The sequence below is a fragment of the Marmota monax genome, unplaced genomic scaffold (assembly GCF_021218885.2).
Source record: "Marmota monax isolate L192 unplaced genomic scaffold, Marmota_monax_Labrador192_F-V1.1 WCK01_AAM20220418_F8-fsc00017, whole genome shotgun sequence".
In the NCBI taxonomy this organism is placed as follows: domain Eukaryota; kingdom Metazoa; phylum Chordata; class Mammalia; order Rodentia; family Sciuridae; genus Marmota; species Marmota monax.
Genome location: NW_026695241.1, coordinates 18,740,493 through 19,008,309, shown reverse-complemented (window position 1 = coordinate 19,008,309; position 267,817 = coordinate 18,740,493). Strand labels below are relative to the sequence as shown.

The following is a 267,817-nucleotide window of genomic DNA, read 5'->3' as shown; positions in this document are numbered from 1 at the left end:
AATCTGGGACTGTGTAGAAAGATTTTAAGTGATCCTTAAAATATTATCAGTTCTTTTTCTGGAGCTGAACATTTATTGATGATAAGGTTCATTTGGTAGAACAAATGTGCAAGACTAGTACGAAACAGCCCTGAAAAGGCCTGGGAAGGGGAGGGCTTGTTCTATAATGTACTAAAGTGTGAAACCTGTAACTGAGTGTGATGTAGGCATAGAATAGATAGATGAATGGACCAAAAGAAGCAATTCAGAAATAGGCCCAATTGCATGTGAATATTCAGGATAAAATAAAAGTCCAAAGTCAATGGGGGAGAAGATAGACTATAAGAGAGAATGGTGTTGAGGTAATGGGATAGACTTCTATAGCTCTATAGAGATCTACAGCCACCTAGACAAAGTTAGATCTGTTTCTCATGCTATGACAGGATAATCTTCAATTGATTAGAGATTTGTACAGTTTTAACCACAGAAGTACTAGAGAAGAAACAGATGAATTCCTTAGTAACAGGGGTCAGTCAGCTATGGCCTGTGGGCCAAACTGTGCCCAAGGGACATTGTGAGCTGCTATGGTCTAAGAATGACTTTTGCACATTTAAATGATTCAGTAAAAGGAGGACATGAGACAGAGACATTGTATGGTTGCAAGCCCTAAAATATTTACTATCTGACCTATAAAAAAGAGATGATTCTGTAGCCGGGGAGTGGATCCCCCTCCCTCACACACACACACTTATTGTGAGCTATTGTGTAATAATGCCACCCAGCTCAGCTGATGGAGCTATGCTCCAGGGTCTCCTTCCCCTTGGGCGAGTTAGGAAATGGGCTCTGTAGCTTTGGTGTGGAAGGTATTGTAAATTCATATAGTTAAGGGTACAGATACAGGGGAGGGTGAGGGATTAGGGCCAAAATATAATCCCCTATACCAAATACTACTTAAAATGCAGATGCAATCAGATACATTTGACTTCATTCAAAAAAACAAAACAAAACAAAAAAAAAAAACTCTTACATGCACATATACTGTAAGCAAGACAAAATAAAGCTATAACTTATAAACATGTTTGCAATTTATGTCACAAATTATTGGCACATTATTCATATATAAAGATTCTTTTTATGGTCCTGGGGATTGAACCCAGCGGCCCTCTTAGCTACATCCTAGCCCTTTTAATTTTTTATTTTGAGTCAGGGTTTCACTAAGTTGCCCAGGCTGACCTGGAACTTAGGATCTTCCTGCCTCTGCCTCCTGAATCAGTGGGATTATAGACCTGCATCACTGTACCCAGTTTAATAACTTCCAAAAATAGAGGATATTCTATAGGGAAAAAATGGGGAAGAGATATGAACAGACTATTCATGGGAAAAAATGCAAATAATTCTTAAATCGATGCTCAACTTTCCATATAGTTAGTACAAAACCTAATGGGTGGATATTCTTATTATCCCCATTTTAAAAGAAACAGAGTCATAAGAGGTAAAGTGTTTTGCCTGAACACAAATAAATGGTGGTGCTAGGATCTGAACCAAGTCAGAAGGCTCTAGATAAAAGCAATTCACCATGACTAAGTGACGTTTATTTCAGGAATGCAAGGATCATTTAATATTAGGAATAGCTGGGTGTTTCCTTAATATAATAAAATATATTTATCTCAATCAGAAGTCAGCGTTGTGCTTAATTGAGAATACTAGAAGCAATTTCATTAAAGCCAGGAACAAGACAAAGATGTCCACTAATCATCACCATTATTTAAAATTGTTCTGCAGGTCTTAAAACAATTAGACAAGAGAAAGAAATTAAAAGGGAAGAGAGAATAAAATTATAATTTTCAGATGACATGATTAGATTGTTTACCTAGAACCTAAAGAGGACTAACCCAAAACTTACAATGTAAGAATTTAATAATTTTCAGAAATAAATAATTTTTGTATATACAACGTCCAATTCCATGCTGTATGGGAAGAAAATTTCTTTTTAAAATAGCGGAAGAAAGCTTAAAGAACAAAATTCTTAGAAATGAACTTACAGTATTTATAGACAACTTTAAAATGCAAATGAGGAACACAAAACAAGACCCCAAAAAATGGAAAGACATACCAGATTCTTACATAGGAATGATCAGTATCATGAGTATTAATTCCCTTTAGTTAATCTATAAATTTAATGAGGTCTCCAGTAAGTATACCAGTAGGAGTTTTTTTTTAAGTTATATAAGATGATTTTTATAGAAAAATAAATAAGTGTGAATAACCAAGATGGAGATGGTTAATAGACTAACTCTTCTAGACATTTAAATTGATAACACCTATAGCAACTAACACAGTGTGGTAATAACTTGTGACTAGACAGATGAGGAGAATAGAACAGTTCAGAAATAGATCTAAATACATATGGGAATTGAGGATATGATAAAGATAGCTTTTCAATGGGGCAGGGGGAGATTATTCAGTAAATTGGGTAAGGACCACTGTGTAGTGCTCTGCAAAATGGTTAATTTGGATCCATATATCACTCCTTACACCAAACAAACTGCATACAGACCAGACATTTAGACATTAAATGAAATTCAAAAAGCACTAGGAAAAAATGAAATTCTTTTATAACCTAAGATTTGGAAGCCCTGTGTGATGCAAAACCCAGAAGCCATAAAAGAAAACATAGCTGGATTAGATTTCATAAAAAAGTTTCTTCATGATAATAGTAAAATAAGCAAATGCAAATGAGAACCATGGAAAAATATTTGTAATTCCATCAAGATGAGCAGCTAATTTATCTAACATAGAAGAGCCCCACCAAATCAAAAAGAAATAGATAAGCAATCATATGTAAAATTGAGCCAAGAAAATTAATAGAGACATTTCATAGAAGAGATAATACAAATAACCCTTAAGCATATTAAAATGTTTAATAATAAGAGAAAACTTTTACCTATTAATAATAATAAAATTTGATAATGCACTATAATAGCAAGCATGTGGCTAAAACGTGTGAGGCCCTGGTTTTGATCCCCAGCACTGTGGATGAGAAAAAAGACATAACAAAACTTGAACAATTAAAAATGGCTAAAAAATCAGTTTGTTTCAAGAAGTAGAAGAAGAATAGCAGCAAATCCAGCAGTTGATTCTTTGAGATGACTAATAAAATTGGCAAGCCTCTAACAGAACTGATCAAAAACAATAATGGCAGACAGTGAAGAAAGCAAGCCACAGACTGGTAGAAAATATTTGCAAAAGATACTTCTTATAAAGGTCTATTATCCAAAACAGAATTTTTAGCAGGGCACAGTGACACATCCCTATAATCCCAGCTATTTTAAGAGGCTTGAGGCAGAAGGATCATGAATTCAAGTCTAACCTGGGCAACACAGTTAGACCTTGTCTAATAATAATAAATAATTATTAACAATAACAAATAAAAACAAAAGATGAAAGAGAACTCTTGAAACTCAACAATAAGAAAATAACCAGATATAAAAATGAGAAAAGATCTAAACAGACACTTCATTAAAAAGACATACAGATGGCAAATCAGTACATGATAAGATGCTTATGATATATCATTAGGAAATTGCAAATAAAAACATAATGAAATACCATTGCAGTGGTAAGTATCAAAAACACTGACAAAATCAAATGCTAGTGAGGATGTGGAGCAATAGGAATGTCCATTCATTGTGGAGAGTAAAAATGGCATAGCCACTATGTTCCACAGTTGTCAGTTTCTTATAAAATGAAGTGGACTCTTACCATTTGGTGTGGAAATTGGTACTTATCCAAATGAGCTAAAAACTCATATCTACATGAAAACCTGCACTTGGGTATGTATAGCTGCTTAATTCATAATTGCCAGACTTGGAAGCAATTAAGATGTCTTTTAGTAGGTACGTCCACACAATGCAATATTATTTGGTGCTATGAAGAAGTATGCTATCAAGCCATGAAAAGACATGGAGGAAATTTAAATCCATATTTTTGAGAGAAGCTACTTAGAAAAGTCTAAATATACTGTATGACTCCAATCTCATGACATTCTAGAAAAGACAAAGCAATGGAGACTGTTTTTGCCAGGGGTAAGGAGGTGTAAAAGATGAAAAAGTGGAGCACAGAGGAATTTTAGGGTAGTGACAATACCTCCATATGATTCTATAATGTAGATAATTGTCATTATCACATTTTTAAAATCCATAAAATGTATAACAACAAGAGTGAGCCTTAGTATAAACTATGGACTCTAGGTGGTAATGAAGTTTCATTACAGGTTCGTCAACCATAAAAAATATACCACTCTGGTGAGGAATGTCAACAGAGGAGGAGTCTGTGTGTATGGGGAAAGGGAGTATGTGTGAATTCTACTTTCAGCTCAGTTTATCTGTGAGCTGCTCTAAAAAATAAGGTCTGTTAATAAGAAAGAAAGAAAGAAGTCACAAATTACCATAAGATGGTACAGAGAACGTTATATCAGTAAATTTAAACATCCAAAATAGATGGTATTCCTCAAAAAGCATAATTTAACAATGTAAGAATAAATAGAAAATTTAAATGGTTTACATCTATTTAAGGAGTTGAATTTATAACTAAAACTTTTGCACAAACCTCCAAGTCCATATTCTTCACTAGTTAATTCTTTTCAACACTTAAATAAATGACACTAATCTTATATAAACTCTTATCGCCATCTATCCAAGCTGGCGACCTAATGATGGGTTCATTCACAAAATCTGACTACACCAATAACTTAAGAAAACAAAAAAGAAAGCACACAAACACACAGAAGTACCTTTTCAATAATCTGGGGATGGCTCTTGCGACCTTAAGGGTCCATGGAAAAAGAGCGAGCCACTGGAATTCTTTATTCTTATATAGAATAAAGGCAGAAGGAGTAGGATTACAAGGGAACTTGTAACTCAACCCCAGCAGGTATGCCTGTGCTGGAGCCATGCCTTGTTATTCAAGTCACTATGGAATATAATAATTGGTCAGAGCCCCCTGCGTCAAGACTTAAAGGTGTGTTCATCCAGGGCAGCTCCTGACAAACTCTTCCAAATAATAGGAAAAGAAAAATAATCTTCAATTCATTTTGAGACCACCATAATTTTAATATCAAAGTGTGACAAGTCTGTTATAAGAAAGGAAAATTCTAGGTCAGCACCTCTCATGATCATTCTCATAAATATCTTAAAAAAATAACCACAAGTAAGGTCTAATGTTAAGATTAATTTTAAGAATGTAACATTGACTTAATATTACACAATCAATATTTTCTTTTTTTAAAAGAGAGAGAGAATTTTTTAATATTTATTTTTTAGTTTTTGGTGGACACAACATCTTTATTTTATTTTTATGTGGTGCTGAGGATCGAACCCAGCGCCCCGCGCATGCCAGGCAAGCGCGCTACCGCTTGAGCTATATCCCCAGCTCACACAATATTTTCAACAGATCACTTGAGACGACCAGATATCCACATGCAAATAATGAAGTTAGATTCCTCCTGACATATGCAAAATTAATTCAAAGTGGTTTAAAGACTTATATGTAAGTGCTAATACCATAAAACTCTTAGAAGAAAACATAGGCATAAGTCTTTATGGAATTGAATGAAGCAGTGGATTTTTAGATATGATACCAAAAGCAGAAGCTACCAAAGTTTTATCAAACTTCATAAAAACTTAAAGCTTGTGCTCAAAAAGACACTAGCAAGAAAATTAGGGGTCAGAGTATAATTCAGTAGTAGAACACTTGCTCAGCTGTTCCAAAGCCTTCAATTCAATCCCCAGTACTGGGAAAACACACACACACACGGAGAAAATATTGGCAAATTATATAAGGGTCTGGAATCTAGAACACATACAGAATATGACTCAGCAACAAAAAGGTAAATAACCCAATTTTAAAATAGGAAAAGGGCTTGAATAAACATTTTTTCCAAAGATGATATACAAATGGCCAATAAGCGTATGAAAGATGCTCAGTATTATTAATCATTAGGAAAATGCATCAAAACCAGAAGATACCTTTTTATACCCACTCCAAGGTATATATTCAAGAGAATTGAAAACATATGTCCCCGTAGGAAGTTGTGCACAAGTGTTCATACCAAAATTATTTAATTGTCTGTCAACTACTGAGTGGATAAATGAAGTGTGGTGTATCTACACAATAGAACATTATTCAGCTACAAAAAGGAATGAAGTACTGATTCATACTACAGCATGGATATAGAGGATATATGCTAAGTTTTGAGAACAGCCAGACTCAAAATGGCACATGTTATATGATTCCTCCTATATGAAATGTCCAGAACAGGCAAATTCATAGAGACAGAAGGTAAACTAGTAGTTTCCAGCGGCAGGGGCAAGGTGAATGAGCAGTGAGTACTAAGAGGGCTGGGGTTTGGGTTCTGGAACTGGATATGGTGACACATGCCTCTAATCCTAGTAATTCAGGGGGCTGAGGCAGGAGGATCATATGTTCAAGGCCAGCATTACAACTTAGTGAGATCCTGTCTCAAAATAAATATAAAAAGGACTGGGGATGTAGCTCAGTGGTAGAGTGTCTCTTGGTTCAAACCCCAGTACAAAAATTAAATATTCATGATGGAATTAAATAGTTCTGATGATTGGACAACTTTGTGAATATATGGAAAATTACTGAATTTTACTATCTGAAAAGATAAATTTTATGATATATTAATTAAATCTCAGTTTTACATTAATATATTTTACTTAGCATTATAAGAAGAAAAATAAAGTTATCTCAAAAAAATGATGGAAGAAAACATAATTTAGCAAAACAAATACTTAACTTATAATAAACACTAGGAATACGTGTAAACTTCCTTAAACTGGCAAGATAGATAATCAATAAAAAATCTTACAGAACCATCATAGTTGATAGTGAGATATCAGAAGCTTTCCCCCGAGATAGGAATGCCTCCTATTACTACTAATATTTAACATTCTAACCATTACAATAAGACAAGGAAAAAAGTTATAGACTGTAAAGGAAAGAAATAAAACTGTCCTGATTCACAAATGATATGATTGTTTAGGTAAAAAATCCAAAAGTATCTACAGTTAATCTATTATATTTATTAGAAATAAGTAAATTTAGGCTGGGGCCGTGGCTCAGCAGTAATGCACTTGCCTGGCATGTGTGAGACACTGCGTTCGATTCTCAGCACCACATATAAATAAATAAAGGTCTATCAACAACTAGAAAAATATTTTAAAAAAAGAAAGAAAGAAATTTAAAAGGCCAGTGGATTCAGTCATTATACAAAATCACTTATATTCCTCTGTATCTGCAATAAATAATTCTAAAATGAAAAATTTGAATACCATTTACAATAGTACCAAAGATATAAAATACTGGCAATAGACCTAATAAAATATGTGAAAAAAGCTTTTATTAAAAAATTATAGGAAGGAAATAAAGAAGACCTAAATAATAGATCTGTTGATTTATGAATTAATTGAAAAGTTCACTATTCTGAAGATGTCAGTTTTTTTCCAAATTGGTCTATTGCGTCACTGAAATCCCTGTAAAACTTATAGCAGATATTTTGGGGGAAATTAACAAGCTGATTCTAAAGTTTAATTAAAATGTTAAAGACCAGGAATAACAAGACAGCGTTGCAGGAACAAAGCTGGAAGACTTACTGCCAGGTATTAAGATTTCTTATGTTATAGCAATTGATATCATGTTGTATGGGTGCAAGGATAGACAGATACACCAAAGGAACAGAAAAGAGTCCAGAAACTGTCCCACATGCATGGAGTCACTTGACTGAGGACAAAAGTGATGATGTGGTGCCGTGAAGAATGCTTGACCTTTCCAATAGGCTCTGCTGACTCAGGCGGACGGTCATTTGTAATATGAATCTCGATCCCTATTTTCACAACTTAAACATGACCGAGTCTGCTACATTGCATAAATAAGGGCAAGCAATAAAGCTTGCAGGAAAAGATCTTCATTACTTTTGAGGTAGGGAAAGACTTCTTAAAATACAAAAAGCACTATCCCCCCCCCCCAAAAAGACATTCTTTGGATTGTATTAACATTAAATTTTCTTTCATTTATCAAAAACCCCTATAAGATTTAAAAGACAAACCTTAGAGTAGGAGATTCCATCTGCAATACATTTGCCTGACAAAGGACTTTCATCCAGAATCTATTTTTCAAACTATTACAAATTAAGCAAATAAGTCAACAGAATAATGGGCAAATGAGCTGCAGAATCCATTACAAAAAAGAATATTCAAATGGACAATAAATATATGAAAAAGTGCCTAAACATCATTAGCCATCAATAAAATGCAAATTAAAATGACAGTGTGATGTGTGATACTACTACACACTCAACAGGATGGCTGAAATTAAAAAAAAAAAAAAAATCACACCACTGGACTAGAAAGAAGGCCAAGCAACAGATGCTTCCATATTCGACTGGCCAGGGTGTTCATTGGTACAACAATCTTGGAAAGGTTTTTGGCAATGTCCATTAAACATATGCAAACCCAGTGCATTAGAACCCATTCTTAAGTATACACCCAATAGAGATCTCTACCTACACATGTGCACCGGGTCACACAGAGCGAATGGACACACTGGGAATGGCATCAGTGCCCATCAACAGGTGACGAATTCATAAACCATGGTATGTTCGTACCATAGAAAGTATACAGGAAGGAAGGTAAACAAATCATACGCAGCAACATGGCGAACCTCAGAAATACAGTGCTCAGGAAAGTAGCCACAGAGGAGAACACAGATTATTTAAGATCCAAACCGTAACACTTACATAAGGTTAAGAACAAGTGTCATGGTTTGGATCTTAAATGTTCCGCCAAAGGCCCATGTGCTAAAGGCACGGGTGCCAGCCTGGGCCCTGCTGGGAGGTGCTGGGACCTTGAGAACGTGGTGCCTTGGCTCAGTCATTTTACCATCATTGTAAGAAAGCACATGAGATAATCCATTTATAAGTAAGGAAGATTTATTTTGGTTCACGGCTTCAGAGATTTCAGCCCATGCTTGGTTGCCTTGTGCTTTGGGGCCATGGCAGGGCAGCGGGTTTTCGGGGGGAACACATGGTAGAGCAAAACTTGCTCATGGTGACCGAGAAGGAAAAAGAGTGAGAAAGGGGCCAGAGTCCCAACATCCCCTCCAATGACATGTCCCAGTGACCTACTTCCTCATTGTGGTAACCTGCAGTGCCACAGGCTAGCAACCAAGCATTTAGCATGAGCCTGTGGGGGACAGATCAGATCTGAGCCATAAGAGGCGGGAAGTAAGGTCGCTGGGGGCAAGCCCTTCAAGGGGACATTGCAACCCTGGCTCTTTCCTGCCTTGCTGTTTTCTTCCCTGTTACCGTGAGACAAACAGGTCTCTTTCACCTTGTGCTCCCGCCATTATGTACTGTACAGGGCCAAGTGAACATGGACTGAAACCTCTGAAATCAGGAGTCAAAAATAAACTTTTCCTCCTTATAAGTTGCTTATCTCAGGAATTTCGTCACAGTTAAATAAAGCTGACTAACACAACTAGCAAAACTGAACTTTGCTGTGATAAATCAGGGTCATCCTGTGCGTAGGTGTGAACAGTAACTGGACAGATACAGAAGGACCCTGGAAATTGAGGTAAAGCTCTGTGCCTTGGTCTGTGGGATGTGTTTAAGAATGTTCTGAATATGTCTCCACAGTTCATGGGTTGGAAACTCAATGCCCAATGCACCAATATGGGGAGGTGGGCCTAAAGGACATATTTGGGTCATGAAGCCTTCACCCTCATGTCTTGGTTAATGTCACTATCAAAAGGGACTTTGGGGCTGAGTCCAATCCCTCTGCCTTCTACCATGTGAGGTTGCAGCAAGAAGGTCCTCACAGCTGCCAGAATGCTGAGCTTAGAATTTCCAGCTTCTAGAACTGAGAGTCAGTCAATTTCTCTTCTTACAAGTTAGTCTCAGGTATTTTATTATAACAACACAAATGGACCAAGTTCTCTTTGTGAAAATTCATGAAGCTATACGCTTTTAATTGTGCTTTTTTTCCCCAGAAGTATGTTGTTTTTAATGAAAAATAACAAATTGTGTGTGTGTGTGTGTGTGTGTGTGTTTGTGGGGGGAGGGTACCAGGGATTGAACTCAGGGCACTCAACCACTAAGCCACATCCCCAGCTCTATTTTGTATATTTTTATTTAGAGACAGGGTCTCACTGAGTTGCTTAGTGCCTCACTTTTGCTGAGGCTGGCTTTGAACTCGTATCCTCCTATCTCAGCCTCCAGAGCCACAGAGATTATAGGCATGTGACACGGCACCGGCACAGGCACCAGCACCGGCTGGATAAGTGTTTGTGAATGCAGGGAATGTGCGAGAGCTTGGACAGGCGTCTACAGGCCCGCTACCCCCCACCCCAAGCCCAGGCCCTGGGCTGGAAGTGCGGCACAGAGGCTTCCTCCTGGGCTCTCTCAGGGGTCCTCTGGCCATTTGTTTCAGGGATCCTTGAGAGCCCCTGCTGTTTCTTTTACAACAGGTCACAAAGCCATTTGTCATCCCACATGTTGTTTGAAAAGGAACTTTGTACAGCGAAGCACATGGGGCTCCTGACCTCTGGTCTGGCCAGCATCTGTTCTCATCCAGGAACTTCCCCTTCCCACCCAGCAAAACCCCTGGTGTGGGACAAATGGCTGCCCATGGAGGCCTTTAGCACCCTTCTTCCCCTAATCTCAGAGGACCTGGGCTCCCGTCTGGCCAGTGTGGAGTGGATAAAGGAGTCAGGCAGCAGGGGAGTGACTGTGAGTGACTGGTGGGTTAGATCCCAAACCATGAGGTGGATCCCTGAGGGTGGGGAATCCAGGGTGCATAGAGATGCAGTCTCCAGACCATTCTAAGATGTTCATATTCCACAGCCCCAGTGGCAGCATCCTTGCAGATTGTTTGTGAATTGAGTAGCATCAAATGGATCATGTTCTGCTATGACCAATGTTTTCAAGATATTAAAAGATCCTATACATTTAGAATTGCTTTGGACAAAGTTCTACTTGTAAGAACTCGCTTAGAATTAATATCCACAATGGGTAGTGTATTAGTCCGTTTTTTATTATTGTACAAAATACCAGAGGCAGGCTAACTTTATAAAGAAAAGAGGTTTGCTTTGGCTCACAGTTGCAGAGGTGCAAGTTAATGAGGTGGTGGCTTTCTTGCTGGCAGAGTCCTGAGCAGCATAGGGCATCACTTGGCAAGACAGGAGGTATGTGTATGTGTCTTTTCTGGTCTCTTGCCTTTTTCTTGTACAGTTATCAGTATTTATTCAATCGTAGGGACTCAACCCTAATGATGTTGTCTCAGCCTAATCACCTCTTAATGGGCCACCTCTAAACATAATAGGATCAACTTTCCACCCTCCTAATTCACCACAATGGGGGTTAAATTTCAATACGTGACCCCTTGGGGGACACACTCAAACCCTATCAAATCATGGCAGCCAGGTGTGTAAAACACGAATTAATTCTCTCTACAAGCAGTAAACGGAAAGTTGACCTGGTACAGCTTCTCCCAGACAGAGGGCTCAGTCCATGATGCCTGGCCCCCGAGAGCAAGAAAAATGAGAAAACCTATTCATCTCCTCCCCAGAGGCAACCTCTTCACTAAGGGGCTAGCAATAGACAGTCCTGGCAGTTTCCAGAAGCAACAGTGTGTTGTGGTTGGTGCGGCTGCAGGCCTGAGCGGCTAAAAGCTGATTAGGAAGCCCTGTCGGAAATGATGGCTGAGTCTGGCTCTGGGAACCTGGATGTTACTGTTTTGCATCCCCCATTGAAAAGATCATTAGGTAGTTTTGCTTCCTCTTCACCCTGAGATCCCGGAGGCAACAGAACTTCCCCTTCTGTCACATCCAAGATTCTCAAGAGTTTTGTTTTGAATGTTGAGTTCCTTCTGGGGAAGGGGGAACATCAACTCTTCTGGTGTTTGATGTGTATGTGTGTGTGTGTGCGCGCGCACACGCGCGCGCACGTGTGGTGTGTACACAAAGAGAGAGGTTGCCTCTTCCCTCTCACCTCCCTGCATCCCAGCCTTTGCCTCTTGCTCTGCTCTTGTAACTGTCAGCGTCGTGCCAAGGGGCATACAGTTTCTAGGCTGTCGGTTTTCCAAGGTCATCCTTTGAGAGGAGCTGGCTGCTGGATGCATCTGTAATAAGTCAGACGCGGGTTTCTCGGCTGCCTTCGTGGGCTCTTCCCCTCTGATCTGAAACTGCAGAGGAAGCCCGAGTGGGGTGTGTAGTTGCTATAAAATCCTAAAAGAAAATGAAAGCAGTGTTTAATCATTCCCGGTAGCCATTTCCTCTCTGCCTCTCTCCCAGCTCTTGGTGGGGCGAGAGGCTGCGTGGCTCTGTGGTGGAGCTGGTGGAGAGGAAGCGGTGGCCTGTGGGCTGCAGCTTGGAGCGAGAGGTTATCCTAGGATGAAATATCAAACCAGATCACATTGATTTTCCCTCCGGGGGGCCCGGATATCACATCCTTCCATTTCCCCCTCGTCCCTGCCTGCCATCGACGGGGAAGCATTAACGGGGAATAATCAATGATGCTCTGTCCTGAAAATAAAAGGCTTGTCATGTCTCTCCATTTGGTGGAATGGATGTGGGACCAGGGGTCATGTGGCCGCTTCCATCTGTCTCCTGACAGAGACACTGACTCAGACACGCTTTCTGCCCAGAGGGCTGCAGCCCACAGCCAGGTGACCGCGAGCTCTCCATGGGCATCAGGAAAAACAAGACTGCAATTTCTTTGAACTCTTGTGTCAGGAGCTTGGCTAACTATCAAACACGGCAGCTGAGGAGAGGCTTTTGAGAACTTCCATTTCTGAATTCCATCATGAATTGATGTTTCCTAACAGGCTGGAGGCTGCACTTGGAGTCCAAAGGAGGCCATGTGTTCATTGCTTCATGGCGGAATCACAGAAATTCAGAGCTGACGGGGCCTGAAATCTGTGGTGCAGCCCCGTCCCCCACCTGTCCCGTGAACTTGCTGCCGGACTTGACGATGAAGCACCGCTACTGCCTCCGATGGCTGCTCATTGTTGTCAGAAAGCTCAACTTGCAGAAAGCATTGTTGACATTTGACCAAAAATTTACTTTCTGATGCTTCTAGGTGGTAACCTCTCCGTAGACTACCCATCTCTTACCCTTGGTCCCTAGCTCCTTGCTATCCCACTGCATCCCTTTAAGCCTTCTGGTATCATCCATTAAAACTTCTATTTGAAAGCATGCCAGGGGCCTGTCTCCTCTTAGCTCCTTGGTAGCATCCCTGATCCTGCCTGGCCTCCCACCTGCAGCCCAGGCACATGGGGAGCATGCGCTTCTGCTTCCCAAGCTTGTACTCGTATAGCTGAAGGCCGGCTTCGCTGGTCTTGGGAGACTGTTTTGAGATAGTTCCAATCTAAAAATCTCTGCATTTTCGATGCATGCTACAGCTAAAGCCATACTTTTCCAATCTGTACCTGTATGGTTCAGTTTTATTTGGCCCTACAGTAAGAACCTACAATTGTTTAACCTACAATGAGGTTTTAACTTGTTAGATCAGTTTGTTGATCTACCTTTAGGAGCTTTTTAAAAATCTAGTTCTGCCATCGAAAGCATGGTGGGGGGCTTCCATGGGAAAAGCACTCTCATTAGGTGGGAGGGGAGTGCTTTCCCTCCAAGGTGCCCCACTGGTTAACATGGAGTCTAGAAGCAGAGGTGTTCCCAATGAGCTGTTCTGTTTGGGTCACTGCTCAAGAGTCAATAAGGTGAGCTGGGTGTGGTGGTGCATGCCTATAATTCTATGGCTCAGGAGGCTGAGGCAGAAAGAACACAAGTTCAAAGCCAGTCTCAGCAACTTAGTGAGGCCCTAAGCAAATCATTGAAACCCTACCTCTAAATAAAATATTTAAAAAGGGCTGGGGATGTGGCTCAGTAGTTAAGTGCCCCTGGGTTCAATTCCTGGTACAAAAAAAAAAAATCAATAAGGTGGTTCATTCACCTCAATTCCAGCAATAACCTGATTTTGTTTGGGGGGAGTCTCCTCTGCTCTGCTCTTGCTTCATGAGGTTTAAATGAAGTCCCTCCACTTCTTTCTCCAAATGCAAGGGATGAGCATAATTACTAAAGCTGTCTCCCTGTCTCCTCATCAAGCCAACGCAGGCTCGTGCATTCCAGGGAGAGAGCTATGACCAGACAGTTCCAAATGAGTCCTGCCCATCCTGCGCTCTGCCCGTTTTTCCTATCAGGTCTGAGAGTTCTACAGTGTTTTCCCAGAAAAGTCTCTTTCCCTTAAATGCCTGAGAGGTACACTCAATTGCTTACAGCAATATAATTACAAGCAAAGCAAAATAACAGTTTCTATAGTAACCAGGCTCCTGCCCAGCCCCTGTCGGCTGGGCTTCTCTCCCCACAAACACAACTTTCCAGTTTTCTTGGTTGGCACCTCAAGCTGCCACTATCCATCAGGGAATAGCCCAGCCTCGTGCCTGATAGGGGAAGGGTTAGAAAAGCCTTTGCTGAAATACAGAAGTACCATGTCCAAGATAGACATGATGCCATCTGAGGCTACGTGTGCGTGTACCCTGTCATGAACCCGTGGGTTTTCCCACTGTTCACCACTTTGTTTTCTAGGAATATTTATGTTCTTTGGAATCAGAGGCTTTGTCTGGGGGTCATTAGTAAGCTCCTGTATTTGCAGATTGGGACCATGGCCAAGTCTATTGGAACCTCAGTTCCCCAAACTGGAAGATGGACTGCATAATTATATTCACCCCATTGTCGTAATCGCAAGCCTCTGTGTGGGTCTCCATCATTTATGGTCATATTTACTCTTTCATTCGATCCAAATTTCTTTGCTGTAAGGACATACAATTTGTGTGAAAATACTCAGCGGAATGTAATGCATTTCATCCGAGCTGTAATCTGTCTGTTATATGCATCAACCTTCATCTTCTAGAATCTGCTGTTGTTTTCTGGTTGCCTCCAAGATGGTGACAGCAGTTTAGCAATACCATTTGCAAGAGTTATCAGCTTCCTGGATAGTAATTCATTGAGGTAAGTGATTTTAATTCATTAGTGTAGCTAGAAAAAAAGTGGCCCCGTTTATAATCTCTTCCTCGGAGCTTTAATTTCCTCTTATCATTTCTGTTACCGATTTCATGGTAAAAGATTTTATTTGACAGGAAAGATGGAAGCAAATTAGGGGTATAGAGGTTCTGCCTTCTTTCTGATAAAAATCACTGCTATTCCTAAACAGTGAACCTGTCTCACCTTTTTTTCTTATTACCCTCAACTTAACTTTAAAGAGTCATTTTTGATGCTTTGGGCTCTTTTTGCAAGTCTCATCTCATTATGGCTTCAGCCTTCCAACACTTTACACCAAAAATCATCTTCTTTAGTAAAGGTTGTGTTCATCAGCTATCTGTCGCCATGACAAGTGCCCAAGATAATCAGCTTATAAAGAGGAATAGTCTATTACGGCTCACAGTTTAGAGGTTCTAGTCCATAATCAATTGGCCCTGTTGCTTTTGAGTCTATGGTGGCCTATCATGGGGGGAGTATGTGGTGAAGCCAAATCATTCATCTCATGGCCAGGGACAGGAGAGAGAGAGAGAGAGAGAGAGAGAGAGAGAGAGAGAGAGAGAGAGAGAGAGAGAAAGGGATTGGGATCCCACAATCCCCTTCAAGGTCCTGCCCCCAGTGACATAAAGACCTCCCTCTAGGCCCCACCTCTTAAAATTTCCATCAGCTCCCAACAGCCCCATGCTGGAGGGCAGGCCTTTGACACCGAAGGCTTTCGGGGGCATTTCAGATATGAACTCAGCAAAGTTTTTATTCACATTCTACTCTGCCAGGATTCTAAATAACAGAAGCCCATGAGACTAGAGGCAATATTTAGCAAAGTGTTTTGAACATGCTATCAATTTAATACCCCTCTGCCTCCCTCAAGCAATGAGGTCCTTGCTGTTGGGGTTTCATTTATTTATATTGAACTCAGGAACTCGCCTACTGAGCCACATCCCCAGCCTTATTTTCTATTTTATTTAGAGACAGGGTCTCACTGAATTTCTGGGCACCTTGCTTTTGCTGAGGCTGCCTTTGAACTTGAGATCCTCCTGCCTCAGCCTCCTGAGCCGCTGGATTACAGGTGTGGCCACTGTGCCTGGCACTGGTGGTGTTTTTAAAACCCCAAACAAAACCCAAACAAACAAAAAATTCAAATGCCTGTGTTTGAGTTTTCTGTTACTTTATGTTACTGATAAAATACCTCGAACAATCAACCTAAAAGGGAGAAAGGTTTATTTTGGCTTATAGGTTCAAAGGTTTGCTTTGGGCCTGGGGTGACAACTGGGGATTGGACTAGAGCCTTACACATGCCAGACGAGCACCGTACATTGAGCATTTCGTGGAGGGACCACATGGTAGAGGGACCTCTTCATCTCTTCGTGACCAGAAAGTTAAAAAGCAAAGTCCAGGAAAGTTGCAGACATGGAAGTTTCCAGTTGTCCTTTACCCACGGAGCCATAGACAGTGTGGGTTTCCTGTCACTGATGTGCTGCAACAGGCACAGTATATTACCAACCAGGGAAGCTCATTCAAGCTTGGTGTCCAGAGTATCTGCTGGGGCTCCAGCGTTGACTGCCCTTGAGGCTGTCCTTAGTCTCTGGTGCCTCTAGAGGTAGAGCAGGTACCGCAAGGCTCAAGTTCCCAGCATAAATCATAGCATTAACCTCTCCAGTGGCCATGGCCTCAGGCAAAGGATGGCAGTCTCTTTAGGCAGGAACTATCCAGCTGAGGGCCTAAAGATGACCCCCTGCTGCTGGGGGCAATGTCCAGACTATAATTTGGGGAAGACGAATTCTTTACTACTGATCCTGCAGTGAATATCTTTGTGCAAAAGTATTTCCCATCTGGAGGGTTATTTTTAAGAATAAATTCCTGGGAGTGGAATTATTATACCAAAGAGTACAAACATTTTTAAGAATCTTGATGCATATTGCCAACATGCTTTCCAGGGAGTGTATCAATTTATTTTCCATGCCTTTCACCCCACACAGCAATATATCAGAATATCTGTTCTAGCTCACCTGTATGTGCAATTGGGTATCATCTTTTAGGGAAAAAAAAAATCCTGAGTCTAGCATGGTGGCCCACACCTGTAATCCCAGTGACTCAGAAGGCTGAGGCAGGAGTTTCGCAAGTTCGAGGCCAACCTCAGCAACATAGTGAGACCCTATCTAAAAATAATAAATAAAAAGGCCTGGAGATGGAGCTCAGTGGTAAAGCAACCCTGGGATCAATCCCCAGTACCAAAAATAAAAATAAAAATGATTCTGGCAATTTCATAGACAAAAAGTGGCTTTAACATGTTTTCCATTTGTGTTTCTGATTACTATTGAAGGCAAATACTTGCCCATTTTTAAAAGATTATGGAGGATTTTGAATACCCACAAAAGTTCACAGAATATCTTAATAAATTCCCACATGCCTACCACCCCAGCCCCACAGCCATCAACTCCAAATATCCTACCTCATCCACAGCCCCATCTTCTCCCAACCCCCTCATTTTTTTTAAAGAAAGTCTCTTGAACATACCATTTTATCTTTAATATTTCATTGTGAATTTCTAAAAGACAGGGCTTTTAATTAAAAGTCCACAGTATAATTACTACACTTTAAAAATTAAAAATAATTCCTTAATGTCATTTTACAACCAGTTAGCAGTCAAATTTCCATTTGTCTCATAAATATCAGGTTCTTTTGGCATTTTAAAAAATCGGATCCAAATGAGGATCAGAATCTGAGATTCATTGAGATTCTTAGGTGATGTCTTTTAATTTAACACGCCCTTTAATCCTCTAATCTATGCATGCACTCTCTCTCCATCTCCCTCTCCAGCTGTCTCCCTTTAAGACATGACTAAGATGTCCCATGATCCCTATTGGTGTTGACTGCCAGGTGGAATCCCCTCCCCTGACTGCCACTTGCTTCTAACCAGCAGAATGTGGCAAAGGTGATGGGAGGTCACACCCACGATCATATCAGGTAAGAGTCCATCTCGCTGGCAGCTTAACTCTGTTTCTGACTTTGAAAGAGCATGCTGTCAGGAAGTAAATGGCCATACTGGGGAAGCCCATGTGGCCAGGAACTGTGAACCGTCTCTAGTTGCTGAGGTGAGACTCCAACAAGAGACCGAAATTTGCAGTCTGGCAGTTTTTCGCAAGGAAATAAATTCTGCCAACAACCTGAGACAGCTTGGAAGCAGATGTTCCCTCAGTCGAGCCTCTGATGAGAATGCAGCCCCCCCCCCCCGCAACATCTGGATTGCAGCCCTGTGAGACCCTGAAGAAGAGAAACCAGCCAGGCTGGGTGCAGACATCTGACCTGCAGAAACTAGAGAGAGTAAGTGTGGGTGGTCTGGAGCTGCTCCATCCGTGGAGGTCAGCTAAGCCCTGCTGACTTGGCCAGGCCCGCTCTGGCCCGGCTGACTGTGGTCTACTTTAGCACTTGCTTTACCACTTGCTCCTCCCCCAGGATCTCTCTGCTGGCCTACATTGACCTTCAGATGCTTCTCTGGAGAGCTCTGGCCTAGGGTGTGCATCTTCTCAATAGACCCAGAACTTTCTTTGCCAGTGTGGACAACATCGAGTGTATGATCTCTGGGTATCTACCTGCACCTTCTTTACCCTGTGAAAATTTCTGTCTTTGGTATCATTGACCTTCTACTCTGCACACAACTCCCTCAGTCTAATGTCTGGATGGTGTAAATTACTCCCAACAAAAAGCTTTTGAACAGAAGCATCCAGCTCCAAGCTGACCCTGTGTGGTCCCTGAGCAGATCAAGCCACCCAGGACACCTCCTCACCCTTCCACCCTGCAGGGGAAGCCCTCTTTGTGATTCCCCATGGTCCCTCTTCTTGATGGGGGTCACAAAGGCTTCACAAACCCAGGGCTTCACAAACCTTCCATTCTCTTTCTAGCATTCTCTCTGCCACCTCCTCTGTCACAGCAGCCTCACGGTCTGAAAACAATCATTGTCAGAATATGCCATCGGATCTGTTTTCATATTTTATTGTAAAAAGAGGAAGTGAGGATGAGCCGTAAGATTGCAGATGAGTAATGAGAGAATTCCTCACAGCTGTTCAGGGATATATATTTTTTCTGCAGTGGAGCGAGACGGATTCCCATCACAGCTCGGGGACATGTTCCATGAAACCCCTCATCTGTCATGCTATGGGGGTGGGGGGCAGGGGAGAAGTGTCATTATGGATGTAACTGGGCTCAGAAGTGACTGGTCAAGGTTGATACTGCAGTCCTGACAGAGCTGTTTATGGAAATTTTCCTGGGGGGCACCGCTGGCTGGTGGGGCGGGTCATTCCATGCAGTCCCTGCTCTATGGCTGACTCCCATTCCTTCCCAATCAGACTGCCATGGAGTTGAAATAAGCCCCTCCAGGGTAGCAACTCAAGGAAAGTGCACTTTTACCTCCTCCAAATTAGATAAATGGGAGCTCAAAACATAAATGTTCTCAGTTTTTAAAATAAGCTTGGGTCAGGGCTCCTGGTAGTCAGTACTTTGCTGCCCTGACACCCCTGTCCTGTCACACAGACCTCGGAGCAGAGGGGCATCCAGTGGTCTAGATCAAAGGCTGGTGCATGACACCAACAGGGAGATGTGCCTGGACCTGGGTCGCCTGCTATGTGGATACTGATTTAGTCTCCAGGTGAGGAGGACAGACATTGATCCACCTCAGAAGACCCGGAAACTGGGACCGCAGTCTTCTCTCTCTCCTCCCTTTTCCTAATTCCAAGAAACAACTTGTGCAAGGAGCTTTCCTGCTACTAATAGCCATTCTGTCCCCTCTCTGCAGGCTGATGGCAGCAGCCACAGCACCAGGTGAGGCCCAGGGAGGGAATGTGTGCCCTACTGAACCAATGGCTGTCTCCATGCTTCGCCTCCCAGGTTTTCAATTTGCTTGGAGGAAAAAAACTTTCTCTTTTTCCCCCCTTTTTAAATGTGTCCACTTATGGCCAGCCTGGTTCCTAAAAGGATTTGGAATGTCGAACAAAAATAGAAACAGTGCACAAGGTAGATGTAAGGGAAGGAAATCAGGCAGAGGAAATAGAGACAGGGGAGGTGACACAAAGCCAGATGAGGCTCTATTTCCAAAGGCTGATTGTCATCTACTTGCTAATTTGGTTCCAAGTTTTGGGGAAGAAGGAAACATGATCAGTGATTCCCTTCACAGCGTCATGACATAAAAGCAAACTAGTTGTGTGGGAGAAAGTTCTAAAGTACCAGATGCATCTCTGGTGGGACATTTGTTCTTTTAAAGATAGAGAGCAACACCCTCAGTAAAGATGAGGTTTACAGAGCACAGACTTGTTAAAAAATTTTAACTTAGTAAAATCTGCTGTGAAGATAACTAGTGTTTGAATTCAATGATTGTCTTTAGAAAGAATCAATGTCTTATAAAATCAAGTTTGAAAATACTTAAAAAATATCTTTCCTTCTCTTCCTCCTTCTTTCTTCCCCTTCCCCCATTTTTTTTTTTTTTTAATTTTTTGGTTAGACCCATGCTAGGCGAGCACTCTACCACTGAGCCACAACCTCAGCCCTCCTTATCCTTTTTGAAAGCATACAGACATTTTACACTTTCTTGGAACTAGGGAACCTGGGCTCTGGTGCTTTCTGAGTGGTTGTTGGTGTCATTATGTTGTGTGTCCTGTGTCCCCACTTCTCTGTGCAAATACTGTGATGGTGTTTGTGCATGAAAAAGAACCAGTGAAAGCATCCAGCCCTTCTGCGTTATCAAGTTATTATCAAATTACGTGCAATGAATTGGGGGGAAGGTTTTTCTAAAGCAGTGGTCCTCAAACTTGAACACATATCAGAATCTCTTGTTAGAAGAAACTCTGCAAACATAGAGAGCTGGGCTGGGCCTGCCCCAGAGTTTCTGGGGGGGCCTGAGAGTGTGCATTTCTTACAGGTTTCTGGGTGGTGCTGGCTCTCTTGGTATGGGCAATAGCACTTTGAGAATGCCCTTTCCTTTCTCCCTAAGCCATCCTACATTAGACAACCAGTGTGGTGCATTTGGGAGTTTCCATCTCATTTTTTTTTAATCCTGAGCCAATCAAAAGTGTTTTTTTTTTTTTTTTTTGCCTTCTGGCTTTATTATAAACTCAAACTAGAAATCTGTCTGGGCAAGGCTTGGGGCAACTCACATTGGAATCCCAAGGGATCAAACATTTAGACTTTTTGGGTGTGCACATTTTATATAGACAACAATTTGATTTTCCCATTTGGGAAAAATACTACGTGTTGAGATCAGCCAGGTGGTGCCTCTCAGATGCTTGATAATGTTATGAAAATTAGAGAGAGAAACATTATCTATATGTGGCAAATATAGGTGTGTCAACACAGGTTAATTTTCTGGGCAAAATCTCCTTTGCCAACACTATCACCTGAAATGAAAGTTCTTGCTAGTGAGCGTTCATTTTGGCCAGAGAGAGTCTGGCCACTGGTCAGTAGTTGAAGAGGGTTGAGGGACAACAAGGAATAAGTAGCTATGAGGTTTTGTAGGTACAAAACATCTCACGTTCTCAGATGACTTTGTCCTCTATAGTCCTACTACAGGCACCAAGTAAGTTGAAAGCAAGACATCAGGATCCATCTGCCATGATTTAAAAGTATGTCTACATATTCTTCGATTCTCCTCCTTTTCCTCTGGAGGTAGGGCTCAATTTCCATTCCTTGAGTGTGGGCTCTACTTGATTATTCTCTTATAATTCTCTACATTATTTACTGTGTCTGGCACACCTCAGACTTTCACATCTGTGTCCACCAGCTTAAAATTACTTCCCAGCTCAACAAAATTATTTTTGAGTATCTCAACCAAATGTTCCCCTGTTCATTCTCTTATAATGATTAGAATATAGCAGAAATAATATTTTACTTGAATGTGCACACCCCAAAAGTCTAAATATTTGCTCCCTTGGGATTCCAATGTGAGTTGCCCTATTGTACTTGACCACTTCAGAAAGAAGGTCATGAAAGTCATGGCAGTTTCCTCTTTCTCCATCTCTAGGACTTCTAACTCTAGAGGAAACTAGCTGCCACATTGTGAGGAAGCTCAAGCAGCCCTGTGGAGAGATTCATGTAGCAAGCAGCTCAAATCTTTTGTCAACATCCCTGTGAATGAAGAACCTCCAATGTGGACCCTCTAGCACCAGTCACACCTTCAGAGGACTGCAACCCCAGAAAACATCTTGACTATGCCATCATGGAAGACCACGAAATAGAACCGCCAGGTAAGCTACTCCTAAATTCTTGACTTGAAGAAACTATGACATAATAAAGCTTTGTTGTTGTGAGGCACTAACTTTTGGAGATAATTGGTTACACAGCAATAGATGACAAATATATTATTATCAGACAAACCTTTAGACCACTGATGCAAGACTCTTCATCATGTGACATTCCTTCTAAGAAATTCTCAGTAACTTTATGTTACCTTAAATCAAGTGCTTATTGCCCTGTTAAGTGACCAAAAGCATCCTACATTATCTCCCACATCTTCCCTAAAAAGACCCAACCTGATATTTACTGTGCCTGGCACACCTCAGACTTTCACATCTGTGTCCACCAGCTTAAAATTACTTCCAGCTCAACAAAATTATTTTTGAGTATCTCAATCAAACGTTCCCCTGTTCACCCAACCTCCATTGTGTTTTGTGCTCCCGTGATTGCAGATCCAGTAGCCTTTCCTCCTTTGCACCTGCTAGCAGAGTCCAGGTTTAGTTTCAGTATCCATCCCTTATTTTGACTCAGGGCAAATCCTGATTAGTTGAAGCCATTCACAGTGACCCTGATCCCCTTGGCAATGACTAGTGACAGAGTGGTCACGTGATATAGTTCTGACCAATGAATGCTGAGGAAATGTCTGCTAGATAAGAGCATCGCACTCTGGGAAAGACTTAAAAGACGTTATGGTAGATACAGTTCCAGTTAATGTTACCTGTATGGATATGATTTCTGGAGTTGTGGCTTCATTTTATAAACACAAAGAGAGTAGCCCAAGGATGGATGGATAGCCACAGATGGGAAGAACCAGGATTTTTTATGACTTTTGTTATACCATGAATAAGCCAATCCTGCCCTATCTCTGAACTTTAGATATTCTGGAACAGACTGTTTGAGTTGGTTTTTTTGTTACTTGCAGCTGAAAATGTCCTAATTAGCACAAAGACTCTGATGATAGTTTTTAGATTTATGTCAAAATTATCGTTGTACTGATTTTTCTTGGATTCTGTTGTAATCTGGAGGTCAATGATTTATTCTATTGGAGTAAGACAAACATAGAGAAAAATACGTAAAATTCAAGTTTAAGCTTGATGAATGCTCACAGAGCAGCAACTTCTCTAACCAGCACCTAGACACCATTCTTCTACACGTCCCCTTTTAGTCAACAGCCAAGATCACCACCAGCCTTATTTCTAGAATATGTATCAGTGTGGCATTTTAAAACTTCACCTAAGAGGAATCACACAGCCTGTACTCTTTTGGTCTGGCTTCTTGCACTCACTATGTTTGTGAGGTTCATCCAATGTGTTGTATGTGTCAGTACTTTGTTCATTCTTCTTAAGCTGGACCATCCCATTTATAAACATACCACTACATACATAGTTAGTGTGCTGTTGATGGACAGTAGCCCCCAGTTTGGGGCATTACAGATGGTATTTCTCTGAACTGTCTATGCATTCTCTTGGGGAGTATGTGTATGTATATCTAGGGGGTGGATTGATGACTTATAGGGCCAGTGTGTTTACTTTTGTTATGTATATTGCCATGTGGTTTTTCAGGTGCTGTCCTTTTATTTACCTTTGTGTTTCTACTCACCTACATTCCTTGATCTCCTGTCCTTCTTCACTCAAAGAACCTACTTTACATGTAATGGATTCATAACAAATAATCATAATATCATCATATGCATCCGTAGACAATTATAGATTCACATGTATACATGTATACATAAATACGTGTGTCTATACATGACATACATGTGTGCACGCACATGTATGTATACATGTGTGTACATGCTGTACATAATAGAATTCAATATAACCCTCATAAGCCAGCGATGCTGAAATTCCAAAAGGTCTGCGGTTGCTGGGTGGTGACCAGGGATCTCCATTCCCATCTGAGACTGGTTCCTCGGTGGTTCATCCACCGGTTTGCTTCACTACAACTTGTGTCTTTCTTATGCATTTGACAAAATGTAAACAGCCCTTTGTGGGATGGGGGCTAATGAAGAACGGGGTTATTCTTCTTCCATAGTACCAGAAAAGAGGAAGGATGAGCCATTGTAGGCTGTTTGGAACAGAGAAAAAGATTTTTGGTGTAAAAAGAGTCCAGCAAAGTCTGGAAGGCCAAGGTTTAGAGGTGGTGTTGATTTTCTTAGAGTCATTTTTGTCTCAGTGAGTTGCCGTTCCCTGAATGCTTTTCCCCATTCAACCACCGGAAAGAACTTGGGTTGTAAAGTGACAGTAACACAGCTCTTCTGTGAACTGTCTCTCAAAACCAGAAACAACTTTCAGAATTTCTACAAAAGAAAACACTCCAATGTTGGGGGGGTTCTTTGTAAACCACAGGAGGACTAAAATAGGTGCTGCAGTTTACTTCAATCTTGATTGGTCTCGTGGAAAAATTCAATGCTGTTAAGAAATATATAACTTCCCATAGACATTACTTTTCTGATATTAAAACCATTAATATCTGGGAAACTGTGTGCTTATGGAAAGGTCCAAAATCCATGACTTCAACTAACCACTTACTATTCCCAGTTTCTAACGGGAAAAAGAACTCAGTGATTGCAGTTCAGGGTCTCTATCTAAGGAAATTGTCGGGGGAGGGGCGGGTGTAGTTCACAAATCTCTTTTATCATGAAGGCTGTGGATTATGATCATCTGAACATACAGGTCTGTGAGTAAGTAGCTGGAAAAAAGCTAGACTCAAAGTAGACTGCATACATGTATCAGAAAACATTACAGGATTCAAACTAACTTGATATGTTTGAAGCCAAACCAACAGTAATTAATAATTTAAAGGAAAGAATGACAACCATTGAAAACCCTGAGCAACTCGTGACAACACCGGTGACTAATGGGGCACTGGTAATAAATTGTCCTTCTTGAAAGCAGCAGGAGTCCTGATTCCGTGCAAGTGTGTTCAGGAGTTGCTGTGCCTGTGGCCAAGGACTGTGCAGATGCCAGATGGCTTAGCAGACCCTGGGCTAGAAGTCCCCAGTGAACTCTGAGAGTGGGCTAATGTAAGCTTATGAATATGAAATTCTCTAATTCTTAATAGCCCTCTCAGGAGGTTATGAGTATGAACCCTTTAGTCATATGGGGAAAAAGTCTTAATAGTTGCTCATCCTTTGCCCTGAAAAACCAAGCAAGGAGTCTTACTGATTCTTGACCCAACAGGAGACTAAACAATGTAACGGAGAATCAGAGTCCTACACCAACAGAGTAAGATACCAGTAGAGGTCCTCCATCTCTTTGCGCAGATTGGTTTAAATTCTCCAGTACCCTTGGGTTTGATGGGGTGAGCTAAAGGGACACATCCCTGAGGAGCAGTCACAGAGCAAAGTGCTTGCCACATTGTGCAGGCCACAGAGTATTTGCAGCCAAGTGTTTGATTAAGGGTAGGCTGTGGGGTGATCCATTACCATATATGTCATAGTGGAGTATGTGTGAGGGTAACTGTTAGAGAGGTGGCTTGGGTTGTTAGGGGCCAGGCCAGTACATTGTCTATTTATTTTTAGTCTCTTTTACTGCTAAAAGACTTTTGATTACCTTTTATGGATACATTTAGTTTCCAGATAATTGCCTAAAAAATTAGGAAGCCTGGAATTGATTTATAACTGAAGTCGGAGTCTAGGTAAGTTGCTTGGTTCCAAATATATATTTCAAAGCTCTGTATGATGTACAGAACCACAGAGAGATCAGAAAACATCCAAAGAACAGATCTTGTCATCTGTGAATTTGGTGAATAAAAATTTGAATCACCACTTGAAGGTTTATTGTAGTACAAGCCTTACGTATTTCTCAAAATAGGGAGGCCTTCGGACACCCAGGTGTACAATTGCCTCTCATGTTCAGCCTCCTAATAGATTTTGCATTAATCTCCTCTTTGCCTTTCTTAGTCCTGGACAGCTAAGCATTTCTCTAACCAGATTCCCAGTTGATTATGTTTTAAATGTGTGCGTCTCTGCTTGTGAAGGTTGCTTATAAAGATAGTTGCACATCCTGAGCTCCTGCAGAATTTCAAAAGACAGAATTAGACATGAGCCTCTCCCTCTGTGCTCACCAGGAAAATATTAAATAGGATAGAGAGATGAGGAAGACACACGAACACACACCTTTGTAGTTGTGTTTTTCTACCGGAGCCTGTGGATCTGTCTTCATTTTGTGAAATATTTTTACAAATGTGTTTATTGACTGGGTTTTAGAAAGGTAGATGTACCTGTGGCTTGTTCTATGTTAGCTATCAGTAGGTTTAGGATTTCCTGCCTGATGTGTTAAGTAGGTGTCATGAACCTGTCACACCTAGTAAGCAATAGAAGGCCACCGGAACCTGAGGAAATACCCAGTGCAGGGGCCGCTCTGATTGACTTGTTGACATATCTAGTTTGGTCTTGGAACAAATATGGATAAATTTAGAAAGTCTGTGTCATTTCTGCAGTTGGTATGTCTTTATTCTTCACTCTAAACTACTAAACACCAGTCTATCAAACTCTATTTTTTTTTTTGCATTTCAACCTGTTGTCATGACATTAGAAATAGTCAGATACCTCATCATTATTCTTTCTACCTCATAATTATTCTTATTCTATTTCTCATACAGAGAACTTGGAGGCAGAACCAGTTTCTAAACTGGCAGGGGAGTGTGAACTTTGTCCTCTCCCCTCCCGAAGGCCCTGGGCTCTCCAAAGCATGATTGAAAGGTACTTGATGAGTGTGAGAGCCTCCTGGGAAGGCAGATGGGAATGAGAATGTTTGGAGTTGGAGAAAGACGGCAGAGAATTGTGTGGAGGAGGAGGCTGTCATGATGAGGGGGTCAGTCCTTGGAAAGCGGGAGCAGGACTGGGCTCAGAGGGTGAGCACAGGTGTACTGACACTCGGGGCAGAGAGGATTCTGGGACCATGGGCCTTCATAAAAGCCTTCTTACTCTCCATGTGCACATCCCCTCTGCCCAGTGGTGAGGGAGCCTTTGCATTCTAAAGAAAGGGGAGATCATTAAGCAATGGGCGTGGGGGAGAGGCAGGATAAGGGCATCAAAGCAGGGGTAGAGAGGAGGGCTACTTCTAGTTTCTCACAGCACAATAGAGTAACTTTTGACTATAATAATCTATGATAGTTTCCAAAATACCTAGGAAAAAGGAGTATGAATGTCCTTAGCATATCAAGATAATGACTGTTTGAGGTGGAAGTGTGCTAACCTCTGATTTGATCATTATACGTTGTTTACACGTATCAAGTTATTATTCTGTACCCCACAAAAATGTGCAGATATATGTCTCAATATAAACAACAACAACAATAACAACAAACAAAACATGAGAGCCATGTCTCATCCTCCAAAAGCCCTTTTCTTTCTGTAGGAAAGTGCCCATTGACTGCTCTTCGGAGCTCACTGTTCTAGAGTCAGTTACGGTTGGAGAAAAGGGAAGGAAGGGGAGCTGGTGCCACCGTTTCCACGCTCCCTAGAATGCTTCAGTACCAGCTGCATCCCCGGCATCTGAGCGACTTTTTGTTTTTGTCAAGATGCTCGCAGAAGGTCTTGATGCTCCTTGCCGATGGAGTTTTCGATTTGTTTCTAGCTGCACTTTAGTGACTAAGAATCCAAGAAAGATGATGAATTAATTAGTGTTATTGACTTCCTAAAAGGGTAAGCAGTTCACCTCTCAGAAGCCAGTTGTTTTCTACAGCGTGAGGGAAGGCTTTGCACACACAGAGGCATGCGTACATCATGAACTTCCAGATGTGCTGGATGGAACACACCCTGGGGCCATTTTGAGAAAATTAAGCCAAGTTTTCTTTAGTTTTGTCACATATTTAGTTAGGCCTGAGAAATGGCTGAGACACTTGTCTGTTAAGTAAGTAGTTATCCCTGTTCCAGAACCAGTGTTCAGTTGGGCTTCTGATGGACAGAGACAAGTAAACACACAAACAACCCAACAACACACACCATCTTAACTAACAGATTGGACGGTTTCTCTGTTCCCTCCAACCTACCTACCTTAGGCAGCATCTCTCAACTCTTTAACTGAAGGCACTAATTTGGGGCTCATTTCCTCTCTCTTTCCTGTCTGTTCTTCAGTGGATATTCTGGGGTATAGAAAAATAATCGAAAGTAAATCATAGGTGATCTTCAGAGAGGACAATCTCCTTGGGAATCTTTGGAGTAAGGGTGCCTTTCTCCTGGGATAAGTTACATGCACTTAGGAAATATACAGTCAGTCCCTTACCTTGGTCTCCTTCCTTTCTCCAATAAACCCATTCCTCTGCCCCAACCCTGTCCCCAGACTGTTGATCATCTTAAAATGGAAATCATGAATGAGGAGGGGAGAGCCCCCACCTCCACATAACTAGTTTTGACCTTGTTTGCTTATGGTGTGTGCGTTTGTGTGTGTGCGCCTGTACGTGCGTATTTCTTTATTCTCTTTGCATGTACCTCTAATTGATCTTGAAAAGAAGGGACAGTTAAAGAAGACGTTAAGGTGAAATGAAGCCATAACTGCAGCTGGAGACTTTTATTAAGTGTGGCAAAGTTCCCTGGGCTGCGCTGAAATTGTTTATTGATTTTGGTATGGCTGGGTGCTCGGGAGTAATCGCCCAGAATGCCGCTGGAGACAGCGTCTTGTTAGCTGCTGCTCAGCATGCCTCAGCACCCGCTCACTCGGCGCTTGCCTCTTTAACCTGTAAATAAATACCCCGTTAACTCCTGAGGTGCCTCTACCGAGGACCAGAGGTGCACCCCACCCCCCCAGCAGCCGTTAAATGATGCAGGAGGTTTACTTTCTTCCATTGGAAAGGCGAGGGGAAACAGGGTTCGGTTGGACATTAGGGACTCATGTCATTTTCCATCTTTGTATTTTTCTCATTTCCCTTCAGTGGTAAGGTTGGAAGCTTAAAGAAACAAAGTAAATTGAGATTTTTTTTTTTCCCCAATGGTGGTCTCATTCTTCCATCTCTTCGTCTCTCCTTGTGCGTTGATCAGTTTCAGGGTTCTGTCCAGGCCTGGGCTTCCCTGGGTTTCCCATTCCTATAACTCAACTTTCTCTGGGATCTTTACAGAGGCAGAGGTGGGCCTGAAGCCAGGCCTGCTCTCCAGCAAGCCACCCTGTGTAGGGCAGCTGTGTGAAAGGGTGAGGTGTCCACATGGTCACACATCCATGCCCTCCCTCAGTTCATGAGGAGATGGGAAGGGATGCCCAGTTCCAGCATCATCCAAGAGATTGCACCAAATGGGGGAAAGAAAGCCAGGAAGTTGGGTCCACTGAAAAAGAGTGGGTTTAACCTGGGACGTCCCACTCCAAAGACAAGGAAGGTCGGTGTGTCTTGGAGTACTCTGTACAGTCACATTCCTGAAGCTCCTCTGCTTTAGAATTAGGATTGGTAGTGTTGGGGAGACAGCCATCATTTGTTTTGGTGGATTTTATTCCATTTTATCCAATAAAATACCTTCATGGCTCTTTTTTCTCTGCCTTCTGTATTTCCAGGCACTACTCTTTCCAAGCTCCATGACCACACTGTTGTCAGGTTACTCACAACAAGGTACACCAAAGTTCCAAAATCGCAGAGCTTCACAACACCTGGGTACAGGGTCTTCCCTTAGTCCTTAGGAACCAGTAGATATTCAAAGATCACCTGTCTGGGCACTGTCCAATTCTCCTTAAACAATCTCTCTCAAGATGCTGATTTAGTTTTCTGTTCTTTGTGGGCCCTTCAGTATCTGCCTCCTCCGTCCCATCAAATCACTCTTTTCTCCTGAAATCAAGAGCCTATTTCCTCTTTTATCCTGACTGCAGTGAGTTTTCCCCTGTGAATTTTAGAAAGAATCAGAGATTCTTTGGAAAGCATTGAATTCTGAATATTTCTACAATCTCACACCTTCCTCAGCCCGAATGTTGTATCAGACGAGCCCAATGTCTTAGGGAATGACAATCTCCAGGGAAGGGAATGAAGACGAAAGAAGACAGAACCCTTGGGCTTCCCCCCCAAATCACTATAGATTATATACCTTGGCATCTTATCTGTTTTCTGTTACTATAACCAAATACTTTAGACAAAGGAATTCAAAGAGTAGAGGTCTATTTATATAATGACTCTGGAGCTTGGGAGCATGGTGTCAGCACCCATTAGCTTCTGGGGAGGGCTTCCTGCTACAGCTTAACATGGCGGAGGGCATCATGTTAGCTCAGGTCTCTCTTCCTCTATTACAGCCACCAGTCCCATCATGGAGACCCTGATGATCTTATCTAATTCCAATAATTTTCCACAGACCATGCCACATCCAGATATCATCAACATATGTGTTTGGGATTAAGTTTCTAACAAATGAAGTTTAGGACACACATCCAAAACCGTGGCACTTGGCATTGAGTTTTCATGCCTCTACTTTACCTTTACTTGTCCCCAACTAATTGGTCAGTGTTGGTCAAGATGAAGGAGGAATTATATACCATCAAGGTGACAGGAACTGTAAGTTGATGCTACAACAAGAGCCATTACCCTGAAATTGCAGTAGAACCAAAGGATTTCTAAATCGAGGATGGTATCTTAACCTCAAAAACAACTCGACTGAATGATGTTTTAGAGAAACAGTGGGATTTGAATAGTCCTTGAACCAAATTTGACTTGTATGGAGAGCTATGCCCTGTAGAGATATTTGACTTGTGTAGATGATGTTTTTAGTAATGATCATAGTGTGTCTCCTTTGGAAAGTAACATACATCTCAGGAAAATTTTTTTGCATTATGCAGACCATCTTTAAATCAGATGCTGAGCAAGTTACTAATCCCTGTATGTTAAATCTTCCTTACAGAAAAATGGGGATGTGAGCATTAGCTGAGAGCCTGTAGATCATGGGTTTGGAAATGTTTTCTGTAACAGGCCAGATACGATGTACTGAAGGCTTCTCAGGCCCAGTGATCTGAGTTATCATTCATCAACTCTACCATCAGAGCAAAACAGGCAGAGACTAACACATGAACATGGGCATTACTGCGTTCCAACAAAACTTTATTTATAAAAACAACCAGTGGGACAGATGGGAATGGGAAAGACAGTAGAATGAACTGGATATAACTTTCCTATGTTCACATATGAATACATGATCAGTGTAACTCCACATCATGTTCAACCACAAGAATGGGACGCTATACTCTATGCATGTAGGTCAAAATACACTCTACTGCCATGCATGCTAAAAAGAACAAATAAGAATTAAAACAAAACAGTGGTTGAATTTGATCACAGTTTGCCAAACCCTGCTATGATGAAATATCTGGCCAATGATTTGGCATTCATAAATACGAAGTCCTGACCATTTCAATGATCATAGAATAATTGGCTAATTGACCATGTTCAGCAAACTGATTTGGTCAGTATGAAAGACTGATTTTTAAAAACCTTCTAGAAGTTTGGACTGGCAGTTAGTACTAACTTGTAATCTGTTCTAGCTCCCTAGTTAATGTTTTTTCTTTTCTCCCTAAGCTTGAAATTGCAGATTTCATTCCGACCCTTCCTGCCCTCAGCCTCTGATTTGGCACTGGGACACCTCGGTCTTCCATTACTTCCCAGCCCACACCTTTTAGAGAATTTAGAATTCCTGTTAGAATTCCTCAGTCTGTTGCCTCCATTGGCAAGAGTTATTTTTGACCTACTCTGACCCCGTCTTGAACAACAATAAAATGGGGATTGGGAGAACTGTGACACAAATCAATAGGTTATCCCAACAGACGTGATCTTCGAAGCTGTTTTTTCTTGGACACTTGCAGCAGTAACAAAGATAAATAGCGGCTCCCTCACATTGTCATCTGAGCAGTAGGTGGCTTAGCGAATCACAACGTAACCTCTGGGGCTGGTGAGCAGCAGGTTTGAGCAGGATGAGGAACAGGGAAGAACCAAGGTCCTGGCCACAAGGAGAGAAAAGGAGGCCAAAGGACAATGGGTACCTCCGTTTCTCTTGATCTGCACATGGGTCTCCTGCCTACTTTTCAGTTTGCTCCGCTCACTCACATTCTCGTTTATTCTCATCTCTTAGTTTCCCTTGATGCAATAAACACTTACTGAGCACCTACTACGTTCAGGGCACTGGCGTGGTGAGCTAATGTGAATGTCAATAGTGGCTCAAACGTGGACTTTGCCTGCCTCTGAGGAAAGAGTGGTGAAGAACTGATTGCTGTGCTTGATTGCAGGACCCTGGAGGAAGAGCGGGGACAGCAACCCTCTTCTTGGGTACACCAGCTGGCTGGAGAGCGGTAAAGAGCAGATGGAACAGATGAAACTCCACTGTCCTTTGTGGGGGTCGTGTGCCCCTCCATGACCTCTCCTGGCGGTTGGAGTGGAGGTGGCACTAGTAGCGGTGGTAGCAGTAGTGAGGGAGTACCGACAGTGACAATAATGTCCACCAACAAAAACCTCCATCCATTGCCCCTTGTAGACAGAGCAGATTCCAGCTGTATTATCTGTATTACTCACTTATTCCTCTCAGAAGCCCCACGAGGCAGGGATGGTTGTCATTCCATTTTATAAAACAGAATAAGGCTGAGAGAGTCACGGTCACTTGTGCTCACCTGACGACTAGGCTATGGCAGAGCTGGGATGGGAAACCAGGCAGCCTGGCTCATGGGGGCGTTGATTTCACTGTTCCAGTGACACTTGTTTACTTTTCTGTTTCTACAACTTGACTGTGAGCTGGCTGGTACTGTGGACCTGTGTGTGTGTGTGTGTGTGTGTGTGCCTTTATAAACACAATATACAATATACAAACATATATTTAAAAATACTGTAAAGTATGGCATGTACAAAAACCTACAGTATAAAATGCTACGGTGCAAGAAGTCATTATGCAGTGAACACTTGTGTGTTTCTGCCCAGAAAATACCAGCATCTAGAACCACCCTGCCACCCGGCCTCTTTGAATTCTGGCTCTTCTTTCCCCCAAGTAACAACTCTCCTGACTTCTAGCCCTGCAGTTAGCTTTGTCTGTTTCTGAACTAGAGATACGTGGGATCATAAGGCAGATTCTCTCTGTGTCTCACCTCTTTCATGCAACTTCATGTCTGTGAGCTTTACCGTGTCATCAGGTGTACTTGTAAGTCATTTACATCCATTTCAGGATCGTACTCTGGGGTAGGAACACACCGTGATTTATCAACTGGCCCATTGTTGATGGACACCTGGGTAGATCCTAGCTTTTGGATCTCATGATGAGTGCCCCTGTCAATACTGTTGTCCATGTCGGTGTTCTTGCATGTATATTTCTTTTAAATATAGGAATGGATTTTTTCAGGTCAAAGTATATTCCTATGATAGACTTTTTTTCTTTTCTTTCAAATTTTCCCCCACCTGCAGTGCACAAGATTCCTTGCTGCCCGCAACTCTCTGACACGAGTTTTTCTTTTTCTTTTTTTTTTTTTTAAGAGAAAGAGAGAGAGAGAATTTTAATATTTATTTATTTATTTTTAGTTTTCGGCAGACACAACATCTTTGTTTGTATGTGGTGCTGAGGATCGAACCCGGGCCGCATGCATGCCAGGCAAGCGCGCTACTGCTTGAGCCACATCCCCAGCCCTGACACGAGGTTTTCTAGGTAGATTCTGGTAACTCATTCTGATCTTAGTTTTCATCTTCCCAAGATGATGTAATCCGTCAACATTTTCATATATCTATTGTCTCTTTGGAATCTTCTTTCGGAAGTGCTGGTTGAAGTCTCTTGCCCATGTTTCGTTTTTCTTCTTTCTTTTTTGATACTGGGCATTGAACCCAGAGGCACTCAACCACTAAGCCACATCCCCAGCCATATTTTGATATTTTATTTAGAGACAGAATCTCACTGAGTTGCTTAAAACCTTCCTAAGTTGCTGAGGCTGGCTTTGAACTCGCGATCCTCCTGCCTCAGCCTGCTGAGCTGCTGGGATTACAGGTGTGCCCCACCATGCCTGGCCCATTTTTCTTTTGTGTTTGCCTTTTTTTAAACTGTTTTTTGGGGGAGTTTTTTATTCTGAATACAAACCCTCTGCTGGTGATGTTTGGTAAACACTCTCCCTCTGTTGCTTGCCGTGCACTCTCTTGCTGATATTTTTAAATAATCTCACTTTTTTTTTTTTTTTTTTTTTTTTTTTTTTTTTTTTCCTGATCACAGGTTTGCTTTTATTTCTTAACAACGATATCCATTTAAACAGCAATTTTAATTTTCTGGAAAATATTCCTTCACAATTATCCTTCTCAATGGTTTCACCCATTAGCTTCAAAATTGAAAATTTCCTTCCAGGCAAGGTGAGGGAAATATTTTGAAGTTGCTGCGCTTTATGGTACATATAAAGTAATACTGTAAAGGACTAGTATAAAAATATTCTGAAATAATTACTAACTATCATGTCAGTAACTTTTGTTAGAAGATAAGCATAGACAATTAATCTCACTTTTAAAATTAAATTGTGTGTGTATGAAATTGCAGTGCTGGGGACCAAACCCAGGGCTTTGTGCAAGCTAAGCAAATGCTCTACCACTGAGCAGCACACCCAGCCCTTTGCTTGAGTGAAACTCTTAATTTTATGGTTAAGTTCACCAATCTCTTCCTTTATTGTCACTGTTACTCTTATTAAAATTATCATTTTATTAATTTATTATTATTTATTTTATTAATTTATTATTATTTCTTATTTTTAAAAGCTTCATTGTTCTGCTTTTCTTTGTAGATCTGAAGTCTAGTTGGAGGTGATTTTTGTGTGTGGCATGACATAGGGTCATATTTCTTGCTTTTTATTTTCCATATTGATATTGACCCAGCATCCTTATTCTAAAAACTATCCTTCCCCCATTGTTCTGCAGGTTCACAATGTTTTTTCTTTTTCTTTTTTTAAATATACCAAGCAGGCCATGTGTATGGGTCTGTTTCTGGACTGTTTTGTACATGGTCCATCTTAATTGTTGAGGCGCTTCCACCTGGATCTGACCTTAATCCTGCCCTGGCATCCCCAGTGCCCATCATGTGCTTACACATAACAGATGCTCATTAATATTTGTTGGGTGGAAAGACCTCTAGAACTGGTTTCTGTGTGTTTTAGTCAGCATTTTGGCTGCTGTGACTAAAGAACTTGACCAGAACAACTGTAAAGGAGGAAAGATTTATTTAGAGGCTCACAGTTTCATAGGTCTTAGTCCATAGAAGATTGGCTCCATTCCTCAGGCTCAAGGTGAGGCAGAACATCCAGGTGAGGTGAGAGAGTGTGGCAGAGGGAAGCTGCTCACATGATGATCAGAAAGCAGAGAGAGAGAGAGATTCCTTCACCAGATAGAAAATATATATCCCATAGTCACACCCTCAATGAACCACCTCCTCCAGCCACACCCCATTTGTTTCCAGCTACCACTCAGTTCATCCCATCAGGGATTAATTCACAGATTGGGTTAAGGCTATAACCTAACCATTTCTCCAAACCATCTTGTATTGTCTCACACAAGAGCGTTTGGGGGACACCACATGTAAGCCAAAACACTGTGGACTTACCATTGTGGAGGCTGTGGTGGGGTAAGAAGGAGGATGGCTTCACTGCCTCTCAGGATGGAGGCTGGGCTTGGACAGGGCTCTGGACCTACCAGTGTTTTGTTGGGGTAGTAAGATCTCAACATCTGAAGAGTTATATTCCAAAAGGCCGGGGGTGAGTGGAGCTGGGAATCTGTGACAGATGACCGTCGGAGGTGAGACAACACCTGGTGTTTACCATTTCTGAAACTTGTGGTGTATTCATATCCAGTACCCCAAAGTTTCCACTTATAATTCTCCTTACAGATGGCAAGAAGGGAAAGCTGTATCCATCAGGATCCTCTGGGTTGCTGTGTTGGTTGACTGGGGATGCCATACAAAATATCACAATTTAGGTAGCAAAGGCAACAGAAATGCACTTTCTCTCAATTCTGGAGACTAAAAGCCAAGACTAAGGTGTTGGCCATTTTGGTTTCTTTTGAGGCCTCCTGGGTTTGCACATAGTCCTTCTTACTGTGTTCTCACGTGGCTTTTCTCCTGCTCAACTCCCCAGTGTCTCTCTGTGTCCAATTTCCTCTGACAAGGACACCAGGCCCAACCTGATGGACTCATCTTAACTTAATCCTATCTTTAAAGGCCTTATCTCCAAAACTTCACATTCCGAAGGTTAGGGCTTCATTGTGAATTGAGGTGGGGGGGCGGACACATTTCAGCCCCTAATGGGAGCCACAGAGGATAAAGCCAAAGAGAATTTATCACCTCCAGCATCCGAAAAGTTAGAGTTGTTCAAACTGTTACAGCTGTATCTAAGTGTCCCAAGTTATCTAGAACTGTGGGAGACCAACCTTGCACTTGACTGAGTCACACTCCCTGGCTGGGTGCTGAGGCGCTCAGTCACAGAAAAGTGACAGAGCTTTCCCCACCCTTCTTGGGTTCGAGGGTCAGTGTCTCGTGCATGGGTGTGTCTTGCTACAGCCCGTGGGTGAAACTATGCTCACCTGTTCCTTTGTAATATAACTCCTTGCCCTGTTTAGGATAGAATCTTCCATGGAAGTGCCTTGTGTGTGTCCCCTTCTCTTACTGTGCCCTTGGGTGTGGCCTACCCAGGTGTCAGTCAACCTGCTGACAGTGGACATCATAAAGGTAGACTCAGCCCCCTGAAACCTGACCCCTTGCCTCATTTGAATAGCGTCTCCTCAATAAAAGGGGTCAGTGTGTGCTCTCGCTCTCTCTTCCTGCGGACCCTTAAGGTCAGAGGAGCCGTCACAGCGACCCCAAAGAAAAAGGTATTTGTGTCTCTCGTGGGGTTATTTCGTGCAGCCCAGTTAGCCCAGTTCAACTGGAGTGACCCCTGAGCCTTTTAGTCGCGAGAACAGAAACCCGGCATAGAACCATGCTCTCTCCCTCCCTCTGTCATCTCTATTTGCTTCTATGTTCTCCATGAAGTTCCCCTTCCATTGTGGCAAGATGGCAGCCATAGCATTCAATTTGCATCTACCACTCAGCAATCCAGGAACAGAATGGCCCAATGGTACCAGGAGCCAATTCTCATTGGCTCTGACTTAGTCATGTGCTCATCACTTAGCCAATCACTGTTAATCTAATTGGCCTGATTTGGCTTAAGCCAAACAAAAATTAGAATGGCCCAAAGAAACACAGACTAAGGAGAGAGCAGTGATCCCCCACCAAAAAGCCAAAACACTGTTGTAGAAAAGAGGAACAGGCTAAAGAGCAAGGAAAACAAGAAATATGCATACCCAGGCTTTCTTATTTGTCATGTGTTGATCTACACATTGACCCCAAGAAGTAGATTTTATTATTCTCATTTTCACAATAAAGAAAAGGAGACTCAGCTCAAGGAGGATCAGTCAAGTCAAATAGCTCATAAATTCAGATCTCGATTTAAGTCCTGATCTGACTCCAAAACCCACATCCTGTCCTCCACTCCACTAACTCAACTTCTGGGAAGGGATTTAGCTGCTCACAGACTCGGCGATTGACACAGCCGGGAGAAGTCACAGCGAGCGTTCAGTTACCTGTGGAGGCTACAGGTTGATTACAGTTGGTTGCACTTTGGACATGCTGCCGAGTGCACTAAACCTCAGACCTGGGGATGGGCAGTAAGGCTCAGGGCTGGGAAGAGTGTGCCAATAAGGGATTCCAGGCAGTCAGCAAAGGAGGTCGAGAGGAGGAACCTGGGAAGGATGTGCAGATAGCAGTTCAGTCAAAGTAGCAGGTGCAGCTTAGTTTTCAGGCTTTGCCTGGGGCGTGTGTGGTTCTCCTGGGGACCCTCCTGCTTTCTCTCATTTCTCTACCCCAGGACTTGAGTTTTGCTGTGTAGCAAGGGCAGATCTGCCTGGCTCCTTCAGATCTTCCTCTTTGCTCCTCTTCTTTGCAGATACCTTTTTAGACTTCCAAACACTAGAGCGTCTAATTCTGAGACTGCTCAGCTTATTGCCAGAGTGGGGTGATTGAGAGAGCAGCCAGAGGCGGTCTACCTGGTACTGCTGCTTAGTTGCTGTGTGATCTTGGATGGGTTTTTAACTTCTCTGAGCTTCAGTTTCTTAATGAGTAGAAAGGGGATAAAAAGAGATTGGCATCAAAGAGCCAAGGTCAAAGATCTCAGCACAATGCCCTATGCATGGCATATGCCCATAAATAAAAATGTCGAGCATAAATAAAAATGACTGAGGCATTCTTGAAGTACATCCCAGAACAAGGACCCAGGTGAGCAGAGGTGAACTCTCTCCTTTTTCAAGAATGTGGAACATCTTGAAATCACAGTATTAGTATCAGCTCAGAGTCACAGTATCCTGGGACCGAGAGTTCATGAGTCAGGCAGGTCAAGAGTTACATAAACTGCTTTTCTGGAGAAAAGCGTCGAATAAACTTCTCAAAACAAATGAGTCTTTAGGGATGACTTTTTTGTTATTTCTTTCATACAGGACAATAATGGATGCATTACATTCATGATTTTAAAAAAGGCAAGTTGCTGATTAATAGGGTGCATAAAATTCAAATGCTGAACTCCATAAAAATCTAACTAAGTGCTGGGGATATAGCTCAATTGGAGAGTGCTTGCCTCGAATGCACAGGGCCCTGGGTTCAATCCCCAACAACACACACACACACACACACAAACTAACTAGTAAAAATGGGGTGATTTAATGAAGGGCTCCTTTTGCATAGAAATATATATATCCAAATGTACCTTGGATTTCTGAGTGTGTGTGTGTGTGTGTGTGTGTGTTTGGCAGTAGATTCAATTCCTAATCATGTTCAGAGCTTAAATTAATATAGAAGTTAACCCGGAAACCCCAGACCATTTCAAAGCACTGAGTTTTGCAGACTTTCAACCACTTCAAAATAAATGTTGAAAATGTGCACTGCATGAAAAACAAAGCTGATGGTATTAATTTAATTTAATCTCCATTAAAGATATCAGGAATTATTGAGTTTTTAAAAGAAAAAAGGCATTTGCTCTGATACAGGCAAGTGCCACTTATAGAAACAGGTTATTTGAATGAAAAATAATGCTTCTGCCAGATATTAGTTTATGGCTGGATCCCAACCAGGAATAAAGTTGTGTGGGTTTCACTTTAATGTTTTTTTCCCCCTAGGCAGGCTCTACCACTGAGCTACAACCCTACCACTTTTTTAATGGTGATCGCTATGAATGTGTCTTTGTGCAGAAATGTTTCACATCTTTAACAACATAGAGCTTCCTACCAGGTTGCATCACGTTTTTCTGCAATCAGAGGATGCCCTGAGAGTGGGGAGAATAAGCTTTAAGTCGTGTTTATGAAGAATGTGAATGTGTTCACTCACAAACATTTATTGAGGGGTCACCCCATGCCATACACTGCATTATGTGCTTCCCGAGAACAGTGGGAGAAGAGAGCTGATCCTCTGCCTCCATGGGATTAGCAGCCCAGGGAGAGAGGAAGACAGGAAATAAATGGCCCAAGTGAACACACAATAATCATTTGGCATCAGTGTGCTTGAGTGAAAGGGCCTTGGTTCCTGAAGGGTCTGAGAAGGAACTGACATTGAGCCTGGGATGCACAGAAAGCCGAGGACTTGGCCTGTTGGTCCCATAGGCAAAGGTCACGTGTACGTGTCCGCATGTCCATGCCTTTCTGCACAGGGATTTTACTGTGGTGGCACTGAGTTTGCAGGGATCCTCCGCGAGCCCTGTGGTAACTCAGAGGTGGAGGTTTGGGGGTAGGGCTAGGGACTTTCAGCACTTGCTCTAGGTCCTCTCTTCCCATCAGCCTTCCTTCCACCTTTGCTGGTTCAGTTACAGCTGGGATCTGAACCAGGTCTCTGTGTCAAAGCCTGTGTTCTTTCTCCACACTGCGAGACCTCTCAAGAAGCGCCCCCTCCTGCACCCTTCACTTCCAAGTGCTTCATGGAGTGCTTCTCTGCAGGCAGTTGGAATTTCAGCTGCCTCCTTCAGTTTAGGCTGAGACAAATGGGTCTTTCTTTTTTTCAGAGGGATGCTGGGGAGTAGAAGACCTGAGCTACCTATTTCACCCTGGCGGAGAGGGCGGGCAGAGATGGGGGATGCATCTGTCAACATTGGAGTCCTGATGGATGGGCCACTTGCACGGAGCAATGTAACCAGAGCCCAGGAATTCCTTGGGAGGCAGAGAGGTTTCTTCAGCCCTTTTCCTCTCAGCTAGAAGTAGCTGAAGAGGCACAAAAGGGTCTATCAGCCTTGAGGCTGAGGATAAATGAACTTACCTGAGGACAAGGAGCAGGTCTGGGGAGTGCCAGGTGTCATCTGAGGGCTGCCACATCTGTGGGAGGAGGGAGAGACAGGGTGGTGTCCTAAGCCTCAAAGATCAACTTCCAGTCTTTATTCTTTTTAATTGACATTTTAAAAAAATTAGACATAATTATATAGAGTCATTCCACTTTCCTTGATTTTAGCTCCCCATAGTCAACTGTGATCTGAAAGTATTGGATGGAAAATCTCAGGAATAAACAATTCATAAGGTTATGTGTGTGTGTGTGTGTGTGTGTGTGTGTGTTGCTAGAGATTGGGCCCAGAGCCTTGTGCATGCTAGACCAGTACTGTACCACTGAGCTACAGCCCTAGCAAATTTCTAAGTTTTAAATTGTTCCATGTTCTAAGTAGCATGATAAACTCTACACCAGTTCTGCTCCGTCCCACCAGGGACCTGAATCATAGACTTGTTCAGAGTGTCTATGCTGTATATGCTACCTGCTCATTACTCACTTAGTAGCCATCTTGGTCATCAGAGCAACTTTCTCAGTCTCATGGTGCTTGTGTTCAAGGAGCCTTTATTTTACTAAGATAGCTCTAAATGAGAGAATAGTGATGCTGGCAATTTAGATATGCCAAAGAGAAGCGTAAAGTACTTTCTTTAAGTGAATAGATAAAAGTTTATCATAGGTATGTTTGTATAGGGAAAACATGTATGTAGGATTTGATACTATCTGGAGTTTCAGGCATGGGGGTCTTAAAACATACCCCTGTGGATAATGAGGGACTGTTATATAATAAAATGCCCAGATCATAAGTTCAGTTCAATGGATTATGGTTCTGCATAGACCTATGAAACTGCCACTCTCAACAAGATATAGACCATTTCCATAGCTCTGGAAATTTCTCTCATTCCTCTTTGCAGTCACTCCCATTTCCCACCCACCAGAGACAACCAGTATTCTGACTGTTATCTCTCTATATTAGTTATATCTGGTCTTAAATTTCACATAAATGGAATCATACACTATTTATTGGGAAGTCTGGCTTCACCACTTGCCAAACATCATGAGACTTGTTCAATTTATTGCACATATCAGTAGTTTTCCCTCTTAATACTGAATATGATTCCATTGTATAGCTATACTACAGTTTGCTTACCCAGTTTTAGTTGCAGGACATTTGGGTAGTTTCAGGTTTGGAGTTGCTATGAACATTTGTGCAAAGTCTTTTTGTAGACCCATTTTTCTTGGGTAAATACCTAGGTGTGCTGGGTCATAGGGAAGCTGTATTTCATGTACCTTTTCTAGTTTATATCAGAAAGAGAAGCAGCAGTGAGATATAGCCTCAGCTGCATGTGGCTTTGCTGTCATATGATGAAAGTCAGTAATTACAGGACGCTTATGTTGAACCCCCATACTGGTGCTGAACAAACGCCTGAACAAACACTGGGGGACATTGGTTAGTGAGTGGGGTGCTGGTGACTGCCAGGGCTGCTCTCCCCCTGTCCTCACCTGTACTTGGCTTCCTTTCCTTGTTCACTCTTCATTCTCTATGCACACCTCTCCTCTGGCTGCAGGAAGGAGGGTTGCATGATGGACAAGCTTTGGAGCCAGGGGGATGTGGTTTCATCTCCTGGCTCTGCCACTTCCTGACTGAACTGAGCAAGTTACTTAACTTCTCTGAGCTTTACTTTCCACAAATAGTTGACAACAACCATCACACGTGAGAGCTGCTAGATGTGACTGCGCAGATTATGCGTGCTCAGAGTACCAGGTCCTGCCCCTGCTCAGTTCCCTTTCTGAGCCCTGTCTCCATGTGGGGCTCTGTCGGCAGGGAGAAAGGGCCATCCTTTGCAATTGGTCTGTATTAGAGGGGAAACTTTTTCAAATTTTCCCACCCAGGGGCTGTATAAGGCAGCTAGAGCCATACCAGAGGTGTGTATTTGGAGAGTATAGTACTCCACAAATGAGAGCTATTTTAATGCAAATTGTATTGGGAAGAATTTTGGTTGCAGGCAACAGAAATTGGCTTGGAGTTTCTTAGACAAAAGGAGATTTCTAAAGAGATAGCAAGAGCTTACAAACTTGTTAGGAGGCAGGAGGGCCAGGCTTGGGAATATCTGGAACCAAGGGATGTGGGTAGGGCTCTTTTGAGATATGAGCAGCTATAACTGGCTGGTCAGTGCCCTACAGTGGTTGGTGAGCTAAACAGGGCCTCCCACAGTCCCATGTCCTTGTCTCACTCCCCCAGGGAGAGAGTGTCTCATTCGCCAATTTGGAGTCATGTTCTTTCCCATGTTAGGGTCCCCCTGGGAGAGCCAGAAATTGCCTCTTTAGCCTCCTTAACAGTAGACAGTCATTCTTTCTCCAAACAGTCACCCATGGGGGATTCCCCTTGATGATGGGCAGTACCTCCTATCCTCCAGAAGGCCCCCAATAGGATTTTCCACATTGACATGGGAACAGGAAGGGGATTATGTGCTGGAGAGTCAACCAAGTAATGAATCCACTATTTAGATCAGCTTTTTATTTTGTTTTGTTTTGAGACAGATTCTTGCTGTGTTGCCCAGGCTGGCCCTTAAGATCAGTTTGAGGGTCTACATTATTGCCAAGAGAGCTCATCACTTTGTAAATTGAGCCACAAAAATGCAGGAGGCCTTTAAGCCAAGTCTTCTCTCAAGTTGATGGAGGACAAAGACTCTTAGACAGAGCAGGGCACAGTCTCCAGCCTTTCCACTCTGACATTTGCAAAAACACTCATTCACTAATATCGCGGATGTTGTTTTAAATGCAAAATCACCTAAAGAGCAGGCATTGGAGTTCTGAGAGAGCTGCCTGCTGACTTCAAGAAGATTTATTCCTCACATTAGTGACTGTTAGCATAGCAGAGTGGGGGCACCGAGGAGACTGGGAATAGTGATGATGCTGGTGTGACCCATGCTGACGGCAGGATGCTCATGGGGAGAGCGGAAGCAGGGGTCCACGGCTTCGGCATCTAGGGGTTTCAGGCATTGCTGATGAAAGCCACGTGGGCATCGCTAGCCATGGGGAAGGTGGAGCTCCAGAAAGGAGACAAAAGCCCTGTGCGAGAGAAGCGACAGACAGATTTTGGAGGAGCCTGGATACCAAGGAGTGTGTGTTGTAGGTTCTGCAAGGCGCAAGGATGCAGCCAGGTGGAGAGGATGAGGGTGGGGTGAGTGAGCGCGGTGGCCTCAGTAACTGGAGAAACAAGGTCAGCTTTGTCAGGCGGGGGGTGGGCAAGTGCCTGGCACATCACCTCTATCCACATGTTCATCCTTCACAACCAGTGGGTGGAGTGGCTATCATTCCTGTCGTGCATATGGAGAAACTGAGGCTCAGAGCACCCATGTAAGTGATTTACAGGAGGGGACACGGAGCCTTCTCCCACACTGATGCTGCCCCTGCTCAGATGCTGCAGCTATGCTGGCTCAGGAGGAACAAGATTCACAGAGGGTGGATGGTGAGAGAGCCCTTAACCTCTCACGCCACCTGGCCCCTGTCTCTGTGCAAACGGAGTGACAGGATTTCAGGGGTGTCCCGGGCCAGTTCTTGTTTTCACCTGGGGTTGTGGGGGCAGAAGTAGCTGATCCTTTCATCCAGGTTTTCTGTGCTCTGAAGAAACGCTCTCCCCGAGGCTAGGATTTGAGGACTGCTGAGCTAGCCAAAGGATCATCCTTCCCTCGTCCACTGTTCGCCCCTCGCATATTTCCTAGGCACCTGCCATACCCCGTGGCAGGCCGGGGCAGGGTCCCGTAGTGACACAAGCAGATGCAGACCTTCTCCTGCAGAAGCTTAGGGTCCATACAATATATGGTCTTGGGCATCTGGCTGCTTTCACATAGCATAAGGGTTTCCAGCTTTATCTAGGTTCTCCTCGATGACTCCCTCCCCGCCCCTCCCCATGGCGCATGCTGCTCTCCCCTGAGCTTACACCCCAGGTCCTCCCTGCAGGCAGACATGCTGGGCTGCTTGTCAAAGAACCCATTGAGAGTTGGCCACCACATGAGAAAGCAGCAGGCCCTGAACCTGACCCCAGGATGGGCAGCTGTTGTCAGTGGTGCGTTGACAGCAGGTGTCTGTCTGTCCTCTGTTTTCCCCCAGATCCCCCCCCCCCCGCTAAAGTTTTTAGCCAGTTTCCAAGTGTCATTTCCATTTGGAAGGCAGGGAGGAAGTGAGGTGGTGAGAGGAACCAGTCATCACTCCTCCTGAAGGCCAGTGGAGGCCAGGCACGCCCAGGGGACAAATGGCACCTGTGCTGGAACACCCCAGGAACAGAGTGGCTGATACAGGGAGCTGGAGCCACAGGCCCCCTGCTGCAGCCCCTTCTTCTCTCTACCTGTGACTTTGAGTAGGGTGTGGTTTTCCCCCCATCATCAATGTGTCTCCCAGTGGAAACTGTAACGTGTCACTAGGTAGGGAGGAGTGGTAGGGAATGTCCTGGCTAAGGACTTGAACTATTGCTCAGCATGAGGAAGGCAGCAACCTAAGGCAGGAAGACTTAAGCTTTGGGGTCAGATGGATTCAGACTCAAATCCTAACTATAATCCAACAATTGCACTGCTAGAGGTAAACCCAAGAGGAATGAAAACATCTGTCCCCATTAGGACATGTATGCTAAGGTTCATAGCAGCATTATTCATAATAGCTAAAAATGGAAACAATCCAAATGTCCGGCTGATGAATGGATGAATAAAACATAGGATGTCCATGCAGTGGACTGCATTCATCCACAAATAAGAATGAATGACCAGTACATGCTACAACCTAGATAAAGCTGGAAACCCTTATGCTATGTGAAAGCAGCCAGATGCCCAAGACCATATATTGTATGATTCATTTATACGAAAGGTCCAAAGAAGGAAAATCCATAGATACAGAGAGTGGCTGCCTAGGGCTGGAGAAGGAGGACAGGGAGTGACTACAAATGATCAGAGGATGACCCTTTGAAGGGGAAGGAAATGTTCTAGAACTGACTGATGGCCAGCCATTGGATTATATGCTTAAAGTTATAGGTAAATTATACCCCAATAAATCTGTGATAAAAATCCTAATATACCACTTACAAACTGATAGACCTTGGGAAAGTTACTTAATGACTGAGTCTGTTTCTTCATCTGTAAAATGGGGATAGGAATGACTACTTCATAAACTCATTGTGAGAATTAGGGCCCCATTCATAATGAGCACTCAATAGATGTAAATGATAGAAGTTGACAGTTGTTATTGCTAGTCCCGTTAAAAAAGAAGAAGTGATTAAAAGAGAGAGAGAGGTGGGGGACAGGAATCTTGCATAGCAATGAAATGGCAGTTCAGGGGTTGAGGGCTTTTGAGACCCTGCCTTCTCTCTGTTCCTGGTGGATGTTTGGAATGGACTGTCTCCATAATACATTCCTGAATGTTCCTCTCAATGCCAGAATGTTCCCATCAAGAGATCCAGAGATGCTGAACTGGGCTGGAGAAAAGATGAGGCAGCCTTGGGGAGCCAAGTGGAGTCTAGCGTTCCCAGTGTCTCCCTTCCTCCTCCAGCTCTTCGTTTTTATATATGAATCCAAAGATGTCTTTGAAATTTACTGTGAAGCCAAGAGGAGCTGAGATCCCCCTCTACCTCTTGGTTCTGTTTTGCTGGGGATCAGCTCCATGCCCCTTAGGTGACACCAGGGTTTCCAGCACCCCAGGCCCATGGTCACTCTCAGCTTAACAACTGGGGGCAACATACGTCTTTCCCAATAGTTCCAGAGAAATCCCAGGATTTATTCTCATTGAGTACTTAGCTCTTCCACTTCATATTTATTTATTTATTTGGTACTGGAGATTGAACTCAGGGGTACTCGACCACTGAGCCACATTCCCAGCCCTTTTTTGTATTTTATTTAAGACAGAATCTCACTGAGTTGCTGAGGGCCTCGCTTTTGCTGAGGCTGGCTTTGAACTTGCCATCCTCCTGCCTTAGCCTCCCAAGCCACTTCTTTTGAGTCAATCCCTGAGGCCTAGGGAATGCAGCATGCTGATTGGCCAGGCCTGGGTCACATGTCCTGTGGGAAGTGATAGAAAGAGGAGGTGGGGGAGGTCCCTAATGGGAAACTAGGGATTCTTACCAGAGGAACAGGGGATAACTCTGAGGGGCAGATAAATCATAGACGTTCAGTATGGCCGTCCATCTTGGGCCTCCCCCCGTCTTGGGCCAGTCTTGGAGGGATTCGGGAACTGTTGTTTATGGAACGTCCTGGTCCTGCCTGGTGGACACACTAGTCAACTGTTTTCTAGAGGCCTCAAAGCTGACCTTCTGTTCAAGGAGAGAAATGGTTGCAACTTCATTTTCATAAGAAAATGTTAATTCCATTTCTCATCTGGCTCATTTTCAAAGCATATGTTTCAACACTTAATGGAAACAGAATGTAGCATCTCTACTACAAATTCTTGGTAAGGAATATAACCCCAACGATTTAGCTGGCCAACACATAAACACTTTGATTTCTAAAAGTAATTCCCATGGAGGACTGTGTGGAGCATTTACAGCCTAGTAGTTCCTCTAGATGTTCCCAAGTGCACCTCTGGGTCAAGCCAGGGCCGCCTGAGAGCCATACTTGCTGACTAGATGGCTTTGGCCCCACTATGCAACTTTGTACTGGGAATACTTTCTTGGCTTTAGCTGAAATAAAGCAGTTTATCAGCCAGAACGTTCCAGTCCGTGATGCAACCACGAACTCTCAGCTCTCAACACAGTGAATCTTGCCTCTGTGTTCACCTCAGTGTGATGCAGTCAGTTAGATCTCCCCCAAAGGGACTAGGGGTTCTGGCCTGCTCACCCCTGTCATCTCAGCTGTCTCTGAGTCTTTCTCTTCATTCTAAAATGAGAGAGGGAGTTGGAGATTACATTTAGCAGAGTTCACGGTCATGTCCCCATTCCTGAGAATCTAGCTTCATGATCCCAACCAACTCTAGGGGAGTCTGGGAAACACAGTCTCCTGAACACCTAAGAGAAAGCAGGACAGTGAGCCCACAGCGTGGCCTCTCCACACTGGTTGTAGGAAATCCGCGAACATACTGATTACAGGAAGGCCACTGAAACACAAGATTCAGCAGAGCTGATGGCAATGTGTGCATTGATTGCCTTCCCTTCACCCCAACCCCCTCAACTATGGTCAATGGATTTTCAGAAGGCACAGACCTGTAAGGATAAAGAAAATGAAAAGGAGATGATAGCAATGAAATATTGGAATTTGGAAAGCAAATGAACAAGTGGTTACTGACCTACAAGAACCTGAAGCCAAAAATTAGGGTGCAGATAGGGGTGTGAGGGTGTGAGAGAGAAGTGTACAGTCAGTTACGTGCAGTTCCGGATCCCCAGAAAGGCTGAACCATCAAAGGCACCAGGTATCATTGAAAATAAGAGGGTAGATGGGACTATCAGAAGGATTAGTTTGCTGGACACAGTGGGAAACTATGCCTGTAATCCCAGCTGCTCGGGAGGCTGAGGAAGGAGGATCTCGAGTTCACAGCCAGTCTCAGCAAAAGTGAGGCACTAAGCACCTCAGTGAGACCCTGTCTCTAAATAAAATACAAAAAAGGGCTGGGGACGTGGCTTAGTGGCCAAGTGCCCCTGAGTTCAGTCCTTGGTACCGGCCCCTCAAAAAAAAGAAGGATTAGTTTAATTTGGAAAAGTAACCATTAGCAAACTTCATACAAACTCCCGTATCTCTTCCCACCCCCCTGCGATGGACAACTGATTTTCTCTCTCTCACTCCAGCAAATGGAGTCAGGTTCATCCTAGAAAAAGTTAGCCAGGCTCTAGATTCTCCACTCTCCACCCTGGCTGAGGGAGGAATCCTGTGTCGGAGACAGGAGCATTGAGTGGAAATTTCTACACTGAAAAGTGGTAGCCTCAGGGCTGGGTCTATAGCTCAGTTGGTAGAGTGCGTGCCTCACATGCACAAGGCCCTGGGTTCAATCCCCAGCACCACACACACACAAAAGTGATGCCCTCTGCTCTCCCCCATTTGACTCATTATTCTAGCAGTCAGACTTTTATCACTCAAATTGGAGAGGGAGAGGTCCTCTCTGAGAAAACCAGTGAAACCAAGAGAACAGATCTTCAGGAGCTTGGCACTCCTCATGATGCATCTTTTTATTTATTTATTTTTTTTATAGTTGTAGATGGACAGAATGCCTTTATTTGTTTATTTTTATGTGATGCTAAGGATCAAACCCAGTGCCTCACACATAGGCAAGCACTCTGCCACTAAGCCACAACCCCAGCCCCTTCATGGCACCATCTTGATGGGGTTCAGGAGAAATCTTTCTGACCTCACTTGTGCTCCTGTTGGAGGCTGAGGGGCACAACCTTAGGAACACTGAATCTCTTAAGGAAATATTTCCTGCTTTGCTTTGTCTCTAGGAAACTTAACTCCAAAATTTTCTGCTCATCTGAAGCAATGTGTGTGAATTCTGTTAGGGTTCTAAATTTATGCATGGTTTTACTATGCTACCACATTTTAGTTTCACCCTGATTTCCACCTTTTGATTCATTCACTCACACAACTAATATGGGTAGGTTGAGTGTACTTTGTGTCCCAGACATCAAATTCTGTGCTGCGGAACCCTCGTTAGCTCTCAGAGACCTTATACACTGGCCTATATGCATTTGGTAAATATTCTCAAATCCATTTTGAAAATATGTGTGGGTGTATGATTGTTATAAATAAATACACACATTAGGCATCCTTATCTGAGATTTTGCTTTTCATAGTTTCTGTTATCACTGGTCCACTGCAGTCCAAAAATATTAAAGAGAAAACTCCAGAAAGGAACAATTCAGAAGTTTTAAATTGCACAGCATCCTGAGTAGCATGATGTGATCTTATGTCATCATGCTCCCTTTGGCCTGGGGTGGGACTCATTCCTTTGTCCGCCGTATCCATGCTGTATATGCTACCCACCTGTTAGTCACTTAGTAGCCATCTCAGTTATCAGATTGACTGTCATGATATTGCAGTACTTGTGTTCAGACAGCCCTATTTTACTTAATATTAGTCCCAAAGCACAAGAATAGTCATGTTAGCCACTCAGATATGCAAAACAGAAGTCAGAAAATGCTTTCTTAAATGAAAGTTCTCTATGTATATCTAGGGTTCCATGGTTTCAGGCATCAACTGTGGATCTTGGAATGTATCCCTCAGGGATAAGGGATACCTACTGCACACAAAGCACAGAGCTGATCATCCTTGTGATATGCCTTGTGATATGCCTTGTGCTATGTAAAGTTTTAAATGTCCATCCAAATTGTCATGTGGCCAAATTTCAGAAACATTTTATTGTATCTGCATGGCAGGGTACCCTGTGGAGGGGAGGATTCTGGGAATGGTGTGGCTTCTTGTGGAGAGACATCATGCCTCTGGAAATGGAAATGAGAGAGGCAAAGGAATGGGCTCTTATTTTTACCACTCAGGTATCTCTTTAAAAAGTCTTCACCCTGCATTCATCCATCACCTGGCCTGAGAACCTGCAGGGCCAGAGCATTGCAGAGAATGGCCAGCCAGCGTCAGGAGCATCAGTGTACGTCTGGTCAGTGTTTCTCTCAATGGCAGATCTTGGCTGTGAGGAGGGGGGTCATACTGCCCAGACCCTCCCCCATCACCCCTCAGCTGGCAGAGCCTGGGGGTGCAGAACACAGGTGACCGCCCTCTGGATGCACCTGCTGTGGTCTACATGTGGTCTAAAGCCAGCAGGGCTCAGAGCCGTGTTGTGCCCCCTCGCAGGTGCCCACCCGTGTGCGCCCTCCTACTGGAAGCTAATAGAGATCTACTGCCCTCGTTACCATTTGCTTTCATAAATAAATATGTTAAATCAGGAAGCCAAATTTATTTCTGGCCTCAGCTTGCCGGGGACACCTCTCCCCCTGAATCGCAGTTCCTGAGGCAACCCTGGCCTCTTCCGCCCCACCCCCAGGCATGACTTTCTCTCTTAAAATTTTATTTTTAATTTGTTGTGATGAATGAGTGACACCTCTGACAGCCGATTCGCAGAGATTAATAGAAACGACACAATATTTACGTCGGCGCTACGAACAATTATCCTGCCATCTATCTCTGAGATTATCTTCCTGATTGAAAACTACTCATCCGTGTAATCGGAATTATTTGGAATTAGAAGGGAATTTATAGCCCCCTGAGCAGGCTCTCGTCCTCGGTCTACACCCCGGCCTCCATCACTCTCTTGTCTCCCCTCTGGGCCTTTGGCCTCCTCTCCCGTCCTGGGGATGGGGCAGGGGAAAAGCCTCTCCCCTCTCGGAGGGCTGCTTGTCAGTGGCAGGGACATGTCTCTGGGTGGCATGGGAGTGCAGAAGGTGGGGCCTAGAAGTGGCACCTGGTAGGAGGGGGACTTGTGGTGTTGGAGGGGTCAGTGAGGCCAGCTCAGATTGACCAAAGAGGAATACAAGCTCGGGGAAGAGGTTTCACATGAAGGTGGAGAAGAAAGGTGACTGGAAAGGGTGTCAAGTCAGATTGTGACAACTGTGAGATGTCTGAAGGAGCCAGCTAGGACTCAAAAGGCGTGACGAGATTGTCATTAAGACGAAGTTTCAGTCAGCTCAGGTGTCATAGCAAATACCACAGGCTGTAATCCCAGCGACACTGGAGGCCGAGGCAGGAGGATCGCAAGTTCAAGACCAGCCTCAGCAACTTAGTAAGATCCTGTCTCAAAGTAAATAAGAAAGATGACCAGGGATGTAGCTTAGTGGTAGAGCACCCCTGGGTTCCATCCCCAGTACCACAAAACAAATAGCATAGGCTGGGGGTTCAGACACCATTATTTCTCACAGTTCTGAATATTGTATTACCTTTCCTTCTTTCTCTTTCTTTCTCTCTCTCTCTCTCTCTCTCTCTCTCTCTCTCTCTCTCTTTCTTTCTTTCTTTCTTTCTAAGATTGGGTCTTGCTAAATTACCCAGACTGGTCTTGAACTTGCAATCCCCCTGCCTCAGCTTCCCAAGGATTACAGGTGTGCATCACCATAATTCCTGATTGACAGAGGGCTGCCTTTTTGTGCTTTCTCATAGGGTTGAGAAGTGGGGGACCCATTCCTGTTCTAAGGGTACTAATCCCGCCATGAGGACTCCACCCTCACTACTTAGTTTCTTCCCAAAGACACCGTGTCCAGCCAGATGTCGTCACACTGGGATTAGGGTTTCAACATGTGAATCTTGAGGAGACACAAACATTGAGTCCTGGCGGTCTGGCGTGAGGAGCCAAGGAGGGGGTTCAGGTGGTCGTGACCCTTGACTGTATCAGGCTCACATTTGGGTTGTGGGGTGGAGACAGGGACAGCAACATATGCAGCTCTGGAGACACCAGTGGTCCTGCAGGTCAGGCTGAGGAGTCCAGAGGGTGGGAGTTAAAGTGGGACTAGATGGAGAGGCCACGAGTGTCCACTCTGTTCTCAGCCCAGCTCCTGCTGTTAGCCCAGTGGCTATAAGGTTGAATTCCAGGTCAGACAGACCTCAAATTGACTCCCCATTCTGTTACTTCCAAGATGTGTGACCCCAGGCAAGTTTCTTAACCTCTCTGTGCTTCAATTTTCACTGCAAATTCCTCATTTATAATCCTCCCTGTTGGAATGCACGTGATCTTTTAATTTGGGAGGGAAGCAACAGAACCTACTTTACAGGGATGTTGCAGGGGTTAAGTGGGATGGTGTGTGGAGAGCACTTTGCACAATTCCTGGTACTTAGGAAAGGCTCAGTGTATGTAGATGCTACGGATGAGATAAAGCGGAACTCTGGGCCTCGTGAGAAGATGGAGAGCTGGGTTCTGGGGAGCGGCCCAGCTCGCCAGAATCCTTTCCCACGCTGGCATCAAGCTTCTTGAAGACCTGTCCACCTGCAGCCTCCTCCCCCTCCCTTTCCATGAGTCTAGATTGTCTTCTACAGCAGCAGAGCAGGCAGGACCCTTGATTAATGGACTAGCACCTCTAAACCACTCTCCGGTGCACATCTGTAATCGCAGCGACTCAGGAGGAGGCAGGAGGATCAGAAGTTCAAAGCCAGCCTCAGCGACTTAGCGAGGCCCTAAGAACTCAGTGAGACCCTGTCTCTAAATAAGGCCTGGGGATGTGGTTCAGTGGCCAAGTGCCCCTGAGTTCAATCCCTGGTACCAAACAAACAAAAAACCACTCTCTGGCATTTCTCCCGTCCTCTAATACTTGTAGTTGCTCACACATCTTGAACATGCACTCATCCTAGGCATATTTAAAATTCTTTATCTGGTCTGATGTATGTCATTTACACAATATCCTGAGAGACTAAATATTACTAATTATTAACACTTCCATTTAAAAGATGGAAACAGAGGCACTGAGAGGTGAGATTCCTCCTTAAAGCCACCTGCCTGTGGTGGGAGGTAGCCTCCGAACTGACTACCCTGCTGTTCACACCTGTTGGTCATTTCCCTCCCCTTCCACGTGGACTGGGCCTGCAGACTTGCTTCTTGTGAATAGCATGAGACCAAAGGGATGAGAGGTCACTTCAGAGATTAGGTTACAAAGGCTCACACTTCCTCCCCAGCTCTTCTCAGGCTGCTGCTCTGGGGAAGGGAGTGCCATCTTGGGAGCCGTCCTCTGGAAATGCCTCAAGAAGCCGTGGGCAGCCTTTGCTCAGCAGCCGGGGGGTACTTGAATCCTGCCCACAGGCGAGGGAGTGTGGAAGAGAATCCTTCCCTGACACGTGAGTGAGCCTGGAAGTTTGAGCGAGTCTGGAGTCCCCATATATACCCTGATTGTCATCTTGTGAAAAATGCTGAGCCAAAGGACTCACCTGAGCTAGCCCTAGATATCTGGACCCACAGAAATGGTGAGTCAGGAATGTGTTATTCTAAGTTGCTGAGTTTGGGATGGTTTGTTACACAGCAGTAGGTAACTGTTGCACAGCAAGGAACAGCCAGCCAGGGCTTGGACCCAGTCAGCTTAGAGCCTTTGCTCTCAGTGACTGCACTACATGGCACATGGGGAGCCCTTTGGATTGAGTCATCCAGGTTCTTGAGGCCTATCTGAGGGAGGCAAGCAATCTGGGGGGCTTTCTCAGGTTGTCATCCTAGAGATTCAAGCTGAGATTAAAGCCATGCCCTAAGAGTTATATAAATATCACCTGGAAAATGTTTCCCTTCCTTTGGATTAAGCTAGCCAAGGGCAACATGAGAGATAATGTTCTTAGGTCTAGGGAAGCACCATTCTTCAGGCAGCTCGACTTTTGTAAGAAGTATGGTGCCATCAGGGGCGTGTCTTGGACCCAGAGCGGGTGTGAAAATCCCCCAGAGTCCTCCAGAAGTGCTTCCAGTCCAGGAGCCTGGCCTGGTACGTAACAGGGCCCCACCTTGGCACTGGGGGGACTTTGCTTAAAACGAACTGATTACCCCGGAGCTACCTTGCTAACTTGGAATTAACTGGAACCAATCTGGATTTATCCATGTGCTCTTTAAATAGTGGGATCCTGCAATTGCTCTTCAGGAAATAGGGATGACACAAATGTGTCATTAGAACATCATCATTCTTTTCAATAAATGGGTTTCTTTAGTCCAAGAATAATTGACCAGTTCCCTCAGAGGGAGACGACAGAACCTTTGGAACTTAATGGAATCCAGGGTCCAGTAGCAAAGGAAAGCATCGTGAAGGCCAGGGTGGCGTGTAACTACAGAGGCCGGACCCAGATGGAGCAGGAGAGAAGACTAGTGCTGTATACAGACAACCAAAAGCACACGTTGGCTTTGGGGTACGACTCACTGATACTTGAGAAAACATGACCATCTTCAAGTTGGGTTTAGACTCTGTTACCCCCGGGAACATCTTTTGGGGAGCAATGGGCTACTTCGACAGGCCAATAGTGAGGCCTGGCCTCCCTCCAGCTACTGAAGGAGAGCCTGCCCAGAAAGACCCCCTGTCCACGGCAGGCCCCGCTTCTTTACTATCCAGCTGCAGAGGTGGGGGGCTCAAGCACCACACACCATCTGGTGAAGGCCTGGTCTTCTCCAGAATAATGTCCCAGACTGGGGACATCACACAAGGACAGGGAAGACAGAGCCAGAGAGAAGGAGCCCCTCTGTGTTGGAGGTGGCTCCCAAGAAAAGTGAAAAACATTTCTAAGAAATAGTCTCAGAAGGCCAAGAGACTCAGGGACATGATAAGGAAAGAACATGGACCCTCAGCCCTTAGGTGGCAATTTCATTTTAAAGTTGCCCAACCCCCCAAGTCCAGAAAGTTCCCATAAACCTGGGCTGAGGAGATCGAGGGGAGAGACTGGTAAGTGGAGAGATGACCTACCCAGGAGATTGGGTCGCCAGCTCCACAGTGGTCTGGCCACAGCCCTGGAATGTGCTGGAAGGATGGAGGAGCCCACAGGAAGAGCCAAGCCTCAGAAAGGCCAGGAGCCGGGGCAGCTAAAGATGGGGATGAGCTTGGCTGCTTTCAGCCTCAGGGTGCCCAGATTGAGACCCTGCCCAGAAGGCAGCATGCGATGGGCCTGACTTGTGGTGGGAGCCACAGTCCCTCCACGTCTGCACTAACAGGCGAGGGCCAGCTCCCAAGGCCAAACTGGAGAGACTTGGCCAGAAAAGGGTTTGGGGCACAAATTAAAAACAATAAGCCATCTTCTACACTCTAACAAATCTCTTTCTCCCTCAAATCTTCATATTTGTCTAATAAGTGAATATTGGTCAAAGATGGTGCCTTTCCATTGACCCCAAGCTCCTCCAACAGAGCTCATCACCACCCTCTTTGGAAAACCTTCCTCTCCTTGGCAGACTCCTGTGGACAGCCAAGTCCCTGTTGTGACCGCCTGTGTCCAGCATGTGCACCCGGGACATCGGCAGGACCTGGCGGAGGAAGGAAGCTCGTGTGCAGGAATGCAGAGGGCTGCCCTTTCGTGGGAACCTCTTTGGATGCAAATAGAGAATTCTTCAGAGGAGCAGGGCAGGGCCCAGGGACAGAAACTGAACCTTATTTAAAAACGACAGTGAGATGTCTGTATTTGTTTGGAGCGTGGCGGGCGTGCGGGGGCAGGGGGCACCGCAGTGAGGTGTGTGCCACTCCGATGGGACCTGGGAGCAGAGCAGACCGAGGCCGTTGGTGCCGCATCCACCACGAGCCCAGGAGCCGGAACTGTCCTTGGGCAGCACCTGGAGCTGGAGGAGAGTCAGCCCGAAGCCAATCCTCAGAGAGCAGCCTCCTCTTAAGAGGGGCCACGAGGGGCGTGCGCACAGTCACCGGGGTAACCGGTCTTAATACAGGCAGAAGATGAGATCCGAGAGGGTGGGTTGCGGCAGGGGGAGTCTGAGGGAAGGAAATGATTGCGGGAGAAACAGATGCAATTGAGCAAGACTCCTGGAGATGGATTTCCCTGCCTTGGTCCAAACTCAAATCCCTGTGCTCAGATTAATTAGCAAGGAAATATTTTCCTGTCTGCAGAAAAAGGCTGCTGGATTGCCAGTGGGACGCGAGGGTGGGCAGTCTATCAAATAACTACTAATTAGGTTACTTCCCACTGCTGTTGACATGCTGGGGACATGTTCCTGGACCAAAATAAAAGGGGGAGGAGGGGAGAGGAACAGAGAGGCAGAGATGGAGGCACCGACCATGTTCCTCTTGGTTTGGTTTAGAAAATCGTTGGCTGCGACTAGGAGGAACTGGATCCAAAGCCCAAAGGGGAGATGGCATAGTGTGCCGGTTGGCAGGCCAAGACCTGCAGCGTGCTTGTATTTCATTGTTTTCCAAAAATCATCTGAGAGCATGCATGATACAGGCAGTCACCTGGAGGCCTGAGCGGGATGGGTGTCGTTGGGGCAGAAATTTGGATGATGCTGATAATGATGGTGGGTGTTTACTGTTTTCTATTTGAAACTGTCTTCCTAAGCACTTCATTCGTTCATTCGCTCGACAAGCATGAGACAGGAGGTCAATAGATTAACATGCATTTGTCTCATTTATTCTCACAACTACAGGGAAGGCAATTTAGTCTCTCTCTCTCTCTCTCTCTCTCTCTCTCTCTCTCTCTCTCTCTCTCTAATAGATAAGGAAACTGGAGTCCAGAAAGGTTTAATAGCTTGCCCATGATCACCCAGCAAATAAGAAGTTGCAAAACTGAGTTTTTAGTTTGTTCATATGTTTTGTTTTAGTGTAGTACTGGGGATTGAATCCAAGGCATCAGGCATGCTGGGCAACTGCTCTACCCCTGAGCTACACCCTAGCTTTTTAATTTTTGTCCCAGGGATTAAACCCAGGGGCACTTAACCACTGAGCCACATCCCCAGCCCTTTTTATTTTTTTTATTTTGAGACAGGCATCTCGCTCAGTTTTTTAGGGCCTTGCTAAGTTACTTTGAACTTCTGATCCTCCTGCCTTAACCTCCCAAGTAGCTGGAATTGGAGGCGTGCGCCACCGTGCCCGGCATGAAGATGTGCTGGACCCAAGATCTGCCTGATTGCAGCCCCGCCTGCCCTCCCGCCTGCCCTGCAGACAGTGCACATTTGTCAACACACATTCTCTTCTCTCTTGTTCCTTTGCCCACATGTCCCATTTCTCCCCTGATGTCCTCAGGTGTAATTTTTAATGTGTCACATGCAGGAACCTTCCCTATAGGGCAAGGCATCACCATTTCCCCTGAGATTGAGACTTTGAGGTCTGGAAGTGACCCGAGAAGCCATCATTCCAGATCCTTGTCTTTAATCACATCTGAGCTTGAACTATGTCCAACCAATGAGCATCCATCTAAATTTGCCGATGGGCCCCACAAAGCACGGCGGTACAACCCATTTCACGGATAGCACCACTAATCTGTCTTCATTGCTTCAAATGTGTCTGTTTCTTATTGTTTTGTCTTCACGGGAGACCAGGAAGGTGAATCAGCTGGTGACTGCCCCGCGGCTGTCTGTCACCCCTTCTTCTGGACGGTCCATCTTCCTCCCTCCACTCTTTCCTCCTAAGCAGGTTGGCCACAGGTGCTCCATTGCTGTCCCGGGGAGTATCCTTTCTGGTGACTTCTGTCCTCCAGTGGTGTTTATTTGTTTTCTACCCTCAAGCTCTCTCTTGCAGTGTTCCTTCTTCTGTTGAAGGAACCCTTGGTAGCTGGGCCACTTGGGCACCAGCTATACAACTGTTAAGGCCAGGGGACAGTGTCTTGAGCACCTTTGTACAAGGGTCCTGATTATGAGTGTCCCAGGAAGACTTGCTGAACGAGAGTAAATGCCTTAGCTGTTCTTAAGTGGTTCCCTAATTTGTAACATTAACATTAGACGGAAGGACTGGAGCCCTGGGGTGTCTAAATATCCCACATTAAATACAGGGGAAAGATGGAGGCCTGCCCAATATGCACATCCAGGTTCTCTCTTAATGTGAAGAGTGGAGACTTCATGCAGGTGTTGCTATGCCCCATGGAGATGGGAATCGAGGGCCGGCGCCACTGATCCCACAACTTTGGAAGCCGGATCCAGGCGTGAGGGCCTGGAGATAGGGATGCCGAGTGAAGGGATGGGCATATACAGCCCAGCAGCTGGGAATCAGTGTCCCGAAAAACCTCCTTCCTCGGAGCAGGTCCTGTGTGAGCCAAAGAGATCTATCCACAGAGGGGTGAGGTGGCAGAGCAAGTGGGTTACCTAAAAATAGCAGTGCTGGTTTCCCATGGTAAGAGATGGGTCCTCTGCAATTCATCTCTGCTGCTTTGAGCAAGTTTGCTTATTTATCGAGAGTCAGAGAAAAGAATCAAAGCATTCACCCCAAGATGAAATCTGCAACCTTTTCCACAGCAAGCAACCAGGCAGGTGAGCCGAGGGAGCAGAAGCCCTGGAAGTTTCAGAGGCCGAGGCTGGTGGTGGGGGAGGTGGAGATGCATCCAACTCCCCTCAGCTTGCTCCTGACCCTAGCCACGGGGACTTTTGTGCAGGAGGCATGTATGCACATATGCATGTGTGCACACAGGTATTTATGAATCTGTCTCTTTAAGAGAATAGACGAGATACTGTGCATAAACCACCGAGCTGGCACGCATAGTATGGGCTCAGAAAATGTTCATGGAGGAGTCGAGTGGGCAGAAGCCCAGGTCAGAACAGTAGAAGGCAGGAAGAGAGGAACATAAAGTAGCTACCATGTTTTTGAAGAAAAAAATAATGGGTTGCAGAGACAGGGACCTGGGTTCTAATCCCAGCTCTGGCATTTGCTAACACTATGACCTCAGGCAGCGACTGACTCACAAGAGTCACAGAGTGCTCATCTGTAAATGAGGCTTGATAATGGGCTTCATAATACCTACTTCATGGGCTGCTAACATATGTAGTGAAATAACATACATAGCATGTCTGTGGGATGCTGGGTTTAATAAATTATAGCTTGCTGCTTGATTTTCTTTCTTCCTCCCCAAACCTCCAGTACTAGGAATTAAGACAAGGGCCTCATGCATGCTAAGCAAGTGGTCTACCCTGAGCCACGCCCCCAGCCTTTGTTTTTCTTTTTTTTTTAATCATTTTTGAAAAAGTACCCTGAACAATGAAGATTCTTAGATAAATGGAACCTTACTTTAAAAAGAATCCAAATTGAAAATATTTGCAGGTTTTATATCTGTAAAGGGTTCATATCTAGAATATACAGAGAACTCCTAAAACTCATCAACAGCAAATACAAATAATTCAATTTAAAAATGGGCAAAGGGCTTGAATAGACATTTCTCCAAAGAAGATAGACAAATGGCTAATAAACACATGAAAAGATGTTCAACTAATGATCACTAATCATTAGGGAACTTTTTGATAAATTGGCATTAAATTAAGAGCTCTTATTCATTCAAAGACATCATTAGAGAGTAAAAAGTCAGCTTGAGATGTGAAGAATGTATTTTCAATAGCCAGAGCTGAAAAAGAGACTTATACTCAAAACAGATAAAGAACTGATAGAGATCAGTAAGCAAAAAAAAAAAAAAGGACCTACTAAATTTTAAAATGGGTAAAATATTTACATAGACACCCCCCTCTCCCCACCACAGACACAAAATCCAATGGACAATAAGCATGTAAAAATATGTTCAGTGTTAGTTTTCACCTGGAATATATAGATTAACTACAATAAAGATGTATTTCTAAACCTGCTATAATGGCTAAAGTTAAAATTCATCACAAATCACATGTGATTTGTCCATTTTCTACATGTAAGTTTCTAAAACAATTTGCTTCAAAAACAGCTACAGTGTTTTGATGTGTGCTACTTTTTCCAGCTTTATTAAGGTCCAGTTCACATATGACAAAGTATATATCCTAAGAGTATATATCCTAAGAGTACAGGTTGAGGAGTCGAGGCCAGGGTTCAGTGAACTGTGGTCCTCAAGCCTCAATCCAGCCATGCTGTTTGTTCACAAATTGTTTGTGGCTGCTTTCCTGCTGCTATGGAAAGTGAGCAGTTATAGCAGAGACCACGTGGTCCTCTACTTGTCCCCCCCACCCCCGCCTTTTTTTTTTTTGTACCAGGGAATGAACCCAAGGTGCTTAACCACCAAGCCACATCCCCAGCCCTTTTTATATTTTATTTTGAGACAGAGTCTCATTAAGTTGGTAGGACCTTGCTAAGATACTGACACTGACTTTGAACTTGCAATCCTCCTGCCTCAGCCTCCCAAGTCACTGGGATTACAGCTGTGCCCCACCATGCCTGGCTACTCTTTGTTCCTTTATAGAAAAGGTTTGCTAATCTCTAACTACCACCACAACTCAGGAATGGGATATTCCATCACATCCAGAACTCCTTCCTGCCCCTCTGCCCACCCTAGGTCTTTTTCTTTTTTAAAATATTTTTCAGTTGTCGATGTACCTTTATTTTTTATTTATTGATATGTGGTGCTGAGGGTGGAACCCAGTGCCTCACACATGCTAGGCAATCGCCCTACCACTGAGCCACAACCCCAGCCCCACCCTCAGTCTTTGGCAATCACTGATGAGCTTTGTGATGTTTTAGGTTAGTTTTGCCTTTCCTAAAATCTCATATAAGTGAAATCATGGAGTATATACCTTTCTGTGTCAAATTTAAAAGCTTAATTCATTTAGTGTAATGTTTTTGAAATCCGTCCATATTGTGCATGTCTGTGGCCCTTTTTCATTGCTCTGTGTGTGTGTGTGTGTGTGTGTGTGTGTGTGTGTGTGGTGCTGGGGATTGAACCCAGGGCCTTGTGCATGCGAACAAAGCAAGCACTCTACCAACTGAGCTATAGCACCAGCCCCCACTTTTTTATTGTTTTTATCCCACCTAATCTTATACTGTGATTTACTACTCACTGGTTAGTGTCCATTTGGGGTTGTTTCTAGTTTTGAGCCATTACAAATAAAATTGCCATAAACTTTATATACAAGGCTTTGCATGGACATACATTTTCATTTGTCTTGGGTGAATAAAGTTGGAATTCGGGAGTTGAATTGTAAGTGTATATTTAACTTTATTAAAAAAACTAGCAAACAACTTTCCCGATGCTGACTCTTCGCATTCCCAGCAGCTTCACAGAGTTCCAATTGATCTCCGTCTTCAGCAGCACTTGGTATTAACCATCTTTTCAGGGTTTGCCCTTCTAATGGGCAAATGGCAATGTCTTGCTGTGGCCTTAATTTACATTTTTCTGACAATTTAATGATATTATACTTCTTTTTGTGTGCTTATGAGCCATTCGTATTATCTAATTGTGCCTGTTTAAGTCTTTGCCATTTTTAATTGGGCTATTTGTCTTATTGAACTGTAAGATTATGTATTCTTGGAATTGGTGTGTGTGTGTGTGTGTGTGTGTGTGTGTGTGTGAGGGGGGTGAGGGGAGGCATTTCCTCTAGTCCATGGATGGCTTGGGTTTTCATTTTCTTAAAGGTTTCCATACTTATTTTCTGTTAGTGCTGTTCACAAATTTGATGGCTAATGATAACACAATATGGTTCCTCAGAGGTTCTAACTGGGAGCTTGGGATTGTTTCAAGTCCCCATCCTCAACGATCAGCTGCCCTGAGAGATCCCCAAAGCCCTCGGACAGTTTTGCATTTTATCAGCTTTTCCATTTATTCTCGTTTGGAATATGAGTCTGGTACAAGTTACTCCACCAGAGTGAGAAGCAGAATCTAGTCAAGGTTCTTTTTTACAGTCTCTAGAACTGTCCCAGGCTCGGAATAGGACTCGTGTATTTCCTGAACAAGTTTTATTGAATGGCTACTATGTTTCAGGTGCTGGAATGTAGTAATAAAAAAAAAGGAATGAAAAATTGCTTGTATGCATGGTACTTAGATTTTAGTGGAAGAAAGAGACAATTAGCAAAATATTAAGGAAAAATATGTAGTGAATTTAATAATTAAAAGTGTTAGGGAAAACAAATTCAGAAGTGGAACAGGTAATGTGTAGAGGAGGGCGTTATGATGTGACCTAGGAGAGCCAGGTGGTCTCCCTGGGAAGGTGACGGATATTACGTAAAGACCTGCAGGGGGCGCGGAGCAAGTCAAGCAGGTATTTGGGGGAAGAGTCTTCCAGGCAGATGAGGGGACAGGGACACAGCCAGTGTGCTGAGGGAATAGTGAACAGGTCAATGTGGCTGGAGCAGGTGGTGAGGAGAGGCTGGTGGAGAGGCTGACAGGAGGAAGAGGGGGCCACTTAGGAGGACCCTGGAGGTCCCTGTAAGGACGTTGGCTGGTGCCCTGAGTCACTCAGTAGTGAATAGACACAGAGCAATGGCAGTAGCAAGGGGACATTAGAAGGCAGTGATCTAGGTAGAAAAAGGCCCTGGACCAGGAAGTAGAAGAGGATGAGCTAAGATGGAGCCCAAGGAGCAGATGTGGCGCAGGGAAGGGGGAGCTCAAGGGGGATTTGGCCCCAGCAATTAGAAGAACAGGAAACCATTACTAAGGTGAGAAGAGCAGGTTCATGGATGTGGGAATGGGAATAGCAGCAGCTCAGCTTTGGGGCATGATTGGGAATGTCATGATGAGGTTGTCATCATCCACCAGGGTCCTGGTCCAGAAATCTCACACCTAAGTGTGAAGAGAATAGGGGACAGCTACTTCCCCAAATGTCTTACAACCGTGTTCAAGAAAAGCAAATCACAGACCAGATTAGGTCCTCAGAGGGACATAATGAACAGGGCTTCCACCAGCAGCAAGTGCCAGAACCTGACCGGCCTGTCCCAGGAGCTCAAGGGGGCCCCAGCTCTCTGTGCCTTCAGTGGTTCCAAGGACCCCTGGCTTGAAGGGTTCTCCCAGCAAACACCAAGATTCCAGGGACAGAATTCCCATTTCCCAGAGTCCCCCAGCACCCAGAATTTCCCAGAGTTCACAGCTGTCTGGCCATTTAGCCATTTGGCTTCATGCCTCCCCAGGGTGGGTAAAACCTCTGACCCCACTGAATTCTTACATTCTGTGCACACTGGAGGTGGGTGGGGGGATACAACATTGAAGACATTTAGCTTTCCCAGATGGTGTCATAGATTGGGGTCCCCCTAAGCAGACCCTGAGACAAGAACTTTGATACAGCTGTTTTATTTGGGAGATGGTTCAGGAAACACAGTGAGCAGCAGAGAGAGCAAAACAGGGAGGAGAGAAAAGCCAGGGGTATGTGGGGAGGGTCTCTGCTGGGACAGTCGGGACTCACCCCATCTGGGCACCCTCTGAGATGTCAAGCAGTGCAGACCCCCATTGTCCTCACACCAGAGCACCAGCAACGGGACAAGTGGAGCCCTGAGCAAGTGGGATACGTGGGGGGTTATATAATGGTTTGTCCCCACTGCTGAGGGTCACCCCAGAGCAGCTCTCCTGCTTGCACCAACTTTGCACAGAGCTCAGAGGTGGTGGAGAAAACAGAAAAGAGCAGATTCACGGGCACTCAAGGTGGGACGTGGTCAGGCTGTGGGCACTGTCCACCTCAGGGATAGGTGAGGAGTCACTGGTGGGTATCCATGGCCCCTTCTTACATAGGTCTTGAACTTCCTGGGAATGCCCATTTCTAACATCAGCAATATTCACAGGCCACTGACTTACCAAGGCAGATCCATTTCTGACCTTGGCCATGTTGCTTAGCCTAAGTTGCTCCTTGATCTAGATACAAACAAGAGACCCTCCCAATATGGGGCTCCCACTCATCACCCCTGGCCCTGTACTCTGCATGCATGACTGGGATACCAGCAGCCCCTGGGGCGTAGCATGGCCTCTGCGGCACACACCAGACATTGCACTCACCTGCTGAGGTGTTTAAGGTGAATTACAGTCGTGCTCACAGGTGGGTCAGGTAAGGCCTCTCTGAGGAGGTGACCATGAAGCTGAGCCCATTAGGCAAGGTGCAGACAGGGCTGGGCATCTTAGGCACAGGGACCAGCTCTTGCCACCTCTCCAACCCCTTCTTCTTTGAATATCTCAGGGTCTTCTATGCTTTTTGTCTATTTGGAAAAGGACTCTACAGTATCTCCACGCCTGATGATCTCCTCTTCAGCCTTCAAAGCCCAGTACATACATCCCATCTCCTCCTCTGATCACCCAAGGCACCTGCTCCTCCCCCTTCCTCAGTATTTATTATATACTATATTTTGTCTTTAAATATGTTTACCTTCTTAAGAATAGTGATTGTAGTTTGTCATCTCTATATCCCTGGTCCTTAGCCAATGCCTGGCTCATAGTATAGTTGCTCAATAAACATTGTTCCATGGATGGTCAAAGACATAACGGGCCAGGCTGGCTCCTCTTCAGTCACCTTCTGCCAAGTCCCCACCCCCAGCCTCAGCCTCCTCCCTGCAGAACAAGCTAGGGAAATGTTCACGTGCAACAGGGGACACTTTCTTCCACCTGCCAGCACAAAGGCGGGACTTTGGGATCTGATATGGGGAAGGTTCTGCCCTCTCCCATTCTGTGGTTTAATGTGTAACTTGTCACCTTCCCTGAATGTCAATTTCTTTTATTTGCCTGTAACATTTTCACCTTGCCCAGTCTCCTTGGTTACGATGTGCTGCTCCAGCCCACACCAGGTGCCAGGAGCCCAGCCACCTGCACTCCATGGTGGCGGATGGAGGCTTTGGCACCCTTGACCCTAGCTACAGGAGCACAACCTAGACTTCCCAACCCACCCAGCTCATCCAGGGCCACCTACAAACCACGGCCAGCTGCAGGTGAAGCTCTTTGAAACCTCAGCTCTTCAGGGAGGGCAAGTCTCACTGGGCCAGGGCCTGCCTGGGCCTCCACCACCTTGGACATGGGCGGTGCTCAGAGGTATTTGAGGAATTAAAGGCAGTTGCTGCTCCTTCTGTGGAGGCCCCTGCATTTGGGATCAGTTTATACTTAACCATCAGCTCTCCCTCCCCGAGCCTGCTCCCTGAGACCCTGCTTTCCTTCCTTCCTCCTGCAGACATTGAGTGAGCGCCTGACAAGCACCGGGCCCGCAGGCCCTGGTGAAGAAGACTGTCTAGTGTCTCTTTCATGGAGAGGACCTTACTGTGGGGACAAACCAACAGATCGACAAGGTGACCTCACACAGTGGGGGACACCATAAGGGACATAAGCCGAGGTCCACACAGAGAGAACAGGAGAGCAGCAGCTTTAGAGAGGGCAGCCAGTGGAGGAGCCAGAGAGGAAGGGAGAGAACCCCAGAGAAGCAGTGACAGAGTCTGGGTGACACACGGTTCTTTTCTTTAAAAAGTAAAGGAAAATGACATCAGGTTAACATCTGTTATTCTGGTGGAGAGTACATGGGTTTCATTATCTTTTGCACTTTTCTGAATTGAAGGTATTTCTGTATTTAATGTTTTCTGCATAGGTCATGTGCTTTAAATTTTTTATTCAATAATTCACGACTTGTAATGAATGAGCCAGAGCGCATGTGAATAATAAGTAACCACCCTGGAGCACCATGTCTCGTCACCTGAATGACTCTGTCCCTATGCTTATGGCCACCCTTGGCTTTCTTACTTTCTCTTCCTGGAAAACTTATTCACCCTTCAAAACCCTTCTTTAAAATCACCTTTCTAGGGAAGGCTTCCTTTACCTCCTCTAGGAGTCAGTTGTTCCTGAAAGAATTCCCCACGCAAAGACACTTCGCCGGGAGAATTCCAATTTTATTGCAAAAAGCTGTGTGCTTATATAGAACTAAGGGGGAGATGGTAGGGCTTAGATAAATGGCAGGCAACCCGTTTATTGGCAAGTTCTTCCAGATATCAGCTCCGGAGCCCAGGAATTAGTTCTCATTGGGGCTAAGGTTCCCCGCCAGTGAGATTTGAAATTGGCGCCGGCGGGAGAGTTCAAACGGGCGTGAACTTTTCGCGCCACTGCAGAAAAGAAGAAGGTAGGAAGAAGAGGTGCTTAGGCGCCATGTTGGGGTTTTTTCTCTGGGGTATGGCTGCCGTTTATACTTTTCCCAACAGTTCCATAACAGTGGTTGCTCAAAACATTGTCTACACATTGCTAATAAATGCTACATATTGAATCATAGCTTATTTGTAAAATGTGTGTGTGTGTGTGTGTGTGTGTGTGTCTGTAGATTCCTCCAGGGTATCTCCTGGGTCTTGTTCTTCTCTTTATCCTTGGCTTCTAGCAGACAGCATGTACTAGCAGACAGTATATTCTCAGTGATGATTCTGGGGGATGCCTGTTGGATGTAGGAATGAATGTTTAACCTTCGAACAATCAGCTTTCAAAAGAGTCTTAATAGTAGATATTTGTATACAAAGGATGTGCTAATTAAATTAGTTTTATTTATTCATTCACACAAACTCAGCAAGAACTCCATTTGGCGGCTATTAATGTTGGGTGTGATTTACTGTAAGTATGAGACCTGTAAAAAATGTTTCTTTGGAAAGGAAGGCCACCATTCCTCCTGCTTGCCATACCTCTCCCCGTTTGTCTGAATGAGCAAGGCTCCGCTTGAGTCCAGTCTTTTCCTGAGACTTGCAGGCCGATTGTGTGGTAATTTAATTACCTCTGTATCTGCTGAAGGCAAATACCAAGCAATCTGTGGGGAAAGATTATAGAGTTCCAGGTTATTTATTAAGTAAGCCTCATATGGCCCTCATGGCAGTGATGTGACCCACCCCACCCCTGTGTTAGTGCCGGGAGGGAAACCCAATCAGAAAAGCTTGCTTCTGCCCATCGGCCAACAGAAGGCCCTGGAGAAGTCACTCCAGACAGTGAGCCAGGAGCCCTGCCCTTGGCCCCAGGCTGCTTCCTGGGGGGACTCAGGCTGCATCACCTTCAGACCACTTGCTTTCCTTTGCTGGCGGGAGTTACCACCATCCCATCCTGAACAGGTTGTGGGGGAAGGTGGCTCTGGAGCCAGATGAACTGGGTTCATATCCCAACTTTGCTTGGCTCCATCAAGATGGGAATGTTGGGGAACCTCCTGGCACTTCTGTTTGCTCATCCATAAAATGGGGGTGCTCATGGAATCTCCTCTCATTGGATGAGTGAACACATGGAGGAGTGCAGGACAGTGCCTGCCTGGTACCTATGAGCACTCTGGTACTAGCATGGCACCTAAGAAGCTGCAGCCCAGCAGATGTCCAGAGGGGAACAGTCTTCACTGAGGCCATTTCCTGGCTCCTGACTCTCACTGCCTGGGGGCTGCTGTCACTCAACTAGTGGAAATGTAAAGTGGTGTGAAAGTGGGCAGGCTTTATTCTAGCCCAAAGATTAACAACTTTTTGTTTGTTTGTTTTTAGAGGTGGGACTCTAAAAACTATGAGCTATGAGGAGACTGTTTCAGCTTACACCTGAGTCAGAGGGACTAAAAACTATGGCTATGAGGAGATGGTGTCGGCTTATTGTACCTGAGTCAGAGGGACTTCCCAAAAGTCTTTTCCAACTTAAATATTACTGAAATAATCCTCCTCCTCCTCTTCCTTCTCCTCCTCCTCCTCCTCCTCTTCTTCTTCTTTTCCTAGAAGAGGAACTATACCTTCTTAAGTTATTTTTTATGGGGCTGTTACATATACCTACCCAGGTTGATTTCAGAAAGTTCATGTAGACCAGCAGCCATATGAATGGTGTCTCCTGGAGTGACAACCTTTTCATCCAGCACCCTATGAACTAATTCTCACTCATCCTCTATTTATCTCTTACCTCACTATTCACCCTCTCACTCTCTATTTCCTAACTCATTAACTTTTAGTCATTCACTCAACAAACATTTATAGATCATCTACTAAATGCCAACAGCTGGAATAGACACTGTTTGGTATTGGAAGTCCTATCCAGAGAAATGAGGCAATAAATAAATATCATCAATGTCAGAAAGGAAGAAGTAAAATGATCTCTACTTATAGAGGACATGATCTTATATGTAGAACCCCTCCAAATGGTTAGAATTAATAAGCATAGTAAAGTCACATCATATTAAATTAACATTAAAAATCAGTTGTCCACATAAAAATAAATAAAGATATTGTGTCCAACTACAACTAAAAAAAATTAAAACAAATCAGTTGCATCTCTACACACTAACAACAAACTATCTGAAAGTGAAATTAAGAAGGCAATCCCATTTATGATAGCTTCAAAAAATAAAATATTTAGAAATAAATTTGGCCAAGGAGGTAAAAACAAAAAACTTTAATCTAAAACTGACAAATTATTGATAAGAGAAATTAGAGAAGACACAGATACATGAAAAGATACCCATGTTCATGGATTCAAAGACTATTGTTAAAAATATATATATCTGTACATCCAGTGCAATCTACAGATTCAATACAGATTCTACCAAAAATCCCAATGACATTTTTTAAGGGAATAGAAAAAAAATACTAAAATTCACGTGAAACCACAAAGAGACCCCAGATAGACAAAGCAAGCTTGGGCACAAAAAACAAAGCTGGAGGCATCACAATTCCTGATTTCAAAATATACTACAAATTACAATATCTAATACTTTATGGTCCTGGAATAGAAACAGGCAAATAGACCAATGGAATAGTTTAGAGAATTCTGAAATAAAATCTTGCATATATGGTCAACTGCTATGTTTTACATATTAGGTGTCCCCCAAAAGATCATGTGTGAGGAAATGTAAGGAATCTAATAGGTGAAATGATTGGGTTAGGAGAGCCTTAACCTGATCAGTGTATTAATCCTCCCATAAAATTAACTGGGTGGTAACGGTAGGCAGGTAGGGTATGGCTAGAGGAGGTAGGTCACAGGGGCATGCCTTCAGGATATATATTTTGTCCATGGCGAGGGAACTCTCTGCTTCCTGGTATGATGTCCTGAGCCACTTTCCTCCACTGCACACTTCTGCCATGATGTCCTGTCTCACTTTGAGCTCTGAGGCATGGAGTCAGCCTTATATATGGACTGAGATCTCTGAAACCTTGAGTCCCCAAATAAACTTTCTTCTTCTAATTGCTCTTGTCAGGTCTTTTGATCACAGCGACTAACTAAAACATCAACTTATCTTTGACAAAGATATCAAGAATACACAATGGGAAAAGGACAGTCTCTTCAAAAAATGTGTTGGGAAAAACTGGATATCCACATGCAAAGAAATGAAATTGAGCCCTTACACATGCACAAAAATCAACTTAAAATGAATCAAAGATGTTATGACCTGGACCTGTAAAACTCTAGAAGATAATGCCAAAGAAAAGCTTGACAAATGTCCTGCATATGGCGCCAAAAAAGACAGACAATAAAAGCAAGATTAGACAAATGGAACAATGTTAAACTACAAATCTACACAGCAAAGACATAATTGCAAGAGTGAAAAAGCAATCTAGAGACAACAAGAAAGTATTTTCCAAACATACACTTGAGAAGGGATTAATATCCCAAATGTACAAGGACTTCCTGCAATTCTACAACAAAAATAAAAGCAACCTGATAAAAAATAGGCAAAGGATTTGAATACTTTTCTTGAAAGATATACAAATGGCCAACAAATATAGGAAAGGATGTCCAACATTACCAGTCATCAGAGAAACGCACATCACCTCACCTTTGTTAGAACAGCGCTCACTAAAACAAGCAACAGAAAATAACAAGGGTTGATGAACACCTGGGTAAATGGAACCCCTGTGCAGTATGGATAGCAATGTCAAGTGCTGCAGCCACTATGGAAATCTTATGTCAGATCATCCCAAAATTAAAAACAGAATTCCCATAGGACCTAGCAATCTCCTTTGGGGACGATATATACCCCCACAGTTATTGTAGTATTTTTTCACAATAGGCAAGCTATGGAAACAACCTAAATATCCATCAACAGATGAACAGATAAAATGTGGTATGTACCTACAATGGAATATTATTCAGCCTTTTTTTAAAAAAGGAAATCCTGCCATATGCAATAACATGAATAAATATGATGGGAGTTAATGTTCTATAACACAGAAGACATTATACTAAGTAAAATGAGCCGTTCATTGAAGAACAGATACTGCATTATTCCACTTATATGATGTATCTAAAATAGTCAAATTCAAAGAAACAATAAAATGGTGATTGCCAAGGATTGGAGGGAGGGCAATAGGAAGTTGCTATTCAAAGGATAAAAAGTTTCAGTTATGAAAGATCACTAAGTTCTGGAGATCTGCTGTGCAACATTGTACCTCTAATTAACAATAGTTAATATTGTTACTTGAAACATTTGTCAAGAGGGTAGATATCATGTTGTGTTCTTATCACCATAAAAATAAAAACACAATATCCCTGGGTGGTTGTGTGGAAGTAGTTTGGAAGTGAAAGAGACTGAGGCCAGAGTAGCCAATTAGGAGGCTCTTCCTGTTGTCCAAGTAGGAGTTAATAGGAGCCCAAGATAAAGCAAGACCAAAGGCTGGGAGGAAGAGAATGAATTCAAGTTTGACCATATCCTAGTGATCAGAATTGGTGGTTAAGGGGAAGAAGAGTGGAGATGACTTGAGGATTCCAGCTGGGTGGTCGGGGTGGATGGTGGTGTCTGAAGCAAGAGGGACACCAACAGATTGTATGCATAGGAGATGGTTTTTTAGTGCACTGAGTTTAATGCGATTCCTTGGCTAGCAACTTGGTAACATGCAGAAGGAAGACTTAGACAAGAATCTGAAGGTAAGAGCCAAGGTCCAGAGAAAGGAAATGGACTGAGGGGAAGGCAGAACCCAACGGGATGCAGTTTTGTTTTGACTGTAGAATGGAGGAGACTTGAAAGCATTTTGGTACGTTTGGTGGAAGAAGCCATTGCCGAGGACCGATGACAGGAGCGAGGAGGGGAGGATTGATGGAGCCTGGTCCTGGAGAGCGGCTAGAAGCAGGCCCAGATGGTGCTGTTAGCTGGGGGCAGGCGGAAGAGCAGTAATTAATCGGAGATAGAGGAGCGCTCTGACTGCCATTAATCTCCCCTCCAAACGGCTCACCACCCCACGGAGGTTTTTTTTTTTTTCAAATATGGTAAATCCATGTCCCTAAGAGTCCTGGACAATTTTCACTTTTTAAGATTTGACTACCGCCATCCATTTCCTTTTACAGAGGGCACAGCATTTCAGCACCCTCTGGAGGAAGCGCTTCTTCCCGGGCATGCATAGACTTCTGGGTGGGCTGTCCGCCCCGCCCATCGCCCCACCGCAGGGTGGTCATGTGACCCAGCTGAACCAATCAGCACCTTTTCCGGGGCCTTTGGTCTTTGAGCCCCTGACGTAGGGCAGGAAGTAGCTGGTTCTCTCCTTCATCCTGGTGCCTGGGCCCCAAAGCGTCCGCCTCCAGGCTCTGCTCTCAGACCCCCCAGAGCCACCCTCGCTCCCTCCATCTTTCCTTCAGTTTTTGTGCGGTACCCGATATCATTTCAGTACATTTTATTTCTGTTTAAGTTGAACACAGTTTCTGTTGATTTTGACCAAAGTATATGAGTGATAACTCAGGACATTTTTAGAGAAATAGACCGTTCACTGCTGACCAAGGCCCCATGGGGATCTTCAACTCTCGCATTTTACAGAGCAGGTTTCTGATCAGGCATCTCTACCCGTGATTGACCAGAAAACAAGATGCAAGGACCTGCTCTGACCACGCCCAGCTTTGGGACTTTTCCTGCTCTTCGTCCGGTCCTTTCCCTTCTGCACCTCCTCGCTCGTTGCCTCCTTTATTCCATCCTAAAGGGAAGACCAGGGGCTCCAACTGCTCCCTACATATTTCACCCAGCACCGAGGAATCAGAAGCCATTGGGTTCCAATGTCCAGAGTAGAAGACACACCTGGCAGAGAGGCCCCGAGCCCCTGATGCAAGCCCCGGATGCCAGCGCAAGCCCTGTGCTCTCCCCCGCACTCCCTTCCAGCTGTGCTCTTAGTGGAAACCCTGTTCTTTTAGTCCAATAATGTCATGAGGCAGTGTCACTCTCTGCCCCCCATTTGGGGTAGGGGCTAGGAGCACAGCCTTTCAAGTCACGCAGAGGTGGGTTCAAATCATGACTCTACCATTTATTTACCCACTGTGCGACTTTGGGCAAGTCACTTGACTTCTCAGACTGCCAGTTTCCTGGACAACGAATTAGAGAAAATAACCCCGGCTCAGCAGGGTAGTTGTAAGAGTAAAATGGGGCAATACAGATCAGGTGCTTCCGGGAGGCCTTGGCACACAAAAGGTGCTCAAGCCCTGATTTCTCTTATCACTGCTTCTTCATAGCTGGGACAAATTCACCTGCGAAGTTTGCACATGCTCAAGGCAACATGAGATGTGGCAGGTGGCTCAAGTGAGATGCGTTCCTAGTGGTAGGAAAAGATGAATGCTTAGGACCCCTGTGGGCAAAGAATGGACAGGTAACATGTCACCCTTGAGCTAGACTGTGAAGATGACTACAATAGGCAAGGGAGAGGGCAGGCCCCCAGCCAGGACAGTGTGCTTAGGGAATGCTTCATTGGCTGCTTGGGCAGCAGGCTGTAAATAAGGAGGTGTAAGAAGCTGAGAGAGAACCTGGGTCTGGGGACCTCTGATTTGTTGACATGGCCATGGGTTAGGTCTCCCGTCATTCTCTGAGCCTCCATTCTGGCACCTCCCTTTCCTCTAAGGTCGTGTCATCTCCAAAGGGGTTGTAGGCAGACATCAATCTGCTGGGCCTGGTGAGTTCCTGGCCAGGGGGGCTTCTGGTCAAGATGTTCTGCCTCCACCAGGAAGCAGGCATTTGCTTTGGGGGAAATACCTCCTCTCAGGGTGATTTACCTACTGCCATGTCTGTAGGTGCCCTCTGGAAAGGAGGAGGCCCGCAGTGTCCCCAGCTCAACCTTGCCCTTGTGTTTAAAACCAGGGTGCCCATGATGGCCACCCCCAGTCCCCCGTGTCCTAGCAGGAGATGATTAATGGCTTAGCTGCGCCACCGTATTGTCTTTAGGTCTGTCCCCAAGCAGAGAGATTTTCTTTTCAGATAAAGCAAATGCAGGCCCTGCCTGGGCTGTGGTCCCCGCCCAGTCCTGCCTGGCAGGGAGCTCTGAAAGGTAAATGAGTTGATAAGACAGCGGGGACCTGAACGGCTGTATCTTTAGTGGCCCTTGTAAACAATGTAAAGTCACCTTGATGTGCCAGGACTAATGACGCTAGAGCGGGCGAACAGAGTCTGGTGGTGCTGAGCCAGGGGAGGGGCCCCCATATGGAGCCGTCAGGGACCCACCTCTTTCTGCCCATGTCTTTTCTGTATGGGGACACAAACTCAAACTCTGTCTCATACCAGCTGCAAGACATCCTGGACTTCCCTGCTTCCACTGTAAAAGAAGCTGTTATGGGCTGCATTATATCCCCCACAAGAAGATAAAGAGTTGAAGTCTGAACTCCCAATACTTGTGGGTGTGCCTTTATTTGGAAACAGGGTCTTTGCTGATGCTAGAGTTAAAATGAAGTCGTAGGACTGGTGTTCTTATAACAAGGGGAAATTCAGACACAGAGAAAGACACACAGGGCTCATGCAGCATGAAACTGCACCCACAAAGACACCAGAGACGGCCAGCACTCCATCAGAAGCTAGGGAAGAGGCAGGGACACATGCCCCCTCACCACCCCAGAAAGAACCCACCCTGCTGTCACTTCGATCTTGGACTTGCAGCTTTCAGAACTGTAAGCCAGTATGTTTCTGCTGTTCTAAACTGTACAGTTTGGGGCACTTTATTATGCAGCCCTTGCAACTAATACAGGGTATAATTGTCCCTCCCGTGGAGGATATAATAAAGAAACCCACACAAAGCAACTCCTGCGTATCGGGTGTGGGTAAGTCATGGGATTTCAAGGCCAGGAGGTTCATCCCGAGATGTAAGGGGCAAGAATTGGGGCAGAGGTAGACAGAGAGCTGCTAGACCACAGGACCAGAAAGGGCTGCCAGATGGTCAGCCTTCTTCTCTTCAAAATAGACACATGGGGTTCAGAGCTTAGGAGGGGGCTGCGTACAGCAGGATTCTGTTTATATGAAATATTCAGACAAGGCAAATCCACAGAGAGAACAGTGGTTGCCAGACGCTGGCATATGTTAAAGAGAAGTCAATTTCTCATGTAAAGCCACTCAGGTTGGGGCACTGTGTTAACAGTGGTCCTCACAGACTAACGCATGGGAAGATGGAAGGTGACTTTTTTTTTTTTTAGTTGTAAACGGACACAACGCCTTTATTTTGTTTATTTATTTTTATGTGGTGCTGAGGATTGAACCCAGTACCTCACACGTGCAAGGCAAGCCCTCTACCTCTGAGTTACAAACCCAACCTAGAAGGCGACTTCTTAAGGTATACGGGGGCTCTTCCATGGGTGGGGACCATGTTTTGGAACTAGATACATGGGGCAGCCATTACATAACACCAGGAAGGTACTCCCACCACTTAACTGTGTGCTTTATTTTAATTTTTTAATATTTATTTTTTAGGTTTTTTTAGGTGGACACAATATCTTTATTTTACATTTATGTGGTGCCGAGAATCGAACCCAGTACCTCGCGCATGCTAGGTGAGCACGCTACCATTTGAGCCACACCCCAGCCCTAGCTGTGTGCTTTAAAATGATGAATCTTATGTTGTGAAAATATATTGCACACTCAAAAAAACAGAACACAAGATTTGGGGAGCACTCAAGAAGTCTCAGGAGTTGGAACACCTTTGAAGGAGGTACGGGGAGCTTGTCTCGTGGAGCAAGGGGTAGGTAACCGGGGTTGCATTGATATGTGGATCATGTGTTTTAAAAGCCGTATTCTGGCTTTAAAAAAAAAAAAAGGGAGGCTCAAGGTGGAATTCTCAGCTATTGTGGGGTCCCAGGAGACTCAGGTGGGCATATTATCTCTGGGTGAAAGGCCTGGGTGGTGGAGGGAGGCGGAGCGTATAAGAACCTGGCTTTTTGCTTAGGATCTTCTGGGTTTTCCTGTTCTCTTTACCTGCCTTTGGGCTCACTATTAAAACTTGGAAAGTCCCCCACATAGTCTTTTCTTCCTGACCTCTGACCTCTGGCCTCTGGTCAGGCTTGCAGGCCAGCGCAACCTGTCACCGTCAGCCCCTTGCCCTGCCTGTCCTGCCTGAAGCTTTCAGAGAAGAACCAGAGCAAGCTGGAGAGAGATGGTGAAGGTGGGCAGAGGCCCCTCCAGAATAACCGCAGGGGTGCACGTGGGGCTGATGTGGATGCCCGCAGCATCTTCAGAGGATACTGCCTGTGTCAGGCGCTGTTCTAAGCTTCCTCTTGTGTTGACTCATTTGTCCTCATGGCAATTTAAGGAGGTCTATCCTTAAAATTCCCAGTTGCAGATGAGAAAAGTGAAGCAGCAAGAATGCCAGGGTTTGACCAGATGCCAACCCTGGGAGTCCCGCCCAGAGACGGTGCCTTACCCACCAAGTCAGGGTCTCAGCGGTGTGAGTCTGTATGACTGTCCACTCTGAGTGGCCCAGGGATGAGGTGGGGCTCGCCCTTGAAGTTGAAGGGACTTAAGATGAGGAAGTGAGGCCACTAAGAGCCTTCTGAAAGCAAAGGCCTGTGGTCCCCAAAGGGATGACTAGCACTTCAGCTGTGATGGGACAGGCACCTGCTGGTCCCCTCCTGGGGCAGTTTAGAGGGGGCCAACTCCAGGGCTCGGTGTAGTCTGGAGAGTCAGGACTGAGACTGTGGGCAGATTCAGAGGATGGGCTGGGGATAAAAAGAGAAACTAAGGTCCCACAGGGGCTTTCCGCAGCAATGCCGCCAGAAAGCCCTGAACTCAACCCAGGCACCCACAGACTGACAAGGCTCTGGACTAGTGGCTGGAGAAGCCCCCCGAGAGGCCAAGGCCACAGAGAGACCCTCACAGGACTTGTGCCGGAAATCAGTGATGGGTCAAGAGGGACAGCTGGAGAATTTGAGGAGAAAGCAGATAAAGAAGAGAAGGCTCCATCTGCATCAGAAGAGATCTGCCTCCCCCAAGGAGCCTGATGGCAGGTGTGTGCCAGTGGGTGACCCCAGTCCTCAGTGCCCAAGTCCCTCTCTGGCCTTGCCTCTGCAGGTGCATCTGCCTTTCCAGCAGTTCTGTGTGTGGTCAGGCCTGGTTAGAGGGGAGTGCTTGGTGGCCACTGGTCACGCTGGCCCGGTACTCGGGAGCACCCTGGTTCTCAGACAGAACTATGGACAGACGGTGATGGGCCCATCAGACTCCCTGGGCCTGAAGTCCCACTCCCAGTTCTCCATCTTCCTCAGAAAACACGTTTCTAGAGAGGCTCTTAGTCCAAAAGTGTGGTTCGAATGGTGGTGTCTTGGGCATCACTCACCCACTCAGTGCACACTTATGAAGGTCTCACCACGTACCAGGAATCAAGGTAGCTCTGTGCACAATGGTGGATAAGAAAAGCAGGTGGTCTTTAGCAGGTGGTGAAGGTTTTGTTCCAGGGGCCAGCTTTGGTGGGAATATTTGATGTCCTACTATAAAGCAGTCTCCAATAGCCTGGGGACCATCGTCTTCATGGTTCCTGTCCACCTGAGGAACATGGGAGAAGATCTAACATAAAGAGGGGGTTCCACTTCATTTTTTTAAATTTCTTTTTTCCCCCACTTTGTTTTTAAAAAATTAGCACTGGGGAAGTTTTAGGAATTCTAATGTGCCTGTCCCTTCCACACCAGTAAGGGGCTGGTGTGGGCTCTATGACCCCTCTTAAAGGGGACCCTCAACTGAAATCCTGCCTAACTGAGGAAAATCAAGGCAGATGACCCCGTAGGGTTGAACAGCGGGTCAGTCCCCTGACATGATGAGTGCTCCTCTGGTTCATTGTTGGACAGCCACCTGCTGTCCTTTCCTCATAACTCTCATCCTCTAAAACTTTGCCCCTGGCTGGCCCGTCCCTAAGAGGCTGTGCCAACTTTGCAGAAACTGGCTTCTGAGAGACCCTTTAGTATCTCAAACATGGGGGCTATTTTCCAAAAGAAGAAACCTTTTCAGAGAGTTTGGTCTCCTAGGAGATCTTTCTGGAAAAAGCAGAGCCCCTAACACCCCCAAGGCCTTTCAACGGCAGATAGTTCTACTAGGAATGCCATCTGGACTTTTCAAAGACCCTGTCCCACCAGGCAGAGGACTCCAGCCTCTGTGTGCCCTCACCTGCACATCCTTCTCACCCTGCAGGAGCCTTCTGCCTGTCCCCCAAGAAGCCCTTCCACACCCGCCCCCCCCCTGCCCCAGCTGGGAGAGCCTCTGCTCCCTCCCCCTCCTGATCTGGCAGGAGGAGTGGAAACTTTCGTGGAAAGCACTTGATCTGACTGACGAATGCTCCCGAGTCAGAACTTAGACTCCAGCCTTGACTGGGCCAGGGGCTCAGGATCCAGGGAGACCTCTCCTTCCGGGGGTCAGGACCTCCTGTCCTGGCTCCTCCCCTGGGTCTCTGATGGCTGTCACTCACCAACTCCCAGTGACCCCAAGTGAAGGCTGCACCTAGAGAAGTCATCATCTCCCCCACCATACTTGCCCTTCCCTGTTCCTTCCCGCTTGATGATATATGTCCTCCCTGCTTTCGTGCCCACCGGATTCCGAGGCATCTGCATGGGGCTCGGTAGGTTTGGAAGTCCAGAGCATTTGGCTGTTTTGTTTGAGACCTGGTTATGGTTGTGGGATTTTTTTTTTTTTTTTGTCAGCTGCCTGTTATATCAATCACGGAGTTGAGATCTATTTATAGGTTGGGAGTACTGTGTCCTTAGTCACAAAGAGACACAGACAGGGGACTGTCAGCTGGTGCCGGAGGAGCTGAACAACGAGTCATCAGCCACTGGAAACACCTGAGAGTGACCGTTCACGGCAGCCCCGTTCCCCACGCCAGCGCTAGCATGTAAGTCACCGAACTTCTCCCTCTGGTCCTGCCCAGACTGCCCTGGACCTCCCTGTCCTTCTCCCTACACACCCCCCTTCTCTCTCGCTCTCTCTCTCTCTCTCTCTCTCTCTCTCTCTCTCCCTCCCTCTCTCCCTCTCTCTCTAATGGATAAAAATATCTCCCACGCCTGCTTTTTCATCCTGGTTTTCTGCACAAGAAAGCATCCCCGCATGGCGGAGGGAAAACGTCGCCTCCCACAGTCTGTCATGGGAAGGTCAGAGGGTCTCGGGATGGCTCCGTGGGTTACACCAACTCATTCAGAATCAGTAGGTCCGGTTTGTTTGTTTTTATTTGTTTTTTTTTGCAGAGGAAAAGTAAGTAAATCAAAAGGGCAAGGCAAAGTTTACACGCGGCTCAGCAGGGCGGTTATGTCTCCCAGCGTGAAAACTTTGATTTGCTGGCAGCTCCAGCATTTGGTGAGCTGGGGAAGGTGACAGAGGGGGAAGACCCACTTCCCAGGGACAGGTGCTGATGGAAGGGTCCCACAGATTTGGGCTCACCCTGGCAGCTTCCACGTACAGCGAGAGTTGAGACAGCCCCAGTGATTAGCTTTTCTATTGCGCCTCAAAGGGAAGTGACTTCTTTTCCCTCCATGGAGCAAGTTTGCTTTGAGAAGTCTGAGATGAGAGCTGAGGAGCTGTCTTGCCTTGCAGGCTTCGGCTGGCTCACTAACTGGCATTTTCTTAATCCTGAAAGGGGAACTTGGGTGGGGGAGGAAGAGTGTCAGAAAGGAAGGAGCCAGGTGTGGAGAGGTGCAGAGGGTATCACTCTACATGTTTCACCAAAGGAGAAACTTAATATTATGATTCTTGTCAAAGCCGGGCTTGTTTCAGACAATCCAACAGTGTGTGCACATCGGGTGGCTCTGGAGATGCCCCCGCCCCAGTTTAGCCACTGTCCATCGTGCACAGGGCCTACCTGTCGTGAGCATCCAGTGGTGGGATGTTAGTTTTCTGGATAATAGATAGCATTAACCCCCAAAGCTGCATTGGAGAGATTTGGGGAGATTCGCTATATAGCAGTTATGCAACAGTAGTCCTAAATTTGGGGGGGAAGGATTATGTGATGATATTTAACATATACTTTGCACAACTTTAAACATGTATCTCATTCTTTTTGCCATGGTTTCTATTCACTTGTACAAGGGTTACCAGATGTTATCTTGCAGAAGATGACTTCTTGATTTGTTCCCATAAACAACATCCTAACAAAGGAACGATCTTTCCAACAAATTGAAAGCATTAAACAAAGCAAATGAGTCTAAATTGTTTTGGATTACAAACAAAATAGTTTTGTTAGCAAAAGAGTTGATGAAAGTTAACACAGGCCTGCCCACACATCCAGAGAGGCAATTTGATCTCGTTTTTATTTTGATGGTTATGAAACCTTAAACTTTCCTTTTTTGTTGTTCTTTATTTTTCACTTGCATTTTATTTAGAGTTATTAATGTCTTTAATTCCTTTGTTTATTATTTTGGAGAGTGGAAAGCAGGTCAGGAAGCAATGAGAAATTAGAAGATGAACTTTATGTGTCCAGGTAGTAAGGACACGTTCATCAGTGGAGAAATCCAGAATAAGGAGTTTGGTGTGTGTGTGTGTGTGTGTGTGTGTGTGTGTGTGTGTGTAGGGGTGGTAAATGTCACTATTTAAGACCTATTTTGGAAACTAAAGTCCATGAAATCCAGAAGGAAAAAAGAGAACTAAGTGAATTATACATGTAGGATTATTAATTCTCCTGTTGCAAGGACTGTTTTGATAGACGCATCCTGCTAAGGTTTTCCCACAACAATGCAGGAGTGGGAGCTGGTGGATGATTGTTAATTAAAGTTCATGTGAATCAAGTGATCAAGACACTTCACTCAAATCAGAGTAGGCCACTGTGTGCAAAGCTGAACTTCCAGGTCTTTAAAGTCTCAGAGAAAGTGTGGAACTTTTTGAACCTTTTGGCACAAGAGCAGGTCCTTCCTTCTCCTCCTCAGCATGCACCCTAGGGCCTGGCTGGCCCCAGTGCCTGGTTGAGTGCAGTGGGGGAGAGTCCTGCATTCCTGAACGAATCCTGTGCTCTCGTTAGCATTAACACTGTGCAGAGAAGAATATTTGTTGGAACACTTAGGTGAGAAGCACCCCTCCCCCGGGCGATTAGTGGATGCTTTTGGGGGGCTGAGGGCTTGTTTGGTAGAGTGCTGGGGGCCCTGGCTTTCATCCTCAGGTTCCAGATGTGGTTTAGTTATAGAGATGCAGTTGGGGGGAACTTGGGTGCATTTGCATAAGGCAGCCTCTGATTACTTACTTTCTGCTTCAATAACTATTAATTTTATGTGGTCTGAGCTCCCATCAAACTCATTTTTTTTTGCAAACTGATTTCTTAAATACAATTGGTCACGGGGCCGTCTGTGACTTCATGTCTGCCGAATCTAACCCATTCCTTCCTTGTCGTTGTTTAATCTCTGTGGCTGGAAGCGAGCAGTTGCCTGTGAGCATGCCCTATCATTTGATGCGGCCTCCCGTCCTGGAGCACACAGGCATCCAATTCTGACCTCCTCCCAAATTGGGGACAGGGGGGGCAATGAGCAGGTGCTTTGGAATACAGCTAGCTCAGGTGTAGGACCATCAATCTCCAGGAGGAAGGAATTGCAAATACCTGGAAAGTGCTTCCCTAATTCAAACGATTTTACATAGCTGAGGTCTCTCCAAATATCCCATAAATAAAAAATGGCAGCTGGCAGGATTTTTAGACCATAGACCATGGTGCACCTCTTCCTATCACTGCACTACCGTATATCTGTCCATCTTTTTCTTATCTCTATTTTTACATTTCATTATCCTCCCCCCCTTTTCTCTCCCTCCTCCCTTCCCTCCCCCTTCTCGCCTTTCCTGAAAACACATTTCTATCTGGCACAGAAAATAAACTCAGATTGTGGGTAGTTATGTTAATCTAATTCAATCCTCAGCGGGTTAAGAGTGAAATTCTAATAGTGGAACTGTTGAGGGCTTTTTTGTTAATGGCTTGGGGATTACATTGAGTTAAAGGCTCATTTCCTAATCAAACAGAGAGGGAGAGAGTGACTCCGAATATTTATGAGTCTCCCAGTGAGAGTTTAAACATTCAACTCCAAAAGCTGGGTTTCTGCAGGAGGAAAGAGTTAAAACCCCTCAGGGCTGCTGGGGAAAAAAATTAAACCAGTTAAGCCATCAGCGTTTCCAGGCTGCTGTACAACTTCTGTGCTCTGCAAAGTAGAAGGTAGGGTGGAGCTGGGGGCGAGGGGATCAGTTCACAAGGCCACCCAGAGCAGACCGGGGTCCTCTGCTCACCCAGGGCCTGGAGGGGCTGGGCGCTGTTACATCCTCAAGCCAATCTTCCTCCTCCAGCATGGAGGTGAGATGTGGAGACAGCGGTGTGGCTCAATCACCAGCCCCTGGAGATCCCCCTGCTGCCCGGTGAGGCTAGAGGAATGGAGCCTCCCCTACTTTGGTCCTGCCTCTGACGTGCTGAGTGTTCTTCCCTTTGGAAAGTAACTCACATGTCTTCCCACTCAGCTTCAATCCCATGAGGATCTCAAAGCCCATCTGGCTCTCTGTGCCCAGGTGGAGAACTGAGGGCCAACTTGGCCAAGGTGGAGCAATGTCAAGGCCAAGCTGAGGTCAGGAGTCTAAGCCCAGGCAAGCCTTCTGGCCTCCCTCTCCCCTCATTCTCTTGAGTACGCTAGAGGAAAGGGGAACGTCAGGGCCATATGGCTGTTAAACAGGCCCTGGCTCCCCCCCGGAATGAGATTTCCTTCTTCAGTTTGGAAAGGGAGGGCAGGAGTCCCGGATGCAGGGCGATTCAGCAGGCTCCATGGGCACTGGTGCTTCTCTCTACCACCAACCAAGTGAGCAGTGACTGTTCCTTTCACTTGGGCTTTTTTTCCAGCTCCATGAGGTCAGCAGAGGCACCAGACAGCAGAATTTCTTTCTTTCTAGGATCCTTTGGCTTTTTTGTTTCCCTATCCCTGGGAGCTGTTCTTTCTCTTAGTGCTTCAAACGTGGTGGCCCATGAGTCTTGTGTTTGCCTTTTCATGTCCCGGTAGCATTTCAACACAGCTACTTCAGCTTTTCTGTGAAGTCGTCTCCCTCTCAGGGTTTTCACAGCCCCTAGCTGACCTCCTCCACATGGCCTTCACTGCCACCAGGACCCCCACAGGAGCAGGGCTGTGCCTCAGTCTCCCCTGTTAGCGCAGCTCCATGGTGATCAGTCATGCCCCCTGCCCTCACATGTGACTCCTGTGGATGGTATGGAGCTGAGGTTCAGAGCACAGGCTGAGTCGGACAGCCAAGGGTCACATCCACCCTTTCTCAGCTGAGGTACCAGAGCTACCAAACCGCTCAAGGTCTCCCTTTTCCCCTCTGCTAAATGGAGATAACAACAGAACCTGCCTTGTGGGCTGCTGGAAAGACAAGATGCCCCAAAGTGCTTAGCCCTGTGCCCAATAAGCGTTGGCACTTTTATTTGCTTGGCACAGTATTCCCTTCTGCACACAGAGGATTGCCCCACTAGACAGCCTCCCACGCCTTCCCCTAGGGTGGTTAAGCTGGGCGCTGAGTCAGCAAAACCCTGCTTCACCCTCCAACCACTAGGGAGGTTCACTGCTAACCACTAGGGCGCCAGAGCTCAGGGTGTGTTGGGAAGACCTTGGGGCTTTTCAGACCCCAAGGGAGGGCAAAGGAGGAGCTGGGCCCAGGCAGCATCCCTCCATTGGAGAAGGCCTGACTCTCCACTCTGTGGAAACAGTTTCGTCCATCTTTTGGCTTTGGCTCTCAGGAGCAGTTTGGTTCTTAGGTCCCACTCAGCTTTAGTCCCGTGAAGATCTCAAAGCCCATCTGGCTCCCTGCACACCTCTCTACCCCACAGTATCAGAGGGCAGTTTGCACGTTCCCATGGGTAGACCAGGCCTGGCCTGGCTAGAAAGATGGCACATGCATCTACAAGGTGGCAGGTGGCTGCTCTGTCAGCCTCCCTCCTAATGTGACCACTTGACCAAGTACATATCACCTGCAAGAAATGGCCTCTCCTGAGATGCCCTAGTCCCGATGTCCTCAACACTCCCGTATCTCTGCATGGGGACTCACTGTACTGCCAGGCAAAAGTCCCTTCTCCTTTTCTTCCTCCATGGGTAGCCATTTGGTTCCTGATCAAAGCAGGGGTCTGGAACCCGAATCACAGTGCCACTCGAACTTAGAAAGTGTTCCGTCTTCTCACTGCCTCCTTTCTGCTCCCCCTCCAAGCAGCTGGCAGGTACTATTCTAAACACTTGGATTGCCACTGTCTCCCTTTTGGCCTCCTTAGTCTTCACCTTTGAGGTCCCCAGTGCCTAGTGCACTGGCTGGCACATAATATATGTTCAACAAATGCGTGCAAAGTGCAGAATCTCTCCTCCCCAGGGGGCACTTCATTCCCTTTGTCCTCTTAATCATGCAGGAATGATTTGAAGCCATGAATGCCATGAGTCTTGTGTTTGCCTTTTCATGTCCCGGTAGCATTTCATGGTCCTTGCCCAAGTCCCTTTTATTCCCTGACCCTCCTGCTTCCATGTTCCTCTGTCCATAGAGGGGTGGGGGTGGAGCAGGGGGCGAGGGAGAGATGTGTGTGTGTGTGTGTGTGTGTGTGCGCGTGTGTGTGTCTTCTATTCACGTGTGCATGAAACTTCCCAGGAATTTTATCCTGTTTAGTAAAGAAGCTTTGTCTAAGTCGATGTCAGATTTAATTGCTGAACCGCTCTCTCCTGTGACTATTTCCCTCCTTTGCCACACTCTCTTCTCTCGCTTTTGTAAGCCTACCTGCTTTCTCTGGCTGTTCAGACTCTGTGGGGCCCCGTGCTCCTCCTCCTACTTTAACCCTGCAGTCCCGGGGGTACACATAAGAGGGAGACCTTCCTATGAAGCTTTCCAAAGTGTCTGCTTCCATTAGCATGGACAAGGCCTTTGAAAGGTGTCGAGTTACGAACATCATTTTAGGTACCGGATTCCTCCCAGAACAGTATTTCTTTTTCTGCTCTCCTGTGGAAGATGGAGTGCAAAAACTCAGGCTGTTGAGGGTTAAGTGAAGGCATTGAAAAGTCTAGGCTCTCCTGGGGCCTGGTGGCTGGCTGAGACAATTGATTAGCTTGGCTTAGTGATCTTTCTAGCAATATTCAGGAGAGAAATTATTGCTGATTAAGCTGTGCATGTGTGTGTGTATGTCTGTGTGTGTGTGTGTGTGTGTGTCTGTGTTTTAGAGTTTCTATCAGTGAGGGGGCAGGATAAGATAGGAGGAAGAAATGTCAGGATAACTTGCTCCTAAGTCAGTCCTCAGGAGGGGACCTGCCACCCTGAGTGTATCTGAGGTTACAGAGCAACTGTGGGTCTTGTGAGCGCCCAAGTCCATGGGGTAGGCAGGTGAAGGAGCACAGGGCCCCTTCTACCTTCTCTTTGCAACTCCTTGGGAATCTATAATTATTTGGGAATTAAGAGCTGAACAATGGGGCTGGGGCTGTAGCTCAGTGGTAAAGCGCTTACCTCGCATGTGTGAGACACTGGGTTTGATCCTCAGCACCACATGTGTGTTCATCTACAACTAAATAAATATTTAAAAAAAAAAGAGCTGAACAATGAAGTAAAGTGGAAAGAGACCCAGGTTGAGGGCTGCTTCAGTCACAAGCTCTGGTGGTCAGAGGCAGCCTGATGTGCCACGGAAGGAGGCAGGTACCAGGTGTCCAGCCCAGTCCCAACTCCAGGTTCAGTGGTCATGAAGGTGCTCATGCTCCTCAAGAGCTCAGTTCCCTCAATAGTTAAATGAGAGATTGCAGGTTATTGGGGGCCTCTGGCTCTAAAAGTTTACATGTTTAGAACTATTTGTTCTGATGAACCCAGAACATTGTGCTCCTACCATAACTGATGACAACAGGTCAGCCAGCCTTTGTCCCTGTCACCCAAGGCCATAGGCCCAGAGTGGCTTCTCCTGGGTTTTGTGGCTCTACCACCATTTTCCTTGATCTGTTTTCTGCACTCACCTTTCTCTTCCCTAAGCACAACTGGAGGGTTAGTGGAAAGCTGATCAGGGCTAATCGCTCAAAAACATGGGTCCATAGATCTTCTGCGTATATATTTTGGCACTGGGGATTGAATCGAAGGGTGCTTAACTCCTGAGCCACATCCGTAGCCCTTTTTATTTTTTTTTTTTATTTTGAGACAGGGTCTAGCTAAGTTGCTGAGGCTGGCCTTGAACTTGCAATCCTTCTGCCTCAGCCTCCTGAATTGCTGGGATTATAGGCATATGTCACCACACCCAGCCATCTCTGATTTTTTAATTTTGTTTATAATTTGCAGAGACCCTTGTTTTGGATCTTTGTGGTCTTGCTACCCCTCCCTCTGCACCTCTATCCCTCTGGAAGTTGCATAGGCTTCACACATTTGGAGAAGCCCAGGGCACCCAATCCTCCAGCTCTGCTGACAGTGTTTTGCAGCATCCAAAGAAAGGAGCCATTTGGGATTTGGGAGGGGAGTTGCCAAATGGGGGACCTCTGTGAGTCCTTGATTTCACTGTAGCTTACTTTCTTTACCTGCCCAAAGGGATTAATCTCTGCTTTGAGTCTCTCATAAGGTTGGTATGAAGTTAAAATAAAAATCATAGAATAAGAGTTCCTTTAAAGATGGAAGTATTACCAGTTTTAGATGAAATTACTTCCCTGCATGGGGAATGCTGTTAAGTTGTAGGGGTAGAAAACATACTCTAGAGTCCTGATCCACCTGATGCCAGCTGCAACTCTGGCCAGGTTTCCACCTCTCCATTTCACCCTCAATGTCCTCTTCTACAAATTGGGATGATAAGAACACCTCTTTCATGGAGTTGCAGGGATTAAAGAGGACCCGTGAACCATCCCCTGGACAGTGCCTACTAGATAATAACTTCTCAGAGCCATTGTTGTGGGAAAGAGAATGACATTTTGGCCATTTTGTGATCCTTTTCCGGGACTCTGTGCCAAACAGGTCAAGAGGGAGAAAACTTTCAAAGTCCCCACATTTCTCCTGAAGTCCCCTGGACAGCTTGCAAAGATAGCAAAAGGTGCTGCTATGGAGGTGGTTTAGAGACACCTGGCTGTCCACCATGCCCCGCTGAGGGTGGCTGCCACCCACATCCAGTGACCTTCTGGAGGTGGCAACATGAGCATCCTTCTGTTACCTGTCTGGGTTTTGTTTTGGGGTGATCTGGCCAAGCCTCCTGCCTCACGTGGAAATCTGCTGTCCATAGCCTAGCACATATCGCTGCCCATGCGCAGATGTGATGCTGGGAAGTGACCCGAACTTGTATGTCCCGCAGTGTTCCAAGTCTCAGCAGTGTGGTTTCTGCATCAGGCCGACTCCTCTTTCCTGTGTGGAGCAGCTAGAGAGGCGGCGTGTTTCCCACAGGTTGGACGGTGCACCTTTGGGGAGTCCTCAGCAAGAAAAGAAGAGAGGGAGTAGGGAAGGGCCATTCCTGTTGCCTCTGAGAAGCCAATTTGGGTATTTCAGGGGACTCGTAGAGGTGCCGTCATGCTCTTAGGGGAGAATTCCGAATCCAGACTTGTGGCCAGCCTGAGCGCGTGTGTGCACTGTGCTCGTTCAGGGTATTGCGGTCAGCCATCCGTGACTCTCTTCTTTCCCGTCTCGGGCAGAGAGTAATCTAGAAGGAACGTGTAATTACTATTTACTCTGGGGCACTCAATTGAGAACACCCTCATGTAATGACTCTTGAGCTAATTCTGCCTTCAGATGGCCATCTGCTGTGGCTCCTTGAGAAGCCAGTGGGGATGAGGCGCCGCGGGCAGCCCAGGGGGAAGGATCGCGAGATGCATGTTAGTCCTGTGGGCTCAGGCTTTGCTCTTGGGCAACACGCACACACAGGTGGCATCTCTCATATGCAGGATCTTCACCCAGCTCTCTGTCCTTAGTGATAGAAGTTTCAAAGCAGAGCTGTCTGTGAAACTAATGAATAGTCTCTGTGGATCTGTTGGACAGTCAGTGGCATCCTTAAGGAGTAGATATTTAGATTTTTAGAGACAGGAGGATACCATTCACATCAAGGTTTAAAACATGCAAAGGAGGCTGTGTGTTGTGTAGGGAGCAAACCTAAGATGTTCCTGAGAATGAGAAAGGCCGACTTCAGAGGGAAAGGTCGACTTCAGAGGGAAAGGTCAGGCGCCTATGAGGGTATTCTCCACCCCATCTGCCAGCTCAGGTTTGGTCTGGCTTCTGCAGGCTCCTCCCTGGCTTTCTCCCTCCACTTATTTTTGGGCTAAGCTTGCCTAATCATTTAAGGTGGGGGATGAGGGCAGTGAGAGGGCAAGTGGACGCATTCTCACTACACCCATGGAATCTATTTGCTAAAAATATCAGAAATATTACCTTGAAATCTGACACCATACCGATGTGACTGGACACTGTTGTGGAGGCTTCCAAACTGTTTACGGAAATAAAACTGATTTTATATCAGCATATTGAGCAATCAAGTATGTTAGCTTCCAGAAGCCACTGCCTGATGGCCAAGTGTAGTCCATTCCATTTTGTGTCTCTCTGCCTCTGCTTCTTGTCTGTAAGAGGGATGGGGGTCAGATGGGTGATCTCCAAGGACTTCCCTGTCCAGCTTTGTGTGTCAGTATCCCTGCGGGGCAGTGATCATCTGCTTCCCCTCCAGAACTAAGAGTTCTGTGGGCAGACACCGGGAGCCCCATCTCCCAGCACAGTTCCTCGTCAAGACGGGTACCGGAAATACTTTAAAGGTACTGATGAAAAAATGACACAAGCAGATGCCAACTCCCAACCCAGTATCAATGTGACTTTTCCTAGACATGCCATCGGCCTGAGTAGTTGTGTCTTTGGTCTCCTCCTTGGTCAGCGGGGAGGTTCTTACCTTTCTGGTGTGACCTGGAAAATCTCTTAGTAATAATATGTAAATGAGTTGTCTAAAAAACGCCCCCTGAAAAACATCACCTCCCTCCCTGCTTTTCTGCATGGCCATGCTCTTGTCTATTTCTGGTTTCCCCCTCTCTACCATACTCTATTAACTTAAAAATATTACATTTGGAGACTTTCTAAATAAAGAGTCCTCAGAGCACAAAGTATCCCTTTTCCATTTTCTGTGTCCCTATGTGCTCCCTTGTAAAAAAATTTTATCTTGTTTTTTACTAAGTGGCCTTGATTTTATCATTAACACTGGGACAATTCTTTTTACTGTGTCTTCACTTATTTCTAAAATATTCACCCCTAAGTCCCTAAGTCTACTCCTCTTGGTCTCTGTGCCCCCTCCGTCCCCTGTCTTTGCCATTTTATAGAACTTACAAAGTGATTCCTTTATATGTGGGACCCTTGATCTCAGGCTTTCCCGAGTCCTCCATCAAATTTCCCAGAAGAATGGTTCTTACAATTGGACTTTCACGGTGCCGGTGGTCTTGGGTCTCTGTCATTTCCATACTGAGCCTGGGGACATGCTTTGTTCTCTCTCCCCTAAAACTTCATCTTTTCTTTAACCAGCACTTTTCACATTGGGGAAGAACCACATTATGAATTTAAAGCTTTAAAAAAATTCTTAGGTATCTTTTCTTTTGCTTCATAGTGTGACGGTTTCCACTTTTTCTTCCCTGACAATAACCTCTCCTCACCTCAACTCCACTACCACCTGGGACCTAATCCTGACATTTCCTCAGACAGCTCTCCTCTGTTCCCTTGTGTTGTTGTTCATGGCTTGCCTGGTTTCTTGACTTTTTCACGTGTCCCACCTCTGCAGTGGCTCTTGAGATTGTGGGAGAAGGAAAGAGACATTTTTTGAGGATCTGTTATGTGCTAGAAACTTTCTGAAGTTCATACAACTTGTCACTGTAATGATTAAGATGTAGGTGCCATGGTGATTCCCATTTTAAGGAAGGGGAAACTGAGGCACTGAGGTTGAGGATCTTGCTTAAGGTCACCCAGGAGGTAAGTCATGCCATCTGATGCCACTTTCTGTGACATACTCTGGGGCTGAAAAGGACAACCAGCAAAACAGAAGAATTCCCTTTTGTGTCATTTACATCTAGATTGGACTCATTCCAACATTTTCAGTTTCCCTCTTTTGGTTTTCTTTGAAATGTGTTGAGTGTCCCCCTTGACAGACCCACATGAAAGGGATCCTGAGACTCTAGCTTTTGTTCCCCAAGCCCCACATCCTTGTAAATATTGCCACACGGGGGCTTTGGTTGAGAAGGCCCCTTGTCAGTCAGAGCTCTCCGTGGCTGCTCTTGCAGTCAAGCTTTTCCGTAAATCAGTTTTTCAAAGTCTCTGCAGAGGAGTGTTGGCTGGGACGTAGGCCCCATCTGTGGGTTGGACAGGTGGACTTGAAAAGCACCTTGTGGCGGGTGCGCTTCCAGGAAGCTGGTTTCGGCCGTCTCCTCCTCGCTGTGCCCCACCTTCCTGCCCTTTAGGGACTTCATACCCTCTTTGGTCAACAGTGTTTCCATTCCCTTTATGTCAATGGTTTGCTTCTCCCCACCCCACTCCACATTTCTGGAAACTCAAAACCTGTGGTCCGTCACCTTTCCTGCCACCAGTGTCATCCTAACTCCTGGGGATATGTGTGTGGCCTAGTGGGCTGTGTCCACTGTATCCCACTGCTGGGCTTCATTATGGATGGAGGGAGGCGGGGTCTTTTGCCAAGACCACAGCCCCCACCTGACTCCTTGCCCACTCTCCCGTGACCTTGATCTGCTCTCCCCCCCACACCTTGGCTCTTGGGATGCTAATCACATTCCCAAGGAGAGTCAGACTATCTCCCCACCTTGGATCGAGTCCAACATGTGCTCACTGTTTGGGACAAAGTATTTATCCTGTCTGTCTGTGACCTTCTGCAGACACAGGTTCACCAGATTTCTGCGGGTCCTCTGGCTTCCCAGAGGCCTGGTAGCCGTCAGCCTGCCTCCTGCGCAGTGGGTGCAGGCGGCTGGGATGCCCGTGGACATTCATAAGTCACTGACGTGATCTCCAGTGTTTAGAGGTGCCCCTTCTCACCAGGCTGAGGTGTCACAGTGAACCCTTAGCTGGATCAGTGACAGTGGTGAGGCCATTCAGCAGAGAGCCTTTGTCTGCAGCGCCCCCTTTCTTTGCCAACCCTTCCCCCTGCTTTGTCTGATGTTCTTAGAGTCCCCAGCCCTTGGTGTCTCTTAGTAGAAAGGTTACTGAAGTTCTCCGGGGGGTGGGGGGGGAGGTGGGACATGACCATGTGACTATGCTGCCAGTGGGGCTGCCGGGTCCCCAGCTGCAGGGCGGCGGGGTGGTAGGCGAGCTGCAGGAGGTGCTGGCTTGCTCGCGGTGGCTGTGGCCCAGGCTCTGGTTTTTCAGACTGGAGGGACCCGCTGGAGGTGTTCTCCTGACTCTGGGTCCTCCGTAGGTTCAGAAGCTGGAAGCTCCTCCAGATGCATGTCTGGTGATTTTCCACCTGATGGGGTTGTAAGTGTCTCTGCCAAGTGGGTTCGAGCATTTCCCTGGCTGCACTGTCACCCTGCTGTTTGGGGAAGGCTCCTGGAGATAGGGAACATGAGTGCCTTTAGGTCAGGTTCCCCAAAGCAGGGCTGAGATGAGGGAGCACTCTCCAGAGGAACCTGGGCAGGGACGATGCCAAGCCAGCCTCGGCCACCTTCAGGAAGGGGATTGGCCAGTGCTACCCCAAATCAATCAGCCATTCACTGGCTGGCAGCCGATGGGTGAGGAAGCAACCTCCCAGGCCCTCTGGACCAAAGGGGTCAAGGACAACTCTCAGGATAAGGTGAAGCTATTAGCAGTTGGGGAGCGGAGCATCATGGGGTAAAGGATCTGAGTAAAGTACCAACAGCAACTGCTGCAGGAAGAGGATGGGGGGGGAGTCCTACCATGGCCTCATTCACTCCCAGTCCACATGGGCCCAGGGTAGAGCTAACATACAGGACCAGGACTCTGGGTGTGAAGATTCCAGGCTACCAAGACAGACCCTCTGAGGTCCATACTCAGAGTGTGAGTTGCACCCTTTTTTCTCTCTCCCAGCATCGGCTCCCCAAAGGCAGAGAAAGAGACTCGCTCTCCACCTCATGCCTCTGCTCTGTGGGGAGCTGGAGCAAGAGGGCCTCTTCTTCCACAGAGGAGGACAGCCGTCCCACACCTTTGGATGGAGCCCAGGCTTGACCCACCGCCTCCTCACTGGCAGGGCTTTAGATCTTTGATTTGCTTTCAGCAAAAGGCCTGGCCAGGGCACGTGGCATTATGTCACCAAGCAGTGCCATTGCAAATGCCCATGAGTCTGAGTATGCATGGAAAACATACAGGAAGATCAGTTCTCTTCTTTTGGAGTTTGGAATATAGAATTGGTTGGCGTAGGGGTGGGCGGAGGGTGGGGTCCCCCTGATTGCTCTAATTGGTTGCAGCCAGTCCAGCGGCCTCAAAAGAAGGGATAGGGATGTGTATGGAAGGCAAGTACATGGGGAAGGGGCACTTGAGTTGCCAAGGAACCATGTTTGGAGTGGTGGGCAGGGGGCACCTCATCATGGCACTTCCTTTAAGTTGGCAGTATAGTCAAGGAAATAGAGACCCTCAGTCAGTCCACCTGAGGGGCCTGCAGATCCAGGAAATGGTTAAGATGAGTTCAAACTCAAATCGGTTGTCTCTATAGCTATGCTGTCTAACCAGTAAGCCAATAGGACTTGGACACCAAATTCTGGGAATGCAGTGGGGATTGGGATTGGGTCCATGTGGATTTATTGGCTTGGTGACTTCAGATTGTCTGGCTCATTCCAGTTCCCAGGGACTTGAAGTTTCTCCCTACATGGACTCCTCTGCCCCATTCAACCCGCTCTTCTCTCTCATCTACCTGCACACCCATTCGGAATGCCACTCACAAGAATGTCCCCACCCTCCACCTGTGCTCTGTACTGGCACTGCCAAAACTAAAGTGCAGATTCAAGATACAGTGATGACCACATGTCCACAGACTTTGGACTTGGCTAAATCTGAGTTTGAGTTCTATTTCTGCTGTGTATTAGTCTGGTGGTCCCCATAAGTGAATCTGCCTCTGTGCATTTCAGTTTTCTCATCTGTGTAAGGGGATAATAAAATCCAATCTCGTGGGGATTGTTCTGAGGATTAAAAGAGATGAGTCCAGCTCTGAGTGGCCTCAAAGCTCTGCTCTTTTGTGTCGGTGTGGTTCAAGTTCACGGACAGTGAATACCATGTGTTCTGTGGACATAAAAGCATTGGAGTGGGGGAGTTCTGGTGGTAACAATGGTAGTCTAATCAAAAACCTTTCCAACTCTGGAAAGGTGGAGAGAGGGTAAGGACCAGCTTGGAGGACATTGGTGATGCACATGTCCCCATTCCTCTTCTACCTTCAGGATCTAATCACACTTTCGAAGGCTACGCAGCTTTCTTCTCTGGTTGGGTGACACACAAAGCAGGCAGAAGCCACCCTTCCTGCCAGCTGTTCTTTCCAGTGCCTGGCATGTTCATGTCCCTGGGCACAGGGAAGGCTTCAGGGTGCACAGGCCACCATCTGCTGGAGCAGCCACGCCTGGGCTCAGCAACAGCCCCGCCTGCAAGAGCCCAGCCCCAGCTTTCAGCAGCTGTCTGGGTGGGTGACCTAGCAGCTGTGCCATCAGCCCCTTAGGGGCCTGTGTTTTTGTCTCTCTCAGGCCCTCCTGGCTGCCAGGCAGAGGGCCCACTGTCCTTCACCACCAGCAAGCATCTCACATTGCCCAGCCTGTGCCAGTGTTGGCAAAGTCTTCTCAGTTGAGAGGCCTAGTGTCTCTGGCCTCTGTAGCTGCTCACATGCCCCACTTGGGGACTGGACCCCAAGTGGGGTGAGGTGAACTCTTAGCCTTTACTTCCTGGGGCTTTGCCAGCTTTTCCATTTCTCTCTGACAGATCTGGAGACTTTTCAAAAGGTGTCTGTGCTCACACGAGTCAAAGGGAAAAATTGAATGGATGTCTCCGAAAACAGAGGTACTTGTTAAGTTGAACCAGAAGATTATTAACGCTAACTGTGGGAGAGAGTTCTAACCTGACTCCAGCTCATGATGATGAAGGTGGTGGTGGAGATGATGATGATGGTGATGATGGTGGTGATGATAAAGGTGGTGGTGATGATGGTCACAGTGGTGATGGTGGTGATGATGGTGTTGATGGTGTTGATGGTTTTGATGATGGTGATGTGATGATGATGATAATATGATGGTGGTAAGATGATGGTAGTGATGATGATGATGATGGTGGTGGTGGTGGTGGTGATGATAGTGATGATGATGATGGTGGTGATAGAGGCAGTCCACTATTGACTCACACTATGAACCCAACTCTGTGCTTGGTGTGCTGCTCCTTTTTGTCCCTTTTTATGCTCGGTAACTCAAGGAAGTAGGTGCTAGAATCCCCACTTCCATTTTTCAAATAACAAAGATGGGCCCCACAGGAGTTCCTTGACTAGCTTAGACATATGGCTGCTGAATGTCAGTTCTGGAATTTGACCAAGTCATACTAGAACATCCACACTTTTGGCCACTCTCTTGCATGGAGTCCTCCAACACTGTGGAATGCTCTGTGAAATTAGGAAATGTCAGGGTTGCCGAGGAGTGCCTCCCATTTTATAGGTGGAAAAACTGAGGCTGGTGTTCGGAACACCCTCAGTGCTGTGCTCATGCCAAGGCAGGCACTCTAAGAGGGTCCTTCCCTGCTGGGGTGAGCTGCAGGGTTGATGGGGCATGGGGCATATATGTTCCACTTGTGGATAGAGGAATTCACTCATATGTTTTAGATACCTCAAGTGTAGCCAGGTAGAGGAGAGACAGAAAACAGCTAAAGTTGGCTCAGGACTGGGCACCACACAGAACACCTAAGTCCCCAAGTCAGCTTCCAGGACCACCACCTTCTGTCCCATTCCTCCCAAATCCCCCAACCCAGCACCCACACAGCAGGCAGCTTGCCCATGTGCATGTGTGCCCTCGTGCCTGCAGTCCATAAGTGCCCCCGAGGGGCTCCCCAGTCTCCAGGGCTTCAGGCTAGATGTGCTGAAACTCCACTTGTTCGAATGAGGGCAGGCTGGGTCACAACCCAGTGTCCGGACCCCTTTATGACTCAGCCCAGCTCCCCACTTCTGAAAGAAGCCCTCCATTACCCCATCTTGCATAAGTCCTCTCTCCTACTCTGGTCCACTAATGTGCTCTGGCCCTTCCACAGTCACACTGCAACACAGTCACACATAGCTGTGACTGTCTGTCTCCAAGACTGAAATCTGTTGAGCCAGGCTGTGTTACAAATATTCCAAAGAATGCCCAAAAGATTGAGTGTACGTGCGTGTATGTACACACGCGTGTATGTGTTCCTTGGTGCACACATGAGTTGCTGTGAAGAGGAGTCCAGTCAGACAGGGAGTAAGGACTGAAGTCCAGTTGTGCCCCGGGGGTGGGGATGGGCTGGACTACGCTCTCTGTAGGAGCTGTGGGTAGGTGAGATGAGGGCTGTGGCTCATCAGCCAACATTTGATGGCATTTAGGAAAAAGCAATCGTGTACCTCTGTGGCCACTCCAGTATCAAATTGGATTTTCATTCTGGAAAGGGGGCTACTTGTCTTCCCAGGGCCCAGGAAACAGTGAGACATAGGTGACTCCCAGACCAAGAATAAATAATCAAGTCAATCTCAGGTTTAATTGCCCTTTGACTCATACCTCCGTCACTGGTCACTGCCACCAGGCAGACCGGTACCAGAGGTCACCTCTGGGTGCCAGTGCCCCATCCCTGTCCCTCTGCAGGGAGCTAGGAGGCTTTACACAGCTGGAAACAGCTGTGCACGGCATACACCAGAGCCAGGCACTGACCTGTGCAAACACGAGTAGAATTATAGCCACCCATAAACAAATTAGCATCCTTTAAAAGGTGAAAAGCTCCATAAAATGTCTGGGTTTTGTTTACAGCTTCGAGGTGGGGTGGCCGCGAGTCGGATTAAATCACCGAGATGCTGGCGCTGGCTCGGTTTCTTCCCCTCGCCTGCCCCCACCACCATTGTGAGCACACACAGGCCGGCGCACACTCACACACCCGCACATGCACACGCAACCCGCATGCAATGGCCGCTCAGTCCGTCCTGCCGTTGTTCCTGCCAGCCCGGGTCCCAGCAGGTGTTCCCTAATTAGCAATCTCTTCATTTCCAATCAAAGCACAAAGCGGCCCCAAAAGCCTGTCTTTATGAGGGAGCGGAGCAGCGGCTAGGGATGTGCAGGGGGGGATAATTGTCTTCGCCAGTGGCGGCGGTAAGCGGGCTGGCTAATTCATTATTGTAATAACTTTGCTTGTCCTTGGGGAGGTGCGGGTGGGGGAGGGAAGGAGGGGAAGGGGGAAGGGACCGAGTGTGGCTGAGGGTGGGGCCAAGGGTGGGGGACAGGAGAGCAAATGAAGGAGGCACTGCCCACTCCCCTTCTCTGCTCTGGGCCCACTCCCCACAGCAGGCGGGCAAGTGACAGGGCCTCACTGCAGCCGCCACAGGGGGGCAGGCTGGCCAGACTTTCCCAGTGCCTGAAGGGCCCTGGTTCCAGGTGAGACCCTGGCTCCAGGACCAGGCACAGCTTCCTTCTGAGGCTGCAGGGCTGCCTCCTGGAGTCTGAGGGTCAGGTGTTTGTGGCCGGGTCCTGAAGCCAGGCCTGTGGCTTCCCAAGGGCTGGAGTGTCATGAACTGTCAGACCTTCTTCATTCCACTCCCACAGTGACGGTGACAGTAGGAACACCCCAAAGAGTTATAACTGTTGTCAACAGAACGATGTGAGTGACAACCCAAGGACCCCTGTGACCCAAAGCAGCAACTCCAAAGTGGCTCTGAGTGTCCTTAAAAAGGGGACATGGTGGCTCTGGCCTGGACTGCCCCTTGCTGTGTTCTGGTATATTTGCCTGGAGTCACTTGTCCCACAAAGAGCAGGACAGAGAGGAACCCTGGCCACTGGAGCACAGGTAGACTGAAGTCCCAGAGGCCAGGTTGTCTGGGGGATTGCAGTGGCCCTGTGCTCTCAGGGGACTCCAGCCAGCCACAGGGATAGAGTGTCCCTGGGGGAGAAAGCATGGCAAAGGCACAGGGCGAGTCCCAGGACAGCCACAGAAGAAGGCCATGCTCAGGATCACAGGAGAGCCTGGGAAGGGAGGCCAGGCTGGGCCTCGGGCAGGCTGGAGTCGCATCTGAGGGCTGTCTTCATCTGTTGTACCCCCAAATCGGGAGCAACAGCAGCCCCTGCTAGAGAGCCTGGGACTGACTCACCTTGCCCCGAAGACGGGGCATGAGGGTGCACCCCGGTTCCTTGCTCACACTGGAACCTCGGGGTTGGGGGCGGCCTGGGCCAGAACGGTGACCAGAGGAAAATCGAGCCCTCCAGTGCCCCCTCCCCAAAGCTGCCATCCAAGTCCTCATCATGGGGTACTTGCCAGAGGACACTGGAAATGGATTCCAGCAGCCCTTGCTAAAGCCTCCCCTGGTTCTGAATGTTGCCCTGGCCTCCCGGTGTAGTGGTTAATATAGGTGACACGCAGAGTACAGCCACCACCGTGTTAGCCTCTGTGCTTCACCGTGCAAGTGGAGGCCAGGTGTGGCAAAGTGCTAGGGCACTCGCCTCACATGCAGAGGGCCTGGGCTCTATGCCCAGTACGCGCCCCACCAAAGATACTGGGGGAGGGGAGCAGGGTGGGTGTCAGAGCTTCCCACTTCCCCTCATCTGTGGGTGGCATGGGGAGCTGGCTGGAGGATGACACTGGGAGATGGGACTGTGTGCAGCAGGCCCTCCTTCAGTCCAGCACCTCGGGCATCTCCAATCACCCCAGCAGCCGTGACCTGGCGGCCGAGGCTCAGCCCTGGTTTACCTCAGCCCTGGTCTACCTCAGCCCTGCCTCTTTCTCTCTGGTTTGGGTGGAGATGACCTGCAGCTGGGGCCTCGTCCCTGCTCCTGTGCAGGAGAAAAAGGCATATCCCTGGCTTTGCTGGCCAGGAGTCCCCTGGCCCTGGGCTTGGTTTGACCTATAGGACAGTGTGGGAGGCTGGGTGCCACACCCTCTCAATGGTCATTTCCTCAGGGCACTGACTTTGCTGTTTGGCTCTCACCCTAGTGTGAGGTCAGGAAAGCCAAAGTCAGCTCCCCTCCAACCCCAGCCACCACTCACAGATCCCTTTATAGCTGCTTTTCAGAAAACATCCATGAAGCCTAGCGGGGAATAAATAGAATACTACACAAATAAATAGCAGTGTGGTAGGGGTGGCTCTGTGGGTTGGGAAAGGCCCCTCTGAGGAGGTATTAGGGTTAGGTCTGTGGTGTCCTCCCAACCTCACGTGTGGCGGTGAAAGGATTGGATTATGAGAGCCTTAACCTACTCAATGCATTGACCCACTGGTACAGATTAATTGGGAGGTAACTGTGGGCAGGTAGGGTGTGACTGGAGGAGCTGGTCACTGGGGTGTGCCTTGGGGTGCATATTTTGTCCCTGGCTATGGAGAGCACTCTCTTCTCTTCTCTTCTCTTCTCTCTCTCTCTCTCTCTCTCTCCCTGGCTTCCGGTGGCTCTGTCTTGAGCAGCTTTCCTCTGCCACACCCTTCTGCCATGATGTTCTGTCCTACCTTGGACCCAGAGGTATGGGGTGGCTATCTATGACTGAGACCTCTGAAATCATGAGCCCCCAGATAAACTTCTCCTCTTCTAATTGTTCTTCTCAGGTCTTTTGGTCACAGTGACAAAACACCTGACTAAAACAAGCGGTGACATTTAAGCTGTAGCTGAGGGACAATGAGAGAATCAAGTCTGGTTCTGCATGGGCAAGATCAGCGCTGACCAGGAAAACAATAGCCACATGGGGTTACGTGTCTGCTTCCCAATTTCCTATTAGCCACATTGTTTAAAAAGTCAAAAGAAACAGGTGAAATTAACCTCAATAATATTTTCTATTTAGCCCAATATATTAAAAGATGACTATTTCACATCTAGTCAACATAAAAAAATTATTAAAATACATTCTACAAGCTTTTCCCTGAACTAAGTCTTTTGGATCTGGTGTGAATTTTACACTTAGATTACTTCTCGATTACTCCTCATCCCAAGAGCCTCATGTAGCTAGCAGCTAAGCACATTTGATGCCTAGAGGTGAAAGGAACAAACTCTGGAGCCACTTACTAGCTATGTGACATTGGCAAAGTGGCCATGAACCTCTCTATGCCTCAGTTTCTCCATCTGTAAAATAGGGGCCTAAGAAAAGTTACCCCCTGGAGTTATTTAAGCTCACAAGGCTCAAGCAGTGTCGGATTTAAAAGTGCTGTTTAAACGTTAGCTATTAATAAGTACAATTTTTAAAAAAATGAAAACAATGTATCTCCGAAGGAAACACAGTGAATAGCAAAGGCGGGAGGGGCTGGGGTACAGGTTGAGTGGGGACTGAAGACACCAGGGGGCGTGTCCTGATCAGGTCCAGCCTTGAACAGCTTGAATTGCTCTCCAGCTCCTTGGACTGAGCCTGAGAACCAGAGAGAAAAACTTGAGGCTGAGACTTTGCCTGACACCTGTTCCCATCTCAAAGGAGGGGTGTGAGCTGAGGTGGGGGGCTGTGCACCCCCAGTCTTGCCCATCCTGCTCTGACTCCAAAACTGTTGCAAGCCTCCTGCTCACAGCTGCCTGGGAAGCGCCGGGCCTCAGCTGGAGGGGGAATATTAATGATTCAATTTTCAACCGGGTTCCACTCCAGGGCCTCGCTTGCAACATGCATTTTTAATCATAACAAAACAGAATGACAAAGGGAGTCATTTGCAGCCAGGCAGCCCCTGCTGGCCAGCCCTTCCAAAGGGTTTGGCTGGGGGAGGGGTGGCTGGCCACACATCACTCCCCCTTTTGGAGCAGAGAGCATTCCCAACTTCAGGAGCCTGCGGCTGTAGGCCCAGTGGCCTTGTGAGTGCAAACCGTCATCTTTGGGTCCTTTCTCCTTTCCAAAAGGGGCAGATTGGGGAGAACCAGAAACCCTTGGGTGCCATCATCTAGGACTGGCAGAAGCTGGGGGAGTGGGGATTTGACCATCCCTTGGGTTCCAGCTGGTCTGCAGCAGGGGCCCTGCAGATGGAGGCAGGGAGTTCGCACAGAAATCTACCAGCCTGTCCTCCAGCCTTGGGGACACACCTCAACAGGGGCCTTCTGGGCTGATTTGGTCTTGGTGGTGCCTGTGAGAGGTTTACTCCTTGCTCATGGGGTGGCACCTGGGCTCCCTATGGGTTCACCTCCCACCTGTGGGTCCTGGCCATCTTGTTTGGCAACTCGCTCTGCAGTGAGTCAACTGGAATGTTCTCCTTCACTCTTCCTGATGCCCTCGAGAGCCCAGCTTGAATCCCCCCTCACCAGGCTCCCTGTCTCCTTTCTGCCTGTATTGCCCCTTGTCTGCCCCACTCCCTTAGCACTCTGCTCTTGGGCACACCTCTGCCATCCCTCAGTCTCTGAGCACCCAGCACTGTGCCTGGTTGGCTTGGTCTAGCGGGGATGGCAGGCAGCACACCCAGAAACCAGTTCCTGAGCCATTATACTTTACATGCATCATATTCCTTCAACTAACATTTATGAAGGACCTACTGTGTGCTGAACGCTGGTTACTGCAGCTACAGTGGCAAAGAAGACAGACAGACATGGTCTCTACCTTCATGACATGTTGAGTTAGGCAGAGAAGATTAAACAAACTGATTAAAGTCCTCGCTGCTGTTTGTATCCTCCCTTATGTCTTGTACACATTGGGTGTTTAATAAATGCTTGCTGGTGAGTGGGTTCTCAGCTGGCTTATTCTCTGACCGTGTCACTCTCCTCCTTCTTGTTTTGCATTTGTGAGGCTGATTCCAAGGCTGGACCCTTACCTGTTTCCTGTCCTGATTGGGCTATCTCTGATCTCAGGTGTCATCAATTAATAAGAGTAATAACCAGCATTTATTAAGTGCATGTTAAATGTCAGGTGCCAAGCACTTGCTGACACAAGTAGTATAATCTTATCTAATCTTCACAACCACCCCATGGGATAGGGATTATTATTTGACCTATTTTACCAAAGAGGAAAATGAGGCACAGAGGTGTGAACCGAGATGCAAACCCAGGCAGTCTGGCCTTGGAGTCCATGTTGTGACCCCACTGTGTTGTCCTGGCGTGTGGACAGCAGGTCAGAAACACCCTTTCTCACCTGATTGGTAGAAACTTACTGCCTTTTCATGGACAGAGAGCTGTTGCTGAGTTGGTCCAGCTTGCATCCCCGACTCCAGGAATCGAGCATGGCAGCACTGGGGTCCTTGAAGTTCCTCGCTGGCTCCCCTCTCATGTTTCAGCCAGGAAACCAAGGCCCAGGAATGGGGAGGGACTGGCCTAAAGGTTCAAGGCCAAACCTTGGCCCAGCGTGGCTCTGGGTGCAGGTGCTTCCACCCCAGAGTGGCACCCACTCCACCCCCTCCCTCAGTCCAGCAGGGGTACAGTAGTGAACAAGGCAGGCCAAGGTCCCTGCCCAGATGTACCTTACATTCATGGGGGGGACATGGGACGGCAGACAGAAAGTGCACAGTAGTCCACGCATTTGGTGGATTAAACAGGTTTGTGCTGCGGGAAGTAGGACAGTGGGAACCAGGGGGCCCTCACCTTTCCTCACTGCCCTGAAGGAGGTGAGGGAGAGTCCTGCAAAACTCTGAGCATTTCCGGCAGAGGGAACACATAGCAAGTACCAAGGCCAGGCCCGAGGAAGGAATGGGCCTGGTGTGTTCAGGACAGAGCAAGGAGGCCAGTAGCCATTGTGGAGTGAATGAAGTGGAGAGAGGAAGGCAGAGGTGGCTTCTAGCTGGGTGGAGGAGTCTGCCTCCTCCAGCTCCCTGCTTGGCTCAGGGCCCATGTGAGGTTTTGTGGAAAGTCTGAAGGTAACAAGGGCTCAGAGTGGTAGGTGTTCCTACTCTTTCTGGCCCCTGCCTCCTGACCAAGGGATTTCCAGAATAAGACAGCCTACCTGCTCCTGTAACCTCCTCTCACCTGTGGTGCGGTGGCCAGACTCCACAGAACTTTCTAGAGAGAGGTCAATGAGGGGGTCAGGTACTCGGTGGCCTGGCTGAAGCTCTACCATGCGGGGTGCTCTAGAGTGGAAATGAGCTTGCTCTTTGCTCTAGTCAAGGACTTCTCAAAACTCCACAGCTGTCCTAGGCAGAGGCCTCTGTCAGTCACTGACTTTCCTAGGAACTTATGAGATCCTGGTCATCGTTCCGAGGGGGACTGTGATGAGAGGACACCCTCAGTGAACACTGACTTCTTTGGACCCCCATCCCTGCTCCTCCTGTTGTGGCCTCAGCAGGAGGTCCTTACATGATGTAGGGTCTTGTGGGGACACAAGCCACAAGGCTAAGGCTTTTTTGCCAGGTTGGGGGTGGGGGGCACTCAGCTTCTGCTGTCTGTGCAAGCTGGTGTTGTGTCCTCCCTCTTCCCTGCAGTCGCCTCTCTCTGATTGAAGGGCTGGTTTTATTCCCGAGCTGCCTCAGGGCTCCTCTTTCTGATTGCATTAAAGTCTCCCTAATTCTCCCCTCATTAATGATTGGCATATTTTTACCTCTCACTGAAGGAGCTTCAAGGCGACTCCCTGGGGGCCCTCCTCTCTCCGAATGAAACAATTTCATCCTGCTCCAGAAACGCATTAAAAAGGGTTTGTCAGGATCTTATCACCAGTTAGAGAAAGCTAATCAAATTACTTCTATTTATTAGCCGACCAGCAGTGTGGCATTCCATCAAGCCCTGGTCTCGGCTGCCGCCTGGGTGGGCATGCACTGAGCACCCTGGCATCCTGTCATGTCTGGAGGTGGGCAATGTGGATGGGCTGCCCCTGCCCAGCCAGTCTCTCTGCCCCAAGCTGGCACAGGAGAGCTGGGAGGAGCTACGGGTGCACCCAAGCCATAGTTATCTGCTGCTCATCAAAGATGGCTCCTTACAGGCACCTGCCTGTTCTGCTCAGCCAGAGGGCGCAGCTCAGCCCCGGGCTGCCTGTCCTTGGCAGAACTGGATGTGAAACAGCAGTGCATTTATAAGGAGACATATTCTCCCTCCTTTGGAAGAGAAGGTTATGACTTATTTTGTTTTCCTCTAGGGATTTGTGTTGTTTTTTTTTTAATAGAGTGCACCCCCAAATTGGTAATATGTTGTTATGTTTCATGTTTTAATAACAAAATTACCATTTGATTTTGTTTGTGTGCTCCACTTCTCCGCATCATCTTGTGCATTATTTTCTCCGCCTCCCTAGTGAGGAGTATCATAAATTTATCACACATCCTTCTAGGACCTTAATGAGTCTTGTAAATAACTGTGTGTGTCCAAGAATGGTACAGTCCTGTTCTGTGCTACCGTGGGAATCAGCATGGGCTCTGGGCGTGCAGATCTGATTGAACTGCCCCAGGCCTCAGTTTCCCCATCTCCAAAGTGGGGATAATAATAGCACCCACTTTTCAGGATTTGTAGTGAGGACGAAATGAGATACCTGAAGCACATAGCAGAGGACCCGGCCTGGGTAAGTGCTCATGAATGCCAGCCATGGTCATTACCACTACCACCTGCACCTCCTGGGGGCCCATGTGCATCCCAGCCCCATTTCACATGAGGTCAGCTGCATAAGGATGTGTGGTGCATAGGGTCCCTCAGGACGCAGCTGTGTGGACACGTGTGTGCTCTGCCCTGGAATTCCCTGCTCACAGGAAGTGGGCTGGGTGGGAGAACAGGCCAGACTTGGCCCAGCCTCCCTGAGCAGACCTGGGCTGAGCAGAAGAGCAGCCCCACCCCCGCCAGCCCTCAGCAAGGGCCACCCCAGCTGCGCACCGCCTCCGTGGCCCTGGGAATGGTTCAAAAGGCTGTGCTGCGTGCCCCATCACGTCGCACAAAAGGACATATTGATTGGTTTGTAGAAGCATTTCCTGGGGTCCTTTATATCTCTCTCCCTCGTCACCCGTAATGAAGAGGCCGAGGCACAGAGGAGGGAGAGGCCGGCCCACATCCATCCGGGTGGGATTTCTTCATCTTATCAATCAGGACTTTAATTAGACACGTCCGAGAGGGCAGTTCCATCTCGGGGCAGGCGGCAATCTTTATCAAGCATGCCACATCTCTAATTACTGTGTACTGACAGATAACAGTTGGGGGCAGGATGGGGGGCCCAGGAGGCAGGGAAAGGACAGCAGGGCTGGAGAGTGGCCATTTGCCCAAGGAGAGCGTCCTTCCAAGACAGCCTGGACAGGATTGCTCTAACTCTGATGCCTAGGGGCAGGGGATGTGGCCTCAGATAACACCCCTCACAGTGATTGCAGGTTGAGCCATGGTGAATGGCCGGGTCACTAGCTGGACAGATGTAGGGATCCCATGTCCCTGACCACAGCCCATGCTCCCAACACATACATCTTTCTTTTCTTTACATCTGAACTTAATCGTTGCTCAGTTTTTGCTGATTTAGTAGAAAGAGCCAGGAAAACCGAGACTTAAACCTACAGCTTGGCTCCACATTGGGCAGCTTATGTGACTTTAGACAAATGTCCTACCCTCTCTGGGCTCAGCTGCCTTCACTGTCAGATGGGATAGTCCCACCCATGGTAGGACTCCCTCGGATGTGAGTGGAGATGACCTATGCGTAGGAATGTGTCCTCCCCACCTCCTGCTCCTTGCCCATCAGGGGACAGTTTGTGCATTTGTGACAGAGGAACCATTCAGATGATCAAAGCCTAAGGACAAGTCTCCCATCTTTCCTGGGTGAGTCGTGAGTTTTCTGCTTAGCAGTATTGACATGCCATCAGGGATGGCGGACCTGGGGGTGACAGCAGGCTCCGTGTCCAGAGAGGTAAGGGAATTTACACACTTTCTACAGTGAGTCGAGTTGGGCTGCCTGCTCTCTCTGCGAGTCCAGTTGCTGATTTTCTCTGAGTCTTGGATCCTGGGGAGCTGAACGGGTGTAGTCTTCCTCCACTTCATGGATGGATAGAGACACAAAACAGGTTGGCCCAGCCCTGCTCTCAGGCGCTGCCCAGAACGTTAATGGAGACACGCTGCCCTAGCCCCCTAATCCAATCCACGTGCTCCAAGCTGTCTGGGATTCTCCCTTGCTCCTCTCCCCCTCCAGGGACTGGGTCTCTTGCCTCTGGGTTCTCCCCTTGCCAACCTGGAGACCTGGTATTCCCCAGAAGAGAGACCTGCAAGGTCCTTGAGGAGCACTTACTGCTGGATCTAGTCACCTAGCTCTCAGCCTGGGTGGCTTGTGTCCTGCTGTCCCCTCCTCGCCCCAGCTACCACATTCCAGTCACTTTCAGAGATACCTCAAAATCCTCTCCCTTTTGGCTTGTCCTCCAACAAATAGCTCCTGTCATCTACTCCCTGTGAGTCCCCATCCCTGAGGCTACTGGTCCTGTTTGGTTCCTTAATCCCAGGCCTTGAGGGCCAACATTCTCTTGAGACTTGGCTTGAAGGCCACAAGTGCTCGTGGCCTGCAGGGTCTCAGCCAGGCCCCAGCAGGACAGGCCAAGTGCTCCAGGAACCTGTGGAAGCAGCCTTGCCAGGCACGGGCCTCACCTCCTTTCAGAGAGGTTACTATCCCACACTTGTCTCAAGAGCCAGACTCTGGTCCTAATTCAGGTGGTCACATGGGTATTCTTTAAACTGGATGGCACAGGCTTGGGAGTGACCCAGAATGTCCCTGACAGGACTTCCCACGAGGAGCTTGGACACACTCAGACTCATCTTTCTCCAAGTGGATGTGGAACTCCCATGCTGGAGAGAGGCCAGGGCTGGAGGCCAGGCTCCGGGAGGTCAGAGTTCACGGGTCCTGGAGGCTGCCCGGTGAGGATGCTAGCCTGCGGTACACTGGACTTGGGCTGATGGGGACCTCTGAGTGGAGCTTCAGGACACCAGGCCACTGGGACACAGTAGTGGCCGTGGTGATGGGGGTGTGCCGAGAAGGAAAGGAGCCGTCCCTCCTTAAGAGAGAGCAGGGTGTGGGCAGATGGAGCCACACACGGGCCCCACTGGAGTAGAGAGGGACTCTGGGGATGGCATAATGGGCTTTCACAGGAAGGGGCAGCGCCCGGGCCACAGTGTCAGTTGGTCTTTCTGGTGTGAGCCACTTTGACCCTCTGTTTAATCTGGACACAAATTCTAGAGGAGGAGACATTCTATAGGGAAGAAGGAATGGCAGGGGCTAAGACCAGTGGTCAGTGGGGAGCTTGGTGAGAGCCCCGAGCAAGCCCGCAAGAAGCGCCTGCAGATCCCCCGGCCAGGGAGATGCCGCTGACCACAGGGGAGGGGACCTCTCCTGACACTTAGCACATACAGACGTCTGCAGTCACGTGAACGAGGGATCATCCCCACCAGCCCAGATGAGGGGCCTGGCAAGTGAGAGAGGCACAGGGAAGGCCGAGGGGTTAAGACCTGGGCTATGGAGCCAAAGAGCTGGGACTTGGACTTTGTCCACTTGAGCCTTGATTTTCCTTATCTATATAATGGGAATGGTGCTGTTCGTGAGGCAGAGTTGCTGGGTGTCCATGGGCATGTTTCCTGGTACAGTTCCTAGTAGAAACTCGACAAATAATAACCAGCTGATCATTCATTGAGAAAATACTTGTTGGGTGCCTACTGTATATCAGGCATTGTGCCAGATCCTGGGTCACAGCAGTCAACTTGACAGCCAAGCTCCTACTCTCAGGCACTTCTGTTCTGGTGGGCAGTGACCAAGAAAGCCCAAAATGTGACCATATAAAGCCCACTAAGCTGCAGTGCAGGAAATAAACAGGGAGAGTGAGAGAGGGTTCTGCAGAAGATGGGAATCTTTGAGACAGGGTGTTCAGGGGAGGCTTCTCAATTTTGGAAGGGGAGGGGTCTCACCCATGCCAATGGCAGTCCAGATAGAAGGGTCAGGGAGTGGAGTCTTTGCAGCGTTGGAGGAACAGAAATGAGCTGAGCCACATGAGAGAAGGGCTGTCCCAGAAGGAGCAAGAGCCAGGGAGCAGGCAGGGCCCACAGGGCATGGTAGGTAGGGCTTGGTAGGTTATGCTAAGCACAGTGTGAAGTCATGGGGTGATCTGAAGGAGGGGGCAAGGGCTTGGTGCATGGCTGAAAGCATGGTCTCTGGAGTCACACCTCCTGGGTTTGAATCCGGCAAGTGTAATCAACACCCCAAAATGTAGTGTCTTAAAATAATAGCAATTATTTCTTTTGCTTACAAACCTGAAATGTGGGCCAGGTTTGAGGAGGGAGTGGCTGCTGCTTCTTGTGGAAGCTGAGGTGAGTCACCTAGAGCTGGGGTGATGCTCTAAGTGGTTCTGGCTGCTGGCCGGCACTCAGTTCCTCTCCACATGGGCCTCTCCACGTGCCTGCTTGAGCTTCCTCACAGCATGGTAGTTGGGTTCCAAGAGCAAGTGTCCCAGGCTGCACAGCTTCTTTTCACCTGGCCTTGGAGATCATCACCTCCACCTGATTCAATTGATTGAGTGATGACAGCCAGCCCCAATTCAAGGGAACAGGAATTAGACCCTATTTCTTACTGAGAGTCCTAAAGGATTTACAGCCAAAGAGTTTGAAGAGATAGGTTGGGTGAGGGGCAGATCAGGCAAAACTTCGTAGGTCACAGTAAAGAGCTTTCATTTTCCTTTAAGTGCAATGTGAAATCATTAATGGTTTTAAATAGGGGGGTGACGGCCAATGCAGTGACAGAGAGCGTGAATTCTGAAATTGGACTGCCTGGATTCAAATGAGGCCTGCATGAATTAGCTGTGTGTCTTTGGACTTGTTTCATGACTTCTCTGGGCTCAGTTTCCTTATCTCCAAAATGAGATTAGTAATAGCACCTGCCTCAGAGTTCTATGCTAAGGATGAAATTAATTCAATTCTCATGAAGGACACAACAGTTTCTAGCACATATTATGTGCTCAGAATGTTCACCATTGTTACTCAAATTATGCTTTCCTTCACTTGTTTGGCTGCAGGGCAGAGGAAGCATTGCAGAATGGCTCGAATAGAATCAAGGAAAACCAATTAACAGAGCCAAGACTTGAATTCAGACCCGCCAGGCTCTCTGCTCACAATTGTTTTATTAGGTATCTGCAGTGTGCTGGGTGCTGTAACAAATTACCACCAACCAAGTGGCTTGAAACTCAGGGAACTTATTCTCCTGCAATTCTGGAGGCTAGAAGTCCAAAATCAGGGTGGATCTCTAGGAAGCGTCTCTTCCCTGTCTCTCTCCTGGCTTCTGGGGGTTGGGGAGCGCCTCGTGTTCCGTGGCTCGAGTCTGCATGGCTCCCATCTCTGCCTCTGCCTTCACAGGGCTTCTCCCCTGTGTCTGTGTCTCTTGGCCCCAAATTCCCTCATCTTAGAAGGACATCAGGGCCCTCTCGAATCCAGCATGGCCTCACCTTAGCTTGCACATCTGCAAAGATCTGTTTCTAAATAAGGTCATGTTCACAGGGCGGACGTGAGTTTGGGGAATACACTATTCAACCCCATCCTGGTCATGGCTGTTGTCAGGACTGAAAGAGATGAACTAGCTCAAGGTGGGGGTAATCTGCTGCCCCAATTCCTGTACCACCCTGTGTCCTAAGCAGGGGATAGTGACAGCGCTAACCAGCCAAGTCACCCAGAACTCAGCCTCCTCTAAACACCTAAAGGACAGACCCAGAAGTGACCGCTGCTCAGGGGTGCCCTTCCCTGGCTCTCCCAAGGCAAGACCCTTGGCTTCCTGGGTTGAAAGCAGGAGGCAGAGAGGACCAGGGTCAGCACGGAGCTACTGTCTGCAGGAAGCATGGAGCTCTGCCTGGTGGAGCCAACAGGGGATGCCCGCCGCCATGCCCCTCTTCCCAGTTCCCAGCCGCCAGCTCCTCTTAAGTACCTGGGCTCTGCACAGCACCCCCAACTGGCCCCTGCCTTGGGTCTGTTCTCCTGGAGGCCAGGCCACAGACACCTGCCCTGGCGACTCCCTAGATGGCCCCCAGCCAGGCTGCACGGAAGCCCTTCAAGGTCTAAGGAGTATGCCCAGGATCAACCAGGATCCCATAATTGGACTGTTGTTCTTTCATTTTGCCACGTTGCAGCGTGCGGATTATAGACACCACATGGTATAGATTTCCTGTCAGAGCTCATGAATCAAGCCCCACTGTCTTATTTACTGTGGGCCAGCGGCTGTGAATAGCATCACCCAACATGCGCTCACGTGCGCATGTGAACACTGCCCGCACAGCGGGGCCAAGCCTGGCTCCCAGACGCCTCTGCCGGGTGCAGCAGGCAGAGGGGCTCCCGGGTGCTGTCCCTCCTGCCCTGGCTTCTGGGGAACAAGCAAGGGGGCTGGGCACCTAGGCAGCTGCTTAACCCTGGGGGAGATTACTCCAGTCAGACTTTATCTTTCCTCATCTAGCTTAGGGCTACCTTCTGGGGGCCTCCGGAAGTGTCCTGGCCTCAGACCAAACTCTGGTGGTGGATGCTCTGCCTTGGGTAGTGGGAATAGATTAATAGTGTGCATGGGCTTTGGAGGCAGAGATGCCGTTCAATCTTAGCTAGGCCTCTTACTGTCATGCCACCTGGGCTAGCTACACACTCCCTGGGTCTTGTTTTTCGTATCTGTGTAATGGGTTCATAGTAATTGTTCGTGAATGTGTAAGAGACAGAGATGCACAGAGAGAAAAGTACACGAAAATTCATGTGAGGCATTTATCATAGTCAGCAGGGCCTGATCACTAGCAGTCATGGTAATGGGTGCTAAAGCCACTGCCCATGTGTTAAAGGGGTGGTCCTCATCTTGGAGCTATTGGGAAGTGCTGCAACCAGAAGAGGTGTGGCAGAGTGGAAGGTCTTCAGGTCACTGGGGATGACATGGAGGGGACTGTGGGACCTGAGTCACTCTTGAAATGAGCAGTTTTGCTCTGCTTCATGCCTCTGCCATGACACACTGCCTCAGTGCAGGTCCAAAGCGAAGAGTCTAGTTGATCATGGACTGAAAACTCCAAAACTGAGTCAAAATAAACCCTTTCATCTTAGAAGGGGATTTCTCTCTGGTACTTGTTATAGTGCCAGAAGCTGATTGTCACGCTCAGCTGGCTCACTTCATCTGCCCAACAACTCTTCCAAGTGGGTGTCACTCCATTCTGCATAAAAAGGACCTGGATTTCTGAGGGGTTGAGTAATTTGTCCAAAGTTGCACAGCGAGTAAGTGATGGAGCCAGAACTCAAACCCAGCCCTGCCTGACCCTAAAGGTCCAAGACATTTCCATTCAGCTCACCTTGAGGTCAAGGATTATGCGCAAAGAGTTCAGGAGCCTCCTCATCACACTGATCCAGCCACTGCCATCTTTCTGGCCCTCTCTTGCCCATGGAGGGGCTGCAGAAATGGCTTTTTATCCTCCTCATAGTTCAGGACTTGTTAGACTTGAGGGGTTTGGGGAATAGAGTATGCTCATCATTATTGGATGCCACTAGACTGTGGGCTTCCTGCAGGTATGGTCCATGGCTCTCCGATCCACTCCTCTCCCTACCCCTGAACTGGCCAGGAACTATTTGGATGGATGGATGGATGCGTGGCTGGGTGGCGGGTGGATGGCTGGCTGGAATCTTTTCAGAATGTGTGGGAGGTTTTTATCTAAATACCTGCCACATTTTCCATTGAATCTGTCGCTGAGTGCCCAGTAATAACAGCCACTTCAAGGAGGCACAAACCAGGGAAAATCATCATGAAGATGCAAATCCCGCTGCTGTGATTCAAGGGTGATGCTGGAACCTAGAACCTTTGCTAGAACCCAAGGAAACATGGACAACTTTCCTCTAGGCTCAGGGCTGGACTCTGTCCTTCTCAAGGTCTGTGTCCATCACAGCCATAAGACTTAGATTCCTTTAAATTCCTTTCTTATGTCTTGAAATTGTTAAGTCAGGAAAAAGGACCAGACTTCAGATTTTCTGGTCTGTTCTCCCTCCTGGTCAGCTACACTAGGCTCAGCCTCCGCTAACTTAAAACCCCTGTAGTTTTGAGAAAGTGGGACCTTTCACCTCCTCAGTCTCAGCTTCCTGATCCATAAAACAGAAATGAGGACCTCAAGGGTGTCATGGAGCTTGGAATCTTTGATTCCTCTCCCCAAACCCAGAATGGAAGATCATATTTCATTTTTTTTTCTGTGTCTTAGCAGACACAGAGACTGTGTTAAATAAATATAGGGGAGGGTTGTGGCGCTTTGGGGTGCTACCCAGGGCTGTAGAGGTCTGAGCATGGAGCGATGACAGGCCGGTAGGCTCCTTGCGCCCAGGATGCTGGACCTGGTTTCTCCCTGCTCGAGGGCACACAGGGCAGGAGTAAGATCCTCGGCTGAGTTGGAAGCCACTAACCCCCAGGCCTGTCCCATGAGTCATCCCCCACTTCACACCTCCCCTGAAAGGCTTTCACGGGCTTGTTCTGTACCCAGAGGAAATGCTTCATCCTCAAATGTAATTGTGTCTGAGGAGGTGTCCTCTGTGACCAGGCGGGTCACGGAGCCAACGAGTGAGTCAGCGCATCCGGCAGAGTTAATTAAAGCAGAGGGCTGCGGAGTCCAGAGCGCAGGGCTGCGAAGGTGGGCGGCGACGCCCATGATGAACGGGCTCCCTCGGTGGCCAGCAGGGGACACAAAGGGGTGCTGCGAATCTTTGGGTGCAAGAACCAGGGGAGCCAAGGCCGCAGTGGCTCTCCCAATGAGCTCAGTACGGGGACATAACATTGGCTCTTTCTGCTTCCTTTGAATTCTACACATGATATTCATGAATAATCAGAGTTTCCTGGGACTCTTCTGTGCCCAGAGGGCTGGACTACTCTGGGAGGGGGAGGGGTAATTTCCTTAGAATGCACTGACCTTTCCGGAAAGGGGTGCCCTCATGGTAGGTACCCAAGATGTCCTAGAATGGTGCTTGACACATAGTAGGCACTTAATCGAAAGCCCTAGAATGAATGAATAGGTTTAGATTCTCTGATTAAAGTTTAGCTGAGCTACTGATGGGTGATGGGTGGTGAGGAAAGAATGAAAAAAAGAGGAGCTGTTAAGTAAAAGAGAGATGCAGCCACCAGGATGGAAACTCCGCGGAGGCAGGATGCTTTGTCTATTCTCACTGCTGGCTCCAAGTAGGTGCTCATTAAAATGTTTAATAATGAATCAACAGCCAGGTGTAGTGTGCTGAGGTTGTTACACCTGCCAGGCTGAGGCAGGAGGACTATAAGTTCAAGGCCAGATTGGGCAGCTTGGTGAGACCCTATCTCAAAATAAAACATTTTAAAAGTAGTGTGGGGGAGGGGGGGGCTCAGTGATAGAGTGCTTGCCTAGAAGCATGTCCCTGGGTCCAATTCCTATACAGAATTAGGAAAAAAAAAAAAAAAGAATGAATCGAGGAGAAAAAGAAGGAAGGAAGAAAGGCGAGAAGTGGACAGACTCAGGAAAAGGTAGGAGGCTTCCCAGCTAGGGAAGTCCTGCACACAGCTGGGTAGTAAGTTCCATGCAACCAGGAAGTGTCTAATGAAAGACGGTGTGTCTGATGCGATTCGAACAGTATGATTCTCTATCTCACTTCTTGTGCCATTTTCAGGCTTCTGTTCCTGTGGGAGACAGGTGTTCTCTTAGAGAATGATGTTGGAGATTTCTTTTCTCCCTCCTCACCCTCAATACACCCACCGATCTGCTCCAACTTCTAACTTCCACCCCAGAGGAAATCCCAACGGAGAGCTGTCTCCTGTCCTAGATGGGCATCTGCCCCAAGTCTCTGCTCCTTTCCCTCCCTCTACATGATCCAGAAGGAACCTGTGCCTTCCCCGACACCATGTCCTTCCTCCAGGCAGCAGGTACTGTGGGCAGGACGGGCTTCGTGCCTAGCTCCCTTGGACAGTGGAAGGCACTGTGCTTGACACAGGCGAATTAGAGCATCCCTGCCCTGGCAAAGTCTGCTGACTTCCTAGAGAAACAGGCCATGAGCATATGAGTCCGCACACCCAGGGGGATTTTGATGGGCTGAGGGGTTAGAGAAATGACCTCCTGGGAGATTGTCCAGGAGATTCAGAGTGACTGTCACAGAAGCCCCAACCTCCCAGGATGGTAGAAGCCACTAAGTCCCATGTATCTATGTCAATGAGGCATTGGGTTGCTCTCCAGTTTTCCAATGTGGCACTTCGTTCCTTTCCAACTAGAGTATCCTAAGCCAAATGGGTTGATAGTCTGTCTCCCTGAACCTGCAGCCCTCAGGTGAGCCAGGTACAATGACAGTCATATTGAGGCTTTGTGGGGTGACTGTTGAATGAGAGACCAGTCTAGGCATGACTCCTCACAGGGCTGATGGCCCACCTGGACACAGCTGGATGGACTAGTGTGACGCTCCCTCTCCCTTTGCCCTGTCCCTCTCCAGGAATCAATGGGCAGTACATCAGTGACATGCAGCTTTGGCAGTGCTGAGTGAGGCTGGCAGAGTGGGGCTGGCAGGTGAGGTGCAGGGGCCCTGGGCACACCTGCCTGCTGTCTGCCTGGCCTCTGCCAACTGCATACACCTTTGTCATCCTGACTGGGGACCATGGGTGAGTTCATATAGAGGACAGTGATGCTGAGGCCCCTGGCTTGGGTTTGGTGCCTTTGTGACCAGTGAACTGGGCACCTGTGCATGGCTACCTTTTTGACCCTGATTTTGACCACTGTGTGAACCTGATCCCTGATCCTCATGAACAGGAGCATGTTAACCTGTTAAAGTCAGTTCCCAGGGCAGCTGAAACAGAGTCCCTACCACACATTTGATGGCTTAGAGCAACAGAAACTGACTCCTTCACAATTCTAGAGGCTAGCCATCCAAGGTCAAGGTGTGGCAGGACCATGCTCCCTCTGAAACCTGGAGAGGGGATACTTCTATCTCTTTTTCTCACATCTGGTGCTCAGTGGCCATCGTTGGAGCCCTGGAAGTTAGGGCTTGCACATATCTTTTTGGGGAACACAATTAAACCTATAACAATCATTGATCCTCTACCTGCTGGGGGAAGGTCAGAAATACTGTCATAGACATTACCATAAGCACACATGGCGTCTTCCCATTAACTCCCAAGGAGCAAGGTTAAGGGCGAGGGGATAGCTGATGGAAGAACATCAACTCCAAGAAAGCAAGGATTTTCATCTCTTCTGTTTATTATTGAGTCCCCAGCACCTAAACAGGGCCTGGCACAGAGTAAGTGCTCAGTAAGTATTTGTTGAATCAATGAGTAAATTAACATGGGGGTGGAACTTCCAGAAACCAAGTGAGAGCTTAACTGTGTAACCAGGGAATATTCCTCATTTCCCTGGCTCTTTCCTCCTCTGTAAAGTGGGGCTATAAATATAATGTCCTCTTCACTGGGAACCTATGGAAACCCAGAAACTCAGTAGCTGGCACACTGTAAGTGCTCAATAAATGTTCATTAAATCAGAATATGCCCAGAGGCCTTTGTGTAGTCTGAGTTTTTAGGCAGCTGGCGTGATGTCAGCACCCCAAGTGGGCGCTTAACTTTTCGGCCCTAACCAGTGGTCTGCTAGGGAGAAAGTGACAGGCCATCCCTGGGAAGTAGGAGGAGCAGGGTAACTAGGGATTATTACAGGGCACCAGTTAAGGGCACAGACCCTGCCACACAGAGTGGGAAGGCGGGTTCAAATCCCAGCTCGGGCCCTGGCTAGTGTTGGGGCTTCTGGCACTCGGAGGCCAGTTTCTCTGACCCTATAATGAGCACAGCGGTAGCATCTGCTTTATGGGTATTGGCGAGGGTAGAATGACTGGCACATGAGTGACTTGGTGGTACTAGTGTCACTCTTCTAAACCCTCCGCCCGATCGCTCCGTGATAGATCACTGGAAAGCCCTGACCTCGAACTCTACCGCACCTCGCGGGCTTTCCTTTCCGCAGCGCGCACACCGCCCACGGCTCGTGCCCACCCGCTGTCCCGCGGCGGAGCGCTCCGCAAACTCCGAGACCCAGCGCGCCCTCTGGTGGCGCACGGCCCGGCATCGGTCGCGCGAGGGTCACCCAGTGGGCGCCTCCCGCAGCTCCTTCGCTTGGCGGGCATTCCGAGGCGCCCTGGGTCTGGTCCTTCCTCCTCGGTGGCGTCGGTGAGCAGAACTGCCTCGCTCTGTGCCTCCCTCGCGCACGCGCGCGCCTGTCCGGGAGGGCGCCGAGTGCAGCCGGGCGCTGGGCAGAGACAGTGGGCGGAATCCCTGGCGGTTGCCGGGCTTGTCCTCCGGTTTCCAGCCTCAATGTAGGGAGCACTGCTGATGGGCGTCCCTTTTGCAATCCCTGATCTACCACTTCTTCTCTGGTGTGAGGAAGCAAACAGCAAGGCAGCTAGAAGAATATGACATCTGCCAATTTGCCTGTATTTAGGGTCACCCGTGTGTGACCATTTCCATCTCTAGGTCTGGGGGACTCCCCCTCCCCCGTGCGGTTGTGTGGGCCTGTTTAGCCATCCAGCCCCATCATTTGTCAGCGCCAGCATTTATTGAACTTAGTCTGTGCTGGGTGCTGTTTTAAGTGCTCTGGGTGTACAGTTCACCTTATCCAAACAACAGAAGGACCTACAGCTGCATTCGCACTTAGGACGACACTGAGGCACAGAGAGGGTAAGAACTTGTCCAAGATCACAGAGCAGAGATTTGAATCCTGAGAGTATAGCCTCAAGCTGATGTCACCGCCTCCCCTCTCACGGCCTCCCCCACTGAATTCTGGGTAGTCACCCCTACTTGCCTGCCCTTGCCGATACATTCCCTGACCTCTCCATCTGCACTGCTTGCTTGGCAAGCTCCACTGGGAGCTCCTCCCTGCCCCTCTGTACCCCCAGGTCCCCACCCCATGTGCTTGTCATCTGTGTCACTATGCCTCTGTTACTAGGCTGTGGCTATTTGCATTTGTGCTCCCCACCGCCCAGCACTGTGCTAGGCACACAGCAGGTGCTCCTGGGATGGAGCCAGCCTCAGAGAGCAGCAGCCTTTCCCCTGGGATCCAGCTGAGCTCACGGTTGTGTTTGAAAGGAGCATTTTAGAGATGGAAATGCTGAGGTCACAGGGCTGCGGGATCCAGGTGCACAGAGCAAACCAAACAGACTGTGAGAGGCAAGTGTGACCCACAGAACCTGCAGGCGGCCCCAGGGACGAAGAGCAGCCCTGTTTGTCCAGGGAGTCCTGGGCTTGGGCTGCACAGACCAAGGAGGAGAGGATTTGAAACCAACATTTCGTGTATTCTCTAGGGTCTTGCCTTGAAAGATGTCATCCTCGGGGTACCGCTTCCTTCCTGGGTCTCCTTTCCAGTAGCCTTTGCCGTTTGAAGCAGGGACCAGGCAGCCAGAGACAGTGGGCACCCCAGGAGGAGTCAGAGGAGTTGAGGACAAAGATGGATACAGCTGTCGGAGTAGGGGAGCCGCTCTTAGGGCAGCTGGGGTCCAGAGCAATGTCTGTGTCTCCTAGAGGCCCTGGTGCACGTTGACGCTCCTTTGTCCCTTTAATGACTACAGCATTGGCTCCACTCTCCACTCCCCTGCCCCTATGTTGTTCCCAAGCCATGTTCAAGGCTCAGTGCAGCTCACTTGCTCCCTGAGCCCTCAGGACATGCTTCCCTCCCCCTTCCCCCGTACTCTGCAGAGGCTCTGCCACTGAGTACTGGAGCTCGAGTCAACGTGTGTCACTTCCAGGCCAGCCTGGTTTTCCCTGCCGTAGTAGGTGCTTCTCCAGGAGAAGGACCAGGGCTTCTGGGCTCCCTTTGCCCCCCCCCAGTGGCCAGCATAATGCTGGGTATTATTAAATGCTCAAGATGGGCAGGTGGTTCCTCCTCAGTTTCCTCCTCTGTGAAATGGGAATAATGGATTCCTTCGAGGCTGCGTCAGAACACCCAGCACCCAGCACGAGGTCATTCCAGGTGAGTGCCCCATCTTTCCTGCGGGCCCGTTCCTGCTGAGCCTCTGACTTCCTGTTCCCACCAGAGAATGATCTGTGGTGAAGAGCAATCTCCTGTCCCCCACTCTGGGTTCAGGTGACTGGGGTTCAGAGGTTCAGATGCCCGCTCCTCTGCCGTCTGGTCCCCCCACCTCAGGGAGCAGCTAGAGGGAAGCGCAGGGGCTCACTGGGCACCAGCTGCACAGAGGTGGGTCTCTCTTGTTCCTGCAATGCCCAGCTGGAGCCCTGAGGGGCTCAGGGTAGAAGTTCAAGACCAGCCGTCACCCACTTGACCTGCTGGGGCCTCTTACCACCTTCCCCGTTAACAGATGGGGGAATCATGGGTGGAGGGGTCAGAAAGGGCTTGGGTCAATGTGGCATGGGCATGAGTAGAGCCTTCTTACCTTTTCTGTGTCTTCTGTGGCTTCAAGTAAAGCCTTGGGCCCTCAGTGTGTCCGGGGCTTAGTGAGTGGATATTAACACTCACATCATCCTTGGAGGCAGAACCACGCCTCCCACAACTGACAAAGAAAGAGCTGCAGAAAGGATAAATTATAAATATGCTTAAATTATACAACTATCCTCGGAATCCAGCTTTGGAAACCTGTGTGTGTTTTTTTGTTTTGTTTTGTTTTGTTTTGTTTGTACTGGGGATTGAACCCAGGGGTACTTAACCACTGAGCCACATCCCCAGCCTTTTAAAAATAATTTTACTTAGAGACAGGGTCTCTCTGAGTTGCTTATGACCTCACTAAGTTGCTGAGGCTGGCTTTGAACTTGCAATCCTCCTGCCTCAGCCTCCTGAGCTGCTGGGATTACGGGCGTGCGCCACCACACCTGGATGAAACCTGTGTTCTTGAGCAGTATGTTGTGCAGTCGCCAGGGTGACAGGTAAAAACCTAACCCCGCAGCCTGATTTCTTCTAGTTGCAGCTGGCCTGTTTGGCCCCGGGCTCACGTCGCCCATGTGATTGGTTCTCACCCCTTAGACCTCCTGCTCTCTTCTCTGGGCTCACTCTAGCCTCGTCTTACCCTCTGGGCACCACCCACATTTCAAAGGGAAGAGGAAAGTCCCTTGGGGACTGGGGGACAAGAAGCACATGAATCAGTAATCACACCCATCCGGCCCCATCGGCTGGGCCACTGGGATGGCTCTGGGCAGCTGCACCTCTGTGGGTTTGGACCTGGGCTTCCTCTCTGTGCAGCTTCATGGCCCCTTGCTGCTCCTGCTCCTATCACGATTTCCATCTGGCTTAGGGAAAGGATTTTGTGAGACTGTTGATGGCCACTGTTTCCTGGGGGGATGCCCAGGGAAGCTCTCCGTGGACCCCACCTGCCCTACAATGCAACCCCTGGAGAAGGCTGTCTGGGCTCCTGTTTAGGGTTCCTGCCTAGGATCCCTGCCTAGCTGCAGGCCACCTGATGGACATCTATTGGTACCTGCCACTCATACCCAGTGCTACCAAAAGTATTCTGAATCCCCACGATGATGGGAGAGAGGAGTCTATCTCCGGAATTGTTGGGTGCTGGGAAAAGCTCAGAAATGCACAAAAGTACTATCCCAAATGGGATTTAACTTTTTCTTTTTTTTTTTTAAGTACAAGTAGTAGTAATAATAATAATAATAATAATAATAATAATAATAAAAATAAAGTGCAAGTACTTTTTAAAAAATACTATTTAAATGTCCAGGGCATTTCTGAGAGCTGTTTCTAAGGAAATAAAATAGTTCCAGAGAAGAAAAAGTAATCACAAGCAGGGGCCATAGCCCAAAGGTGGAGGTGTGGCCGAGCCCCTGGAGGTGCTGGTAGGATGGGGGTTACATGATGCTGAGGAGGAGTATCTCACAACATGGAATTTTAGTATGACAATAAGATAAAACACAAAGCCACAGAGGTTATATGTGCAGGAGGGAATGAGTGACACCCAAATAAGTTTGGTATAAGTAAGGTGACCAGGAGAGTAATTTGACTGCTTTCAAATAATATTCCTTGTTTTAAAATAATTTTCCTACTTTAAAATACTCCTGAAATTAAAAAGAAATGAATGAGGCAGGAGTCATGATGGGGTGTGAGGGCGCTGGCAGTGTTTGACTTCTTAACCTGGGTGCAGGGTGCACAGTCTGAGTCAACAGGACACCAGGAAGTGTGAACCTACCTGTAGATGTGTTGTACTTCAATAAAAAATTGAGGGGCTGGGGATGTGGCTCAAGCGGTAGTGTGCTTGCCTGGCATGCGTGCGGCCCGGGTTCGATCCTCAGCACCACATACAAACAAAGATGTTGTGTCTGCCGAAAACTAAAAAAGTAAATATTAAAAATTCTCTCTCCTCTCTCTCTCTCCCTCACCTCTCTCTTTAAAAAAAATAAAAAATAAAAAAATAAAACCATGAACCCCCAAATAAACTTTAAAAAAAATTGAAATATAGGGCTTGGGTTGCAAAGCCTGTGCTTGGCCTGTGCTCCTTAGCACCATCAAAAAAGAAAAGAAGTAGGAAAAAAAGATTAATAAAAAAGAAATGGTGATCAACTTGTGTGCAATAAGATGAGAAATGAAAACCTGCATGGCCAGTGGCTAGTGGTTTTTTCCCCTAAAATGTTCTCCTATTTAAAATTAGTAATTCCGACTGCTTGGGAGGCTGAGGCAGGAGGATCCCAAGTTTGAGGTCAGCCTCAGCAACTTAGTTTGAATCCCTGTCTCAAAATAAAATTAAGCCAGGTGTGGTGATGCACACCTGTAATCCCAGCAGCTCTGGAGGCTGAGGCAAGAGGATTGTGAGTTCAAAGCCAGCCTCAGCAAAAGCAAAGCACTAAGCAACTCAGTGAGACCCTGTCTCTAAATAAAATTCAAAATAGGGCTGGGGATGTGGCTCAGTGGTTAAGTGCCCCTGAGTTCAATCCCAGGTACCCAAAATAAATAAATAAATTGAAATAAATTAAAAGGTCTGGGGCTGTAGCTCAGTGGTAGAGCACTTGCCTAGCATGTGTGAGGCCCTGGGTTCCATTACCAGTATAAATAAATAAATAGATACTGGTTTTAAGAGTATTTTCTTGAACTGGGGATATAGCTCAGTTGGTAGAGTGCTTGTCTCACATGCATAAGGCCTTGGGTTCAATCCCCAGCACCACCAGGAAAAAAAAGAAGTTGTTTTCTCTGGGTTTTTTTTTTTTTTTTTGGAAGCTGAAGATATGAGCTATAGGAAGATTGATTGAAGAACTTAAAATATTTAATGTTTGTGAAAACTTTAGTAGTTCCCAATCTGGAGGTACCTCCCCCCCACCCCCCACCAGCACTGGTTATTAAACCCAGGGACACTTAAGCACTGTGCAACATCCTCGGCACTTTTTTATTTTTATTATTTTGAGACAGTTCTCATTAAGTTGCCCAGGCTGATTCTGCTGGCCTGTGGAACCCTCTTTGAGAACCAATGTCCTAAAATAACCCTCTAAGATCAATAAATGTTCATTGCATCTGGTCATGTTCATTTTTAAATTTTCTTTTTTTGCAGTGCTGGGGATGGAATCCAGGGCGGGGCACATGCTAGGCAGGAGCTCTGCCACGGAGCCCCAGCCCCAGCCCTTGTTTATTGCCTTGAAATAGTAAACTTTTAAATAAATGTGAGCCACCAAAGGTCTCCCAAATGGAGGGCCATTGCTGATGGATATCAAGGCATTTTCTTCCTTCTGTAAACTGCAGCTGCTGTTAGGTCTTGATTAGGATCATGTCTATTGGAAGAGGATTTCGGTGCCTGGAATCATCTGGCTCTGTGACCTGTGCAGAATGAGTGGATGTGAACTCACTTATTGACACCTTCCCAAAACTCTAGCCTACGCTGATACAGGGTGAGCATCCCAATCCAAAAATCAAAAATGCTCCAAAAATATGGAATTTTCTAGGCACCAATGGGACACCAGAAGAGGAAAATCCCACACCTGACCTCATGTGACAGGTCACAGTCAAAATGCAGGCACACTGAAAATATTGTATAAGATTACCTTTAGGCTACATGTATAAAGTGTTTATGAAGCATAAATGGATTTCATGTTTAAACGGGTCCCAGCCCGAAGATATTTTATTATGTATATGCAAATATTCCAAAATCCTAAAATACATCTGGTCCAGTTTCAGGTAAGGGAGACTCAACCCGTATTGGTGTTGCCAGATACAAACGGGACATACAGGCAAACTCATTCAAGCATGGGGAAATGAACAAATTAAAACTATTGGCATTATATCTTTAAATATGAGTGTATGCCTGTTTAGGGGTGAAAAGGCATTAAACATTTATTGAGCGATTACTCAATACCCTGTGTAGTGCCAGGCACTACCCAGAGAGCTTATATGCTTGTCTCATTTTATCCTCCTAACCTGGGTCATCAGTGCCATCGTTATCCAATTGCCAAAGTTGAGTAACTTACCAGAAGCCCCTTGGCTTGTATGTAATAGAGGAGTCAGGATTGGCACCCAGGTCCAGAGCCTGTACTGTGTCACAGACAGAGCCCAAAGGGCACACGTTCACCTCCTCTCAGAACCCCCTGGGGAAGTGCCAGTGGTGGGAGCCCAGAGCTGTCTGCATGGGGAGGCCAGGAGACACATGGGGTTGAGGGAGGGCTTGGTTGAGGAGGTAGGATTTGGAGAAGGCAGGCATATTTGGGAGGAGGAGGAAACAATGTGCCGGAAAAGATCCAGGACGGAATGTGGTGTGACTGATATTCGCCAGGACTCTTGGGAGTCAACAAAATGAAATTCACAGATCAGAAGCCTCAGAAGGTCATAGCTCTGCTGTTTCTAGAGCAGATTCTGTCTTCAGGAATGGCTGGATCCAGGAACCATCAGGACCTTCCCTCTCCTTATTTTCTGACTTTTCCAAAGAGGCATAATAGAAAAAGAAGGAGAAAAGGTTGGAAATAAGGCTCATGTCAGGTTGCCAGGGCCTACTTTCCAATTGCCTGAGAATACTGCTGGAGGGTTTGAGGTCCCTGAGAGGGGATATGCGTGCCAAGGGCTCTCTTCCTCCCTTTCTGAGTGAGTGTGGCAGCTGGTGAGCTTGCTGCTGGCACGCTGCATCCCTGTTGCACTGATATGCTGTTCTGGTCTGGGTCCCGCCTGACGTTAACAATCCAATCTTGTGCAGCACATCCCCACAGTCTCTGGAAAGACTGGCTCTATTCAGTTGCAGACAGAGGAATTGGAAGAGGAAAGAGTGTTCTAGTCTGTTTTTTGAATACCAGAGACTGGGTAATCCATAAAAGACAGAAATTTATTTCTTGGAGTTTGGGAAGTCCAAGGTTGAGGGGCCTGTAAATGGCAAGGGCATCTTGTCGCATCATCCCATGGCAGAAGGCAGATGAGCAAGAGCTCATGACCTGGGAGCCTATTAAAGGTTGCACCTCTCAACATTGTTGCAATGGGGATTAAGTTCCTAACAGATGAACCATAGAGAGGGACAGCAGAAACAACTGACCTTGTCTGTAGGAAGCTGGAAGCCCCAAAGATCAAATGGGCAAGAGAGAGCCCCCCAGATGTGCGAACTTTTAAACGTGATCCAGAGAAAGTCCCCGGCACTGACCCATTAGATTAACATGTGTGGGGAGAGGAGGCAGGAGGCCACCTTTCTCTGGTTTCATTTGTTGAGCACCTCCCCAGGTCTACCCCTTGCAGACTGCTTTATCATAGGCTGTATTGTGACGATAGTCAACTTAGATGATCAAGACTCTGCTATCACTTTGCCACTCTGGTCTCAGATCTGTGGTTACCTGTCTACCTTTCTGGGTTGCTTCATACTGTCCAAGGACGTGTTTCATATCTTTTCATTTAATCTGCAAGCCCACCACCCTGACAGGAAGGGACCCACGAGGGTGGCAGAGGGTGGATTGCCTCTACTCCCATCTCTTCAGCAGATGGAAGGGAGGTACTGCCTGCCTTTGACTTGGAGTTAGCAAGATTTGAGAGAGAATATCCAGGAAGGGCTCTTAAATGTCAGAACATCTTCTATGCATACGTCTTAGGCATGACTTCTAACCTGCTTGGAGGTACTTCCTCCTGACTCCTCCTGCAGACATTGGGAGGGGAGCTCTCTCACATTATTGGTGAATGAGCACAGTTGAGAAGCTGTGTCTCTGTGTTCCGCTCATCCAGACCGTCCTACGCGGAAGACCTCACAATACATCCCAGATGGCATGGTTGTCTAGTGTTGAGGCAGGTGAGGTCAGCGGCTCACATCTTCCTGTCTGGGCTGTTGTCTGATGCCACGCAAGGTGGTTGCATTGAGAGGTGCCTTGAGAGGGGAGGCTGGATAAGAGGGGGTGCTGAAGATAGTCATCCCCCCCCTCTGCACAGCAGTGAGGCAAGGTGAGCTCAGGTGAGAGACTCAATCGCCCTTGTTTCTCTATTGCTTGCCAAAGGTCCTCTGCAGCAGAAAGGGTTAGTGTTTAGATTTTTACATATTGATGACTCTTCTTCCAAGATTAAGAGAGAGAAGTAATACATACACTGTCTGGGCGGGAGACAGGGGAATTGGAAAGATGATATTGGATTTCCTTTGAAACTCCATGTCTGGATGACAACGAAGACTCAAAACAGAGCTATGGCATCTCTCATGATGGTCCTGACCATGTGACCTTATCATTATGTGAAACATTATGTGAAACTCTATGGCTCTCCAAGGTGGACCCGCCATTGGGTTTTATGGTCGGGGAGCTCATGGGAAGTGGCAGAGGGTATGACCGGCCACGCTCCAGTCATATCTGGAAAGATACGCTTGACCCTCCATGGTCTGGAGATGGGATGGGTCAGAGAGGAGCACGTGATCAGCACTTGTATGGGTTGTCACAGGGAATAAGATCAGTCACTAGCTAATGTCTCAGTTGCACTCTGCTCTAGGGCTGCTGAGCCTTGCCAAGTTTAAGAGCAGTGTAGACACTGGGCATGTGGTAGTGGAGAGCATGGCTGTGAGTCAGGCTCACTCTCCCCACAGCTGAGATCAGAACCTCTACTCGGGAAAAGAGGGGACACCTAGTAGGGTGACCCCTTTGTATATATCAGACACATGCCAAGAGTGCCACAAACCATTTTATAGACCAAGGACACATGGACAGAGAAGTACCTAGTGTCCAGGGTCATGTTGCTAATGTAGGAAGGAAAAAGGTTTTGAATTCAGGTCTGCAGACTCCGAAGTCAGGTTCTTCTTTGCCAATATCAACATTCCTAGTAACGGTTCTTCATGACTGATTCGAAATCCACATGGACATTGTGACCCTGGTTGAGAACCACCAAGTCACACTACCCTGGATGATGAATGGGCTAGGTACTCATTATAAGTGTGCTGCCAGACACCAAAATGATGCTGCTTCATACTGAGTGACTGGCAAGGGACATTGACCTAAGAAGTAAGGGCTTAGGGCAGGATGGTTGCTGACCTTTACCCAAGGCCTCCTCTAACACGGCCCCAGGGGTGTCCAGAAGGGATGCTGTTCTAGGAATGGGTCTGATAGTTAGTAGTGATTCCTCCTTCCCTCCCTCCATCCCTTTTTCCTTCTTTCCTTCCTCTCCCTCCTTCTCTCCCTTCCTATCTTTCTTGCTGTTTCTAAAGAACACTGATTTCAGAGATACCATTTGGATTTTCAAAGCACGCTCCAGGGAGACCTGGGGACTCTGTTGAGAAGGTTCACGGGCTTCCTGGGGCGGGGGGGGGGGGAGATCGCCAAGAATAGGATGACCCTTTCTTCCCAGTGGCCTGAACCAGAACACCACTTTCTTGCTGCTGTAGGTATCCGGTGTCTATGAGCTTCCATCTGAAGAAGGACTATTTTGGCTCTTTCTAAAAGTCTGACAACCGTGGCTTTCAAATGATGCTTTGCAATCCCATAGGCAAAACCACTTCGGCTTGTAGAGGACTCTCTCCCCTTTGAATCCAAGAGACCTAGAGCTGTTAGGGAACTAAGTCTCTGTAAAGATCCTTCCTCTAGCACATCCTTTGATACTGGGAGCAAGAAGTGACTCTCCTTGCTTGAGTGGCGAGGTTAGTGAGGCTCCCAGGAATAAAAGAAAATGTGTGTTGGTTGATGTTGGAAGAGACAGGAAAATAAAACCACCTATATGTTCTGGTTGTGGGCTTGGTCATCGGAAAGCGAAGGAACAGGAGGTAATGAGCCCCCTGTGTTTTATTAGGGAAGTTCTTCTCCCTTCAGAAGGGACTCCTCATTTCTTGGGTGCACACGCAGAAACCCTTTGAGGGCATCCAGCTGGCTGCAGAATCGCTGCCCATTTGAATCTGATCCAACTAAGCAAATTGGCCTTAATGGGGAAATTTTGCTTGGCAGTAGATGGTCTTCCTTTTCGTCACCTCCTCCTTCTCTTCCGGCTGCCCTTCACTTTGTCCAAGTCATAGAAAGTTAAAATAGACCCTCTGGCATCGTCCCAGAGAATCCGTTGGTTTCTTCCCCAACATCACATTCTTTCTCACATTGTCTCCCTTCAGTGCTGAGAGCACACCTCATTCCAACTTGAAAGGACTCTCCTGCTCCGAATGGACTTGCTGTGTTCGTAGGAGGGGGATGGGTCTGACCCACAGGGCCTCTTACAAGTTGGTTGTGAGTAGGCGCGTGTTCCCTCTGTTCTCCATTATGGTTAGCATCTCAAGCTAGCCCACAAAAATTCTCTTCCTTAGTCCTAAGATGCTGCATTGGTGTGACATCTGTTGAGGTGACGTGGAGAAACCGACAGGCAGTTTGGGGGTGAACTTGACTTGAGTTCTAATTCCAGATTGTCTGGTGGCCTCAAGACACTTTGCCTCAGAACTTCAGTTATCTTATCAGTCCATAAAAGGAGGACGATGGTACCCACCTTGGATGTGAGTCGAGCTTGGTTTTCCCCAAGGTGAGACTTTAGGCAAAACAGTGCCAAGTGCCTAGCACTGAGCAGATGCTGGGGGGTGCTGGGGAGTGCTGGCTTCCTCTTGACCCCGCCGTCTGCAGTCGTGAGTCTGAAGACTCGTGAGATAGTTGTATGCTACTCATGAAAAGGGGGTAGAAAATGAAAATGCTATACTTTAGTAATTAACCAAAAAAACAGGGAAACCAACCACGTGATTGAAGAAGAAATAGAGCTGGTGTCTTTACTGCTAGTTGATAAAAGGCAGAATTATTCAGTTAGAGAAAGGTGGAATAGCTGGGCAAATGATGCACAGGGGATTTCTAGACTCTTTCAGGGGCTTGGGATGGTTATTGCTTATTTATTTGGGGGTGAGTTCTCTTTAAGATGTCCCAGGGAAATGTGAACTCTTGCCCTTTTCTATTTCTCAGAACCACCAACCCAGCTGGAGGGTAGGAAGAGACAGGAGTAAGTGGGCCCAAGGAAGGCAGGGTGTAGCTGCTGCACCTCAAGTACTTGACCCTCGGATTGGATCATTTTTAACAATCCTTCTCCCCGTACACCAAAGCTACGCTAGTAACAACCACACAATGATAAATAATAACCATTATTTTCCTGATCTGTTGATCAATCCCAAACTGAACCATGAATGATTCAAAATGATGAAGAATAAATTTCAGTTTTCAAGGTATTCAATTTCAGTAAAATTTGTCATGTATGAACTAATGTTTGAATTTATCAACATTATATCTCACTGTTCCTCCTCTGTTTCACTGATTTCCATTTTAAGTGCAAACAGAATTTCCAAGTGGGAGCTGGGGGTGTAGCTCAGTGATGGAGCACTTGCCTAGCATGGATGAGGCCCTGGATTTGATTCCCCAGCACCACACACACACACGCACACACACACACATGCACGCACACGCATGCACACACACACATACCCATGCACACACATGATGCACATACACACACGTATACACACACACACAAAGTAAAAAAATTCCAGGTGATCACATAGAACAGCCAGACTGAAGTAACTCAAGTTATTTGCCTTTTTTTTTTTTTAATATTTTCTAGTTGTTGATAGACCTTTTATTTTATTTATTTATATGCGGTGCTGAGAATCGAACCCAGTGCCTCACACATGCCAGGCAAGTGCTCTACCACTGAGCCACACAGCCCCAGCCCAAGTTATTTGTCTTTAGAATTACTACACTAGCATTGTTTACTTGAATCTACTGTTTTTTGGGGGGGAGGGGGGAAGAGGGGAAAGTACCAGGGATTGAACTCAGGGGCGTGCAACCACTGAGCCACATCCCCAGCCCTATTTTGTATTTTATTTAGAGACAGGGTCTCACTGAGTTGCTTAGTGCCTTGCTTTTGCTGAGACTGGCTTTGAACTTGCGATCCTCCTGCCTCAGCCTCCCAACCACTCGATTACAGGGTGTGCCACCACGCCTTGCTGAGTCTACTATTTGAACACAAGAGATATGTAGCATTGCAGGGTCTGAGACTGGAAATGTGCCCTAAGAGAACTTGAATGATTCTGAGCTACTGTGAATTTACTTTTGAAACGAGCATGTAGCTTGCGTGTCTGTGTTTGTGTATGTACGTGTGCCGCAGTCCGGCTGGCTGCAGCAAAATAACCGGAGGGTGACGAATAACTTGTGTACGTTGATACAGCAGGAGAGGGAGCCGTTTATTGCAGGACAGGAGCAGTATTTATACATTCCACACAGCTTATCTAATTAGCATAAACTAGATACATCAGTCAACCAATAAGGAATCTCCACACTTAATGGCTCGCTTTTGTTACTTCTCAAACCACTCCCTCTGGCATTTTGCCAGGCACCATCCAGACTTGTTTACGAACTCTAACATTCCCCTGGCAAAATGCCAGGTGTTATTTTGACTTGTTTACAGACTCTAACATACGTGTGACTTGATCACTTTTCTATGAGGGATGTAATGTACACTTAAGAATAGGTAATAAAGAGGTGGACCAGTGGTGCCCACATGCAGGTCTGTTCCCACCTCCCTGCCCATGAGACACCACCAGCTGCAGCAGAAAATATTGGTTGCCCTCCACTCCCAAATCACTCCTGCTTCCTCTTCTAACAAAAGTGGATTTATTTGTTATTAAATATCAATATGCCCTGGAAAATTAAAGCCCTCCTCTTCCTTCAGGGAGTGAACACATTCTAAGCCAATCAGGGTGGGCCAGTGCTCTTTTGACGGTGATTGGTTTGGCGTGAGCATGTGACTGGATTCTGGCCAATAGTGAGAGTAAATCTTCTGGGGTGGAGGGTGGGAGTTTCCGGGAAAGATCTTCCTCAGGACTGAATGCAAATCAAAGCAAACAAGCACATAAAAAAATAAGCTGAGAAATAAGGAGTGATGTTTCCTCAACGTAAGTGCTCACGTGCGTTCGTCCGCTTTCTGGGTTCGGACAATGGGGTAAGGAAGGGATGCCTGAGGCCACAAGAACCACCCTTCAGCCATGACAGGACAAGCAGAGGGCACACACCAATAAGCTGCAGATGGCCCAACAAAAAGATGAACCTCTGTCCCTGGAATGTTTGCCACATGAGATAATAGACTGGTGCCCTGCAAGCCACGGTCACCTGAGGTGCCTGTTGCTTGAAGCCAAAGCCGGTTGAGTTACCCTTGGACGTATGTGGGTGGGGGCAAGGTGGTCACTTAGGGCAATAATGTCTCTCAGGGTAGAGAAAACCAGGGGAAGGAGACCACCATGGGTACGTGCCTCCAGGCTCTGGCAGGAGAGGAAAGGGGGTCAGGGCAGAGAGCTGCTGTTGGCCTTGGATGCCACCATCCAACTGAACATCTTGCCACCTGACATGGGACCAGAATTCTGGGTGGTGGTTGAGAGGATGGTTCAGGGTCCCTGTGGGCCTTTGTAAGAAAGTGACTCTGTAGCTAGCGTGGTGACCACTAGTAATCCATCAGTCATTGAACTCCTTGACCCCCTCCCTGGGGACAGCAAATAATAAAATGGTTTAAATGGAGACGGAGTGGGTGGCCCTGGGCCACTTGCTTCAGTCCTGGTTTTCTAGAAAACAGAGCCATGAGTCAGGCCTTAAAAGGCGGACATTCTAGGAGGGACAGGCCCAAAGAATAGAGGGGATTGAAGGAGGGGACGTGAATGGAAGAGAGGCCACCTGCCGCCACCTAACCTCCAACCTCCAGGAGACTCCGAGGCCTGTTCCACAGACGTGTCTTTTCTGGAAGGCGTCCAGAAATCTCGCCATGAAGCAGCGCACAGAGGAGAGCTGAGGGGGCAACCTGGGGGCCTCCCCTTGAACTTCAGCAGGCCTGGTCTCAGGCACCAGGAGTGGGGCGCTGACAAACGGAAAGCAGGGGGCGGCCAGGAAACCTGGGACGGCACAGCCATCTGTCAGTGACAGGGTCTGCACCCTCTGGTGGGCCGGGACGACCCATCCCTCCCTGTGGGGCTCACCCGGATGCCAGCATCCCTTTGACACCTTCTCCTTCCTTCCGGTCCTCTCCGCATCACCCTTCCAGGATGCTTTCGAAACAAGTCCCCTAGGGCTGAGTGCAAGCCTCCATCTGTGCCTTAGGTCGGCGAGAGTAAAGAGGAATTATGGCTGCTCCCTGCTCTGCTGGGCCTGGTGGAATTACCCCAAAGCAGTGTTTATCATGCCACTGAGCTGGACGCCCATGTTTAATGTGCTATCTGCTCTGACCCCAGGTGTCTCTCTGCATCACTGCTCTGCCACCAGAGAGCCTACAGTCAGTGGCTCGGCCGAGGGTCATTGCTGACAAGTGTATTACCGGTGTTTATCCATATTAAATCTTGTATCCGTGGCTGCCTTTTACCCATTTTTCTAAATTCTCTCTGGTTCCTCAGCAGTTTCCTTCCTGCCTTGTCTTGCCCTTCTTGGAAAGGAGAACCCTTCTATGTCAGGAGTTCCACTGCGGCCTCGTGTTCCAGTCGCCTAGGAAGAATAAAGATGTTACAGAAGGTCCTGCTACGGACCTGGAGCCTTCATCTGGAATTGGTACTGATCCATCCATAATTGCATCATTCAGAGTGGTGGGGAGCTCACTGGTGGGACTGGTTTAATTACAACATACATCTGTGAAGGTAGTGGCTGGCCAGCACTTTTCTCATGTAAGAACATAGTTAAAAGCTATCATCTTAATCATGTTTTATATAGGTATAGCACTTTACACTTTATACAGTGTCTCCACTGGATTTTCCCTAAAGGGTACCCTTCTTTATTTTTTCACTTTACAAAACATTTTATTGGAGCAAATATAAAATGCATTTTTTTCCTGAAAAAAATAATTCAGAAGTCCTGCCTTCGTGAAGCCATTAGGAAATAAAAATATGTTTGAAGATCCCCAGTTTTTAATTTTGTGTCATTAATGCTAAGGAGACACACTCAGTCAACAGTATTCTTTCTTCCCACCTGATACCAACCCTTACAAGTAAGTGGTGCCTTAGAATTGATTTTCCAAAAGTTTTATGCGTTTTGGGGTCTATTTAAGATAGCTATTCTTGAGGATAGAAATGTAGATGGGGGCATAATCTCCAAGTTTGCAAAACAAATCGTCCCTTCTGTCTGCAGCCATGGTTGGCCATGGGATTTTTGCAGTTAAAACTATCATCAGCCAAAGAGAAGCTTTTTCTTTGACCAATGATCAGACTCCAGAAACAAATTGCTTGTACTACTATGTCAAGCCAACTATGTTTTATGCTTAAATTGATGCCAAAGTCACAAGAAATTGGATGATAAATTAATATGTGACACAGACAAAAATAAGGTCAAGTTTCTTTGTTATAAGAAAAGAAAACCACAATCCACTGTAATGGAAAATATTTAATTAGATCATTCATTCAGTCAATAGCTAGCTGTTCAGTGCCTCTTGGCTCCCAGGTACTAGCAAAGCAAGGTGCTCCTTCTTGCTCTTCCTCCTCTTCCTCCTCCTCCCTCATTCTCCTTCCTCCCTCTCCCTTCCCCCTCTCTCTTTGTGCTCCTTCTCCTCCTCTTTTTCCCCCTCCAGAAACTTGGCAGGGGACGATGCTATTACAGTCAAGATGTTCTCCTATCGTCCTGGTGAGTAGGAGCAAAAAGATCTTTGTTTCCAGGGAGTGACAGATCTCACTTTGCGGTCCTCCAACCTGCCATCTTACTGCAGCTGCCATCTTGGGTAGGGCTTGCAGGAAGAAGGCATCTTTGTGGCGAGCAGAGAACTTTAACAGACAATTCAGCTGTTGGTTTCAAATGGGATCTTGAGGTGTGGACAAAATAAATCATGGAGCTTTGAAATACCTGGAAGTTATTTCAAGATCCCTGGCAGGGATTTCAGATAATGAAATGGATGACGGCGGTAATGGGAGGGAACCCAAGCGTTTATCCACTCAAAACGACCCCTCGTATTTTATTTGGTGTTGTGGTGGCAGTGCTAATAGGACATGAGCCTTCTTGCCCCAATAATGGCCCATTACTGTTTCAGGAAAAGCCTTCATGTTTCCGCAGCATTTATCTGTCAGCAGGAGACTATTATGGAGGACAAACTCACATTGTATTAGCGTTATCAGTTAATTATGATCCTTGGGATGAGTGCCAGCCAATGGGCTGGCAGTCTGCTGACCACCACTCAGGGATATAACTCTACACCCTAAATTCAAGCATGTGAGAAGACAGTGGGTCCACAGAGTTGTATAGACAGGGACATTCCCCAGGCCCGGAGCCCGTGGAGCACTGTCCCCAGAGATGCTCAGGTTAGGCTCACTGTCTGGGCCAGGCCCACCTTAGTCATCGTGGACTGTCAATGGATGGCCTTCCTGGACTTGGGGTGGAACAGAAGCCAGCTTGGTGTGCGAGTCAGACAGTCCCACGGACGCATCCCCCCATCCTTGGACTGGTGGTAAGAAGTGGCTTCATACCTTGGGTGTTCCCAAAGGCCTCATTCCCACCTGGAAACTTGGGGAGGGGTGGAGGGTGGGGATGGTGTAACCAGAAAACGTGCTCCCACATCCACTGGACTTAGGGAGCAGAGAGGGCAGACCTACAGACACGCCTGGTGGGTCTTATCACTTACTGATGAGGTCAGCAGGTCCTTTGCTCTGCTGAGGACCAAACTGGGTCCACCAACTCCTGCTGAGCTGTCTGGCTTGAAGGATGAAAAAATCCTCCTCGTATTGTTGGTTCCTGAGATGCTCGTGGAAGGAGAGAGTTTGAGAACTAGAGACAATACTTGCTGCTGCCTTTTTTTAGGTGTGTGCAAAAATAACTGGTGTCAGAGGAGGCTGCCTCCAGGGAGGGGAGATAGAACAAAAGCCTGTCTGAAGGGGGGAGGTGTTCACCAGGCCTCTGGCTGGGGTGCTGGGTCAGCTACATGGGTCATGGAAAGATGGGTCAAGATCCAGGTGCAGGCATCAGGCAGCTGCTCTCAGGACTCAGTCAGCCCATGATGGGAAGTAACAGGGGTTGATCAGAGTGGACCTATGTGCCTATGACCTACTCGGTGTCTGTTGTCCCTAGGGAACCATGGGCTTGAGGAATAGAGGGGTCTGTGCTGCGTGTGATCATGTTTCCTAATAACCCTCACGGGGTCACTGCACATGGCAGGGCAACATGTTATGACACTGGTCTCCACCTACCAGCACCTCCTTTTCCCTCCCAGGAGACCATGGGGAAGGCATGGACAGATGCCCTTGCCCTCACTATCTCCCAGGTGAAACATGGGCAGTAGGTGACATGACTGGAACTGTTCTCCTTTGGCTTCATAGTCTTTAGGAAAGAGCTTGAACTTGGGGAATGAGGAGGTGGGAAAGAGAAGACACCTGTCTACAGAGATTTAGAAGTTGAATAAGTAGAAATTCAGGGAACACAGATGGCCTGCTTTGACACCGATTCATGGCGTGACCTTGAGTAGGACACTTGACCACACAGGGGAGGGTGCAAATTTCTTGATTAGTCAGTTCTAAATACAGGTGTCCTTTGATTCACAATGGCGATGTGTCCCTATAAAACCATCATAAGCTGAAAATGTCAAACACACCCAGCTCATCAAACATCATAGCTGAGCAATACAGCAAACTTGACTATTGTCTTCCCTCTCAGTCCTGTGGCCAACCAAGAGCTGCCACTGCCCAGCATCTGGAGGGAGCACTGCACTGCATCTCTCTAGCCCGGGAAAGGATCCAAATTCAAAAGGCAAACTACGATTTCTTCTGAATTCATATGGTTTTTGCACCATCCTAAAGTTAAAAAGATGATGTCAAACAATGTAAGTTGAGGACCCTCTGTAATACCCTGATCCTCTCCTAGCTGTTCTGTTCTATGTGTGCAATAAATATCTATTTAAATGAGTTTGTCACAAAAACAAAGTGAGTGGCTGTCACCTTACACCCTCTGCCATCAATGTCTGATGCTATTTTTCCTATGCCCTTTGGTCTGCCTTGCCCACCTGAGGCACCAGGAGTACAGCACAGGTAAAGGGGTGGCTCAGAGCTGTTGCTAGGGAGGCATTCCTAGTAGCTCCCACAGCAGGTGGACAGAGGAAGCAGGAAACCATGATGAGTTGAGTGCATTTCAAGCTTGAAAGAAGCCAAGAGCTCTGCCCGCCCATCTCTGCCCCCTACACACCTTTACTTTCTGGAGAAGAGATGACCTTGGCAAGGTCACACGGAGGAGTCGGGATCAGATCCCAGGGTCCTCAGCACAATCCCGTACTGTGACCTCTCCAGCCAGAGGTGTTGCCCTGGTTTGGGGAAGGAATCCCAGCCACCTTGGTGAGCTGGTGGAGGACAGGCTGGGGAGAGACTTGTCCCATGCATGGAGTGTGACCTGGCCAAGCTTGCCTGGAGTGTGACCTGGCCAAGTTTGCCTGGAGTGTCACAGGAGAAGCCTGGGCCTGCCAATATGGATCATGTCACCAGGGTGCCTAGGTCTGCTGGTCATCTCTCCCCTAGCCCAGGGGAGGCTCATTCTTGTCAGTGGAGCTAAGGACAAAGATCTGGGCCCCAGGGTTAGAGCAGGGCATGGCTGGCTGGGCATAGGCCTGAGGAGGACCTCAACCACCAGAAACCTCCTCTCCAGCCTTCTTCACCCCAAGCATCTGTGAACCCACTGCTTCAGGCTATGCAATGATCTTTTTTTTTTTTTTTTTTTGTTCATATTCTAAAGAGGTCTTTATCTTCACTGGGTGTGCTCTGTCTCCAAGGAGTAACTGACCCCATACGACTTGTCAGGGGCTAAGTCCCTTCTCGGGCCACAGCCTGTCCCTCAGCTGGCTGTGGTATCAACTCCAACCTGCTAGTTTCATGGCTGGAAAAGCAGAATCTTTATCCCAACAACTGCTGTGCATTAGGTGCTGTTTGGTGCAGGAATTCTCCAATGCACAAAACAGTCAATCCCTATGGGGCTCACAGTCCAGCAGGGTGCATGGAGCAGAGGGATCACTAATGCCAATGTACATGTGAGTGTAAACTGCAATCAACAACCTGAAGAGCAGAAGGTTCTAGAAAGAGGGCGGAGGGTGCTTCTAGGTGGCAGGTGCAAAGGCTGTGGCTTGAGGGAGTGTGACACAGTCTATGGAAGAATGCAGCAAGACCCACAGAAACCTTTCCATGAGGCCTTCTTTGTAGACCAAACTGGGACCTCATTGCTAACTGCAACAAGGGAACATTGGATGTCATTTTACTAAGTGCCACCTGGCTGCTGGGTGCTAGGAGAATGGACTTTTGAGGGGCAGAAAGGACATAGAAAGTGGTCACTGAGATCTTGGCAAGAGATGGGAGTCATGTAGAAAAGCCAGGTAAGGTAAAGCACCTTCGCACCCCTCTTTCTAACAAAGTACTCGTGTTGGGGGGAAAAAATCTGAGGCCGCTGGGGGTCTTCTGACAGAGTAGACATCTCCATCCATCTCTCAGTGAGATGCCTTCCTGAGCCTGGAGCAGGGAGAGTCCCACGCATTCCTTCACTTCAACATGTATGAAAAATCTCAGTTCCCTTTGCAGCCCACACGGGCACACATTTATCCAAGTCGAAGATCATCTGTGACACTGCTCCCATTCCCCAACCCCTCCCCAAGTGACCAGCCCCTCCTGGGGCTTCCCACAACCCTCTCTCCCTGCTTTATTCCTGAAATGCACGGACACTGTCTGCAGTTACTATCCATTTAGACATTATTTTGATGATAAAATTATGTCTTTCCCCCTACTGCTCATTGTCTCCTGTAGAATACAGGAGAATAAGGTGGTGGTCTCTCCTGAGGGCTTCCCCCACCCCTTTTAAATAATTCTCTACCTACTCCTCTCCCCTCACGCATTTGAATCATCAAATTGATTATTATCTCTGTGGCAGGCATATCTCAAAAGATGAAAAGCCCCACAAGAAGGGTTGGGACTTGACTTATAGCTCATTTTGGTTCAGTGGCAGCCCATAATATTCTGGTTTGCGGCGGGAGCAGCGGAGGGGGATGCAGGTGTGTTCCTAGCTGGGGATTCAGGTGTGTATTTGAAAGTGTCTAGTTGTGCCTGGGAGTGGATGTGGCAAGTTAGGTTGGGGGATTTAACCACAATGGCATTTTCCTAAGCAGACAGGGATTTATGTGCGGGCGCCTGTGCTCCGGCACATCACAGAGAATTGCCAAAGAGTAGAAGCCTCACTTTTCACATCCAGAGAGCATTTTATGGTTGCTCCCTGCTTCCTGCCCTAAGGTCAGCGGTTCTGAATTGCCTGGCCCCCGTGTGATAGGAGCCCGGAAGGGCGTCCGTTCCCCGTTCCCTCCTCCTCTAGGGCTGGGGCTCACCTGCCCGCCTGACCCTTTGTACATTTGGGCACCAGATCCAAGGTTCGAGGTTCGAGGCTGTGAATTTCGAAGGCACTGGCGTCTTCTCCTTGGTGCGTGGGCGGAGAAATGTGAGTCATTTTTAATTTGGAAAACAAATCCATTCCAAGAGGCTGAGAGGTGAGTTTGCTAGGCCGGCCAGTTAAAAGAAAGGGACGGTGGGGAGGGGGGCATGGATGAAACAACTCTCCCCCTACCCCCAGTCCCACTAGATAGTTTTTCTTTTCCTCCTTAACTGCAAGAGGGAAAGCCTTGGGGCTCTAAAATCCAGTCCTCCTGCTCCTCAGGAGGTGGGGACCTTGCATGTCCGCGCGAGCGTCTTATTCTATTGAAGTCGCTCTGGCTGGCCCCCCTCCCCCCACCCAGCTTGATTCTGTCACTTTAAGTCCAGCCCCTGAGAGATAGCCAATCGGAGCCAAACCATACATCAGTCTCTCAGCCTTAAAGCTACAGTAGGGTTAGTGGGCTGCAAGTGTCGGGTGCCCCAGCCTTCTCCACGGCTTCGCATCCCCTCTACCCGCTCGCTCGCAGCGTGCGGATGAGTGGGAGCGCGGGGCTGTGCGCGCACGGCTCTCGGCCTCCCTCTCCCCCGCCGCGGCCGCTTCCTCCCACTCTGCCTTCTCCCGCTCATTGTGCCCCTGACCGGACTCGCACCTCGCCTGTGCCCTTCACTCGTCTTCCGCGTGATTTCCCCGCCGCCTTTCTCGACTTCCTGGGAATGCTAAAACGGGACTGATGGACGTGTCCGAACTCTGCATCCCGGACCCCCTCGGCTACCACAACCAGTAGGTGCCCTGTTTTTCGGTCGGTCTGTGTGTTCATCCATCCGCCCGTCCGGCTGTCTCTGTCCTGGGTGTCGCAGTTCCTCTTCTACACATTCTTGAAGTGGCAGGGACTTCTGGGGGGGACTCGGGGAACGTAGGAGGGGGAAAGCCGCACACTTCCTGGGTTTCTCTTTCAGGCTTAAACCCGCCGCTAACTTTTCCCGCATCCCCTTTGACGAACCCTCACTTTTGGCGAGAGTAGCGCTTTCTCATCACTCTCTGATCTTGCTCCATGGTGACAAAATATTTTTTGAGTTTCTGTGAAGGGGAGGCGGAAGCCCAGAACAGGTGCAGGGACGTGGCCGCTAGGATGTTCTGTCCCGTCCGTGAAAGCCTCCCCGCGGTGCTTTGATTTTTATTTCCATCCTGGGGACCAAACCTGATTTCCGCAAGGGAGGAAAAAAAATCGAACGTGCCGCGACAGCTTGGAAACGCAGGAGGCCAGTGGCGCGCTCACCCTGCGGTCCCAGTGGGGCGCCCCGAGGGTGCGCACGAGACGGCGATTCCAAGGAGCCCCGGGGTGCGGCGGCGCGGTCCCGGCTAGACGCCGCCCCGCAAGGCCTGTATCCCGCCAGGAGTGGGTAGCGGGGTCGGCGCTGAAACCCGGCAAAGTTAGTTCAAGGTTTGGGAGTAGGCTGGACCCGCGGACAGCTTGATTTCTCTGCCCTCGGCCGCTCGGCGCTCACCGCGCCAGAACCCTAGGTTGTTCAAGAGTCTCCGGCGGCTGCTGGCCGCTCCTCCCACGGAACGCAGCTCCCCAGCACCCGGGCGACGATGGTAAAGTGGAGAACTGAGTCCCACCAGCGGCGGTGCCTGCCCCGCGCGTCCTGCCCGCGCTCTCCCGGGTTGCACGCTATAGCCACCCGCGCTCCCTCCCCGCGCCCTCCGCGGTCGCTACCCTACCTGCCAAAGCACCTGCCTGGCTCTCGGCTCCCGCGCTCCGTGTCCCATTGCGCCTGGGGCTAGGGTCCCCGCATCTGGGTGTGCGCGCGTGCAGAGGGGTCCCTCGGTTGGCTTAAAAATAAAGATGAAAACTCTAGATCCTCACGGACAGCTTTCCTGCGAAACTTTGTGCTCTTCCTCCAGTTTTCCGAAGCAAACTCAACTATCGGTGTTTCTTTCGTGCTACTGTCTTTTCATTTTTGTACCATTCGTCCCCTGCCCCCCACAACCCCTGCTAAAGAACCACGTCTATATCTCGGAAATAAATACTATGTGGGGCTCCAGGAAGGGCCTAACCCCCCCCACCTCGAAGCGCAGATTACTTCCACCCGCGCTGGGCCACGCGTGACAGAGGAAGCAACTTCACAGCCGCATCTTGTGTTGATGACCAGACTGTCCCGACCCCATGCTGACCTTTTCAGTTTTAGGATTTCCCCAGGCAGAGAGTCCTTTAGATGCCACAAGAATTTTGACTGTGTCGGAAGAAGACATTGGGCTGGGAGATGAGGGGAATCCTTGATTGTAACGGAGTCTGATTCCCATAAAGGGGCTTTTCATTCTCCTTAAAGGTTACACTGATCCCAACTTGGGGGGGGTGGGTGGGTGTCAGATCCTGCCTTGCACTGTTCCTTCCTAAGGGACTGAGAGATGCCACAGAAAGGGGGGAGGGGTAAGTGAGGCTGTGAACAATGTTTGATGTTTAGAGGGGCATTTCCTCACATAAAATTACCAAGTATAGCAAATATTGAATATTTAAATTATTTAAACTCCCTCTCTCCAGAGGTGACTTCTTTAGTGGAGCTCGAAATATCTATGTGTTTGTCCCTAACTCCAAGTCATAGTCAATCAATATGAAAATTTTTAGTTGGCTGGGGGGTACATTATTTGGTGTAGATCAGGATAGCCAGGAGAGATGGAAGCCTTAGTGTCTGGATACTTCCTGGAGTTGACAAGAACCCTGGCTTTAGTTTGAGGAGAAACATGTTAGGGGAGAAAGGGGACGAGAAAGCGAGGTCCTTGGTGTCTGGGAAAGATTTGAAGTGGAAATCATTTATGAACTGAACCTGTGACTTGGATTCCCCACACTTCCTGGTTTCTTTGCAAAAAAAAAAAAAAAAAAAAAAATTAGCTTCTTACTCCATGAGGAAAGCCAAAAAAATATACATGCCACCCCTGAGGAATGAAGCATCTCTGTGAGATGCCAGTTCTCAAAGCTCAGGACCTGCTAAGCTGCAGCCTCAAGCATTAGCGAGCTGGCCCCCTGTACAGATGTATGCCTCCCGCCAGGGTCTCCGTCTGCCCTAGAACAGGGGTGCACCATCCACAAGGACAAGCTTGTGGAGGTCCACTGAGGCATCTTTCAGACCTTTACCCCAGGCTTCCTGACAGGTTAGCGTTAGAGCTATCGGTAGCAAGGTAACAAAATAGAGGGGGGGCCATTCTTTGGTTTGTGGGAAGGACGGTTGGATGGATAACAGGAGGTTCATGTGCTCTGTACGCATAGTTTTTGCCGGTACAGATTCAATGACATTCCTGGACTCGAGAAAACCCAAGGGCACCGGGACCAGAGTTCAGAGAGAAGGAACCCTCCAGCCCTCCTCTGGCCTGCTGACACACAGGAGAGGTTTTTAATTCTGAGTGTCGCTCTCACCTTCCCAGGTGAGAAATGAACACACAGAGACACACGCGGACCTCCCTGCCTTCCTCTCCTTCATTTTCCTTCTCCCGTAGCCAATTCTGTAGGTGACTCCATTACCCTTTCTAATCAATATTTTATGTACATATATAATCAGCCAGAGTGGCAGTGCGTGTGCCTGCCTGCGCGTGCCTGCGTGTGGAGGTACCCATGACGGGGACGGCTGCAGACTAAACCCAGAGGAGGGGCGGGGACCTCATCACTGTCTGATGACCACTTTGCTGTTGTTAGGGAAACAAAAGAACAAACTGTGTCCTGAAGGTAAAATATGTGGGTTCACACATAGGAAAAATGCCACATGGTAATTCAGAATCAGTGACCCAGAGAAAAACAAAGGGGGAAATTAATTTTTAATGGTACATTTAAAAAATAAATCAGAGTGAAGACATCAGTCTCGGTTGTCCAAGGGAGGGGGTTTTGAAAAACAGACCTTTATGTGTCTGCCACCCTTCTGGAGGTGTGGATTGCTGTGGGAGAGGATGGGTGTTGGGTGGTGGGAGCTGCTTAGCCCTGGGGCCATAAATGGGAAAAACATTAGGCCCATGTTGCAGGGCCCCAGTCCCCATGAAGGCCTTTCCAGCTCAGTGAGATCCTGACATCCCTGGAAATTTCCTCTCCGAGTTGATTATTTCCCCAGCGCCTTTCACTTTGGAAATGATCCTCTATTTGACCAATAATTCGGATATATGGAAAGATGTCTCTGAAGAAGAAGGAGAAACAATCTGACCCACCAAACAGGAATCTTTTCATTCTATTGATTTGAGTAATCAATAGAGATTCCATTTAGTCCTAGAAAAGGGACAGAGGGGACTTTCAGGGGGAACACTTGGAGGGAGATGGCTGTGATAGAGATTTCATGTCACAGCCTGCCTTCTCCGAGTGCCCCTGGTCCTCACTCAGGGGGCTCTCCCCCTTTCGTCCTGCCTGATCCATTCATATTCCTATAATTGGACTTTTTGACAAATGATTTTTCGAGAGAAGCTAAACTCACGGAAAAAGTTTGTTTTCCTCAGTCTTTTGCAAAATGCCTTGCTTCTTTTGAGCAAAGATCTGCAAAACTCTAGCAGGCCAAAGGAAGGATATCGGAGACAGTCATGGAGAGAGTGGACCTGCTCTGGAGTTGGCCAGGTGGACGAGCAGGGTACAGAAGGAGAGGGAATTCCTCAGGCAGACCACAGACAGGGTGCTTTTGACTCTCTCTCCAGCACCTCTTTCTTGAACCTGTTTCCCCGAGTACTTGAAGTGACTTCTTCAAAAATGAGTAAAATTCTTTGTGGTTCCAAATTTAAGGGAGGGAATAGTTGATACTTATTTAAACCATAATCCACTTCTTCAAAGTGAAGGCTGACCTGCTCCGAATATCCCCATTTTGTGTGGAGCTCTGTGTTTTTCCCTCATGACCAGGAGCGCTGTCCAGAAGTGGCCAGCACTCCTCACAGCCCCCTGGGGGCTTCTGTCTTGGAGTCTGGTGACTCTTGACTGAACGTCAGCTCAGCTGGAACGTTCAACCTTGAGTGTTCTCTACGGTCCCTGGAGTGTACGTGGCCCTTGGAGGGGCCAGCGAGTGCAGGGTCTGCAGATGGAAGGGCACAAGTTGAGAATGGGCTAGAACCAGGCAGACCTTAAACCTGGAGGCTTCCGGAACATTCTTCCTATTTGTGAGGCCACTTGCTGATTTCTAGGGATAAATCCAAGATCCTTTTAGCATGTCTGTGTTGGTGACTCTTGATAGGGCTTGGCCTGGGGTGCTTCTCCTTTCTCAGGCTCAGCAAACTCAAGCCCCTGGGGAATTAACACAGCTGTGGTCATTCCTTGGAGAAGGGGTTCACAAGTTTCAGCCAGCCCTGGGGTCTCAGCGTGTGGCCGGGGCGGCCTGGGGCGGGATTACATCTGGTTGCCCAGCTCCATGGCGTGGCCTGGTCCCTGCTCAGGGAGGTTGTGATGTTTATAATTGCAAATGTAATTAGCAGACCAGCCATGGGGGACCGGGATGCTCAACTTCTTGTACATCACGGTGACCCCTGTGATGGCTGGACTGGCAGATTAACCCTCACAGGGCCGGCCTGCCTCCCGCTGCTGGTGAGGCCACTGACCTTTCACTAACAGTGCCGGGGACCTGCACTGGGACCACAACCTTCCTTGGAGGGGTCATCAGGGCAGTGACTGTGAGAGGTTGGCCACCAGACTACTGACCCTTGCCTCTTGTGACAGTGTGATCTTAAATAGCATGCTCTGCTGGGGCATTTACTCTCTCATGTCCCCAGCCACACTGGGACAGCATGATGAGTGGATTTGGGGTGCATGGTACTCAGTTCTGTGGCTCTGGGTCTCTTAAGAGGACTGCTGACATGTGCCCAGCACTCCTGGGCCTCAGGGGTGGTGGCCAGCATTCAGCCATCTCCTCAGCCAGCCTCTTCCAGAGCTGGCTCGTGGGGGGTGAGTACTTGGTGTGTCCTGCAGAGCTAGACAGCGTCTTAAGGGCTTACTCAGAGACCTGCAGGGAGGCCGCTCATTGGAGACGTGGGGCTCAGTGTGTTTCTGGGAGTAGAGACCCCAGGTAACCAAGAGGAAGACACCCAAACGCCAGATGAGCGGGGAAACAGGGCCACACAGTGTTCATTTCCCCCTCGAGGCCTGTGCTGGACTGCCTCTCTCGGGTGCCTTTCTGTACTGGGCAGGATTAAAATCAGCAAGAATCTTAATGGGACCTTTATAAGTCATGGCTTCAAGGGTGGACAAGCTTCTTCTTCAGAAAGCTCGAAAGCCCCTGTTGCAGAGGGTGTTTATGAAGCCCCAATATCAAAGTGCCCCTGTCTTCATCCCTCAGAGGGTTTCTGTCCTGGAGGGTCTGTGTGTGCCCCGTTAGACAGGTGGCAGCGGGCAGAGGGCTCTGCTCTTTAAACACAGCCCCTGCTGCCTGCTGGACCCTTTGCCTGGGCTGAGGTCAGCCTGGCCATCTCCAGCAGGGCTGCCCCACCTTGGCAGGGGTTGGTCCAGTGTGACAGGGAAGGTGGAGGGACCTGTTAGGCGGCGGTCCCCACAGCTCACGGGGCTTGAATCCTTCTGAAAAGCCTCTCTTCAGTTTTCTGACCTGAGTAGGACTCGGCCGACCCAGAGAGGAAGCCAGGAGACTCCTGTCCTCCGGAACAACAGATGGCTACACTCAAAGGAGCTCTGGGGCCATTCTGTCCCAGGTCCTCTCCCTGGAAATTGCCATTGAAAGTCTGTAGCTTAAAGTGTCAATATTTTCTTAAATCAAGGAAAATAATACTGGTTAATCTGCCCTGGGACTTTCAGTGTGGAATCAGATAAAGTGGTGGTGGTGGGCGGGGGGTTCCAGCCAAATGAGTTAAAATCTGAATTATCTGAGTTGGATTTAAAATACATAAACCTAAAACTGGGTTTTTCATGGCAGTTAGTGATATGATCTCTTTTTTTTAATCTTTATTTCACTGTGGTTTTGAACCTATACATATTTTGGTCCTAAAAATTGTTGGCTGGCTGGCTTTCTTTCTTTCTAATTTCTCTCCCGTGTTCCTTAGGATCTTAAAATATTCTATTCAGTGTTGTCATTCAGTGTCACCGGGGATGGAACCTTTTCTGGAAATAGTTTTCTGGAAAATATTATTTTATTCCTCAATGTCATTTCATGCAGAGGTCAAAAGGCAGTTAAACTCGGACAAGGTTTTGTTTTTATCTTCTGCTTTCAAATGTGATCCATTTTCATTTAAAACTATATCAGGGTCCCCTCCTGCCAATTATAGCTCTTGTGCCCGGGAACTGTGTTTACTAAACACTGCGTTCACCACAGTCCGAGTGTGTCAGGGCAGGTCGCCGTCAGGATCTTCAGTAGAAGAATCCAGAGTTTCAAAACCTCAGACCCGAGGTGTGATTTGAACTTGACTCTTTGGTTTCAATTGCTTGCATAAGCTTGAGTTCCTAGATTTGTTTTGGGTTGTTTTCTTTTTGTTCATTCATGTTGACGATTTGATTATATTTATTTAAATCTCTGGTTTTGCCACCTGCTTTGTGCTTTTGAAGAGGGTTTCCGAACGTCCCTGGCCTTATCCTGGGCTATGGTTTCTGAAGGGCAAAGAACCAAGGAACAGGGTCTGCTGTGTGGGCCTGAGGGTGTGCCGTGTGTGTGCCGTGTGTGTGTGTGTGTGTGTGTGTGTGTGTATGCACACGCGTTTGAGCCATTTGGAGGGGCCGAGCACAATTAAGACAGGTGACATCCCAGGGCAGAGCTCCCGTTGGTGGCCACTCTGTTCTGTTTCAGCCATCGACACCTTCGTCCACTGTCACTGGCCTACTTACTTGTTTGGGTGGAAACAGGAAAAGCGAAGACTTACTGCTTATGGCAAATCCCAGGTCGGCTGTGTCTGTCATCCGGGAACCAGGTGGTAGGGTGTGGGTCGGGGTATCAGGAAGGGCTAAGCTTGGCTTGACACCAGTTTTTCAATCTTACCCCCGTCTCTGCCTGGCGCTGGGAGCCCTATTTGGGGTCTTGGTGGTTCCATGTGGAGGGGCTGGTGGATGCTTTTTTTTTCTTTCCTCATTGATCAGCAGAAAACCTTCCCTTCTGATGGTGAGACGGCCCTCAGCCTGCAGAGTACCGTGTTTACCCTCTCCCTTGCAACCTCACTCGTTGTCATTTGTCTCTCGGGTGTGTTGACATTGTCTACGTAAGCAGTCAGGCTAACCAGCAGTGGCAGAGAGGACGCTGCTTTTCCAGAAATCATAGCCACATCGGGATGTTATCAGAATTATGAGAACAGTAATAACGGCCGGCACCTCCATCCCCCCCAAAAGTGCAAAGCGGTTCTCATGTCAGTCTGCTCAGGGTACCTGGGCCGGGGTGTCCGGGTCTTGCCCCTGAACATAAATACCTTTGTGCACATGGAAATACCCAGAAGCCTCACTTTTGCATGTCTGAATTCATCCAGGAGCAAAAGCTACCTGGTCTCTGAATAGGAACAGGCAGGAAGAAGGGGATGAGGTGGTGCTACACCACACTCTGAGAAGTGCTGGGTTTTTAACCTTTGGATGAAGAAGGAGAAGTGTTTCTTATAAAGAACTGTGTCCAGGGTGACCTCGCGACCACCAGTAGTGGCCCCGGCCATGCTCCCTCTCAGGTCTCCTGTTCCAGTGGCTTCGTTCTCGGGAGAGTTTTGCAGACCAAAGGCACACAGAGGACAAGGGGCTTATGACTTGGCACGAGGACTATCTGGAAAAGGAACTGTGTGAAGAGAGAGGCAAAGTCACCTCTCCACCCTTGGTCACCTTCTTGGCCATTCAGAGTCTATGAGACCCTTGTCCCTCTCCTGAGTCCCTGAACTTGTACCGTGGAGGCAGAGTCCAGAGGGAGGTCACCAGAGAGCCCATCTCTCTGGATCCCTGTGTCCCTTCCTGTGACTCTTCATGCCGACACCTCCCAGACCTGACCCCTGCTCATCCGCAGACTGCAGACTGCGTTCATCTCCGCATTACTTTTGCATTGGCAGGGGCTTTGTGATTTCTTCTCTGCTTTTGGTGTGTGTGTGTGTGTGTGTGGCCTTGGAAACAGAGGCTACTCCGCTGTACCTGCTGTACCAGGGTCCCATGACTGTCTGCATTTTTTTAATACCTTAATATTCTTACTCATGTTCTTACTCAATTTTTTTTCTCAGGGGGAAAAAAAAAACCCCAAAGCTTTGGATTATTAATTGATTATTAACTGATTGAACAAGCAAAACATTCCACCCCCGAGGAATGCAAGCAGGAGTTTGGCTGTGCTGCTCTGGTTGAGATCTGCTTTTTTCCCCTCAATCGCTGAGAAATTTTATAGCTGCAATTCCCTCGTTGGACCCTGAGTAAAAAATTAATTCATGAATAATAAAAACCAATCAGTCTTGTTGAGTTTAAGAAGGATTAGGAGAAAGGGTGTTTTTTTCTTACAGAGAACATTTGGAATCTGTGTGTCATTGTCACCGAGTGTTCGGGGATGACTTGTGTGGGCCTTTATTCCCAGCAAATGAGCTGTTTATTATCTCGAGGTGTAACACATCTTCTCCGTCTTAAGGCCAGCTCTCCGATGACTCTGAGGGGCTTCCCACCCGCGACCCATGCCCCAAGCCAGTGGCAATTTGCTGATATGAAGACTGTTTCCTGTGGAATTTCTGTAGGACCAAACAGCAGGGGACCTGGCCTTGTAAATCTCATTTGTGCATGGGACGGAGTCCCGGGTTCCAACCCCTTTCTTTCCCAGGAAGTAAGTGATCAGAAATGTACTCACCTTTGCAAGAACTACAGGAATTAGATTTGTAGTTTTCTACAGAAATGAGATTCTCTTTTCTGCTTCCACAAAAAGTATCTGCCCCCCAGGGTGGTTGTGGAGATTAAAGGAAGTAATTGCCAAGTGCCAGGCACAGAGTAGGTGTGCATTGAACTGAGGGTGCTATTTATCCCTTTGATATTATCTTTTGGAAGTTGCTTTTTATTCCTCTGACATTACCTCCCAATGACAGTAGTCCTCAGCAGTGAGATCAGGGTGCCTGAACCGATTACATTGTTTAATGCGATCACTGTGGCTCGGGTTTCCATGTGTAACACAGGGGATTAGAAAAAGAATCACAATCCCAGGTGGGGATGGTGAATCGGAAGTTTTCCTCTGAGTGAATCCCAGTGTTCACCGATTCCTTGGTAGAGCTGCCTCATGAAATACAGAATACCAAGTTACAACCGAATTTTATATAAACGACAAATAATTTTTTAGCATAAATAAATCCTATACAATATTTGCTAAATCTGGCAACCCTGTTCAAGCCTAATTTTCTTAAATTGGTCTGATGAAGAAATATGCTTCTTTTATTTATTTGCTTTCTGCTTTTGACAAAATCCCAAACAATGATCATATGTTCTGGGCCTTTTTTTTCCCAAATTATTTTTTTAAATGTCCATTTTTAACATTTTTCCAGGGTTAACTTGAGTAGACCCACCCTGCCCTTAGAAGTTAGTGGGGAGAAGTGATTTGTGTCATCGGATTTGCTGATGGAGTTGTGCCAGGTGAATGAATCCGGGGAATGGGGTCTCCTGTGTGGTCCCTGGCAGGCTGGAGGCTGTACTGCTGGGACCTGTGGCCCCGGCCCCTGGAGTGGTCCCTTGCTCCACCAGGAGGCGGAAATCTCACTGATGACAGAGGACAGAGGTACATAAACCTGAAGCAGAGCCAGACGGGAGCCTGGGTGAACGCGGCTCACCGACCAGGTGCCAGCCGCTCAGCTCTCCTCACTCACCCCGCAGAGCCGGGAGCGCCGTCAACACACCATTGTTTTAAAGCCGGTCCCCTCGGTCCCCTCGGTCCCCTCGCAGCCGGGGATGGGGAATGGAAGGGCTCGAGCGCCCCCTACAGGCGCTCACTGGAACTGCACCCACGGCGACAGCCCTGCCGCAGACGGGTCCCCTAATGAGGAGTGTGTGCAGCCTGCAGAACCCAGGATCCCAGGAAGAACGAGGGCGACTCTGGTGTCAGATCCGCCCTCTGCTCCTGACTCTGCAGCAGCGCAGCTGCCTCCCGATGTGGGATGTCTCCCAGCAGGTGACCTCGGGCGCACACATGGCGCTTACTGCCTCTGTGGCTTGCCTGACCTCCAGACGGACCCGGAAAGTCCTCACTCAGTCTGAGGCAGGCCCCTCGCCTCCGCTGCTGAATACGCAGGAGGAGTTCAGCCTGCACCATTTCCAGATCCTGATGCGTGTTCAGATTCTCTTCTCCAGTAATGATAAACTGTAAGGCCAAAGATGAGTAATTGTGACAATAATAGTAATCATTGAAGTAATTGACACTTATTGAACACTTATTCCTTGCCAGGGATTGTCCTAAAAATAGTTCATGCATTAACTCATGGCTTCTTAACAATCCCGGGAAGTATTTACTATTACCATCATCATTTTACAGAGGCACAGAGACGATAAGGCACCTGCCCAAGGTCACACCGCTGACAAAGCCACGTTTTGCATACGACAATCTAGTGGCATACTGGCTTTCTTCACCATCATATCATGTGCCTGCTGTCTCTCTCCCCCTTAACCCAGGAGCCCCTTCCTCTCTCTCTTCATTCTCTAATCCTCCACCCAAATCTGGAAAAATTCTACTAAACATACACCTCAGATCTATTCCTTTCTATTTTGCTTCCCCCCACCCTGGTCTGCCTGGTGAACTTCTACGTATTCTTTAAAACCCTGCTCAGGCCTCCCCCTGGTGCTGAGCTGCCCCTGAGTCCTCCAGGGGGAGCTGATATTGCTGTCCTTGCAGTGCCCCTGACTTGGTTGCGGTCTATTGGATTTGAATATCTGCCACTAGATCCTGTTCCCGAGGAGTCCACGGGCATCCCCTCGTCCCCAGTGCCTAGAACAGCATCTGTACAGAGTGGGTACTTCACGAACTCCAGTCGAGCTGCTGCAGGGGAATTGGGAGTGGGAGAGCGGGAGCCCCAGAGGCAGGAAGAAAGCCCCCGAGAGAGGCAGGCGCTCAAGGGCTGGTCAGCCCCATCTGCTGCCCTGGTCCAGCGCTGGGAGGCCAGGACTGGCCAGGTGGCTTTCGGTCCTTCCTGGTGGGGGGGAACAGCTGGCTCAGAGGGTGGAGTCTGGCCCTGCCCGGGTGCTGTGCCCCCACCAGCTCACAGCGGCTCCAAGGTGTGAAGCGTTCTGTGGTTCTGTGAGCTGATTATTAACTGCATCCACCACTAAAAATCATATGATATAAACTTATCATTAAATGCATCTGTGAAACAAAGATCATAAATACTCAAACTCACAATTTTCTGATACTCGGCTGCATCTTGCTTTAGACACTAGCAGTGAATCTTCATCCAATGAACCTGTCGGGGGAAGGGGCCGACGATGCTTGCTGCAGTCCATAGCGTCAGAGTTGTCACATTGGTGTCCTGAAACTGGCCCCGATGACAGTCTTTACACCATGGAAAATGTCAAGTGCCCATCAGTGCCCATCTCCCGAGCAGTTGTTAATCTCCAACCACCAAACCACCGCCTGGCCCCGTCACATCCTGCTCTGCCGCTCTGGATACATCCCTTGACCTCTCTGTGCCTCAGATTCCTCATCTGCAGTGCTCCTCCTCATTGGATAGGTGTAAAGATTTAAAACGGATAAACACAACTGAAAGCATAGAGGGGTACACAGTCGGTGCTCAGTAACTTTCTTCTCCATGCTCTGGACATGTCCCTATCTTGATTCCTTCCTCCGGGTCCCACTGCCCCCAGTGCTGGGGATGGGACCCAGGTGCGCTGTCCTATTTATGTATTTATTTATTTACTTATTTTGAGACAGCGTCTTGCTAAGTTACCCCGCTGGATCGAGGATCATGCCCTCAGTCCTGGGTGGATCTGAGGTCCCAGCAGCACTGGCACAGGGGAGCAGGCTAGGCCCCTAGAGAAATGTCGCAGACGCCGAGGATGGTCAAGCTGCAGTGTTGGGGGGCCGTCTGACCTGCGGGGAGGAGGCAGTGCCCCTCTGGCAAAGCTGAGCAGCGTGGCCATGCCCACGAGGCCAGTGCACAGAGAGGGCACGTCCCCCGTGCACACAGCCAAGTGGGCCAAGCCGGCTGTGATGCCCCAGGAAAGCGGGAAGTTGAGGGGTCAGGTCTGCAGCCACCGGGACGCAGGGGCCAGGAGAGGGCCAGCTGGGCTAGGGCCACCTTCAGTGGTAAACCAAGGCGAGCCCATGGACCTGAAAAGGCTCCCGCTGCCCAGCTGGACAGGCAGCGTCTCACGGCTCGGGGCTCCTTCTGTGTTTGGAACCCCTGGACTGTAGACGGAGGCCCTTGGAAAGGCCATGCCAAGAAGGCAGACCGCCTGTCCAGAGGGGTCCTCCCTTTACCTTCAGCTCCTCCAGGGCTGACCCGGATGGGATGCATCCGTGAGTGTGCAGGACAGGGACAAATCTGGAAAAGCCCTGGGCAAGCGCCATCCGGCAGGAGCCGGCTGAAGGGGAAGGGTCCCTGGGGGTCTAGGGCCTCTTGGGTCGATTTGGGGGGTTGCTGCAGTCGGCTCAGAGGAGCTCTGTGGGGAGGAGACTGCTGCGAGGGCGTTTGCTCCCTGTGTCTTTGCAGTGACACCCAAAGAGGGTGTCCTCACGCCCCTTGAGACTGGACCGGAGGAGTCGAGTGCTTGCCCCAGGTGACCTGTGGACCCACCCGAGGAGCCCGGATGCAAATCCAAGACCGTCCAAGGCAGTTCACCTGAAGTAGCTCAGAAGACCCAGTGTCCCTGTCTGTCCCAGCCCTCCTGACACTGTTCCTGCACGTCAGCGTGGCCTCGGGATGACCTGTCTGGGAGGGGCGCACGGCCCTGGGGAGGTGTGTGCTCAGGAGGCCGCGGGCCCTCCTCCCGGGACAGGCGGCTGTGCAGAGGGCTGGGGCATGTGGAGGTGCCCGTGTCCAGGAGAGCATTGACCCCTTGCCGGGAAGGAAGGAGGAGGAGGAGGAGGAAGGCACAGCCCACTCCTCCTGCTCCTGGTCATCAGCTGTTGTCCTCTGGGGCGTGGCCAGTGTGTTCACGTGGAAATGGGGGCCCTGGGAGGGCCTCTGCAGACAGGCGGGCAGGGACACTCCTGAGACCAGGGCACGTGGGCAGGGATGCTGCATGGCCAGCAGCCAGCGGCCCTGAGCTTGCATTTGTGTCCCTTTTTTCCCTCTCTGTGTCCCTTGAACTTGCTCAGCTCCACGGCTAAGCACAGAGCAGCCCAGGAGGAGACCCTGTAGGACTGAGGTGGGGCACCACGCGGCCCCCTGATTGGGCCTCCTAGAGACAGGCACCCCACAATTAAGAGCCTCCCATAACCCAGGAAGCTCCCCGTGTGGCTCTGGGACGTGCCCCAGGGGCATCTTGGTTACGGGCCTCACTCCCAAGGCTGCTCTTCACCCCTGAAACCTCCGAGGTCCTGACCGTGGCCACTTTTGCGTGGTACTCGTGGCAATAGGGAGAGTCCCTCGTGGCCTGGCAATGGAGCGCCTCTTGGTTCATAGGAACTGTTGTGTCTATGACATAAGACACTGCGACAGGTGCCAGTATTCATCACAAAGGCAAATGTCATGTGGGCTCAGGACCGTCTCAGGAAATAGGGACCTGACGGCAGAAGACAGGTGGGGTTCTGGCCAGGTGTGGGCAGCTGTGGGTGGGGAGTCTGCAGGTTTCCCACTTGGGGAACAAGTTCCAGGCCTCTCCTCGAGGGTGGGAGGACCTGGGGACCCAGGGGCCCAGACGAGGGACTCCTTGGCTGCTGTCTTCAGCTTTCTTGGGTAATTCCAAGCACCAGCCAGGCTGAGATTGGGCCCCGACAGGCGGGCTCGGTTGCTCCACTAACGCAGCTTCTCCCCAACTCTGGGCCTTTCTTATGAGCCCTGGGCTTCTGCTCTGTCGTCTGGGCCTGTAGTTGTCCCTTTCCTGCCGCTAATAGCAACCAGGAATGTCTGCTGACCCCTGCCGAATGCCCGCTCTGAGCCAGGTGCTGTGCAGGGGCTGCAGGCACCGGGCCTCCTGTTCTGAAGGTTCCCTGGGGCCCCCAGGTGCCCTGCGTGGCTTGCATGTGGGACTTCCAGGGGGAGAAGGCAGCACTGGGAGCTGGGAAGGACCTGAGGGGCTGTGAGCCTGAGCACCGATACTTTACAGATGAGGAGACTGAGGCTCCGAGTGGACAAGGGAGGCTGAGCCAGGAGGATTGCAAGTTCAAGGCCAGCCTCAGCAACTCAGTGAGAACTTACCTCAAGGGCCTTGGTGACACTTGCATGACTCAGAAGCAGAACTAAGGCCCTGACCCCGTGCTCCTCGTCTCTCTGGGTGTCAGTGCTTCCTGCCCTCAGCTTCCCAGGGCCTCTTTGACCAAGTGATTCTGGGGACTTGAACTGGGATCCTCAGAGCTGTGTGGTGCAGACTGCAGGTGTGACATGCCAAGGTCACACCCGCCCAGGCTGGGTGAGGGGACTGCAGGAGCCAGAGAGCCACAGCAGGGCAGGAAAGATGGCCTCCACGGGCCCCTCTGCTCCCCGTCCCCACACCTGTCTGTGCCTGCCAAGCTCCCTGGCTGGGCCACCTCCCCAGGCTGCTCTCTGCTCCTGTGACCTACGTGCAGGACGGCGAGGGGCTCTCCAGCTCGGTGGTCCGCCTCCTCTCTGGGGTGTGTGTGAGGGAGGCGTGAGGCTGGAGAATAAAGACCACCTTCTCCGTCCGGGTCACCTTGACCTTCCTGGTGCCTCGCCCTGCAGTTGGCACAGAAATGGAGCGCATCGCCCAACTGCCAGTCCTGTGGCTGCTTCAGGGCAGCATCCCTGCTACTGCGGCCTTCGTCCAAGGTCAGTACCTAATGGCCACCTCTGGTCCGAGGTCAGCATCCAGGCCTGGTGGTGTTCCCGTGTAGATGGCACCGCTGGCTGAGCAGGGAAGGCTGCAGGAAGGAGCCCCTCTGGCTCCTGAGCCACCCTGGAGGGACACCCAGGAATAGCTGTCCCTGCGTGGTGGTGCAGAGGGTGGGGCCTTTGATGTCACCCAGATGTGCATCAGCTGGCAACTCACCATCCCTTGCTGTGCCACCTTGGGCCAGGCACCTAACCCTCCTGGGCCACACTGGCCTCATCTAAAAAAAAAAATGGGAAAAATGAATAATATCCTTCTCTTCTGGGGTCCAAGATGGACTTCGTAATATTGTGCCTGTAAAATGGTCCTGGAAGGGTACTGCCAGGCCTCGTGGAGTCAGACGGGCCCCAGGCATTCCCTGGAAACACGCAGCCATTGAAAGAAAAACGCAATTTTATTATAAAGAACCAGTGAATGATGGGATTATTACGTGATCTTCCAACAAAGGAAGACTCCGTGTGTCCAGATCATTGTGAGGCAGGGGAGTCAAGCAATGTTTTGGCAATAAAAGGAGGCCTTATGGGCCTGGATGGACGGCGTGGGAATATGGGCAACACAGGATCAAGGTTAAAAAAACGGGCCAGGAGTGGTGGCCACACCTGTGATCCCAGCAGCTTGGGAGGCTGAGGCAGGAGGATCGCAAGTTCAAGGCCAGCCTCACCAACTTAGTGAGAACTTGCCTCAAAAAGGGGGGTCAGGGCTGGGAATGTGGCTCCATGGTTAAGCTCCCCTGGGTTCCATCCCTGGTACCAAAACAAGAAGAGAGAGGAGAGAGGGAGGGAGAGAGGGAGGGAGAGGGAGGGAGAGGGAGGGAGGGAGGGAGGGAGGGAGAGAGAGAGAGAGAGAGAGAGAGAGAAAGAAAGAAAGAAAGAAAAGAAAAGAAGCAGGTAGCTGAGCAGTATGTGGGGGTCACATTGACGTTTTCTGAGCTCCAAATGCTGGACCACTTTGAAAAGGTCAGTGTTCTGGAAGCCTGTGGAAGGAGACGCAGAAACCAGCCCTTTGGGGTCCCTGTGGGGAATGGCTCCGAATCCTGGCCTTGGGGTGGGATTTTTGCTTTTCCTTCACCTTTTGATCACACATAAGTGTGTTTCCTGCCATGAAAAGCATTTTTTAAAGTATTTATTTTTTAGTGATAGGTGGACACAAGGTCTTCATTTTTACTTTATGTGGTGCTGAGGATGGAACCCAGGGCTTCACATGTGCTAGGCGAGCGCTCTACCTCCGAGCCCCAGCCCCAGCCCCTCCATGAAAACAATTTTAATCCGTAAATGAAGGAAACCGATATGTGCAAACAAATAAGCCTGTCCTAAGAAAGACAGGGCAATCGACAGGCGTCTTCATACAACCTGGGAAGCCCGTGCCCCAGCAGAGACTGCAGAGGCCGGATCTGTCCTGGGCTTCCTGCCCACCTCCCTCACCAGGCAGGACCCTCTACTTGCAGCGGGGACGAGCCCCTTGGGGGCTCCTGATGGCTTGGCTCCCAGCGGCAGCCTGGCACGGGGGCCTGGCTCTGCCCGGTTGGCAAGGGCCGGCCTCTCTGCCAAGTTCTTCTGCACTCCACGCCTCACGGGGCCCATCAGGCCCAGGGAGCCGCAGAGGACGGTGACTGGCTGAGGGGCGGCAGCTCACCTGCCTCGGAACCATTAATCTTGTGTCTCTGAGGGGTCTGTCCTCCTGTGCCAGCCGCGCTGGCAGGACGGATGCAGCAGAGGACATGAAAGGGGTCCTGGGCTTCTCTCCATGGTGGACCATGACCTGGAAAGTGCCATCTGGCTTTTCTAGGTGTCGCTGACGCCAATTCCCCGGACTGGGAACATCAGAGAGCTGGGCCTGGCCGTGTTCTCATTGTTATTCCTTCGGCAGGACCTTGGGATTCAAGGTCACAGACATGCACCTCCAGAGCCTGCCTGTGGGGCTTGGGGGCCTCCCTGTCCTGTGGGTGCCCTGGCAGGGGCCCAAGGTGACCCAGGACACCATAGAGGTCAAGACTCTATTCCCTGCATCCATCTGGCCAGTCCCGTGGGGACCAGGCAGCAAGGTCCCGACATTCCCAGCTCTGAATTTCCTTCTCTGTCGTCCATCACCAAATGTCCCCCAAAGTAGCCAAAGTGTCTGCTATTTCTCCAGGTGTGAGCAAACGGACTGGGTTTGACCTCGACCCTAGGGATTTCACAGATCCATATTTTCTTTCAATTAAGAGGGCTGGGGTTCCAGCCAGCCGTAGAGTAATTCCCAAGAGAGTTGTTGGGACAAAATTTGGGCAAAGATTGGGACAAAATCTTTTGGGACCAAAGAGTCTTTGGATGAAGCTGGATGTTGGGTGCTTCAGAAACCGTCGAGCTGCTGAGGAGCGAGTCTCCCAGAGATGGAGAGATGTGCAGGGAAGGGGACCTGTTTGGGATGTCACAGAGGACCCCACATCAGCAGGGGTCACATTCTCCCTTGCACACTTCACCCCTTTAGATAAATCCCCTCATTTCATACTAATGGGGAGCAAAGGGTGGGCATGTGTGGGGCCACACACGACCTTCTGGGGCCACACGTGCGCGACCTTCTCTCACCTTTTTCTTCCCGCCCTTCAAACGTGGGCGAGTGCCCCCTCAGCCAGCTCTGCTCGATGGAGCTGGTTCACAGACTCCAATGCGCCCAGCCCACGCCAGGGCAGGCTTTGCCTGTCTTCTGGTTCTGAATCTCGTGACTGTACCCCGAAGTGGGTACACGTGTTTTATGCATGTGACAAATGAGAAGGGATCCAGAGAGGTTAAGTAGTGTCCCCAAAGTCACCAAGCTAGTAAGAATCAAAGCCAGGACAGGCCAACCTTCAGGGTCCACCAGGCTGGACGCACCTGTGCCCCACAGGGCTCTCCATCTTCTTCCCCGTCTCTGTTGGAAACGGGCCGTCGTCCTGTTGGTCACTCTTCACCCCATCAGAGGGCACAGGTGGTCAAGGAACGGGCCGCTCCCTGCTTGCTGTCTGTGGCCTCGTCACCTTTTAGAGCAGGACACAGTGTCCTTTCTGAGTGGGATCTAGTGGGTGGGTGGGAGGAAGTTAGGGCTTGGAGAGGAGGCGTCGAGAGGGGGCTTGGAGGCACCAGCCCAGGCAGAAGGGGGCAGAATCTCGGTGACGAGGTGGTTGACGTTGGCATCACATTCACACCCACCGTCCCAGGCCCTGGGTGAGCCTGTGTATAAGGTCCTTGCAGCACCCCTACGAGGCAGGAGCTCCTCTGTTCCTTATTTTAAGATGTTGCAGTGAGGCCCAGAGAGGTTATGTGACTGGCTCAGGGTTGTTCAGCAGGACACAGTAGAGTCAGGCTCATTCCTGGTCTATCTGACTCTTACGTTCCAACTAGCCACCACCGTCCTGCATTTCTGGGGTTCTGCGGAGGGGAACCTGTGGGCACAGGAAGGAGGCAGTTGCCTAAGATGATTATTGGAATCCTCATTTTCTGGGGGCAGATGTTGAGGCCCAGAGAGTCTTGCTGAGTCAGCAAATTGGGGACTGAAAGTACCACCAGGTCCTTCTGGATCCCTGGCTTCAGTCCGCCATTCTGCAGATGGGTCCAAAGCGCCGTTGCCCGTCCTCTGGGAGGGAAGGTTCACCATGGCTGTAGGTAAAAGTTGTTGGCAGCTGATTATTTGTTTGTTTTTTGGTTTTGGTGCTGGGGATTAAACCCAGGGGCGCTTAACCACTGACCCACATCCCCAGCCCTATTCTGTAGTCTCACTGAGTTGCTTAGGGCCTTTCTAAATTGCCAGGCTAGCAATTTTGAGCCCGAAATCCTCCTGCCTCAGCCTCCAGGGCTGCTGGGATGACAGGTGTGCACCCCACCCCCACCCTGCTGGCCTGATTGTTCTTTAAAGTCAGCGCACACATCTCCAGGGAAACAGGAGGGCCAACAGGAAGCTCCCCGGGGGAGTCCGAGGCCCCTCTGTGGCTCTGGGATCTCAGGTCACTTGGCCTCTGAGCCTCGGTGTTCTCCTTGGCCTAACGGGGACAGTAGCATCCCAGGTCCAGCCCCCAGCCAGGGTAGGACGGGCACCCCAGGTAGTGTAGCAGAGCGCCCCAGGGCCACCTGCTTGACCTGCCGTCAGAGGCCACACCATCTTCTTTGAATATGGCCTCCGGTGGCCGGGGTGAGTCTCTTCCTTTGGGGATGGATTTAATTTTTTATGCAGCCAAGGTCATTTGGAGGCAAGTCTCGGGAATTAGCTGGGTGACAGAGCTGAGCAAAGCGATTTTGATTACAAAGAAAGTAAGGATGTGACTCTATTTCTCAGATAATCTGGCTCCAAAGGCAGTTCCCAAGAGGAGCTCCAAAAATGCCGTGACCCATGACGGCATGGCCGGGAACTGGGAAGAGATGCCCAAGGTGACCACGTTGAAGAGGACAGCACCCGCTGGGTGCATAAATATCATGTTGGTCACAATGGGTCTCCTGACTTCATGGTCACACCTGGCGGCTCCTGACCAGCTGTCTCCGCTTCGAGGAGCCACCTTGGTGGGAGTCCCCGTAGGCATCCGGGGGAACTTGGGTAATTGTGGCGGCCACCAGTTGGGCTCAGTCCCTGCTCCGGGCAGGGTAAGTCAGGGCCCTGCGAGATGCGCTAACTTCCAGCCAGACCTGCAAATTACCCTGCAGAACCCTCGCTGCTTTGGCGGGGAGGGCGGATGAGTCAGAGCTGGCAAGAATGTAGCTGGGGACAGAAGGAAAGGACACACAGCCCCTCCTGCTCAGGGGACATCATTTGCTCTTGAGAATTAGCCTGTCTGCAGGAGCCCTAAGAGTGGGCACCTCATTCCCTCTTCTTGCGCTGACATCTCCTGACATTTTTCTCCTGGGACAATTTCTAGAGAAACCACTTGAGAGATGCAGAGACTTAGAAGTTCTGAATTAAAAAAAAAAAAAAATCATGCCCAGAACACAGCTGGGGAGACGAGCGTGGGCAGAGCGCTCTGAATAGCGCCAGGTGACCTCAGATGCTGCCTGAAGACTTGAGCAAAAGGAGGGAAGTAGCAACCCTGAGAACCTTCTGGAAGAACTCACTTCAGTTGAAGACGGTCCTTTCATGTGCCATGAGGATCTTCCTCATCTGGGGAGTGTGAGTGGCCTTTCTTTTATGCAAAGATGGTTGTACCAGTGGCCTTGATTTTCATTAACTGGTTGATTGGTACTGAGGATTGAACCCAGAGGGACTTTACAACGGAGCCACTTCTGCACCCCTTTTATGCCTTTAGTTTGAGACAGGGTCTCACTCAGTTGCTTAGGGCTCTCTATGTTGCTGAGGCTGGCCTCGAACTTGTGATCCTCCTGCCTTGGCCTCCGGAGTCTCGGGGATTACAGGTGTGCACCACCACTCCCGGCTCTTGTTTTCCTTTTAGTGTTCTTGGAAAATAGAGTCAACTCTGTATAGGTCCTCAATAGTGGGGTGAAGTGGGGTGTATCCGGTGAGCTCAAAAGCGGGGGACTCCTGGTCTGGAACCCAGGAACTGGAAACCAGGTGTCCTCCAGCTGGACTCCCAGACTCTGTAGGAAACCTGGGGGCAGAAAGGGAAGGCGCGGGAGCAGTGGTGGCATTGGCCGTCCTTCAGGACTCTGTCCAGCCAGGAGCTCCCCTCTGGCCCTGGGCCGCTTTCTGTGCTGTTTGGAGGACGGGGATTCTAATCCCAGAGTTGGAAGGTGTCCTGTCTGGTTGGCCCCGCACCTGGAGCAGGGCCCCCTCCTGCCTTCTCCTCCACCTGTGGCCACCAGCAGGGAGTCGCAGGCACCCTGGGAGGAGAAGAGCCACTTGGCCCTCATCAGCATCATAGCCTAGGTCCAGCTGTGAGGTCAGGTCCCATGAGGTCAGGTCCCACGAGCCTAGTGGAGCCGGCGTCCCCATGGAGGGCTGAGGAGGAAACCCACCAAGGACTTGGAAAGGGGAGGGTCCCTCACTGCGAGGCAACATCTCACACCTCGTCCATTGTTTCCACCTGGAGGATTGCAGATTGCAGAGGCCAGGTGGATGGGCACCCTGCCGTTGGGGGGGCTCTTCAGGGAAAGTGGGGTTCTTTTCTTTCTTCTGGTGCTAGGGATTGATCCCAGGGGTGCTTCACCCCTGAGCCACACTCTCGGCCCTTTTTATTTTTTATTGAGACAGGATCTCTTTAAGTTGCTTAGAGTCTTGCCAAGTTGCTGGGGCTGGCTCCAAACCTGCAATCCTCCTGCCTCGGCCTCCAGAGCTGCTGGGCTTACAGGTGTGCACTACCATACCGGCGGAAAAGTGGATTTCTATAGAGTCGTCCAGATAAACAGACCAATAGGAGGGATACAGATAGAGGGATTGAGATGGGGGTGTAGTTACAGATCTGTCATCCATCCATCTATCGATATCTATCCATCTATCTATCTATCATCTATCTATCAATCAAGAGGTGTATTCTAAGGGACTGGCTCACATGGTGTGGAGGCTGACAAGTCCTCAGATCTGCAGGGCGAGTAGGCAAGCCAGAGGCCCTGGAGAACCCTTCATATAAGTTCCAGTCCAAAAGCTGGCAGTCTTGAGACCCAGCAAGAGCTGATGCTTCAATTGAAGTCCAAAGGCAGGAAAAAGCTGATGTCCAGCTTGAAGGCCATTCGGCAAGAGGGGTTTCCTCCTTCTTGGGAGGAGGTCACCCCTTTTCATTATATTCAAGCCTTCAGCTGATTGGATGAGGCCCACCCACGTCAGGGAGCTTGACAATTTAAATGTTAATCTCATCCATTAATAACCTCATAGAAATACCCAGAAGGCTCAAATAGGTTGAGTTATGGTCTGTGCAGAGGAGGAACCTCTCCTAAGAGCTGGCAGAGCAGTTCACTTCTGAAGTTCTCTGAGCTGATGGGGAAACATGACTTCTTGATTGTGCCATGAGCTTCTTTCACTTATTTTGACGCTTGGTGTTTTCTGGGTTAGAATATAGTCACACAGTGACTTTCAATTCATAACCGTGATCCTTAGTAGGACAGGTTTTACATAGACATCTGTCCACTTGGCACAGTGTGTTGGGACTCTCCGCCGAGGGCCTGTTTTAGTCAGCCACGCATTGTTGTGGCCAAAAGTTGTGACAAGAACCACGAGAGGAGGAAAAGTTCATTTGGGTACTTGGTTTCGGAGATTCAGTCCACGGCTGGCCAGCTCCATAGTTCTGGGCCTGAGGTGAGGCCAAATGGCTCGGGAAGCAGAGAGGGCAAAGTATAAACCCCAGTTACGCCGTCCATGACCCATAACCTCCAGCCACGCCCACGTGGCCATAGTCACCACGCAGTTCATCTATAGCAGTGGTTGAACCCACCTCATCAGTTAATCCTGTCACCTCTGAACATCTGATATCGTCTCACATGAGCTTTGCAGGGACACCTCATATGAACCACGCAGGGTCCCCCTTTTCTGGAGGCCCTGGGAAAAAATGTCTGTCCTCACTCATTCAGGTCATTGGCAGAATGATGTTCCCTGAAATTATCGCATCGGGACCCTGATGTCTGCTTGCTGGCTGCTGCTCAGGAGCTGCATGGGTGGCCCATCACGGGACCCTTCGCCATCCGCAAGGCCCACTGGTACTATTGGTCTCTCTGACTTCTCCTTCTGCCACCAACTAGAAGAAAGTTCTCTGCTTTTAAGTGTTCAGGAGATTCCACTGGGGTCATGCATAGAATCCAAGATAATCTCCCTACTCGAGGGACAACTATGCTATATGAAAAAATTATCATGGGAATAACATCTCAAGACCTTCATAGGTTCCAGGCAATAGGGGAGCATCTTTGAGGGGCCATTTTAGAGACCCTATGTATAAGACCCCCTTTTAGTTTGTGGGTCCTGCTCAGGAGGTTGCTAAAGGTTACTATTCTCCCACTCCAAACCAAGGGACAGTGGAGACAGCTCAGCAGGCCTGACGCCATGTAGCACAGTCTCACTTGGTGTTAAGATACTGAAATGTGCAGACTGAAATTATGTTTCAGAAAACTTTCTGCTTAGTACAGAAGTTACTCTCTCAACACCAAAGCAACATTATGAGACTTGATTTCTATAAACACTCAGTTGTAGTCAACTTCAGATATGAGCTACAATTTATCACTCTGCTGTGATAAACACACAGGCAGAAGAAGAGGAAGGAGGAGGAGGAGGAGGAGGAGGAGGAGGAGAAAAAGAAATGCCCAGAATAATGGTTGGTTAAATATCTGGGTACTCCATAGCTCAGTCAAGTTTACAAACAAACAAACAAAAAAAAAAAAAAAACAAGGACATCACATAGGATGGCATCACTGGTCCCCAGAGCTTTTGCTGTAACCTCCACCCCTGCAGATGCTGGGTGGGCCTCTTGGGCCTCTCTCCTCCCGCCCTCTGCTCTGTCGTGCCAGTCCATGATCAAGTTCATCAGGGATAAGAAACCTCCAGTTACTGTCATGGTCAAAGTGCATCCCAAAGTGAAAGGACTCGGAGAGCACTTTATTCAACTGTGTTTTTTGAGTGCTTTGTGTGCCTGATCTAATTTGCTCTTTCCAGCCACCCTTGGAGTTGGGAACAAGTGTGTCATTTTAGAGCTGAACAGGCTGTAAAATGTGGGATTTTCTAGCAACTGGGAAGTCAGGATTTGAACCCAGGCCTGGGTGACCCCAGAACAGTGCCCTGACCACTGCACAGCCAGGATTCCCGCTGCGTGGCCAGGACACCTCCAGGAGCAAAGGGAACAGAGGACTCACTAGGTGGGCCGTTGGCAACTGATCAGGTTGTCTGAAGACCCTCTATGGATGGGACACCTCCTGTTGGCAGGAGGGGAAATGGAGAGATCCGGGAAAGGTGAGGACCTGCTGCTAGGGAGGATGAGCCCTGTGTGTTGACAGCCGTGCCCATGCCTGGAGGGAAGGCAGAGGAACATGGCTCAGGATGACCAGACATCATCTGCCTGCTGGTGACGGACAGAACCTGCTGGGCTGTTTTATTTGCTGCACCCAGGCTGCGGAGGCTGATGAGGGGGTCCCTGAGGGTGCCAGAGTGCTGGGCATGGTGACAGGGCACAAGACCCAGCTCACCGGGAACAAAGACCCTCTGGTCCAATACTTGGTGTGACTTGGACAAGTCTGGATGCTCTCAAATGTCTGGCACGCTCTCTGCCTGTCTGTGATGTGAACAAGGTCACTGCGTCCTGCTTTGCATTGAGGCATTCCCTAAAGGAAGAACCGTGCGTGTGAGCATATGTGTGTGTGAGCACGTGTGCAATTGCACATGTGTGCACGTCACTGTGTCTGTCTTCAGTATCCAGTGCCCTCCAGGGACCTGGCCCTGCCACCAAGTAGCCTATAAGCAGTGTGTCTGAGTGTGTGTCACCCACCGCCCAGGCCACACGTAGGGGTGGAGTCCTGCAGCACGGGGGCCTTCTACCTATTGATATTACATGACACTTATGCCCTTGTTAATCTCTGTCACTAGAGCAAAAGTCCCCTGTGCTCCCTGGGCCTGAAATCAGGAATCTATTTGTCCTGCCAGAACAGTGTCCAGGTATCTGATATTAGGAATGAATCCGTGGATAGACTCCTGGGTGATCCTGGGGTTTGAGCTCTGGGATTTATATATCTTCCCATGAACCTCTCCTCATCGGTGAGCGGACCCCTTAGGAAACTGCAGGCAGGTGGCACAGCCCCCTCCCTCTTTCTCCCCCTCCCCACTCTTGACCTCACCTTCCTCACCCCCAGACCCACGCCCTGCCCCAGGCCTAGAAGCATCTCTAGCAACAGCTTCTGCCCAGACTCTTGAATATTCTTAGTGATGGTTCGACATTTCTTCTAAAAGTGACAAATGTAATTTGGAACTGGCATGTCAGTTCATTTGTTGGCCATGTTGGTTCCTAACCCAGGTACAATTAAAAAGTGTAATAAAATGTCTATCCATCTATCTGTATATTTGTGGCCATAAACGTTGTCTGATGGCCATTCCCCATGAGGAAAGCAGGAGCAAAGGGACTCCAGGACCCCCTCAGAGCATCACAGACCCTCCAGGTATGGACATTCTGGTGGCCCTGTTTTCTAAAGCAGTGGTTGGCCCCGCCTCCTGGCGCAGGTGTTCACCTGGAGGGAGACTTCAGCCTGAGACCTCAGGAGCTGTTTGACCATGGGGGGAGGACATCTTAAACTTTGAGGTCCTGTGTCCAGAGATGCATGAAATCCACAGGGGATTTTCTTCCAAAGGCTCCCTGCGAGGCAGGCTGAGAACTTCACCCTGGACCTTTGGGTCGATGGGCGGGATTAGAAGAGGTGGAATGGCCTCTGGGGCTTCTTGTCAACTCGGGGCGGGGGGGGGGGGGGGACATCAGTGGATATCAGCCACAGATCTGCCAGAATCTTGTGAGTGGCTTTTTTTTTTTTTTGATACTGGGGATTGAACTCAGGGGTACTTAACCACGGAGCCACATCCCCAGCCCTTTTTTGTATTTTATTTAGAGACAGGGTCTTGCTAAATTACTTAAGACCTCACTAAATTGCCGAGGCTGGCTTTGAACTCATGATCCTCCTGCCTCAGCCTCCCAAGTCACTGGGATTATAGGCATGTGCCACCGCACCTGACTTGCGAGTGGCCTTTTCTATCCAGATCATTAAACCACCCTTAGGATTTAACCCTTCTCCCCTGCCAAGCCTGGAAACCTGGGGACAAGGATTAGGTTTAGGGTTAGGGTCAGGGTGACCTCCACTCTGATTCCTCTCTCCTGTGCCCAAGCCTGCCCTGCCCCCTGAGGACCACCTTCTTATTCCATCCTGTAGGCAGGGATCTCTCTGTGAAGGATGACGTGGCCTTAGTGGGGGCTGGCCTGCTCCTCTCTGGGGGTGCAGGTGAAGTGGGTTGTGTGTGCTGCCTCGCAGAGCCCCTCCTGCTCCAAGAAGCTGGGTCCCCAGGCCCTGAATTGTGAGCTGGATTTGGAGCTGCTGTCTCTGCTGCCCCCACAGCTTAGCATATGGCTGTGCCAAGTCCCAGTCATGGCTGCTAAGATCTTCACAAACCAGATCACAGCATACACACACACACACACACACACACAGAGCACCTTCATAAACCAGGTGAGGTGGGGCACACCTGTGTCCCAGCTACTTGGGAGGCTGAGGCCGGAGGATCAGAAGTTCAAGGTTAACCTGGGAAATTTGGGGAGACCCTATCTCAAAATAAAGTGAAAAATAAAATAAAAACGGACTGGGTATGTAGCTCAATGGTGGAGAGCACTTGTGTAACATATGCAAGACCCTGGGTTCAATCATCAACACTGAAAAAAAAATTTTTTTCTGGAGCTGGGGATACAGCACAGTTGGTAGAGTGTTTTCGCAGCCAGCACAGGCCCTGGGCTCAATCCTTAGCACCAATAAATAGATAAATAAAATTTAAAATAAAATTTTTTGGCTTTGCATTTTTTTCCTTTTCATATTTGGTATTTGGAGATTTTTTTTTTGTCATATTCCAGACATGTGAAAATCTTTGGAAAAACTCCAGAGGCTCCTTGCCTATAGGGCTGAGCAGACGCACCAACCCTGCTCCTGCCCTGGGGGATTACTGAGTGCAGAGGATCAGGAGGAAGCTTGGAGAAAAGGGAGAATGGGTTGGAGAAGTCCTGGGTCTCTGAGGGGCAGGCAGGGGTGGTGCCCGGGGCTGAGGCCCAAAGTCAGGCTGGTTTCTGGACTGCTCTCGAATGTTGAATGTTTGGTTCTTTCAGTTTGTGAAAGGTCTTTCTTCCTTCCTTCCTTCCTTCCTTCCTTTCTTCCTTTCTTTCTTCCTTATTAGTTATTGATTGACCTTTATTTATTTATTGTTTATATGTGGTGCTGAGAATCGAACCCAGTGCCTCACACCTGCTAGGCAAGTGCTCTACCACTGAGCCCCAGCCCCAGCCCCAGCCCTGTGAAAGGTCTTTTGAACCTTTTCCGGACAGCCTCCCTGACTCTCTAGACACCCACGAGCCCCTCCCCCTCTTCATTCACGATTCTTCTCAGCATCTTAGTGGAAGTGGTGTCCTGTCCCTCTGTAATCCATGTAGACAGACGAGCAGGCTAAGAGAGTAGGGAATGTCCCCTGTACTCGTTCCTCTGTGTTTGCCAGCCACACAGGTTGCTCAGCTCAAAAGCTGGGTCCTGCCAGGTGCCGCTACACTAGTCTGTAATCCCCACAGCTCGAGAGGCTGAGGCAGGAGGATCACAAGCAGCCTCAGCAAAAGTGATGCGCTAAGCAACTCAGTGAGACCCTGTCTCCAAAAAGGGCTGGGATATGGCTCGGTGGTCAAGTATCTCTGAATTTAAACCCCGATATCCCCCTCAAAAAAAAAATGGGCCCTGTAGGTCCAGCGGGCTCATGCGATTGGTGGGCACTCAGCCCCGTCCCTTATTGTTGGGTGATATTGGGAGCTCTGCTGTCTTGCAGGAGTGGGTGTAGGTGTGTCCAAGAGGGCAGAGGTTCCATATCGTTGCCTGATGACCTTGAACGGACACTGAGGGCACCCTCATTTCCCCTAAGCAAGGCAGACTGTGCTGTGCCAGCAGGTGGGGGACTCCTCTGTCCGGTTAATGTGGGTTACTGTGCTAGACTGAAGGGTCCTGGCAGCCCAGTCCTTGGACAGACACCACGCAGCACACAGAGCTCAGGCGGCAGGTGCACGGAGCACATCAGGGTGCAGTTCTCTACACCTGCAGGGCCCGAGTCATTGGGCAGGTTTGAGGAACCATCGAGCCTCGGGCCCCAAAAGTGCGCACCACCAGCTCATAGCCATCTCAGGCTGCCTGGTCCCAAGCAGTCTTTCATTCACCCCAAACAGTTTAAGACCTTCGGGAAAGACAGCAATGAAAAGGTCCCTGTCCTCAAGGAATTTACTGTGCTTGTATAAGCAAGCGGGGCAGAGAGCAGTAGCAGCCTCCAGATGCACAGAGCAGGCGCACAGTGGGCCCTCAGGCAGGAGCATCGCCAGTTTGCAGCCAGCCTCAGCCTTCTTAGCAATGCCCCAAGCAACTTAGTGAGATTCTGTCTTAAAATAAAATATAAAAAGGGCTGGGGGTGTTGCTCAGTGTTTAAGCCCCCCTGGGTTCAATACCTGGTACCAAATAATAATAATAATAATAATAATAATAATAATAATAATAAAAAATAGGGGAATGGCAGTGTAGGAAGAGCTAGCTTTTGTTTGCACTTACTTTTGATCAGATGTGTTTTAAGCATACGCCACTTGTCATCCCTTACCCTGGTGATGAATCCTGTTGTCACTACTCCCCATTTACAGCTGCATAGTCCCAGGCCAGAGAGGTCACGTTCACCCCAAAGCCAGGAGGCCATAAGTGGCAGTCAGATTAAGGGTGGGCTGTCCAGAGGACCAAGGGTTAGGGGGAAAGAACACCCCAGTCACTGAACCACATATCAGGCCTTTAGTGGGTAGAAATCACATATTGTCCCCCTTCAGTGATAGGGGACCTCAGTGGGAAGGAGTTGGTGAGGTACGTCCGAAGGAGAAGGACAAGTTGAGGCCATGTTCCTGGAGTAGGGATGACATTGGTTTGTAGTAAACACTCAGGGCCCCCACCCAGGTTCTGAGAGGAAGGACACCCAGGCGACAGGCTTCTGCATTAATACAGTATGTGCATTTTATCTCTGCAGACCTCGCAGACTGGGTTTAAAGAGCCCAGCTCAATACCATTAGTGTCTATCTGCAGAGGACCCTCGGGAAAATTGATTAGAAAGTGGGCTTTTGCATTGGGGCAGGGCTGGCTGGGCCTAATCGGATTTGAGCGAGAGATGGTATCTAATTCCCTGCATCTAGGAACTGGCTCGGGAACCTCCCTGGGAGCCAGCCCCCCTCCAACAATTTGGTTTGTGAATACATTAGCCACACAAGCCGAGGGGGAGAGGGTTTTGGGGAGATGGGGAAGGGACATGTGAAAGGCTGAGACAGGACAAGAGATGCTTCCTGCTCAGGTCTCGGGTGGAAGGTGTGTACCAGGGGCCGAAGGTGTTTTGGCTCATTGTACCCCTGGGGAAGGACACTGGTTATTGTATTGCTTATTATTTATTGAATCCCTGTGTGCACAGTTTCCCCTCTCATTTCAGTCTTTATTTTAAAAGTAATATATTCACATGGATAATAAGAAAGATAAACACTGAAACCAGGCGATGATGGGTACGTTCTTCCTGCTTCTTGGTCTCCTGCACGGTCCCCCCAGTGTGGTCACTGTTACCAAGTATTCTGTGACTCTTGTAATCTTCCCACAGATTTTCCATGTGCATCCATGAAAGCTTCACTAATCTCTCCAGGAAACCTGTGGGGGAAACCTGGGTGTCCCCATTTTGCTGATGGAGAAGTGGAGGCTCAGGTTGGTTGGGTACTAGCTGCAGGGCCAGGAGCCAAACTGTGCAAGGTCTGGCTTTAAGTTGTGGGGTCTTTTGTGAAATCATGTGCCCTTCTCAGAAACAGAGAGGGCTGCTCCAAGCTCCCCAGGAAATCCCTGGGTTCACACTTCTTAAACCCCTCCTCTCCCCGGCCATCCATCTGCTGTCATCTTGCAGGGAAACTTTTGAGGGCTTCTTTTAGGGCTTCCTCCCTTTGGGCATCCTTTAGGAGCAAGGGAAAAGTAGGTTTAGTTCTTGCAGCTTTCTCTGGATCTTGTGGGTACTGTGTTGCAGGGACCCAGGTGGGGAGGATTGGGGTGGCGTGGGGGGGGCACAGCAATGAGTCCTGGAGGATGAGTGTGACATCAGAACCTAGGGTCAGCGTCCAGCTTCACTACACATAACAGTAGGCCCAACCTCCTACGTTCTCAGGGGGTCCAAATGGTATCCGTGGTCTGGTGCATCTCAATAAATATCAGCGATTATTAGTATTACTAGCTAGATAACCTCTAATACACTAACCATGCACTCTAGGCAAATTGCCTTGACCAGAATATAGGAATACAATTGTTCTTATATTATTATACTATTATTTAACATCTAATGTTTAAAGAAAACTGTTTACACAATAAGTAGTATTGTCTTAAATAGAATTAGTATCTTGCCAAGGTTTGGAAGAGATATTCAATAAATATTCTCATTTTTGTTTCTTTCCTTATCTTAGTCTAAGTCTAATTAAAAGTGAACCAATTTTAATTCCGTCTTAACACATGTATTGAGCACTTGCTGTTTACTTGGCACTCTGAGGGCACAGGGATGAACAGGCCATAGACCTCAACAGACAGATCATCAAATAGAGGAGGCCAGTTGCCAATGGGGGCATTGGAAATAGTCCAGGTGGTGAGTTTTGCCAGGAGGGAAGTGGCCGACACCAATGGACTTCTGGCTTCGTGTTCTCCAGGACCTCGTTTTCCATTCTGAGAAGTGGAGCTGCCTCCTTCTCTTGCTCCTTGGTATTTGGAAGATATGGAACAACCTGGTTGATGTGGTTTCAGTCTTGAGGGGTCAGGAAGGGCTGAGATCTTTCTTCCTACCCGCATCAAGTACCTACACACACACACACACACATACACACAAGTACCTACACACACACACACACACACGCCTGCCCCAAGCCTCCTGGCTCTGCCCATTTGCAGGGCTGCAGGAACACAAGCCTCCAGTCCCCCTTTCCTTGCTGTGTCTTCTACAGGCACAAGGGCACATCTGCACCCGGTGGCTCCTGACCCCTCCTCCCCTGAACCCTGTCCAGCTCCAACCCTGCCCCCCTCCCCCAAGAAGGTTTGTAAGGATCAGAATAGCTCAGTGCCCAGTGCTGTACTGTGAAAACCAGAAATATGTAACAGCTGGATTACGGGGAGATTATTAGCTCTGCTTAAAGATTTTCCGCTTACGCAAGGATTAGCTGCGGGGTTCCTTTAAATAGCTGGCTTTACTAATGCATCTGTAGCAAGGGAAGGCTGGACGGGAGGAAAAAGGACAGGCATGGGAAGCAGGAGGCCTGCATTTGAAGCCAGGGGAGTGACGGTCATTCTCCTCTAGGAGCCTGGGCTTCGTTGGCGGGGAAGTGAACAGAAGCCTCCCCACCCAGCCCCTAGCATTGAGCAGGTGCCCATGGGGAGTGCTCAGGCCCATGTAGAGGGCTGGTCAGTGCATGGGGTGATGTGGATTGCCCTGCTGGTGATGTCTACGCCCTAGCTGGCCTCTGCCCCGCCTCCATCCTGGTGGCCAGCCTCGCCCCACCTGCCCTCTTCCTGGCCCCGCCCCCTGGCCCGCCCCTCTGTCCAGAGTTCCCACTGCCCCCAGTTCCCAGGATGGGTGCTGCTGGGGGCACCTCTGTGATTGGCACATACAGGTCCCACGGTCGAGTGTGCCACTCCCCACCAGCTCCCCTGCGTTCTGGCTAACACCTCCTGGACCTTCAAGGCAGCCTCTTCCGCCTCCTCCAGGAAGTCTTCCCTGACCCATTTCCCCTCAGGAGGTTCGGACAGCCCTCTCTGTGCTCCAGTGGTCCTGTGAATGCGCTGGTGTGCATGACCCTATTACAGCCCTTGAGGACAATTCATTGTCCAGTGGCTTTGTTGTCCTTGGTCACTTGTTCATATCTGGCATGGCATGGTATCAGGAATGGAGCTAGTGGGCTCAGGAACAGGGTCCTCCTGTTGGGCTCAATAGACCTGTGCTACATGAAATTAAATAAACGAACAGTGACTCCCAGCAGGGCGAGGCAGCGCAGGCCTGTAGACCCAGTGACTTAGAGGGCCAAGGCAAGAGGATCACACATTCAGTTGCCCCAGTAACTGAGCGAGGCCCTAAGCAACTCAGTGAGATCCTGTCTCAAAATTCTAAACAAAAAGGGCTGGGGATGTGGCTCAGTGGTGAAGCACCCCCAGCACCAAACAACAAAAATAAAACTGAACAGCAACTCCCATTTGTCGGAGGTAAATGCGCCCAGGCACACGGTGCATGCTGGACCCTGTCCCCATACACTGGAAGCACACAGCATGTCCTTGCAGGCAAAACTCTGGTGTTGGATCATAATCCCAATAAATCCTGGCTGTGTCCCAGCCGTGTGACCTTAACCAAATGACTTGCCCCTGTGTTTCCCCCAGCTATAAACCAGGACCAGGTCGCAGGGTGCGATGGCACATGCCTGTAATCCCAGAGATTCGAGACTGAGGCAGGAGGATCTCAAGTTCAAGGCCAGTTTCCACATCTCAGAGAGACCCGTCTCAAAATAAAAACTAAAAAGGACTGGGATGTAGTTAAGGTACAGCACCCCTGGCTCACTGCCCAGCATGAAGGGGGTCGTAAGAGTTCTGAGCCCCTGGTGTGTGGCAGGTGCAGGGAGTTAAGAGGGATTGAACCCCAGTGTGGCAGGGTGTTCACTGGGGACCCTGCGCTCCCGTGCGGTTCCTCCCAGGGCTCAGGTTGCTGAGCTTTCGGTCCCCTCCTCCCCTGCTTCTGTGAACTTTCTCACTTCCCCGCCCACCCCCAACCAGTCAGCCCAGAAATAATCCAATTTTACTTGATTATTAGTCATTATTTCCTGCTGCTGTTTTTATTTATTTTTTAAGCATTCTAGATTTAATTGAGTTGATTGATCAGCACGATGGCTGATTGGAGGGAGGTGTTCTGTAACCCTCTCCTCCCCTGCTGTCCCTCCACCTAGAGAAGCCCAGCCTGCCCTGGGGCTCCCAGGGTGCGGGCCCATTGGGTTCAGAGGGCTGGGAGCCAGGCACCTGGCTGTCCCTGGTTTAGTGACCTGAGGCGAGTCCTTTGCCCTCTTAGGGTCTCATCTGCAAAAAGGGGCTGAACTAAAGCAGCCTCTGATCCTCCCTTCCCCCTACAAAATGGTGGTAACCCTGCAGCTGACCTTGTCCTCCTTGGTCTGTGAACTAGTCATCTCTTTGAGGTCACAGCCCACCCCTGTGCCCTGAGCTTAGCCAGGGTTGTGGGGACCCGGATGTGTGAGCCAGACAAGGGCTATGTCTTGTAGGAACCCATGGGAGAGGCTGGCTTCATAACCAGTGGGTTCTAAGCTCAGCAGTTTCGGAGTGGACCTCTAATTCTGGAAAGTTGGGTGTGAGTGTGTTGGGGCGGCATATGGGTTCAGGCCAAAACAACCCTCCTGAACTGACTGGCAGGCGAGTGTGTGCAGAGGTGATATGTGCTAAGTACCTATCGTGCCACGTTTTGTTTTCTAAATGTTCACAGCAACCTTCTGAGTGAAGGGATGTAATATGAATTTTATAGACTAAACACTGAAGCTCAGAGAGGCTAAGGTGGCTTGCTTACAACACACAGCAAGCAAAGGAGAAAGGTTGACTTTGAACTGAAGGCTGAAGGATGTCAGGCTTGCCCTCTTTACACGGCTGCAGACCACATTCCAACATGGTGTGCCTATCTCAATAACTAGAGGAAGGATGAAAACGACCAGCTAATTTCTCCCAGTACCACTTCTATTTCCATGTTTGCACATTATCTTCCTGAGAGACCCTTTTTTAGGTAACATGGAGTGACGTACCACCTTCTATTCTTCTAAGTGCTCTTTTCTCTCCTCTGAATTTTGCCCTTTGATTCATGCATTTATGAAGCACCTATAGGGTGTCCTCGTTCTGAATCAAAGTCCCTGCCTTCCTGGAGATGGCCCTGGGTGGACAGATTATAAACAGGTGAACAGATAAGTCATAAAAGCTCAGATACTGAGAATGGCTGTAAAGAAAACAGAGCGAGAAACTGAGGGAAATAATGGTGGCCGTTTGTGTATCTCCTTTTGGATTATCTGCTCATTTTTTATTGGATTTTTTGTTTTTTAATATTTTTAAGTTATGTTTCCAATTTCTTTTTAAAAAGATTTATTGGAGGGCTGAGGCTGTAGCTCAGTGGTAGAGCACTTGCCTCACATGTGTGAGGCACTGGGTTCGACCCTCAGCACCACAAAAAAATAAATACATAAAGATATTGTGTCCACCTACAACTAAAAATATAAAGTAAAATAAAAATTTAAAAAAAACAGATTTATTGGAATAGTTTTTGCTTTACAGAAAAAGTGCCAAGGCCTCGTGCCGGGATCCTGGGAACCCTGCGTCTGCTCTCCCTTTGGTTGGTGTCCTGTTACTGCAGTAGACTGGCAGACCTGCCCCCTGACGCCTTACTACAACCTAAGCTCCCTACCTCTCTCAGATTTTGTTGGTTTTCCTGCCACCATTCTTCCGTGAACCAGCCAATCCAGAACCCCCCACTGAGTTCTCTTTTAGTGTCCCCTGGTGTGTGACACTTCCTTGGACCCTTCTTGTGTTCTGTGACCTTGACAATTTTGAGGCGTGCTGACCAGCTGTTTTGCTTTTGCGTTTTCCAACTTTGTTTCCATTTGAGACCAGGATGCTGAGAGGCTGTGCAATGTCAAGGTCCAGCTCAGAACGCAGAAGTCGGGTCAGGGAGTGACTGAGTTTGAATCCTGGCTCTGCCCCCAGCCCCGCTAAGTGACAAGAGCCAGGAAGCCTGCCCTGCCTCGGTTTCCCCACCCTCACAGAAGAGGCCTGGTGAGCTGCTGGTGAACTCGTGTTCTTGGAGGTCCCTGTGGGATCCTGGAGGGACCAGTTGCCCTGAGGTGTTCACTTCCTCTCCCAGGAGCTGGGCTGGGAAGTGCAGAGGAGGGGAGAACGCGGTGTTGCAGGAGGCTCACACTTTACATGGCTTTGGGAGATGATGTCCTAAATTGGTCCTCTCGATAATTCCTTGATGTAGTAAGATGGAATCTCCCCTGTCGTGTGGATAAAAAACCGGAAGCTCAGGGGTCAACAACCTGGGGAGTTCACAGAGGAAGGAAGGGCCTTGAACCTGGACCTTGGTGGCCAGAATGGGCAGGCAGCCCTGGGCGGTGGCAGGTAGGGCCTGGATCCCAGATCCTGGGCTGGCAGGATCTGTTGTGTGTGCCTGGCTGGGCAGACACATGGAGACTCGAGAGTTATGGATTCCCAGCCGCTACACGAAGTATTGATCTCAGGCCATTGTGCGATAGCCAGTGTTTCATTTTGTAATGTAGATTTTTTCCCCCTTAGATGATTTCACATTTAACCCTTAAGTTACCTGGGAAACCAACATGTGCCAGTGAACCAATCTAGCCTGGCACCTGGCTTCCCAGGTGGGTCTCAGACCAGAAGGCCAACTGTCCCGCTTCCTGCTCGGGGCATCTTCAGGCCCCTCCAGATGGCCAGGGCTATCTCTGTCTTCCAGAAAGGGAAGTAGAATGACATACCTGAGAGCCTGAATGACAGTCTTGGAGCTGTCGCAGAGACCCAGCGCCCTCTCTGGGCTTGCTCTCCAGGCAGCGAGCACAAGAGCTCAGAAGACACCTCATGCTCTTGGTTCTATCTTTAAGCCTGAGATGTAAACTACAAAATGCGTTCCACCCTCGTCAGGGAGCTGGGAGCCACAGCTCTAAGTGTGCAAGCTAATAGTTCTTATCCTAGGGGGACAGTACGTGTGCGCTTATGTGTGTGTGTGTCAGAGAGAGAGACAGACAGACAGTCAGACTTGTTAGTTCAATGTACTGTGAGGACAAAGAACAAAGAATTTTGGTGCTGAGGCTGGAAGCCAACACTTTCCCTCAGTTGGACCAGAGCACATGGGCTCCCTGGGGCCTCTGGCTGCTGTGCACTTGACATTGGGAGTTCCCATTCCACCCACTTGGAGCTCTACCCCCACCTTCCACAGCTGTGTGCACAGAAGATACAGCCCCAGCCATGCCTCTAGCTCTCAAGGACATGCTTCTGCCTGTCCCCTATCCCCGAGGTGTGCCCAGGTTTGGGGGCCTGTGAATGGCCTGGTTCTCCCCAAGCAGCAGCCCTTGCCCGCACCCACCTTTGGTCCTTTTGGACACCTGTGACTGGAGGCCACGCCTGGGGTGGCACAGAGAAGAGTGCTCAGGCCCGCTTAGGCGCACTTTGTGGCTGTCCCTGGCCTCAGCCCCTCCTCCCACCTGGATCCACGGGAAGGAGGACCAGACCCCTTCTCCTCTGACCTCTGCCAGGGAGGTCTGGCAGGAAAGGGAAAAAGGAAGGGGGCTTCTCTAGAGACGGCTGTCCTCCGGCTGTTCACTCCAGTGGGGACAGGAGTCCAAGTCACCAAGCAGCTGCACGGCCCAGTGCTGCAGCCTCTGGTGCCTAGGTTGATTCCGTCTGTGACGCTGGGTAGACTCCAGGGTCCACAGAGCAGTGGGACACCAAGGCCTGATGCTCAGGCCCCAGGAGGATGCTGGGTAGCCTAGGCGGGTCAGTGGGACCCACCTGCAGTCACAGGGCTTTCCCAGCAGATGTGTTGGGAAGGGAACCCCTGGTCACCACCCCTTCCTGCACAACTGCCCTTCCAGTCTCTCATCTCCCCTCTCCCCGGCAGCAGCTGTCCCCACCTGAGTCACTTGGGCCACAATCCCTCCTGTGCTGGTGGGGGTGACTCCACCTCTCCAGCTCGTGGCAGGGTTGTGCTGTTACCAGCAGCCTCTTGGAGGGAAGAAGGTCGCATTTGTGAGCAGTGATTGAAATGCAAAATAACATTTTGATCGAGCCAGCAGGCTGTTTATTTATCAGATCAATAGTCAACCACCCCTCTGGAGAAGTCAGTGTGATAAGTGACGCATTGCCAAGGGCAGCCTTGCAAATCCAGCCCCTCCCCCAGTGGCTGGGATTAAGGGAGGGCCACGGGGCCTGGCAGTGACCCCAGCTCTGCTTTCCTGTGTCCACGGTGAGCAGGTACATGCTTTCCCTCATTTTCTTCTGATACCCAGTTTCCAGAGGGCAAAGTCAGTTTACGACTGATTCCCGGAGAGTAGATGCCAAAGCCCAGGGTTCAAGCCCAGAGACTGCCGTCCAGGGGCCTCCCCGCTGGGCTCTGTTGGTCTTTTCGAGGGCAAGGAACAGGAGGTGCCCGGTCTGAGCCAGTCCTGCTTCCCACAGGTTTTCATGCATCCCGTTGACTTTGGTGTTAAAATACCTTTTCTTCTCCTTCTTCTTCCTCTTCTTCTCCTTCTCCTCTTCCTTCTTCTTCTTTTCCTCCTCCTTCCTCCCTCTTCTCCTTGGTCATCTTCTTCTTCCTCTTCTCCTCCTCCTTCTTCTTTTTCCCACCTTTTAAACCAGATTTCTCCAAAAATGACTTTCAGGCCCTAAGTTCTCTCAGTTGCTCTCCAAACACATGACATGGTTTTGAATGCTTTTTTTAAAAAAGAAAGAAACCAGGACTAGTGGTGCACACCTGTAATCCCAGCAGTTTGGAAGGCTGAGGCAGGAGGGTTGTAAGTTCAAAGCCAGCTTTAGTGCGGCCCTAAGCAACTTAGCCAGAATCTGTCTCAAGATAAATAAATTTTAAAAAGACTGGGATGTGGCTCAGTGGTTAAGTACCACTGGGTTCAATCCTTGGTACAGGAAAAAAAAAAAAGAGAGAAGAAAAAAGAAAACCCAGTAATTAAGGAAAATCCATACATTGTAAAGTATTTAACCAGGATTACTGGAATTCGATAGGAATGGATTTCAAGGTTGATTCCTTAGTCACTCTCCCAGGGACAGTGGACCCTGTGTCTCTGGACTCTGCTCCTGGGGTGCTGGCTGGCTCTCCTTCTTGAACTCTGGCCTGGTCTTGTTACTCAGGTCTGTCACTGTCACATTCTGAGCGGGTACTGAGCGTTACCTGACGTAAACTCTCAGGCCTCCTAACTCAGCTCTTCAAATACTTCTTGAGCACCTGCTGTGTGTCTGTGGGTACTCTAGATCCTAGACTAGAGCACAAGAGAGACCAGTCCCCATGGATGGGGAGTAGAGCCCCGGGGTAGGGCATGATTAGCGCAGCCAGGAAGCAGCTGGGGTGGTCTGGGGCGCAGCTCAGGGGTACAGCACCTGTTAGCCTGCAGGTGACACTGGGCTCACTCTCCAGCCTGGGGAAAAAAGAAAGGAAAGAAAGGGGCTCTGGAGGCTGGGATACATAGATGGTGCCTCCCCTACAAGTGGTTGAAGGAATTGGTGATGTCATCCAGAGTCCCAGTCCTTGCGCAGAACAAGCCCTTCATTTGGGGACACTAGTATCCTCCTTACTGAGATCAGAACCAGATTCTTGGTTGGCTGCAGTGACAGGTCCCCACCTGTCCCAGCTGCTGCTCAGCACAAAGACTGAGAAATGGACGCAGGATGAGGAAAGGATGCTGGGAGCCCCAAGCGTCCTCTGTCATCCCTGCTGTGCATCCAGCCACATAGAAGGGGTCACAGGCATGTGACCTCATGGAGATCAAAAAAACATGAGACACCTGAACTGCCGGTTCCACCCTGGGCTGCAGAAACAGAAGTCTAGAACCAGTCAGAACTGGCCTGGGGGGGCGGGGGCGGGGGCTCAGTGACACAGCACTGGCCTAGCAAGAGCAAGGCCCTGGTTCCAGCCCCGCACCACAGGGGGAGTGGAGCAGGACTTACCTGGAGACCTGTGCTCAGTTCTGATGCTCCTGTTTGGACAGAGAAGATGGATCATCCTCAGTGACCCTAGAACGGTGGCCCTTGTGATCAGGGAGTGGGAAGCTGCTCCGGCCCTCTGGCAGGCTGACTGCGGAAGGGGTGAGACTTATGCTGTGGAGTTGTATGAACTCTAGCTGGAGGAGAAACAGTTTGGTTCTTCACCAAGCACTTTAGTTTTTAACTTCTACCGTTGTGGCAGGGCTGGGGATTGAACCCAGGGCTTGACACCTGCTAGGCAGGCGTCTCCCCTTGACTAGATCCATGGCCCACAAGGCACTGGAAACGAAACCCCAGAAGCTGAGGTATCTAAAGCTGCTGCCCCCTGGCCCTGAGGTCCCCTGTCCCAGGGTCCTCCTGAGGCAGGCGGCCACCTGGTTGGGAGGTGGTGAGAGGGGCTGAAACCTGGGATAAGATGGCCTAGAGGCTCAGAGGTCTTGGCTGCCTGAGGCCCCTGGCTGGATTGGCCCTGCCAGACCCTCCCTCTTCTCTCCTCCCTCTCCCTCCCCCCCCCCAGAAGCCTCCCAGTTCTTTGGCCCCTCCCCCTCTCAGCCCCTCCTTGGAGGGGCTCCTGGGACCATGCTGTCTGGATCCCCCACTGTCACCCTGTGTCCTCCCCTGCTTTCCCGGGTGGCCCTGGGCACTGACTGACTTTATACCCCTGGAGGATTCCTTGTCACAGCAGAGTGGGCAGCGCCGACTCTTACTCTCCACACCTGGGCACAGAAGTTCCTATTGCTCAGGTAACATTTCGGTGACGGTGTTTGGCAGGAGCCTTCTCATGAGGCGGTTCTGGGGCCTTCCGGTTTGTGGTTCTGCCATCTTCCAGGGCCTTGGAGTCCCCAGAGGGCTTCCAGGGACCTGCAGATGGAGGGGTTGCAGGAGGTAGAGGGGCAGAGCAGTCTGAAATGTAGAACTGGCTTTCCTGAGGCAGGGACCTGGGCACCTGGACCACAGGTGTATCCCCAGGGCTGGAGCAGGGTCTGGGTGCAGCAGATACTGGGACAGGACCTGAAGGTATGAGCGAGCCAGCGAGAGGGCGAGAGGGCGTGAGCTATTCTTTTGGTTAAGTAAGCCCCCTCCTGTGAACTAAGGCACCAGGGAACCGCCCATGCTCACTCGGCTGAGCACAGGCACTGCTTGGCTTCAGGGCTACTGGCGGCAGCAACTGAGGCTCTAGAACATTCTGCCTCTGACCCTTGCTCTTCTCTGCTGCCAGCTTCCATATTCTTCCTCTCACCGCACACTGGTGGGACACATGACTTGCTCAGTTCTTGAGCTCTCTGCCTTGCTGCTTCTGCCCCCAGAGAGGCAGCCCTGGCACCAAAACCTCATGGGAGGGACCGATTGTCCTAACTTGGACATCTGTAAGAATCTGGCAATTCCTTTGAGTATGTATGTGTGTGTGGGGGAAGGACACCCCTTTTGCCTGAAAAGGGACTTCCTTAGTGGAAGTGCCTGCTACCTGGGGGGATGGGTAGATGCATGGGGGGCGGGGGCGGGTGGAAGATGGGAGGAGAGAGGGAGGAAGAGTGTTTCTTGCTGGAAGACTGAACTTTTTAGAGACAGTAAGCAGAAGCCATCTCCTTATTACCCAAAGGGGGTGTGAGAACACCTGCTGGAATTTACTGAGTACTTTATGTTTTCCAGGCACTGTCCTAGGCTCTTTTCTGTATTAACTTGCTAATTCTCAAGACCACCCTGAGAGAGGCGTAGTATAATTCTCATCCCCATTTTACAGAAAAAGAAACAGAGGCACTTTCTGATTCAATAACCCAGTTCATAAGGGGCAGAACTGGGATTCGAACCCAAGCAGTCCAGCTCTACACCAAGCCACATAGCCCAGCCCCAGGGCCCTTGTGAGAATTCAATGCCATGTGCAGAATTCACTGTGGAGTCTGTTCAAGGACAATGGGGGGACGTTGGTGCCACCCCACTGCTTGACATAGGGGGCAAATCAAAGCAGGTAGAAGAAGAGGTGCCACATGCCTGTAATTTCAGAGACTCGGGAGGCTGAGGCAGTAGGTGAGCAAGTTCCAGGCCAGCCGGCAGCTTAGCGAGATCCTGTCTCAAAATATATATAAGAAGGGCTGGGGATGTAGCTCAGTGGTAGAACACCCCTGGGTTCCATCCCCAGTTCTGGGAAGGAAAAAAAAACAAGAGGAGGTGAGATAAATTCCCAGATGGCAGATCTCCTGCAGCATCTGAATGGGAGGACCCAAGGGGTGTGTTGGGAGCATATTCTGAACTTTGGACGCTCTCCTTCGCCCTCACATACCTCTTTGAGATGGTCAGACCCAGAGCTGGCTGAGCCAGCTGAAATAAGAGCCCAGGAACTTTGGGGCCTGGCATGGGGGCACTGACTGAGCGGACCCACGTTTCAAAGGGCCAGCAGAGGCCGTCTGCAGGCTGGGGACAGGACCCTCCCTGCTGTCCAGGCAGCCACTCCACATCCAGTCATCTCTTTCTGCTTCAACAGCCTCTCTCTTCTCATTATGATGGATGCAGCCTGGAAAACCGTGGATAAAAAGCCCTGATGGAAAGACACTAATTACCCATCATTATTTTCCATGCCGTAATTTGTGTGGAACGAGATTTCCATCAGTTGTCCGGGATCAGCCTGGTTTTGACTAATCTTTCTGACGACAAGATGCTTAATTACAGATATTTGCCAGAGTTCCAGCATGCGCAGAGGGAGGCCAGCACTCTCTGGAGCCACAGAGCTGGAGGGTCATTTTGTAGCCTTGGCCCCTGGGGGCCCCCAAGGGAGAAAAAAGAAAAAGAGTTGTAGGAAGTTAATTCCTGGGCTAGGTTGGGTGAGGCCCTAGGTTGGATCCCCAGCACGGCAAAACAAATAAACAAAACAACAACAACAAAAAAGAGCCGGGTGCAGGGGTACAATCCCAGCTGTTCAGGAGGCTGAGGCAGGAGGATTATGAACTTAAAGCCAGCCTGGGCAAGTTAGACTCACAATTTTAAAAAAAGAATGGGGGATGTGGTTCAGAGGTCTAGTGCCCCTGAATTCAATCCCTAATTTCAAACAAAATAAACAGAAAGATATTCCCAAGGGGGGCAAATAAAATCAAACCATCACCAAAGGAAGTGTGTTAGTGGCCACCTGGCCAGGAGGGTGGGGGTGGGGGGGCTGCTTGGTATGTCAGCTCATCCTCCTGGGCAGGTCCCCAGCTCAACATTTCTAAACTCCAACCAACCTCCTAGGTACCCCCCAACACTCTGACTCTCTGGTTAGTGACTTTGAGCAAGTCAATTTCAATGTTTCAGGATTGGCAGAAGGATCTTTGAGAACCTAGGATTTACTGGCTCTCACTGTACCAATGTGTCCTGCAAAAATGTTATCTAGTGTGGAAAGTTGAAAGATATATAGGCTAGATTTCAATCACATAGAAATGATTTAAAAAAAAACATTATTAGAATAAGCCATTCAGACTACCAAGGGGAAAGATTAGTTGAAATTAATGAAATTTCTGAGTTATATAGCCGGGTGTGATGGTACACACCTGTAATCCCAGCAACTCGGGAGGCTGAGGCAAGAGAATTGTGAGTTCAAAGCCAGCCTCAGAAACTTAGCAAGGCCCGAAGTAACTTAGTGAGACCTTGTCTCTAAATAAAATATAAAAAGGGCTGGGGATGTGGCCTAGTGGCTAAAAACCCCTGGGTTCAATCCCTAGTACCAAAAGAAAAAAGACATATATAATTAGTGGGCCTCAGTGCACAGAATAGCATCTATCGTAATGCTTGGTTCACATCATGTCTCATCTTTGGGCTGTTCCCTGTTTCCCTCCCATGTAGTAAGTGCCCCAGGAATACATGTCCAACAGGAAAGCTGGGACCTCAATAGGGATTCACATCTTGCTACGTGGTTATCCTGCATTTTAAATACTAATTTTTTGTGGGGGCGGGGGTTACTGGGGATTAAACCCAGGGGTGCTCTAACACTGAACTATATCCCTAGTCCTTTTTATTTTTAATTTTGAAACAGGGTCTTGCCAAGTTGCCCTGGCTGGGCTTGAACTTGTGATGCTCCTGTCTCTGTGTCCTGAGTTGCTGGGATCAAAGGCTTGTGCCACCCAGCTAGGCCTTGAAAACTATTTTAAAGGAAGTTCATCTGTTATTTCTGGTGCCTGGGGGTTGATTTGTAACAAATACAGCCTTGCTGGAGGGCCTGAGAATCTGCCTGAATGAATGGCTTGAAGATGCTTCAAATTAATCACTGAGATGTACCTAAGAGTCTCTCAAGTGTTCAGAGACCATTTTTCTTCTGGAGAGTGGGCTCCCATTTCAGTCTGGCTGATCCTCAATCTTCTTAGCCACTCCTTTGCTGTCCTGAATTATGGCAAGTTCCTTACGGGATTATCCTCAGTTCTAGATCTAGGGAGCTTGGATGAGGGGTAGGGGTTGGCTGGGTTTAACCACAAGTCTGCCAGCTGCTGAATTTTCTGGAAGGGGTTTTCTTGGGAGAATCACCACGGCGTTAACATCTACTTACTGCTGGCTGGGGAACCAGCATTGGCTTCAGCTTTTTGCATTCACTGGCTCAGAGAGGGTGACCTGGCTACTCCAAGCCCACGGTACTGTGGGGCAAAACAGGCACATCCACTACCAGCGTCCAGACTCTCAACCATTAAATGACATAGCTGCTTGTCCCTGTCCTCAGATGCATGGCCTGAGATCAGGGACAAAGAGGGCTCCAGGGGTAGTTGTTCTGCATGACCCTGATCCTTGTGTGGGGTGGGAGGATGTCACCCAGTCCAGGGGAGAGATCAGACCAGTCCCTACCTGGGTCCTGCCTGACCCCCTTGAGGCAGGTATTTCCCTGGGATTCCAGCCTAGAAACCTATGATTATCTCTTGCTGATACCCAGGAATTTCTCATCCCCTAGAGGTCCGAGGAAAACAGTTCAGCAGCCTGGGTTTCATTAGAATGTTCGAGATTCTATTGGTCTCTGTTCTAGGATCGTCTTCAACTCTTGGCTGACAGAGTGAGTGTGGCAGAATTGGGGGAAGTCCCCTGCTCCCAGCAAGTGCAGCCTGGAGGTCAGGCTGCTCTGGGGCCCCATATTGGACACTGAGGAGGCCGGGAACAGGGTCGGGTGGGGGCCAGAGAGAGGCCACGTTGGTTGAGATGGTGAAATTGAGGCCAGGGCAGCTCTCGCTGAGCTCCAGTCCCCAGTGGATCAAAGGGAAATGATGCCTCAAGGGACTTCGACCACTGGCCATTGCTCTTTCAAGAGGCATCTGTCCCCTCCCCACGAGGAGTCGATAGTCATCGATCCAGCTGGGAGCAGGGTCCAGCCACCACAGATGATGGACTCGCTGGACTCCCTCCTCCCAGAGCACAAGGGCTTCAGCCTCCTGTCCCTGTATGGAGGCTATCTGGACCCCACCGTGGCCACCCACTCCAAGGCCAGGTTCTCAGGCCCGATGCCCTGTCTAGCCTCCAGCTTGCTTGTTCTTTCCTTCTGCTGTACCCCAGCCTCCACTCGAGAAAATGCCACCCTCCAGGCCCCTCCGTCTTCTCCTAGTCCCACTCTGACACCCTGTGCTCTCCCCAGGGACTCACAGCTCCTCTGGCCAGCTCTGCTCCTGCACCCCGTGTCCACCCTCTGAGCATGCAGCAGGCCAGTGGGTCTCACCTGTGGGCAGTTTTGCCCCCACAGGGGATCTCTGGTGAGGTCTGAAGGTTCTCGTTGACATCTGTTCAGGGATCGCCAATGGTCTGGTACGTAGAGGCCGCAGTCTCTGGAACATTCTATAATGCAAAGACCAGCCTCCACACCAAAGAACTGCTCTGCCCCAAATGCCAGTCATGCTGAGGCTGAGGAGCCCAGGTCTCAGCCACTGGAGGACGTGGGGCTCCCCTTGTGACGCTGCCCCTGCAGAGTCCTCCCTGCTTTCTGCTCTCTCTGCTGCCCACAGCTCTGCTGCAGACTTCCTTCCTCTTCCCTGGGATCCCTGCCCTCTGGCCTCAGCCTTCGCTCCTGGTACCACCCCCTTCACACAGTCACTAGGAGGTGAGTGGAGGCACAGGGGCGAGGAGGCCTCACTCAACTCCTGCCCCATCTCTGACAAACTTCCCAGCAGGGGGTGTTGGTGCCTGCCTGCGAGCCCACCCTGTCTCAAAATTTAAAAATGAAAAAAAAAAAATCGGGGATGTAGCTCAGAGGTAGAGCATCACTGGGTTCAATCCCCAGTAATGGGGCGGTGGGGGGAAAGTGGTGGAAAAAACAAATAAAAAACCCTTCCTATTGCATAACCGGCCCTCCTTTTAGGGTTGGAGCTCATTTCTCTGCCTATGATCTTTCCGGCTCCTCCCAGGCCCTTGAACTGCTTTGTTTTTCCCAGTGGTCCTCCAACTTAACACCCATAAGCACCACAACCATGCTGTGCAAACGAAATTCAACACCACTCCCACTCCAACACAGATTTCTGGGCCCCCACTATGCAGAGGTGCACGTTCCACACGAGTGGGGCCGGGCGTGGTGGTGCACGTCTGTTACCCCAGAGACTCGGGAGGCTGAGGCAGAAGGATTGCAAATCAGAGGCCAGTCTCAGCAATTTAGCAAGGCCCTAAGCAACTTAGCAAGACCTTGTTTCAAAATGTAAAAAGGAGAACAAATAATAAAAATATAAAAAGGGCTGGGCCAGGTGTAGTGACACCCACTTGGAACCCCAGGGGCTCTGCAGGCTGAAACAGGAGGATCCGAAGTTGAAAGCCAGCCTCAGCAACTTAGCGAGACTCAAATTATAAAATAAAAAGGGCTGAGGATGTGGTCAGTGGTTAAGCGTCCCTGGATTAAGTCCCGAGTACCCAAACCAGACAATAACAACAACAACAAAATGAGTGTTGTGGGCTAGGATCCAGGAAGCGCCCTGTTCCCTCCCCTCAGCTGCCGCCAATGAAGGCTCAACAGCAGATTGAGAAAAGCTGACACTGATCTTTGCCATCTCCAGCCTTCCCGTCTTGATTTGTTCTTTACCCTTAGCATTTAACATGGAGTGACTGTGATCAAAGCGGGCGTCCCTAATCTTAAAATCTGAAATGCTCCAAAATCCAGAACTTTGGGAGTGCCAACCCAACACCACAAACCTGATGATTCGGTGCACACACACACAAGCACACGTTAAACACAAAATCATGTAAAATATTTGTGTAGGGCTAGGGATGTAGCTCAGTGGTAGACCGCGTGCCCAGCATGCAGAAGGCCCGGGGTTCCATCCCCAGCACTGCAAAAATAATGTAGACATTTATGTTCAGCCCATGTGTATAAGGTATATGGAACACAAATGTATTTCGTGTTTAGATGTGGGTCCCATCCCCCAGATAACTCATGATACATATGCAAATATTCCAAAATGTAACACACACACACAAAAAAAAAAATCAGAAATTTAAAACACTTCTGGTCCCATGCATTTCAGATAAGGAAGGCTCAATCTATAATTCATTATCTACTTTGAGGAGAGAAAGGGGAAGAGATTAGTAATGATAGGGGTCAATCAGGTGGGACCAGGATAGCTCAGGGCAAACTGGACGGTATGGACATGGTCATTTTTAGATACCTTAAATTCCTTCCATTCTCAACATCTCCCTCCTCATCAAAGAAGCTAAACATTACCACCACCACCAACAACAAAAACATTCCTTCCCCCCTCCCCAGTCCCCAAGTCCAGGAGGCCGGCCACGTGTTAAGTAGATGGTACTGGAAGAAGGACTGGAGGTACATACCCCTCCTGCAACCCCTCTGCTGACCTTTTGGCTAAACTTCTTGAAAGAATCATCTGAGTTCGCAATCTCCTGCAATGTGTCTCCACCATGCCATCATCCTGCCCTGGGGCCAGGTCACCTCCAGACTGCCAAGCACTGTGGACACTGGCCCTTTCTTCCCTCTGACTTCAAAGCCACACGTGACCTGCTGCTCACTCCCTTTCTGGACAGCTCTGCTCTAAACATTTCTGGGATGGGCTTTTTTTTTTTTTTTTTCTTGGCTACATCCTCTGGCTACCTCTCTGCCCTCTTCTTGGATTTCTTTGCCTCCGTCCTTCCTTTAATATTTTCTGTGAATGAATGAAGGAGTGAACTATGTCCTGGAGGTCAGGGAGAGAGGGAGGGCATGGGCTGCCTTCTCAAAGGGCCTAGTGGCTTCAGCAACGTTCTCCCCCTGCCTGGTACATCCAGTCAGGCAGCCCAGAAGGGCCCCATGCCCCTCTCCCCTCCAGAGAGTTCTCTACTCTCACCCACTGAGGCTCAGAAAATGAGGCTTTGGAGCTCTTGGGGACAGTCAGAAATTGACAAAGTGGAGAAGGAGAAAGGAGAAGCTGTGGCCTCCTGGGGGTCTTCATAGTTTGCAAAATGAATGAATGAGAAATGAGTAGAGCAAGACCAGAGGGCACAGCAGGGATGTGCTGTCAACACTGTGTCCCCAGGGCCCTTCCTGGCACTCTGTGTTTGTTCAGTATCTGAGTGTCTGTGGCTCCTAGGACAGAGTCAAACCTTCCTGAGATTGGGGGCTGTGCCCATCCTCTGCCTGATATCTGGCCAGCAATTGACACGTGGTGGGTGCCTCAAATATGGGTTGACTGTCCCTGGAAAAGACATTTTGGTGGCATCTAATAATGATGGACAGTGAAATGAGAAACTGGGGCTCAGGCAGTAGCAGCAGCTTCCAGGATTCCCAGGCCAACTCCTCCTGAGGCTGGGATCCGGTTTGCTTCCTTCTCAGCCCAGGCTCCAACCAGGGCCTGCAGTGGGTGGCTGGACATGGCAAGATACTCATACCCTTTAGGATCAAGGACAGGGCCAGCAACTCAGGAGGTCAGGGTAGGAGGATCACATGTTTAAGGTCAGTGTGGGCAATTTAGCAAGACCCTGTCTCAAGATAAAATTTAAGCTGGGCACGGTGGTGCATACCCCGAAATCCCAGTGGCTCAGGAGGCTGAGGCAGGCGGATTGCAAATTCAAAGCCAGCCTCAGCAAAAATGAGACCCTGTCTCTAAATAAAATACAAAATAGGGCTGGGGATGTGGCTCAGTGGTCTTGTGCCCCTGAGTTCAATCCCCAGTACAAAAAAAAAAGACTAGAGATGTGGCTCAGTGGTTAAGCATCTCTGGTTTCAATTCCTGGTACCAAAACAAACCAACCAACAAATAAACGAAGGGCTAGGAGTATAGCTTAGCGATAGAGCAATTGCCCAGCACGCGGGAGGCCCCGGATTCAATTTCTTTCTTTTTTTTATTTATTTATTTTTTTATTTTTTTATTGGTTGTTCAAAACATTATAAAGCTCTTGACATATCATATTTCATACATTAGATTCAAGTTGGTTATGAACTCCCAATTTTACCCCAAATACAGATTGCGGATTCAATTTCTAGCAACCCCTGCGTGCGCACTCATGTGCACATGTGCACGCATGCGCTTGCAAACTTACACGCACAAAGGAGGAGGAGAAAGCAAGGTTTAGGAACACAGCCGTCAGCCCTCCTGGGTGTCCCTGCTTGGTTGAGCCATGAGGTTGGGAAGGCACGTTGGAAAAAACTGTCCTCCCCTGTCTGGGAGAGGCTTCACATGCCTGCTGTGCTTCTCTCAGGACAAATGCCTCCTGTACCTCCAGGGACAGTTGTTTTTCCCCCAGAACTGGGCATTGAACCCAGGGGCACTTGACTACTGAGCCTCATTCCCAGCCCTATTTCGTATTTTATTTAGAGTCAGGGTCTCACTGAGTTGCTTAGCACGGGGATGCTTTGCCACTGCATTCCTAGCCTTTTAAATTTTTTTTTTTTTTAAAATTTGGGACAGGGGCTCACTAAGTGGCTTAGGACCTCATGAAGTTGCTGAGATTTGCCTCAAACTTGGAACCTCCTGCCTCAGCCTCCCAAGTCACTGTGATTATAGGTGTGTGCCACCATACCTGGTTCCAGGGACAATTCTAAGTCAGGGGGCATGTACTACAATAACTACCATAGTGACTGTTTAGGTCGAGTGCATTTCCTGAGTGCACTTTCTCTATGGAAGTGCCCTTCCTCTGGGGTCTGCTAGGTAGGCGGCAGGGTCCAGAAGCTCTGGCCCAGCAGTAGAACTGGGATTCTCCTGTGAAGAGGAGAGCCTAAAGCAGCTATCAGGAGAGAAGAAAGGGATTAAAAGTTCAAGAGTGTGTGGTCAGCTGTCCTCCACGTGCCCTGAGGGAGGGCATCTGGAAAGGAGCCCACAGGTGCCATCCCTGTCTGTGCAGGAAGATTTTCCTGCCAGGCTGATGGCATTTCCTGGGGACGCGCCACTGATGGTTGGAGGGGGTAGTAGGTGGCATTGTCCAGGGAGATGACAGGACACTGGCCAGAGATATGTAAAAAGGCCCCTAGGAGACTCTCAACCAGGGGAACTTCTACTAATTCAGGGGAGACTGGGGAGCTGCAGGGGCGGCGGGTCTCCTAGGACTCAGGAACATTCCATTTGGAACAGAAGAGACCCAGAGCCTCTGTCTTCACAGACTACATTCCAGGGGATTGTGAACTTGAGAGCAGGAGCCTTAGGTGGGTCTTTTGTCTTGGGATCTGCACCTCTCAGCTTCTGATTAGAGCTGTGTGGGGTAGTCTGGGCACAATGGCACATGCCTGCCATCCCATCCACTCAGGAGGGTGAGGCAGGAGGGTCACAAATTCTCAGCCTCAGCAACGTAGTGAGACCCTTCTCAAAAAAAAAAAAAAAAAAAAAGGGCTGGAGTGTGGCTTAGTGGTAGAGCATCCTGGTTTTAATTCCCAGTACAAAACAGAACAAAACAAACAAGTGAAACCCCAAAAGCATAAAACAAAACAAAACAAACCACCTGTATGGAGCCAGAGTTCTCTGAACATTTGCAAATGCAGATGGGGAAACCCCTCAGAGGCTGTGTTGACCAAGAACTCATGGGTGGACCAGAGACAACGGAGGGCCCTCTGTCAGAAGGTCCACAGACACATTTGTGGTCTTGGTGTGTAGCTAGGGTCTGGGATGTGGGGTTGGTTTGGGGGGTGACTAGGCAGCACTTCTCTAGGGAGTGACCAGTTTTTTCCGTGATGGGCTGCTGGGCAAAGGGGGCTGGCAAACAAGTTACCACTACCTCTGAGAGGTTCTGGAGGTCGGACCCTGGCCACCCCCCTGGGCCCTCCAGCACTGAGAGCCTCCCTCCCACCCGTCCAGGGGTCCTCTTGCCTTCAACTGGGTGGCGGTGGTTCCACCCAGAGCTGTCAGCCATCTTCCCAGCCTTCCCTTCACCTGTCCCTCAGGCAAAAGCACTGGCCTCCGCTCTCCCTCCACAGAGGAGGCTCACGGAGTGTCAAGATCACGTGGTCGGGACAAGGCCAGGCCTCCTGATATCTGTCCTAGAATATGGTTGGCAGCTTGGTTCCCTTGAACACCAATCTCCCTTCTGTGTGTGAGCCCAGCCCCACGGCTTTTCTTGTCCACACGCATAGAAGGAAGGTCCCCAGCTGGGATGTGGGAGGGTCACACCCTTGCAGGCCTTCTTCCCCACCCAGCATGGCTTGAAACCCAGGGGCTTTGGGTTAGGAAAACCATCTACTGTCCTGCAGTGACCCTGCCATGTTTTCCTGGTGGAGCAGGGTGGCTTAGAGGCTAAGAAAGTCCATGTTCAAGACTGGGGAGGTAGCTCAGTAGCAGAGCACTTACCTTAGCCTGTGCAAGGCCCTGAGATCAATTCCCAGCACAGCAAAACAAAACAAAGAAACTCAAGGTTAAGAAACAGTTGGGGGCTGGGCATGGTGGTGATTGTCCCTTGTCCCAGCTAGGAGAATCACTGGAGGCCACGATTTTGAGAACAAAAGACACAATTGGAGGAGGGGCAGCGGGGACTGGAAGGCTCCCTCATGCTCTCTGATGGAGGAGTTTCTTGGGGGATCCATAGGCTAGGTAGGAGATGTCCTCCCTAAGGGTTAGGAAGGGAAACAGGGAGGGGTCAGGGAGCTGCCTTCCAGACGCCCTCCATTACCAAGCCTGGACTAAAGCAAAACCCAGAGGGCAATCGGTCTAGCTGGTGCCCCTCTTGCCCTGGTCAGAAGACTTGGCCTTGGTGGCAGTAAGGTACTGTAGGAAGCGTCAAGTTCGTGCTTACTCGTGCACTGGTGGGGCTGCCATCATAGATGAAGGACACGGTGGAATGGGTTATCAGGCCATTGTACTTAGAGTGCCCGATCCGGGGCTTGGCACCCGGGGGCAGTTACCTTGTAGCCGCCACCTGTTGTTAGGCAGGTAGGTTGGAAAGATATTTAGGCTGAACAGTTATTGCAAAGCGCGGGGATTCCTGATCTGAAGCTCATTGATCTAAACAGTTTCCTTGAGGACTCAGAAGGCTGCAGAGGTGATAAGGGTAGAAACTTGCTCAGGACTGTACCTCCGGGCCCTCAAGGCCACCAGCATCCCCAAGGGCTGCTCGTCCAGCCCCGCCCCGGCCCCGCCCCCGGCCGCGCCCCGCCCCGCCCTCGCACCTCCTGGCACTGACTCTGCTGTGTGTCCGCAGGCTGCTGAACAGGATGTCCGCAGACGACCGGCACCTGGGCTCCAGCTGTGGCTCCTTCATCAAGACAGAGCCGTCCAGCCCGTCCTCGGGCATTGATGCCCTCAGCCACCACAGCCCCAGCGGCTCGTCGGACGCTAGCGGTGGCTTTGGCCTGGCCCTGGGCACCCACGCCAATGGTCTGGACTCGCCTCCCATGTTCGCAGGTGCGGGCCTGGGAGGCACCCCGTGTCGCAAGAGCTACGAGGACTGTGCCAGCGGCATCATGGAGGACTCGGCCATCAAGTGCGAGTACATGCTCAACGCCATCCCCAAGCGCCTGTGCCTCGTGTGCGGGGACATTGCCTCTGGCTACCACTACGGCGTGGCCTCTTGCGAGGCCTGCAAGGCTTTCTTCAAGAGAACCATCCAAGGTGTGTGGCGGGCTGCAAAGGGCTAGGGTGCAGGGTGTTGGGTGCAAGGTGCTGGTGAGGGTGCCCTGGCCCCCTGGAGAGCCGGGCCCTTCCACCTCTGGCGCCTGGATGCAGAGCTTCTGAAGGGCCTCATTCCTATGGCTCAGGGCCTCTTGCCTCTGAATTCTGGACAAGGACTCAGAAGCCCCAAAGAAAGTTCACACAAATACCTAAAGATGTGTGCCTCTCACCTGGTATGGGGAACACCCAACCGTGTGCCCCCAGCCAAAGAAGTTGTAGCCCCGTGGTAGAGCGCTTGCCTAGCACGAGGGAAGCCCTGGGTTCAACCTACAGGTGTGTGTGTTTGTGTGTGTAACAAAGCCAGTCGTGGTGGTGCACGCCTACAATCCCAGCAACTCAGGAGTCTGAGGCAGGAGGATCCCAAGTTCAAGGCAGCCTCAGCAATTTAGGGAGACCCTGTCTAAGGGGGAAAAAAAAGAATATTTTTAAGTCATAAAACCTATCATCTTGCCCTGCCTTTTCAAACTTAGTGGAGTATATATAAAGCATCCTTCTCTTATTTTTAATCTTTTGTTTGTTTGTTGTTGTCTTATTTTTAATCTTTTGTTTTCTTTGACCTGTTCTGGAGGCCTCTTACATGGTAGGCAATTGTTCTACCACTAAACTACATCCCAACCCTTTTTATTTTATTTTGGGATGGGACCTGGGTTAAGATGCCCAGACTGCCCTTGAACATGGGATCCTCCACCTCAGTTTTCTGAGTTGCTGAAATTGCAGGCATGGGCCACCACACCAGCTTGCTTTAACTTCTTTTTTTCCCCCTGTGGTGCTGGGGATCAAACCAGGGCCTCAGGCATTGGAGGCAAGCACTTTACCACAAACTAAACTCCCATCTCTGTTTTCATCTTTTAATTACACAAGTAAGCTATGAATGTTTTCTCATTGTGAAGAATGTAGACGTGTCTGCAATGGGACAGATGCTTACCATGTTGGGATCCCTAGTTTGGCCTATCTTTAAGCTTTTTTCCCCCATTCATTTGCATATTAGCTGAATCATGCTCCAATGGCAGGGGATGTGTGTGGCTCTTTCTATGGGTACTGGAGTGAAGCAGTCTGATAAAGTGTGCCAGAGCCCTGGTGGGTCCTTCTGTACAGTCACCCACAGGTCAGTTAGGGGTATTGGTGGGTACACCTTCACAGGGCTGATATCAAGTTCATGGCACCCAGAGCCTGCTGTGAGTCTTACTGCAGGGCTGGGGCAGAGCACTTACTTCCGTTTATTCAGCCAAATTTTCTATGGAGTACCCACTAAGTTCCAGACATTGTTGTAGGTGCTGGGACAGCATAGACAACAATCCGTGCTCCCCTAGGTACTTGAGAGGACCTGGTGCCCTCCTACCGGACACTCAACTGCAAATCAGATAGAGAAACCCAGAGACCTCTGTCCTGTCCCTGATCCTTTGTCCAAGGCCCTCTGTCGCCTACCTTCTTCCCCCAATTTCTCTTTTAGCAGAAGCAGGCTGAGCTTCTCTGGGAGGATTCTGTTTATATCATTTAATAAATATTTGTTACGGTTTCTTCAGGTGACAGTTTGTTCGGCCAGTTGAAGGCATTAGGGTTGAACTTGTTTTCAGGTCTGTGTACTAGATGATGATGAGGCATGGGCCAGTCACCTGGGCCCCTGGGTCAGCCCTTTGCACCCATTACCTTGTAGCTGAACCTTGGGTGTGCTGCCTCAGAGTCTCTGTGTGCTTCCATTTCTTCTCTAACCATTCCTACCTCACATGGACCTGTAATGATAGATGAGCAAGTTAGTATATATGAAGCACTTAAAATATTGCCTGGCATCTAGGAAGTGCTAAGTAAAGGTTTACAATTATTATTATTTTGCTGTACTGAGAATTGAACCCAGGGGCACTTTACCACTGAGCTATATCCTCAGCCCTTTTTGAATATTATTTTGAGACAGGTCTTGCTATGTTGCAATCTACATAAACTTATTTTTTAAAATTTTAGGTGGTGCTGGGGATCACACTGGCTAGGCTAGTCATGGGCCAGCTTTATACCCCCTGCACATGGAGGAAGGCCTGGGGTCTCCATATTTGAAATGTGTTGTGTGTCTCCTGCCTTAGCCATGAGTGAGAGCCTCCTGGCTGATGATCTTGTATGATTCAGTGGATATTTGACACCAATTTAAAAAGTTATGGAAATAGCATTTTTCTTCCTAAATTGGGAAGTGGTCTTGGTGAGATTGTTATTATTTTCAACTCTTTGAGATCAGATTTGGGAACACTGCTCTGTAAGAGGCAATCATGTTTTTTTCTTTCTATGTCATTCTTAAACGGGGCTGGAGTATTCTGGATCAAATTTTCCAGCAGAAGCTGGTGGTGTAGAACCCAGAACCCCTATGGCACCCTCTCCAGAGGCCCAGTGGCTGACTATGGTGGCTGAGTATGTTCTCTGCCAGCCCGAAGTCCACGTGAACGATTTGTAAATAATCTTAATTATCTGCTACCAGGAATAGGATAACTATCTCTTCCTAGAAGTCAAAAGACAAACAGCAGTGAGCCTGCAAACACGAACCCGCCTGGTCCCTTCCCTTCTCACTGGGAGATTCCACACTCACCTGGAAGGAGGTTCCTGCCCAGAGTAGGGAGGAGTCAACTCTAAGGCGGACAGATGATCTGTTATTTCATTAACTCTTCAGTTTTGTTCTAAAAGTGTTTTGAATTTTGTTGTTCCTAGACATAACATAAATTATAGAAATTTTTTGAAAAAATGCAAGTATAAAGAAGAGAATGATGGTCTGTACTGTGCAACCACAGAGACTCAGGGGGCATTTATTGAATACCTGTTCCATCTAAGGTGCGGAGACAGGAGAGTCAGGGACATGGCTCCTGTCCCCAAATAGCCAGAATGCAGTGCTGCGTGCCCTTGAGTCTGCAGGCCCCGCTTAGACTCCTAAGCCCACCTGATTAAGGGACATTTACGCCATTTAAATTTTGTGTGTGGAGAGGGCTGCTGCGAGTTGCCCTCTCCCCCTCCCAGGCTAGGCAAGTTCTCACCTGCTGGGCTACACCCCAAGCCCAAGGCCTTTTTTTTTTTTTTTTTAATTTCAGTCACTTGGGTGGAGGGCTTTAGTCCTCTAATGATCCTTTTTCACAAGTATGTTAATTCTTGGAAGGTTCTGGAAGCCATTCTAACTGGCTCCCATCTGCCTTCTCCTTACATCATTTCGGTCAGCTCCATCCAATGCTTGTGCCAGTGTGGAAAGAAGTTTTGCAGAAGCAAGGGTGCCAGGAAAGACTGAAGGGAGAAAGCCTTAGGTTGCCAGTCCTCTTCCAGTACTGAGTGTTGGGTGTTCTGAGCTAGGTGGCAGCTCCAAGCACACTGGGGCAGGGAGGGAGGGGATGTAGGGGAAAGGTAAATCACAGCCTGCGGCTAGCCACCAGTTTTTGCAAATCTAGTAGGGCAGGAACACAGCCCCACCTGTTCTTTTACATATCATCTGTGGCTGCTTTGATCTTAGATAAGAACCCTGTAGTCGCAACCCGAGTTGTCAGGCCTAAAATATTTACTGTCTTTTCCGGAAATGGTTTGCACCCCTCTGAACTCCAGCTCCAGACCCCTAGCTCTCTGGGGCTTACTGTCAACCCCTAGTGGTGCGTGTGTAGTGCTTATACCAACTTTGCCCAGGTCCGAGCTGGGAAGTGGAGTTTGTGGTCAGTCCTGGGGCCCTGGCCCACTCAGGGAGAGCAGATGAGCTCAGAGATAGACAAAGGCTCCTTCCTGAAAGAACGGAACAGCTCCAGGCAAAGGGGAGACCTCAGAGGAGAGTCTGACTGAATTTACTGGTCTGGCTAAAGGAACCTGCCCATCCTTGAGGACTGGCCAGCCCTGGAAGCAGATAAAAGAAGTCAGATTTAGTCAAAGGCACCACACCTGGGGAAATGGAGGCCACCCACTGCCTGATGCGGTTATCTTTCTGATTGTGATCCCCTCCCTGTAGGTCTTCTGCACCCTGGAAAGGAGGACCCAAGTAGTGGGGTGGCCTGGGGAGCAACCTCAGGGCCCTTTCCAGCCTGGACATTGTTACCCCATCTCTAACTCAGAGCAGTGATCCTGCTCCTGTTTACTGAGAAACGAGAAGCCCTCACTTGGGCTCCCCACTCTTCCCATATCTGCCATTTTCCACTCGCTGATTCTATGGTCACACCTGCCACATGTGGTAGTAGAAGAGATGCCTCCTTAGCTGGAAGCCCTGTCTCCTCCCTCTTCCCAGAGACCCTCACACCCCCCAGCTCCTCTCCTCTGACTTCCCTTCTCACTTTCTGGTCTCTTCCTTCCATTAGCATTTAAATACCTCTAGTGTCTCCACTCTTCTTTTTTTTGTATTGGGGGTTGATGCCAGCAGTGCTCTGCCACCAGCTACATCCCACACCCTTTTTATTTTGTATTTTGAGACAGGGTCTGGATAAGTTCCCCCAGCTGGCCTCCGATCTGTGATCCTCCTGCCTCAGTCACTGGAAGTAGATGCATGTGCCCAGCTCAATTCAGTCTTCAGAACACTCCCCTCATTCTCTGATTTGCAGTCTCTATTTCCCCACCTCTCAGTCCTTGACCCACTTTTTGTGCCCAGTATATTTTGGGGGGGGTACCTTGGATTGAACTCGGGGGCACTTGAATGCTAAGCCACATCCCCAGCCCTATTTTGTATTTTATTTAGAGACAGGGTCTTGCTGAGTTGCTTAGCGCCTCACCGTTGTTGAGGCTGGCTTTGAATTCAGGATCCTCCTGCCTCAGCCTCCTTTGGGATTATAGGTGTACACTACCGTACCCACGGCTTCAGCTGCCTCTGAAATCCAGAGGCTTCTGCCCTCAACTATCTCCCAGCTCCAGTTCTTAACACCCATGAACGAATCCTCATGGCTGTCCTCCTAGTTCCCACTTCTCAGGAAGCCTTCTTTGACTCCTTTCTACCTTTCACGTGACTGGTGCCCATTCCGGATGCTTCTGTGGATCTTCACCTGTCCCATCAGCCCTGATCTCCCCATGTGGTCACTGCCATTGCTGGTCTGATTCGTCAAGACAGGAGGCTCTGAAGGGACAGTGTGAGACTGACCTTGCTTTTCACTGACCCCATGTCCTGGCACACAGAATGTTCTCAAGTGTCCAAACAAAGTGGTCCCCCATTTCCTCAATGGGACAAACCAAATGACTTTGGCCACTGTACATATGTACACTTGTAGGAATCTGGATGATGTCAACATTATAACAATGTACTAATTTTAGTTTTACTTGCATATTTTAAATCATGTGAAAAATATATTATGTTAGAAAACTTTTTTCCTCCACACATTTTGTGAAGCAAGGTTTCTCAAATTTTTCGTGTGGAGTTTTGACGACAAAAGTGTGTTTGCCCGCTTTCCACAGATCCACTGAACACTGGACTTGCAGGACACCAAGGACACCATGGCTTCACTGCCATCTCAGTTATTGAGATTTAATGGTTGTGTGCCTGCTGTCTTCCCTGAGCATGCTATTATTTAATTTCTTTTCATTTATTTTTTTGCAATACTGATTTGAGAGCCCGAGGGTACTCTTCCACTGTCCTGCCTCCCCTGTCCTTTTTATTATTTATTTTGAGACAGGGTCTCACTAGATTGCTGAGGGTGGCCTGGAACTTATGATCCTACTGCTTCAGCCTTCTGAGTCACTGGGGTTAGTTAGTGGTGTGAGCCACCACATCTGGCCTACACGTTTTTAAGATGTAAGTGCATACCTGGATCATTAGGGCAATTCTTTTTTTAAAATTTGTGTTGATTTGCAATCATGATTTTTCCAACAGAGAAATATTGGGTTTTGATGCACAACCTTTGTTATCATAAGGTCACATTCCTGGGAATGACTAAGTTTGTGTTTATATACATATATTTGCTCCCATTGATATTGATTTATGTAGGTGACACGCATTGATTTCAGTCTTAGGGCAATATGTCCACAGTTGGCTGTTCAATAAATAGTGACTAACATAATGGCACTTCTAGTATGAGACCTTATCAAATCTTAAGCAAGTTCCTCTTTTCCATGGGACAGTATTGGGGGGGAACCCTGTCTTGCATTTGAGCTTATGAAGCAGTTGCTGGATGTTTGGTGAATATTTATTGAGCACCAGAGCACTGATCTGAGAGCTAGGGACAGAGTGACGAGCCCTGTCCTGGTGGGCTTGCATTCCAGGGGAAAGCAGATGATCAATAAGAAACATAGGAGCAGACTGAGCCAGGTGCTGGGAGGGAGGGAGAACAGGGAGACCAGAGAGAGAGAGAGAGACATACATACACACACACACCCCGGGAACAGGTAGCTTTCAAAGTTGAAGCCCATGCAAGGATGTTGGGGCTAGCCTTCCAGCTAGAGGCAATATCGAGGACTTGGGGACCACTAGGAGGGCCAGTAGGAGCAGAGGGAGTGGAGGCAACATGGAAGGAGAAGGGGCTGGAGAGGTTGGTCCAGGGCCATGATGATAGGTGTGGTGGCCTCGTTGCAGTCCCAGCTACTTGGAAGGCTGAGGCAGGAGGGTCATTGGAACTCAAGGGGTTTGAGACCAGCCTGGGCAATACAGCAAGACCCCCCATCACCACCTTTTTCTGTAAGGGGGAGGGGCTGGGCGTAAACCTCGAGGTAGAGAGGTGCTACGCATGCTCAAAGCCCTGGATCCAATTCCCAGCACCACACAATGGGTGGTGGAAGGTGAATCAGGGCATGGAGAGAGCTGGACTACACTGAGAACAAAGCCAGTCTGACCCATCCCTGAGTTTGAAGAGATGGTCAACTTTGCAGGACACTGGGAGATCCTTCTAGTAACTCCTGGGCCTTGCCTTAAAGAGGAGCAAGTGAGAAGGGACCCTGGCACAGGGCTTCCTCTGCTCAACTGGGGCCCAGATGCAGGCTTGGCAGGAATGTCCCCAGGGAGAGAGGCAGGGGTGTGATTGATGGGTAGTTCTGCTTTGGATCATGTCCAGGCCTTGTGTCCTGGAGAAGGAAGCTGTTGAATCCCTGAGGACACGAGAGTGGTGCGGAGACAAAGCCCAGGAGTGGGTGGGAGCCAGGAACAGGTGCGGGTCCCAACCCAGCTAACCTTGGGCAGGGACTTTAATGTCTGGCCTCAGTTTCTTCTTCTGTAGAGAAGGAGTCAAACCCACAGAGCACAGCTATCTTCAGGGTCCTGGGGGAACTACAGAGGAGTGGCTACAACCCTCTTTTGGAAACTGCAGCAGGGTGCAGGTCAGAGTTTGGTTAGTCTGGGGCTCAGGTGACACAGAGTCCAGAGAAGGGCTGTTGAAATCGGACTGAGAACCTCAGCTCGGCACCTTCTGACTTATGTATCCCTGGGTAAGAGACTGCTTTTCAGAATCTTCATTTCCTTGTTAGTAAAATGGGGCTAATAAATAGTTTCTGCCCCTGGAGCATGATTACAAAAACTGAATAAGACGTGCTCGTAAAGTTGAACTCGGTGCTTGGCATACGATAACCGTGAAATAAATAGTAATTGTTTTGTTATTTATGCTTGACTGCAGGACGCCATGGAAGGTTTTTGAGCAGGGAATTAATCAGATCTCCTTTTAGCAATATAATTCTGTCCAAGATAGGAAGGAGGGTCTGGTAACAGGAGGGCCTGGGGGGCGGGGAGACTGGTCAGGAGGTGATTGTGACAATCCAGTAAAAGCAGGCAAACCAGGACGTCGGCAGAAGGCTTAAAATCTCCCAAAAGTCAATTTGGTATTAAAAGTACAGCAACTGGCTCATGGAGACTAAGGAAAGGACTCTGAGATTCCTAACTTAGGCCATGAGGGAGAAGATGACAGTGTCATTAGGGAAAAATAAGCGTAGAACTTTCAATTATGGGAGGGGTCTGAGGTAACGAAGGTGGCTTTGGACTTTGGGTTTGGTGGGGTCACAGACCCTGAAGAGATGGAGATTAGAACCTAGAGCCCAGGAATTGGAACTGAGGGGGGATTGGGGTCTTATGAGATCATCTAAGGTAGTGGGGCTCAAAGTGTGGCCCCCAGACCTGCAATTGTTCTCACCTGGGAGCTCATTAGGTTTGGGTGGGTTGATGGCGCATGCCTATGATCCCAGCGGCTTGGGAGGCTGAGACAGGAGGATCCCCAGTTCAAAGCCAGCCTCAGCTATGATGAGGCCCTAAGCAGCTCAGTGAGCCCCTGTCTCTAAATAAAATACAAAATAGGGCTGGGGATGGGGCTCAGTGGTTGAGTGTCCCTGAGTTCAATCCCCAGTACCAAAAAGAAAGAAAGAAAGAAAGAAATGTAGGTCTGGGCCTCACAGAGTAGGGGTCAGGGCTTGGAGGGACACTGAGACAATGGATGCTTTTTTAAGAAATACAGTGTCATCAACTCCCTTTCTAGCAGAGAGGGAAATTCTGAGGAAAAAGATGAAAATTATTACTTTGATCAAAAATGATTCAGAAAAGTCAATGAGAAATTTTAGCAATATCTTAACATTTTTTTTCTTCTGTCTCTCCCCCACATTCTTCTTTCCCTTCTTTTTATTGTGTTATCAGAGATCGAACCCAGAGCATTCTATCCATTTATATTACTGAGCTACAATCCCAGGCCCTTTTTATTTTATATTTTGAGACTTGGATTCACTAAGTTGCTGAGGCTGATCTTGAACTTGGGATCCTCCTGCCTCATCCTCTGGAACTGCTGCGATTACAGACCACTGTTCCTGGCCAGCTTGGGGTATTTCTTTTCTTTTCTTTTCCTTTTTTTTTTTTTTTTTTGAGAGAGAGAGAGAGAATGAGAATTTTTTAATATTTATTTTTTAGTTTTCGGCGGACACAACATCTTTGTTTGTATGTGGTGCTGAGGATTGAACCCGGGCTGCAGGCGTGCCAGGCGAGCGCGCTACCGCTTGAGCCACATCCCCAGCCCTTGGGGTATTTCTTAAAGCAACATATTAAATTCTTACATCATATCTTAAATTCTTTTACCAAAATGGTGTGTGCACCTAAGTTTAGAGTATAATAGGAATATAAATTTTATAATGGAATATAAGGGCTCCTGGCCCTCTCTGTTCTCATCCTTGGCAGTTTTGACATTTCATGATTTACTGTTATGGAAGATGAAGAGTTGGCCTCCGTTACACAACCCGTCCAGACACACACACGCACACACACACACACAATCTTCCCATTGTCACAGCAGGTTTTGTCTCAATTTTGGCTGAATCTCTTTGTCTGTTGTCAGTTCCTTCTTGTGTCCTTGACTCTTTCCTCCTGGTTGGATACCTTATTTTCTGGACCCTTTATCTTCATCTTTTCTGGTTTATTTTGCTTAGAATTTGGACACTTTCTGCTTTGCCTTCTAGCTCCTGGTGTGGTGCATGATTCATTCATTAAAAAAATACATGTTGGCTGGGCGCAGTGGTGCACACCTGTGATCCCAGCAGCTCGGGAGGCTGAGGGGGGGGATTGCAAGTTCAAAGCTGACCTCTGCAACTTAGCAAGGCCCTAAGTAACTTAGCCAGATCCTGCCTCAAAATAAAAAATAAAAAGGGCTAGGGATGTGGCTCAGAGGTTAAGCACCCCTGCGTTCAATCTTCAGTACCAAAAAAATTGAAGCTGGGCGCAGTAGTACCTGCCTGTAATCCCAGTGACTCCGGAGTCTGAGGAAGGAGGATGACAAGTCTGAGGCTACCCTGCAGCTTAGAGAGACCCTGTCTCAAAAACAAAAGTGAAATAAAGGGATGGAGATGTCGCTCAGTGAGGAGCGCTTGCCTAGCCCTTGCAAGGCTCTAGATTGAGTAGACGCTGTTGCAGATGCCGGGGAAACCGCAGGGTGAATAGGTGTAGTTTTAGACAAGGTGGCCAATCTTATTCTTGATACTTGTTGGGTTTGGTGGCGCAGGCTACTTGGGAGGTTAAGGCAGAAGAATCGCAAGTTCAAGGCCAGCTTCAGCAATTTAGCGAGACCCTATCTTAAAATAGAAAATAAAAAGGACTGAAGATGTAGCTTAGCAGTAGTGCATCACCGAGTTTGTCCCCAGAACCCCAAAATACAAGTTATTCTTGATTCTTTGATTTGATTCTCCCTGAAAGTTTTAAAAATCTTCTTTGTCTCCTGTTACTAAAATTTTATGACAAAAATCTGTGTCATATACTGTAGGTAGTTCTTGTAAATTATTTTTTATTATTTTCTTTTTGTTGGGGGGTAATTATACATTCATAAGCAGTTCTAAGAAGTAATATAGTGAGATCCTGTGTACCCTTCACCCCATTTCCCCACAGTAACATCTAACATGACCGGGAAACTGACATTGACACAATCTATCAAACTTATTCAGGTTTCTTGCCAATTGTACATACACTGGTGTGTGTGTGTGTGTGTGTGTGTGTGTGGTGTGTGTGTGGTGAGCATGCGCAGTGGGGCAGGCGCTCAGACAGATATGGAAGGGCATTCATTCCATTTGCTTATCTGAGTCAGCTGGTCTCTCTCTGATGCTATTAGGTCCTCCAGAGAAGAATCCCTTAAATTCTTACCTTTGGGTTGTGGGGTGTGCCGGGAGGGGGCTTTGCTCATGTTCTTCAAAGCTTCCTCTCATGCAGGCTGGAGGGATGTTTGGGGGCCACATGGAATGGGAGCATCTGGGACCCCTCTTAGCTGATTGGGTTTCTGCCTCCTTCATTCTTCTGAGACAGCCCTCGCTCCTGCCCTGCCCTTCAGGGGGCTTTGGGGGAGGCATGTGGGCCTGTGTTCAGTGTGCCTGGAAGAACCAGGGGGTTTGGCCAGGGAGGTTCTTAGTGATCTCCAAGGTCAGGGTTGGGATGGATCAGAAAGGGAGGAGGAGATGTTGGAGACCACTGTGCTACGGTAGTCTCAGGGGAAAGAGGGAGACTGTCATGGAAATAGGATGAAAAGATTTTAGGAGCAGAGAGGAAGAACCCGGGATGCCATCTCAGTTTCTGACTCTGGTGATGGGGCGGCTGGGTGTCTCTTTGATGGCACAACACGGAATAGAGTAAGAGGAGCAGGTGGGCTGAGGTGGGCTGTGTGAGTGTGGGGAGACCACGGGACCCCAAGTGGAAGCTCCCAGCATGCAGGCGGAGATGGAGTGGGAGGCCCAGCACAGGCGTACGACCTGCCGCGGGAGCCAGTGACTTGGATGAGATCATCGGACACCAGGCCCTCACAGAAGGAAAGGGATGGCCTCTGTCCTCCAGGAGTGAGACAAACAAGGGAGTGGAGCCAAGTGGCCACCAGCCCAGTCCTGTCACGCAGCCCTTCAACATGGCGGCCTTGAGGCTCTGAAGTCAGCTGAAGCCCTGAGCCCACAAGTCCTGAACAGCTCAACTAAGCTCAGCAGCCCCCACCCCTAAGCCGGGCGGTTCAAGGACAGCTGGTGGGGATGCCCCTGGGATTCCCTTCTTAGGGCAGCCTGGGATCAAAGAGTTGGTGGCAGGGCCACCCACTGCCTTGGGGTCACGTGGAAGTCCAGGTCAGGTTCTGGGAGTACCTCTCTGTCTCTCCCAGACAGTAGCATCAACTCCGAGGTCTAGCTGTGGGAGGCAGATTTGAAATGTCAGGATTGGATCTGACCCGCAGAGAAGGCTTGCCCCAGGGTCCCCTGGCTGTATCTGCCCTGCTAGATCTGCCTGGTTGTGTGAACATGGTCATCTTGGTGGCTTGCTTGCCCGGCTGTACACTCTGTAAAGCCCTTGATGGGCTTTCTGAATCTATGCAAATGTATGAGATGGGAATGGGCCCACTAATGGAGGATAAAACTGAGGCTCAGAGAAGTTAGGTGACCTGCCTGACGTGGAATCTGCACGTGTCTGTCCTGGACACACTCTCAGGTTAGAACCTTGAAGTTGTGCTGGCCTTGGCTATGTCTCTGCCCTGTGAGACCCACCTCCAAACTTGTCATACCTCAGGAGTGTGTGTGTGTTTTGTGTGTGTGTGTGTGTGTTCCCTTCCTGTTCCTGAGCTCTCCTACTCTCTCCACAGGAATTCTGGTGAATTAATCTCATTGCTTTATCAAGAAGGCACTTAGAGAAATTACAAGGCAAGGCCACCGGCCTGGTTTTGCTGGCAGCCAGCCGCTGGGGCCATAAAACAAATTGAAAGGAACAAAAATAAATAAGTAAAATTAGAACTGACTCCTACACATATGTCCCTAAAGGGTCGGGACACCGCTGGAGGCTGGACGTTCATGCTCAGTCCTTGTGCTGTGGGAGGGCTACACACGTTCTTGACCCCTGATCTGAGCACCAGCCTGTGGTCCCACTTCCTCGAGGGATGGCAGGCCTCTGTGCAGGTTGGGCGCAGGGCATGGGGAGAGTGACCGTGTACAGGTGCGTCCCAAGGCAATGGAGTCACCATTTCTGGGAGGTCATGCCTCTGTCCACTTGGGTTCCCAATCCAGCATTCCCTCAGCCTGCTCTCCCTCACCCTCCTCATCTGGGAGGTGGAGAAAAATAGGTTTACCCTCGCGGTTGTCAGGGCAAGAAGGACTCAATACATCTGGAGTCGCACTGCAGCAGGTTATCTGTGCTTAGCAGGTATCGAACAACTACTGGCGGGGGGCAGTACTTGGACTGCAAAGGGGAGCTGGTTTGAGTGGAGGAGACAGAACACAGGCAGTGGGGACATCAGTGGGCAGCTGGTGAGAGAGGCAGCACCTCCCTGGGGGGAACCTGGAGAGATGTCAGGCCCAGGGGCAGGGTATCTATGAACTAGTTCTCAGCTGCAGGAGCAAAAGCCTGGAAGCCTCTGAGATCAGAGTTCCAGGAACTGATAATTATGTAGAGTGACTGATAAGTATGCAGAGCAGGGCGAGTGGAGAGACTCCACTGGAGGAAGCCTCCAATTGAGGCCGGAGATGGAGAGAGATGGGACTTCTAAGGCAAGATGGAGACTTGGTGTGCATTTCCTCCTTTCTGCTTCTCTTAGGGTCACCATGCATCAGTATATGTTGAAATCACTTCCCAAGAAGCCACAGGAGCAAGGTTAGGGTGGGATAAAAGAGGGCGAGGGGCCCAGACTCTTTACCCCTTCCCCTTCTTATCCCTCACCCTCCAGCAGAGAAGATGACCTCTAGCCCCCTTCCTGCAGGAGAGGGAGAGGGACAGGGAGAAAGCGGTCCCTGCTGGACTTGAGGAAGAGAGAGAGAATAGCTCTCCCTGGGGATCTCTAAGGTGCTTCTGGGAAGTCAGCCTCCCTCTCAGTGGAAATGGGTGAGGATAGTCCCTGAGCTGTGGTGGCCGCGTCATGCAATCAGAGGGCCTGTTGTAACCGGGGCCACCAGTGTGACCTCTGAGAAGCACTTTGTCAGCTGGGGCATGTGACTCGTGCTTGCCCCAGAAAATCCAGTAGCAAGTGGTTTCTCCCCTGCCACTGGCCACATCCCTGGTCCTTTCTATTTGTTTTTAATTTGAGATAAGTTATCCAGGCTGACCTTGAACTTGTGATCCTTCTTTTAAGTCACTGGGATTACAGACCTGTGCCACCACACCTGGCAGCAAGTGGTTTCTGTGTCCCACATGGAGATGCTGAGGACATCCTCCTTGCCTCCTGGCCACTAGACCACCTGGGTTAGCAACAGAGGCCTATCCTTGCGGCTGGTGGCCCTTCCAATTTCCCTAGGCTCCTAAGCAGATGGCCTCAGAGGACAGGCAGGCCTCCAAATTCCCCCTGCTCTTTCCGGTAGTGGTGTCTGGAGGGGCTGGAAGGAAAGACTTGGTACCCCCATGGCCTTTCCCTCCCACACCAGGCATGTTCCAGGAACACGGCGCACATTTGTCAAATATGTGTTGTCAGTAAGGTCTGCAGGGTGGACGCCATGCCCTGTGTTAGGAAGGCAGCCGTGGCCTCTCTTGACTAGGCTCTACGCCCTCTCCCTAGAAGAGGCTGAGAAGAAACAGGGGCATTAGAAGGTTTGGACCTTACTATGCCCTGTGTAGTCACGCTGCCCTCAGTTTGTAAAACTCAGGCTGCTGATATGTAAAATGCGGGGAGTATTAATTAGTGCCTTCTTCATGGAATTGCTGTGAGTCAGGGTCTGGCAGGTCATTCCTCTAGCACTTGTTGCCCGCCTTCTGGGTGGCAGGGCACTTCCAAGTACTGCTATGAATTGGCAGTGAGCCCTCCCCTTCCTAGGGCTCAGCTTCCCGGGAACATGGGGTCAGGGTCATGGTAGCCATGGGGTAGGCTTCATTGAAGGAGCAACCCGGAAATTAATCAAAAGTCCCTCTGCTACGAGGAAGGTGCTTGTTAAGTGATCACCTCACGCTGACTAGTGCTTCATGATTTCTTATAGCAACTGTTCATGAAAAGTCTGGCTTGATCCCTCTGTTAGGAACCGGCACAGCATGGGGACTCCTGTGAGAGGAAGGAGATTTCCTTAAGGCCAGCAAGGCTGGGTGACCTGGATCTGCCCAGTGGGAGGCAGAATCCAGGACGGACACCTGTGTGCTCGGTGTGTCCAGCAGACTTTTCCCAGTCAGGGGCCCTGGCTGGAGGTGGGAGGAGCTGCCGATGGTGGACAGAATTGATGCCTTGGTCAGCACAGGGGTCTTCCTCTTCCTGGGATCAAATGCCAGCCCAGTGAGTTTGGATGTCCTGGACCCACAATCTGGAGAGTGACTTTCTGCTTGGAAGAGAGTTGGAAGCGTTCTGAATGCAGCTCAGAGCACCTACTGTGAGGAGCCCCGCTCTGTGGGACCCTGGGGAGGGGGGCGAGCTGTAGCTCTACCAGTTAATGCCCAGCCTTCTGCCAGCAGGTTTGGACCTTACTATGCCCTGTGTAGTCATGCTGCCCTCAGTTTGTAAAATTCACAGCAGACGCCTGGCAACCCTCTCTGTGTCTGGTTGCAGGGAACATCGAGTACAGCTGCCCAGCCACCAATGAGTGCGAGATCACGAAACGGAGGCGCAAGTCCTGCCAGGCCTGCCGCTTCATGAAATGCCTCAAAGTGGGGATGCTGAAGGAAGGTAAGAGGTCTGGACAACCAAGGGCCTGGGCTCACCCGCTAGCTCTAGGTCTTCCCAGGCAGCGCAGAGGCACACGGGTCCTGCCAGGCCGTCCTGCCTCCTGGCTTGAGGCCCACCCAGGTGCTGGTGTTGCCCGCGCCCTGCCAGCCAGCCTCCAGCCCACAGCCCGCGAAGCTCTCCTCCTGCCAGAGAGGCTGAGGGCGGGAGGCAGGAGTTGGAAGCTCTCCACTAAGGATCCTTCTGGGACATCTGACCCCACTTTGGGCCCTGGACAGTTGTCTTGGCACTCTGGGCAGGCCGCACTTTGGGGCAGGCCCCCTCTCCACCCTCGCAGGCTCGAGAGGCTGATGACCCTAGCACTCTCTAGGGCTTGCAGGTGGACATTGAGACCCTTCCCTGGTGACAACAAAGGGCCTTGCATTGCAGCCGGTGGACAGACACGGCTCTCACGTGGTGAACACTTTCCCCTGGCCCAGTCCCTCTCTCCTACCTCGCCTTCTCTCCTGTTACCTCCTTCTTCTAGTTCAGCAGCCACAAGCCACAAAGACTTAGGATAATAAAAAGCAGTATAAAAAGTGGTAGTGGTTATTTTAAAAAATTGATTGCATGTAGAAATGATAATACTTTGCTACATTGGGTTAAATAAAACACTTTTGGAATTAATGTCATGTGCTGCTGCCTCTCCTCCTCCTCCCCCTCCTCCTGTGTGTGTGTGGGGGGGGTGGGGATTGAACCCAGGGCCTTACAGGTGCTAGGAAGGCACCCTACACCGAGATACATCCCCAGCCCTTTTTCATTCTGTTTTAAGACACGGTCTTGCTAAGTTGCCCTGTCTGGCCTAGAACTTGCCATCCTCCTGCCTCAGCCTCCGGAGTAGCTGGGTCACAGGTGTGAGCCACCATGCTCAGCTACACACTGCTGTGGCTCTCAGCAACGCACTTCTCTTTACCCTCCTTAATTGTGGCTCCTAGAAAACAGGATGACACGTGGCTCGTTGTGTGGACAGCTGCTCTCCTCACTTTCCCTGTTGATCTGCTCAGTTTGATAAACCTGGTACCGTTTGGGGGATGGAGTATGTGTGTGTGTCTCCTTTGTAGCGTTCAAGGGGAGCCAGTGGAAATTCTACAGAAATTTCTGGGCCTTGGGATCCTTCTAGAAGTGGGAGCAGGCAGGAAAAGAGGTGTGTGGAGGATCAGGAGGGCTGCCAGGGAAGAGAAGGGGCCCTCTGGAGCGCCAGCGGGGATCATGTTAGGAAGCCCAGTGCAGTCTCTCAGGCTTGGGGTGCTCCTCCCACCCCCTCTCCCAATGCCCTGTGGAGCAGAGGGCCAGAATTTAAGATGCTTCTCCAGTAAGACAACTTGGATCTTCATGTGTTGTGGAAGTTGGGAGCCCCCCAACTTTTATTTCTATTCCAGGCTCCCCCCACTCACGCCTTTACCTAGGTAAATCTCAGCATCTGAACCTGTAAAGCAGGAGCTTTTGAAGCATGTTCTTAATTACCCACTGTGTCTACACAGCACACTGGCCTTTAAATGCAAGTTTGCTCATTTGTCCCTTCATTTGCCCCTTTGTGATGTGGTGGGCCACTCAGTTCTCAGACACACAGTTCCCAGCTACTTTGTTGGGGTCTCTGTGTAAGATACAGCTTTCTTTCTAGGTTAAAACTGGGCTGTGTTAGACCTGTCAGAAGAGCACGGGTTGGTTCATTTGGATGCTATACAATTTGGTCTTACCAGGGTGTAGGGTGGGACCAAGCTGCTCACGGCTTCCTGGTGTCCCAAAGGAGGAGGCGGGGCCCACAGGCCACAGAGGTTGGTCTTTGCACAGCTCTCTTGATGTCCCCTTCTGTGGAAGGCTGAGGGTTCAAGCCTTGGAGAGACTCCTGCCTCTTAAGTTCAAGAGATGCAGCTGCCATCTTGTTCTGTAAGCTGGGTGTACAGAATCGGGATCAGGCTGGGGGCCGATGTCCCTGCTTGTCCTGGCTGGAGTGTGCAGCCTCTCTGCTTGCTTTGAGGGAAGACTCCTTGTTATAAATACACCTCTGGGATTTTTTTTTATTATTTATTTTTTATTACTGGAGATTGAGCCCAGGACCTCAGTGCACACTAGGCAAGGGCTCTGCCACTGAGCTCCATTCCCAGCCCCTTTTGACTTTCTATTTTGAGAAAGGGTCTTCCTAAGTAATGAGGGTCTTGTTAAGTTGCCCAGGCTAATCCTCCTCCTTCAGCCTCCCCAAGTTGTTGGGATGACAGGTGTGTGTCCAGCCCCAGCCCTTCTTAAATTTTGAGACAGAGTCTTGCTAAGTTTTCCAGGTTGTCCTCAAACTCCTTATCCTCCTGCCCCTATTTCCTGAGTAGCAGGGATTATAGGTGGGTACCTTGGCACCTGGCTTTATGTCTGAATTTTAAAGGTGATAAAATGGGGCCCTGCAGGGATTGGGGTGAGATGACTTTCCCACCTCAGTCACATGCGGGCAGGGTCTGGAGCTGGGCCCCAAGCCTCCCTCTCTGTGCTGTCTGCCTGCCCCTCCCTTTCGGCAAAGGCCTGGGAAGGGTCCACTACTAGAAAGGCCTGGACTGCTCAGAGTGGGCTCAGCAGAGACCTAGGGGCTATCCAGTGCTGGGAAGAGAGGGAAACGCTTTCTAGTTATCCCTGAGGGGAAATGACAGGGGAAGGGTTCACTGACACCAGGAGGCGGGTGGCTGGACCAGACTGATGGGCAGCAGCACTGGCAAACCTGGACAGGCACTTGGGAGAGAAATGGGATGGGTGTGTGAGTCCCAGGAGGACGGGCATAGGGGGCCCTGGGAGGATGCAGGCGACACCCCCATGCTGCCCACGTGGGGGGGGGACCTGCAGGCTGAGCCCCATGTTGGCCACTTCCCCTAAATAAAGAGCCCCAATGGCCTCTCCCCAGGGTGGCCGCGGAGCACCCCCTGGCAGATTTGCTGAGCCTGAAGAGGCCTGTTGAGGAGCTCTGCCTGAAGGAGGAAGGGACAGTCACCGGAACACTGCCCTCCCCCAGTGCTGGCAGGTCCCAATCCAAAGACACAAAGGTTGCTGCAGCGAGGAAGCAGAGCCTGGCTGAGCGTGTGTCCCCGCGGAGCCATGGCGGGACCTGGGATCTGAAGCTCCGTGGAGACTGGTCCCCTTAGGAGGAGCAGGCCGATTCAGGAGCCTGGGTCGCTGCCAGGTAGAGCTCTTGGCAGCGCGGTGGCTTCTGCTTTTGTTTGGGGGGTGCTCCTCCTGGCTCTGTGCACAGGGCCACCCCCAGGGACGTGGGGGGGGGGCGCGCCTCCCTGTTTTCCCTCCAGCTCTTACTCGACTCTGAAAGGCAAACTTCCCCTTTCCCCAGGGCTGCGCCTCTACTGTGGGGTGTCGGGGTCCCTAAGTCTATAGAAAGGCCAAGTGTGAGTGAGGGCCGACTGACCCCCTCCCTCTCACCCTCACCTCTTACCTCTTCTCTCCAGATGCCCAGCCTCACCATTTACTTGCTTTCCTGTGTCATCTGAGTGCCTGTGTCACGATTTAGGTGCCCCAGCCCTTACCTGGAAAGTGCCTCACTAATCGGCTGAGGCTGGCTTTGAATTTGCGATCCTCCTGCCTCAGCCTCTTGAGTTGCTGGAATTACAGATGTGTGCCACTGTGTCCAGCCCAAGGGTCTTTCTTTAAGTAGACCTCGTATATAAAAATCTGTGTTTTCAGGGTAAAAAAGTAATATTCTCTCTCTCTCTCTCTGTTTTTTTGTTGAGGTACTACAAATTGAACCCAGAGCACTCTACCACTGAGCTACACACCCAGCCCTTTTTATTTTTTATTTTGACAAAGGGTCTTGCTAAGTTGTTGAGGCTGGCCTTAAACCCATGATCCCCTGCCCAGTCTGGCTGGGCACAAAATAACCGAGCCGCCACGTGAGGGCCACAGCATATGTTGTCTCCATAGGTGGAGCTGTTGGTTGGACACTTATGCCCTCTGGTGATAGAAAGGTGTTAGTAGCAACCTCCGGTTGTAACTTCTCTCTGGATAGCCCCTCCTTCTCTAAACTTTTTTTCTCCTGTCTAACTCGAGAGACTTCCTCTTTTACTTTATTTAAAATGTCTTCTCCTAGACTAAGCAAACAAGATTGTACCAACGTCCATAATGGTAATGTGCCAACTGGCAGAGTTCTTGGGCTTTCCTTTTGTATCTTTTAAAATCTTCACCATGATGGTTCCATTGTGATATATTTAACAACCCCTCTTTAATGAACCATGGGCGCTGTTCTTGATTTTACTGAGATGCCTCCTTCCTCTAGCACTGTACTTAACGCCCTTTTGGTTTGGTTCTTATTAACTTTTAATTCCATATTTCCATGATGAAGATACCCCTCACTAAGATAAATGCAAAACAAAACCGAGACAAAATGAAACAAAAATGGAACAAAAATTCATATATCAGCCTTTCTATCCTCCTGAAATGTCCATCCTTCCTTTTTCCCTGTCTGTTCCTCAGACGCAAATAGTTTTTCTTCCGTCCCACCCATCTCCAGGGTCTGGCAACTTAAAATAAAAGTGAAACAAAACGAAAAGAAGAATCTTTAAATGGTTACCCATCCTCTTGCACTGCCCTCAGGAGCGAGCAGCTTACCTTATCACTTACCCTCAGGCGTTCCCTGTACCACCAAATGCCGCAGTCTGGCTGGGCACAAAATAACCCAGCCACCAGGCACTTGTAGGTTCAAACAGGAACTCCTTTATTCCCCGAACTCCCGAACCCCCACCCTCGGGGCCCTTTTAGGAACATCCCCAACCGGAAATCCCTCCTCGGGAACTTCACCAACCAACCAACCAACGCAAACTCCCCAGAAATCCTAGGAATCCCCAGGAGAACTCCAAAGTAGCGGGCACCCCAGGCGAACAGCAGGGGTCTATATACAACTGAATACGCAGCTTAACTTAACCATTATCATCTCAATGGCTCGCTGGTCACTTCTCAACCACTCCCTTCTGGAAAAAATGCCATGCATCATCCCTGTTGAGGGCTGTGGCCCTCAACTATCCCCCTGCCTTAGCCTCCCAAGTCACTGGTATTACAGGTGTGCACCATGGCGGCACCTAAGGTTTTTTTCTTTTTATATAGAAATTTGAACACAAAGTCTGAACTGGGCTAGGAGTTGGCAGCCTGCATTCCCTCAGATATTCTCGCTGATGTATTTCGCAACCTATATGCTTCTGCTTCTTCACCTGGACGACAGGGATGTTGATCCCTGATGTCCATCACTAAGGAAAGCTTAGAACCAGATGGGACAGCTCCTTGGCACAATCTACTGTGGCATTGCTTTGATTGGTCAACTCCCCAGAAGTAACCAAATAGTGTTCGATTCCCAGGGAGCCTCATTCTTGCCTGGCTTTCTAGAAGCTTGCCCACTGTGTCCAGTGAAGTCCAGCTGCCCTGGTTTTTCTTCCTGCATTGGCTGGTGGGGAATCTTCGAGGATGGCATTGTCTTGGGCTGGCCTCCTGGTGCGAGAATCAGGATGGGATGGTACCCTGACCCGTGAGCTTGTTCCCAGCCTGGCTAGGGTATGGAGAGACTCAGCCTCCAATCCAGAAGAGCCCTGAGAGCCATTTTCTGTGTTTCATAGGGGACCCCCAAGCCTTCAGGACTGCCCTGGGATTTCAGCCCTCTCGGTCATCAGCTCGTCCCTGTGAACTTCACCTTCTCCTCTCCTGGCATCCTCTCCCTCCAGCCACCAGCCTCCTGGGCTGCTCCATTTCCTCCCCCGCCTAGCCCCTGCCTGCCGTTCCCCAAGTGTTTTCTAAAAGATATTTGATTTCAGGGCGAGCTGGGCTGACATCCATGCAATCTGCTCCCACTCTCTCTGTCTGCTGGCTGGGAGGGCGGAGGGCTCCTCCAGGGATTCTGGGTAATTGGGTTAGTGGCCAGCTCATGTCAGGAAATTAAAAGGAGGCCCTGATCAGGTTCCTGCTGCATGGGATTTAATGGCTTTGTATTTATAGAGCATTGTGCCTCTAGCCCATGCCAGAAATACCACTTTTCTGGCCCTTGAATGAAGAAAGAGAATGAGAGATGACTTGTCTTTAAAAATCCTTTTTTTCTTTTCTGAAATGTGTGAGTGTTTTGAGACAAACCAGAACTCTCCAGAACTTCAGAACAGTACTGAACAACAGTTGGGGAACTCTCATGTATATGTGTATCTCCCCCCAAAACTACTTTCCATCCTATAGCCATCACCCCATGTTCCCCACCTCTGACCGATCATAGGATCACGTGGCCTGAAGCCCTGGGCACACAGGCACAGTGACCCCTGTCTGGAGAAGTGTTGATGAGTAAAGACAGAGATGATTCTGGGTTGAATCCTTATCGCTGTAACTTGGGGCATTTGGCCTTGGATACTGCCTCACTGGGATTTGAACCTGGCAGGATTCCAGCTTCACCATTTACCAGTTCCTTGGGCAAGTTGCTTGAACCTCTGTAAGAGTCCGTCCTCCTCCCTAGAATGGGTTAATAATAGTGTTCTATTTTCATCTTGTTCCCCTCTTCACTGAAGTCTTCAGAGTGGCACCATGATGTCTGATTTTGATTGTGGATTTGAAATCAGTGTTCTTCATCATGTTATAACATCAGTTTTCTTAATTTTGATTGACAAATAATTGTGTAAATTTATGGGGTACAATGTGATGTTTTAACCTGGGTATTCATTATAGAGGGATTCAGTCAAGCTAAGGAACCTATCCGTGTCTCACCAACTTACGTTTTGTGTGGAGGGAGAACATTAAAGATCTGTTTTAGATTTTGAAGTACACATTATTTTGAAATATACATTATTATTATTATTCACTGTGAGGTACTGCAGTATATCGCCCTTTGATAAGCATCTTTCCTTTCCCCAGCCCTCCCTAAAACTGATTTTCTTCTATGATGCAGGAGAAAGTTTTGGATATCCCATAGCCTCTCTGGACCCTTTGATCTTCCTTCATATTTTCTTCAGAAACAGTCAAGTTTCTTAACCCTCCTATCATTCAAGTTTAAAAAGGACTAGGGATGTAGCTCGGTGGTAAAGCACTTGTCTAGCATGTACTAGCACTGGGGAAAAAAAAAATCCCCACCTCCTAAGACAAAAAACCCAACTATTTTATAAAAAGTAAGCATTTGAGTAGAAATATACAGTATAGGATTTCAGGTAGGGTAAGGCTAAGCTTCTAACATAAAGACCTTTGTCACCTCTAAAACAACCCAGAAGCATAAGCAGAGTAGAAATTTAGTTGTCTTTGATTTTGAATGTAATAGTTCAAAGGTCATAGGTGATCCAGGACTGGTTGGCCCTCTGCCATCCTCAGCCTGTGACTTCCACCTCTGGACCCCATTTCTTTCCATCTCACCACCAGGAGGAAAAGCCCATGCTTGGACATTTGTAGGGCACAGAGTCCTTCCATTCACAGCTCATTGGTGGAATCTAGTCACATGGCCACACCTATCCACAAAGGAGTCTGGGAATTATAGTCTTTAGCTGGGATGCCACATGTCCAGCTAAAACTGTTGGTATGGAAGAAGGAGGTAACCTACTTTAAAGGTCAGGCATTTTTGTTTGTCAGAAATATATGTCAAGACAAGCACATAATCCCAAGTGAATGGGGAGGCCGAGGCAGGAGAACTGCCAAGTTGCCAAGTTCAGCCTCTGCAACGTTTTTGTAAGACCCTGTCTCAAAACAAAAATAAACAAACAAACAAACAAATAAATAAATAAAATATAACATAAGTTATGTACAACATATATACAAATATATATACCAATTAAATTATGTACAAATTAACTATGTATAAATTGTTATATATATTTATATAAATCCCCCTTACTTTTTTTAAGGTCCTCCTTAGACCCTTCCCCATATTCATTCCCTTTTCTTTACCCTCCTGGATTTCATGTTATTTTTATTTTTTTTCCAGTTCTGTCATCTCTTTGTATCTCTACTGCTTCTGTGTTTTTTTAGTTTCAACGACCTTATGCTGCGTATCCTCGTCATCTTGGTTATTTTAGTCTGTCTTGCAGAGGGGGACGCTTCATGGTGTGATGCTGGGCTCCGCTCATTTTCATCTGTGCACAGCAGGAGTCCATACAGACTGTGGCTTTTGGGGCCCTAAGGCCTGTGTCCTGGGTACTCAGCTCAGCTGTCGCGGTGACACGCGACATGTACTGAAAGAGCCGGACGGTTACGTGAAGGAGGCCGAGGGCTGCGGTTGGCCCATAAACCACTGTTAGCTACCTGCTGCTCATGGTATCCTATGAGTTTAGGAGAGCTTATTTATTTTTCTACTGTTAATGGGAATTTGGGCTTTTTAAATTATTTTGACAAAATTATATGTACAAGGACTTTGATTTCAGTCCCCTTTCCCCTCTCTCTTTCCTCCCTCCCACTTTTCTCCCTCCTCAGCTCAACTGAATCTTCCTTTCACTCCTTTATTGATTGGTACTTTCTTTCACTCCTTTATTGATTGGTACTTTCTACACTTATATAAAGGAAGAAATTCCCTGTGGTACCTTTATATATGTATCTAACATGATTCTGTTAGATTCATTCCATATTCCACCCCCCCCCCCCAACACACCTTGATCTCCTCCTTCTCCACTGATCTCCCCTGATCTTTAGGACATCCGATCCCCTCCCCCACTGCCCTCTTTCCCTTATTTTGCTCCAACTTCCACATATGACGGGAAGCATTTGAGCCTTGATTTTCTGAGTCTGGCAGATTTCACTTCGCAGGATTTTCTCTATTTCCATCCATTTACTGGCAAATGTCATCAGGGCCTCTGGGTTTTCCGTGTTAGAAACACTGTCCTGCCTGCTTCCTGATTGCATTGCCTAAGGACTTGGGGGCCCGGGAGCAGCAGAGTCAGGAACGTGTGCCCCTTCAGCTTTACGAGCTGATGCCAGGCTGCTCTTGGCTTGGTTGCCCTGATGGAGGTTTTCACCACCTGTGGTCAGGTCCTCCTGTGATGAGGGGCGAGTCTGAAACTTTCCCCTACTTTATTCTGGAGAATCTCCTTCCTTTTGGTGGAACTGGGGGTTGAACCCAGGACATGGAACATACTAACCCAGCGCTCCACTGTTGAGCTACATCCCAGCCATTTTTGATTTCTTGAGACAGGATCTCACCACATTGCTGAGGCTGGCCTCAAATTTGTGATTCTCTTGCCTCAGCCTCCAGAGCAGCCAGGATTCCAGGTGTGCACCTCTGTGCTGGGCTAGCAGTTAGTAATTCTAATAAACTGAGTTTTTTAATCTTTTCCTTTATGACTTTCCTTTTCTGCCATTTTAAAAAACCTCTTCCTGACAGTGTTTTCCTATTTGCCTCCCAATTTTAGCTCTCCATCCTCTGGTGTTGATCTTGACTTTGGTGACTGGTCAGCCCTCTGTCCGCTCTATTCAGGGCTCACTACTGACTGGCCCCTGAAGCTGTGCCCGCTGCCCCCTCTGAGTTGCCACAGCTGGTGCCCCTCTGTCTTCAGCCTTCTGGGCCTGAGCTGCCCTCCCAGCGGCTCCCTTTGTCATCTCTGCTCGTGGCGACTGAGACCATGTTTGCGGGTTTCCTCCTAGTCTTGTTAACCGTGGGTTTTAGACTTTGCAGACTCTGTCTCTTGCTGATCTTTACGTCTTAGAACTATTTGGGTCTTGGACCGAGGCTGTCTTTAGTGATCAGACACTAGGTACCCACCACTTGAAGTCTCACCCCCGCCCATCCCTCCCCTGGTTATCGTAGGGTTCCATATCTAACGACCCTGCTGGCAGCTCCACTGGGGCCCCCAGGGACATCGTGGGTGAAACATTCTAGAGAGGAACTGTGGTTGTGACCCCCCCCCCCATCTTCGACCACTCCCCATCTTCCCCATCTCAGGAAGGCACCGCTGTGCCCTGTTGCTCATGCGAAGTCTAGAACTCGTCCTTGACCCTCCTGGTCAGCGCCCGACGCGTATTTCAGATTCTCCTACTTTCCTTCACCTCCATGGTCATGACCTTGGTTCAAGAAAGTGTCAGCTTTCCCTTGGATCATCAATTTCCTAACTGGACCTCTGATGTCACTCTTGGTCCTTTTTCTCACTGAGTTGCTTGGGGCCTTGCTAAGTTGCTGAGGCTGGCTTTGAACTCGCAATCCTCCTGACTCAGACTCCCGAGCAGAGCCGCTAAACAGCTTGCTTTTGCTTTTTTTTTAACAGATACAACATTTTTTAGACCTTTATTTTTATTTATTCATTTTTATGTGGTGCTGAGGATCAAACCCAGCACATGCTAGGCAAGCGCTCTGCCACCGAGCTACACCCTAGTCCCCCCTCAGCTGGCTTTTAATCCCCAAGCATGACAAACTCTTTCCTGCCTTAGAACTTTCCTAACAGTCCCTCTGCTTGCAACATTTTCCCAAAAGCTGGCTCCTTACTTTTCCATCCTCTCGGAGAGCCCTCCCTCCCGCTCCAGGACTGGCTCCTGTAGCCCCTCCTCTGTTTCTTCATCAGATATTAGTTTACTCTGGCAACTTCTACCACAGTTCTGAACTTAGGCCTTTAAGCCTTTAAGCAGGCTTTCAGCCCTGGAGTGGGCAGTGGCTACCTGTAGTGCATGATGGGAGGGCTCCTGAGGCCCGCCTGGGGTCAGCGGGCAAGGATGCATGATTGATTGACAGTGCCCATCACAGGCTAGGAAACGGCAGGTAGTGGCACAGGTAACAGGAACTTGCCATGCTTGATCTGGCCTAGCTGAGCTTACGTGATTTTCCTGGGACTGCAGCTACTAAATGACGTGGCCGGGTGGAATCTAGTCTCCTGGGGAACTTCCCATTAACAGCCTCCTGTTGGGTGTGCAGGGTCAGGCAGGTCTTGGCAGTGGGAATGCAGTGATAGTGCAGGCTCGTCGAGATGTCCTTGGGGACGTGTGGGGTCCAGAGGAGAGGGTAGAGTGAGTGGTGCCTCTTCAATGGGCAGAATGTGGGGCTCCATCTGACCCCCCACGGTGCCTGGAGCCCACAGAGCAGTTACAAGAACCCCAGAATATTAGGTGTTCAGTGTGCTTGTTCTGCACCAAGCTCTCCCTCTTGGCTTTTGGTGAGTCATCTGTGAGAAGTGTCACTAGTGTAAGAGTCACCCCTGAAGTCCCCCATCCTCCCAGACCTGTTGGTCAGGACCTGGGAGGTGAGTCCTCGAGGTTTTCCAGGGTGTTCTTGTGGTGGAGGAGGAGCCTGGAGACCGCTGCAGGCTCAGGACTGAGGAGACCCGACTTGGACATCTGTAAACCAAGGTTCACCTCCTTCCTTTGGCATTCCAGGCTGGGTGACCCTGGGCAAGTCACCTGACCTTCCTGGCCCTGGGTTTTCTCCTGGGACGAATATAAAACATGGATTCTCCTCCCTCAGCAGCTCAGATGGGAGATGGGTGTAAAGTAGCCTTGTCCCAAAAACATTGCACAAACTGATGAGCTGGGCTTCTGCATGGGGAAGGAAGAAAGGTTTGGACGGGGAACATTTTGCAAGGTCGGCAGGGATCCTGCCCACTTTCAGCCCCCCGACAGTAGCTCAGAAAGGAGAACTCTGGATCAGAGACCCTTCCTCTCCCTGCTCTGTCGAAACCCTCCCTGTGGGAAGAGACACTTGTCAGGAGGGCAGTGCTGGGCTGGCTTGGGGCCAGGTGCCGGCCATGCTTTGGGGCACTGTAGCAGGTTAATTTTAGTGCCTGGGTGTAAAAGAAAGAAACTTGAACTGGCCTCTGCTGCGGCCACCCCTGCACATTCATCTATTTTTACTTCTGAAAGACTGGGATGGCATCCAGGAGAGGGAGGGGAAACCCAGAGAGGAGAGCGGAGAGCGTGGAGGAAAGTGGGAATTATCTTACCTCCATTAAGAAAAAAGCCAGAGGCCTGATCTTATCAAGGCTGCCCGTGGGCATCCGATTCCGCGTGGGAGCTGCTTCCCTGGATGCTCTAAAGGGCCTGCAGTGGGCTGGAGAGGCCAGTAGATGGGGCATGGCCTTGAGAGTCTAGGGCGCCCGGCTCCCTTCCTCCTAAGAAGTGGGAACTCCAGACCCTGGGTCCTCCGCCAAGACCCCTCAAGGTGCCCAGGTACCAGCCTGGGGAGGAGGCTGTGGGCCAGAGCAGGTTTGACTCAGTCTGCAGGCCATTCGGCTCCACTAGCATATTCAACACAGTGCCCAGGTCAGGCTGTGTTCCCTGGGGACAATATTTAACCTCTCTGAGCCGTAGTTGAGTGAGAGTTTTCATTTGTGGCATCTGACCCACGGTAGCTATACCTGGAAATGCGTGACTTTCTCCCCATGAGGAAAGTCGTTCAGGTAGACTCTACCGCCTTCAGCAGGCAGCTGAGAGGCAGGAAGGGACTATTGAATGCCTACTGTGTACCAAGCACTCTGCTACCTGTTTTCATGCATTTTATGTTGTTTGATTCTACCTGGGAAAGGTGAAGTATTTTCAAAAAAAATTCTGGGGGGCTGTGCTAGGGATTGAACTCAGGGGCACTCAACCACTGAGCCACATCCCCAGCCCTATTTTGTATTTTATTTAGAGACAAGGTCTCACTGAGTTGCTTAGCACCTTGCTTTTGCTGAGGCTGGCTTTGAACTCACCATCCTCTTGCCTCAGCCTCCTGAGCTGCTGGGATTACAGGCGTGCGCCACCACACCCGGCTATTTTCAAAAATTTTAATAGCTCTGTTGAGATACAGTTCACCTGTTTAATGTGTTGTCACTGATGGGCTTTGGTTCATTACATTATTTTTAAAATGGTGGCAAAATGGAGATCACACAAAACTTGCCATTCAGCCAGGTATGGTGGCAGGCTCCTGCAATCCCAGCCAATCTAGAGGTTGAAGCTGGAGGATCACAAGTTCCATACCAGCCCGGGCGACTCAGTCTGTCTCAAAAATAAAAAGTGGTAGAGCAGCCCTGGGTTCCATCCCCAGAAAGGTCCCCATCCCCGCCCCATGGTCCGTGTAGAACACCCTTGTAAGTGTCAAGTTCAGTAGTGTGGAGCCCATTCTCAGGTTTCATCACCCCACGTGGAGACTCTGCACCCATTGAACACTCTCTCCCCGGTGCCTCGCCCCGTCCCGGGCACTCTGCAGTCTCCCCCATCTCTGACTCAAGCACTGCAGACACTTCACCTATGGGCATGGTGTCATTTTAAGATCAAGCAGGATTGACTGTTTTATGTCTGGCTTATTCGCTTAACATGGTGTTTTAAAGGTCATCCATGGTGCCGCACAATCCATAACTTATTCCTTTCTCTGGCTGAATAATGTTCTGTTCATACACATACGTGCACCACGGCTGTCTGCCCATCGTGCCGATGGCCCCTGGGTTGTTTCCACCTTCTGGCTGTTGTGAATCCTGTGCAGTGAGCATGGCACACGCGTGTCTGTTAGAGTCCTGCTTTCAGTGCTTTCGAGTTCATTCCTGGGAGGGAATCGCGAGTTCTGGTGTTAATCTGCTTAGCTTTCTGAGGAGCCACCAAACTGGGTTCCACTGATACCTATGCCTTTTGACTTATTTTATTTTCTTGATAGTGCTGGGGATTAAACCTAGGGCTCATGCGAGCACTCTACCACTGAGCTACAGACCCCAGCCCATCATTTGGCTTTTGACGTTTCTGCCAGTATTTTTTTTTTTTGGTGCTGGGGATTTAACCCAAGGATGCTGTACCACTGAGCCTCATCTTCAGCCCTTTTTAATTTTAAATTTTGAGGCAGGGTCTCGCTAAATTGCTTAGGGCCTTGCTCAGTGGCTGAGGCTGGCCTTGAGCCTCCTGCCTCAGCCTCCTGAATTGTTAGGATTACAGGCATACTTTACCAAGCCTGGCGGTATTTTTTTTTTAAGTTTTTAATTAAAGTTTTTATTTTAAGATTATTGTTAGACTCACTTTCCAATGTAAGAAATAATAGAGATTTTTGTGTGTCCTCACCCAGTTTCCCCTAGCGGTAATGTCTTGCAAAGCTGTATTACAGTGTACCATTAGATACAGTCAAAAATACAGAACAGGGCTGGGATTATGGCTCAGTAGCGGAGGCTTGCCTAGCATGTGTGAGGCACCGGGTTTGATCCTCAGCACCACATCAAAATAAATCAATAAAGTAAAGGTATTGTGTCCATCCATGACAAAAAATATTTTAAAAAACTCAGAACACCTTCAAAGAGGAAGTGTTTATAGTGGTAATATTAACAATAGTAATATTAGCTAACATTTATTAGACACTTACTGTTTGCCGTCTATGATGGTTCAGGTTCTTACATGCATCAACTCTGGGGATGAAATGAGTTATTGTCCCCTTGAGAAAGGCACTGTCACCACTCGTGTTTTATAGGTGAAGAAACCCACTCCAGATCACTCAGCCGGAAGTGGCTCCCGGGATCAGATCCAACACTTCTGTTCGTACTTGTGCCTGGAAGATTTAGGGGCTTTATCATATGGGTCAAGGAGGGGGACACTCCTTATCGGTCCTAACCCGCCCCTCAGTCTGCATCTGCAGAGTCATGTGTTCCAGTGGCTGCCCGTCATTTTTGTATTCATGAAACACTTTGGAAATATTAACTTTCTGACCTGCACAGATCAATGGATTAAACAGTGCTCAGTAGAGATTAAAACACAGGATATGTATTTACTGCAGTATTTGGAGATCTACGAAGCTTTCCACTTTAGCATTATTAGTGCTTTTTTCATATTCAGAAAACATTAGTGGGATGATATGATCTTCAATCCCCGACAGTAATCGTAAGTTAATTAGTATTTTAATTGTGCTTCCTGGGTCTACATTTTTGATATTTTGCTAATATAACGACACAAACAATAAGGCAACTCTCATTTTAAGTTCAAGACTCTTTTTCCAGTTGCTGTTTGAAAGTCTCATGCACCCTAATTTAAAAAGTAATTGCCCATTGTATCAGTCGTGAAAACTGCTTTCCTGCTGCAAGTTAGGGACCTCCTGATGGCTAGTGACTTAAACATCCATAATGAAGTAGATTTCTTTCCCTAACAAGAAATCTGGAGGTGGGCAATTGGTGGAATTCCATAGGCTTCTCAGCCACAGTCAAGGGTTCAAACTCTTGCTTCTCTGGTGTTCTTTGCTGTCCTCAATAGCTGCCTCATGGTGGCAAGGTGGTTGCCAAGCAAGGCAAAACAGTTTCACCCATTTTTCTGAAAAGCAAAACCATTCATCACTGTGGGTTCTCCCTTTTATCCCACTGACTGGAAACAGGCCATATGCCCACTGTGGCTGCCAGGGAAGCTGGGAGAGTAGGAAACAGGATTGTTGAGATTGACTCGGACATGTGGCCTCCACCAGTGAAATCCAGGTTCCGTTGGCATGGAAGACAGAGGACAGAATGGGGTTGGGTAGGCAAGGGTAATGTCTAGGACCCAACCATTGGCATTTGGTGATCCACTGCTAAAGGAGTCCTGGTACAAAATCTTGTAGCAATCGAGGGCCCAGTTCCTCCTGTTATCTCCTGTGGAGGGACTTCCTGTGTATTAAGATTGTGAGGGGCTGGGGTGGTGGCTCAGTGGTAGAGCGCTTGCCTAACATGTGTGCGGCATTGGGCTCGATTCTCAGCACCAAAATAAATAAAATAAAGATCAATCAACAACCAATTAAAAATATTTCTTAAAAAGTCGGGAAAAAAAAGATTGTGAGCAGCTTACTTGACAAAATGTCAAATCACACAGGCAATAAATGAACACAAAGCTGACCAGCATTTGTTTAGGCAGTGGGCAGAGGACCTCAGGCCTCTTTCCACTATCCCTGCCCTTGAGGAGCTGAGCTGTCTGTTTGGAGCAGACCATATCAATAAAGACAGGCGTGTAGAAATCAGGGAGGTGATGGGCCTGAAAACCACACACAGAGTGAAAGTAAAGGGGGCTTGGCCATGGGAGGAGGGTGCCCGGGAACTGAAATTCATAAAGGAGGGTCCTGGGAAAAGGGAGTCGTCTTCTCAGACGTGATGGAGGGAGGAAGTGTGGTGAAATCGGATTTAGCTCAAACAATGGGAAACGCTCATGGCAATGGGCTTCCTTGAGGGATGGGTTGCTGGAGGCCACAGGAGAGGGAAGCGGGGGACAGGACAGGCCCCAAGTCTGGAGGGCTTCCTTTCAAGTGGGCACAACCTCAGACACTCGGTGGCCCACTGTGGGCTGGGGCCTGGGCTGGGGCTGTAGAGATGGATCCGAGTCCTGGCCGTGAGGTGCCCCTGGTCCCCGGGAGATGGCGTAAGCTGGCCTGTGGCCTGGGGGCTACTCTGTCTCTGATGTCACTGTTGGCTTGCAGGGAAGCCAGCGAAGGCTGGGGCCTCCCTGCTGAGGCAGAGCTTGAAGGGGCCTTCAGTGCAGAGTGGACAGAGGCTAGGGCCGCTGCACTCAGGGAGTGGCCCCTGCCCCTCACCCCCGACCTGGGCTTATGGCAGGCCTGTGTCATCTAAAGGGTCACCAGCAAACCCTGGCTGGGGCTGGGGGCGGGGAGCTGGCAGGCCTGGGCCCCGCCCCCTGAGAGCCCAGCCCCCTGGCCAGCGGAGGAAGGGAAACCCGCCTGGGGGCCAGGTGAATGCGAGCACAGGGCCCGAGTGGCCACCCCCGGCCTCCTGGAGCTGCCTTGAGTTTACCACGAGGTCACCCCGTTGTCACAGATGCCGGACGCCGTGAGCAGAGTTGGTCTCACCTTCCCCATACCTGGTGACAGTGAGAACCAAGGCCATCGGGACGCAGGTGGGCCTGGACCTTGATCACCGGGTCCCCAGGCTGCAGCCGATGGGCTTGTTCTCGGGTTCAGACCTGGAGGCAGGGAGAGCAAGCAGGTCACAGCGGGTGTCAGGCTGTGCATGGTTAAACCCAACAGGCTCCTTTCTTTTTCTTTCTTTTTTTTTTTTTTTTAACAAAATGAACTGATAATCGATAACATTTATTGATTGGAACCATTGACCACCAGGCTGTGAAGATCTGGAGGAGAACACTTAGAGGAGAGTTTGTCTCGGCTTTGCCTGGGCAAGTCACACCTTGGAGAGGTGCAGAGAGGAGCTTGGGTGGTGGCTCTTTTACTGAGCAAATGACTGAATCTCTCTGCACTTCTGTGTTTCTTATCTGTAAAATGAGGATAGTAGAACCTGCTGTGTAGTGTGTGGGTCACAGAGGGCAATGCTTCCAGAAAGTTCTTCATGAGTAATGCAACTGTCGTTGCTAATGTGATCAACCAGGAAGTTGTGCACAGTGCTGGGGAGGAGTAATAATAGGGATGAGGTAAGAATAGGAACACTTCCTGCTCCTGAGCACCTACTGTGCGCTGCTGTTGGCCTCCGGGGCCCTCAGTGGAAGAAGCCCATGCGCTGTCACAGCCTGGCATGGGGTGGGGAGGAAGGAGGTGTATCCATTCCTGCACTCAGCACCCACTAAGAGCCAGGCCCTGCATTAGAGAACATTCCAGAAAGATGCACCAGCAGAGGTGGCAACTGCCCATCTCCCTGCCCTGCTGCAGGATGGATGCACCTTTTCGTGTCCTGTTGAACAGTTCTCTCTGGCCCACAGCTGTCTGGGGTGTGTGGGGATGGGCTGGGGACGGACAGACCTTACTAGACTTGCTCCTGGGAAATATCAGGAAAGCGGCCACCGGGTTCATCCTGGACTCAGAAATGAGAGCCCATGTCAGACCCGGGCACACAGGAGGCGCCCAGTAAATGGGGCTCCTCACCAACCTTTATGAAGTTTGGATTTTCACTCTGGTCCTTTCAGCATCTCAAGGGGAAGCAGAGCTTAGTTAGGGTGGGGGCTGCATTTTTGTCTTGGGGGGTCATGGGCAGGGGTCTTCCATGAGATGTGTCACAGGATGGGGGCAGAAACTCCCCTAAGTGGGGCCTCCAGGGAGGATTTCCCTGTGTTCGTGGGTCTGCCTTCTCTGCCCTCACTGAAGGGACTTGCGGGGACGAGGGGGCAAAGGTGAGCCTCAGTCCAACAGCAGGCCCGTGCCTGGTGGGATTCTGCCGTCCACTCAGGTCCTGGGTGCTGATGGCAGTTGAGTCTCCAGGATGCCCCAGAGCAGCCCCCTTCAGATCCTGTGGGGAAGGGGCTGTCACCTTGTGAAGATGCTGCTTCCGATTGCTCTGGCCCAGCCTGAGATGTTCGCACTTCTCCCGAACCCCTGGTGACAGTGATGCTGCCACCCTCTGAGAAGAAGGCAGCGGAGACCATCCCTGCCACGCCCACTCACCACGCTCTGCCCCTGAGTGTCTCCTGCACCAGGTCTGACACTGTGGCTGCGGCTCTGCCCCAGGGCTTTCTTTGGCTACCAGCCAACTCGTCCTGGACCACAGAGACAGGTAGGAAGTACCAAAGCAGCGGTGGCTGGTGACTGGTGGACCTCCAAGTCCCCGACTGACTCCCAAGGTCTGCAGGAACCTCCTGAGGCCGACTCTCTTTATCCGGCTCCTTCCTTTTCCAGAACTGCTCCGTGCACATCTTTGTCTCGAATTCTGCTCCTGCAGAGAGCAGCTGCCAACCTGGTCGGTTACAACCATTTCTGGGCCTCTGAGCAGAAGGAGGGTTGACTGGAGCCTCTCAGGAGGTTCAAGGACCCCACTCAGAAACCAGAGAGGAGTCTGGGCTTCCAGGAGCAGGAAGTGCAGTAACTGGGGTGGTCCCGCCTGGGGCCGCCACCTCCCCCTCCCTCCATCTTTTTGATGTCCAGCTGCCTGTGCCTGTGGTCAGTGGGGGATGGGGCACAGCCCCTACTAAGACAACCCCCACAGGGAGTTACCTGTAAATACAGATTAGAAGAAGGATGCTGAGTGCACCCTCCCCCAAACATCGTGTTGACGGCAGCCCTCGGGTGGGGGCACCAGGGACAAGCGCAGGCGGTGGGTGAAAAGGATGTTGTTGATGAAAATGCTGAGTGGCACCTGGCCCCAAAGAGGCAGTTCCTCCAGGTGGCCTGCAGGCTGGGTGTGCTCCAGCACTGACATGGCCCTCCAGAGGAGGATGTGGCCTTGGCCTTGCTGTGGGCACAAAGTCATTTTACTTTCGATTGCTCTTTGCATCAGGAATCCTCCTCTTGTCCCAGGGACTTCAATGGAGTGGCTATGTATCCTGTCAAAGGAACAGCGGCATGCTATCGGTTCCTCCTCCTGTTCTGGAGGAAGGCTGCAGGTGCAGGCGCAGGCGCAGGCAGCGTGCCAGTGCCACCGCCCTGGGGATGCAGATGGGAGAGGCAGGGGACTCCAGAGCACAGGTCCTGCTTCCCAGATCTGAGAGATCCGAGTGTATGAGAAAAGGGAAGGACAGGCCCTGAAGGCAAACTGGCTGAGGCTCTGCAAGGGGGTAGCTCCTGCCTCTGCAGGAAAGAGCAGACTTTGGACTTGTCCCCTCACTCCAGAGCTGGTGACCCACCGCGGTCTCTTCCTCTGAGGACTCTGGTCTCCGCATCTGGTTTTATGGGTTTGAGTCCAGGCCCATTTCTCAGTCGGGAAAGACCTGTTCGCAGTAGCTCAAGTCAAGGAATCCGAGAAGGGACCTTGCACAAGAGCTGGCCTCTGAGAGCCGAGGCCGGAAGGCAGGGGTGCATTGCAGGCTGAGCCAGGGGCCCAGGCGCTGGGTTGGGTTCCTGCTCGCCCTCCTGCCCACTTCTCTGTCCTGCCTCTCAGTGTTGGTTCATACCTCGGTGATGAGTTCCACATTGGTCAGCGGCCAGTCTGAGCTTGTGTGCCTTGGGGAGGGACCTGCCCAAAGCCCCTTGCCCTCGATCTGCAAGAGCGGGTGCCAGTGGTACCAAGGTGTCTGTATGGACAGCAGGAGCTGGGGCTGGGGCTGGCTTCTGGGAAGCGGTGTAGACTCACTGGCAATGATGGGTAGGGGGCAGGCCCTCGCCCCTGGAAGTGGATGTCGCCGTGGAGTCTCCGCAACAGCTTTTGCATGGTATTCCCTGGTGTTGGTTTTCCATGACTGGCCAGGGTGTCCTGCATCCCCGTTTTGGGGGGCTCTGTAAATCACAGACTCTAGAGCCCCATCTCAGACTCCCACAGGGCAGACCAGAGCTGACAGTCATCATGAGTGCCCACCCAGAGCATCCTTCTGTGAAAAGTCTGAGGGTCCCTGTCGGCTCTTTGAAGTGCCTGCCTACGCAGGGGCCTCCTTTCCCATCTTAGCCAGGAACTCCGCTCACCCTGGATTTGCCCTGGAGATCACACTCTGACCTGTTCTTCTCCAACCCTTGGGAGGGGGCTTCACGAAGACCTGGGCTAGAGGTTGCATGGGATGGATTTCAGGAGGAGTCTGAATCCAGAGAGGCAGGACCAGGCCAGGGCAACTGGGGTGGGCCCTTCCTGTGAGACAGCATTTAAAGGGAGTCCAGCTCCCTGGTCCGAGGCTGACCAGCTGGGCATGACACCGAAGGGCTGAGCCAGTGCTGAGATTCCAAAGATGGTGCCGGCACCCATGGTGATGTCCAGTGACCCCTGTGACCCTCTGTCTTTCTTCTCCATCAGGTGTGCGTCTTGACCGAGTGCGTGGAGGCCGCCAGAAGTACAAGCGGCGGCTGGATTCGGAGAGCAGCCCGTACCTGAGCTTGCAAATTTCTCCACCCGCTAAAAAGCCACGTACGTACCAGGCCCGTCCATGCCGGTCCATGCCCTTTCCCAGTATGTGTGCCTGGGACATCTGGTGTCCTGTGGGGAGATGGCATGGAGCAGTGTGGGTCTCAGGGAGGGGTGCTATTGCCTGGTTCCCCCAGAAGGCCTTTCCAAGAGGGGTAGACCCTGATCGAGGCTGGGAATGAGACAGAGTCCCAAGAAGTCACAGGTCTCAGCATCCAGGCCTGCCCTGCTTACCAACCCACGGTGAGGCTGCAGGGTCCTCCCTGGAGAATTCACCAAAACTCCCGTGGAAGGATACTTCTCGACCACAGGTCACTGCTGTTAGCCACTCTATGGGGTCAAAATGGCAGATGTTCCAGCCCCATGTGACCTTCCTGAGGCTCTGTCTGTCTTTCCTCCTTCACCATCTGGGCTCCACCTGCCCTTCCCTCTTTCCTGGGTACTTACCTTGTCCCCTTTTGTCACTGCAGTGACCAAGATTGTCTCATACCTCCTGGTGGCCGAGCCAGACAAGCTGTACGCCATGCCCCCACCTGGTATGCCTGAGGGGGACATCAAGGCCCTCACCACGCTCTGTGACCTGGCAGACCGGGAGCTTGTGGTCATCATCGGGTGGGCCAAGCACATCCCAGGTGAGTCATGGGGCCCTGGGGAGAGTGTGGCGAGGGGCTGTCTGCCAGGTTCCCTGGGCCACGCCATTCCTGGGGTACTGATGCATGTCCAGGAAGCCTGGGACATCTTTCAAGTCTGTTCTTCCCTGGGGGCGTGCTCTTCCCAGTGGGGTTGGAGAGGCGCCCATGTTTGGAAGGTCCACTGGTGTTCACAAGCTGCTAGGGGTTCTTTGGAACTGTTTATCATTCTGGATGGGGCTGTGACTGGATCTGCAATTGGTAATATTCAAAGAATAAGTTCCTCGAATCCTTAAAGGATAAAGAGCAGGGTTTTCTTCTAGACCTTATTGGAATCACATGGAAAGCAGCTCGCAGGAGGTGAGCGTCCCTTCCTCCATATTAGAGGCAGGCAGAGAGGGGCAGTTCGGAGCAGCGACTGGGGGGTCAGATCAGATTCACAGTCTGGGTCTGCAGCCTTTGGGTACCTCATCTGTGGCTTTGACATGAGGAGGAGATGAGAGCATGGCACGGAGCATCTGGCACGGGGCCTGGCACGTGCCAGTGTCAGCCGCATGCTCACAGTGGCCACCTGCCAGAGCCCTTTGCTGGGGCTACCTGTTTTGGGGGGTGGGGGTACCGGGGATTGAACTCAGGGGCGCTCGACCACTGAGCCACATCGCCAGCCCTATTTCGTGTTTTAGTAGAGACAGGGTCTCACTGAGTTGCTTAGCACCTCGCTTTTGCTGAGGCTGGCTTTGAACTCGAGATCCTCCTGCCTCAACCTCCCAAGCTGCTGGGATTACAGGCTGGGGCTGCCTCTTTATATGAATGAAGCTGTGAATCTAAGGCGTTTCTGGCATGGGAAGTATGTGCCACCTGGACCCACACCCCGCTGTGAGCCTCTGGGCAAAGGGTGTGAGCTGATTATTTTCTTTGTGCATCCACACATCTGGGACCTTCCTGCTCCTGGTGCTTTTTACTCCACTCCTTTGCTTCAACAGTGTGACTCAGGGCGAGGAGACGTCATCCTGTTACCCTTTGGCAGGGATCCTGCTGTAGGCTCTGGCTCTAGCTGTGAGACACATTCCCATCTGCACATTTTTTTTTTGGTTCGCTTGTCACAGCCCTGAGAGGTGAATACAGCATGCATGATGATATAGCAAAGGTGTCCTAGCCTTCAAATGCCAAGCCTGAGGTTGATTGAGGTGAATCAGAAAGTCCCGCGTGAGCCTTTGCAACAACAGCTGACAGGAGGGAGCCTTCATGGGATGGGGGCTCACAGAGAGACTGGGTGACCTGGAGGTGCTATTGGCTGACCGCTAGCTGGCAGGAAGCCTGGGGGACTCCCTGGTGGCCCTGGACATTCCGACTTGGGCGGGTTTGCCAGGGACCCTGCTGGTGTGCCCTTGCTAAGGAGCTCAGCCTCCTGGAGATTACACACTGAGAAGTTTTTCAATCTGCCCAGTGCTGGCTCAGCACAGACATGGGGTCAGGCCACTGCTAAGCCCCCTCAGCCTGGATTGCTCCACTAACCTAGGGCCAAACTGCGCACATCTACCCCTGCCTGTCCCCGTACCCCTATTCCTGGTCAAGAAGATACTGCATCCTAGAGATGGCTTAGGAGTGGCACCTGGTGGTTCCTTCCATCACCCCACTCCCATAACACCTCCTACGGAGGGGAGTAGGACCAGGAGAGTCCGTCTCCCTGCCCCCATTCTTCTCCCATCTGGGACGGGCAGGGCAGAGTGGTTGCTGGGGACATGGAGTAGGTGGCCTGGGCTCCATCCCAGCTCTGTCCTCCCTGGCCTTGTGCAAGATACCTGGCTTTCCCAAGCTTTAGCGACCTCATCTGTAAGATGGGGGTCCTGATGGAGTCCCCGTGGGGGGACGCAGCCCATCCTGTGGCCACTTGGTGATGCCAGACGGTTGCCGTGGTTGTCGTCATCACCCATGAGATCTCCGTCGTTTCTCCTCATCCAAAGTTGAATTCCTTTGGATTAAAAGAATAAAATAAATATAGGGGCTCATTTGTCTGTCTCAATTGCAAATTTTCCTACTTGGCATTAATCTGCAAGCTGAATTATTTGCGTCTGACCTTCCAGTGTTTAAGGTAAAATTAATTAGTGAAGTCTTCTGTCCCCGCATGCAGACCTCACGGTACGGACAGTGGCACCCACTGCCCAGTGTTTGAACTAATCGACTTAATTCCATCTCAGATGAGATGGTGAGCTAGCCCTGAGAGAGAAAGAGAGAGAGAGAGAGAGACGGGCAGGCGGAGGCCACCCTGAGACTTTTTGGCTCCTATCCACTTTGTTTCTGGAATGGACAGAAAGAAGAACTGGCCACTTCAGACTGCTCAGGACTAGATCTCTGGAGAGGCTGCTGTCTTCAGCAACAGGAGACCATGTCCCTTGCTTCAGTGTCTTCCAGTCTCTAGTCCAAGGCCAGGCACACAAAAGAGCACTACACACTTGGCCTTGGTGTGCACAAAGTGTGCACTCACTGTGTGTAGGGTCTCCTGCTTGGAGTTGTAGCTGGGACAGGAGTTGCAGGAGGGCTCTTCGTTTGTGGGAGATACGCTCCAAGAACCCCCATGGAGGCCTAAAACCATGGATGGTTCCAAATCCTGTCCAAATACAGTATTGTCCCCTGTATGCACTGCCGCATTGTACCCCGTATGCACTGTCAGAGTTAGTCTGCTCTTCTGTGTTTTATGCTCTGGTGCCTCCTTTGCATTACTGCTCTTGTGCTTTGGGACCATTATTAAACAAGGATGCTTGATCATATGTACCGTGTCAGTTGCCCTGGTAACTTAGATGTCTACTAAGTGGTGAATAGGGTGGGTAGCATATACAGTGTGGATACACTGGAAAAAGAGATTATTTCGTGTCCTGGGCAGAATAGAGCAGGACGGCATGAGGTTTTGTCATAGGTTTCAGAATGTTATACAGTTTAAATTTGATCCATCATTTATTTCTGGAATTTCCCATTTAATATTTTAGAATGGTAATTGGCCTCAGATAACTGAAACTTTAGAAAGTGAAACCTCAGATAGGAGAATGGACTACTGTAGATTAATTTCTGCCCCAAGGATCTCACTGGACCAAGGACGAGTTCCATGGGGAACTTAGGGAGGGTTGTGATATGCTCAGAATGGCAACCCTAGTTCAGTTCAGTCTGAGGTTGAATTTGTCAAGTATTGGGCTGCTTGAAGGGTAAGCGTCTTCAGAGTGCCCACCTCTTATTTCCTGTGAGCAAGAAATTAGGACAAGAGCCAGCATCCTTTAGCAGGCGGAGAGAAGCTCTTGATGAATTGAAGCCTCCACACATGACTAGCAGGTCACCCACCCTCCCACGCAGGCTGGGCGGCCAGGCCAGGGGAGCCTTCATGGGGAGTCTCCACTGCCCCTGCCCAGTCCAGGCTGCATGTTCAGGGGCTCCCCAGAGGCCTCCTCAGCAGGGTCCCTGGGCGGCCTGCTCCCAGGTAGCTGCCGTCTGGCTGGATGAAAGATGAGCTTCCGAGTGACAGCAGCTGTGTCTGCAGTGGCCCCAGATCCTATAATTACATCTCCCTTTATTACCTCTCTAATGGCCCTCCAGGTCGGCCGAGACCACCATAAATTAACAGATTATGAACTCCACTTGCCACAAATTATGTGCTTTCTTTTTCCTTTTTTTAAATTCTAGATGCTCCTGGTGCCAGATCACGGGGGTGGGGGGGGTGGGGGGTGGGGGGGGGGGGGGGGGGGGGGGTGGGGGGGTGGGGCCTGGGCAGAGCACGGAGGCTGTTAGATCTGATGGTGCAGATAAAGAAATTTTCTGGGGCAGCAAAGCCCCTGGTGGGAGGCCTTCGACCCAGGGGCCTGGAGTGGCAGCGCTGCCCAGGGTCAGCCCCACCCCACCCAGCAGCCCTGCTCTCCCAGGGACCCAGCCACACCCACAGCTTCTCCCAGTGGACAATGCCAGGGCCTCCCTGGCTTGGAATCTCTGACTCCCTTGGAGGAGGAGACCCAGCCCAGGTTAGAGAGGTGGAGGTGGAAAGAGCTTTCCTGAAGCATGGGGGAGTGCTTCAGCTGCATGGGGTTTAAAATAAAGGAATATGTGAAGAGGTCAGATATGGTGGAACTAAGCCTCTCCAATCCCCCATTTGAGCACCCTTCTGGAAATTTCCTATATGTGCACAACACTGTGAAGTGTCTCCACCCCCACCCCCTGGGGGGGGGGTGCGGGGAGATTCCCACTCCAACAGTGCTTACACTCGGTTTTCCCTTTAATTAGACCAAATGGTAGCACTTCCCGTGTGCTGGGCAGAGTTCTGGTGTTCCATGTGTCAGCTCATTGCATCTGAACCACCCCCCAAAGTCGAGTGCTATGGTTTTCCCATTTTACAGATGAAGAAATGGAGGCTCAGAGAGGCAGGCTTGCCCAGGGTCATCTCAGGTAGTCAGCAAGCAAAGATTCTGACGTCCAGCCCAGAGTCTGTGCTCCCAATGCCCTCTTTATGCTCTTGGGTATTTTTGCCTTTCCACACAAACAGTTCTACTACTTCTTCTTTTATTTATTTATTTATTATTGGTACTGGGGACTGAACTCAAGGACACTCAACCACTGAGCCACATCCCAAGCCCTATTTTGTATTTTATTTAGAGACAGGGTCTCACTGAGCTGCTTAGCACTTCACTGTTGCTGAGGTTGGCTTTGAACCTGCTGTCCTCCTGCCTCAGCCTCCTGAGCTGCTGGGATCACAGGCATGCGCCACCATGCCTTGGCTTCTACTGGCTTCTACTTCTTTCTTTCTAGTAGTTTCTAATATGCCATTCATTTAACTGAACATTGTATTTATCTAATTAAGTGTTTCACATGAGTTACGTGTAGGTTGTTTTCTGTTTGTGATGTTTCAAACAGTAATGGAATCAATACCCTGTTACATTAATCCTTGTGTATCTTTCTGGGAGATACTCTTTAGAGAGGTGGAAGTGCTAAATTGAAAGGAGTATGCCTGTTGTTTTGTCTTTGATTAAACTGTATTTATGATTTAACTTTATTTTCGAACATGTTGAACTTTGACATGATTGAAAAGCCAAAAGTACGTTAAAATGTGCACGCAGACACCCCACCTCCATCCCGTGCCCTCCTAGAGGGAACCGTGTTTGTTTCTCATGTTTTTCTTCTAGTGTTCCTTTTTTCAAATAATAGGAAGCATTTGAACTATTTTAAAAGTTAGATGATGGCCAACATTTCTTTCCTTCCCCACATGGAGCAGTGTGGCACTCTGGAGCATCTGGTAGAATCTTCTCTTCTCTCCAGGACATTTGCATGTTCAAGGAGGAGGAGAGAAATCGGGGGCTGACCCACTGTCCACACCAGCCTAGCAGCGAGGTGTTGGGGGGACAGCACCCCAGCTGTGCCTGCGCACGGGGCACAGAACTTTCCAATAAGGTGCCCCCAACTCCCACCGAAGACCAGGTTGATTCCTGAGTCTTACACGATGGTGGGCAGAGGCAGCTAAGTCTGAATCCAAGTCCAAGGATCAAAGGCACTCGACACAGTGCTTTATTGTCTTGTCACCTGGGGGACGTCCAGTCTCTCCTCCGCTGGGAACAGGGGTTGGCCCCTGCTCTGCTGCAGGCCCAGTGCTTGGCAGTGGAGTACAGCAGTCCAGTGTGCTCAGTGTCGGGTGTCCTCAGCATCCTCCTGCAGAGCTCTGTCCCCAAGTCACCCTTCTGCAAAGCCTCCCCAGGCCCTCTCTGGCACATGGTCCCATTGCATGTCCCCAGAGCTGTCCACTCTCCATTGCTCTTCTTATGGTCATAACTATGTGATCGTTCGTGACCTTTGGTGATCCAGGAAGCCCCCCTCTTCACCATGCTGTCTTGAAGACAGGGAGCAGTTCTGGCTGGAGCCCTCTCTCTGTCCCGATGGATCTCCGTGGGTTCCAATAGCCCTTTGAGCTCATCTCACTTCCTGTTGAGTCCCCAGTGAAGCAGAGGCCCGGCACTTAGTAAGTGCTCAGTGAATATTTGTCGACTGACTAAAGGAGCAGACCCATGGCGCCAGCTCTTGTAAACCTCCTACCTGGGTGATCAGCCCACAGGGGCTTTCCTCCCGCATTTCCTGAAGCCTGGCTCTTGCCCGGCCCTCCCTCTCTGCCACCTTCCAGTGGGGCTGTCTATTAATCTCAACCCTGCCCTCCTCCTCCATCCTCCCTGCCAGTCTGCCGGCCCAGACCTCGCAGTGCGGTCCGGCACTTCGCCACACACCCTCCCGTGCGGGCTGATTGGTATCTGTTAATTAACGTCGCCCAGGGCCTCTCTCCTACTCAGAGACCTGATAAGGGAAATTGAATGTCCATTTCTATCTATCTTTTATTACCTCCCGACTCCCCAGGCCCCCACGCACCCTCGCCCATGCTGGGGATCTAGATGGTGACACACACAAAGCTGACCCCTCTGTGTCCCAGCCTCTCCCCAGAAGGCATATCAATCAGCTCCTCACCCCGTGTGGGTGGCTGCAACCCTTCCCACTCTCTGGCTGATCTCCTCGTGTTCCAGTAGCCCGTTGGTGACCCAAAGCCCAGGCTGTTCAGATGGGACCAGGTTAAGGACAGCCTGCCGGGTGAGGTGGCCTGCCTCTCCAGGAGCGCCCCCTAGGGGTGGAGAGTCACACACTGGTTGGAAACCAGGGACAGATGAGGGGGGATGGATCACAGAAGCCAAGGAGATCAGCCATGAAAAACAGGGTGCACCCAGGCCACAGGCACATGCAACGGGAAGACAGGAGTGAGGCACATCAGGTGTCCGGGACATCAGCAGCTTCGCAGCGCCCGGCTGAGGGCCACTGAGAGCCGCCGTGTGCTGGGAGTGCTGCTGGGTGTTCAAGTGCATCTTTTCGACCTCAGGACACCATGACATCAGCAAATGGCAGCCAGGCAGGGCGAGCTCCTACGTCAGCAGATCCCTTCAGGGGCAGAATTACCCCAGAAAAAAAAAATCCCTTAATTTCTGTAGCCCGTCGTGCACGGAGCCAATGGCTTTGTGAACACTCTTTCTCCTTTAAATCAACGTAGCATGTCAGTGTGGGAAGCATCCTGCAGCCCCTGGGGAAGGTACTGCCTCGTGTTTAGTAGTTAAGATGTGTGGCCAGGCATGGTGGCTCTCGCCTGTCACCCCAGAGACTCAGGAGGCTGAGGCAGGAGGATCACAGGTTCGAGACCAGCCTTAGCAGCTTAGGCTGTAAGCGATTTAGCAAAACCCTGTCTCAAAATAGAAAATAAAGGGGGCTGGGGATGTGGCCCAGTGGTTGAGTGCCCCTGGGTTCAATCCTTAGTACAAAAAAAGAAAAGCTGTATGAGAATCAGTGATCTTACTCTTTCTTTCTTGGCCTCTTGTTAATCAAGATGTTAATTGGCGGTGCCTATGTCAAGTACATATATAATGCAGTTCCAGTATGTCATCTTCATTTGACAAATGTTGGCCTTAGCTCATATTAATAAGAGCCCAACAAATACTAATTATGTCCTCCTATCCTCACCATCTCATTTAGACTCCACAGGAACACAGGAGAGGAGGCTGAGGCCTGGCACTTGTGAGCCCACAGAGAAGCTGTGCTAGTGAACCGGGAGAGGGGTTCCAGCCCAGGCCCAGTCCAGGGCAAGGCGGCTTCCTGGTTCTGGAGGCACTCCTACCCAACCTCCATTCACTGTGGAGTCGGCCTTCTTGCTAGCAGGGAGGGGGAACCCCAATGACCCGCCAGGACAAAACGTTGTTGAAGGAGAGTGATGTACTCAGAAGGCTGAGGCACGAGGATGGCAGGGTAGAGGCCAGCATGGGTGGCTTAGCAAGACCAATGTGGAGCTCTGGTCATGTAAGTCCTTCCTGTGAGTTCTGAGTGTGGCTCATTCACCATGGAAGGACGTGGGTTTAGCAGCTACCCAGGAATGCCCCCTGCAGCAGGTTCTGGCAGTGCCAAGGACAGAGCCTGCCCCTGATCACCGCTGCCCTCCTCCCGCAGGTTTCTCGAATCTTTCTCTGGGTGACCAGATGAGCCTGCTGCAGAGCGCCTGGATGGAGATCCTCATCCTGGGCATCGTGTACCGCTCGCTGCCCTACGATGACAAGCTGGTGTACGCCGAGGACTACATCATGGACGAGGAGCACTCCCGCCTGGCCGGGCTGCTGGAGCTCTACCGGGCCATCCTGCAGCTGGTGCGCAGGTACAAGAAGCTCAAGGTGGAGAAGGAGGAGTTTGTGACGCTCAAGGCCCTGGCTCTGGCTAACTCAGGTAGGGGCCACATGGGGTCCGCAGCTGCAGTGGGGGAGCTGCAGCCGCGTCTCTGGGCTGTAAGGCGGGCTGCGAAGGGTGGAGAGGGCCGAAAGGTGCTGCCCCTGTTGTCCGCAGCAGAGACGGGGCAGAGCAGGTAGCCAGGAGTTGAGAAGACGGTGACATTCAGATCTAAATGCTGCTTAAGGACACAGAGTCAGGTTGCTCAGGATCAAATCCTGCTTCCCCCTCTTGAGCGAGCTGCTTCACTCTGAGCCCAAGTTTTTGTTTTAATCAACAAAATGGGGACAGTAAACAAACCTTATTGCACAAGACTATGGGAAGGATTTATTTATACACAATTATATTATGCATACAACATGCTTGGCACGTAATAAGTGCTCAGCTTGTTCAGTTAGGTTGGTTTTTTTTTTTTTTTTTTTTTTTAGTTGTGTTGGACACAATACCTTTAATCATTGACTTTTATGAGGTGCTGAGGATCGAACCCCGGGCCTCACATGCACCAGGCGAGCGCTCTACCCCTGAGCCATAACCCCAGCCCCTGTTTTTTTGTTGTTTTTTTTTTTTTGCCACTGGGGATTTAACCTAAAGGTGCTTAACCACTGAGCCACATCCCCAGCCCAGCCTTTGTAAAAATATTTTATTTAGACAGAGTCTTGCTGAGTTGTTTAGGGCCTCGCTGAGTTGCTGAGGCTGGCTTTAAATTCATGAACCTCCTGCCTTAGCCTCCTGAGTCACTGGGATTATAGGCATGTGCCGCCACATCCAGCCTGGATCTAATTCTTACCAACAGCCCTGTGAGAAATTTTTTAATTATTGGAGCCACATTTTACAGATGTGAGAACTGAGGCTGGAAAAGTGAAGAAAGACGGTCCAGGGTCACAGAGTTAAAAATAACAAATGTCCAGAGTTAAGACCCAAACCAGGGTCACCTAATTTCAAAATCAGCCCAAGCTTTTATCTACTCCTTAAAACTTTCCATCAAATTGCTTGAACACATGAAAATGAAACCTTTCCAAATGAACCATTTAGTCTGTCGTCTAAAAAGGAGGATTCCCAGGCTGGGAACGAGGCTCAGTGGTAGAGCATTTGTCTAGTGTGTGCAAGGCCCTGGGTTCAGTTCCCAGTACCACCTCTCCCTCACAGAATGCCCCCAGAGAGGGAGGATTCATCCCATTTAACCATTTACCAACTTCTGGCTAGATTACCTAGGGTAAGGGGGCGGACTGGGAAATGGTGAGTGAACTTGAATGTGTCCATGTGTGCACTGAGCCCATGCAGGCTACGGGGTTCTGGGGCTGCAGGAGGAGTACAGGGTCCCTGCCCAGGAGTCTGCCAGCAAGGCATGCATAGAATTCTGCAGGGCAGTGTGTGGTGAAGCTAACCGCTCAGGTCTGGGTCACAAGGACCCAAGTTCAAATTCTGTCTCTGACATTTCCCTGGCAGCAGGACCTTGCTCAGCTCTGTTCTTTGTGCAGTGGGGATATTCTGATACCTCTTTCAAGCACTTTTGTGAGGGTTAATGAACAACTGGAGATAAAGCACTTTGTCCAGTGCCTGGCCTAGAAGAAAAGTTCAATGAATATTAGTTATTACCATTCCTATTCCTGTTAGAGGAGACTAAGTGTCATCAGCACTTGGAGAGGGAGTCTGCTGGGGACACGCAGGGCAACCGACCCGTGAGCTCCATACTGTCCAGCTTTGACTGAAAGCCCCACCTTCCAGGAAACCCCTCATACCTGCAAACTGGGACAGCTGGTCACCCTAACCTAAGTCACCCTAACGTGGCTTCATGGTTCCTTCAGACCTTTGCCTGAATGTGACCGATCCCTCCAGATGCTGAGCTCTGCTGCTGACTGCCCACAGTCACCCTCCTAGACTCAGCCCTGCTCCGCCCAACCCCAGGCAGTTAGTTTTTGGCTCCACCCCTGGGCACTGTTAGCCAGGGGTGGACACGTGAGGGCAGACTGGATCAGAGCTCTGTGTGGATCGGGCCTCGTCCCCCCTTGCTTGCTGCCCCCCACTTCCTGTCTCCTGACGTATGCCCTCCACAGGTCCTTGTACCCAAGCCCCTGCCGAGGCTGTGCTCCTAGGGACCCTCACCTAATACAGAGGCAAGCACTGTGTTTGGTTCAGTTCCATTTTATTAATAATAAATGATACAAAATAATAGTTAACATTTCATAGGGATTGTTTACACTTTCAGAGTCCAAAATTGTAATGTATTCTTTGGTGAGGAATGTGCATACCGTTTAGAGCTTTTTTTAGTGTAGATCTAGATTTACAGAATAATCAGGCAGATAGTACATGGGGTTCCATATGCCACCATCCCAGTTCCCCGACCCCTGTTTCTTCCATCACGAACATCTTGCATTGTGTGGAAATTTGTTACATTTAGGGAGGCAGTATTGGTGCATTTTTCTTCTTCTTCTTTTTGGTAATGGTAATTGGACTCAGGGGCACTTAACCACTGAGCCCCAGCCCCCTTTTTTGTATTTTCTTTATAAACAGGGTCTCCCCGAGTGGCTTAGGGCCTCAAACTTGGGATCCTTTGGCCTCAGCCTCCCGAGCCACTGGGATTATAGGCCCTACCACACCTGGCTCGATGCATCATTCTTTTTTTTTTAATTAATTTAAATTAGGTATATATGATAGCAGAGAGCATTTTGATTCATTGTATACAATCACAGCACAACTTTTCATTTCTTTGGTTATACATATGTGGTGGCCCATCACATGTGCAGTCATACATGTACCTAGGGTAACAATGTCCGTCTCATTCCACCATCTTTCCTGCCCCCATGCCCCCTCCCCTCCCTGCTCCTCTTTGCCCAGTCAAAGTTCCTCCATTTTTCCCATGCGCTCCCCCTCCCCATTATGGATCAGCATCCACTTATCAGAGAGTACATTGGGCCTTTAGTTTTTTGGGATTGGCTTACTTGGCTTAGCACAATGTTCTCCAACTCCATCCATTGACCTGCAAATGTCATAATTTTATTCTCTTTTAATGCTGAGTAATAGCAGTTATAAAGAATACAAGCAACAATAAGTGCTGGCGAGGATGTGGGGGAAAAGGCACACTCATACACTGCTGGTGGGACTGCAAATTGGTGCAGCCATTCTGGAAAGCAGTATGGAGATTCCTTGGAAAACTGGGAATGGAACCACCATTTGACCCAGTTATCCCACTCTTCAGAGTGCGATACCCAAAGGACTTAAAGTCATCCCACTACAGTGACGCAGTCACATCGATGCGTGGCTCATAACTGAAGTACATTGCTCCCTCTGGGCTCACTTGTGGTGTCTTCCCGTTCCGCTGGCTTTGATAAACATGTAATGTCACGTCTCCATCATGACACCGTGTAGAAGACTTTCATCTCCTGCACTGCGCCCCTCCAGAGGGAAGCCTTTAACTAGCCTTTGAAGAGGCGCTGGGCACTCTGGGGCATTCTGATGGGGAGGAGGGGGGCCAAAGCTGTCATAGCAGGAAGCAGGGGAGCGGGGCACAGTGCCCGGAGGCTGGCCGGGCTTGGGAGGCAAAGTCCTCCATTTTGGACTTTCCTGATTAATTGATACCAGACAGAGAGCTTGGGCTTGCTCACCTTGGGAGAAGTGAAGAGGGAGGAGGCAGCTCATCTGTCTCTTAATCATACATGTTTGTGTGTGCACGTGTGTGTGCACACACACTCAGGCACACATACCACCTGAGGACCCTCCACGGTTCGGGGATGTACACCCAGCAGGGGTTTCTGGCACCCAGCTTTGCCCGAGTGTGCCCTTGGTGGGATGAGGTTCCAGGGCTCTTGGCCAACTGGCATCTAGAGGCCATCCTGTGGCTGATGCGCAGGTGCGAGACTCTCTGAATGCAGGATGGCCTCAGCAGAAAAGCAAGGCGCTAAGCAACTCGGTGAGACCTTGTCTCTAAATAAAATAAAATTTTAAAAAAAGGAGGCTGGGGATGTGGCTCAGTGGTTGAGTGCCCCAAAACAAACAAACAAACAAACAAAAAACAGCACTTTCCAAGTTGCCTGTAATGAAGGATTCGTTTTTAAATGTTTTAAACTTTTTGATTTATCACAGGCTGATCATTTTGTAAAATACAACAAAAATGAATTATTATAAAAGTGAAATTTAAAAATCAGATATACAAAGTATCAGCCCATTTTTAAAAAATTACTAGATACAATAGACATAAGGAAAACGTATCCTGTCAAGTTGCTCTAAAGTTTCCAAATACTCTCAGTTTCTATCCCGAGTTTACCCAGGCCAGTATTAACCAACCAGAGGGCAGAGGGGACCCGTCTGGTCCCTGTGCTCAGAACAGCACAGGTTTGAAGAGTGGATTTCAGGACCGGCCAGCCCCAGGTTCAAACCCTGCCTGTGAGTTTGGAGCAGCCAACCTCTCTGAGCAGCATTTTCCTCCTCTGCACAGTGAGGCACCTGCTCGCCGCAGGTGCTTCTGCTTGTCTCTGCCAGGCCTAGTGCTGGCAGCCTGGGGAAGAGGCCGTTGGATACAGTCCCTGACCCCAGATGGGGGGGACATGAACATGGGCAAAGCCAGAACCAAATCTTGATCCCAGCACAGTGGAGGCTCGTGCAGAGGCTCTGGGAGACTTTTCAGCTGGGAGTGGAGAAGGCTCTGCAGTGGAGCAGTCAGCGCAAGGCTGATGGGAAGAACGCGCCCTCTGCACCCCGAGCATCTCACACCTGTGCCCTGAACACAGGGTGGCCTCTAGATGCCACTGGGCAAGAATCCAGGTTCCTTAAACCTCATCTCATGTGACAAGAAGCTCAAGGCTGGGGCCTGGGTTGGAATGGCCTCAGCACATGAGCCAAGAAATGTCTGCGAGTGACCTGTCCCCAGCCTTGGGGATCACCCAGGTGGCATGGAGGAGAGATGGGGTCCAGGAGATCACTGAGGAGGTCCTGGTGGCCTGTGGGTGCCACCGTGAGGTTGAGCAGATGAGACGTGGCAGGGTTCAGTCGCTTAGTGGCTCATGCCAGGTAGGAGCAGAGCACGTTGGAGTGAGGCCAGGCCCCAGAGCTCAGCCCCCCGGGAGCCTGTGGTCCGCCGTTCACCCCACATCCCGGCCATCTCCAGGGCTCCCTGACAGCGGGAAAAATTCATAGCCATTGATTTTGTAATTAACAGTTTATCAATGCCATCGATACAGGCGTGCTGATGGATTGTGGAGAAATTAATCTTGCAATGTTATTTCATTTCATTTTTGGTCGAAGACACCTGCCAATTTTGGCCTCCTGGGGGAAGGAGAGGAGGGTGACCAGACAGGGAGGGGGAGCTGGACCGAGTCAGGGAATCCAGGTGGCCAGGGTCCAGCCTTGCAGGGACCAGCCACATTTTGATTTACATTGTAAATGACTGTAAATGACTTAGAGTATAGGAACACAGCCACGCTCCATCTCCCAATTGGCAAAGGAGCCCTTGCTGGCTTGGTAACTGTGGAAAAATGTGGAAGAGACTTGGGTATGGCCAAGGATTACCCAGCCCTGCAAGGACACTCCCCCCAGACCCAGTCCCCCCAATAATGATAATAATAGGTAAATACTAGGTGCCAACTAAGTACCTGGTGATGTGCCATTTCCTTTAACCCTTACCACCAGCTTGTGCCTATTTGCTCTGTACAGATAAAGAAACCATCTAAAAGGGGCTAAGTAAACTGGCCAAAGTCACACAGCATGTGTGCCTCTACAGTCTTTTCTGTCATTCTACTGCTCCCAACCGAGAAAGAGGCCAGATCCTGGAGGGCACAGGCAGAGTACAGCCCCAGAGGGTTGGGAGAGTCACCAGGATCAACCAGTCCTCCCACCTTTGGCCAGCCTTGGGCACCACAGTTCAGGGTCATCGAGGAAGGTCAAAAGAAGTCTGGTTCTCTCTCCCCAGGGAGTGGGATTCCCTTTGACTCAAATGCATGTTAGCGTAGTGTCAGCAGCACCTCCCTGCTGTGGTGAGAGTTAGGTGCATTTCATTCAAATCCTCAATTCGTGGCCTAAATTCAAAGTCCTCCCATTTAGTTTTTCATCTTTTGCGGTGCTTGGGATGGGACCCATGGTGTCACACATGCTAGACAAGCACTCTGCCACTGAGCCACCCCAGCTCCCTCCCTGAGGATCTAGAGCCCTCCTCCAGCCCCTGCATCACTGGGCCCCAAGTGCCCACCACGGGGCTCCCTGACCTGCTCGGCCCTGTCTCTGTGTCTGCAGCTGGGACCTGCAGCATTCACGACTGCACTGTGCACCAGAGGAGCTGGCGCCAGCAGGATGGTGACAGTGACAGTGATGGTGATGGCAATGGCGACCTGCTCCCTGGGCATGCACTGGTGACACCTACTGTTCTAGCCCTTATGCAGGATAACTTCTTTAACCCTCTGAGGTAGTTATCCCATTTCCCAGATGAGGAAGTGAGGCACAGAGAAATTAATGTCATGCATCTGGCAGGTGAGGGACGCAGACAGCCAGCCCCTCTGGCATCAGTGTGGGTGCTCCTGGTGGCCCCTTCCTTAGACGCAGGTCTGCGCCCCAGCTCTATCGTGTCCTCTGTGGCCTCGGGCCCGCAGCGTGACCCCTCTGTGCCTGTGCGGCTGGCCACTCACACGCGCCTTGTGCCTGCAGATTCCATGTACATCGAGGACCTGGAGGCCGTGCAGAAGCTGCAGGACCTGCTGCATGAGGCGCTGCAGGACTACGAGCTGAGCCAGCGCCACGAGGAGCCGCGGAGGACGGGCAAGCTGCTGCTGACGCTGCCCCTGCTGCGACAGACGGCCGCCAAGGCCGTGCAGCACTTCTACAGCGTCAAGCTGCAGGGCAAGGTGCCCATGCACAAACTCTTCCTGGAGATGCTGGAGGCCAAGGTCTGACGGCCCGCCCACAGACCACGCCCACCCACGGACAGATGGATGACGGACCGCGGTGGAGCCCTCACAGCCACCAGCCTCGACCTCGACCCCTGTATCATGGCTCTAAGCTGTGCCAGCGGAGGGGCCTCCGCCTCCTGGCTGTGTGTGCAGACTCCTGGGTGCAGTGGGGTGGGTGGACGGGGACGGGACAGGACGGGAGGGAAGGGGCGTGGGGCTCATCTGTCACCCGCTTTTTCTTTGGTATGTCTTTCCTTCTCACCAGCAGTGCTGAGGCCTGGCCCAGGGCTGACGCCCCTTGGGACTGGAGACCACCAGAGGAAGTGCCCACCATCCCTGCCAGGCCACCAGGAGGCCCTCCTGGGGTGCGGGGCCTGGGTGGGCAGTGCTCAGGGCAGGTGGAGGGCAGCAGCAACTCCCTGAGGCCCTGCCTGTGCCGAGGCCCTCAGCCTCCCTCCTGTGAGGCTAATAGCTTCCACAATCCAGATGGCTGCCTCCTCCTCCTCTCAGCCCCCCTACCCTCCCCACACACACAGCAGGAAACCTGGGTGTCCCCGGGCTAGATAGAACCCCTGGGCCACCGCCTCTGTGCCCTCCCACCTGCCCGCCACTCATCTTCCTCCTCCTCCTCCTCTCCTTGCTCAGGAGCCCCCTGCCCCACCTCAGCTCACTTGAAATGACTTCAGCCAGCAACAGTGACCCCAGGGCTCAGGGAAGAGCAGGGGGCTCCTCTGCTCCGTCCATCCTCCTCCTCCTCCTTCAGAGCAGGTCCAGACCAGAGGGTTGGTGGGAAGTTCCCGCCCAAGGGCGTGGGGGACTCTCTAAGGCTGGCAGTTGTGGGAGAGGTGAGGGCAGGATGGGAAAGACCCCAACCAACCTCTGCCCAGAACACAAAGAATCAGCAGCAGAGAGCAGGTGCAGGTGCAGGGGAGCCCTGGAGATGGGGTCCAGGGGGCCCAGCTGCCAGTTCCTTTCTGGCTCCCAGAGCAGTAGACCCCAGAGATACCCATCCTCTGCATTCCATAGGGTCAGGTACACAAGGGCCACCAAGGAAATTTGGTGGTAGCTCTCCTGGCCAGCTCTGGGCAGGAGAGTGTCTTGCTGCTACATAGGGGACCCACCAACCCCCTTTGCCCAGGACTTTCCCAGTTTTAACCAGGAGCATTCTGTGTCCCAAGAAACCCCTCAGTCGGGCACATGGGCACGTTTCAGTGGCTGGCCACTCGGGTGGCATCCCTGAATCCTTGCACCTGGTGCTCAGGGGGTGGCCGAGGGCAGCCTGGAGGATCTGGAGTGGGGGCAACAAGCCCCTGCCAATCAGCTGCCTTCACGGCAGGGGTCAGAGAGACCCTCCAGGGACACTGCGAGTCCCAAGCCCACGCCTTTCTAACTCCGCCTCCCCTTCCTGGGAGAGGCAGGCAGATCTCTGTTGTCTGGGACACCAAGTGTCTTGTCCAGCTTTTCTGGCAGAAGAGGTTGCTGTTTCTGGGGGACACCAGGTGGACCAGAAACTGCTGGCCCTGAGCCACATTGGGACAGGCTGAGGTTACCAGGAGATTCCCCCTTTTCTTTGGCCTTTCGGGAGTCTGAAGGCCTAAGTTGCTGGGTGAGCTGACCCTGAAGCTGCTGGTGCCCTGACCTCACGCTGCCCTTGTCCCAGACCTGGGTGGGTGTGCATGGTCACTGCAGTCACCACTTTGGAAATAAGGAACCCAAGCTGGACACCAGGTCATAACTAGGGGACAGGGCCAAGGCCTGACCTGGAGGGTCCTCAGCAGGGGAACTTGGGGAGTGCTCTCTGGGGTGTCCCCAGCTTCACTGCTGCATGCCAGAGGAGGGTGCCGAGGGCAGCCTCTCATTACCAGGTACCAGCTTGTCCGCACTGTCACTTCCTGTCCAAACTCAAGGGGACTTGTGCTCGCTGGCATTTGTGTCCACCTTTTCTGGGGAAAATGGCCTGTCACACAGGCCCTGCTTTGGAGCAGGTGGGTGTTCTCCACGGGGGCACCTTAGCCGGCTTGTGCCTGGTGCTTCTGCAGATGCCCCAAGTCAGACCTTCCCAGCAGAGGGGGGGTGCAGGCCTGCGCGGGGAGCTGTTGTCACAGGAAATGCTCGTTACCATGGGAACTCAACCCAGTGGGAAACCCTGGTGTAGACTTGGGGGGCCCCTGGATACCCAGAGGAGGGCAGCGGCCGACTTCTTTGTTGTCAGCCCAGCTAGATGTGGGAGCCGGGACTGCGAGGAGAGTTCAGGAAGCCCTGTGCCCCCAAATCACAGAGTCCAAGTTTGCCCCCAAATCTGCCGTTTCTAGAAAATCTGTAAAAAGGAAACGACCCTTCTCAGTTGTACACTCATGATACAGGTCATTTGAAACCAACCAAGAAATAAAAACATGGCAATTCAACTGCAGAGAAGGTGGTGCTGGCTGGGTTTTGTTTGGTTTCCTTGTTCCCGTCCTTTCTAAAGGTTCCCGATGGCACGTGTGAACTTGAGGGTGTCTCCTGTTTTTGGCCTATGTAAACTTCATGGATTTCCCAGGCTGCAGTTTGAGGACTGAGCCCAAGGCTCTAGGGAGCAGGAGATCAGGGCCTCCAAGGAACAACCTGCCCCATCCTGTTGGGCCCCCTACCCTCCAGCCTCTGCCCTCCCCGGGGCCAGGGAGGAGGAGCGGGGGATGGAGACAGGCCTGTGACAAAGACCACACAAGGGACCAGAGTCTGTGCCCACAGAACAGCACCAAAGAAAAGCACTATGTTGAAAGATGGCTTTATTTTCTAATAATGATGATACGGCTGGAATGGCTTCTTGAGATGTATATATTTTTAAATGGCAGTCCCTCGTGGCCGCCTCACCCCCTGTATGTAATCCCACCCCTGTCTGTGTTCCCCCAAAGACCTCTATGTAAATCACATTGCCCTAGGATTCTTCCCGCCCTGGTCCCATGTATCTGGAATCTAATAAATAAGGAAAGCCCTGTTGGAGAGTCTCTGCACACGTTATCTTTTCAGGCTTGCTGTTCTCTGGACAGAACTGCTGCCAGGTGTCCAAGCTAATGCAGGAAAGGCCATCAGGGAGCCACCTCAGCCTCCAAGGTCTCAGGGTGGGGTGGGGTGGGGGTTCCATGGACATTTTAAAAGCACGATCAGCATTTACCTGGATGCATGAGACACCAGATCAATCCCCAGCACCACAACCAGTCAGCCAACCAACCAATCAATCAAATTGTGATCAGCAGCAAAACTTAGAAAGTACAACTTGAGAAGTCTGATGCCAACCTGAGAAGCCCTGGTACTGCTTTTAATAACACTTCTTGTTTTCATTAGTCCAGAGACATGGGACGTTAAGCTATACATGATATACACAAATAATAATGCATAAGTTCAAAATGATCTTAATGATTAAGTAGTTCAATTGGATCAAAATGTCCATTGGATCCAATGAAGCGTAAGCCCTTTAAAAAAGATATGCATGAAGCACACACTGTCATCTTTTTGAGATTTTGAAATGCATTCAGGTGCATTTGACACCACAGCGCGCCTGCTGTTCGGGACACTCAGGACCAGAGGGAAGCAAGAAAAGACCCGGAAGAGATCAAAGAGGACTGTATCAGGATGTCTTTTGTTGAAAGTAAAAGACACCCGTTTACTGGCTTATGGAGATTTATTGCCTGCGATATGTATATATGAAATCTAGAAGTGGTGTGGGTCAGCAAAGGAAAACTGGAAACCTCCCCACCTTGTATATTTTGCCCCATTTATGAATTTATTTCATCCCCAAAGAGGGGAAACCACCCAGAATCCAAGGGAACTGATCCTTACCTGACCTGAATCTTAGCTGTGCACCCAGACGTGTCCTCCACGGACCCACTTCTGGCTCAAAGACTGTAGCAGCTGTTTTAAGTCTTGCTGCAGTGAACACCCAGACAGGCAAATCCTCCCAAACCCAGGGTGTGCACTCTCCCCTTTGCTGGCTCACCCTCTGTCCTCGTTCATCTATCACCTGGCGTGGTGGGAGTTCGTTGTTTAGTAGGGAAGGCTGACGTTGAACCAGTTTTTGAAGAGGGTATCTCACACGGAGGCTCTGCAACACGCGGGAGAGGGGAACAGGCGAACCAACCAACCTGGCTTGTGGTGGCTGGGATGATGGGAATTTGTTGTCCAGGGACACCAGCCCTGGAGAAGCAGGTCAAGAAGCAGGTCAAGGCTGAGAGCTGATGGTGTGGAGGGAGCCAGGTGAGGCTGGGGAAGTGTATTTCAGGAAGAAAGAGAGACACTGAGGGGGCTGACCTATTCCAAGCTTGCTCCGGAGACTGGAAGAAAACCATCCAGGTTGGTTGGGGGCTGAGAGTGAGGACAAAGAGAAGGCTGGACATGGGAGGGGTCAGATCATGCTGAGCTTTCTCACCTTTGGTGAGGAAGTTGCTCCACTTTGGGAAGAACAATGGGAAGCTGTGCAGGGTTCTCAGCAGGGGGTGACATGCTGAGATGGCCACATCTCAGGTGAAGCTGAGCTTTGGGTCCAGACTGGAGCAGGCTCAGGGGTCTCTGCAGGATACAGCTGACTGCACTGGGCGCAGGTGCTCCTGAGCAACCTTAGTGGGATGTTCCCTGATTCCCAGCCACCAGCAGTCTATCCCTCCTATCCCGCATGCCTCACCAGGGGCCGTCATTCTATGGAAGAGCAAGCCCCAGCGAGGTTAACCAACTTGCAGAGATCGGATTTGAATCCAGATCCCTATGAGTTCAACTCAAGCCTCTTTTCTTAACCCCATGTCATAGTGCAGGGTAGTCCTCTCGGGGTCAGGTGAACAGCAATCCCTCAGTAAAGTCCACTCTTTCTTCCCATCCTCCTCCCACCACGAGGAAGCATGTGACTTTGCAGGAGTCCTCTCTAGCCACAGATGTCTGCTCTTATCCCCCTTGAGAGGGTCAGCTCAGGAACTTCCATCAGGGCAGGAAGGGACACACAGAGGCTTCCCAGGTGTCTTTGTGTGCAGGAGCCATGGGGCCACTGGAAGCAGGATTGCTGTGTCCACTTGGTGGCTAAGTGATGTCACCCAGTGTCATATTCCATTTAAAGTAACTGAGCTAAAATGCTGCTTTGGCCTTCAGATCACAGGACCTGGAACAAAATCCAAACTTGTTCCTTCCTATCTTTGGAGAAAAAAAAAAATTAAGCCTAATTTTGTGGGTCAATATTATGGTGACATTTTGATCAATATTCTAAAGATCTCCCTGGGTAAGGTTCAGATTCATTCAGAAGAAGTCTCTGCTGTATGGTGTCAGAGGTCAGAGCTCAGACAGAAACAAGTCCTTGTCTCCAGACAAAGCCCAGAGGACGATCACAGCTTGTGCCTTGAAAGTGCAGGTGGGCAGGGCTCGGCACAGGGCTCCGGCAGTGGGCAGGGCACCAGCGTGGGGTGCAGAGGAGGGCTGGGGGATGCTGGCAGGGACCTGTGTCCTTCTTTGTCCTATGTCCCAGGTAAACTCCTGCTTCACACTGAGGTCATTGCAATGGGGTGGGCAGGGAGGCTACAAGAGGAAATGGACCCAGGACAGCCGTGGGACGTGCTGGCCCAAAGAAAAGCGAAATTGACTCAGAGGAAATGTTCTTGGAAGGAGACAAAGCTCCCCCAGCTTCCTCTGGAAATTGCTTTGTTTAATATGCAAAGTGCAGATGTGTTTAGATGACATCTCGGCATCCATCACCCTATGCAAATGCCGACCCTGGGGAAGAGGAGCCCCTGTAAGTCACTCGATCCCCTAATCGGATGTATGTGGGTGAAGGTGGGCCAGGGAAACAGCTCAGGGGCGGGTGAGAGCTCACCACTGCGGGAGACTGGATAGAGGGGGGCGCGGGAAGCTGGCTCCAGGAAATAGATCTGTAGGTCCACTTTGTGCCGACTGGGGGGGCCTCTGGTTCCCGGCACCACCCCCACAGGCTGGCTGCTCTTGGATAAAGGCTGCCGCTACTGCAGCTAGAGGCCACGGAAGGGCAGATCTCCGAACACTGGGTTCAGGACAGTGACTCTGGGGAAGTGCACAGAATGACCCTTTCCTGAACCCTCTGTCCCAGGACAAATGGTGAAATGAAGGCCTGTCTGGGTGGGGGCGGGCTCTTACACTCATGCCTGTGTCAGACATCTTGGTCAATCCCCAGACCATGGATGGCCTTCGGTGACAAAAACGCAACATCCTGGGAGTATTTCCAGATAGAAAACAGGATTCTAGTTAATTCTGACTTTCAGATAAATGACGGATAATCTTTTAGTATAAGTACATCCCAAATATTGAATAGGATTATTTGTTGTTCACCTGAAGTTCAAATTTGACTGGATGTCCGGCATTATTATTTGTTCAATCTGGCAACCCTCTGCCCTGGACCAGCCTCCCCACTTTTTGCAGGGGTCTAATGGTGGCGTCAAGAGTCGAGCCTGTCCTCTGCCTTCCTTTCAACTCTTCCCACCTCTCCCGCCCCCTCCTTGCTCTGTCACAGGAAGCAAGCCCCACCGTCCTGCCCAGGGCCCTGCAGGAACGGAGCCCCCTCTCTGGCACTCTTGGGTCCCCACCCCTGAGCCCTCAGAGTGTTCCTTGGTTGCTTCCTGTGTCTGTTCCAGGCTGGATTCAGGAGCCTGTGACAACCTGACTTGGTTATTTTCCTGGGCAAGTCTCTCCGAGGCTCCGTCTTTGGTAATGGTGCTTGTCTTTAAATGCAATAGAACACGTTCACACACAGCAGATGCTCCAATAGAAAAGAACACAGACCTACAATTTTTCTAGAACGAGATTGGAAAATGCCACCAAGGGCTGGAAGCTGAGCCGGTAAGCAAAATCTCTTCCTCAGCCGAGGATGCGGGGTGGCGGTGGTGGAGGAAGATGGAAACCTCACCAACTGCTTCCTCAGTTGTGAATTCACTTTCTAAAGAGCAGAACCCCCTGGAATCCTAGAGCGAGGTGCTTGACCATCCCGAGGCTTCGTCTATAGGCTGACCGGAAGGACGGAGGGCATCGTGCAGAGCGCTTCATCTGCACTTGAGCACGGGTAACAATGAACCGTGTGCCCATCCTGAGCACAGGTGAGTGCAGTTCTCTGAATTTTCGGGTCACCAGTAGCACCTTCTCCAAAGCTCTGTGCAGCCATCACCCAAAACAAGCTGGATGCTTCCCACTGAGGTGCCAAGCACGGACCTGGAGCCACCTTCAGGGGACAGCAGCAGGCTTGGGCGCAGCTCTGAGACCTCTGAAGCAGCCAGTAGTTTCCTATGTGGAAACTGCAACCAGCAGGATGGAGGCAATTTCCAAGCAATTCTGAGCTGTGGGTACAAATTCCGGGGACTCCGTTCTTTTGCAATATGAGCCACTTCATGGGTCAAAATATGCAAAGGGCCAAAGGCAGGCAGCACAAGAAGGGTTTCCTTGCTGGTGTTCACTGTTTTTTAGGTCTGGGTGCTGCTTCAGCAGGCACCATGCATAGACTGCCATACAATCCTCTGTAACCCCAGGAGCGAGTCCAAGGCAGTGGAGGGCCCCGGTTTCCTGTGGACATTTTGACCTATGATCCCTATGTTCCAACTTGTGGTCCCAGCACGTGTTCCTTGGTGATGCTGACTGCTCCCAACCCAAGGTCTATCTCTCCCTGAGGGCCAAGGAGGGACAGGCAGAGCCCAGCCATTGGTGGCCAGTGGCCGGGGGTTCCTTGTGACCTCTCAAGAAGAGCAAAGGTCACCAAGCAACAGTGGGATTCCCCTCTGAAGACCCCGCTGGTGACCACTTCAGCCCCTCCTCCAGCCTACCCAGCCCACCACAGCAGCCCCCTCAGCCTCAGTGCCCTGCTCTGGACCCTACCCCTAAGATTCCAACTCTGAAACTTTCCAGAGGAATAAACATACGTCTGTTAAGTGAATAGGCAGGGAACGCCTCTTCTTCCCACCTCTTGACCAGGCCAGCCACAGTACCACCTGCTCATTTCTACAGGTACCCTGGGAAGCAGATGCTGAGGTGGAGTTAGGAATCAAGACAGGGGGTACAGTAGGCTCACGAACACGCCCCCCAATTCCTGTCTACGCAGAGTCTCACAATGTGACCTTATTTGGAGATAGGCCTTTGCAGATGTAATTAAAGATCTCAAGATAAAATCATCCTCGAATCAGGGTGGCCCTAAATCCAGTGACTGGTGTCCTCGGAAGAGGACATGACACAGAGAGGCCTAGAGGAGGGGGATGGGAAGATGGAAGCAGAGACCGGAGGGACGCATCTACCAGCCAAGCAATGGCAGGGTGGCCAGCCGTGGCCAGGGGAGGCTGGCAGCGGGTTCTCCTTACCAGCCTGGACTTGTGGCCTCCAGGAGAGAATAGTGTTCCATTGTCAGAAGCTGCTTGGTTGGTGGTCATTTGTCACAACAGCAGAGACGGGAGGGGAACACCCACAGAGGATGAAGGGGGAGAAGCAGACCCTGGAAGACCCAGCTGGCCCAGTCCTCTCTGCCCAGTTCCGCCACCCGCTTCTGTTCTTGGGCTCCCCTCCTGCCTCCCGTCCTCAGCAGCAATAAAGTTCTTGAGCTGCTAACTCTATCTCAGTGTCTGGTTTCTGGACTCTCTCAATAAGGCGTCTTGGCCACCCTGACCCTGAGCACCCGAGCAGAGACTGTCCATGAGGGAGGACGGCCCCACACTGGGAAGAAACGGCCAGGCCAGGGCTCAGTCATTGACCAGGGCTGCCCAAGAAAAGCAGGGCCTTCACTCAAACTCTGAGGTGGGCCCCAGAGGTGCTGCAGCTGGGCGCTGTCAGCTGACCACCCCTCGGAAGATGTAGTGAATTCTCTCTTGGAGGAAGATCAGAGCGGTACCTCATGCCAGCTCCAGTCACCTGCCTGTCCCCATTTGGGGATTCCCTATTACCAAACATTTCAGTGATTTCCAACTGGCCCTCAAGATTTCTAGTAGGGTTGACCTTGTGTTGAGGACCTCCTACTTGAGGGGGGACACTCAGCCCCACCAATTAGCACCCCAGGGACACCAGTTTTTTGATGCGCACTCCTGTACTCAGGAAGCACCGGTTGCCTTTCTACTCTCACGTGGCTAGACCAGAGGATACAGGGACACAAGACAGATGTGGTCCCTGGTCTCCTGGGGCTTCCAAACTAGTTTGGTAAGACAAAGAAGAAGTAAAAGAGGAGGGGGGGGGGGAGAGGAGGAAGAACAAGGGAGGAAGAAGAAAGAAACAAGCTAGTAAAGTAATTGCAAGTGTAAATGGTAGGAAGAGATAAAGGAGCTGAAACAGAGAATCATGGGGGATAAGGAAGGGCCTACTTCAGAGGGAATTTTTTGGGAAAGGCCAATCTGAAGAGATGACATCTAAACCAAGATCTGAAAGGTAAGAAAATGCAAAGAACAGTGGTAGGACGTTCTAAGTAGAGGAAAGAGCATATGCAAAGTCCCTGCAGACTGACAGGTCTTTAAAATCTCAGTAGCTCTCAGTGGGTATTTCAGTTTGCAGTTTTCTTGAAGTCCCAAACCCACCTGACCCTCCACAGGTGACCTCACCTCCACAGTTTCCTTTTATTGCAGTGCCCTCTGCCCCACCCCCAGCCACACACCAATTCCCATCTTTCTTCTGTTCTTGAAATGGATGTGTCTGCCTTCCCTCCACAGCCGGTCCTGCCCCTGACTTGACCCTGCCTCGAAGTTCCTTTTGGGACTTTGCTCTGTGATGAAACCCTCTCTTGTGCTTCAACCTTGACCTTTGCACTGGCCAGTCTCCTCCTTCAGAGCAGCTCAGACACAACAGCTGTGGCTTCCTCTCTTTCTCAGCTGTTTTTCTCTGTAGACATTGGACGTTTCCTTGTCCCCTTCTCCATGCACTTCTCATCCAGACCTCTGTCTCCGCCACCCTCCACCCGCTGTCCCTGCCCCTACTCTTCCAGAGCACCCCCCCTTGCCCTTCCCTCCCTCCCTCCCCCCTCCATTCTTCCTCCCCTCCCCCTCCATTCTTCCTCCCCTCCCTCTCCCTCCCTACCCCTACCTTCCTCTCCCTCCTTCCCTCCATCCCTTCCTCCCTTCTCCTCCATCCCTCCTTGTCCATTCTTCCCTCCCTCCCTCCCTCTCCCCTCCCTCCCTCCCTCTCCCCTCCTCCCTCCCTCCCTCTCCCCTCCTCCCTCCCTCTCCCCCCCTCCCCTCTGCCCTTGAAGGCAGGGTTGCCCACTCAGAGCCTCAGGCACAGAACTTCAGCAGGGACTGACAACTTCTGCAGCAAAGGTTTTTGAGTTGACTTCAACTGGGACATCACTTGGGCTTCTGGGGGCCCTTGTGCTAGCGTTTCCTGGGAGATAACCGCAATGACCGCGGGAGGGCTCCCCTAGGCGGCGGCGGCGGGAGTGGGCGCCTGGGGGTGGTGGAAGGGGGGTGGGGTGGGGAGGAAGGGGGCCGGCGAGGCGCCCGCTCCTAGGAGGGGATGACAAATGATAACAGCGCTGGGAACAAAACCAAGCATCCTTCATGCTGTCAGAGCCACGGGGCCAGCACATGCCAGGTGCCGGGGCAGACAGTGCCTGGCTTCTGGAGGAACCGAGCTCCCGGTCCCCTGGGCTCTGAGCCAACTGCACAATGCCGCTTCCTCGGGGTGTGTTCCGACGCTGTTGTGGATGGGCACCCTGGGGTGGGAGGGAGGGAGGGAGGGAAGTCCACCTGAGCAGCTGCCCTCACCATCCCCACCCTGGGGCAGTGGTGGACCCAACTTGGACTTCTCAGTTCTAGCGTCTGCCACCCACATAAGCTCAGTTCCATAATTCCATACCCATTCCAGAATTCCCCAAGAGGACCTGGCTGTCCCTTTCGAAGTCCTGCTTCCCCGGCCAGGCAGTGGACTAGGGTCCGGAGCCTATCCTGGGTCCACTGCGGGTAAGATGGGGAGGGGCCATGTGCAGTCTGTCCCTCCCATAAAGCGTGCCTAGCGCGAGGGTGAACTGGAACTTGGCCACAGCTCCTACGTTGCTATTAGGAAATGACTGGAGAATGGTAGGGAGAGCCAAGGGAGGGCTGGGAGGAGGCCCAAGGCAAGGCTGCAGAGCTGATGGGTCTGTAGCCCTGGGCTCTGGGACTCGCCAAGCGGACTGACTCTTTCTACTGCCATGGAGCAGCCAGAAGGAGAGAAGAGCCAGAAGCACCATCCAACTCAGGCATGGCGGGGGTGGGGGTGGGGCGCAAAGCAGGGAGAAAGAACAAACCGCAACTAGAACCAGATTCCTCGTCCCAGAACCTGCCCCCCAGGGTCCCACAGGGCATCAGTCCCAGAACCTGCCCCCCAGGGGTCCCACAAGGCATCACCAGTAGAAAGCTCTTCCTCCCCTTCCACCCTGATTGCTCCTTTGCAAACCCACCGAGAAGCTAACTCCATCCTCTTGGAAGGAGCACGGGCTCTGGAATCAGAAGGACCGGGGCAAGCCTTAGCCTCTTGGAGCTTCAGTCTTCCCTACATAAAGTGAGAATCCTCCTGCTCCCACCAGAGGCCTGACAGCTCACACAGTAGGTACTTTAGTGGAGACAAACTCAATTTTCATTTGCCGCAGTCTGGCTGGGCACAAATAACCCATCGGCCACATAGCCTTGTAGGTCCAAACAGCAACCTTTATTCTGGATCTCACAGGCCCTCTACACACACTTCCAGGGAACACACTGCCTCCACAGTGCTCCCCGGAGAGAACTCCACCAGAGAACTCCAGGGGAACTCCAAAGTAGCAGCGCCCTAAGCAGCAGGATCCACCCTAATCCCCTGGAGCCGCCCTAATCCCAGAGCAGGGTCACCTTTCAACCATTCCCTCTGGCAAAAATGCCAGGCGTCATGCTGACTAAACTGTGGCTCTCAACATTCATTCTTATGCAAATTTATTTATTAGGGGTTTGCACTCAGGGGTACTCAACCACTGAGCCACATCTCCAGCCCTATTTTGTATTTTATTTAGACACAGGGTCTCACTGAGTTGAGCACCTCACCATTGCTGAGGCTGGCTTTGATGAGATCCTCCTGTCTCAGCCTCCTGAGCCGCTGGGATTACCCAGCATAATTTAGACCTTAAAAGATAGTTTCAGTGGATATAAATTGATAGCTATTTTGCTCTGCATATTGGAAATAATGTCACTTTCATTACTACTGTTCACAAGCTGTCCATCACCAATGCTGAGAGTGATCTGTCTCTTTTCTCTGGCTATTTAAAAAAAAATCTATTTTTCTTGGATATTCTGCAAATTTGCTTTGTTGTAATAGGTATGAGTGTCATTTGATTATACTTGAGGTCCATTGGACGCCCAGGGTGTGAAGAGTGGTGTCTTTCAAGCCAACCTGGGGAATCCTACAGTGCCCTCTCTTCAAGCACCGCCCCTCCCTCCTCCTCAGGAGCACTGCCCCTTCCCCTCCCCATGAGCTCATCTCAGGATCAGTCAGTCTTAGACTGACTCCTCTGTCCTTGGCGCCCCTTAACATCCTTTTATCTTGTCCATGTCTTTGTCTCTTTGAGTTAAATTCTGGAGAAGATTTGAATCTTTCATATCTCTAGGATTTTTCTCTTCAGTTGTGTTTAATCTTTTATTTAATCTTCCATCAATAATACTTTAAATTTAATTACATAATGTTTCCTACTTCTGTAAGTTTCATTGGTTTTATTTATATCTACTTAAATTGTTCTTTATGCTCCCATGCCCTTGCTCTTATTTTAAAACTTCCCTCTTTGTAGATACATTTGTGGTAGGCAGAATATTAACTTCCCAAAGAAGTTCACCTCCCAATTCCTAGAACCTGGAATATGTTAGGTTACATGATAAAGAAGAATTCCGTTTGCAGATGGAATCTAAGTTGCTAATCAGCTGATTTTTTTTTTTTGGTATGGGGATTGACCCCAGGGGCACTTAACCACAAAGCCATATCCCCAGCCCTTTTTGTGCGGTTTATTTAGAGACAGGGCCTCACTGAGTTGCTTAGCACCTTTTGCTGAGGCTGGCTTTGAACTCCTGATCCTCCTGCCTCAGCCTCCTGAGTCATTGAGATTACAGGTTTGCACCATCATGTCCAGCTGCTAATCAGCTGATTTTTTTTTTTTTGAGAGAGAGAATTTTTTTTAATATTTATTTTTTAGTTTTTGGCAGACACAACATCTTTGTATATGGTGCTGAGGATCCAACCCGGGACGCACACATGCCAGGCGAGTGCGCTACCGCTTGAGCCACATCCCCAGCCCTAATCAGCTGATTTTTAAAATAAGAAATTATCCTGGATTATAGGGTGGGTCTATTTTTACTTTATGAGGGATAATCAGCCAAATTGATGCTGCCTAACTTTAAAAATGTAAACTTTTCAGATTATTATAAATTCACGCAGTTGTAAGAAATATGATTCCACTTCCGCCTGACTCAGTTTCCCCAATACTACCACCCCGCAAAACAATGGTAGAGTATCAAAATCAGGGTATTCACAATTAATACATCAGCCAATATACAGAACCTTGCATCCCTACAAGGACCTCTCAAGCTGCCCTTTTGTAGCCATGCCCACTTTCTTCCCACTCCACCCCCTCCTTAACCCCTGGCAGTCACCAACCTCTCCTTCATTCTATGATTTTGTCATTTGAAGAAAGTTATGGAAGTGGAATGAAACAGCATGTAATCTTTCAGGACTGGCCTTTTTCATTTGACATAATTCTCTGGGGATTCATCCAGGTTGTTGCCTGCATTGAGATTTTGTGCTTTTTTTTTTTTTTTTTTTCCCTTTCTGAGTAGCATGCAGCAGCCAGGATAAACCACAGTCTGTTTAGCCATGCACTCTTGAAGGACATCAGGGATGTTTACCATTTGGGGCCATTGTGAATGGACAAAGCTACTTCGAATGCTAATGTACAGGTTTCTGTGTGAACAGAGACTTCCTTTCCTTCTCTGGGGTAAGTGCCCAGGATTGACATGACTGGCCATAGGGTGATTTTGTGATGCTGCCAAACCATTCTCCAGACTTTTTTTTTTTTTTTTTTAATATTTTTAGTTGTAGTTGGACACAAAACCTGTATTTTATTTATTTATTTTTATGTGGTGCTGAGGATTGAACCCAGGGCCTTGCATGTGCTAGGTGAGCGCTCTACCACTGAGCCACAACCCCAGCCCTAGACTTTTTTTTTTTCTAGATTCTTCCAGATGTTTCTTAACATCTTCTCTGACATTTGGGATTGTCACTAATTTTTATCTTAGCCATTTTATAGGCCAATAATCACATCTCACTGTGGTTTCAATTCTCATTTACCCAATCTTAAGAGAATGAAACATCTTATCACGTGCTCCTTTGCCATTTGCAAATCCTCACTGGTGAAATCCATATCTTGTGGCCATTTTCTGATTGGATCATTTGTTGTTTTTACTGTTTATTGTAAGAATTATTTTTGTATTCTATGTTCTAGATTCTGATCCTTGGTCAAATATGTTTTGTGATTTTCCTCCCAATCTGTGCTTGTCTCTTTATCCTTTTAAGTGTGTCTTTCATAGAGCAGAGTTTTCTTTTTTTCTTTTGGTACTCGGGATGGAACTCAGGGGCACTCGACCACTGAGCCACATCGCCAGCCCTATTTTGTATTTATTTAGAGACAGGGTCTCACTGAGTTGCTTAGCGCCTCACTGTTGTTGAGGCTGGCTTTGAACTCATAATCCTCCTGCCTCAGCCTCCCGAGCCACTGGGATCACAGGCGTGCACTACTACACCTGGCCAGAGTTTTAATTTTAGTGAAGTCCAATTTATTAGCTATTTTTCTTTTTTGGATTGGGCTTTTGGCATCAAGTATAAGAATCCTTCTTCTAACCCTAGATCCCGAAATTTTTTTCCTGTGTATTATCTAAAAGTCTTATAATTTACATTTAAGTCCATTATCCACTTTGAAGTTTTTTTTTTTTTTTTTCCTCCCAGTACTAGGGATTAAATCCAGGGTCTCGTGGCTTCTGGGCAGGCACTCTATCATCAAGCTACATCCAGTCCCTTTAAAAAATTTTTAAGACTGGGTCTCACTAAGTTGCTGAGGCTGCCCTCAGAACTTATGTTCCTCCTGCCTTAGCCTCCCAAGTAACTTGATCACAGGTGTGAACCACTATGTCCAGCTTTTGTTTGGGAAGTTTTGAATTTAGAATTCAACTTCCTCGAAAGCTATTCAAATTATTTCATAGTGGACACAATTTAATTTGTGTTTTTTAAGGATGGGTTCATTTCATAAATAAAGTGTCAGATTTATATGTTCACAGTTGTGTTGATCAGCTTTCTATCACTGTAACAAATACCTGAGACGAGAAACTTACAAAACGAAAAAGGTTAGTTTGGCTCACACTTTTGAAGGTTCCAATCCATGACTGATTGGCCCTGTTGCTTCTGGGCCTGTGACAAGGCAGCACACCCTGGTGGGAACCTGAAGCCAAGCAAAACCATTCACTTCAGGCATGGCCAAGCAGTCAAAGAGGAAGAAGAGGAAGAAACTGGGGTCCCACCATCCCCTTTGAGGTCACACCCCCAATCACTAAACGTCTCCCCTGAGCCCAAATCCTAAAGGCTCCAGCACTTCCCAGCTCTACTAACCCTTGACCACATTGGCCTTTGAGATACTCTGTGAAAACCACAGCGAGAGTTGTTCTCAGTATTCTCTTATTATGTTTTTGAGATTGGCAGAATCTAGAGTGATCTCTTATTTCACTCCTGAATTTAATTTGCATTTTCTCTCATTTTTCTTCGTCACTGTTGCTAGGGGTTTGTCAGTTTTATTGATATTTTCAAAGAACCAGTTCCTTTTTCATTGAGTAAAAACTTGTATTTTCAATTTCACAAATTTTTGTTCTTCATTCCTTTCTTCCTTCTGCTGGCTTTCAGTTTGATTTTATTTTTCTAGGATCTTGAGGTGTGAACTTAGATTATTGATTAAAGGCTTTCCTCTTTGCTAATGTTACCACATAATGCTGTAAATTCCCTTCTCAGTACAACTTCGACTACACATCACAAATTCTAATATACCGTATTTTCATTCTTGTTCACTTCATTTTTATCCTTGAGACTTTCTTCTTTGATTCATGGATTATGTAGTAATATATTGTTGGATTTCCATGAGTTGGAGATTTTTCTGTTATCTTTCGGTCATTGATTTCTAGTTTGATTCCATTTTGGTCAGACAACACGTTCTACAACTCCTATATTTGTTGAGCTCTGTGGCTCAGGATATGGTCAATCTTGGAGATGGACACTTGAAAGGAACGTACATTCTGCTTTGTAGGGTGGGCATTTTGATTACATTCTATTGATTTATGATGTTGAGTTCTTATATACCCTTGTTAGTTTTCTGTTTAGTTGTTCTATCAATTGCTGAGAGATGGGTATTGAAATTTCTAACTATGATTATGGATTTCTCTATTCTTTTCAGTTTTATCAGCTTTTTCTTTATATATTTTACAGCTCTATTGTTTGGTGCATACATATTTAGGATTGCTATATCTTCTTAATGGATTGACCTTTTCATCATTATATTATGCATCTCTTTGGTAATTTTTCCCCCTGAAATCTACTTTATCTGATACTAATATAGACACTTCTGCTTTTTCCAGATTACTATTTTAAAGGTACAGATTTTCCATCTGTTTACTTTTAACCTATCTCTATTGCTATATTTGGAATGAGTTTCTTGTAGATAGCACATAGTTGGGTCATGTTTTCTCTTTCACTTATCTAATCTTTGACTTTTAAGTGTTGTCTTTATGCCATTTACATTTAATGTAATTATTGGTATTTTAAGGGTTGATTTTTGTTTTATGTTAGTTCTCTCTGTTTTATTTTTCATGTCTTCCTCTAGGTTAATTGGACATTTTAAATTTTCTTTTAAATTGTAACTTTTTGAGTGTATCTCTTTGTATAACTTTGTTAGTGGTTTCTGTAGGCAGTATATTATGTATATATAATTTATCACAGTCTTCTGATTTCATCAGTTCAAGTAATGTGTAGAAATCAAACCCCTTTAGATTATTTACTCTCCTCTGTTTATTATATAATTATTTTAAAATATTTCTTATACACACACCTAAAGTCATATTAGATAACTATAATTTTTGGTTCAAACACAAAACACTCCTTAGAAAAACTCTAGAAGAAAAGTCTATTGTTTTCTCCTACATTTCTGCTTACTGTGTTTTTTTTTTCTTAATGTTCCAAAATTCCTCCTTATTATTTTCTATCTGTTTAGAGAACGTCTTTAGTCATTCTTTTAGGGTAGGTCTGATGGCAGTAAATTATCTCAGCTTTTCTTCATCTTAGAATGTCTTGATTTCTCCCTTCATTCCTGAAGGATATATATATATATATATATATATATATATATATAGATATAGATATAGATATAGATATATATAGATATAGATATATAGATATATAGATATAGATATATAGATAGATATAGATATAGATTTTGGGGGGGGCGGGGTACCAGGGATGGAACTCAGGGCCACTTAAACACTGAGCCACATCCCCGCCCTATTTTGTATTTTATTTAGAGACCGGGTCTCACCAAGTTGTTTAGCTTCTCACTTTTTGCTAGCTTCAGATTCGCTATCCTCCTGTCTCAGCTTCCCAAGCTACTGGAATTACAGGTGTGTGCCACCATGCCCGGCCTGAAGGATATTTTTGCTGAATGTAGGTCAATATTCTTTTCTCTGAGCACTTTTAACACTGTTTGGCCATCTCCTTCTGGCCTCCTGGTTTCTGATGATTAACTTGCCATCATGTTAATTATTTTTCCCTTATAGATCAGGGGTCAGGGGTCATTTTTCTCTTTTTGTTTTCAAGAGTTTTTTTTTTTCTTTAGTTTTCAGAAGTTTGACAATATTGTGTATTATGTGGGTTTCTTTAAGTTTGTTCTGTTTAAAAAACTTTTTTTTGGAGGAGAGTACCAGGGATTTAACTCAGGGACACTTGACCACTGAGCCACATACCCAGCCCTTTTTTGTATTTGATTTAGAGACAGGATCTCACTGAGTTTCTTAGCACCTCATTTTTGCTAAGCCTGGCTTTGAACTCATGATCCTCCTGCCTCAGCCTCCTGAACAACTGGGATTACAGGTGTGTGCGACCGTGCCCAGCTTGTTCTATTCAAAATTTGCTCAACTTTTTGAATCTGTACATTTATGTTTTTGCCAAATTTAGAAAGTTTTCTCACTCTCCTTCTCTCCTTCTATAATTCTGATGATACAAATGTTGAAACTTTTGTTATAGTCCCACAGGACCCCAGAATTTCATTAAAGTTTATTTCTCTCCGTTATTCAGGAGGAGTGATATCTATTGTTCTAGCTTCAAATTCACTGATTCTACCTCTGTTATTCCTTTTTTTTGCTATTAAGCTCACATGCTGACAAAACGCTGTTTGTTTTTGCAGTACTCAGGACTGAACCCATGATCTAGCACATGCTAGGCAAGTGCTCTCCCACTGAACTGCACCATCAGCCCTTTAATTTTATCTTGAGACAGAGTCTTGCTAAGTTGCCCAGGCTGGGCTTGAACTTGGGATCATCCTGCCTCAGCTTCCTGAGGACCTGGGATTACAGGTGTGTGCCATTACGCCTGGCTGAATTTTTTTTTTTAACTTTGGTTATTATAGTTTTCAGTTCTAAAACATGTAGCATCCAGGTTTCCTAGATATAGTTAATGGAAGTAATAAGACAAAGTATGTCTTTTCCATTGTGCTGCCCAAAGCAGAAGTCCTACTCTGTAACTGTGTTTGTGAGAGTCCTCAGGGACACTCAGAGGCAGGCACACACAGACAGGCTCCGTCAGCTTTTTGGCTGAGTGCCAAGTGGTGTGCTGGAGCCACAGATCTGACAGAACAAGGTACCACTCCAGCCTCAGAGTCACCAGGGAGAGTGAAGCAGGCATTCAGGTGGAGTGCGTGCAGCCCCTGTTTCACTGCTCTGGTGGGAAGAGGCCCAGGTGAGAGAGCCTGCTCTGCTCCACCTGGGGCCAGGCTCCATGGAGGCAGGGAGGCTTGGACTCCATTCACTGGATCTCCTCATCTGCCCTTTCTTAGCAGGTGGGACAGGCTGCCCCATGGTGGTGTGGAGAAGTGCTTCTTAAACTTTAAGGTGCCCAAGAGGCCCCTGGGTATGATTTCTAAGTGCAGGTCCTGGTTCAGGAGGTCTGGGTTGGGGCCCAAGAGCCTACATTCCTGAAGAGCTCCCAGGTGAGGCCCATGAAGCTGCTGGTCCATGGACCACACTTTGAGAGGCAGGGCAAGGCCCTTGCTCCCTCTGCTCATGGGCCAAGCCACCTTTACCTGATGGCATGGGCACTTTTAAACGGAGATGAGAGTTCTGCCCCTGGGCATGCGTTGAAGGGCGGAGTCTGCACGGTGCCTGGCGCTCCTGAAGCAGTCGAGTCCAGAAAGCAGGCACTCTGCCCTCTCCTGCTGCCCCCGGCCTGGTCCTGGCTGCACATGGCTGCAGGCCGTATGGGCCTGGCAATGGCGTGCACAGGGTTAATGTGCCTGCTCTCCCCGAGATGAATGTTTTGTGTTGAGTCTTTGCTGCTGGGAAGGGAAAGGAGGGGGAGAGAGAAAGCCCCTTTCTTATTATTCTGAGGTGCATTTTAATTTGCACAAGCGACGCTGTGTCTGTGATGGATGACACAGAGGGAGAAATTACAGCCCAGGAAGCCCAGCAAAGGGGGAAAAAAATAAGAGATCCAGCAAGGATTAAAAACAGCCCCGGTGACACTGCATCCTGATCAGGGACCCGGGAGGGGGAGCTGGGACGGGGGCCCCAGTCAGGACAGGGTGGGGAAGGGCAGATGGGGACAAGGTCTGACGGGCAACCGGCCTGCAGTGGGCGCAGCCTGGTGTCCACTGCGGTCTCCTCCCTGCACTGGGCGAGGCTGGACGTTGGCGCCTGAGGGGGAGGTGCCAGGCTGAGGAGGTCCTTGGCTCCCGGGGAGTCTGTGGCCAGCTTGCTCCTCTGGCTCCCCTACCTGCTTTGTCCCTCCCCTTGATGGCACTGCCATCAACTCTGGGTCACTCAACTTGGAACATTTGGGGAGCCCACCTTTCTCCTCCTGCTGCCGAAATCCAGGAGCCCTGGGGCTTCCTCTTTCCCAAGGAGGTCCACGCACTTGGAGACACCTGAAGGCACAGGCAGAATGGCCAGGAGTCGGGGTTCCAAAGGAGCTCCCTTCCTGGTTGCTCGCAGATCGCTGAAGGCCGGCAGTCCAGGGAGTTACAGATGTGCCTTCTTTCCTTTGGCTGTTGGTTGACTGACAATAGTTTAGAGCATGGATTCTGGAATCAGATGCACAGATCTGGGTTTGATATGTGACTTTTCGACTTAAAAACTGTGTCACCTCAAGCAAGTTACTTAACTTCTCTGTTTCTTTCATTCTATACTTTTTTCTGCAGTGCTGAGAATGGATTGAACCTGGGGCCTTCTGCATGCTGGGCAAGTGCTCCCCCACGGAGCCACATCCCAGCCCTGTTCCTTTTATCGTGGAACAGAGATAAATGAGGGCTTACCTCATGGGGCCATTGTGGAGATCAAATAAAATAGTGGGATTCCTTTGTCCAAGAAGAGTAGACCCAGCAAGATTGAGCAGGACTAGAGTTAGGAGAGTGGTGACTCAAACTCTCTAACTGGCTGTCCCCAGGGCAGCTAGGTGGCCTCTCTGGTCATTGTCAAGACCCTCAGGGAAGGAGATCTCAGAGTAAGCTGCAGCCCAGAGCCAGCCTGAACTCTGTCCCCTCCAGGGCATTTCTCTCACAAGTTCTCGGAGTGAGGAGAGCAGCTGGTCATTGTCTCCTCTCTGGGAACCCAGCTAGATACTAAGAAAGGACGATGATAGATCCAAACAAGCGTATTACTAATGGCTGAATTTCATTAACGGGCTGCTGCCCTCTTTATTTCTAAGAGTAAAACTTAAGCAAATCTCAAATTTCTCCATGCAAGACCCTCACCCACAATCTGGGCCACAGCAGGTCAAAGAAACAGAGGTAGCAGTTCATTGCAACCAGTTGGCCAGATATTGATAATGCAGTCTTGGGACATTTCTCCTGCAAATAGTTGGGCACTTTCCATATAACACACTCCCACTCATCAATAATCCAAACAGCTAATATTTACTGATGACTTGCTATGTTCTGGGCCCTGTTTTAAGCATTTTATATGTATTTGTTCATTTACTATTTATCTTTCTTTTACAGAAGGACTCAATGGCACAGAGAGGTTAGACTCTTGCCCAGGATCACAGAGCAGGAGGCGGCCAAGTCCGGACTCACACCAGCTCCAGAGCAATCCTTTGTTGAACCTCTACGACAACATTCATAGGCACACACGAGGGGACTGCAAACTCCTGTGGGTGTAGGCAAGGATTATCATTTATTTTCTTGGAACTAGATACATCTACACTCTGGCTACCAGTGTGAGAGGATTGATTTGAGCTCCTGGGTGATAGGGTTTAGGGGGAGCACGATTCACTTGTGTGAATGCCCAGAGTGTGGTCACCACCAGGCGAGATCCTGTTCTCTAGAACGCTTAGGAACTTTGCCTTGTGTGTGGACCAGAAGCAAGAATGCTCCATTCAGTGACCACCAATCCAGAGTCCATCCATGTGGATACTCTTAGAGACGCGAGATGCTGTCCTCCATCTTCCCAGGGCTGCGGTGACTCTGCTCCTGTTCAGTGTTCTCTGAGCCTTCTGCTCTCTGCACTTGGGGGCCGGGCTTTCCTGACCCTCCACCCTTACCTGTCAGCAGCCCCGGGTGGGGTCTGGATTTGGGGCTGATTTAGGACCACAGGGAAAGTCTTACAGGCTCTGTGTTAGAGGAATCAAGTCCCTAAGCAGAGACTTTCTTGCTGGTACCTTTTGTCACAGGGGAGTCTGGTTGACATTTCATAAGCCCAGTGGAGTCCTGTTCTGCTGTGGGTCCTCTTTGAGCCTCAGTTTTATCTTCTCTGAAGAAGGGATAATGACTTCTCTTTCCTGCCTCTCAGATGACTGCAAGATCCAGAGGCTGGTAATGAGTTACTAGCTGTGGACCTATAATTTTGCATCTAGTAACAGAGGAGGATTCCCTGTGGGGTCCCAGTGCTGGGTGAGGCTCCTGTTCTCAACAGTCTCTTCCTTTGGAACAGCTTAGGGTCATTGCTGGGGCTTCTGCTGAAGCCACTGGGAAGAGGCACCCTCTTTTCTACTGGGATCCCTGGCTGCAAAGAACATGTCAGCCTGGAGCTACCAAGGTCAGCCTGGCCACCAAGTGGACCAAAGCCAGGAGGGGCTGAGGGAGGGCATGGGGGGATTCCTGACCTCTGAAAGGCACCCAGAGCTGAGCTCGGCCTGCAGCTCCCCACGGAGCCTTCTTGATGGGAGCCCGCACACTCTTCACTGGACGCACGCGTCAACCTCTCAAACCAGGGCTCCTGCAGGGTTCCCAGGAGGGTTTTTGCACTCTCTCTCTCTAGGTCTGCAGCTTCCAGGGGCCTAGTTCACAGAAGTCACAAGGGCACCATCCCCTTGCAGGAGTGGAACACTCCCCATCACCTCTGAGCTGCGGCTCCAGTCAGCATGGGACCCGTCAGCATGGGACCCGTGTCCTCCCAGGGGGTCCCCAGCCCAGGGGACATGCTCATCCGAGGTCAAGGCCACACTGCTCTGCGGACTGGGCATGCGTGGGAGAGCTCTGGAGATGAGCCCAAGGTCCTGCCCCAGAGCCCGGGCCTGGCTCTTCAGGGCTACCCTCGGCTGTCCCTGGGCTGAGTGACTGTACCTGAGCCCTTGTCCCTCTCTCACTAGGATATGAAGACAAAGACTTGGCACAGTCCCCGGCACGTCATGAGGCTGTAAAGAACAGCAACTCGCCACACTCCCTGCCACTCTTCCTAGAACTGCCACCGCCATCAAGACCATTATCGTCTCCTCTTTCAGGTCAGATCCTCATCACTCTTTTTATTTTTTTATTTTTATTTTTTTGAGACAGGGTCTCGCCAAGTTGCCCAAGCTGGCCTTGAACCTGCCATCCTCCTTCCTCAGCCTCCCAAGTCACTGGGATTACAGGTGTGCACCACTGCGCCCAGCTCCTCACCACTCCTGCATGGATTTTGTCAATAATTTCCAAAATCTAGAGTTGGGGTTGTGGCTCAGCGGTAGAGCGCTCGCCTTGCATGTGTGAGGCCCTGGGTTCGATCCTCAGCACCACATAAAAATAAATAAATAAAGGTATTGCATCCAACTACAACTAAAAAAATAAATATTTTAAAAAAATTTCCAAAATCTACCTTCTTACCTGTATTTCCTCTTCTTTGTTTCCAAACCCCATCCTGGGGAGTTTTCGTCCTTTCTTTTTGGGGCCCCGCCCTTCTTTTCTAGCACCTGTCTCCACCATCAAAGCCTTGACCTCTCCCCAAACATTCAATGTCCTTCTCCCCTGCAGCGCTGCCCGCCTGGGCTACCTCTCCACCATGGCTCTGCCAGGCCTCCTGAGGGCTTCGTGCTCATCTCTGTATCAGTCAGGTGCTCCACGGTAACAAGCAGCCCCATCCACAGAGGCTCCAACAGAGCGGCTCCTTCTTCCCCACAGTACGTGTCTGTCCCGTAGGGTGACCAGGCCAGGTGGTGGCTCCACTCCTCTTGCCCCTCACGGGGAGGTGCAGGCTGTGGCCAGTGGTTGTCACCCCATCTCACAGAGGTGACCATGCAATGTGCTCTCCATCCCCGGTCTTACTGGTTCAGAGAGGAGGCTGGGCTCCGGTCAGTCAGGGAGGTGTGGGAGGAGGTGTGCCTGGGCCTGGGAGGGCGACTTCTTCTCTCTTCTCAGCACACACAGCTGGATCAGCTTCCTGAGACTCATCACAAATCTCAGCCCAGGCAGCTGAAATGATGGAAATCTATGCAGTGACAGTGGTGGAGACCAGGTGTCTGACATCAGGGCGTCTGCCTCTGAAGGCTGCTCGGTGGCTGCTGCCCCTGCTCCTCCTGGGCTTGCTGTCCAACCCTGGCATGTGGACGCCCTGCTCTGTCTTCACGTGGCCTCCCTGTGCCTTCCTTTTCTCCTCTTCTGTCACAGTGACACTCAGCATTGCATTTAGGGCCCGCTCAGTTGACCCAGAATGATCTCAAGATCCTTAATTACATCGATAAAGACCTCTTTAAAAAAATAAGGTCATATTGCAGGGCGTGGGTATATCTAGGGACAGGTTTCTTGCAATCTGGGGGAGAGCCAACCTGAGGATAGCCGTAACGTGTAGGAAAGCCAGGGCCTTGATCATGCTGTGCCTGAAGTTGACCCTACCTTTCCCATTCCTTCATGTGAGATAAGTGTCTATGTGGTTCACAGTAGATTTGCTGTTCCTTGTCCTCCCTCCCAGCTTTGAGCGCCTTTGTGTATCCCTATCCCTTGGGGACTTTTCTCAACACATACCTGGACCAGATTTCTTATGCCAGGTACTCTTTGGATCTTCAGGCCTAAGTCACCCCTGCGGTACAGCGCACGCTATTTTCTGGTGATGATTCTGTCATTTGTGTTCCTCTCCGGCCTCCCACCCTCCCCATCTGTGTCACACTGGCTAAATTAGACGTCCATATTTAATTGGCCAGCCATGACCCTCACCTTTGAGGAGACCCACTGGGGTCAGGAGACTGCTTCTGCCTGGCCCCCGTCTTGCTCTCCTTCATCACCTGCCTCATCCCAGGGACAGTCCCTGTCGAGAACAATTTAATTTTGCTGGTCACATTTCATGAGTCACGGAATCAAAGCCTTTTCTAAAAAAAATCAAAAAACCACTAAATCTCCCAAAGACCCTCTTCCCCTAATATCACAAATTAGTTAGAATTAAAAGGCGCCGTGGTTTCCCGGCACGACTCTGCGTAAACCTGCCAGTTCAGTTTATGGCTTCGGTTCCTGTGGCCTCCTGCTGGCTTACTGGACTTTCTACTCATAAAATTTATCGTAAATTTTTAATCATAAAATTTCTTCTGTGGCGCCCGCAAGCGGTTCTCAGGGCTTCCCTGGGGGAGTGGCTGGGGGCCGGTTTCCTCCTGGTTTTGGAGCCCAGCCCCGCATTTCCCCTGCGCAGCGTCCCCTCCAAGCTGCCTCACTTTCTTGAAAGTATATGCCAAGAGCCTCCGAAGTTCATTAGCTAATTCTGGCGAGACCTTTCTGTTTGTGTGCCACAGGGCCCGTGATTTATGTCTCTCCCTAGCGTTTAATTTTTCTAAGTGACCCTTTACCTGTTTTTTATTATGACTTTCTAATTGCAGCCATTTCCTAACTTTATTTTTCTTATTAAAGACAGGTTTTAATAGGTAGTTCATTGCTCAGCCACTTAAGGATCCTGATTAATTCCACAAGACTCCTCACCATTCGGGAATGGATCGCCTTTCTGGCTAATATTTCTTTGTCCCCGACCTGGTGGGTCTGCCTCCGTACGTGGAGGCGTGGTTAAATGCGGGGGGCTCTGGTGCAAATGCTGCCTCCTCCCCCAGCTTTCCTGGTTACTTGAACTTTCTTTCTTTTATTTTGGTGGGGTGGGGGTACCCGGGATGGAACCCTGGGGGCTTAACCTCTGAGCCACATCCCCAGCCCTTTTTTAATATTTTATTTAGAGACAGCATCTCTCTGAGTTGCTTAGCTTGACCTCAAGTCAAGTTGCTGAGGCTGCCCTCAAACTTGCAATCCTCCTGCCTCAGCCTCCCAGGTCCCTGGGATCATAGGCATGTGCCACAGCGCCCAGCATTACTTGAACTTTCTGTGCCTTCTGCAGAAGGAGGATAATAGGACTTCACAACCTTCTGAGATACAATAAACTACTGTGGGGAGATGGGAAGTGCTTAGCAAACACTGCCTCTGCTTATTTTTGAGAGATGCTTTTTCCCATTCAAATATTCACCTGTAATTCACAAGTTTCTGGAAACTTCTGTGCTGACTGCATGGAGCCAGGTAGAAGGGGGATGGCTACTGAGCCCAATGCCATCACCTCACCCCTTCCCCGCCCACAGGGAACTCATCCTGGTAAGAGATGGCAAGCTCGCTGCTGCCCACTGTTCCAGGCAGGGTGAGATGGATGCCAGAGCAGGTCAAAGCCAAGTGCGGGGACGCGGTGGAAAGAACCTTGCAGGGGGCGTCATGGAGAAGGAGGCTGAGATTCAGGTTGGAGAAGGACTTGGGTTGCAGAAGAAAGAGAAGAAAGGACATTGCAGGATGAGGGGCAGAGGGGCGGGCTGTGAGCACACCCAGGTGTTCCCCAGCAGGGCCAGGCGATGACCAGGGCTGGAACACTGTTTACTAAGCACTTCTGTGCCGGATCTTCCTGCAGGGGCTCACTGCGTCCTCTAGGGTCCTTCGGGGTCTGGGGTGACAAGGATAGGGCTGGAGGGGGTAGTTTGAGCTCCAGTCTCAGGGCAGGGGTTCCCCAGCAGCACCTCCTGGGGGTGTTCTAGAATTTGAAATGCAAATTCCCAGGCCCAGCGCCAACCCTCCTGAACCAGAAACTCAGATGTGTAAGCCCAGAGACTGTTTTTACAAGGCCTCCAGGGGATTCCCGTGCAAGTTCAAGGACGCTACTGTTGCTGCTGGAGGATGTTTAGGGCTCACCATTAAGGCAAGCCGTCAAGAATGTGTGATCCTTTGTCTTTATGAGCTATGGATTTGGCCAAATGCAGTTGCTTAGCCCATTATGGTTTTATTTTCCTTTCATCATAAGAGGTCCAGAGGAGGTAGGTAGTTCAGGGCTACCCTAAAGAAGACCAGTGTTCTGTTAGTTGGGGGAGAAATGGAAAACAGATCTAGGTGGCCTGTCATAGCCCTGGCAAGCCACGCTGCAGGAGGTGCCTCCTGCAGACGCATGACAGCTGGCTGGAGGGTTAGCAGAGTGGGACAGTGACGCTCCTGCAGGGCGCTGTTCTCTGACTCTTTCTCAGCTCCTGCAAGGTGCCCCCTCATGAAGGGCTCAGTCCCCAGAGCCATGCAACAGATGCATTCCTGGAACTGGCAGGGCCCGTGTGGCTTCCCGGCCTATTTCAGTTTGACCTCCTTTCTCTGGGGAAGAGCCGCTCTTCCCCAAGTTCACCCAAGTCCTTTCCCACCCTCCATTTACACCTGCCCCCTTCGGGATAATCTTCATGACTCCTGTAGATTGCACGACCTCAGGGGGCAGTTTGTAGCCACAGCTGCGATCCCAGTTATGCAGGGTGCTGGGGGACACCAGGGACCTGCCCAACATGGAGGGGCCAGGAGAGCTTCCTGCTGCAGGAGATGCTGGAGCAGAATCCTTAAAATGGCCAGGGATGGACAGACGGAAAGAAGAGAAAGGGGTGGCTGGAGAAGGAGGCCATGTCCTGGGGAGGAGACTCCAAAGCAGAGGCCGAGGGGGAAGGGGGAGGGTTGGGCTGAGAGCCGCAGGAGGGAGGGCCCCCATGTGGGGAGACAGGCTGCAGGGGACAGAGCTGGGGCCACACAGTCACTGGATGTTTGGGGGGTACCAGCCAGGCCATGTGGCACGGAGGAGGCGTTGGTTGGGGAGAAGCACCTGGAACTAGATAACTGGGCAGGTTCCAGGTGGGCAGCCAGACTGTCTGCTGGGCAGCTGCTGACCACTGAACTCTGCCCCAGGACAGTCCTGGTCCCAGATCAAGGTGCAGCTAGGTGTCCCCAGGGGTGAGGGGCAGCAGGGATGCAGCCGGAGGTGGAGCATGTCACGCATGATAAGGAGCCCACAAAGGCAGCTGCCACTTTAGAGAAGAGGGACGGGTTGACCCCCAACCTTACCCCAGTTTGAAGAATAAGCTCTGCTCATGGGGAAGGAGAAGAAAGGCAGGGGAGAGAAGGAAGCAGCCAGGCTCAAGGTGAGTGTTTCGAGAAAAGAGTTCACCCATCCCAGCAAGCATGGAGGGCAAGTGGAGCCAAGGACACAGGTCTGCACTCCAGGTCAGGGTGTGGGGCATGGGGCCTCGGCATGACCCCAGCTCCGTGGGACCAGGGCCTGGTTTGCTTCCCCACCAGACTGAACTTGGTTGAGAACCCCGGCTTGGCAGTCACGGTGTCCTTCCTGGTGCTGGCAAACCCCCTTTCTGCATCTCAGGGTGTAGGCAGACCCTGGTCCCTCCCAGGGGGATATCTGTCCCCACCAGGGACATCTGAGCAGCCCCTTTGCTGGATCTGCCTCTTCCTTCTGGGCTGCACATTTCACATACTGCTCCTTGCTTGGTCTTGTCCCAATCCCTGATTGTGCCTGTGAGTGAGTGTAGCATCCAGGAAATCAGGGGGGAATCTAGTTTTCCAGCTTCTCTGAATTCTACCCTCGTGGGCTAGGAGCGAGCCTGCCGTCCCAGCATCCTTTCCACAGCCTCTTCCCTGCTGCTGAACCCCAGCGGTCCGTTCAGATACTTTTCACCTTCACCTGACCTTGATCATAATGAGGCCTCCACATTCATGGTTCCCTTTGGCCAGTTTCCCCTTTTTAAAAACCATGTCTTCTGTTTCCTACGAGCAAGTCCCGAGCGCTGTCCTTGGTGCTGAAACAGCCGCCGTGGAAGCCGTTCTCCTCTCACCATCTTACCGGTGAGAAGTGGAGGCGGGGAGAGTCCCTCAGTGAGTCTGTGGCAGGTGCAGGGTTTGAACTGGGCTGCAAAGTCTCCAATTCCAAGGTCCTTTATTGAAAGCATGGTACTTCCCAACTTCAAGTCTTTATTGAAAGTACTTCCCAAATTCAAGTCTTCAAGCTCAAAAGAATTCCAGGAGCAAAGTGACAATTCTGAACTCTTGAGCCCATGAGAGCCCATCAGGACTACTGAGCTGGCGTGAAGCTCTGACCTTCTCAGCCAGGGTTTCTCGACCTTGGCCTACCCTAGACTTTCATGGAGACTTAAAACACACCAACATCTGGAGTATATCCCAGACCCAACCAATTTAAATTGCTGGGGTAGTTTGTAGCTGGTAATTGTTTGTGTCAGCTGCAGGGTGGGCTGAACACTAGACCCCCACCCGTCTGGTGCAACAGAAACCCACATCTAGCCCCTGCCCAGTCTTCCTGAAGGCAGAAGATGACACCTTTAGCAACTATTGTGTGATCCAATCACTGTACGCCAACAAGGCAGCTTGCAGACCCAGAGACCCTGTTAGATTCAAGCCGCACAGCAAAGGGGAGAGAAGACCTTCTCCTGCCGGAACTCTCTCTCTTCTGCTTTCACTGTCTCTCTTGCTTTGTTCTCCCCCGTCTTTTCTTCTTCCTTTCCTCTCTCTCTCCTCCTCCTCCTCTTTCTCCTGTCAATCAGACACCACTGCAATAAAGATCTCTTGATCACTCTGAGTGTCGTGGTCACTTTCCTCTCAGTTTGTTTGTTTTCTCTTCAGTTTTAGGGGAGTACTCTAACACTGAGCCACATCCCCAGCCCTTTCTATTTTTAATTTTTTAATTTTGAGACAGGGCCTCGCTAAGTTGCTGAGACTGGCTTCGAAATTACCATCCTCCTGCCTCAGCCTCCCTAGTCTTAGGGAGTACCTGCTCTCCTGATAGTCCCTCTTAGTACCTCCAAGGAACTGCTTGCCCACTCCATCAGCCAGCTCTTCGGGTGGCCCATCAGGGCACACCCAGGATCTCCCCTGAGATCCACCAGCACCTCGTTCTACCTGGCCACGTTTTGGCCTCTTGTCCACCCAAGTGCTCCCTCTTTGAAGTCCTGGGGATTACACGTGCATGCCACCATGCCTGTCATTATTGGTTGTTCATACAGCTTCCCAGGTAATGCCTATGTGTGGCCACAGTTAAAAAAGTGCTGGACGTGGTGGCTCA

General features: G+C 49.2%; 1 protein-coding gene and 1 long non-coding RNA gene across 6 annotated transcripts; one reads left to right on the top strand and one right to left on the bottom strand.

Annotated features, from left to right (window-relative positions):
• The first annotated feature begins 77,173 nt into the window (after positions 1-77,173).
• On the top strand, positions 77,174-240,995 carry Esrrb (estrogen related receptor beta). 4 transcript variants are annotated; one of them, XM_046440786.2, is made up of 8 exons: positions 77,174-77,349; positions 77,583-77,732; positions 186,221-186,630; positions 201,525-201,641; positions 222,146-222,256; positions 222,724-222,885; positions 230,875-231,144; positions 237,775-240,995. In XM_046440786.2, coding segments are annotated over exons 2-8 (1,317 nt in total). In that variant the 5' UTR covers positions 77,174-77,349; positions 77,583-77,730; the 3' UTR covers positions 238,020-240,995. The 4 variants fall into 4 exon arrangements, with proteins under 4 accessions (XP_046296742.1, XP_046296740.1, XP_046296743.1 ...); XM_046440784.2 differs by having other exon boundaries at positions 77,174-77,459; XM_046440787.2 differs by lacking the exons at positions 77,174-77,349; positions 77,583-77,732 and adding an exon at positions 77,854-78,040.
• LOC131424011 (uncharacterized) lies at positions 174,292-181,575 on the bottom strand. 2 transcript variants are annotated; one of them, XR_009226361.1, is made up of 3 exons: positions 181,463-181,575; positions 179,346-179,461; positions 174,292-176,443 (listed from the first exon to the last, which is right to left on the bottom strand). It is a non-coding gene; the product is annotated as an uncharacterized LOC131424011 (long non-coding RNA). The 2 variants fall into 2 exon arrangements; XR_009226362.1 differs by having other exon boundaries at positions 174,292-176,201.
• Positions 240,996-267,817: the final 26,822 nt, after the last annotated feature.

Excerpts from the sequence above, each read along its gene's own strand:
- Esrrb (XM_046440783.2), top strand. The coding sequence starts at position 135,144 with ATGGACGTGTCCGAACTCTGCATCCCGGACCCCCTCGGCTACCACAAC. Across the intron at positions 201,642-222,145 it reads AGTGGGGATGCTGAAGGAAG|GTGTGCGTCTTGACCGAGTG; the intron begins GTAAGAGGTCTG and ends CTTCTCCATCAG. Across the intron at positions 222,257-222,723 it reads TCCACCCGCTAAAAAGCCAC|TGACCAAGATTGTCTCATAC; the intron begins GTACGTACCAGG and ends TTGTCACTGCAG.